This window comes from Carettochelys insculpta, chromosome 19 (genome assembly GCF_033958435.1).
Source record: "Carettochelys insculpta isolate YL-2023 chromosome 19, ASM3395843v1, whole genome shotgun sequence".
Classification (NCBI taxonomy): domain Eukaryota; kingdom Metazoa; phylum Chordata; order Testudines; family Carettochelyidae; genus Carettochelys; species Carettochelys insculpta.
In genome coordinates this window covers 26,899,930-27,186,352 of record NC_134155.1, presented here as the reverse complement: position 1 = coordinate 27,186,352, position 286,423 = coordinate 26,899,930, and the positions used below count along the sequence as shown (strand labels likewise).

The window sequence follows — 286,423 nt, the reverse complement described above, 5'->3', positions numbered from 1 at the left end:
TCTCTCTGTCCCAGTAAGGTTTCATCATGTTCACATGATAGACCCAGTGGCTGTGGGCCCGGTTCGGCAGTTCCACCACGCAGTTCACCTCATTTAGCTGTTTGACGACCTTGAAGGGGCCATCCCAGGCCGCTTGCAGCTTGTTCCGCTGCACACGTACAAGAACCATCACTTGGTCCCCGGTGGCGTAGGCTCGGGCCCGGGCGTTACGGTCATACCAGACCTTTTGCTTCCTTTGGGCCATGGAGAGGTTCTCCCTGGCCAGGCCCATGAGCTCGGTGAGTTTTTCCCGGAAGGTCAGTACATACTGTACCACTGACTCCCCTTCAGAAGAGGCCGTCCCCTCCCACTCTTCTCTGAGCAAGTCCAAGGGTCCCCATACCCTCCTTCCACACAGCATCTCAGACAGCGAGATCCCCGTGGATTCCTGGGGTACCTCCCTGTATGCAAACAGCAGGTGGGGTAGGTACTTGTCCCAGTCATGGGGGTATTGATTCATGAAGTTTCTCAGCATCTGCTTCAGAGTCCCATTGAACCTCTCCACCAGCCCATTGGTCTGCGGGTGGTAGGCTGTGGCCCAGGTGTGCTGGACCCCACACTTGTCCCACAAGCTTTGCAGCAGGGCCGACATGAAGTTGGACCCATGATCTGTGAGGACCTCCTTGGGGAACCCCACTCTGCTGAAAATGGACAGCAGTGCATCCGCCACAGTGTCAGCATTGACAGAGGTCAAGGCCACTGCTTCTGGGTATCGCGTGGCAAAAATCTACCACCACCAAAATATATTTCTTCCTCGAAGGCGTTGCCTTGCTGAAGGGTCCCACTATGTCCATAGCCACTTTCTGGAAAGGCTCCTTTATGATGGGCAGTGGCCTCAAGGCAGCTTTCCTGGAACCTCTTCTTGTACATCTCTGGAGTCAGCCCGAACTTATGCAGCAGGGCCTGTTTGACCCGTTCATAGTCCCCAGGCTGCAGCCCCTCCAGCTGGCTGAGCACCGCTGCGGCCTTCTGGCCCAGCAAGGGGGTGAGGTGCCGGAGCCACTCGGCTGGGGGAACCTCGTGCAACTCACAGGCTCGCTCAAAGGCGGTAAGGAACTGGTCCATGTCCCCTGGGTCCTGACACTGGGCCAGCACACGCGTCTCCAAGTGACTGGCCACCCCAATCCGTCTGGCCCTCTCCCCGCTTACCGCAGCTGGGGCCTCTTGGTGTCTCGCCTCCGCCATGGCCCGCTCATGCTCCCGCTCTCGCTCTCTCTCCTCCCGCTGTCTCTCTTGTAGCTGGCACTCGTGCTCACGTTCCCTCTGCTGTTCCTGGTGCTCCAGTTCCTTTAATCTCACCTCGAGCTCCAGCTGTCGCAGCTCTGCGGCGGGGGACTCTGCCCGCTATGGACCACAGCTAGCTGAGTGCAATCTTGTGGGCACCGCTTCTGTCTGACGGCGTCGAGCCCCTGCTCCTGTCGGAGAATCCGAAACGCTTCCCAAGGGTGACCGGCCACTTCCTGCCGGGACAGGATCTGCCCCCCCGGATCGGTTATTCTCTTCCAGCTGGGCAATCAGCTGGGCCTTGGTCGCCTTCCCCGTGGTCAGGCCCCTCTCTCTGCACAGCCCCGCTAGCTCTGCCTTCAGGAGTCAGGTATAATCCATCTCCCCACCGTCTCCCAGGGTATCCACTCACCAGCAGCAGCTGCAGGAATTGCTCTGTTCCACCTCTGGCTCTTGTCAGGCTCCTTCCTTCTCTTGTGCTCAGTCAGCCACTGCTGGGAGCTCATCCGTGGGTGCAGTGCATCCCACTCCTGACACCAGTGTGAGGGGTTCAGGGGTCCCCCTGCACTGCACCCCGTCTGCTGGCAGGAGTGACTCTCACTCAGCAGGTACAACAGGAGGTTTATTAGGCAACAGACACCCAGTTTCTCACAGAAGCGTCAGTACAGCAGTCAGAGACAGTCCTTCCAACCCATCCTGGGGAGAGGAGCCCGAGGGGTGCCCCTCTGGGGTGTAGCTTTCCCCCTCCTCAGGCTGGCTGCCTTCCAGCTCCCTCTCTCCCTCACCTTTAACTGCCACCCCCCGATTCAAAACCAGCTCGGCTCCACCCTCCTCTTTGTTCAGGGCTGAGGTGTTACCTGCCAGCCTAGGTTATGTCCCCAGGTTCATCCTTACCCGCTGGGAGCTGCTCTGCTTGTCTCACACACATCCAGCCTGAGTCTCACACATGCACTCCTCCGACTCCATCACAGCCTGTTCTCCCCCACCGCAGTGCCGCACACAGGCACCCGTGGGGCAACACCTGTTCTCCCCCACCCCAGTGCCGCGCACAGCCCCCCGTGGGGCAACGCCTGTTCTCCCCCACCCCAGCGCCGTGCACAGACTACGCCTGTTCTCCTCCACCCCCAGAGCTGCACACAGCCCGCTGCAGGGCGACGTCTCTTCTCACCCCCAGTGCCTGCGGCTGAGTGACACCTGTTCTCACCCCCAATGGCGCACACAGCCCAACGCAGGGCGATGCCTGTTCTCACCCCCAGTGCCACGCACAGCCCACGGCAGAGTGACGCCTGTTCTCACCCCCCCAGTGCCACGCACAGCCTGCCGTGGGGCGATGCCTGTTCTCACACATCCCACCGTGGGGCAATGGCTATTCTCAGCCACCTCCAGAACCATTCACAGCCTGCCGCGGGGCGATGCCTGTTCTCACCCCACACCGCTGTGCACAGTTCTTTGTAGCTTTGTAATATTCCGTCTGTGTTTGCTGTAGAGCTCTCTTTCCTTCTGTGTACATGCTTCAACGTTGCTCAATAGTCTGCCCAGAAAAAGTCAGAGTTGGAGTCTAGTTTTCAATATGGTTTGGAGGTCTGTCCTCTCGATCGCTTGGGACCTAGCTGCGCTTGTAGCTTAGATCATATCCCTCCTTCCTAGCTATTATTCAGGCTTTGCTTCAGGTTTGGTACTCTGCTATGGTTGATTGTAGCATTGTATGTCACTCATATCTTCGCCTAGACTCCCGCCTGTGTTGGACACTATTGATCAAGGCACCGTTCTTTGTCGTTCTCTCGCTTTCTTGGAGAAGTTTCCAGATCTCCTTTTTCCCCAGGTTTAGCGAATGGTCAGTATTTGTTTGCCACTGGAACTCGCTCTACTTCTGGATATGCATTTGAGCGTAGCTCATGTTTCAGCCCCAGTCTACAGTCAAGTTTTGGTGCTAGTTCTCAATTTGTTTGGACCCCTGTCCTCTCGATAGCTTGCAATGTAGCTGAGATTGAAGTTTAGCGTTTTTTTTTCATTCCTAACTATAGTTTAGCCTTCCTTCAGCGTTAGTACTCTCGTTATATTCAGATGTAGCTTGGAATGCAGCTCCTTTTTACAAAACCCTGCGATCTACGTCTGAAATTGCTCATCAGTCTACCGTTGATCGTAGTTCTCTTGCTGTGTTGGAACGCCTGTTAATTTTCAGCTCTCCTCTTTACCCGCAGTTGTTGCTAGTGTTCACACGGTAGTTGAATGTAAGACTCTCTCTTCTTCTGCATACATGTATGAATACAGTGCAACTTTCAGCCTTTACCCCGGTCAAAAGTTAGAAGCTAGTTTTTAATTTAGATTTGTACGGTACTGCTCTCAATAGCTTGGAATACAGCTGAGATTGTAACTTACGGTTTTTCCTTCTTTTCTAGCTATTATTTAGCTTTGCTTCTGATTTAGTACTCTTGCTATTGTTGAACGAAGATTTGAATGCAGCTCATATTTCAGCTTAGGCTCCTGCCAATTTTTCAAATTTGGAGTTATCTCGCTGTCTTTGAAAGTATCTCAGTTTTGAGCTCCCAAGTTTACGCAGTGTTGAAGGTTACGGTCAGTTTGGGTTTGTATGAAAATCTCTCTTTTTTGGAGTATATACTTGAAAGTAACTGAATTTTCAGCCGAGACTATGGTCAATGTTTGAATCTAGATTCAAATTAGTTTTGCATGGTAATACTCTAGGTTGCTTGGAATATAGTTGAGACCTTTTCCTTCGTTTTGCTTAGCCTTCCTCCTCATTTAGTACTCTTGCTATGTTTTCATGTAGCTTTGAATGCAACTCGTTTTTACAATAGCCTCCCCACCCGCTTACATTTCAAACTGGCCATCAGTGCCCAATTGATTTCAATTCTCTCGAAAACGTACCCCAGATTTCAGCTCTCCTTTTCATTCACGGTTGTAGCTAATAGGCCATCTTTGAATGTCAGGTGTCTCTTCTTTGGTGAAGAAGGGTGAATATAGCTCAGTTTTCTTCCCTGCCTCTGGTCATTTTTGAAGTTAGTTTTCAGTAGAGTTTGGACCGAATTCCTCTTGATACCTTGAAATGTTGCAGAGATTGGAGCTTAAGTTTTTCCCTTCATTTCTAGATAGTGTTCAGCCATGCTTTGGTATGTTGGTAAATCCTTTAACAGTGTGTGACATACATGATTTTGGGAGAAATCTTTTGCACATGCTAGGGACAGGAGTGGAGGATTCGCAGAAGCAGGCAGCTTGAAAGCCACTACCTGTGCTCTGGCTTAGAGCTGGGTAGAGCAGTAAAGGTGTAAGAAGCCTTGCACTGCGGTGTGGAAGGGGGAAATGAGGCATAAACCACATGACATTGGTGGCCAAATGCCAAGCAATGTATCCATTCCCAGGCACTGCTACTTGATTCTGGGCGTCTTCTTCCCACAGGGGAGTGAACCAGGCAGAATGAATCAGTTTCCCACATTTGGCCAGAGGAATAACATAAGTAATCTGAGGGCTGTCAAGCAAAAGGAGTAGCATTGTCCCCTCGGTGCTGTACCATCGAAGAGTCCGTACCTCCCTCTCACCATTCAATTCCAGGGCAGGGAGGAAATGTTTTCTGCAAAACTATCCAAAATAATATCTTCTGTTCTGCATCCATCCACGGGTCTGGCCATTGGGGGAGGGCAGCAGCCCATGAGGCTCACCCTCTTCAGCCCTATCCCCATCCTCTTTCAGCCACCAGAGGACCAAGGCCACATCCATGTTCCCTCAGATATTTCCCATCCTTGGGCTGGTGGAATTTTCTTTGGGGCAGGATGAATTTTTTTTTTTCATGGGTGTGATGGAGTGGGGGGGTGCATGTGTGAGTCAGGCTGGATGTCTGAGGCAAGCAGCAGCTCCCAGTGGCTAAAGATGACCCTGGGGCTACAACTGGCAGGTGACACCTCCGCCTGAACAAAGAGCAGGGAGGAGCTGAGCTGGGTTTTGAATCGGGGGCGGCAGTTAGAGACTAGGAAAAGGGAGAGCTGGAAGGCAGCCAGCCTGAGGAAGGGGAAAGCTACACCCCAGAGGGGCACCCCTCGGGGTCTTCTCCCCAGGACAGGTTGGAAGGACTGTCTCTGGCTGCTATGCTGTTGCTTCTGTGAGAAACTGGACATCTGTTGCCTAATAAACCTGCTGTTGTACCTGCTGAGTGAGAGTCACTCCTGCCAGCGGACGGGGTGCAGTGCAGGGGGACCCCTGATCCCCATCACAATGGGCAACACCGATGCTGGGTGTTTATTGTGTCTATTTGCACCAGGGGTACAAATAAAAATCCTAGCTATACATACATGTTCAGAACAGCTCATCGGTCTGGAAGACAAGCAGATCTAACCAGGGGTTAACTGACAAGGAGCAATGCTTAAGATGATTATTTCATCTGACAGCATTTTAAAAGGAATATTAACTCCCCATTTCAGTACCTCTATTCAGTCATCCTTCCTAACAGCTCAGGCTATTAAACGCACCCGGATGGGGCACTCTGAGAGTGGCTCTATAAATAAATCACCGACATGGCCATTCAGTAGAAGCATAAAAATCTGCCCCAGAGCCCCAATGTGAACCCCTCCTCCCACAGAGCACTAACTCTCCACCGTCTCCACTGCAGCTGCTCTCAGAAATGGAGCATCAGCCAGAGCACCACGTGCTACAGACCTCTGCAGTTCGCAGAGCCACCCCTGTTGCCTGTGTATGACCTGCCCACAGAGCTTAATGAAACTATGAGCCCAGGGAGGTGACACAGCCAGCAGAACCTGTGAGAGGACACCAGGCACTGCAAAGCCAGGCTGCCCAGCACCAGCAGCTCCAGGCAGGGGCATTGTGATGCAGGCAGCGATGCCTATAGAGTGCTCCCTGCACAGCTCCCTGTGTAGCTGGAACCTACCTGTCCAGAGCAGCCAGGCCACTTAGTGCAGATGCCCAAGGGCTCACTCAGAGATGGAGACTGTCACCTTGGCATTATTAGCAGCACTGTCTAAACAGCTCAGCCAGCCAGCTGGTAGGAACCAGTCTTACAAGTGTCATCTTAGGAAAGGAGCCCGGGGAGCTGCAGGGACATATGGACTCAGCAGTGAGGTGGCTGGGGCAGATGTTTTTTTTGCCCAGAGGGGAGTCAGCTCAAATGGCAGCACACTTGCTTCGCATGCAAGAGGCAGTGGGATCAACATCTGTGCTCTCCAATGAAAGTGGTGTTCTGCAGACCTTTCTTTGAAGGCTATGTGAGACCCCTGCTCTTTCCTCCCCCTCCTTTGTGGTTACCCCCCAGAGAGCTCTCAAGGTACAGGGGGGATTTGGGGCTCTTTGGGCTTAGCTGTGTGTGATGGCACAAGAGCTCTTTGACTGTCTCCTTTCCCACCTGTTGGGACCAGAAGCCCTTTTGATCTGGAGGCTGGATTTGAAAGATGAAGCCATGGCCATGGGCTGCCTCAGGTGAGAGAAAGGGGTGATACACACGTGAGCCATGTGCCTAACGGATACAAGCTGGAGCAGGAAGGAGTGAGTTGCATGGGAGTTGTTTCAGTGGGCAGGTTTAGCGCTGCACATGCGGAAGGTTCTGGATCTGGGGTGACAGCTGTGGGCTCTGTGCCTGTGGGTAGGAGAGCAGACAGGGCAGCTGCTGGTGCAAGGCCATGTGCCCTGGGTGAGCTGGAGGAGCTGAGCTCAGGAGCAGGCAGCAGGCTGGGGTCCCTCCATCAGAAGTGCTTTACAGCAGGGGGTGATGGGGTTACCCCTGTGCCAAGGAACACAGGTGTGTTAATATTGTAATCAGGGGATCAGGGCAGTGGGGGTAGGGGATAGGCAGGGTCTTAGGGGACACCCAGCAGGGACCTGGGACAGTGGGTGAGGGGCAGAAGGTCTGAGGCAATCCTAGGTATGTCTCATGGCAGCGGGGAACGGGAGACAGAGTCTGAGGGGGGTGCCATGTTGGGATTCAGGATGGTGGGGGAGGGGCTGGGATTCTGAGCAGTGGGGGAGGGGTGGTCCATGTCAGTCGGCCCCACTAAAGCTCATCACTTTGTAAATTATTTCATTGCTCTTTAAAGTGTCACGGGTCTTCTTATGGTTTGTTAAGACACAGACTAACACAGCTACCTGCCGGTCACCAAAGAGCACTCTTCTGAGGGGGGCAGCGGGGCTTAGCTGGCTAAAACACCTGCCGAGGACACAGGGGCTACGTCTACACGTGCACCCAACTTCGAAATAGCTTATTTCGATGTTGCGACATCAAAATAGGCTATTTCGATGAATAACGTCTACACGTCCTCCAGGGCTGGCAACGTCGATGTTCAACTTCGACGTTGCTCAGCCCAACATCGAAATAGGCACAGCGAGGGAACGTCTACACGCCAAAGTAGCACACATCGAAATAAGGGAGCCAGGCACAGCTGCAGACAGGGTCACGGGGCGGACTCAACAGCAAGTCGCTCCCTTAAAGGGCCCCTCCCAGACACACTTTCATTAAACAGTGCAAGATACACAGAGCCAACAACTAGTTGCAGACCCTGTATATGCAGCACGGACCCCCAGCTGCAGCAGCAGCAGCCAGAAGCCCTGGGCTAAGGGCTGCTGCCCACGGTGACCACAGAGCCCCGCAAGGGCTGGAGAGAGAGTATCTCTCAACCCCCCAGCTGATGGCCGCCATGGAGGACCCCGCTATTTCGATGTTGCAGGACGCGGATCGTCTACACGTCCCTACTTCGATGTTGAACGTCGAAGTAGGGCGCTATTCCGATCCCCTCATGGGGTTAGCGACTTCGACGTCTCGCCGCCTAACGTCGATTTCAACTTCGAAATAGCGCCCAACACGTGTAGACGTGACGGGCGCTATTTCGAAGTTACTGCCGCTACTTCGAAGTAGCGTGCACGTGTAGACGCAGCCAGGAGGTCCTGCATTCAATCCCCAGTGGTGCCTTCTTGAAAGTCTTTCCTAAGGTTTTCCTATGTCTGTCCAAGGAGCAGAGGAAACCTCCCTTGGCAATCCCAGCCATTGCTGGGGAAGGAAAAGCTGATGGCAGAGGAGCACTGGAAAGAATCCAGTCACTGCCTGGAGTTTGCAAACGGCAGCTGTGCTGGGCATTGGGAAGGGGGTAATCTCTGCAGGTGGGGCAGGTCCGGTCAAGTCAAGAAAAATGACTCTCCTCTCATGTCCCTTTGTCATTGACAAAACCCAAACGAGTGAGGAGAAAAGTCCCAGCAGGGCACCATGGCGTCCCGGCCATGGGCCTGTCAGGTAAAGGGGGATTAGGAAAGCAGCACCCAGGGGTGCCTAGCCCAATATTTCTCACAGCCTCTCACCTGCTTTGCAGCACCTCTGGGCTGTGCTGGAGAGTTCAGAGCTGCAGGAGGCGGCTGCCGTCCCTCTGGAGGAAGAAGTAATAGACACAGACAAGTGGGTGGCTGCAGAGTGGGTGTGGGAAGCAGTGGAGGAACACCAAAGTCCTTTGTCTCTGACTAATAGAGGGAGGTGATACCTTTGCTTCTTGTTATTCATCAACAAATCTGTTTAGGCTTGTGCTGAGCAGTACGTCCTGGGCCACTGAGTGTTGGGGAATCTCAATCACAGCGTGTGTTGGCTTCTGGCCCTCTCCAGACAGGTCAGTGCTAACTGGCTCCTGCAGCACATTTGTAACACAGACACAATTCCCTTAGCTAGCAGGAGCCATGTTGTGCCCTGTCAGTGGGAGCAGCCCCTGCCCCAGCCCTGCCACTGCAAAGACACCCAGCATCCCTGTCCCCGCACACCATGTGCACATGCTAGTGTTGGGGAACCCTGTTCCCCTGGGGTACAGTGTCCCCCAAAGGTCCAAGGCTGGAGGTCAAAGCAGTGAGGCAAGAGTGAGATCTGAAAGGAGACTTTATTATGCGTGCATGCAGGCTGCCAGCTTCCAAAGAAGCGGGAACCCTGAGGACCAGTTCCAATGACTCTTTATACAGTTTGTTTTGACAGTTTAGTCATTAATTGTCTTCTTTAACATACGAAAGTCTCAGCAGAATTGCCCAGAGACGTGTCTGCAAGTACCAGCTGTGCTTGAGGCCAGTTGACACTACAAAGGTACAAGTATCGGAGGGGTAGCCGTGTTAGCCTGGATCTGTAACAGCAACAAAGGGTCCTGTGGCACCTTATAGGCTAACAGAAAAGTTTTGAGCATGAGCTTTCGTGATACCTGGCCCTGCAGATTTCCAAGACCAGCATCTGATGAAGTGAGTCTGTGCTCACGAAAGTTCATGCTCAAAACTTTTCTGTTAGTCTATAAGGTGCCACAGGACCCTTCGTTGCTGTTACAGGATAAGTTGTCTCTAGGTGACAAGGTGGGGACTTCAAAGAAGTACAGATGACCCCCTAGTGTCCCCTTACAGAGTGAGGCCTGGTTAGTGTGGAAAAACCTCTTTTAACCCTTAGAGCAGTTTTTCCCGCACACTAGTGAGTGACAGGGAGAATCTCTCTGCGAGGCACGCACCTAGCTCTGCCCCCAACCCAGGGGTAATTCTCCTCTCCCTCCAGCTGTCCCCAGTGCTGCACTGACACACTTGGGATCCCTCTTGGAGCTTCCCTTTGCTTCCTTGTTAAAATTTCCTTGTCCCGCTGGGAAGAAAAACCCCTGCAGTGGGCATGAATCGTGCAAGTGGGAGACGCTCAGACACAGCCCCTGGGCAGGGCCCAAGGTTTCAGTGTGCAACTGTACAGTGCAGAGGGAGGGGGAGGCCGGCTGCCGGGGGGAGAGGTGGCAGGTGTGAGGGGGACCCAGCCAGGGCTTATGGCTGAGGGAGGAGGGGAAAAGGGCAGTGGGGAGGTTGGCAGGGTCTGAGGGGACAAGGGGATCAGGGCAGTGGGGAGGGGTGGGAGAGATGGGGTCTGAGGGACACACTGCAGGGGCCCAGGACAGCTGGCAAGGGGCAGCCGGGGCTGAGGGGACCCCTAGCTGGGCTCAGAGCAATGGGGGATGGGTGACAGAGTCTGAAAGGGGAGGCCAGGCTGGTGGGGGAGGGGAGAAAATCTCATTCAGTGGCCAGTGGCCCTGCAGCTGCCTGTTGCTCCTTTCCAAAAAGGCCCTTTGTGAGACCCTTCTCTGCAGGCTGAAGAGCTCAGCTGGCCAGAGCGTGGTGCTAATAATGCCGAGGTCATGGGCTCATGCTGGCCATTGGAAGGTGCTTCCTGCTTTCCTTTACCTGACTGCTTGGGGCTGAGGCCAAAAGAGGCGAATGAAACAGGCTGAGACGCTGGCCGGGAGCAGGCCAGAGTCACCACCCCAGGCTAAGGGAGGGGCTGCAGAGTGGGCCTGGGCCAGCTGAGGCTCCCAGCTTCCCAACACGGCAACACACACCTCGCCCAGGAAGGAGCAGCAGGGGCACCCTGCCAAGGGCACCAGCCCTCCACAGCAGCTCCATTGGCTTCCTCTGCTCCCCATCTCCTCCCCAGTCCTGGCCTCACAGGCTCCCTCCCTGCAGCACTGGTGCTGCAGCACCACAGGCCCAGGTAACAGCGCTGGTGCAAGTCCCTGCCTGCCCTGCTCCTCTTCCCACACTTGTCCTGCCTCTTCCGCGAGGTTCCCCAGCCCCTGCTCCGGCTGCTCTGGGGGGCAGAGGGCTGGGGAAGGGGCAGGAAGAGCCCTGGGGGGTGGGTTGCAGAGGCACAGGGAGCAGACACCGGAGGAAGGTCACTGATGAGCAGCGCTGGCCATGGGAGCTCAGGAGAGGGGCAGAGAGGTGCACCTGATAGGACAGGTGGGTCTCAGTGGAGGGGGCGGAGGTGGGGTCGGCTGGCAGTCCTTGGGAAGGGAGTGAAGAGCCATGAGCAACGGGGGGGAGACTAAGGGGAGAAGAGGAGAGAGCAGCAGGCTGCGGACGGCCGAGCTCAGCTAGGAAGAGGTGAAATAGGAGGAGGAGGAGGACAGGTGGTGGCAGAGGGAGCAGACCAGCCCCCCCCACCCCCGCCACCCGCGCTCCTAGGGAGCTGCCACCACTGGCACCAGCCTCCCCAGTGCAGCTGTCACAGGCCACCTGTGCACTGAGTCTGCCCTGCGCTGCAGGTGGGAAAAGCCCCCCGGTTGCCATGGCGATAGCTGCACTGAGGATCACTCTTACTGAGGAGGGGGTGTGGGTTTTACACTCCACGTCACACAGTAGCACTGGCCTAATTCTCTGACCTGTGCGATGAGTCACCCGCTTGAGACTCCCCTGCCTGACCGGATCCAAACACCAGCCCAGCTGAGCAGGCCCAGGTGGGGGCAGGCAGGAGTCAGGTGGGGGCAGACAGCAGAAGTGACCTGGAGGTTGGCACTGTGGCTTAACGGGCTCATGCCCCTGACTAGCAAACAGGAGAGGCTGGGTTCAGTTCCTGGTGCTGCCTGCCTGCTACTGGCCTCTGCCAGAAGATGGGACTCTGGGACAGATGGGCCTTTGGTCTGCCCCACAATGCACCTTCTTCTGCTCTCCATTGTTGGCACGGGAAACGTTATTATATTCTGATCTCATAGAGACATTGTTCTGTAAATGAATGCTTATTGATGTTCTCATAAGGTTCAATATTGAATTTAGCATTGTTAGTGAATCCTCCTTAATTTTCAGTATTGTTTTGTTAATGAGATCCTGTTCATGTTCTATACTACCGAATAACTCTACCTTCCTGTAATTTACTTTTTGTTAATAATCTATTGGTACTTGACCTCCTGCTCAATAGGGAATTACCAGAGCGGAATGGCACAAGACCAGTAAGAATTCAGTTTGAGCTGGGGGAGTGGATAAGGGAATTATGAGAAACTCTCCCCTGGTTTGTTGGGAGGGGGTGAACAAAGGAGGAGAGAGGTATAAGTATTGCACACTGCTTGTTGCAAGGTGTGGAGGCTTTGAGGAGAGATCCCCCTGCACCTTACTTGGCATGCCAAATAAAGATTCTTCTTCCACTCTCGGTGTGTTATTGGGCCAGCGTTGCATACCGGGCACGAACTGCCACTGTGCCACCTTAAGAAGGAGGCAACAGTTTTGGCGTCCCTGGGTGGGCACTCTAAATTAAAGCCTTGCCCGGCTCGCCTCTTGGCGGGGGTAGCGGGAGACGGCGTCAGACTTCCAGCGCGCACCGGTAATTTTACCGGGGAACTCGGCGTCCGGGTTCCGCAGCCCCTGCTGGGGACGACACAACGGTGCAACGCAGCAACGTGGAAGAGAGAGAGGAAACAGAGGGTGGAGCGGCGAGAGCCGGACCTCTGGACAGGTAAGACCCAGTCCCTTTTTGTGAAAGGGACTTCCGGGACGCCGGACGGCCAATATAGGGTTGGGGCAATAGGTTGTGATAAGGATGGGACTAGGTCAAAGTAGCCCCAAGGATAATACTCCCTTGGGTTGTGTTTTGAAACACTGGAAAATTATAGGGGGGGACCCCATGACTAAATCTAGACTAAGGAGACTGTGCACAGTAGAGTGGCCACAGTATAACCTAGAAGGGCAGGAGTGGTGGCCACCAGAGGGATCCCTAAATTATAACACCATATTGCAACTGCTTTTGTTCTTACAACGTACCGGTAAATGGGAAGAACATATGTATGGCCAGTGTTTTGAATATCTTAGAAATAGACAAGACCTGCAGGAAATGTGTGGATTATCATGTGCAGTACAACCAGCTGTAAATAAGCCTAATGTAAACTGTCACCAGGACCCCCCTTCGGCTTCTGCACCCTCCATACAGGGAAAGGGTTTCCCATAATTTGGGAATAGCCCCCTCAGTTAAATTGTATCTATTAGTGACTGAAACAGTGGTTGACAGACTGGGAGCTGCGAATCGACAGGCTACTACTATGCAGGTGTAGACCCATGTGCCCTTTAATCCGATCGATTTGGCAACTTTTAAACCCCAAGCCGGGGAGTTTTCCACGGATCCTAGCCGCTTTATTTCAATTTTCAAAGGGTGTTTAGCCAGTCACAAGCCTGATTGGAATGACTGTCAGGTCCTAATGAGAACCCTGTTGTCTGAAGTGGAGCGTAACCAGGTTGTAACAAAAGCCAGGGAGAAAGCAAGAAAAAGGCATGAACTAGGTAGGAGCGAAAAAAAGCAATTTGTCAAATCCCTAAGCCCAGCAATAGGAAACAACTGCGTGCCTTTTTGGGAATGGCAGGATTTTGCAGATTATGGATACCTGATTTTGGGGTACTGGTTAAGCCTCTGTACGAGTGTGTTAAAGAAAGTAACAGAGACTTGTTCTGTTTTAAAAAAAAAAAAAAAAGAGGCTCAACATGCATTTAAAGCTTTAAAATTGCGTGTAATGGAAGCTCCAGCCCTAGGTCTATCAGATATTACTAAACCATTTCACTCGATTTATGTGCATGAAAGGGAGGGAGTGGCCCTGGGAATATTAACTCAAAAGGTGGGAAGTTGGAAGCAACCTGTGGCTTACTTCCCTAAACAAATAGATACTGTTGCTAGAGGCTGGCCAGCGTGCCTGCGGGCGGTGGTGGCTGCAGCCATCGTCTTAGAGGAGGCAGGAAAACTTACTTTGGGAGGGGAAGTTGAGGTCAACACCCCACACACTGTCCAAGCCCTGCTGGAGGCAAAAGGAGGGCTTTGGCTCACGCAAGCCCGACTCACAAAGTACCAAGCGTCGTTGCTAGAGAATGCAGAAGTTAAGTTGGTAACCAGTCCAACTTTGAACCCAGCCACCCTGTTACCTGAAAAGGGGACAGAGGAGATTAAGCATGACTGTTTAGAAACTATTGACACTCAATATTCGAGCCGCCCTGACCTTAAGGACCAACCACTTTTAAGTGGGGACTTAGAGTGGTTCACAGATGGCAGTTCCCAGGTGATAAACGGAAAAGGAGAGCTGGATATGCGATAGTCAGCCTGCACGAAACTATTGAGGCCCGTCCTTTACCAGTGGGTACATCAGCTCAGCTAGCAGAACTTATAGCCCTCACTCGAGCCCTGGAAATGGCTAAGGATCTGCGAGTTACAATTTGGACAGACTCTAAGTATATATTTGGGGTAGCACACGCCCATGCTGGAATTTGGAGAGAAAGGGGAATGCTCACAGCACAAGGGGAGCCTGTCAAATATGGAGAACAAATCCAGCCCTTCCTCCAGGCTATACAGGAACCAAAGGAGGTAGCTATTGTCCATTGTCGAGCTCACCAAAGGGGGGATGGAGATGTAACTAGAGGTAATGCCCGGGCAGACCGAGAGGCCAAACGGGTAGCGAATACAGAAGATATTGCTCTTTTGCCTCTGATTCCCACTCTCCCAAATCCCCATAAGAAGCCAGAATATTCTGCCCAAGAACAGCAGTTAGCTGAGCAGTTACAGCTGAACCTGCGAAAAGGATGGTATGTAAGTGAAAAAGGACAAGTGTTGCTTCCCGGACCCTTGATAAGGCCAACGGTTCAAGGAACACATGCAGGTCAGAAGGCCCTAATCCAATTATTAGAGAAGTACTTTATAGGAGATGGAATAAGAAATGAAGCCAGACAGGTGGTTAGAGACTGTATGGTATGTCAGAAAAATAATCCCCGAGCAGGAAGACCCGTGGTACCCTCCCCACTACCATCAGCCCCGGGACCAGGAGTCGTGTGGCAAATTGACTTTACTGAACTACCTCGAGCCAGTGGGTTTCGGTACCTACTGGTACTTGTGGATCGTTTTACATGATGGATAAAGGCATTTCCATGTAAAAATTGTACGGCCAACACAGGCGCTAAAACCTTAAAGGAGATAGTCCCCCGGTTCGGAGTACCAGAATGGATTGAATCAGACCGAGGAACCCATTTCGCAGCTCGATGTGTGGAGAAAATAGAAGATGGACTCAAGATCCCATGGAAATACCACATTCCATATAGACCGCAGGCCAGCGGAGTGGTGGAAAGAGAGAATCAGACTTTGAAAAGACATTTGTCAAAATTGTGCCAGGAAGCTCAGCTTAAGTGGCCAGAGGCCCTCCCCTTAGCCCTCTTAAGGACCCGAATATTACCCAAAGGGAGGTTAGGATTAAGCCCATTCGAAATCTTGTTTGGGCGACCATGGCCAATGAATGGGGTGCCTGGTACAGGTATAGAATGGGGGATAGGGGAGGGGTTTTTAAGGAAATATTTGCTGTCGCTGTCGTCTGTTATGTCTTCAATCCACAGGTTTGTTCGTGACAATCAGCCCATTCCGTTGGACCAACCCCTTCACGATATTCAGCCAGGAGACAGCGTCTTGCTTCGGACGTGGAAAGAGGAGCCCCTTCAAGAGAAGTGGAAAGGACCCCACCTCGTTTTATTGACCACAAAAACTGCTGCTAAACTAGAAGGAGTCAAACTGTGGTTCCATTTCACTTGATTAAAGAAGGTCGAACCGGCTGATGAAAAGGAGTGGACTGTGAGCCATGTCACCCCAGAAGCTGAAAAGGATTTAGGACTGAAATTGTTGTTTAAGCGAAAGTAATTCTGTATGCTGTAGCAAAATGCGTTATTTGCTAATATGTAACTGTTTGTTAGGATTCAAGTAGGTTTGCCATTATTTAAAGGGTGTGTTGACTTTTTCCACCAATCAGTGGGAATGCATGTATTAAAAAATAACAAAATGGGAATGCTACCTATGAATCAGGTTTTAAGTAAGGAATATGAGAAGACTCAATATGGGACATCTTGAGTGTTCTCAAAGGGGGGAAATGTTGGCACGGGAAACGTTATTATATTCTGATCTCATAGAGACATTGTTTTGTAAATGAATGCTTATTGATGTTCTCATAAGGTTCAATATTGAATTTAGCATTGTTAGTGAATCCTCCTTAATTTTCAGTATTGTTTTGTTAATGAGATCCTGTTCATGTTCTATACGACCGAATAACTCTACCTTCCTGTAATTTACTTTTTGTTAATAATCTATTGGTACTTGACCTCCTGCTCAATAGGGAATTACCAGAGCGGAATGGCACAAGACCAGTAAGAATTCAGTTTGAGCTGGGGGAGTGGATAAGGGAATTATGAGAAACTCTCCCCTGGTTTGTTGGGAGGGGGTGAACAAAGGAGGAGAGAGGTATAAGTATTGCACACTGCTTGTTGCAAGGTGTGGAGGCTTTGAGGAGAGATCCCCCTGCACCTTACTTGGCATGCCAAATAAAGATTCTTCTTCCACTCTCGGTGTGTTATTGGGCCAGCGTTGCATACCGGGCACGAACTGCCACTGTGCCACCTTAAGAAGGAGGCAACACCATGATGCTAGCAGGGGCTCATCATAAAGGTGCCTGTCTCCTTTGCAGTGTGAGTGGCCTTGTAGGGTAAGTTGGTGAGTTATATCTGTGTTTGTACAAAAGAAGTTGATTATTCATTTGTATCAGTTTATATTTGTACAAATTTATATCTAGTTCTGTTATAAACTGTAACAATCACTTGAACAAATCCAGGCTCTGTATTGTACCAGACTCCATAGTGCATCCTGTAAGCTCTCTTGGGGCTGAACCGTGGCCTAGTTAAGTGACTAGGGTGTGAATTGTAAAATTGTATTAGATGTGTAAATGGGTACGTATAATTAACACTCCACGCCAGCCTGTCCTAGAGATCAGACACCAGTGGCTAAAAAGCTAAAAGTGTGCAAACAACGCCCTAAAGGTGAAAAAAGATCCACCCCAAAGACAAAAGAACAAGGTCCCACTAAGGACAAGCAGGAAAGTCATGTCTGGACATGACTCTGAGGCAGCATGACACAGCAGGACCCACAGGCTGACATCTAGCCTGTATCCTATGAAAGAAGGGGTGAGAAGGAAGAACCTCTGGGTAACATTCTGCCTGCAACATCAAAGAGCATTGGTGTACACCCGCCAGAGACCCGGCTCTTCCTTGTGCCCGGCTTTCCTGGCCAGTCAGCCGCCACAGGCTACCAACCCAAGCTGCCAACTCAGGACTGGTAACTATGCAGCAGCTGCAAAACATTTGAAATGTGTGTGTGTGTGTGTGTGTGTGTGTAAAGGGTATGTAGATAGGTATTAATTACTCTTATAATAAACGTGGCATACTGCCTTGTCCCCTACAAAAGATCCTGTCTGTATTTTCTGCATAACACCCTGGGGTTGCACCCAGTGCTCTCGCCACCCCTGAGTCACCACTGCCTCATGTTGTCATATGTGTTGACTAGATTTCAGAGTGTGCAGGAAATTACCAGCAAACCCCTGGGAAGGACGAATGGCTGAGAGCAGAAGCAGAGTGTGGGGTGAGAAGGGGTTCAGGCTTAGTGGTGAAAGTGGGGCACTAAGACTCTGTTGAGGTTTCACGCTGTAGGTTTAAATCCTGCAAACTACAGAAGGGCTGACCATTACTACTGTGGTGCTGAGCGCCTTTGTAACCAAACAAAAGCTGTGCTGGGCTTGTTAGTACCAGCTTTATACTTATATGCTCCAGTTTCACTGCACTTCTGAGCGAAGACAGGTAAAGGAGTTCACTCATGTACCACCTGGACTTTGCTGAGAGCCACCTGTCCCATGCCTTGCACCCTTCTGCCTGGGCACACAGGGATGGGAGAACTTTGAGTAAGTCCACACAGCAGCCTTGCTCCCAAATAGCTATTCTGAAATAAGTTATTCTGAAATCATGCTGCTGAGCAGACACACACCACTGGTTGCAGGTGCTTGTCTTTTATGTGCTTCCACGGGCTGTCATCTGAAATAGGATATTTTGGAATAAAAATTCTGGAAAAACTCTGTAGTGTAGACACACTCTTAATGATCCCACATTGTGAATGGTCCTAATAAGGAAATTGTCTTGACACATTGCCAGTTCATCACTGTCTTTGTTACTCCCCAGGGCAAAAGTTTGCTGTCAGGGATTTTTCATCCCTCGGGCATAATCGTCCCCGTGGGCCAGGGGAAACAAGCCTTTGGCCATTAAACATCAGTACAGGGGCAGGTAGACTCTAAAAGGTACATAGGCTGCCAGTTAGCAGCCCCTGTAACGGCACTCTGTGTCAGTTGGTTTCCCTGGTAACCTGAACTCACAAACACCTGGAATCATGGATTTGAAATCCAGGCCCCTCATTGGGTACAGGTGAAGCAGCTCCTAGAAGCTTCCCTGGCCCAGAGGACCTGTTTGAAAGCATGCGCTTGGAACTCTCATATGTAAATAGCCTCATGAATTATGTATAAGATCACAGGATATAAGGCGGCGCCGCACAGCGCTCACCCGCCCTTGGTGCGGATATGACTCCGCCACCTGCACGGGGAGGTGCTGGCCCCTGAGGCGTCCACCAGCCCCCAGGCCAGCTGCCTCGAGGCAGCGAAGACTTTGTGAAGAGCTCCAGCTAAGAAGCTTTTGCAAAGATTCTTTAGTCAACACCATCGTCGCCCCGCAGGGCCCGTCTGCCGTGGTGACAACTGCACCTCAGCGCTAAAAGAGCAAAAGCAGCTCTGAGGTGAATCAGGCAAGCGGCGAACTGGCCTCACCCTTAGGGTGAGGTACTGCGCGCTTGCCTGTTAGAGCCCAGCGCCTGCCACCACTGCGGCACCTACGCTCCCGCCGCCAGCAAGCGGCTCTGAGGTGGATCTGGCGAGCGGCGAACTGGCCTCACCCCTAGGGTGAGGTACTGCGCGCTCACCAGTTGAAGCCCAGAGCCTGCCACCACTGCGGCACCTACGCTCCCGCCGCCCGCCATCTTGTCATCGCTTCACCGGACTGGACTTTAACTGGACTGGACCTTGCAAAACCGGACTGCACACGTAAACTTGCTTTAATCCCTAATTAATATCCACTCCCACCTGGGTACTTGGGACCCTCTACGAGGGAACGGAGGGTTGCTCCTTCATTGTTCCCTTCCCTGACGAGGGGAGGGAAGTGCCCGGGGGCCCGACCCCCTGAGGCCGGGCCTGGACATCCCAGGCAGGGTTTACCATTGTAGCCAAACTTCAGCACATATAATTAATAATTAATGTTCATTAGTAAGTTTAAGTTGTTATAAATGCTATAGTTGTTTTACCCTCCATGTTTTAACAAAAAGGTAAAGGCTCTAACTAACCCTTTCCCCTTCTGTCCTTTTCCCCTTACCCTTGCTCACCTCCTCTTAATAAACTGCAGGAGAAGGCGTTGCCACCCTGCCTCCCTAACTGTCAATCCTACCCAGTGACCTGAGGAAGAGCATAAGCCTCCCAGGATCACTTAGTTGGGCCCACTAAGAGGGTACCAGGGACCCCCACAACGTAAAGGGACAGTCCCAACTGGCCTTCGGGTACCAACCTCCTGGGTCGGTCTAGCAACCTGACCCCGCACGGTGGTGGGGTTTAGCATCCCCACCCCGGATCTGGAAGGAGACACCAGGGATTTCTAAAACTCTGACAACCCTCATCCCTAAATCCCTCTATCCTTCCTCCCTTATTCCAGTAACCAAATCCTTTTATCTTGGGGTAAAATAAAATCAATTCAAGATCTGAGAACAAGTTACCAAATGGATACAGTTGCAAAAGTAAATGTACGTATCAATAGAGCATAAGAAAGTTTGCATTTAAGAAACTGTTACTTGTTATAGTTTTAATCTTGTTGTGTTCCTTAATAAAAATCTCAGCTACTTTGTTTTTAACCTTTCACCCTTGTCCTTGTCTCATTGTCCCTGCTAGCTACTCCTTTCCAGGAGGCTCAGGGCAGAGTCCAGAGGCATACCTGGGTGGGCATTATCCGGGCTGGGTTTCGTAGCAGGGATTTGGTCTGGGTCCCGGCATCGAACATACAGGGAGTTTGCTTCCTTATTCAGGGACTCATTTAAATATTCTAATTACTTAGCCATCCAGAGTCCCATCATTTGCCAGGTTTGTCTACAGTACAGAGTTTTTTCAGAATAGTTTATTCCAGAATTATCCCTCCAAAATAAGCTATTTCATAATAATGACTTTGTGCTACAAGGAATAAACAAAACACATTTCAAAATAGCACGTCCACACTCAACAGAGCATATTTCTGATTAGAGTCCTGGAAGCACTCTGGGGCTATGACTACACATCAGCATTGTTTTGGGATAAGCTATTCTTGAATAACTTATTTTAAAATAACCTCACTCACCTATCCATACAGGCCCTATTCCAAAATCTATTCCCAATAAAATGAGGTTTACAGACCTCAAAAAAGCTGTCCGCTATTTCTACATTATTTCAGTAACCTGCCCAGATCTCTCAGGATTGGGACCTTATTTGGAGACTCCAGAGTTTGAGTCCCAGGCTGGGAAAGTTGCATTAACCTTGCCTTGTGCACCAGAGCTGCGTCTACACGTGCACGCTACTTCGAAGTAGCGGCAGTAACTTCGAAATAGCGCCCGTCACGTCTACACGTGTTGGGCGCTATTTCGAAGTTGAAATCGACGTTAGGCGGCGAGACGTCGAAGTCGCTAACCCCATGAGGGGATGGGAATAGCGCCCTACTTCGACGTTCAACATTGAAGTAGGGACGTGTAGACGATCCGCGTCCCGCAACATCGAAATAGCGGGGTCCTCCATGGCGGCCATCAGCTGGGGGGTTGAGAGATACTCTCTCTCCAGCCCTTGCGGGGCTCTGTGGTCACCGTGGGCAGCAGCCCTTAGCCCAGGGCTTCTGGCTGCTGCTGCTGCAGCTGGGGGTCCGTGCTGCATATACAGGGTCTGCAACTAGTTGTTGGCTCTGTGTATCTTGCACTGTTTAATGAAAGCGTGTCTGGGAGGGGCCCTTTAAGGGAGCGACTTGCTGTTGAGTCCGCCCCGTGACCCTGTCTGCAGCTGTGCCTGGCTCCCTTATTTCGATGTGTGCTACTTTGGCGTGTAGACGTTCCCTCGCTGTGCCTATTTCGATGTTGGGCTGAGCAACGTCGAAGTTGAACATCGACGTTGCCAGCCCTGGAGGACGTGTAGACGTTATTCATCGAAATAGCCTATTTCGATGTCGCAACATCGAAATAAGCTATTTCGAAGTTGGGTGCACGTGTAGACGTAGCCCAGGAGGCCAAGAATCCTGCCCATGCCTGGAGCTGGGTGCTAGGTCTCAGACTATCAGGTGAACTCCGAGAAACGAAAATGTGTCCTAAAGGCTGTGATCATACAGTGGTTAGTACTCTGCATTGTGGCTGCAGCAACCTTGGTTTAACTCCAAGTCACAGCAGTAGTAACAGTCCAGTATTTGGGTACTGTTGCTTTTATTTCACCAGGGGGATGGTGAAATACTGGAATGCTTTACCTAGACAGGTGGTGCAATCTTCATCTCAAGAGGTTTTCAAGTCCTGGCTTGAGCAAGCTCTGGCTGGGATGATCTAATTGGGGTTGGTTCTGTTTTAGGCAGTTCAGGACCTCCTGAAGTCCTTCCAAGCCCTAAGAGTCTATGATTCTAATCTCATCTCCACAGGAATGGGCCTGAACAGCACAGTCTTGGGCTGGGGGAAGTGCCGTGGGGCCAGGTGCTAAGAAAGCCCTGGACAGAGAGGGGGAGTCCTGGGAGACAGAGGAGCTCCACACAAGCAATGAGGGCAGAGTGCATGCCGCCAGCTGAGGGTGAGAGTTGCCCAGAGTGCAATTCAAGCCTGTCCAAAGGTGTAAGGAGCAGCTGGGGAGGGGTGAAGGCCACCACTCAGGGCTCTGTTTCCTGCAGTCACAGTTCAAGGTCAGAGGCACCTGCTGGCTCTGCCTGGGCAAGCTCTCTGCGCTGCTTCCCTCTCTCATCCCATGCAAGAGTGAGAGACAGCGGGGTGACTCCCGCCTGCTGGATGCAGGTCTTTGGTTTAGCTGGCTGCAGGGGTTGGGGCAATCAGCTGGTGCTCCGGAACTTGGCAGTGTGCCCAGAGATCCCTAGAGGCCTCATGCTGGTGTGATCTGGTGAGACTACCCATGTAGCTCAGTGAAACTATGGGTCCAGGGAGGTGACCCAGCCAGCAGCAGCTGTTCAGAGGACACCAGGCACTGCACAGCCAAGCTGCCATGCACCAGCAGCACCAGGCTGTGGTATTGTGACGCAGGCAGTGATGCCCATAGAGCCACCCACAAGGCTGGTAATGCACAGCACCTTGTGGGGGAATTAGCTCAAATGGTCACAGAATCACAGGGCTGGAAGGGCCCTCAGGAGGTCATCTAGTCCAGCCCCCTGCTTCAAGCAGGACAAATCCCCACAAAGTCATCACAGCCAGGACCTTGTCCAGCTGGGATTTAAAAACCTCGAGGGATGGAGAATCCACCACCTCTCTAGGCAACACATTCCAACGCTTCACCACCCTCCTGGTGAAGTAGTTTCTCCTAAGAGCTAACCTACACCTCTCCCTCTTCAACTTCAGACCATTACTCCTTGTTCTGCCATCTGACACCACTGAGAACAGTTTCTCACCCTCCTCTTCAGAGCTCCCCTTCAGGAAGTTGAAGGTTGTTATTAAATCACCCCTAAGTCTTCTCTCCTGCAAACTAAACAAGCCCAAAGTAAACTAAACAAGCCCAAATCACGGTAGAGTGCTCCCTTAGCATGGAAGAGGTGGTGGGATCTATACCCCCATTCTCCAACAAAAGTGGTGTTCTGCAGACTTTTCTTCCAAGGCAATGCAAGACCAGAGTCCCCTTCTTCCTCCTACTTGGTTGCTGCCACCCCCCTCCAGAAAGCTCTCAATGTACAGGGAGGATTAGGGGCTGTCTGTGCTTAACTGTGTGCAATGGCACAAGAGAGCACTTTGAGCGATCTCCTCTCCCACCTGGTGGGAAGAGGAATGGCTCTGACCTGGAGGCTGGATTTGAAGGAGGAAGCCATGGCCATGGACTGCCTCAGCTGAGAGAAAGTGGTGATGCTCATGTGAGCCATGTGCCTAATAGGGAGATACCCCTGGAGTGGGTGGGAGTGAGTTGCAGGTGCATCATGGTGGTGGGTTTAGCACTGCACACACAGAAGGTTCTGGGGTTGGGTGACAGCTGTGGGGTCTGCTCCCCTGGGCTCTGTGTCTGTGGGTAGGAGAGCAGACAGGACAGCTGCTGCTCCAAGGCCATGTGCTCTGGGTGAGCTGGAGCAGCTGAGCTCAGGAGCAGGCAGCAGGCTGGAGTCCCTCCATCAGAAGCACGTTGCAGCAGGTGGTGGTGGTGCTACCCTCTGCCAGGGAACATGGGCCAAGTTCATATCATGCTCAGGGCAGCGGAGGGAGGGGATAGGTGGGGTCTGAGGGGACACCCAGCAGGGGCCTAGAACAGGGGTGAGGGGCAGCAGGGTCAGAGGGAATTCCTAACCAGGGCTCAGGGCAGTGGGGAATGGAAGACAGAGTCTGAGGGGCGGATGCCAGCTGGGGTTCAGGGTGGTTGGGGAGGAGCAGAGGGGATGCCCGGTTGGGATTCTGAGCAGTGGGGGAGGGGGAGCAAGCTAATTTCAGAGGCCCCAGTGACCCTGTAGCTGCCTCTGGCTCCTTTCTGAAAGGCCCTTGTGAGCTATTACCGAACAGGCTGGCTCGCTCAGTTGGTTTGTGCATGGCTCTCCTAACACCAAGACAGTAGGTTCCAGCCCCTTGCTGACACACAGACAATGATGCCATGGGGCAGGGGTGTCATTTCATTTGGTTGATTGATATAGGCAGCAAAGTCCCAAAACATGAAGGAAATAAGCAAAGTGGCTTGCAGTGAACAGCCCTGCTTCCTGCTCAGAGGAGGCTTCCCTGTGCCCAGGCTTTGCTGGGATGGGCTCCGACCACCTTCTTTTCTCCCTCCCTCAGATGCATTTCCAAATACCCCTTCACTGCGATGCAGGTGAGTGACAACCTGACTTGCAGGGTTTGGTGTCTTCTGAGCAGCTGCTGCTGTGCCTGTCACAGCCCTGGGTTCATAAGGCAGTTTCAGTATAACTATCTCAACATCTACACAAGGCAACCAATACTTGGCAGGATCTTCACACAGCAGGGATCTACTCTCCAGAGACCTCAGCTCTGTCCACTCCCTCAGTGGTGCTGCCACAGTTGTCTCATGTTTAGGCTGCTGTTTCCGTCAGTCACTCCGCTGCCAGGAGTCTCCTCCATGGGGCAGCTGGCTCATTTCCTGGCATGCCACAACTTGGGGGGCAGCACCTGCTGTGGGGAATCTCCTCCACGGCACAGCTGCGCCTTTACCCAATGTGGCACCCCCACTGCCAGGGACCCCTGCCATGGGGTGGCTGCTGCATTCCCTATCCCCCATGCCCCTATGCTCAGTACACACCCCCACTAGGAGGCTGTGGAGCCCCCCATTCTCTGCTTTCCCCTCATCTCTGCTATGGCATCTCCATCTCTGGTGCTTCATGGTGAAGCAGCAGCCCCCTATTACCAAGAAGCCGTGACACATGAGAGCAGCTCTCCTACCCCTGGAGCCTGGTGTCTGGTGTTTGCCATAGGGCCATGTGGTCACTGTCTGGAGTTCCTTTTCTACATTGTCCCAGTTTCCCTCTACTACGTTTCTGGGGAGACCATACCGCCCACCCTTAGATGGAACCACTTCTCCATCTTGACACCACCTTCCGCACACTGAGACCTTTAATGCCTCCCAAGGCCAGTTCCCTTAGTACTAGGTTGCAACCGTCACTGAAGGGTGTAAACACCTGGTCCCGATAAGAGGCTCCAAGTCACAGCATTACTACTTCGGGGTTCCCCAGAGACCTCGTCCACCCAGTTCCCAAAGATCTCAGTTCAGCTCCAGTCTTGTCACTGATGTGTCTTTATTTGCCAACGTTCACACGACCCAGTGTTCCCAACTGGTGTTCTTCAAAGTGAAACTAAGGGCTCCCCGGTTGGGGGTCTGCAACCTGTGGCTCCAGAGCTGCATGCGGCTTAAGGAGTCATCTGCAACTCTGGGGGCTGCCACCACTGACTCTTCTGCAGCTCCTAGCCCTGCTGCTGCTGCTGCTGACTCTTTTGTGGCTCCCTGTCCTGCTCCCACTGCTGACTCCCACTGCTGCATGGGGCCCTTGGGACCAGGGTCGGAGGAGCAGAGGTACATTCGTCCATTATGTTGGATGAGGTATTTGGAAGGGTTTGGGGTTGAGCCTGGGAATGAGGGGGTGGATTCAGGCTGAAGTACTGACAGAGTGGAAAGAGCTGAGGTCTCTGAAGAGTAGGTGCCTGCTGTTTGAAGAACCCGCTCTACTGCCTTCCCCAAGATCCGCTATCCTTCCCCACTTTTTACCTCACAATACTTAGATGGAGGGAGCCCTGTGCTATCCATATCTTACACAGAGGTGATGACTGCCCTGTACCCCCACAAAAAATCATTGATGACACTCCACAGTTCTTACACTGGGTGATAGCCTAAATTGTGACTTTACAACAACATGTTGTTCACAATAGACAACACCTCTTTGCTTTGCCTGCTCCCATCAGACTTTGTTTCCAAGGCATTACATAAGTATACCTTTTCATTTTCATGCAAATACTCTCTAAAGGATGCATTCATAGAATCACAGAATCATAGAACACTAGGACTGGAAGGGACCTTGAGAGGCCATCGAGTCCAGCCCCCTGCCCCAATGGCAGGACCAAGTACTGTCTAAACCATCCCTGATAGACATCTATCTAACCTGTTCTTAAATATCTCCAGCGATGGAGATTCCACAACCTCCCTTGGCAATTTATTCCACTGTTTGACCACCCTGACAGTTAGGAACTTTTTCCTAGTGTCCAACCTAAACCTCCCTTGCTGCAGTTTAAGCCCATTGCCTCTTGTTCTATCCTCAGAGGCCAAGAAGAACAAGTTTTCTCCTTCCTCCTTATGACTCCCTTTTAGATGCCTGAAAACCGCTATCATGTCTCCCCTCAATCTTCTCTTTTCCGAACTAAACAAGCCCAATTGTTTCAACCTTTTTTCATAGGTCACATTCTCTAGACCTTTAATCATTCTTGTCGCTCTTCTCTGGACCCTCTCTAGTTTCTCCACATCTTTTTTGAAGTGTGGTGCCCAGAACTGGACACAATACTCCAGCTGAGGCCTAACCAGCGCAGAGTAGAGTGGAAGAATGACTTCTCGTGTCTTGTTCACAACACACCTGTTAATGCATCCCAGAATCATGTTTGCCTTTTTTTGCAACAGCATCACACCGTTGACTCACATTTAGCTTGTGGTCCACTATAACCCCTAGATCCCTTTCTGCTGTAGTTGTTCCTAGACAGTCTCTCCCCATTCTGTATGTGCGACACTGATTGTTCCTTCCCAAGTGCAGCACTTTGCATTTGTCCTTATTAAACTTCATCCTGTTTACCTCAGACCATTTCTCCAATTTATCCAGATCATTTTGAATTATCACCTGATCCTCCAAAGTAGTCGCAACCCCTCCCAACTTGGTATCATCTGCAAACTTCATAAGCGTATTTTCTATGCCAATGTCTAAATCATTGATGAAGACACTGAACAGAACCGGTCCTAACACAGACCCCTGCGGAACCCCACTTGTTGTACTTTTCCAGCAGGATTGAGAACTGTTAAGAACTACTCTCTGGGTACGGTTATCCAGCCAGTTATGCACCCACCTTATAGCAGCCTCATCTAAATTGTATTTGCCTAGTTTTTTGATAAGAATATCATGAGAGACTGTATCATATGCTTTACTAAAGTCTAGGTAGACCACATCCACCGCTTCTCCCCTATCCACAAGGCTCGTTATCTTATCAAAGGAAGCGATCAGGTTAGTTTGACAAGATTTGTTCTTCACACACCCCTGCTGGCTCTTTCCTATCCCCTTACCACCTTCCAAGTGCTTGCAGATCATTTCTTTAATTACCTGCTCCATTATCTTTCCTGGCAAACCCCAAACCCTTCAGCAGTACTGAGCTCCTGCTAGCACGTTCCATACCTCTGGAGGCCTCAGTGCACGATCCCAGAACAGCTGTGTCCAGCCCCACAGAGACTGACACCGGAGACAGGCAATGCCCTTGGCAGGATGTGGGGCTCATAAAAGGGCAGCCCCGAGGCCAAGCAGAGGCACCTTGCTGGGCTCCTGGGAGCAGGAGCCAAAGGCGCAGCACACCAGCTGACTGACGGCCCAAAGGGGCCCACCAGCTGCCCTGACAGGACCCCACAGGTGTGGCTGAACCTCCTGCTTGCTTGCTAATGAAAGGTCCTGGACTGACCTGGGCCTGCTGACCCACTGTGGTCTCAATCTACCATCTGCCAGCTACCTGGGCATCCCAGACCTGCCCGGTCTTGTGAGCTACCCAGAGGCCCTGGACCAACCTGAGCCTACAGCCCTGCTGCCAGTCCACCCCCCCAGTGATGTAGACATGCCTGAACTCCCAGAGCTGCTGGGGGTTACTTGCCAGGAGGACATAGAGCCGCCTGATCTCCCAGATGACCTGGAGTGGGGCCCTGAGCCAAGGGAGGTGGAGGTCAGAAGCAGGCTGGGAAATGCCCCACCAGAACCCATGTGGGTGTGTTTTGGGACTTACCACTGACCAGCTCTGGCATGACCTGTTGTTAGGGCCCTGGGCGGGGGCACAGTGGAGTGGGTGTGCCCCCCCTCCACTTTGCTTCTGCCCACCGACAGAGCCTTGCTGGCGCTTCAGGGGAAACTCACTGGCATACTGTCTGACCTGCTCAGCCCTGCCCCAGGGCTACGGCTCACATGGTTCGTGGGCTCAGCCCAGCAACGCAACACCGAGCCTCATTAACTGCTGCTCTGCCCTGTCCTGGGGCCAGGGCTCATGTATACCTTGGCACTGGGGCTGATTAAAGGCGACCCAGCCCTTTCCCAGAGCCAGGACTTCTACACAGACTGTGTGCGCCCTGCCCTGCAATAGGGGCTGAGCTTGACTAATGAACTGCAGCCCTGCCCTGACCTAGGGCTGGGGCTTATACCTTGACTGCCCCTGTGGGACGTGGCCAATCCTGCCCCAGGGCCAGGGCCCATATTCTGCCCACATGCAGCCCTGTTACGGAGGACTGGGCCCTGCGTAGACTATTCCTTGCCCACAACCAGGCAGCGCCGAGATTTGGAGAGGTCTTGAGCTTGCTCCACCTCCGAGGGGGTGCACGGTCCCGGCCCACACTTCTGCACCCTGTTCTAAGCAATTTGCCCTGGTTTGTCTGTCTCAGCTGTGCCCAGAGACTCCTCGTGTATGACAGACACATGAAGAGAGAGATCCAGTGTATCCAGAGGCTCCTGGCCACCCAGTCCCAGTGGGATTTGGGAACAGGGGCTTCTTGGCCCAGCTGAGGTAGTATCAGCAGGATATCTTGGGGTGGCTAATTCAATATAATGTACAAGTGTGCGGGAAGGGGTGTCACTGCCCATGGGCTCTCCCTGGGCCTCTTCCCTGCAACAGTGAGGTCCTGGGTGTTCTCCCCAACCCTGGCTGCCACCCCCAGTCACCCCCTCCCAGATAGCTACCCCCAGCTCCTCCCTCACAGGCCACCTCTGGGCTTTGGCTGTGAGGGGAGGAACAAACGGTGAAACGGCAGCTACAGATGGGCATAGCTGGTGGCTTCCAGGACAGGACAGGACAGACCAGACTAGGCTCAGTCAAGGCTCAGGGCTGCTGCATTAGCTCAGTGGGTTTATTGAGGCCACAGGAATGACTGATAGCGTGGTCACAGGCCTGGGGCTCCTTGGGCAGGGCTGGGAGCATCTCACCAGGGAAGAACTTTCCCTTCCCAGTTCACAAATGCCCCGTTGTCCTTCTCGGAGAGCGTGGAGAGCACATGCAGCATCCCTTGGACACTCTCATCCACTGTCTGTGGGGTCTGCAAGGAGGAAAGCAGAGTGAGGGGGGAACTTGCTCTGAGAGAGACCCAGGACACCAGGGGCCCAGATGCAGGGCCCAGTTCAGCCATTGGCCCAGCTGGAGTTCCCTTGAACTTTCCCTCCCAAGTGGCATGAATTTTCTTGTGTGTACCAAGGCAGAAGGGTGTGTAAAATGCAGCTGTAGCATGACCCATCAACTTCACCCTGGTGCACATAACACAATTCATGTAGTGGAAGTGGGGCCGAGGGATCTGAGGGAGGGAGGGGCAGAGGGTTGGGGTGCAGGAGTGAGAGGGTGCTGGCTGGGAGTTCGGGCTTTAGGGACGTGCTGGAAATGAGGGATTTGGGTTGTCAGAAGAGAGCTCTGGGTCTGGGAAAGTGCTCAGGACTGGGGGTGGGCATGAGGATCATAGAACTGCAGAATCATAGAACAATAGACCTGGAAGAGACCTAAAAAAGCCATCAGCTCCAGTCCCCTGCTCTAAGCAGGACCAAACCCATCAGATCAGCCCAGCCAGGGCTTTGTCAAGGCAAGGCTTGAACACCTCCAGGGATGGAGACTCCACTACTCCCCTGGGGAGACCATCCCAATGCTTCACCACCCTCCGAGTGAAAAAGATTTTCCTAACGTTCAACCTGGACCTTCCCAACCACAACTTGAGACCATTGGTCCGTGTTCTGCCATCCACAACCACTGTGAACAGCCTCTCTCCAGCCTCTTTGCAGCCTCCCTTCAGTAAGCTGAAGGCTGTTATCAAGTCCCCCCTCAGTCTTCTCTTCTGCAGACTAAACAGTCCCAATTCCCTCAACCTTTCTTCATAGGTCACATGCTCCAGCCCCCTAATTATTTTGGTCGCCCTCCTCTGGATCCTCTCCAGTGTATCCACATCCTTCCTGTAAATGGGGGCCCACAACTGGACACAGTCCTCCAGATGTGGCCTCACCAAAGCCAAACAAATAGGAACAATCACTTCTTTGGATCTACTGGCAACGCTCCTCTTGATGCAACATCATGGCCGTGTCTACACTAGCCAAAAACTTCGACATGGCCATGCAACTGGCCATTTCGAAGTTTACTAATGAAGTGCGGAAATACATAGTCAGCGCCTCATTAGCATGCGTGTGGCCATGGCACTTCAAAATTGATGCGGCTCGCCGCCGGGCGGCTCGTCCAGACGGGGCTCCTTTTCGAAAGGACCCCGCCGACTTCGAAGTCCCCTTATTCCTATCTGCTCATAGGAATAAGGGGACTTTGAAGTAGCCAGAGTCCTTTCGAAAAGAAGCCCCACCTGGACGAGCCGTGCGCGGCGAGCCACGTCAATTTCAAAGTGCTGCGTCCGCCCACAGCGGACTGGCAGAGGCACTGAATATGTATTTCAGCACTTCATCAGTAAACTTCAAGCAGGCCATTTGCATGGCCATTTCGAAGTTTTTGGCTAGTGCAGACATGGCCAATATGCCATTAGCCTTCTTGGCTACAATGGCACACCGTTGACTCATGTCCAGCTCCTCGTCCACTACAACTCCCAGGTCCTTTTCTGCAAAACTACTACTGAACCAGTCTGACCCCAGTCTGTAACAATGCTTGGGATTCTTCCGGCCCAAGTGCAGGACTCTGCACTGGTGCTTATTGAACCTCATCAGATTTCTTGCAGCCCAGTCTTCCAATTTGTCTAAGTCACTCTGGACCCTGTCCCTACCCTTCAGCATATCTACCTCTCCCCCTAGCTTAGTGTCATCCGCAAACTTGCTGAGGGTGCAATCCAAGCCCTCAACCAGGTCATTGATAAATATGTTGAACAGAACAGGACCCAGAACCGAACCTTGGGGCACTCCACTAGAAACCGACCGCCATCGAGCCGTTGATCACTACCCTCTGGGCCCGACCTAGCCAGCTTTCTATCCATCTTACCATCCATTTATCCAGTCCACATGCCTTTAACTTGCTGACAAGAATATTGTGGGAGACCGTATCAAAAGCTTTGCTAAAGTCAAGATAAATCACATCCATTGATTTTCCCCTATCCACAGAGCCAGTTATCTCATCGTAGAAACTAGTCAGATTGGTCAGACTTGACTTGCCCTTCATGAACCCATGCTGACTATTCCTGATCACTCTCCCCTCCTCCAAGTGCCTCAAAATGACTTCCTTGAGGAGCCCCTCCATAATTTCTCCAGGAACTGATGTAAGACTGACTGGCCTATTATTTCCTGGATCATCCTTCTTCCCTTTTTTTAAAAACGGGCACTACATTTGCCTTTTTCCAATCATCCAGGATCTCTCCCAATCTCCACAACTTTTCAAAGATAAGGACCAAGGGTTCGTCAACGACATACGCCAGCTCCCTCACAACCCTGGGATGAATTAGGTCTGGGCCCATAATTTTATGCACGTTTAGCTTTTTTAGATAGCTCCTAACCTGTTCTTTCCCCACCACAGGCTGTCCACCTTCATCCCACAGTGCATCACTTATCGCATTAGTCCGGGAGCTGTCCTGATCTGTGAAGAGCATTGGATGGGGGCCCAGGCTCTGAGCTGGGGTTCTTGAGTGGGTTTAGGCTCTTGGTTGGGAGTGGGGTATAGAAAGGGTCCAAAGTTCAGGCTGGGTGTTGGGCTTTGGGGTTCATGAGGATTCTGGGTGGAGATCACAGACATGACTCCATCCAAGTACCTGTGAGCTGGTGCCCATAAAAACCCCACAGCAGCAGCAGCAGCAGCAGCTCTGTTCAATTCTACTCTCAGCTGCCAGCAGCCTGAGGAACCAAGCAAGTGGCAGCAGGAGGCTGGAAACCCAGGGCACAGCACTGAATCCCTGATGGCATCTGCATGGGACATGATACCTCTGTGCAGAGCAGCGCTGGAGGGCAGGATGGGTTCCAGCATAGCAGTTACCCCGACAATGAACATCTGCCACAACACACGGCTACCACTGGCCTCTCCCAGCGAGGTGCTACCTGCATGGAGCCGGAATTTCCGTCTGTCTGTGCCCAGCCAGGATGGAGAGCGACACTCAGGATCCCGTTTCTGCTGTACCCCAAGGCCTGGCACTTGGTGAGCATGTTCAGAGCAGCCTGTGGGTGAGACGCCGTGAGCAGAGACAGCAGAGTGTGGGGGAGGCAGTGAGCCCTGTAGGAAATGACCCACCGGCCTGAAGGGAGGGATGGGACAGGCAGACAAAAGGGTGAGCGCAGCGTTCCTTTTAATTTCGTCTTTCCATGTGCAGAATAAATTTTATGTGCACCAAGGCATGTGCAGATGGGCACCGCCAATAGAAACACTCGCTGCCAGCTGTGAGTGCTCTGCTAATCAGCTGGCCTGCACTGAATTTCTCCTGGATGGCTGCCCAAGTGCTCAGCCTGTAGGAAGCACTAGTGAAAAGAAATCGCTAGCATGAGCTGCGTTCTCTGATATGCTCAATGAGGACAGCAAGCCACAGAGCTGCAGGTGTAGCTGCACCTTGATGAGCCACTGATGCTGAGAGGCCTCTAGTGAGCTGTGACAAGTGCACAGTTATGCAGGATCTGGGCTGGGAGGGGAAAGTGGAAATGTGACATCGATGCTCCTTTGGGTTCCCCCACAGTTTCACCAGGTGCAGTGATCATCTGGTCCCCTTGAGTTGAACTGGGGATGGTCTCTGTGATGGAGTGGGGGATACCTGTGTGTGTGTGTGTGGCTCACAGAGGGTGTGGGGCTCCTGCTGAGGATAACCCTGACGACCAGGTAACACCTTTGTACTGCAGACAAAGGAGGAGGTGGAGCCTGAGGGGTTTGAATTGGAACTGGGAGTTAGGAAGCAGTTAGTCTGGGCTGAGGGAGAGAGAGACAAAGGAGGGGGCCAGGCCCCGGCTCTGGGGGCCCCTCGGGGCCTCCTCTCCCCAACATGGATTGGACTGGCTGTCTCTGCCTGCTGCACTGACTCCTCTGTACGATGCTGTGTCCTGTCGGCTAATAAACCTGCTGTTCTCCTGCTAAGTGAGAGACTCTCCTGCCTATGGCCAGGGTGCAGAGCTTGGGGGACCCCAGAACCCCATCACAGTCTCTAAATGAGATATGTTGACCCTGGGAGTGGGTAGAATTCATAGGTCTACCGTGGCCCTTCCCTGAGCTGAAACTGGCTAGACTGGAGCTGAGCTGCTCCTCCCCACCAGAGTGTGGGGGTTTCTCCAGTGGGGTACAGGCACAACAGAATCTTCCTCACCAGATGGGAGCTCTGATCTGAGCCCCATGTGAATTGTAGGCAGACAAAAACTGCTGGTCCTGCTCAGCACAGCACTGGAGGCTGGAGTGGTGGCAGTAGGACAAGGGAGCACGAGGAACACACCGAGTGACATGAATTTGTGCAGTAGCAAACCCAGGCAGCAGTCAGGCCCTGCTGGGTGTGCCCTGTACCTTGCTGCAGCGATAGGAGATGAGGTGTCCCAGATGCCAGGTGTAGACATTCTGGATGGAGCCAGCCTCGCTGGACATGTTGACGACGGCCGCCTTGCTGCAGCTCAGCCCTCTCTGGGGGCTCCCCTGGGCAGCCTGCTTCAGCAAGGGCAGGAAGGCCTGGGCAGTGGGGAGAGCAGAGCAGCCGTGGGGTCAGAAAAGGAACAGCACCATGCTCGTGAGGCAGGGCACCAGAATGGAGTGGCTCAGTGCTTTTCCTTCTTACGCCCAGCCTCCGGCCAGGCCAGAAGTAGAAGCCCCCCCAAGGTAGCTGTGAGGAGCCATGCACCCTTCTCATGTCCAGGTGGGGGCCAACAGTGATCCTCAACTCATGTTCCTCCCTTCAGAGTCCCCACTCAGGGCTGATGGGGGGTCTGTGGCTCCCCAAAGCTGCCCACATGGGTCTGACCATGGCTCAGCTGCAGCTCTTCAGCAAGGCGGCTTTGCCCAGGCCAGGCTGAAAGCCAGATCCAGGGCAGGGTAAGAGTTACGTGTACACCTGTGGGGACCCCCACTGTGTCCTGGCTGGAAAGTCCGAGAATTAAGGACTGAGGCTGGATGCCGCTCACCCACCTGCCTACCCTGGACAGGTGGAAGGGTCCAAGTTACCCAGAAAGAGCCCAGGTTCTGCCTGGGCCAGGAGCCAGGGTCTGGGGGGAGAGGAGTGGAAAGATCAGGGTCAGGGAGAGCACAGAGCCTCCCCACAGCCCCTCCAGGGGTTGGAAGAATCTCTTGCCCCTGTTGTGAGGCCCCTTCCCACACCAGGCCCTTAGAGTGAAGCTAACTTGTCTGTGCTGGGTCCGGAGCCGGTGCCAGAACCCCCAGCCTCTGGCCACACAAGCCCTGCCTCCTTGGCCTGTGCTGGACTGGGGCCCTGCACATGGGCCATTGACAGACCCCCCCAGTGTGGAGCCCTCCGACCCTGTCCTGCTCCCCAGCCCCTTCTGCTCCCCCATGTGCAGGGTCAGCAGGCCTGCTGCTCGCAAGGCAGCCGAGGGGAGCCCACCCGGGGGCCATCCCTCTGCTGAGCACCAGCACCGAGAAGGGCTTGCAGTGAGCGCACAGGGAAGCTCATTCTTTGGGCTGTCGAGTTAGTTCCAGTTCCTCGTGTGACTGACACACAAATTCCCTCAGGGTGGGGCTGAAGTGGGAGTGAGGCGTTAAGTGGGGTGCAGCGAGGGTGGGGCGTCAGGGGAGAAGGCCAAGTCAGGGCAGGGCATGGGGTGGAGCAGGCCCCAGTTGCCCCTCCCTCACCCAGACTGTTGTCGGCGCTCGGACCTAGGCCCCCCACTCGTGGGCATCACAAGCTGCTCAGGGGGCCCAGGGACCTTAGACAGATGCTCACAAGCACTCGGTGCCTTCGGTAAAGGAGTAAAAAAGTCCTGACAGCCCCTTCCTGCTGCTCATCCCACTGGGGACTCTTTGTCAAAGAGAAAGGGCACGTTTCCTCCCTCCTGGTTCCCAGGCCCCCCAGCTCCTGGTTGTGGCAGTGCACTCATGAGCCTCAGCCTGGGCTGCCAGAGAGCGTCTCACAGCTGCACGCTGCAGTCACTCTCAGCCCCTGAGGAGACAGGTACCCCTCTGCCAGCAGGGTCCCATCTGGGGGACTTGGAGAGAGGCCACTTAAGGCCACACATAATGTTGGGATTGGAGAGACAGAGTCTCTCATGTGAGGTAACTGGGGCCTCGTGCATCGCACTGTCCTTGCACTGATGCTCCGGTTGCCCAAAAGTGAGGGATTGAAGCACTGCAGGGATCTGGGGCTGAGGTTTCATTTCTGAGCGGTTCAAGTCCCATAAAGCACTTGCAGCCTTTGGTGCTACCAGCCAAGGCCCCCACATTGATCCAGTTACCCAAACCCAGGGAAGGGAGGATCCCTGGCCCAAGCACAACCAAACCCTCATGAATCTGGCAGCACGCTCTCCGTCAGGGCCCTTACCTGGGTCACCAGCAAGGGCCCTGTCACGTTGGTCGCGTACACCAGGGCCATGTCCTCTGGTGTCTCTGACTCCAGCGTGCTCAACTTCCATATCCCAGCGTTGTTTATCAGCAGATTGAGCCCGGAGCCTTTCAGGTGTGCCTCAACTCTGGCTGCTGCTGCCTTGATGCTGGCTGGGTCTCTGACTTCTGCAGCCATAGAGCAGGGCGTCAACTACATGATTCCTCCTCTCTCATGTCACCCCCACCAGAGCTCAGCCCCCTGGGCCAGGGGGCTTCTTCCATTGGGGTCAGAGGTGGGAGAGGGGTTGGGGAAGGGAGTTGGGGGGGTGGGGGCTGCTGCTGGGGCCAGGGATGGGGAGCGGTGCTGGAGCAACAAGAGGAAAGGCCAGTTCTGATCAGTTCCTTGGAATATCTGAGCAGCCTAGAAAATGTAAATGTGCTGGAGTTCGTGATTACTTTGTACATGTGGCGTTGATCTCACTTAGGCAAAGGAAGTGGATGATTTAAAATTGCTTGTGATGCATTGTAGGCGAGATAATTCCCCAGCTGCACATGCAGGGCTCCATCCCGGAGGTGGGAAAGCCGGACAGACCTGCCCATGTGTGATTCTCACAGGAGGGACCTGCCACGTGGTGGTCCTGCGGCTTTCCAGCCTCTCCAGAGCCAACCTACCCCACCGGACTTTCCACTCACGCCTGCCTCCCCTGGGTCTGAGTAAGGTGTTCATAGCCTCTCAGCGACCATTGGCTGTTCTCCTCACTGAGCTCGGGAGATCCTGGGAGTGGGGGATGTGGAGGGGGTCAGGAACGGGAAGACTGTGATGCAGGGAGAGGGAACTTCAGCTCAGGGCCTGGGCACCCACCGAGTGCATTGATCACCAGGTTCAGATGTTTGGCCTGCAGGTTCTGCAGCTCCTGAAAAGGAATCAAGTTAATGGTTATGGACATTGGGCTCACCCCCAGGGGCAGGCTGGGCAGAGTCCAGATCCTCACTGCCCCTTGGCAGGGAGTCAATGTCTCACTGCTTTCCTCCACCAAGCCTCTTTGTGGAACATCCTGTGTTGAGGTTCTGGGGCAATAGGAGGCTTCTAACTCCCCCTGAGAATCTACAGAGCCGTTGTCTAACAGTGCGATAGAGTCTGGGACACGAATCACTTCCCCATCACTAATGGGGAGTGGGAGGAAGGTGGTGGAGGGCAGTTCCCCGAGAGTGGTAAGGGGTGTCCACTCCCAGCAGCTGGGGGCTGGCAGTGTCACAAACTCTCATGAGCTGGTTGCGAGTGGGGATTTTGTCAGTTGCAGAAGGAGCAGAGGCCACGACCCCGAAGTTACTCAGAGCCTGCACTTCTCCAGGGTGGGCGTGGGAGCAGAGAGGAGAATACAGAGAACCTGAGGCAGTGGCAGACAAGGGAAGCGTCAGACTCATGATGTGGGCTCCCTGGAGGCTGACAGGGTTGGGTATAGCTGTGCTATAGTCACTATTAACCTATGCTGGAAGAGCTGGTCCACAGCCCCCAGGCAGTTACCTCAGGCCCAGCCGATGCTGCCACGGCCTCACTGCTCTGGGACTCAAGCTGCCGGATGTAGAGATAGTTTGGATGCAGCTCCACACCTTCCAGCCAGAGTAGTGTCTGCAGGCACAGTCTGTGCCAGCGTGTGGGTCTGGGCCGTGAGTGCTGCGAAATTGGAAGCTCCTTGGCAGGCTCCAATTTCCCCTCCATCCCCCTTGCCCCATTCTCACCTGCATTTGCTTTCCCGCTGGGTCCCGGCAGGTGGCAAAGACCCACTCCGGTGGGTTGGAGTTCCTCAGAAGCTGCTTGACGAGTTCCAGGCCGATTCCTCGATTGGCCCCGGTCACCAGAACGCTGCGGAGATTCAAGCCGGCCATGGTCCTTCCCTGCCTCTGCTCAGTGCGAGTCGCACTCATCAGAGCCCTGAGTTCCCTGCCCGCGCGCAGCTGGGCTGTTTAATGATTACCTCCAGGGAAATAACTCTGCTGCTGTCAGGTGTCTAGAAAGGAAGAGATGGAACGAGCCAGACCTTACTCGTCTGTTTGTTACCCCTCCTCTCTGGGTGAGCGAGTCGGGTGGTTTGGTTACTACTTGCTGACATTTTGGTGCAGGACCAACCAAGCATTGGCTGCCTTATTGTGCAGGAGGGCAACCCCACTCTACCGACCATGCCCTGAGTGAGGAGTCACTGCCGTCGTGGTCTGTGCTCCACACCCGTCAGTGGTGCTGTGAGCAGAGCAGGGAGAAAGTGGGAGTGGGTGAAAGACTGCAAGACTCTGCAGGTGGAGGTCAGGGTTTTACTGTCGCATTCTTTGGCTTGTTAGTTTCGGCTGCAAAGTGGAGGCAAGACTCTGCACGGCTAAGAAGACTGGTACATTCTAGGGGCCCAACCTATCGCAGCCATATTGGTGAACCAGCTCAAACAGAAACCTAGCTCCTGGGGCCCTCATTCATCAACCGGGAGGAAGAAGCCCTCACTGAGGCGCATGTAGAAACCCAGCTGTTTCACAGGAAGGGATTTACAGTAAACAACCCAGATTTCCCACTGAGATTTGAGCTCACCTCACAGGATTCAGGGGGCCCACACTTTAAACCTTTTCTTGGCTCCTGTGACTCTTTTCAGTCTGGCTCCTTGCACTCCTTGCCACTCTCTAGCTATTTCATCTCTCAGGACACGGCTTCCTGCCCCATCTCTGCTGCTTTCCTCCCCCAGGCATCAATCCTCGTCCTCCTTTCTGCTAAGTCCAGAGTGACTAGACAGGTTCATTACTCTTTTAAAGTAACCAGCCTGGAGAGAACTAACGGAGAAGCAGAGACTGGAAAGGCTGGTGGTGATTGTAGAGGAATATCTGGGTGAGGGACAACACAAGAGCCCTGGCTCTGAATTCACACGCATTTAAACGTGCAGATACATGTGGCTGAATGTGATTCATTGGATAGACTCTCAGTGAGCACCTCTTTATATAGAGGATACCCAAAATTGTTCATATCACTCTCTATTGTCAGCTGAGGGAAGGGTTTGCTAGGTTTATATGCATTGGCCCTAGCAAATGTTGAGGGTTCATCTCCATATGAGAAATACACAGAGAAGAGAAATCCAGAATGTGATGGGAAAAGGGAGGTCGTTAGATTTGAGCAAAGAACAAATTGAGCTGTATTTAGGCAGTCTGCCATTGAGCTATGCCAACACACAAAGAGGGCCCTTTGGATTCATTAAACTTGAGCCACCTACAGAACAAACACTGTTTCCTCCATCAAAACAAAAAGCAGTCAAGTAGCACTGTAAAGACTAGCAAAATAGTTTGTTTAGGTGAGCTTTCGTGGGACAGACCCACTTCTTCAGACCATAGCCAGACCAGAACAGACTCAATATTTAAGACACAGAGAACCAAAAACAGTAAGCTTGTCTTCCTTGCTTACTGTTTTTGGTTCTCTGTGTCTTAAATACTGAGACTGTTCTGGTCTGGATATGGTCTGAAGAAGTGGGTCTGTCCCACGAAAGCTCACCTAATAAACTATTTTGCTAGACTTTAAAGTGCTACTTGACTGCTTTTTGTTTTGTAAATGGCAATGAGTGACCTAGTGGAACTGTATAATGAGGCAGAAAAACTGTGTAGAACCAACACAGAAGCCAGTGTAATTTGGACCTCACAGATAAGCATCACACACATTTTAAACTGGTCTGGCGCAGAATTTCCAACAATCTTTTTTCCAGTCATATAGTCATATTCAAGTTCCTGCTAGGAAAGGCTGAGTGGCCTCTACATAGTAACAAATCTCTCACCATTTTCCAGTGATAAAGCGAGCCTAGCTCAGTGGTGGAATATATGACTGCAGATTAAGATACCCCAGGTGGTCCTGTTTGGGTGGTTTTTTTAATAGAAATCTATTTTCATCTCCCGCTCCAGTATGTGGGAGGGTTGCATTGGATGCTTGAAAAGGATTTAAACAAACACTCAACTTTTTCCTCTGCAAATGTACAAACACTGTGCACCCCTCAGCTGCCTCAGTTCCCAGACTTCGAGGTTCAGGTTTCTGTTCCCATGGATCACACAAAGGTACAATCCAATGCATGTGTGTAGGGCCCTGCTCACCATTAGCTGCACTGGGCAGGAGAACCAGACCCACAGCCAGGGGGCTCAGGAATCTGACACAGAAATGCCCTTGGTTCAGGCTGAGTGCACAGCACCTTGGCTCTGTTATACTCAGTCAGCAGCAGTGGGGTCTGTCCCACACCCAGGAATAAGCTCATGCCTCTGAGCAGGAAGTAGTCACCAGGCAGGGGGCAGAGCTGCCAGGAGTCCCAGAAAGGCCCTGAGGCCAGAGCCAGGCAGAGCCCTACCTGAGTGGGGGCTGAAGTAGAGACCAATACCACAGAGAAAAGCACCTGACGGGTCATAGGTGCCAAGCCCCACACACTGGCCTGGAGCTCCCAAAACAAGACATGAGTAAGCCAGGCTTATCCCCCCTCCCCACAGCCAGGGGTCAGTAACCCCCCTGAGAAGAAGGGATGAGATGCCCTTGGAGTGACTCCTGCAACCAAAGGCTCTGTTATGAGTTAACCTTGGGGCTCCCAGAGAGGCCAGATCCCTGGGGCCACAGCGCCTGAAGAGCCCAGTTTAGTAAGCACAAAAATCTACCCCAGAGCCTCAATTTAAACGCCTACTGCCAGAGACAACTACATCTCCACTGCGGCTGCTCTCACAACATGGAGCATCCACCAAAACGCGCGTAAGCCGCAGACTTTTGAGGTTCACGAAACCATCCCTGTTGCACCTGCCCATGTAGCTATCAAATCTGTGGGAGCAGGGAGGGGAAGGCAGAGCAGCTCAGAGGAGACCCAGAGCGGTGAAGCCAGGCTACCAGTCTCCAGCATCCTGGGCAGCACCATTTGGAATTGTTAGGATTGTGCCAGAAATGGTGCCCATGAACTCTACCCAGCAGGTTGGCCCTGCACAATGCCCTGAGCGCGGTAGAGTACCCCTGGCCATAGCAAGCAGGGCACCTAGCAAAGGCACCACAGGAGTTGAGCCCATAACCAAGAGGTAGAGCTTTTATTTAGCCACCGAGTAGAAGTGGGGTCAATACCTGTGTGCTCTGCTGGGAATAATCACCTGATTCCTTCCTTTTCAAGGCAGTGCCAGCCCAGGGGCTTTAGCAATGGTTAGGCTGCGGTTGCTATTTAGGGATACAGAGTTAAGATACTTGAGTGCTGTATTGTGGTTCTGCTACCCCTCCTGGTAAAAGAGCTACCGGAGTCATCGAAATAGGCCCCACATTTGAAATAAGGTATTTTAAAATAATTCACACATTTAGCATTGCACAAACTGTGTACCTATGTGGGGCTGCAAAGCAGGTGAGAGGCAGCCAGAAATATTTAGCCAGACACCACTGGGTGCTGCTTTCCTCATCCCCACGTACCTGGGAGGTCCATGGCCAGGGGAGCCACAGAGCCTCTCTGGGACTTTTCTCCTCACTCGTTTGGGTTTTGTGAGTGTCAAACAAAAGGATGTGAGAGGAGAGTAACTCTCCCTGTCCTGCCCCACTGCCACCTTCTGTGTGCACAGACAGCCCCAGAGAGCCCCAGCGCTGGGAGGATCAGACTCTGCTCTTGCAGCCAGAGGAGTCACCTTCCCAACACCAGTCCCAGCTCCCTTTGCCTGAGCTCTGCTCTGTACCTGGACTCTTCCCAATGCCCCTCTCCCATCAGCCTTTACCTTCCCCAGCAATGGCTGGGCTTGCCAAGGGAGGGCCCTTCTGTTCCCCCCACACAGGTAGGAAAATCTTGCCCAAGACTTCCCACAAGGCACCTCTGGAAGTTGAACCCAGGATCTCCTGTTTATGAGGCAGGGGCTTTAGCCAGCTAAGCCCTGAGGGGGGTGAGCTCTGGTTCCTGACAGGGAGGTACCTGTGTTAGTCTGTGTCTTCAACCAGAAAGCAGCCCTGCAGCACTTTAAAGGTTACTGACCTAATTTATCCAGTGCTGAGCTTTTGTGGGGTGAGCCACTGTGTTGAACTGCCCACAACCAGCCCTTCCCACTCCCCAGCACAGACATTGTGCCTGAGGGAAGCCTCCTCTCTCCCCACCTGCCCCAGTGCCAGGATCCCACCAGCAGAGCCTGGAGTCCTGCCCGTCCTTTGCTCCCCCAGCCTGAGTCCCCCCCTCACTTTCACTCTGTGCTCCCCACTCCCTCCTTTCTCCCTGCTCACACCCCAGGGGTGGGGCGAGGAGGGCCCAGCTCTGGGGCAGGGTTATCTCCTGTCTCTCACGGAGGGGGGATGGGCTGCGCTGCCCCAGCTGGAGCTCGTCAGGGGGAGTGTTTGATGCAGTGTAACGAGAAGAACATTTTGCCTTTCTGTCTCCTTCTGCCCTTCAGTCCCACTTGTGACCCTCCACACAACCCCTTTGCTCTATTACCAGTGTGGGGAATGTGGCAGAAGGAAGGCAATGCTGCTGAAGAATGGGAGGAATGTGTCTCCCAGAGATCATTTGCATGAGAATGCAAAGGTGTGCATGTGTGATACCTTTTCAGGCAAAGCCCAATGGGTAGCAAGTCAGCCATGAGATTTGGTCTGTTGTAAACACATTGTTGTAGAATCACAATTTATACTGACACTCAGTGTGGGAGTTGTGAGATCTCACCAGTGCTCTGGGTTGTTGTGGGGGACAGGGCAGTCCCAATCAGACAGGGCTCCCTGGTTTAAAGCGTTGTAAAGAGGAGAGTAGGGGTATTAGTTCTATTAGCTTGCTCAGTGCTTTGGGCCTGTTTTTATCTTGCTTAGATAACTGTAAGCCTGGCCTGAGTAGTTCTCATTTTCTGTTGAACCGTGGAGTTAAATCCTGGTGTGTTTGTGAAACCCCACACTGGAAATGTTAAGAGCTCAAATCACAGAGTTGCAGCTGGCGCCATGCAGAGCTGAAATCAGAAAGTGGCAGCTGACCCTGTGCAGAGCTGCAATCACCGGGTTCTCTTTCAGGGTAATCCCCAGCAGTGTGGTTAGTAAGGGAGCAAGGATGACAGGTGGGTGGTAGGAGAAGTGGCCAGCTGGTGGTAGTCAGTGGGCTGCTGCAGACAAGCGGACAGCTCGTACTGCCCTGGTGATGTATCTGCAGGCTCTGGGTTCAGGACTGCACCGCGGGAGGTTCACCCTGTAACTGTGTATGGGGTAAAGGGCCAAGAGCCCCAGCAAGAGACTGGGTTCTACTGCACATGGGGATGGGATCTGGGTGAAGGGGGTTTGTCTCTTCTTTGCTTAGATACGCTGCGTCTGTCACTGTAACCTGGGGGTAGGTTATGGTCATTGAACAAGCTGTTTCTATCTCAGACTCTGTGCTTGTGAGGGGGGAGATCTGCCTTACAGGCACCCAGCACGGGGGTGAAATTTTCCCAGGCCACTGGGTGGGGGCTCAAGCCGGTTGGTTGTATCCTTGACAGGAGACCCCCCAGGAGCTGAACCCGGCCCTTCTGCAGGCACCTGGCATTAACAGGAGGGTTACACCAGCCCAGTGCAAATCCCTGTGCTGCCCTGGGGGTGGGGCTGACTTTACAGCTTTCCCTGTGTGAAACCTTTGAGCAGTGCGGGGGGCTTGGCAGCCAATCAATGGCCTCCCAGGGGCTCTTGGCTTTTCCAGGAGATCCCACAGGCAGCCCTGGCCCAGACTCCTCTCACAGGGACCAGCTGCCCTTTGGACCCTACACAACAGTCACTCACCTGCAGGGAGTGTGGAGCTGTGTAGATGGGACTGGCACTGGGGGCCCACAGGCCGAGTATCTCAGTGTCCTCAGCCCTAAGGAGAGAGATCTCTGCCCTTCCCCACCAGCCTGGTGCTCCAGTGTCACCTCAGGCTGATGGTGCCGGAGTGGGGGTGCACAGGGGCTTGTGCACAGGAGACAGTTGTGCTGGTCACACTCCAATAGCAGAGCTGAAGTGTGACAATCTCCCCCCATGGACAGAGGGAGGCACCACAGGGCTGGGTGAGCACGGGCGGCGTGTGGGAAGTGAGGGGCACCACAGAGCTGGGCTAGTGGGTGCTGCAAGTCATGAGTAAGAGGCTTCCCAGGGCTGATGGGGCTGTAGGTCAGGAGCGAGGGGCACCACACGTCTGCACTGGCGAGGGCTGCAGGTCTGTGGTGAGGCCCCTTCGCTTCACAGGCTCCCTTAGTGCAATTCACTCCCTGGGCAGCACAGACAGTGTGTGCTGGGGCCGAGGGCGGCTCTTCTGCTGAGTGTGAGCCCTGCTGTGTCTGCCCCACACAGGGAGCTGGGGCTGGGATATGGTCCCAGGGGATTTGCCTCTTGCCCTGGGATCAGATCTGTGGCTCCTGGGAGGAGTTGGCAGCTGGCAGAGGGGGAATCCAGGCCGCCTGAATTGGAAAGCCTCTGGGCTGATGTAATAAGAATGGAACTGAGTTGATGCCACCGGCTCATGTAGACAAGCTCTGCAATGCAGCAAGGGCTTGCTGGGGTGCAGCTCACAGCACTGAGGCACATGCCCCAAGTCCCAGCTCCTTGCTCCAGGGACAGGCTGTTGCAATGGGCAGCCCTGGCTCACGCAGGGCCAGGTGGGTCTTTGAGCTTGGGCCATGTGCACACAGAATGTGTGGCAATTTGAGCAGGGTGCTGTTGGCCATGCCGCCATCCTGGGACCGTGCTGTGGCTGGGCAGTTGCGGGTCAGGGTCCGCTGGGGGTGCGTGGGGCTCTCGGTCGTGTCTGGTGCCCCCACCCCGTGGCACGGAGGTGTTTGCCCTGTGGGGTACGTACCTGACCCTCCACTGCCACGGTTGGGGGCACCCTGGTGGGTGGATGCCTGGCTGGTGCTCTGAGAGGAGAGGTCTATGAGGAGCCCCCCTCCTTGCTGCTGGACCCCTCCTCTTCCGTCCTGAGGGGTGGGTCTTTGGGTGGGCCCTGGGGTGCAAGGTTGGCCTCCAGGATGGACTCCAGCTCCACGGCCTGCTGGGACTCCTCGGCTGCTGTGTCCAATGTGGCCTGCGGGGAGGTGGTGTTCTGGGGGCCCAGGGTATCCCTGAGCTCCCTGTAATAAGGGAAAAGTGGCGGGGGCAGCCCCAGACCAGCTGGTCGACTCCCAGTCCCGGGTGTAATCCTGCCGCAACTCCTTCACCTTGCTACAGACATGATCTGCAGTGCGGGCAGGGTGACCCTGGGCGGCCAGGCCCTTGGCCAGTCAGGTCAGTGCTTCTGCCTTCTGCTGCTTGCTCCCCATCACATGGAGCACGTCCTCCTCACCCCAGAGCCCCAACAGGTCTCACAGCTAGGCCTCCAACCAGGAGGGGCCCCGCTGTTTTTGGCCCCCCGTTTGGCTGCTGGGAGTCCCTGGGTCCCCTGGGGGGGGAGCCCTGGGGGCTGTCAGGGGGCTGGCTCGATGCCTTGGTGCTGGGTGTTCGGGTTGAGGTCTGTAGGGGGCTTGCAGGCTAGCACATGCGTGTGCTGCTGCCTGCATGTTCTCAGCTTCCTGCCACAGGAAATCCAGGTCCGTGGTGCTTTAAGGGCTGCTGTGCAGAGTGATCATAGAGCCCTGCAGGGGGTGGACAGCATGTCTCAACCCCTCAGCTGATGGCTGCCACGGAGGACCCGACTATTTCGAAGTAGCGGGATGCGGATCGTTGACACATGCCCTACTTTGACGTTCAATGTCGAAGTCAAGCGCTGTTCCCATTTTTGGATAATAGTGATTATGACGTCTCGCCACCGAACGTAGATTTTAACACTGAAATAGCGCATGGTGCGAGTAGATACAATGCGCTATTTTGACGTTGTGCTGGTTACTTCAAAGTAACCGACGAGTGAATTGTTTCAAAACCAGGTTTCAATGGAATCATTACCAATTAGAAAGCCAATCAAAAGTAATTGTTCTGAATGGCTGGACCCTGCCTCCTGTTGCAAACTAATGTACCATTTATCTTCTGACTAGGAGGCCATGGAGAGGGAGGGATGCTCAGTTCATTGGTCGAATCCCTCAGCCTGGGTGGGTGCTGCTCATTCATTGGTCGTACCCCTCAGCCCAGGTGTGTGCTTTCAAACAGCTCTGGCTTGGAAACACACCCAGATGGGGGACTCTGAAAACAGCTCTGAAAATAAATCACAGACATGGCCAGTAATCAAAAGCATAAAAATATGCCCCAGAGCCCCAGTGTGAACCCCTCCTCCCACAGACACTGACTGTCCATCATCTCCTCTGCAGCTGCTCTCAGGAACGAAACATCTGCCAAAGCACCACGTGCTACAGACCTCTGCAGTTCACAGAGCCACCCCTGTTGCATGTAGATCACCTGCCCATGTAGCTCAATGAAAGTCTGAGCCCAGGGAGGTGACAGCCAGTGGAACCTGGTCAGAGGACACCAGGCTCTGCAAAGCCAGGCTGCCAGGCACCAGCACCCCCAGGCAGTGGCATTGTGAAGCAGGCAGGGACTCCCTGAGAGCCCTCCCACAAGGCTGGACCTGCACAGCTCCCTGTGCCTGCTGGAACCTCCCATCCATAGCAGCCAGGCCACTTAGTCAAGATGCCCCAAGGGCTCCCCTAGAGCTTGAAACCGTCACCGTGGCCTTATTAGCAGCTGTGTCTAAACAGCTCAGCCAGCCAGCTGATAGGAATTGGTTTTACAAGTGTCATCATTGGAAAGGAGCTGGGGAGCTGCAGGGACATATGGACTCAACAATGAGGTGGCTGGGGCAGAGCTTTCACTTAAGCAGAGGGGAATTAGCTCAAATGGTAGAGCGCTGGCTTTGCATGCCAGTAGTAACGTGATCATTCTCCACTGAAAGTGGTTTTTCTGCAGCATTTTTTTCCAAGGCAATGTGAGACCAGTGCCCCCTTTCTTCTCCTGCTTGGCTGCTCCCCAGGAAGCTCTCAATGTAGAGGGGGCATTTGGAGCTGTCTCTGCTTGGCTGTGTGCAATGGCACAAAACAGCATTTGAACATCTCCTCTCCCACCTGCTGAGAAGAACAGCTCTGACCTGGAGGCTGGCTTTGAAAGAGGAAGCCATGGCCATGGGCTGCCTCAGGTGAGAGAAAGTGGTGATGCACATGTGAGCCATGTACCTAATATGGTGATGCCCCAGAGCGGGTAGCAGTGAGTTGTAGGTCAGTCATTGTGGTGGGCAGGTTTAGCACTGCACACGCAGAAGGTTCTGGAGTTGGGTGACAGCTGTGGGCTCTGCTCCTCTGGGCTCTGTGTCTGTGGGTAGGAGAGCAGACAGGACAGCTGCTGGTGCAAGGCCATGTGCTCTGGGTGAGCTGGAGCAGCTGAGCTCAGGAGCAGGCAGTAGGCTGGGTCCCTCTGTCGGAAGCCCTGTGCAGCAGGGGGTGATGGTGTTACCCTCTGCCAGGGAACATGGGCCATGTTAATCTCGTGATCAAGGCAGTGGAGGGAGGGGATAGACAGGGTCTGTGGGGACATCTGGCTGGGGCCCAGGACGGGGGTGAGGGGTAGCAGGGTGAGAGGGAATTCCTAGCCAGGGCTCAGGGCAGTGGGGAATGGGAGACAGAGTCTGAGGGGCGGATGCCAGGTTGCGGTTCAGGGTGGTGGGGGAGGGGCAGAGGGGATGCCCGGTTGGGATTCTGAGCAGTGGGGGAGGGGGAGCAAGCTAATTCCAGAGGCCCCCGTGACCCTGCAGCTGCCTCTGGCTCCTTTCTGAAAGGCCCTTGTGAGCTGTCACCGTGCAGGCTGGCTCGCTCAGTTGGTGTGAGCATGGTTCTCCTAACACCAAGAGTGGGGTCCCAGGGAAAGGAGGGCCAGAGCTGACAAGGTCTCTTCCATCAGGGTGGAAATGGCCCATTGTCAGTATTATGTATCAAAAGAGGAAAAAACAAGTCAGATCCCACAGGGGGATCTGGCCCATTGTCAGAGTCTAATGTGGAGCTGTTAACAGCCAGGGCAGAGGAGCTGCTTTTGCAAGGGGCCAGCCACTCCCAGTCTCTGTTTAATCCTTGGTTGACGGAGTCAAATTTGCAAATAAATTGCAGCTCAGAGATTTCTCTCTGTATGTGATTTTGAAAGTGTCTTGTTGTAGGACTGTTACTTTTAAATCTGTTACTGAGTGTCCAGGGAGGCTGAAATGTTCTCCCACAGGTTTGTTTACATCACCGCTTCTGATGGCTGATTTACGTCCATTTATTTTTTTACATACAGACTCTCCAGTTTGGTCAGTGTGAATTGCAGGTGGGCATTGCTGGTGCATGATGGCGTATATTGTATTAGTAGATGTGCAGGTAAAGGAGCCCCCGATGGTGTGGTTGCTGTTCGGTCCTGTGATGATATTCATGGTGTAGATATGTAAGCAGAATTGGCAGCAAGGTTTGTTGCAGGGCTTGGTTCCTGGTTTAGAGTTACTGTGTTGTGACCTATAGTTAGTTGCTGGTGAGAATTTGTTTGGGGTCGGCAGGCTGTCTGCAGGCAAGGACAGGCCTGCCTCTCAAGGGCTGTGAGAGTGAAGGATCATTGTCCAGGATGGTTTGCAGATCACTATTGATGCATTGGAGAGGCTTTAGGTCGTGGCTCTTTGCGATGGCCAGTGGTGGTCTCTTGTTTTCTTTGCAAGGGCTGTCTTGAGGCCGGTGGCTTCTGGGTACCCGTCTGGCTCTGTCAATCTGCTTCCTCACTTCCTTAAGTGGGTGTTGTAGTTTGAGGAAAGCTTGGTAAAGGTCTTGGAGATGTTTGTCTCTGATGGAGCAGAGCAAATATGGTTGTGCCTTAGTGCCTGGGTGTGCGCAATGCATCGTGTAGTCTGCTCTGGATGGAATCTGGAGGCGTGTAGATAAGCATAGAGGTCTGTGGGTTTTCAGTATCGGGTGGTATTTATGTGACCGTCGCTTATCTGCACAGTGGTGTGCAGGAAGTGGATCTCTTGCGTGAACTGGTCCGGACTAAGGTTGATGGTGGGGTGGAAACTGTTGAAATCCTGGTGGAACTCTTCAAGAGCCTCCTTCCCAATCAATGAAGCAGTTGCAGATGTCCTTGTTCTTTCAGCGAGCGTTCTCTGCTACTAATCATAGTGTCTGTGTATGCTGTATGGTACTTTTATCTTTCCCAAATCCCACTTGCTTGCCTGTTAGATGTTCTTTTCTCTTTGATCTCAGTCTCTCGATCAGTATCATCAGCAGCAGCTTGCCTGGATGACTTGTTAGGGCAATCCTTCTGTGCACTTCCCTTCTTGTGTATTGTCACTAACGCGGGCATTGTCCATTCCTTAGTGGCCTTTCCTTCCTTCCATGCGACGTTACATAGTTGGGGTATTTCCTGACATACTTTCTCTGCTGTATTTGATCATCTCTCACATGATCTTATCATTTCTAGGGCATTTGTTTTTCTTTAGGCGTATCACTACTCTTCCTACCTCTTTCCAGGAAATATCAGATAAAGCTCTGCTATCTGCCCATACCTGACCCTCTGTCAGCCCCAACACTTGGGGCTGCCCAGCTTTGATGGTGTTTAGATCTTATAAGGCACCAGAGGAAGCTCAGCTTGTGCTGGGTGGAGTCACACAGACCAGGCAGAGCTGTGAATGACTGAGCCCAGCAGCACCAGCCCCCCTGCAGATCATGAATCTCCCTCCAGGCAGGAGGAAGTGTGGGGAAGGCTTTAGCAAAGAGAAGTTAAGTGCAGCTGGTGTGTGTGTGGGGGAGGGGGGTGGTTGGTTTGGCTTTTGTCTAAAACTGTGACATGTGATAGCCATCTATGGACCTAGCCTCCAAACATTTATTGAGCTCTTTTTTAAACTCTGTTAGAGTCCTGGCCTTCACAGCAGCCTCCGGCAAGGAGTTCCACAGGTTGACTGCGCGCCGGGTGAAGAAAAATTTTCTTTTATTAGTTTTCAACCTGCTACCCATTAATTTCATTTGGTGTCCTCTAGTTCTTTTACTATGGGAACAAATAAATCACTTTTCTGTATTCACTGTCTCCACACCATTCATGATTTTATATACCTCTATCATATTGCCCCTCAGTCTCCTCTTTTCTAGACTGAAAAGTCCCAGTCTCTCCAGCCTCTCCTCATATGGGACCCGTTCCAAACCCTAAATCATTTTCATTGCCCTTTTCGGAACCTTTTCTAATGCCAGTATATCTTTTTTGAGGTGAGGAGACCACATCTGCACGCAGTACTCAAGATGTGGGCATACCATAGCTTTATATAGGGGAAGTAAGATATTCTTCATCTTATTTTCTAACCCTTTTTTAATTATTCCTAACATCCTATTTGCTTTACTGACTGCCGCTGCACACTGCGTGGATGTTTCAGAGAACTATCCACTATAATTCCAAGATCCCTTTCCTACTCTGTTGTAGCTAAATTTGCCCCCATCATGTTGTATGTATAATTGGGGTTATTTTTCCCAATGTGCATTACCTTACACTTACCCACATTAAATTTCATTTGCCATTTTGCTACCCATTTGCTGAGTTTGCTGAGATCTTTTTGAAGTTCCTCACAGTCTGCTTTGGTTTTGACTATCCTGAGCAGTTTGGTGTCATCTGCAAACTTTGCCACCTCACCGCTTACCCCTTTCTCTAGATCATTGACAACTAAGTTGAACAAGATTGGTCCCAGGACTGACCCTTGGGGAACACCACTAGTTACCCTCTTCCATTGTGAAAATTTACCATTTATTCCTACCCTTTGTTTCCTGTCTTTTAACCAGTTCCCAATCCATGAAAGGATCTTTCGTCCTATCCCATGACCACCTAATTTACATAAGAGCCTTTCATGAGGGACCGTGTCAAAGGCTTTCTGGAAATCAAAGTATACTATGTCAACTGGATCCCCCCGTCCAAATGCTTCTTAACCCCTTCAAAGAACTCTCATAGATTGGTGAGAAACGACTTCCCTTTACAGAAACCATGTTGACTTTTGCTTAACAAATCATGTTCTTCTGCATGTCTGACAATTTTATTCTTCACTATTGTATCTACTAATTTGCCCGGTACTGATGTTAGACTTACTGGTCTGTAATTGCTAAGGTCTCCTTTAGAGCCCTTTTTAAGTATTGGTGTTATATTAGCTGTCTTCCAATCATTGGGTACCGAAGCTGATTTAAAGGGTAGGTTACAAACCACCGTTAATAGTTCCGCAATTTCACATTTGAGTTCTTTCAGAACCCTTGGGTGAATACCATCCAGTCCCGGAGACTTGGGACTGTTTAGTTTGTCAATTAGTTCCAAAACCTCCTCTCATGACACTTCAATCTGGGACAGTTCCTCAGATTTGTCACCTATAAAGGACGGCTCAGATTTGGGAATCTCTCTAACATCCTCAGCTGTGAAGACTGAAGCAAAGAAATCATTTAGTTTTTCCGCAATGGCATTATCTTCCTTGATTGCTCCTTTTATGTCTCTATCGTCCAGGGGCCCCTCTGCTTTTTGAGCAGGCTTCCTGCTTCTAATGTACTTAAAAAACATGTTACTATTGCGTTTTGAATTTATGGCTAACTGTTCCTCAAAATCTTTTTTGGCTTTTCTTCTTACATTTTTACGCTTAATTTGGCAGTGTTTATGTTCCTTTCTATTTTCCTCACGAGGATTTGACTTCCACTTTTTAAAGGATGCCTTTTTATCTCTCACTGCCTCTTTTACATGGTTGTTAAGCCATGGTGGCTCTTTTTTAGGTCTCTTACTGTGTTTTTTTATTTGGGGTATACATTTAAGTTGGGCCTCTAGTATAGTGTCTTTAAACAGTTTCCATGCAGCTTCCAGGGATTTTAGTTTAATTACTCTACCTTTTAGTTTCTGTTTAACTAACCTCCTCATTTTTGTGTAATTCCCCTTTTTGAAATTAAATACCAGAGTGTTGGACATAAGAACATAAGAACATAAGAACATAAGAATGGCCATACTGGGTCAGACCAAAGGTCCATCAAGCCCAGCATCCCATCTGCCGACGGTGGCCAATGCCAGGTGCCCCAGAGAGGAGAACAGAAGACAAGTGATTTATCTCCTGCCATCCATCTCCTGCCCTTGTTATGAAGGCTAGGGCACCATACTTTATCCCTGGCTAATAGCCATTTATGGACCTGACCTGCAAAAATTTATCAAGCTCTTTTTTAAACCCTAATAGAGTCCTGGCCTTCACAGCCTCCTCGGGCAAGGAGTTCCACAGGTTGACTGTGCGCTGTGTGAAGAAAAATTTCCTTTTATTAGTTTTGAACCTACTACCCATCAATTTCATTTGGTGTCCCCTAGTTCTTGTATTATGGGAAAAGGTAAATAATTTTTCTATATTCACTTTCTCCACACCATTCATGATTTTATATACCTCTATCATATCGCCCCTCAATCGCCTCTTTTCCAAACTGAAAAGTCCCAGTCTCTCTAGCCTCTCCCCATATGGGACCCTTTCCAAGCCCCTAATCATCTTAGTCGCCCTTTTCTGAACCTTTTCTAATGCCAATATATCTTTTTTGAGGTGAGGAGACCACATCTGCACGCAGTACTCGAGATGTGGGCGTACCATAGTTTTATATAGGGGAAGTATGATATCTTTTGTCTTATTATCGATCCCTTTTTTAATAATTCCTAACATCCTATTTGCCTTACTAACTGCCGCTGCACACTGCGTGGATGTCTTCAGAGAACTATCCACTATAACTCCAAGATCCCTTTCCTGATCTGTCGTAGCTAAATTTGACCCCATCATGTAGTACGTGTAATTTGGGTTATTTTTTCCAACATGCATTACCTTACACTTACCCACATTAAATTTCATTTGCCATTTTGCTGCCCAATCACTCAGTTTGCTGAGATCTTTTTGTAGTTCTTCACAATCCCTTTTGCTTTTGACTGTCCTGAACAACTTGGTGTCATCTGCAAACTTTGCCACCTCACTGCTTACCTCATTTTCTAGATCATTGATGAACAAGTTGAACAGGATCGGTCCCAGGACTGAGCCCTGGGGAACACCACTAGTTACCCCCCTCCATTGTGAAAATTTACCATTTATTCCAACCCTTTGTTTTCTGTCTTTTAACCAATTCCCGATCCATGAAAGGACCTTTCCTCCTATCCCATGACCACCTAATTTACATAAAAGCCTTTGGTGTGGGACCGTGTCAAAGGCTTTCTGGAAATCTAGGTATATTATGTCCACTGGGTGCCCCTTGTCCGCATGTTTATTAACCCCTTCAAAGAATTCTAATAGATTAGACAGACATGACTTCCCTCTGCAGAAACCATGCTGACTTTTGCCCAACAATTCGTGCTCTTCTATGTGCCTTGCAATTTTACTCTTTACTAGTGTTTCTACTAATTTACCTGGTACTGATGTTAAACTTATCGGTCTATAATTGCCAGGATCTCCTCTAGAGCCTTTTTTAAATATTGGTGTTATATTGGCCGTCTTCCAGTCATTTGGTACCAAAGTGGATTTAAAGGATAGGTTACAAACCACTGTTAATAACTCCGCAATTTCACATTTGAGTTCTTTCAGAACCCTTGGGTGAATGCCATCTGGTCCTGGAGACTTGTTACTATTCAGCTTATCAATTAATTCCAAAACCTCCTCTAATGTCACTTCAATCTGAGTGAGTTCCTCAGATTTGTCGCCTAAAAAGGCTGGCTCAGATTTAGGAACCTCTGTAACATCTTCAGCCGTGAAGACTGAAGCAAAGAAATCATTTAATCGCTCCGCAATGGCACTGTCTTCCTTGATCGCTCCTTTTATATCTTTATCATCCAAGGGCCCCACTGCTTTTTTAGCAGGCTTCCTGCTTCTAATGTATTTAAAAAACATTTTACTATTGTTTTTTGAATTTTTGGCTAGCTGTTCCTCAAACTCTTTTTTGGCTTTTCTTACTACATTATGACAGTTAATTTGGGAGTGTTTATGTTCCTTTCTATTTTCCTCATTAGGATTTGACTTCCATTTTTTAAAAGTTGCCCTTTTCTCTCTCACTGCCTTTTTAACATGGCTGTTAAGCCATGGTGGTTCTTTGTTAGGTCTCTTACTGTGTTTTTTTATTTGGGGTATACATTTAAGTTGGGCCTCTAGTATAGTGTCATTAAACAGTTTCCATGCAGCTTCCAGGGATTTTAGTTTAATTACTCTACCTTTTAGTTTCTGTTTAACTAGCTTCCTCATTTTAGTGTAATTCCCCTTTTTGAAATTAAATGCCAGAGTGTTTGACCGCTGCGGTGTTCTTCCCAACACAGGAATATTACATGTTACTATGTTATGGTCACTGTTTCCAAGCAGTCCTGTAATAGTTACCTCTTGGACCAGATCCTGTGTTCCACTCAGCACTAAATCAAGAATTTCCTCTCCCCTTGTGGGTTCCTGTACCAGCTGCTCCAAGACGCTGTCATTTAAGGCATCAAGAAATTTTTTCTCTGAATCCCTTCCTGAGGTGACCTGTACCCAGTCAATATGGGGATAATTGAAATACCCCATTATTAGTGAGCTTTTTATTTTGATAGCCTCTCTAATCTCCCTTAGCATTTCAGCATCACTATCACTGTCCTGGTCAGGTGGTCGATAATATATCCCTAGTGCTATATTCCCATCGGAGGAAGGTATTGCTATCCATAGTGATTCTATAGAACATTTTGACTCATTTAGGATTTTTATTTCATTTGATTCTGTTTTATCTTTCACATACAGTGTCACTCCACCACCCGCTTGACCCTTTCTGTCCTTCCAAAATATTTTATATCCCGGTATGATCGTGTCCCACTGATTGTCCTTCTTCCACCAGGTTTCCGTGATGCCTATTATGTCAATCTCCTCCTTTGATATGAGGTACTCGAATTCACCCATCTGATTAGACAGACTTCTAGCATTTGTGTAAAAGCACTTCAAAAAACTACCACTATCCATGTGCCTGCCCTTCCCTGACATATTGGATTCTCTTATATGTGATTGTTTCTCATCTGATCTGGCCCATACTCTATCATCTCCTTCTTCTCTTTCTGACTGAACTCTAGAGAACTTCTATCAATGGAGTCTCGCCAAAGAGAAGTCTCCAGCTGATCCACGTGCTTCTGCGCACCAATCGGCTTTCCCCCATCTGCTAATTTAAACACTGCTCTATGACCTTTTTAATGTTTAATGCCAGCAGTCTGGATCCACCTTGGTTTAGGTGGAGCCCATCCTAACTGTATAGGCTCCCCCTACCCCAAAAGTGCCCCCAGTTCCTAATAAATCTAAACCCTTCTTCCCTGCACCATCGTCTCATCCACTCATTGAGACTCTGAAGTTCTGCCTGTCTACCTGGCCCTGCATGTGGAACTGGAAGCATTTCTGAGAATGCCACCATAGAGGTTCTGGATTTCAGTCTCCTTCCTAGCAACCTAAATTTGGCCTCCAGGACATCCCTCCTACCCTTCCCTATGTCATTGGTACCTACATGTACCACGACCACCAGCTCCTCCCCAGCACTGCATATAAGTCTGTCTAGATGCCTCGAAAGATCCGCAACCTTCGCACCAGGCAGGCAAGTCACCATATGGTTCTGCCCATCATCACAAACGCAACCATCTATATTTCTAATGATTGAATTACCCACTACTAACACCTGCCTCTTCCGAACAACTGGCGTTTCCTTCCCCTGGAGAGGCGTCCTCGGCATGAGAGGATACCATAGCACCCTCTGGAAGGAGGGTCCCAACTATGGGATGGTTTCCCTCTGCCCCCATTGACTGCTCTCCTTCCCTGAGCCTTTCATCCTCCTTAACAGCATCGGGGCTGTCAGATTGGAGGTGGAACAGCCCTACTACATCCCAGAAAGCCTCATCAACATAGCTCTCTGCCTCCCTTAGCTCCTCCAGCTCAGCCACCCTGGTCTCCAAAGCCCGCACTCGGTCTCTGAGGGCCAGGAGCTCCTTGCATCAAGTGCGCACATACGCCACCCACCCACAGGGTAGGTAATCATACATATTACACTCAACACAATAAACAGGATAGCCCCCGCTGTGCTGCTGGTCTTCTGCCTCCATCTCCTCCTCTGATTTAATTTAATTCTACATGGGGATCTTCCGTAAAAGTTTCAGATGGGGAAGTTATCAAAGATTTAAGGATGTTAGAAGTAACTAGCTCCCTCTAAGCTCCCCCTCTAAACTCCCCCCTCAAAATTCCCACCTGTTAGCAGGAGCCCTGTTTGCAAGAGCCCTGGTTGCTTGTCAGCAGGGTTTAAAAGGCTCTGGCCACTGTCATCCACTGCTGCTCTCTTATCAGCCACACCACCGGAGTATTGCCCTGAGGCAGAACCCTGTGATTGCAGGTCTGCATAGCCTCAGCTACCGCTCTGTGATCTCACTGGTGAGGCTCCAGGCAGATGGCACAGAGCTGTCCAACAAGCACAAATCAGCTCCCTCCCCTAGCAGTGGTAGCTCTGTGGGTGGAAGAAGCCAGGTCAGTGGGGGACAAGCTGTGGGGTGCAGCTGGAGAGAGAAAGTTGAATCAAACTCCATTTGTGAAACCATTCTGGACGGGGGAAGGGAAAGGAGCTGGGGAAGGAGGGTTTGTCCTGCAGGGGCCTGAAGATCAATGAACCAAAAGAGAGCGTCTGCCTCCATGCAGTGGTACAGCAAAGCCCATGGCAGGAGAAGGTGAGGGCTTGTGCAACCTGTGGGAGAGAGCTCACTCCATCAGTTTCCCTCAGGCTCAGGACAGGTGGTAGCAGGAGTCTCACACTCCTGGGTGCCCACAGATTTGAGTTTCTTCCTTTCCCACTGTGGCCTATTTTCGGGATCTGCTTTTCTCAGGCAGCCCCGTTCTCCTTCCCCACAACCCCACTTCTATCTGATACAAGCAGGCTGTGGGCACACTCGGCCCTCCTTTTAGAGGGCTTATGATAATTTTGCAGTTGAGAAGTTGCTAATGAGGCAGTGATATGAATATGCAGCAACTCATTAGCATAATGGAAGCCTCATGAACTTCAAAAATGCCAGTGCTGAAACAAATGACATTCCAGGATCCTCTTGAAAAGACCCTGTCTCGTTTTCAAAAGTCCTTCTCCTCACTTACGTAGTGACTCACAGTGGCTACGTCCACACGTGCCCCAAACTTCAAAATGGCCACGCAAATGGCCATTTGGAAGTTTTCTAATGAAGCGCTGAAATGCATATTCAGCGCTTCATTAGCATGCGGGCGGCCGCGGCACTTCGAAATTGACGCGCCTCGCTGCCGCGCATCTCGTCCAGACGGGGCTCCTTTTCAAAAGGACGCTGCCTACTTCGAAGTCCCCTTATTCCCATGAGCTCAAAGACAGCTTTGACTTGGCCTAATTGGCAAAGCATCCCAACAAGCACAAACGACTAGAAGTTATGGGAAGGGAAACTTTCCCATCTGGCTCAGCATAAGAACATTTAGGAACTAGACTGGAATTTCTCTTTTCTTTCTTTTGTCACGGTTTTGAACTCCTATATCAATACCACCGCTAAACACACACAACTGATCTTTTTGTGGGGAATAAATACTTCATAATGTTTCATCTATGCTGTAACAGTTTGATTGGCATTGGGGGAGTCTATGCAGAGTAACATGCACAGAACTGGGCCCCATGTGGTAGCTCCAGATTTGCTCCAGTTTTGCCCCAGGTGCGGTGGTGGCGGCAGCTCAGGTCTTACCCTTCCTGTTCTAGTACTGTTGGAAACAGACTGGAGCGTAGTCACACTTTTGATTTTCTGAGGCACTCATGAAGGCGCTCAGTCTGATAAGAGAGTCTACAGTTTTGTAATGTTACCCTTCGGTCATAAAGAGTTGGCAGCAGCAAGAGCTGGGTTCTTTATCTAGGGGTCCCTTTTCATCTATCTCACATAGCACCGACCTGAACCCCCACCCAGTAGCCTGGGAAATTCACACACCCCTGGGCGCCTCGGAGAGGCAATGCTTCCTCACTCGCAAGCAGAGTCTGAGTGTAGGAAAAGACATTTTTAATGAAAGAGTCAGAAAAGTCATATGGCATAAGTGTGTGAAAATACAACACCCAGAATTCATAACCAACCCTCAAGTAACTGTCCCACCTCAAGTAGATGGAGCAGCGCCCTTTGCCTCTCAGGCTCACCAGTCCTGTACTGGAAAGAGCCAATCCACACACCCAAACATTCTCCCTACCCCCTTCAAATGCCCCACTCACAACTCTGTGCAGTGCGGGCAGGCCCTGACACATCACTTCAGCTGTGCCTACAGCAGCCCCTTCCTAAAACCAAAGAGGAAGACGGTGCTTTTGAAGACAAGGGGGCCCTTTTGATAGGCCCCCGTCTACACAGCAGTGCGTGATATGAAAGTGACGCTTTTCAAATTCCATGTCCACATTATGCTAATGATGCACTCCATATTCATGGCAGCAGCTCATTAGCATCTTCCAGCTTCGCCCATTACCACACCCCTTTGGAAAGGAAGAGTCTAGTGTTAGAAGTAGCCCTTGCTGCATTCCCTGGCTGAACCGGGGAAATGCAAACTTTGAGTACAGCTGAAGTCTCAGCAGGTGGGCTTGGCCATTCCTGTGCACATAACCCTGAGGCTTCCAGGCTACATGCTGTGCGGCTTGTGGCTGAGACAGAGGAAACACAAGCCACATGGCACCAGGAAGGTCAGAGGGAGCATCATCTTTCCCAGGTTCCTGCTCCTCCCCTCTGGGGAAACCTTTCGACCAGCAGAGCTCTGAGAAAAGCACTGAATGACCCGCCCCAGCTGGGGGTGTGCTGCAGAGGGACTTTCAGGCCTGCTAACTCCCCAGCACGGCGTGGAAGAAGGCTGCTGAAGGCTTTGTATGCCTGTGACCTGCCTTGTAACACCTCCCATCCTGTTCATTTGTTTTCTCTTGGTCATAAACTTCTGTTTCCCACACTGCAGGGGTGGGCGGCAGGGGGCCGATTGGGGTCAGAAGAGCCCTGTGTACATGCGAGTGGGGAGTTTAAATCACTTCTCACTGCACCAGAGCCTTCAGCAGGAGAGATACGGCATTTCCAGGGAGGGCTGTCCCAGGCTCACAAGATCACACCAGCATCAGGACTCCAGGGATCTCTGGGCACACAGCCACGTTCCAGTGCACCAAACGATCGCCTGAACCCTTCCATCTGGCTGGGCCAAAGACCTGGCTCCACCAGGCACCAGTCACCCCACTCACTCTCGTGCAGGACAGGAGAGGGAAGCAGCTCAGAGAGCTTTAGGGCTGTGCCTCAGTAAGGCAGCCCCAGGAAGTGCCTCTGACATTGAACTCAGACTGCCGGAAGCAGAGCCCTGAACAATGGCTCCAGCCCTCCCCACCTGCCCTTTGGGGCTGGCTGGCATTGCCCTCTGGACACCTCTCACCCTCAGCTGGCAGCATGGACTCTGTCCTCATTGCTTCTCTGGAGATCCTGTGTCTCCCAGGACTCCCTCTCTCTGCCCAGGGCTTTCTCAGCACCTGGCCCCACAAAGCTTCCACCAGCCACACACTGTGTTTTCCAGGCCCATTCCTGTGAATATGGGCTTAGAACCACAGAATCCTGCGGCTGGAAGGGACCTCAGGAGACCATTGAATCCAGCCTCCTCCCCAAAGCAGGAGCAACCCCAACTAAATCATCCCAGCCAGGGCTTTGTCAAGCCAGGGCTTAAAAATTTCAAGGACTGGAGATTTCACCACCTCTTTAGGTAACGCATTGCAGGGCTTCACTGCCCTTTAGGGGAAAATAAAAGCAGTAGCAACAGGCTATCACTGCCATGACTTGGATTTGAACCAAGCTTTCTGCAGCCACAGTGCAGAGTACTAACCACTGTACGATCATGGCAAATTGGAGAAGCTTTCTAGTGAACTTTCCTTTCTTGGGCATCACCCCACAGTCTGGGACCTGAGCCACGACTCCCGCTGCAGGCAGGATTCTTTGGGCTCCAGGGGCACAAGGCAAATTAACAGCCAGCTGCCCACAGAAGGGCTTGAGCCCGGCACTGCCAGATAAAGAGCCTGCTGCTCATCCAACTTCTGCTGGTAAAAGGGGCTTTTCCTTTTGGCCCTTGACACAAGTGCCATCAGGGCAGCATTAGAGGAATGTACAATGTTAAAGACGCCCACATTGGAAAAGGCTGGGGGAGGTGCCTAAGGTGGGAAGCAGATGGTTCTGTCTTTTGCTGCACTTTTACATAACAGATGTTCTCTGTGCTAGAAAGTGCTTCATTCTCCTGAAAAGAGAGAACCTTCGGGTTTCTTTTACAATTTGTCTCCTGTAATGGCGATAGAGCCATCAGCCAACTGCCTATCCACCCTGTTCCTCCAGAACACACAGCTGACAGATTAGCAAGGCAAAAATTATACAACAGATAAAATGTTTAAAAAAAATCACTGAACCATCTACACAGCATAACAAGCATATTTTGCAAAAATGAATATCAATGAAAAAACCAGAGAGAAACATGCACATGGAACACGAACTGCTAACATGCATGAACCATACTGAGAATTTTTTCTGTTGTTCACAAACACCTGGAAAAACTCACAAAAAAAGAGTCACCAAAAAGCAAGAAAAAACTCTTATGTGTTTCACTGCACAAAAATGTTTAGCAAAAGGTAAAAGATTTATACAAATTGAAAAGAAACCAGACCATACAGCACCCCCTGTGAAGGAGCTGGCGGGGAAAAAGCAAGTTCTTCTCACATCACAGAGCCCACACAGACAACCCGCAAAGCCTCCCCTTTGTGCAGCCCATTGCCCAGAGGTGCTTCCAGCCGAATTTCACCACCAGAACCAGAGGCTCCAGGAGCAAAGGCAGCTGGTGGATGAGGCACTCTGGACACACCACGCAATGCATTGTGGGTATGCAAAGGAGCATCACTGACTGCCCCAGAGAGCAGAGGAGCCGGGGTCTCCCAGCTGTGGCAGCTGCCCCTAGAACAGGGGTGATGACAGTTTTTATGCTGTGCCCCCTTTTTGGCACTGCACTGAGCTGCTCCCCACAACCTGTGGGAGAACCATGGGAAGGGATGCTGGGGGGTGGGGGGGGGGCGTGCTGGTGGGGGCTCAGGTGCTGGGCCAGCAGTGGCTCCTCTCTGGGGAAGGGGGAAGTGCTATGCAGCCAGGCCGCCTGCAGTGCCCCTGGGGGATCCTGTGCACCCCACTGGGACATCTGCCAGCCAGGAACCAGCCGCCTCAGCCCAGCAGCAGGGAAGTTGTCACAGGTGCACCTGCCTCCTCCCCCTGCTTGGCCCATCACAAACAGCTCCCACCCCCAGCTTCTGCTCTGTCCCCTGCGCTCTGGTGCAGAGGCTGAGATTTGGCGACACAGCAGTAGCTGCGGGGGGAGGGGACAGGGGATCGTGCTGAGCCCTGGGCTGGTCGGGTCACAGTTATGCCAATGCACATCAACCCAGCAAACCTGTCCCTCGGCTGAGATCTGGGTACAGGGGGGAAGTGACAGTTGCTTCTCATATTGAATAGGAACTGAGAGAAAGCCGGGCTAGTCTGTGTGCTATCAAAGCCAAAAAGCAGTCCAGGAGCACTTTAAAGACTGACACAATAATTAATTAGGTGCTGAGCTTTCATGGGACAGAAAAGCTCATCACCTAATCGTTATTTTGTGAGCCTTCAAAGTGCTACTGAACTGCTTTTTTCATAGAATCACAGAATCATAGAACACTAGGACTGGAAGGGACCTCGAGAGGCCATCGAGTCCAGCCCCCTACCCCAATGGCAGGACCAAGTACTGTCTAAACCATCCCTGATAGACATCTATTTAACCTGTTCTTAAATATCTCCAGCGATGGAGATTCCAGTCTCCCTTGGCAATTTATTCCACTGTTTGACCACCCTGACAGTTAGGAACTTTTTCCTAATGTCCAACCTAAACCTCCCTTGCTGCAGTTTAAGCCCATTGCCTCTTGTTCTATCCTCAGAGGCCAAGAAGAACAAGTTTTCTCCTTCCTCCTTGTGACTCCCTTTTATACCTGAAAACTGCTATCATGTCTCCCCTCAATCTTCCCTTTTCCAAACTAAACAAGCCCAATTCTTTCAATGTTAGTCTGTAGCTTCTTTAAAAAGAGAAAACTAATACCAAGCACTCCTGTAACACCTTAAAGACTAATTATTTATTAGGTAATGAGCTTTTGTGGGTTAATTTTTAATGTGCTCTCGGACTGTGGTTTTTCCAGAGAAAAAAGGGAAAATAGCCTGGCTCATACGGAAGATGTGCAGCTATATAAAACGTTAAGACTGAACCACTACTGGCAGGTACTAGTCCCACCATGGGAACGCGACCGGATCACACTCAGAAACCACAGGGAAGGGGAGGAATAATAACCCCAATAATGATATGTGTGTAATCAGAGCTTCAAACTACGAACAGCTTTAGGTAACCAAAAGTACCACCCCTACCTCCCAAAGCAGCACAGACCTGTGCATTAAACACTCCAAACCACATCAAGTTACCAAGACCGGCTTCTGTAAGAGCCTCTTACCTGGCCTGGCATCCAGTGAGCCTGTTCCTCAGTTTACCAGTTTTCCCTCAGCAGCTGTGTGGTAAATTCAGTTTACCACCTCACAGTCATCATGCCAACAAGTGTCCTCTCTCCTCCAGGGTAAGTCAATAAAAATGACACACCACAAGTTCTTCACCCAGCCTGGGCTACAGCCCTTGTGCCAGCGTCTCCCCTTGGTTCTGAGGTTCACCAATGTCCGTAACTCCCATTCCAGGTGCTTTGTGCCACCGGCTTCCCGAGACAACTGGGAAGTGAAGGAGGTAAGGGAAAGATGCCAGGCTGGGGTTTTGAACTGGGCGGGAGGTGCACGAGCAGGACCCACGGCACTCTCCCTCTTGGTGCATGCAGAATCCTTTCCCGGGGTGGTCTTCCTGGGGGACACCCACAACAGCAGGCCTTGGGGTTAACACTCCATTGAGATGCAGGGGGCAGCTCCCCTCTCCCAGAGGGATTATCCCAGGCACGCTGCAGGCTCAGGCAGATGTGTGTGTGTAGCCAGACATGAACCCCCCATTTGGCCTTTTCTTCTTCTCCCCCCCCACTGGGAGAGACACACAGAGAGAAATAAGCAGGGGAGACAGGTAGCCTTTGATGTCCTGGGAACGCAGGTGAGCTGTCTCGCCCAGCCTCTCTACTATACACAAAAACCAGACAGTGAATGGGCTAGCTAATGGCCGCCCTTCTGGCTGATCTCGGTAATTGACACGCCTTGATCACTTCCCCAGCCTTGATCACTTCCCCAGGAAGACTGGGGAACCCCGCCCATCACCTCCAAAGGTGCCCAATTGTCCACAATTCACAGGTGCAAACTGAGCCTTGCATCTTCCCTGGGAAACCTGGGCTTCAAAACATTCCTCCCAATTGGCCACTTAAGACCAGGAAGAAGCGTACGTGACAAAAGCAGTATAAAGGGGCTTGGCAGCCCACCGCCCTTTGAGTTTCAATCACCTGCACCTGCTGATCAGGTCTGGAATTAACTCCCGAGACTGGGGACGCCTGGTTCGTATCTACTTCTTCCCGAGGGACTGAGAGAATTTGGGTCACACTGGATCTAGGAGGCAGGGGTAAGAATTACACCTGTATTGCACTTCTTTCCAACAGGAATTGAGGGAAAGACTCTGGTTCCACCAGGTCTAAGAGGCAGGGGTGAAAATCACACCTGCAACTTGCCTTTCTTGTGTACACATTAATTGTATTAGTTTAAGCTCGCTAGTTTGTCTAAAACTTTTCTTAAGTTAAATTGTGTTGTTTCCCCCTTAAAAACTGTGAGTACTAACTTGTACTTTAATCATTTGTCTTAGTTAAATTGTTTCTATCTTTGTATAAATAAAAAGTAACTGTTAAAGCCTCTCTAAGTGTAATTTTCCTCTTGCTGCTGTACCCGAACTAAACACAAACCAAAGAACGCAGCCTGCCCTGGCTGCTTAGCGTGGCTGCGGGTGTGGCATCACCCCCTTTACCCCACCAAGCCCTTAGCTGGCACCTGGGCATCGGCTCACAGTGTGTCACTTATTCTCAGCTTACCAGTCCAAGATTTTCTTCCAAAGGACTCAAAGCAAAAACTCAAAAAAAAAAAATTCCCGTCTGAAGAAACCACGTGACTCCAGGAGCCAGGGCCCAAATCGGGGCAACAATATTTATGCCATTTCCTGGCCCCAGTCAATCCTAGTCACACACAGACTCACTCCTGAGCTCTCATTACTTGGACAGACACACGGTTCTAGCCTGGAGAGCTTTATAACTGCTTTCAAACAGAGCCCCCAGCCCTCAAGACTTGCCCTCTTGCTGGGAACCCACTCTCAGCTGGATTCATACTGCCCCAGTTGTTTGACACCTGATTGCAATCCACCTAGGATGAGAACCGTTGAACCATAAGATCATCTGTACCTACACAGCTACTCGTGGAGAGTAACCGAGAGCCAGAGAACCCCCTTCCAATGGGAGAAGCCCTTTCTACTTACAAGGCAAACCAACTCATGGCATCAAAGGGCCCTCCAGCTTCAGGGTTAGGCACCAAAATGCTACTGACGATTTAGGCCAGGAGTCAGCAATTCCCAGCTTGCGCGCCAGGACTGGCACAGAAGCCGATTTTCATCAGCACATGAGGCAGGAGCTGAGCCTCACCCCTCCTCCCCCATGCAGCCTGAAGCTTGCTCAAAGACTGTGGATTAACAAAAGACCAGCTAATGCCACCAACTACCATCTAACTGGTAGTTCTGCATCTTAATGCTCTTCTTAATGAATCTGTTGTGAGCAGAACTATTACAGACTTTAAAAATCATCACTGGCACTCGGACGGGCCACAGAGATCAAAAGGTCAAAGTTCAGCACTCTGCCTCGGAAAGGTTGCTGACCCCTTGACTTAAACCTTCGCGCTGTGGATGGAGCGTAGGTCATCTGCACGTCTCCTCCACTTCCCTCTAGCTCAGGACAAAGTTTCTAGCTGTTTCTGAAGTTTGATGCACTGAAGATTTAGGCCTTGCTCCATCCGAGCTCTGAGAAAGCTCCAAACTCAGCAGCACCTGAGAACTGGGGAGTTACGAAGTGAAGTGGTTTGTTACCTTCCCTGGAGCACCCAGGGCAGAATCCCCAGGGCCTAGCCACAAGGGACGCCACTCAGCTGATCCCTGCCTGTGTCAGATTCCGCACCCTTCCCAAGCTACCAGATATCCCAGCAGCCGAATCCTCCTCTGCAGCCAGATGAACAGGCGGCCATTTCCTGGGACAAACGGTGAGCTGGTCTCTGAGCTGAGCCTGAGGGGAGAAAGCAGAAAGGTCCTCTAAAGAATCAGTGGTAACCCACCGGGAGCCAAGGCTGGGGTGAGAGTTTGAGCAAGAGGTGGGTGGCTGGATGATACTTATCTGGTTCAGCCGCACTCGGGGACAGTCCGTCCATAGGCCCCCAGGAACGTTCCTGTGAAGGAAGTAACGGAATGTCAGTTTGCGAAAAGCTCAGACTTCAAAGCTAGACAGTTCCAGCACCATCATCAAATCCAACCTCCTGTGAACTGCAGATCACAGAACCTCTCCCGCTCACCGCTCACTTGCTCTGTGTGCAAGTCAAACAATCAGTGGGAAGTTCTGGTTTTGGAAGCAGCCAGGGACGAAAGGGCTGCTTTAAGGTGTGGAATACACAGCAATGGGATCCTCCAAATCATTAATACTCTGGATAAGTACAGACTGGCAGGCTGAACCTTACCGTGGCTCTTTGTAATGCTGACTCAGGGGAGCGACCCCTACCACCCTCCTACGTACCAGTTCAGTCACACCGTAGGCCTTGCTGGAGCCCAGGCATAACTAAAGATGTGAACCAGAGCAGGCTTTGGCAGAATACCCCATAAGGTGTCAGTTACCCAAGGAAGCATGTTCCTCACCTTGAAGGATGGGGCAGAAAGAGCCTTCTAGAGAACTACGTACATGCATTCCTGAGAGGTGTTCCAGGTACGCTGGCCCCTCGTAAAGACAGCAGGATAATGCGTGAGGATGTGTTGAGGTACAAGCATAAGGGGAGGTGGGGTAACAACAGTTGGAGTTAATACCTTCCTTGTTTGCTTCAGTGGATAAAGGGAGAAGGCAGAGGAGGGGTGTCATTGTACCAGACACGGGGACAGCCTTATGCTGACGGCGCTGCTCTCTTGTTGGGATATGTATTAGCACAGCTGTAACCAACCAGTCAGGGCACTTTGTCATTGACAAACCCGGCCGAGCGCCTTCACTCCCAAACCGTGCCTGTGGTCTGCCTTTACGAGTGCAATCGAGGGCGGCTGAATCCATCGGCTACACTCCCTGCTCGGGGCAGCTAACGTGGCAGCTCTAAGAACTGCAGCACCAGTGGTATTAGCAGCACTAGCAACACGCAACAGCCCTATCGTAACACAAGTGGCCCTTCACATAGCCTGGAGACTCCCCAGTTAGAACATTATGAACAGTTTTTGCACAAGGAGACTGAACAGGGCACAGGCAGCAATAAATGGTGGCTCCAGTTACCGTTTTGTGGAGAAACATTTGACCTAGGATGGGTCAAACATCTTCTGTCAAAGCTCTGATACAAATATGGGGGTTAGACTAAAAGCCTAAGTCAGGGGTGTGCAACACAGGGCCTGCAGGCCAGAATTCGGCCTACGAAGCCTTTTAATCCGGCCCACGTAGCTGGCAGCAGCACCATTTTGAAAGCCAGCTGCGGGGTGAGTGGTCAGCAACCTTCAGCTCTGAACCACATGTGGCTCTTTAAGGAGCCATTTGCAGCTCCCACTCCGGGGCGATGCCTGTTCTCACCCCCAGTGATGAGCACTGCCCGCAAAAGGGTGATGCCTGCTCTCCACCACCCAGAGTGCCGTGCACAGCCTGCTGTGGGGTGACGCCTGTTCTCACACCCAGCGCTGCACAGAGCCTGCCGCAGGGCGACGCCTGTTCTCACCCCGAGTGCTGCGCATACCTCCCCGCGGGGCGATGCCTGTTCTCAGCCCTCAGTGCCGTGCACAGCCTGCCGCGGGGTAATACCTGTTCTCACTCCCCAGTGACGCGCACAGCCCGCCGCGGGGCAATGCCTGTTCTCACCGCCCCCCAGTGCCGCGCACAGCCTGCCGCGGGGCGATGCCTGTTCTCACCACCCCCAAGTGACGTGCACAGCCTGCCGCGGGGCGATGCCTGTTCTCACCGCCCCCCAGTGACGTGCACAGCCCGCCGCGGGGCGATGCCTGTTCTCACCGCCCCCCAGTGACGTGCACAGCCCGCCGCGGGGCGATGCCTGTTCTCACCGCCCCCCAGTGACGTGCACAGCCCGCCGCGGGGTCGATGCCTATTCCCACCCACCAGTGCCGCGCTGCGGGGCAATGCCTGTTCTCACCCACCCACCCCTGTTCTCACCCTCCCCCCCTCTTCATTGGAGTTGATATCCTTCAACAACCCAATCAGTCTGCCATCTGCTCCGGACGACTCCAAAACCACCCAAGTGACTTTCTCATCTAAGCTGTCAAATGCCTTCTGAAAATCGACAAAGCAACCGGAGATGTTCTTGATCTTTTGTCAAGCTCTCTCCACTCTCCATCTTAGTTCCAGCATTGGTTGTCTGGTACTTCTATCTTTCCCGAATCCTGCTTGCTTGTCTGCTGGTTGTTCTTCTACCTGCAACCTCAATCTCTCCTTCAGCATCATTATCAGCACCTTGCCTAGATGACTGGTTCGGGCAATCATTGTGTTGTTCTTGCACTCCGATACACTTCCTTGCTTTTGTATTGTCACTAGCTCTTGGTGCTAGGCGGCCGTGCTTTGCTCTGAAGCGAAAGAGATGTGGCTCCCACTTCACTCTGCCATTGGCCCACCTGGCTCTGCGCTGGCTCAGCCAGGAGAGGACTCAGGCTTGCGGGGCGTGACCTTGCTTCCCTGGCAAGGCATGAGACGGGGATGACATTATTAGACTGTCAGATGAAGAGACAAATCATTGCCACAACTCCTCTGTCTGCACCAACTCTTGGACCAAGTGGATCGAGGAAGGGGGTCTATGGAAAACTGATGATTTGCTGAATAGTAACAGAGGAAGCCGTGCTAGTCTACACGTTATCAAAACAAAAAGCAGTCAAGTAGCACTTTAAAGACTATTGGACAGACTTCTAACTCCCTTAGACAAAGGGTTAATGGGCACAAAACAGACATCAAAACACTCCAGATCCACAAACCAGTTAGTCAACATTTTAATGGAATGAGGCATTCTGTCAATGACCTCAAGGTATGTGTGTTACTGAAGAGGAATTATCGCACTGTTCTGGAAAGGGAAGCAGCCGAGCTGGTTTTTATATTCAAATTCGGCACTAACACATGGTTTAAATTGTGATGGGAACTTTCTGAGTCACTATAGGGGCTCGTCTGCATACTTGGCTTAATCTAATTCTTGACCTCCCCCACACCCGTCCACTCTCTGATTTGCTCACCTTGATTATCGTTTTCTGATTTGTCCTCCTTGCTTACTTTTTTGGTTCTAGTAACAGAGAGGAAGCCGTGCTAGTCTATGCACTATCAAAAGAAAAAGCAGTCAAGTAGCACTTTAAAGACTAGCAAAAGAGTTTATTGGGTGAGCTTTCATGGGACAGACCCACTTCTTCAGACCACTTCTTCTTCTTCAGTTGGTCTGAAGAAGTGGGTCTGTCCCACGAAAGCTCACCCAATAAACTATTTTGCTAGTCTTTAAAGTGCTACTTGACTGCTTTTTGTTTTGATGATTTGCTGTGTTTGTTTCCACTCCTCATGGGCAGGTCTCATTTTTGCCTTTGAAGTGATGACTTTTGGCTGCATACAAGTTTTTCATATGCTTGCTTCTGGGGGACTTCAAAGGGCTAACCTTCTCTTTTGAGAAGCTTGTTGGTCAAGTGACTGGCAATGGGCTTTAATAGGTACCAGTCCCCTTCTGAGGAATTTTGCTGCGAACATTGAGAAGAGCATGGAAGCAATGGCTGCTGCTTACAAAGGAGTGTGTCATGCGTGGATGGGTGACTTCTTCATGTGACAAACTTCTTGGAATGTAGTTTCACACAAGGAAAATGAGGCGATTCCCTCCACACGAGCTAGAGAGCTGGAGAGAAGGCCCAGTGGGTGCCTCCACTTTGGTCTTCATTCCAGCTCCTCTCTTGTGGAAGCTCTCTGCTATGAACTGAGCCCAAAAGGCCTTCTGAGCCATGCTAAGAAAGGAGGAGGTGGTCAGAGACTTGTTTTAGCAAGCTGGCAGTTTACTCTATCTGTTCTACAAGCCTGCACCAAAATCTTTGCAATTGGGGTCTGTAATTTGATGGTTCTAACCATGCGACTGTCAACTTTTTTTTCCCTTTCTTTTTTCTGAAGAAAGCTTTCGAGTTTAGATTGCAGAGGACTGGCACAGCATGCTCGTATGGGTAAGAAGCCAAGAGGGAAGGCTCATGGTGTCAAAAGGATGGTATTTCCAGTAAGGTGGGAGCTCACAGGAGCACAGTCTTAACACCACCACTGCCAGGTGGGTTCAAACCACCATCCTTTGAATTAACAGCAGAACATGCTGACCCTTTGTGCCACACAGACACAGCTAAGGACACCAAGACACCGCCTAGCAGAATGCTCTCCGTCCTGTCAGCATCAGTGCAGGATACTTACCAGATTGCATCCTGGCTCCAGTGAGCTCAAGGCTATGTCTACACGTGAAGCCTACATCGAAATAGCCTATTTCGATGAATAACGTCTACACGTCCTCCAGGGCCGGCAACGTCAATGTTCAACTTCGACGTTGCGCAGCACCACATCGAAATAGGCGCAGCGAGGGAATGTCTACATGCCACAGTAGCACACATCGAAATAAGGGTGCCAGGCACAGCTGCAGACAGGGTCACAGGGTGGACTCAACAGCCAGCCGCTCCCTTAAAGGGCCCCTCCCAGACACACTTGCACTAAACAGCACAAGATACACAGAGCCGACAACGAGTTGCAGACCCTGTGCATGCAGCATGAATCCCCCGCTGCAGCAGCAGCAGCCAGAAGCCCTGGGCTAAGGGCTGCTGCACACGGTGACCATAGAGCCCCGCACGGGCTGGAGAGACAGCGTCTCTCAACCCCACAGCTGATGGCTGCCATGGCGGACCCCACAATTTCGACGTTGCGGGACGCGGATCGTCTACACGGTCCCTACTTCGACGTTGAACGTCGAAGTAGGGCGCTATTCCGATCCCCTCATGAGGTTAGCGACTTCGACGTCTCGCCGCCTAACGTCGAAGTTAACTTCGAAATAGCGCCCGACGCATGTAGCCGCGACGGGTGCTATTTCGAAGTTAGTGCCGCTACTTCGAAGTAGCGTGCACGTGTAGACACAGCTCAACTGAGCAGAGTGATGCAGCAGAAGTGAGCTGGGCCCATCACCCAGAGGTGGAGGTGTCAAAACTGTTCTCTGCTAGCCTTGTGCATTGCAATTTTTTGATGCAGGCCAAAACCCATAGGAGGCCAAGACCCTAGCTCCAGAGCTGGATATCCAAGGCTTGCGAACCAGCTGCATGGGTGGCCCTCCTTCATCTTAGTGGGCTGCAAGAGGACTTTAACGCACATGGTCTCCCAGCATAGGGTCGTTTTGCTAAACGCGCTTGCCCCCTGAGGACTTTTGGGCTGTGTCCATTGAACCACAGCAGGCCCTCCAATGGCTGCAGGGGGAGCACACGGCTCTCAGAGTGGTGCGCAAGGAACACACATCTCACTTCACCTGGCCTTGCTTTTTGTGCATGTTGCTTTCCTAAGAACAGTAGGAAGAAACAGGAGGTTGAAAGAAACCAGTGGAATCTGTGCATCCTGTGCATGGGAAACGATAAAGAGACGGTCTGGTGGGATGCGTATGGATCCCCAAGGGACTGCATGTGAACCACGGGACACAGATTCTCAAGCACCGGCCTAGGCCCTGAAGCGGTGTGGCTGCCTGCCCAGAAGGCAAGCGCAAGTGTGGGAGATGAAGGCTCCTGAGGCGAGCGTGCTTCCTCATCCCCTTTTCCCACTCCAAAGGGTTAGCAGCGGCAGAGGAAGTGCAGTCTGCCCTTGGCCCGTGTAGCTCAGCTCTCGCTCGGCCTGGACCAGTGTCAGACTGCCAGGTCGGAGAAAGGAGAAGGGGGGATGTTCCCAAGGCTGCAGCCCAGTCACTGTCCCTCTTCTGGGCACCTGGAGCAGGGAGCAGCTGGTGCTGACGGCTCCAAGGAGAGACTTAAAAGCCACAGAAGAATTGAGGCCTGGGCAGGATGTTGGTAGGACCATGCCCACGCCTGGCCTGTGGACAGCCACAGAGGCCCCGACTGGGTTGCTTTCCCTCCCTTGCACAGCAAACAGTAACCTAAGGACTTCCACTGGCCAGCATACACAGAAACTGCCACCGTTCTGTGACCAGTGTCTGAAGAGGGTTGGAAAGCCAGGCCTGTCCCTGGCAGCTCTCTCACTGCTGCCATTCAAGAGGCGCAGAGGTGAGACCGGTGCCCATTTGGAAGAGGGGAAACTGCCATACACATCAGCCAGCATCAACCACCCTCTTTCTTTGGCAAGTGGAAGAGAGTAAAGGGTCCAGTGGGAGCAGCCAAGGGTCACAACAAAACAGTGGCTCCTTCCTGAAGTTCAGCTGGAGCCAGACCATTTCTCAGGAAAGCTCAGAACAAACTCTTAAGCCATCCCACCGCAAGAGAGCTCAAGCCTGGGACTGGTTGACGTGAAACAAGAGACCTTAACTATGAGGTCACTGAAGACAGCTGACTCTGGACGCTTCCTTCAGACAAGCAGACAATGGGCTTCTTGGGTCATCCAGCAGCAGGACAGAAACTGGGTGACTCCCTGAGCCTTGGTGCAGCAGCTCTTCTCCCTGGGCCACTTCCCCAGACAATTCCCCCGGCACCTTCTCCAGGCCGCAGCTGTAACCAGTCCCCCTCTCAATCTGCTGCAGCTCCTCACTCTCCCGTTGTGGTTTCTGGTGTTCCTGTTCCTTCCTTCTGCTCCTCCCCAACCTGCTTTCTCGAACTACCCTGCCCTGCCCTGGGCTGGTCTCTGGTCTCTCCTCTCACACTCTCCCCCACCCTCCCACTGTGAAGGGTTTTTAAGGGCCTCTTATTAGCCCAGTCATAGAGTCGGCTGGCCCCAAGTAGGCTGAGCCATCTCCCGCACAGCTGCCTGTGGCTGTCCTGTAGGCCCTTCTGCTCATCTGAGCTGCCTCTGAGGGAGGCCCTCCACTCTGGCCCTCCCACAGTAAAGGAAGTTACATTTACACTGTGCCCTAAACTCAAACTCTGACATGTAATTTGCACTCCCCAAATTGTGTCTTCTATTCTGCGTTCATTTCAGAAGAGGCTATTTCAGGAGATGTGAAAACACTGGGCTCTTTCCAGGCATCCCTTACGCCTCCTGCAACCAGATGGGGGATGCTCTATGGTACTGCTGTCTTTCCAAATCCCTCTTGCTTGTCTGCTGGTTGCTCTTCTAGCTGCACACTGGTTACTGTGAAAAATATTTCAAAGAAAGGGCTCGTTTCATGGATTCAAAGTGGCTCGTCTGGGGCACCTTTGGTTGGTATTTGGCCAGGGAGCAGACTGGCAGGGGTGGGCCTTTTTGCTATCTTCAGGCCAAGCCCAAGCATAGTCCTCCCCTCCTCTCACCCCACCCTGGGGCTCTGTGGCTTTTAAGCCTCCCCTGGGAGCTGTCAGCACAAGTTGCACCCTGCTCCGAATGCCCAGAGGAGGAAAGTTGTGCTGGGCTCCAGCCTGCGATCCCTCTCTCTCCTGCTCCCCCTTGACCTTTCAGCCTGACCTGGGCCTCCTTACAGTTAGCGCCAGGGGAGCAAAGGGCAAAGGAAGGGGGCAAGTGCTAGGGCCAAACTCAAGGGCAAGAGGTGACGCAGTGAGGAAGGCAATGCCTGAGCGTGTGAGGTATATGGGGAGCTCTTTATTGTACCAGTACCATCAGTGTGACCAGCTGGCAGGAATCTGACCAGAGACAAAATGGGAGGGACCTGCGAACATCACATCATTTGCTATGGAAGCTGCTCCTGTTTCTGTGCTGGGATCCCCAGAGCCTTAGGGGTTTTGGAGTTGCAGGGCAGGGCTGTATTTCCACAGGGCAGGCAGGGGAAAGAGGAGTCTGACTTGCACTCTGGAGAGGAGGTAATAAGCAAATGGGAAATTTTCAACTCCTCCTTCTTATTTGTTCGCTGGGCTTCACCTCTAGCTTTGACAAGAGAGGAGCTCTTTTGCCATTGGAAATCAAGGCTCTGGAGACTTGAACTCACAAACTCTGCAGAGCCATTCACAGTACTGAACTAAAAGTACAGCAGAGTGAGCTATTGCATCACGAAGCCCTTAACTATCGGAGGGGTAGCCATGTTAGTCTGGATCTGTAACAGCAACGAAGGGTCCTGGGGCACCTTATAGACTAACAGAAAAGTTTTGAGCATGAGCTTTCGTGAGCACAGACTCACTTCTTCAGATGCTGGTCATGGGGGCAGACAACTCGGAAGGGGAAAGGCTCTGACAGGCTCCGGTTAGACTGCAGGTGTATCACAAAATAACGTACACAGTTTGTGTAATGCTAAATGTGTGAATTATTTTAAAATACCTTATTTCAAATGTGGGGCCTATTTCGATGACTCCGGTAGCTCTTTTACCAGGAGGGGTAGCAGAACCACAATACAGCACTCAAGTATCTTAACTCTGTATCCCTAAATAGCAACCGCAGCCTAACCATTGCTAAAGCCCCTGGGCTGGCACTGCCTTGAAAAGGAAGGAATCAGGTGATTATTCCCAGCAGAGCACACAGGTATTGACCCTACTTCTACTCGGTGGCTAAATAAAAGCTCTACCTTTTCGTTATGGGCTCAACTCCTGTGGTGCCTTTGCTAGGTGCCTGCTTGCTATGGCCAGGGGTACTCTACCGCGCTCAGGGCATTGTGCAGGGCCAACCTGCTGGGTAGAGTTCATGGGCACCATTTCTGGCACAATCCTAACAATTCCAAATGGTGCTGCCCAGGAGCTGGAGACTGGTAGCCTGGCTTCACCGCTCTGGGTCTCCTCTGAGCTGCTCTGCCTTCCCCTCCCTGCTCCCACAGATTTGATAGCTACATGGGCAGGTGCAACAGGGATGGTTTCGTGAACCTCAAAAGTCTGCGGCTTACGCGCGTTTTGGTGGATGCTCCATGTTGTGAGAGCAGCCGCAGTGGAGATGTAGTTGTCTCTGGCAGTAGGCGTTTAAATTGAGGCTCTGGGGTAGATTTTTGTGCTTACTAAACTGGGCTCTTCAGGCGCTGTGGCCCCAGGGATCTGGCCTCTCTGGGAGTCCCAAGGTTAACTCATAACAGAGCCTTTGGTTGCAGGAGTCACTCCAAGGGCATCTCATCCCTTCTTCTCAGGGGGGTTACTGACCCCTGGCTGTGGGGAGGGGGGATAAGCCTGGCTTACTCATGTCTTGTTTTGGGAGCTCCAGGCCAGTGTGTGGGGCTTGGCACCTATGACCCGTCAGGTGCTTTTCTCTGTGGTATTGGTCTCTACTTCAGCCCCCACTCAGGTAGGGCTCTGCCTGGCTCTGGCCTCAGGGCCTTTCTGGGACTCCTGGCAGCTCTGCCCCCTGCCTGGTGACTACTTCCTGCTCAGAGGCATGAGCTTATTCCTGGGTGTGGGACAGACCCCACTGCTGCTGACTGAGTATAACAGAGCCAAGGTGCTGTGAACTCAGCCTGAACCAAGGGCATTTCTGTGTCAGATTCCTGAGACCCCTGGCTGTGGGTCTGGTTCTCCTGCCCAGTGCAGCTAATGGTGAGCAGGGCCCTACACACATGCATTGGATTGTACCTTTGTGTGATCCATGGGAACAGAAACCTGAACCTCGAAGTCTGGGAACTGAGGCAGCTGAGGGGTGCACAGTGTTTGTACATTTGCAGAGGAAAAAGTTGAGTGTTTGTTTAAATCCTTTTCAAGCATCCAATGCAACCCTCCCACATACTGGAGCGGGAGATGAAAATAGATTTCTATTAAAAAAACCACCCAAACAGGACCACCTGGGGTATCTTAATCTGCAGTCATATATTCCACCACTGAGCTAGGCTCGCTTTATCACTGGAAAATGGTGAGAGATTTGTTACTATGTAGAGGCCACTCAGCCTTTCCTAGCAGGAACTTGAATATGACTATATGACTGGAAAAAAGATTGTTGGAAATTCTGCGCCAGACCAGTTTAAAATGTGTGTGATGCTTATCTGTGAGGTCCAAATTACACTGGCTTCTGTGTTGGTTCTACACAGTTTTTCTGCCTCATTATACAGTTCCACTAGGTCACTCATTGCCATTTACAAAACAAAAAGCAGTCAAGTAGCACTTTAAAGTCTAGCAAAATAGTTTATTAGGTGAGCTTTCGTGGGACAGACCCACTTCTTCAGACCATATCCAGACCAGAACAGTCTCAGTATTTAAGACACAGAGAACCAAAAACAGTAAGCAAGGAAGACAAGCTTACTGTTTTTGGTTCTCTGTGTCTTAAATATTGAGTCTGTTCTGGTCTGGCTATGGTCTGAAGAAGTGGGTCTGTCCCACGAAAGCTCACCTAAACAAACTATTTTGCTAGTCTTTACAGTGCTACTTGACTGCTTTTTGTTTTGATGGAGGAAACAGTGTTTGTTCTGTAGGTGGCTCAAGTTTAATGAATCCAAAGGGCCCTCTTTGTGTGTTGGCATAGCTCAATGGCAGACTGCCTAAATACAGCTCAATTTGTTCTTTGCTCAAATCTAACGACCTCCCTTTTCCCATCACATTCTGGATTTCTCTTCTCTGTGTATTTCTCATATGGAGATGAACCCTCAACATTTGCTAGGGCCAATGCATATAAACCTAGCAAACCCTTCCCTCAGCTGACAATAGAGAGTGATATGAACAATTTTGGGTATCCTCTATATAAAGAGGTGCTCACTGAGAGTCTATCCAATGAATCACATTCAGCCACATGTATCTGCACATGTTTAAATGCGTGTGAATTCAGAGCCAGGGCTCTTGTGTTGTCCCTCACCCAGATATTCCTCTACAATCACCACCAGCCTTTCCAGTCTCTGCTTCTCCGTTAGTTCTCTCCAGGCTGGTTACTTTAAAAGAGTAATGAACCTGTCTAGTCACTCTGGACTTAGCAGAAAGGAGGACGAGGATTGATGCCTGGGGGAGGAAAGCAGCAGAGATGGGGCAGGAAGCCGTGTCCTGAGAGATGAAATAGCTAGAGAGTGGCAAGGAGTGCAAGGAGCCAGACTGAAAAGAGTCACAGGAGCCAAGAAAAGGTTTAAAGTGTGGGCCCCCTGAATCCTGTGAGGTGAGCTCAAATCTCAGTGGGAAATCTGGGTTGTTTACTGTAAATCCCTTCCTGTGAAACAGCTGGGTTTCTACATGCGCCTCAGTGAGGGCTTCTTCCTCCCGGTTGATGAATGAGGGCCCCAGGAGCTAGGTTTCTGTTTGAGCTGGTTCACCAATATGGCTGCGATAGGTTGGGCCCCTAGAATGTACCAGTCTTCTTAGCCGTGCAGAGTCTTGCCTCCACTTTGCAGCCGAAACTAACAAGCCAAAGAATGCGACAGTAAAACCCTGACCTCCACCTGCAGAGTCTTGCAGTCTTTCACCCACTCCCACTTTCTCCCTGCTCTGCTCACAGCACCACTGACGGGTGTGGAGCACAGACCACGACGGCAGTGACTCCTCACTCAGGGCATGGTCGGTAGAGTGGGGTTGCCCTCCTGCACAATAAGGCAGCCAATGCTTGGTTGGTCCTGCACCAAAATGTCAGCAAGTAGTAACCAAACCACCCGACTCGCTCACCCAGAGAGGAGGGGTAACAAACAGACGAGTAAGGTCTGGCTCGTTCCATCTCTTCCTTTCTAGACACCTGACAGCAGCAGAGTTATTTCCCTGGAGGTAATCATTAAACAGCCCAGCTGCGCGCGGGCAGGGAACTCAGGGCTCTGATGAGTGCGACTCGCACTGAGCAGAGGCAGGGAAGGACCATGGCCGGCTTGAATCTCCGCAGCGTTCTGGTGACCGGGGCCAATCGAGGAATCGGCCTGGAACTCGTCAAGCAGCTTCTGAGGAACTCCAACCCACCGGAGTGGGTCTTTGCCACCTGCCGGGACCCAGCGGGAAAGCAAATGCAGGTGAGAATGGGGCAAGGGGGATGGAGGGGAAATTGGAGCCTGCCAAGGAGCTTCCAATTTCGCAGCACTCACGGCCCAGACCCACACGCTGGCACAGACTGTGCCTGCAGACACTACTCTGGCTGGAAGGTGTGGAGCTGCATCCAAACTATCTCTACATCCGGCAGCTTGAGTCCCAGAGCAGTGAGGCCGTGGCAGCATCGGCTGGGCCTGAGGTAACTGCCTGGGGGCTGTGGACCAGCTCTTCCAGCATAGGTTAATAGTGACTATAGCACAGCTATATCCAACCCTGTCAGCCTCCAGGGAGCCCACATCATGAGTCTGACGCTTCCCTTGTCTGCCACTGCCTCAGGTTCTCTGTATTCTCCTCTCTGCTCCCACACCCACCCTGGAGAAGTGCAGGCTCTGAGATAACTTCTGGGTCGTGGCCTCTGCTCCTTCTGCAACTGACAAAATCCCCACTCGCAACCAGCTCATGAGAGTTTGTGACACTGCCAGCCCCCAGCTGCTGGGAGTGGACACCCCTTACCACTCTCGGGGAACTGCCCTCCACCACCTTCCTCCCACTCCCCATTAGTGATGGGGAAGTGATTTGTGTCCCAGACTCTATCGCACTGTTAGACAACGGCTCTGTAGATTCTCAGGGGGAGTTAGAAGCCTCCTATTGCCCCAGAACCTCAACACAGGATGTTCCACAAAGAGGCTTGGTGGAGGAAAGCAGTGAGACATTGACTCCCTGCCAAGGGGCAGTGAGGATCTGGACTCTGCCCAGCCTGCCCCTGGGGGTGAGCCCAATGTCCATAACCATTAACTTGATTCCTTTTCAGGAGCTGCAGAACCTGCAGGCCAAACATCTGAACCTGGTGATCAATGCACTCGGTGGGTGCCCAGGCCCTGAGCTGAAGTTCCCTCTCCCTGCATCACAGTCTTCCCGTTCCTGACCCCCTCCACATCCCCCACTCCCAGGATCTCCCGAGCTCAGTGAGGAGAACAGTCAATGGTCGCTGAGAGGCTATGAACACCTTACTCAGACCCAGGGGAGGCAGGCGTGAGTGGAAAGTCCGGTGGGGTAGGTTGGCTCTGGAGAGGCTGGAAAGCCCCAGGACCACCACGTGGCAGGTCCCTCCTGTGAGAATCACACATGGGCAGGTCTGTCCGGCTTTCCCACCTCTGGGATGGAGCCCTGCATGTCCAGCTGGGGAATTATCTCGCCTACAATGCATCACAAGCAATTTTAAATCATCCACTTCCTTTGTCTAAGTGAGATCAATGCCACATGTACAAAGTAATCACGAACTCCAGCACATTTACATTTTCTAGGCTGCTCAGATATTCCAAGGAACTGATCAGAACTGGCCTTTCCTCTTGTTGCTCCAGCACTGCTCCCCATCCCTGGCCCCAGCAGCAGCCCCCACCCCCCCAACTCCCTTCCCCAACCCCTCTCCCACCTCTGACCCCAATGGAAGAAGCCCCCTGGCCCAGGGGGCTGAGCTCTGGTGGGGGTGACATGAGAGAGGAGGAATCATGTAGTTGACGCCCTGCTCTATGGCTGCAGAAGTCAGAGACCCAGCCAGCATCAAGGCAGCAGCAGCCAGAGTTGAGGCACACCTGAAAGGCTCCGGGCTCAATCTGCTGATAAACAACGCTGGGATATGGAAGTTGAGCACGCTGGAGTCAGAGACACCAGAGGACATGGCCCTGGTGTACACCAGCAACGTGATGGGGCCCTTGCTGGTGACCCAGGTAAGGGCCCTGACGGAGAGCGTGCTGCCAGATTCATGATGGTTTGGTTGTGCTTGGGCCAGGGGTCCTCCCTTCCCTGGGTTTGGGTAACTGGATCAATGTGGGGGCCTTGGCTGGTAGCACCAAAGGCTGCAAGTGCTTTATGGGACTTGAACCGCTCAGAAATGAAACCTCAGCCCCAGATCCCTGCAGTGCTTCAATCCCTCACTTTTGGGCAACCGGAGCATCAGTGCAAGGACAGTGCGATGCACGAGGCCCCAGTTACCTCACATGAGAGACTCTGTCTCTCCAATCCCAACATTATGTGTGGCCTTAAGTGGCCTCTCTCCAAGTCCCCCAGATGGGACCCTGCTGGCAGAGGGGTACCTGTCTCCTCAGGGGCTGAGAGTGACTGCAGCGTGCAGCTGTGAGACGCTCTCTGGCAGCCCAGGCTGAGGCTCATGAGTGCACTGCCACAACCAGGAGCTGGGGGGCCTGGGAACCAGGAGGGAGGAAACGTGCCCTTTCTCTTTGACAAAGAGTCCCCAGTGGGATGAGCAGCAGGAAGGGGCTGTCAGGACTATTTTACTCCTTTACCGAAGGCACCGAGTGCTTGTGAGCATCTGTCTAAGGTCCCTGGGCCCCCTGGGCAGCTTGTGATGCCCACGAGTGGGGGGCCTAGGTCCGAGCGCCGACAACAGTCTGGGTGAGGGAGGAGCAACTGGGGCCTGCTCCACCCCATGCCCTGCCCCCACTTGGCCTTCTCCCCTGATGCCCCACCCCCGCTGCACCCCACTTAACGCCTCACTCCCACTTCAGCCCCACCCTGAGGGAATTTGTGTGTCAGTCACATGAGGAACTGGCACTAACTCGACAGCCCAAAGAATGAGCTTCCTTGTGCGCTCACTGCAAGCCCTTCTCGGTGCTGGTGCTCAGCAGAGGGATGACCCCCGGGTGGGCTCCCCTCGGCTGCCTTGCGAGCAGCAGACCTGCTGACCCTGCACATGGGGGAGCAGAAGGGGCTGGGGAGCAGGACAGGGTCGGAGGGCTCCACACTGGGGGGTCTGTCAATGGCCCATGTGCAGGGCCCCAGTCCAGCACAGGCCAAGGAGGATGGGCTTGTGTGGCCAGAGGCTGGGGGTTCTGGCACCGGCTCTGGACCCAGCACAGACAAGTTAGCTTCACTCTAAGGGCCTGGTGTGGGAAGGGGCCTCACAACAGGGGCAAGAGATTCTTCCAACCCCTGGAGGGGCTGTGGGGAGGCTCTGTGCCCTCCCTGGCCCTGATCTTTCCACTCCTCTCCCCCCAGACCCTGGCTCCTGGCCCAGGCAGAACCTGGGCTCTTTCTGGGTAACTTGGACCCTTCCACCTGTCCAGGGTAGGCAGGTGGGTGAGCGGCATCCAGCCTCAGTCCTTAATCCTCGGACTTTCCAGCCAGGACACAGTGGGGGTCCCCACAGGTGTACACGTGACTCTTACCCTGCCCTGGATCTGGCTTTCAGCCTGGCCTGGGCAAAGCTGCCTTGCTGAAGAGCTGCAGCTGAGCCATGGTCAGACCCATGTGGGCAGCTTTGGGGAGCCACAGACCCCCCATCAGCCCTGAGTGGGGACTCTGAAGGGAGGAACATGAGTTGAGGATCACTGTTGGCCCCCACCTGGACATGAGAAGGGTGCATGGCTCCTCACAGCTACCTTGGGGGGGCTTCTACTTCTGGCCTGGCCGGAGACTGGGCGTAAGAAGGAAAAGCACTGAGCCACTCCATTCTGGTGCCCTGCCTCACGAGCATGGTGCTGTTCCTTTTCTGACCCCACGGCTGCTCTGCTCTCCCCACTGCCCAGGCCTTCCTGCCCTTGCTGAAGCAGGCTGCCCAGGGGAGCCCCCAGAGAGGGCTGAGCTGCAGCAAGGCGGCCGTCGTCAACATGTCCAGCGAGGCTGGCTCCATCCAGAATGTCTACAACTGGCATCTGGGACACCTCATCTCCTATCGCTGCAGCAAGGTACAGGGCACACCCAGCAGGGACTGACTGCTGCCTGGGTTTGCTACTGCACAAATTCATGTCACTCGGTGTGTTCCTCGTGCTCCCTTGTCCTACTGCCACCACTCCAGCCTCCAGTGCTGTGCTGAGCAGGACCAGCAGTTTTTGTCTGCCTACAATTCACATGGGGCTCAGATCAGAGCTCCCATCTGGTGAGGAAGATTCTGTTGTGCCTGTACCCCACTGGAGAAACCCCCACACTCTGGTGGGGAGGAGCAGCTCAGCTCCAGTCTAGCCAGTTTCAGCTCAGGGAAGGGCCACGGTAGACCTATGAATTCTACCCACTCCCAGGGTCAACATATCTCATTTAGAGACCATCCCCAGTTCAACTCAAGGAGACCAGATGATCACTGCACCTGGTGAAACTGTGGGGGAACCCAAAGGAGCATCGATGTCACATTTCCACTCTCCCCTACCAGCCCAGATCCTGCATAACTGTCCACTTGTCACAGCTCACTAGAGGCCTCTCAGCATCAGTGGCTCATCAAGGTGCAGCTACACCTGCAGCTCTGTGGCTTGCTGTCCTCATTGAGCATATCAGAGAACGCAGCTCATGCTAGCGATTTCTTTTCACTAGTGCTTCCTACAGGCTGAGCACTTGGGCAGCCATCCAGGAGAAATTCAGTGCAGGCCAGCTGATTAGCAGAGCACTCACAGCTGGCAGCGAGTGTTTCTATTGGCGGTGCCCATCTGCACATGCCTTGGTGCACATAAAATTTATTCTGCACATGGAAAGACGAAATTAAAAGGAACGCTGCGCTCACCCTTTTGTCTGCCTGTCCCATCCCTCCCTTCAGGCAGGTGGGTCGTTTCCTACAGGGCTCATTCCCTCCCCCACACTCTGCTGTCTCTGCTCATGGCGTCTCGCCCACAGGCTGCTCTGAACATGCTCACCAAGTGCCAGGCCTTGGGGTACAGCAGAAACGGGATCCTGAGTGTCGCTCTCCATCCTGGCTGGGTGCGGACAGACGGAAATTCCGGCTCCATGCAGGTAGCACCTCGCTGGCAGAGGCCAGTGGTAGCCGTGTGTTGTGGCAGATGTTCATTGTCGGGGTAACTGCTATGCTGGAACCCATCCTGCCCTCCAGCGCTGCTCTGCACAGAGGTGTCATGTCCCATGCAGATGCCATCAGGGATTCAGTGCCGTACCCTGGGTTTCCAGCCTCCTGCTGCCACTTGCTTGGTTCCTCAGGCTGCTGGCAGCTCAGAGTGGAAGTGAGCAGAGCTGCTGCTGCTGCTGCTGTTGTGGGGTTTTTATGGGCACCAGCTCACAGGTACTTGGATGGAGTCATGTCTGTGATCTGCACCCAGAATCCTCATGAACCCCAAAGCCCAACGCCCAGCCTGGACTTTGGACCCTTTCTATACCCCACTCCCAACCAAGAGCCTAAACCCACTCAAGAACCCCAGCTCAGAGCCTGGACCCCCATCCAATGCTCTTCACAGATCAGGACAGCTCCCGGACTAATGCGATAAGTGATGCACTGTGGGATGAAGGTGGACAGCCTGTGGTGGGGAAAGAACAGGTTAGGAGCTATCTAAAAAAGCTAAACGTGCATAAAATTATGGGCCCAGACCTAATTCATCCCAGGGTTGTGAGGGAGCTGGCGTATGTCGTTGACGAACCCTTGGTCCTTATCTTTGAAAAGTTGTGGAGATTGGGAGAGATCCTGGATGATTGGAAAAAGGCAAATGTAGTGCCCGTTTTTAAAAAAGGGAAGAAAGATGATCCAGGAAATAATAGGCCAGTCAGTCTTACATCAGTTCCTGGAGAAATTATGGAGGGGCTCCTCAAGGAAGTCATTTTGAGGCACTTGGAGGAGGGGAGAGCGATCAGGAATAGTCAGCATGGGTTCATGAAGGGCAAGTCAAGCCTGACCAATCTGACTAGTTTCTACAATGCGATAACTGGCTCTGTGGATAGGGGAAAATCAATGGATGTGATTTATCTTGACTTTAGCAAAGCTTTTGATACGGTCTCCCACAATATTCTTGTCAGCAAGTTAAAGGCATGTGGACTGGATAAATGGGTGGTAAGATGGAGAGAAAGCTGGCTAGGTCGGGCCCAGAGTGTAGTGATCAACGGCTCGATGGCGGTCGGTTTCTAGTGGAGTGCCCCAAGGTTCAGTTCTGGGTCCTGTTCTGTTCAACATATTTATCAATGACCTGGGTGAGGGCTTGGATTGCACCCTCAGCAAGTTTGCGGTTGACACTAAGCTAGGGGTAGAGGTAGATATGCTGAAGGGTAGGGACAGGGTCCAGAGTGACTTAGACAAATTGGAAGACTGGGCTGCAAGAAATCTGATGAGGTTCAATAAGCACCAGTGCAGAGTCCTGCACTTGGGCCGGAAGAATCCCAAGCATTGTTACAGACTGGGGTCAGACTGGTTCAGTAGTAGTTTTGCAGAAAAGGACCTGGGAGTTGTAGTGGACGAGGAGCTGGACATGAGTCAACGGTGTGCCATTGTAGCCAAGAAGGCTAATGGCATATTGGCCATGTCTGCACTAGCCAAAAACTTCGAAATGGCCATGCAAATGGCCTTTTTGAAGTTTATTGATGAAGTGCTGAAATACATATTCAGTGCCTCATTAGCATGCGGGCGGACACGGCACTTCGAAATTCACGTGGCTCGCCGTGCACGGCTCGTCCAGGTGGGGCTCCTTTTCGAAAGGACTCCGGCTACTTCAAACCCTGTCTGGACGAGCCGCGCGGAGGCGAGCCGCGTCAATTTTGAAGTGCCATGGCCACATGCATGCTAATAAGGCGCTGAATATGTATTTCTGCACTTCATTAGTAAACTTAGAAATGGCCAGTTGCATGGCAATGTCGAAGTTTTTGGCTAGTGTAGACACGGCCATGATGTTGCATCAAGAGGAGCGTTGCCAGTAGATCCAAAGAAGTGATTGTTCCTATTTGTTTGGCTTTGGTGAGGCCACATCTGGAGGACTGTGTCCAGTTGTGGGCCCCCATTTACAGGAAGGATGTGGATACACTGGAGAGGATCCAGAGGAGGGCGACCAAAATAATTAGGGGGCTGGAGCATATGACTTATGAAGAAAGGTTGAGGGAATTGGGACTGTTTAGTCTGCAGAAGAGAAGACTGAGGGGGGACTTGATAACAGCCTTCAACTTACTGAAGGGAGGCTGGAGAGAGGCTGGAGAGAGGCTGTTCACAGTGGTCGCGGATGGCAGAACACGGACCAATGGTCTCAAGTTGCGGTTGGGAAGGTCCAGGTTGAACGTTAGGAAAAACTTTTTCACTCAGAGGGTGGTGAAGCATTGGAACGATCTACCAAGGGAAGTAGTGGAGTCTCCATCCCTGCAGGTGTTCAAGCCTTGACTCGACAAAACCCTGGCTGGGCTGATCTGATGGGTTTGGTCCTGCTTAGAGCAGGGGGCTGGACCTGATGGCTTTTTTAGGTCTCTTCCAGGTCTATTGTTCTATGATTCTGCAATTCTATGATCCTCATGCCCACCCCCAGTCCTGAGCACTTTCCCACACCCAGAGCTCTCTTCTGGCAACCCAAATCCCTCATTTCCAGCACGTCCCTAAAGCCCTAACTCCCAGCCAGCACCCTCTAACTCCTGCACCCCAACCCTCTGCCCCTCCCTCACTCAGATCCCTTGGCCCCACTTCCACTACATGAATTGTGTTATGTGCACCAGGGTGAAGTTGATGGGTCATGCTACAGCTGCATTTTACACACCCCTCTGCCTTGGTACACACAAGAAAATTCATGCCACTTGGGAGGGAAAGTTCAAGGGAACTCCAGCTGGGCCAACGGCTGAACTGGGCCCTGCGTCTGGGCCCCTGATGTCCTTGGTCTCTCTCAGAGCAAGTTCCCCCCTCACTCTGCTTTCCTCCTTGCAGACCCCACAGACAGTGGATGAGAGTGTCCAAGGGATGCTGCATGTGCTCTCCACGCTCTCCGAGAAGGACAACGGGGCATTTGTGAACTGGGAAGGGAAAGTTCTTCCCTGGTGAGATGCTCCCAGCCCTGCCCAAGGAGCCCCAGGCCTGTGACCACACTATCAGTCATTCCTGTGGCCTCAATAAACCCACTGAGCTCATGCAGCAGCCCTGAGCCTTGACTGAGCCTGGTCTGGTCTGTCCTGTCCTGGAAGCCACCAGCTATGCCCATCTGTAGCTGCCGTTTCACCGTTTGTTCCTCCCCTCACAGCCAAAGCCCAGAGGTGGCCTGTGAGGGAGGAGCTGGGGGTAGCTATCTGGGAGGGGGTGACTGGGGGTGGCAGCCAGGGTTGGGGAGAACACCCAGGACCTCACTGTTGCAGGGAAGAGGCCCAGGGAGAGCCCATGGGCAGTGACACCCCTTCCCGCACACTTGTACATTATATTGAATTAGTCACCCCAAGATATCCTGCTGATACTACCTCAGCTGGGCCAAGAAGCCCCTGTTGCCAAATCCCACTGGGACTGGGTGGCCAGGAGCCTCTGGATACACTGGATCTCTCTCTTCATGTGTCTGTCATACATGAGGAGTCTCTGGGCACAGCTGAGACAGACAAACCAGGGCAAATTGCTTAGAACAGGGTGCAGAAGTGTGGGCCGGGACCGTGCACCCCCTCGGAGGTGGAGCAAGCTCAAGACCTCTCCAAATCTCGGCGCTGCCTGGTTGTGGGCAAGGAATAGTCTACGCAGGGCCCAGTCCTCCGTAACAGGGCTGCATGTGGGCAGAATATGGGCCCTGGCCCTGGGGCAGGATTGGCCACGTCCCACAGGGGCAGTCAAGGTATAAGCCCCAGCCCTAGGTCAGGGCAGGGCTGCAGTTCATTAGTCAAGCTCAGCCCCTATTGCAGGGCAGGGCGCACACAGTCTGTGTAGAAGTCCTGGCTCTGGGAAAGGGCTGGGTCGCCTTTAATCAGCCCCAGTGCCAAGGTATACATGAGCCCTGGCCCCAGGACAGGGCAGAGCAGCAGTTAATGAGGCTCGGTGTTGCGTTGCTGGGCTGAGCCCACGAACCATGTGAGCCGTAGCCCTGGGGCAGGGCTGAGCAGGTCAGACAGTATGCCAGTGAGTTTCCCCTGAAGCGCCAGCAAGGCTCTGTCGGTGGGCAGAAGCAAAGTGGAGGGGGGGCAGGGCACAGGCACACCCACTCCACTGTGCCCCCGCCCAGGGCCCTAACAACAGGTCATGCCAGAGCTGGTCAGTGGTAAGTCCCAAAACACACCCACATGGGTTCTGGTGGGGCATTTCCCAGCCTGCTTCTGACCTCCACCTCCCTTGGCTCAGGGCCCCACTCCAGGTCATCTGGGAGATCAGGCGGCTCTATGTCCTCCTGGCAAGTAACCCCCAGCAGCTCTGGGAGTTCAGGCATGTCTACATCACTGGGGGGGTGGACTGGCAGCAGGGCTGTAGGCTCAGGTTGGTCCAGGGCCTCTGGGTAGCTCACAAGACCGGGCAGGTCTGGGATGCCCAGGTAGCTGGCAGATGGTAGGTCAGGACCTTCCCAATATTGAGACCACAGTGGGTCAGCAGGCCCAGGTCAGTCCAGGACCTTTCATTAGCAAGCAAGCAGGAGGTTCAGCCACACCTGTGGGGTCCTGTCAGGGCAGCTGGTGGGCCCCTTTGGGCCATCAGTCAGCTGGTGTGCTGCGCCTTTGGCTCCTGCTCCCAGGAGCCCAGCAAGGTGCCTCTGCTTGGCCTCGGGGCTGCCCTTTTATGAGCCCCACATGCTGCCAAGGGCATTGCCTGTCTCCGGTGTCAGTCTCTGTGGGGCTGGACACAGCTGTTCTGGGATCATGCACTGAGGCCTCCAGATGTATGGAACGTGCTAGCAGGAGCTCAGTACTGCTGAAGGGTTTGGGGTTTGCCAGGAAAGACAATGGAGCAGGTAATCAAAGACATGATCTGCAAGCACTTGGAAGGTGGTAAGGGGATAGGAAACAGCCAGCATGGGTGTGTAAAGAACAAATCTTGTCAAACTAACCTGATAGCTTCCTTTGATAAGATAACGAGCCTTGTGGATAGGGGAGAAGCGGTGGATGTGGTCTACCTAGACTTTAGTAAAGCATTTGATACAGTCTCTCATGATATTCTTATCAAAAAACTAGGCAAATACAATTTAGATGAGGCTGCTATAAGGTGGGTGCATAACTGGCTGGATAACCGTACCCAGAGAGTAGTTCTTAACGGTTCTCAATCCTGCTGGAAAAGTACAACAAGTGGGATTCCGCAGGGGTCTGTGTTAGGACCGGTTCTGTTCAGTGTCTTCATCAATGATTTAGACATTGGCATAGAAAATACGCTTATTAAGTTTGCAGATGATACCAAGTTGGGAGGAGTTGCGACTCCTTTGGAGGATCAGGTCATAATTCAAAATGATCTGGATAAATTGGAGAAATGGTCTGAGGTAAACGGGATGAAGTTTAATAAGGACAAATGCAAAGTGCTCCACTTAGGAAGGAACAATCAGTGTCGCACATACAGAATGGGGAGAGACTGTCTAGGAACAACTACAGCAGAAAGGGATCTAGGGATTATAGTGGACCACAAGCTAAATGCAAAAACGAAGGGTCCTGTGGCACCTTATAGACTAACAGAAAAGTTTAGAGCATGAGCTTTCGTGAGTTAACTCACTTCTTCAGATGCTGGTCCTGGAAATCTGCAAGGCCAGAGCAAGGCTTGGGATAACAAGGTTAGCTCAGTCAGGAAGGCTGAGTTGTATTGTCATCAGTAGATCTGGAGGTGTGAACTCCAAGAGAGGGGAAGCTGCTTTTGTATTTAGCCAGCCATTCACAGTCTTTGTTTAATCCTGAGCTGAGGGTATTGAATTTGCAGATGAACTGTAGCTCAGCAATTTCTCTTTGGAGTCTGGTCTTGAAATTTCTTTGCTGCAGGATAGCTACTTTTAAATCTGCTACTGTGTGTCCTGGGAGACTGAAGTGCTCTCCTACGGGTTTTTGTATATTGCCATTTCTGACGTCGGATTTGTGTGCATTTATTCTTTTACGTAGAGACTGTCCAGTTTGTCCGATGTATATGGCAGAGGGGCATTGCTGGCACACGATGGCATAAATTACATTGGTAGATGTGCAGCTGAATGAACCCACGATGGTGTGGCTGATCTGGTTAGGTCCTGTAATGATGTTGCTGGTGTGTATATGTGGGCAGAGCTGGCAACGGGGTTTGTTGCATGGATGGGTCCCTGAGATAGAGTGACTGTGGTGCGGTGTATAGTTGCTGGTTAGGATTTGTTTTAGGTTGGCAGGTTGTCTGTGAGCAATGATAAGTCTGCCTCCCAAGGCCTGTGAAAGTGTGGGATCATTGTCCAGGATGGGTTGTAGATCCCTGATGATGCGCTGTAGAGGTTTTAGCTGAGGACTGTAGGTGATGGCTAGTGGTGTTCTGTTGGTTTCTCTCTTGGGCTTGTCCTGTAGCAGGAGGCTTCGCGGCACACGTCTGGCTCCGTTGATTTGTTTTCTCACTTCCTCAGGTGGATACTGCAGTCTCAAGAATGCTTGGTGCAGATCCTGTAGGTGTTTGTCTCTGTCGGAGGGGTTGGAACAAATGCGGTTATATCTAAGTGCTTGGCTGTAAACGATGGATCGTGTGGTGTGTCTGGGATGGAAGCTGGAGGCATGAAGGTAGGTGTAGCAGTCAGTGGGTTTATGGTACAGGGTGGTACTGATGTGTCCATTGTGTATAAGCACAGTAGTGTCAAGGAAGTGGATCTCCTACGTAGATTGGTACAGGCTGAGCTTGATGTTGGGGTGGAAGTTGTTGAAGTCCCGGTGGAATTCCTCCAGAGTCTCCTTCCCATGGGTCCAGATGATGAAGATGTCATCAATGTAGCGTAAATAGAGCCAGGGTGTTAGTGGACGAGAGTTGAGGAAGCGTTGTTCTAGGTCAGCCATGAAAATATTGGCATATGAGGGGCCATGCGGGTACCCATAGCTGTGCCGCTGATTTGAAGGTATATATTGAAGGTATATATTGTCACCGAATCTGAAATAGTTGTGTGTGAGTATAAAGTTGCAGAGCTCAGCCGCCAGATGTGCTGTAGCATCATCAGGGATACTGTTCTGGACAGCATTTATTCCATCTTTGTGTGGGATGTTGGTATACAGAGCCTCTACATCCATGGTTGCTAGGATAGTGTTTTCTGGTAGGTCACCAACGTATTGCAGTCTTCTCAGGAAGTCAGTGGTGTCAGGGAGGTAGCTGGGGGTGTTGGTGACATAGGGTCTGAGGAGAGAGTCCACATAACCAGACAGTCCTTCAGTGAGAGTGCCAATTCAGATTCGGTGACAATATATACCTTCAAATCAGCGGCACAGTTATTGGTACCCGCATTGCCCCTCAATATGCCAATATTTTCATTGCTGACCTAGAACAATGCTTCCTCAACTCTCGTCCACTAACACCCCGGCTCTATTTACGCTACATTGATGACATCTTCATCATCTGGACCCATGGGAAGGAGACTCTGGAGGAATTCCACCGGGACTTCAACAACTTCCACCCTAACATCAAGCTCAGCCTGGATCAATCTACACAGGAGATCCACTTCCTTGACACTACCGTGCTTATACACAACGGACACATCAGTACCACCCTGTACCATAAACCACTGACCGCTACGCCTACCTTCATGCTTCCAGCTTCCATCCCAGACACACCACACGATCCATCGTTTACAGCCAAGCACTTAGATATAACCGCATTTGTTCCAACCCCTCCGACAGAGACAAACACCTACAGGATCTGCACCAAGCATTCTTGAAACTGCAATACCCACCTGAGGAAGTGAGAAAACAAATCAACGGAGCCAGACGTGTGCCACAAAGCCTCCTGCTACAGGACAAGCCCAAGAGAGAAACCAACAGAACACCACTAGCCATCACCTACAGTCCTCAGCTAAAACCTCTACAGCGCATCATCAGGGATCTACAACCCATCCTGGACAATGATCCTACACTTTCACAGGCCTTGGGAGGCAGACCTATCATTGCTCACAGACAACCTGCCAACCTAAAACAAATCCTAACCAGCAACTATACACCGCACCACAGTCACTCTATCTCAGGGACCCATCCATGCAACAAACCTCGTTGCCAGCTCTGCCCACTTATACACACCAGCAACATCATTACAGGACCTAACCAGATCAGCCACACCATCGTGGGTTCATTCAGCTGCACATCTACCAATGTAATTTATGCCATCGTGTGCCAGCAATGCCCCTCTGCCATATACATCAGACAAACTGAACAGTCTCTACGTAAAAGAATAAATGCACACAAATCAGACATCAGAAACGGCAATATACAAAAACCCGTAGGAGAGCACTTCAATCTCCCAGGACACACAGTAGCAGATTTAAAAGTAGCTATCCTGCAGCAAAGAAATTTCAAGACCAGACTCCAAAGAGAAATTGCTGAGCTACAATTCATCTGCAAATTCAATACCCTCAGCTCAGGATTAAACAAAGACTGTGAATGGCTGGCTAAATACAAAAGCAGCTTCCCTTTCTTGGAGTTCACACCTCCAGATCTACTGATGACAATACAACTCAGCCTTCCTGACTGAGCTAACCTCGTTATCCCCAGCCTTGCTCTGGCCTATTTATACCTGGCCTTGCAGATTTCCAGGACCAGCATCTGAAGAAGTGAGTTAACTCACGAAAGCTCATGCTCTAAACTTTTCTGTTAGTCTATAAGGTTCCACAGGACCCTACGTTGCTAGTCCAGAGCTAGACACACACCCTGCCCATCAGCAATGGCCATGTTAACAAGGTGACCATCTGTCCTGTTTTAGCCGGGACTGTCCCCTTTTTTTTTAGCTCCCTGGGCAGCGTCCCTACTTTATTTACAAAACAGGCTAATTGTCCCCTCTGTGGCAAAGCAGGGAGCTGAATTTCAAAGAGCCCGTCCTTAGCAGCAGGGACTGTGTGTGCACAGAGCTGCCTGCAGGAGGTGTGTTGGCTCTTTGAGCAGATTGGTTAAACCCGCTGTTCTCAGCTGCCCCTGGGGTGAGTGGGGTGACGGAGGGGCAGAGCAGGCTGCACGGCTGCTGTGCACTCTGCTCACAACAGACTAACAGACAGTTTGGAGCATGAGCTTTGGTGGGCAAAGACCTGCTTCGTCAGATGCACGAGTGGGGGGTTCTCAGCCGACAATGGGCCACGTCCCCCCACTGAACTGACTTGGTTGCTGCTCTCTGGATGTTCACAACTCCACATTAACTTCCGATAATGGGCCACATCCACCCTGACTGAATAGACCTTGTCAGCTGTGGCCCTCCCTTTATTGAGACCCCTCTTTAAATCCTCCTCTGAACCCTCCCTCACCTCTGCCTCCGATGAAGTGGGTCTTTGCCCATGAAAGCTCATGCTCCAAAATGTCTGTTAGTCTATAAGGTGCCACAGGACATTTTCTTGTTGTTTTTGCAGATACAGACTAACTCGGCCACCTCTCTGCTACTCTTCTCACACTGCCTGAGGGCCAAAGGAGGCTGTGTCAGCTCCCCGCCAGCCCCCAACACACACACTCTGCTGGCAGGTAATAGGATTGGGATGTGGGGCAGCCCTTATGCGGGAGATGGGGGATAGCTGCACTTAGCTTGGTAGCCTACAGGTTTTGTGGGGGCCCCTGTGATCTGGGGTGAGGGGGTCCAGAAAATGGGAAGGGGAGCTCCAGGCTGGGCTAGAAGGGTGGGGTGTGAGGCGGGGTGAGGGTGCTCCAGCTAGGAGTGCATGCCCTGAGGTAGAGCCTGGGATGAAGGGTTTGGGGTGCAGCAGGAGGGAGCTCTAGGCTGGGGCCCAGGGTGTGGCATATGGGAGGGGCTTAGCCTGGCCCTCTGACAGATGGAGGCAAAGGGGTAAGTGCCCAGGACCCAAAGCAATTTAAAAAGACCTGTATCAGAGAGGTAGCCCTGTTAGTCTGTATCTTCAAGAACAACAAGAAGTCCTGTGGCACTTTGTAGACTAACAGATATTTTGGAGCATGAGCTTTCGTCGCTGCATCTGATGAAGCGGGTCTTTGCCCACGAAAGCTTATGCTCCAAAATATCCGTTAGTCTATAAGGTGCCACAGGACTTCTTGTTGTTCTAAAAAGACCTGGAGGTCCCAGACCCTTATAAATTGTTCAGACACATGTGGTAGGTGGAACCTCCCCCCACACACACTTTGGGGATGCTAACACCCCCACCACACACACACACTCCATTTTTTCTGCCTGTGCTGTCCCTCAAAGATCAGAGCCACAGCTTTGTGTCACCACCACCACTCGCCCAGAGGAGGCGGGAGAAGGTGAGGTGATGGGAGGGAACTTGGCTGAGGGTTTAGAAGGGAAAGAATTCTTTTTACAACACACAGTCATTCCTTAGCAGTTTTGTAGGTGTTGGAAAGTGATCATTATTTAAAAAAACACCTGTGTCACTTACTATTTGGTGGGTGTAAATTAAACGCTGGCAGAACTTTACCAGTGATTCTGGTTATTTGACTCTTCACATAGAGTTGGATTTCCAGCAACTTGGATTTTAGCATTTGTTTGGGAAGCGGGATTTGAGCCATAGGCTGCAGACCTTATTTTAGTCTGGCTCTGCCCTGGGGACTGAGGGCACTAGCTAGGCCAGGACTGCAGAGCAGGGGACTGCTCAGAGAGGTCGCCCTGTTACTCTTTATCTTCACAAAACAAAACAATAGTCCTGTCGCACCTCAAAGACTAACAATGTTATTTATTAGGTTATGAGCTTTTGTGGGTCAGACCCACTTCTCGGAAGGGACGGCCCACACGCAGCACCTAGGAAACAAACAGGCACTGTATGACTTGGCCATCTCTGGAGAGGAGAGGGGCAGCAGGGCCTAGTGGTTAGATGGAAGGGCAAGTCACTGTCTGGAGAGAGAAACCCATGATGGGGGACTTCAGTGGCAGAAGGTGGGAGGCAGCATCCAGGCAAGGGGTAGGGATTTCCCAGTCTTCTCATGGGAACTTATAAGTTACAAGCTGTGACAATCCTGTGCACAGAGTGGGGTGTTGGAATGTAGGTCTGTTGTATACAGACTGTGGACAGGTTGGAAGGTCTGGCAGTGGGCTTGGCACGGTGTGTCTGGCTGTTAGAAGGTGTGCTGGGCTGTGTCGAATACACTGAGGTATTGAAAATTCAGGTGTGGAATAACCTATTGTTTCACCTTGCAAGGGAAGGGTTTATCTGTTGTAAATCCACTCGCTCTAGTTCAATTAAATGGAGGGGGCGGGGGGAGAACTGGCCTCATAGATTTCATTCTCTTTTTATACTGCTGCAAAAATATCCAGTGGCTTACATGTTCCAGAGCCCAGTCCCAGGGCTCCTCCCCAAGCCCAGCTTCCTGCCCTCCTGCACACACACCCAGCCCTGATTTCCAGCAGCTCACTCAGACCCCAGCCTCCTGCACCAACATCTCTCACACTGCCAGCCCACATTCGGCAGGATGGCAAGAGGAGGACAAGGCAGGCACTTTTACAGAGCACTAACCACTCTAATTCATACCTATCGTTGTTAGAATAACACCGTGCAGCTTGTAAATGGGGCTCACTCAGCTGCGTGTGGTTTGGAATATTTGTACGGCATCGTTCTCCGGGATTGCCATTGAACTCGCTGACCTCCAGGCGGTGTAGCAGGTGCCCGTGTTTCACACAGGGAAATATGGTCACCCTGCCCAAGGGGGCAGTTTGCTTTGAAGGATTGTCTCTCCGAAATCTTGCACAGCATATGCCAGAGGCCCCAGGAGAGCAGAACCTTCTGTAACTCCCCAGGCTCTCTGCTGCCCTTCCCATGCCACCAGAGGACAGGGCCCAGGGCACTCAGAGGTCTCCTTGGAGAGCTGAGAGGGACCCAAACCAAGCAGGGGAAATGAACTGCCTGACGGACCCAGCACGTCAGATTCGAAAGGGCGTCAAATGCTGCAGCCCTGCACAGTTTATTGTCCCTAAAGCAGCCAAACCTGTTTTATCTGTGCTGAGCCTTAGGCTAGTCTGGCTCCTCTGGAACATCGGGACTTTACACCCTCCCCCAGGTCTTTGTGTCTCTACTTCTCTCCCCAGCCCCCTCCATGCCCCTGGGGCCATCGCCCTTTCTGGACCATCTCCTGTGTTCATGTCCCTGCACACTTACCCTGCGTGAGAGTGTCCTTGGCCAAAGGTCATCACTGCAATGGCTGTGCCCCAGGGCACACAGGTGGCTGACTCCCTGCAGGCATTGTGCTCAGAGCTGCAGGATCATTGCGTGGGAAGAGGAGAGAACATGGGCAAATAGTTGCTTGGAAGCTGCCTGGTGGCTCTCCCCACTCCCCAGCAGCAATGGGGGCTTCCCGCAGTCAGGAAAGGTTTGGGGGTTCCCCAGCCTCTGCTACTCTTCTGCTCTGCCTTCCAGGAAAGCCCAGGTCCCCCTGCAGCTCAGGGCCTCACCCCTCACTGTACACATCACCATTTCCTCCCAGTCCTGGGTCCTTGGGACCTGAGCCCCTTTGCCAAGCCAGCACCTGGCTCCCAGTCCTCTCCGTAGCATCTGCAGGAACCCAGCAGCGCTAGTCCCTGTGTGACAGCCAGTGAGTGGGGCAGCATCTGCCCCTGGAGTCCCCCGGACGGGGAGACAGGAAGGGACTTGTCATTGGCTTGAGCAGAGGAGTTTTGGGGCCTGTTTCAACTCATGTTCATTGGCTGTGAATTCACGTGTTAATCACCACAGCTGTCAGTGGCTTGGCCACATATGCACTCACACCACTGTAACTAAAGGGATGTTTCCAACCCGGTGTGAGTAACCCCCCCATCCCCCAGCACACAGGCCGTTCCCCTGTACTGGGCTTGTCTGGCAGTGCAGCTGTTCCTGTAGGGCACAGTGACTCATCTCTACCAGGAGGTGTCACTGTTGTACTGATAGCAGTGCAGCCACGCTATGGGAGTGGGGCTAGAGCTATGGGGGTGGGGAGTCACAGCTCTGACCCCAGTGGTGACCCTGGGACAAACCCTGTCTGAAGCCCAGGCCTGAGTGGGGCTTCCAGCAATTCGGCTGCAGTAGATTTCTCACTGGCTTAACCCTCCCCAGAATTAGCCCCTCTGTACCCAGCTATGTCTGTCCATGGCACGTTTCACGGAAGTTTAGCTAAACAAGTGAACTTGGGCTCTGGGCGTGGCCTCAGGCCTTGTCTGCATCAGGGCGTGTCACCAGCTTCACGGAAATTGTTGCTAAATCAATGTAGTTTAACACGAGCAAACCCCTGTGTGGCTGCTCCTCTTACTTCATTTTCAATGCGCCGGGGCGCTCACGGGTTAATTTCCTCTCCCACGCTGGAGGGCTCTGTCCCCTGCTCTGGGAAGGGGCAGGAACTAGGCCGCTCTGTACATCCAAGGCTGGGCTTCCCTGCCCCATGCTGCAGCTGCCTCTGTGTGCATGGGGCCAACCCCAGCCCTTTCACAGTTTGGTGTCTGCTCCTAAGGGAGAAATAAGAGCTCTGGAGTGTTTTAAAAGCTCATTATTTAAAACATGCAGAATCCTTATTTTAACTGGCAACAGCTCCTCCCGCCTCCTTTTGGTTCACTTCCAGTGTGGTTCAGCCAAGTGGGGGACTTTCTCCTAAGGCTGGAACCAGCCACTGGGGCACCCCTGGACTCTGCTGGCCTCAGCTCCTGCAGGGAAGAGACAGGGGATGAGACAGACCTGTGGGTAAGTGCTGGGGGCAGGCAGGGAAGTGACTCTGCACACACCCCGCTCTCCCCATCTCTGCTCCCAGGCATCTGCAAGCCCCAGAGCTGCTGCCCTGACTCCCTCGGGCTCATTCCCTGTTAGCAGTGACAGCTGTTAGAGGGCAGGGAATGCCTCCAGGAGTGGCAGGGCGGTAACCAGCTCTTCCATGCAGAAAGGGGGCAAGAGAGACTGAATGGAAGAGCAGGAGCAATCAGTGGGAAGGGAGGGTCGCAGCCCTGCCCAGCCCCCTTCCCCCTGGGTAGTGATTATCCTGGGACAAGATGAGGATCAGGGAGAGGAAAAGCCAGTTCCTACCACTGCCTGGTCCCTGGGTGGCTGGGGGAATGTGCTCCCCTTTGAGGATGGTGTCAGGGGGACCCCAAAGCAGCTGCTTTCATTCTGCTCCCTTCTAACACTGGCCTCAGGGCTTTTGTCACTGGGAAGATTTAAAAGCGTTGGGTGAATTTAGCCCTGGTGGTAGGGGACAGGGAGTGTCTGACTGCAGGGAAAGAGCCTGGGGGGAATTGGGTGCAAAATGAACTAAGGCAGGGATGGGAACCCTTTTTAAGTCAGGGGCCGCTGACCCACAGAAAGAAATATCCCAAATAGGTGTCAATGATATAATCATAGAATCATAGGGCTAGAAGGGACCTCAGGAGGTCATCTAGTCCAGCCCCCGGTTTCAAGCAGGATCAACCCCCACTAAGTCATCACAGCCAGGACCTTGTCAAGCTGGCACTTAAGAACCTTGAGGGATGGAGATTCCACCACCTCTCTAGGCAACACATTCCAGTGGTTCACCACCCTCCTGGTGAAGTAGTTTTTCCTAATATCCAACCTACACCTCTCCCTCTTTAACTTCAGACCATTGCTCCTTGTTCTGCCATCTGACACCACTGAGAACAGTTTCTCACCCTCATCATTAGAGCTCCCCTTTAGGAAGTTGAAGGCTGCTATTAAATCACCTCTAAGTCTTCTCTTCTGTAAACTAAAGAAACCCAAATCCCTCAGCCTATCCTCCTAATTTATGAGTTTGCCACACTAAAGGCAAGTAAAGTAACTTTATAATAATGACTAGACTTATTACAAGTTTTAGAAATATTTTGTCATTTATTACATGTTCCTTTATTGGCATTAGTGTTTGTTAAGAATCACATTTTATCTATTGTTTTTTAAATTATTTGTGTAAAATATATTCCTAATACAGTATTATTGAAAATATATTTTGTTATATTACTTTACTGATTAAAAAGGTTTGTGGGGTTTTTTATGTAAAGATAAATAAGAATTAGTAAACTAGAGGCTTTTTTAATTTGGAGGAAATCGCGCATAAATAATATTTCTCCCAAGCACAAAAATAGATAGTTATGGCTTTGGCCACCTGAATACCAGGTGAATATGATTCTCATAGAGGGGGAAAATCTAAAACTGAGGAACAGGGGACAGAAATCACCTTTCGACCACCTGCTGTACTCACAGCATTGACAACATGTGGTGAAAGAGAAACAAAACATAAGTGAATGGGGGAGTGCTCCTGGCTGTGGGCTCCGGTGAGAGCTGGTGGTGAGAACCTTCCTGTTCACTTATCTCATTAAGTTCATTGTTAGCTTGTACTTTGCCTTTTATTTGTTACCAATTCTGGCTTTTATGCCCCATTATGTGTGATTACATAAAAATCTCCTTCTGTAGTGACTAAACTTGTATGATGAATATGTCCCCTTGTAAGAACACCTGAAAGTACCTGAAACTGGGCCAGGGCACTGGGTACTGCAGAGGAGAACCCCAGCATCGAGCTGACCCAGACCATCATGGTGGTGGTGTGGTTCTTCAGTGCCCACTCACGTTCAACCCATCAAAGCCGACACAGCACTGCAACGCTCAGGGTGCTATCTGCAATCAGAGCCTTTTTATTTTCAAGCCATTTATTTGCCAAGCTCAGCAAAGCAGAATTTTCCATTGTGGGATCTGGAGAAGTATCATGAAAAGTTCTAACACAAGAGTGATGTCAATAACCACAATCCCACGTTATATTAATCAGTATTATGTAAATCCTCCTCACAGCAGTTCTCTAGTGCCTGCCATCCCAGCAGCCCTATACGCTTCCCAGAGGTGGGCAAATAGCCCCATGTCACAGACATTGGCACAGAGAAGTAGGCCCAGATGGAGCTGAATCCCCATGACACAGACTCTGGTGCAGCAAGCGGTGGTGCAGGACCACATGGAGCCTGTCTCACAACAGCACTTCCCTGGTGGTTCCTTTGACTTCTGTGAAATTGAAGGTTCATCCTAGGGATGCCGAGCTCCTGTCCTGAGTGTGGCCCAGTGTTGGGTTGGATCTGCTGCAGACAGCCTGGGCTGACATCCAACACATCAATGGGGCTTCAGCTGCGCCAAAATAGGGCAGGATCAAGGGCTAATTTAAGGTAAGATTTAACAAGCTGGTCTGACAAGCAGCAAGTGGGAAAAGAGAGGAGAGTGAAGGGCAGGCCAGTGCTGACAAGCTCATGCAGTTACACAGGGGTCAGGAGTGTCAATTGAAAGAGTTATTGGGATTCCTGTCTATGCTGACTTCCATCCCCGCTACCCTGCAGATGACAGTCTCATCTACTAATGCTTTGGCCTTTTTGGATCTGATGGACCGTCTTCATCTTCAGTCCAGTCTGGAGGGGGATCGTGTAATAACTCTTTGGTTATTTCTGGTAAAACATTTTTTGACATTGAACTGTTTTTGTTACAATCATCTTCATAAAGCTGGGTGGACTGACCCTGATACAACTTAGTGAGCCTGTTGTTCAGCTGTGTCACTGTCATAGAGTCCAGGAGGCTGCCTGGCCTATTCACCCCCAGGAAGGCAAAAGAGAATTTCTGGTTATTATATGAATGACTACAACACACAGCTGTCCAGACATGGCTGGGCACCACCACCGTCCCTGCATCCCTCTTCTTTCCCCTTCTCCCATCATTCTCCTTAATGGGGATTTTATACTCTCTGGCATTGAGAACCGCTCCAGTCACTAGGAAGGCTTCCGCCCGTTGTTCAGTGAAGTTCTTTGTTAACTGGTTCTTGAGAACTCTTTCCAGGTCAGACCACCTGATCCTATTGAAGCAAGGATCCATGGGGGCAGTGTTGGTGAGGGTATAAGTGGCTGTTTGACACTTATCACACTGGAAGGCGTTTGGGTTCAGGTGTCCCCGGTCGTAGCCAGTTTTTTTCATAATCTTCATGGATGGCTTGGGTTTTTTTCAAGATATCTTTGTTATTCAGCTCTCCTTCCATTTTCATGTCTTTTCCGTTAAACCAGACAGCTGGGGATAGAGAAGGCCAGAGTTCTTCACATTCAGCTCACATCAGAGCATCCATGACGTACTCAGAGCAGCAGAAACTAAAGGGCAAAACCAGCCACTGCCCCTCTCTAGACTCTGTATTTACATTGCCCATCTCTGACTCCCCCTCCTGTCCTGCTGTGTCTGATTTACAGTGTCCAGCAAATGGTTCAACGTGCTGCCAATTCTCCCAGCATCCCAGGACAGCTGTGTGTGCCTCCTGGCCCAGATCTTGGTATTAGGGCACTTGCACAGACAGGACTAAGGTTAGACTAAAACCCTTATAACTGCAGTGCCCTGTGGTGCATCCTGTTGATACTGCACCCCCAGAGAGGAGGAAAGGATTGTTGGGGCCTCTATGGGGAAGAGTTAGGGTTGTTTGGGTTCCTCAACGACGGATTTCCAGAATTTTGCATGTTCTGGTTTCTTTTCCAGTAAGTATAACCGTAGCTCTGAATGGCTTGGCCTCAGAGTAGTTGTTTTTTACTACCCAAACATTCTCATAAGGATTTTTACCCTTCCGCTGCTCATTTGATCTCAACTTTCCCTTTAGGAACTTGTGGAGTTCGTTCCTTTGAGAACAGTAAAAAAAAGGAACAGGGTTACAAACCCTCACAAACATATCACAATGCCCAGCAAGATTACAGCATTCTTACCTCCATTTCTTTGCTTCATTCTTGCATTTTACATTTGTTAAAATACCTCCCAGTGGTAAATAAAATCATCATTACCTGTTTAGATTTGTTAAACTACCTCCCAGTGGTATATAAAATCTTCATTGTCTATTTAGAGAGTCACTGAGCTCTGGCACTGTATAATGTGGAGACAAGGTGGGTGAAGTAATATCTTTTATTGGATCAACATTTGTTAATGAAAGAGACAAAATATGAAGAAGACCTGAAGAAGAGTCTTGGATAAGCTCAAAAACTTCTCTTTCAGTAACAGAAATTGGTCCAATAAAATATGTTACCTCACCCACCTTGTTGCCCTAATATCTTGGGACCAAGATGGTTACAGCACTGCAAACAACTCCGTAATCAGAAAAAAAACCAAAAAACAAATAAAAAGAAAACCTCCATAATCCCGTCACTCATTTTATCTGGAACATTGTGGTCTTTTCCAGCCTGTGACATAATGCACCTACCCTGTGTTCATATGCTACACACTTTTGTAAAATTCTTTGTACAAGGCATGTCTTGAAAGGTGTCAGTTGAACACTCATAACTTGCTGGTCAATATAGCCCAGATAAAATACATGTGGCAACATTGGAGTGGTAAGATTCTCCAGCATGGTATTATTAATCGTGTTACAAATCACAGCCCTGCTTGAAGAGAAGCTGGCAAATAGGTCTGTGCTAAATCCAGGGTGTGCTCCTGCTTCATTTGCACTCAAGGAGTAAATATGGGCTTCTTATACATGGCACAGGTTTTAGGGACATGGTTGTTTTGCTTAAAGTCTGGCAGTGTGAATGCTGTTTGTCAGCACTTTTGTTGACAAAATACTTCCATCCCCTTCATGAGGGCTATGTGTGCACTATAGTGATCTGTCAACAGAAGTCCCTGGCAGAACATACCTTGGGACAAAGCCCCTGTCTCAGACTGCAAAGTGGATCACTCTGCCAATCGGCATTTCAGTCTCTCCTGGGTAGTTGCCCAAGTGCTCAGCTTACGGGGAATTCTGGCTGCATCTTGGAGGGGTGGAAATTTTCAGGGTATCAGTGCTGGAGAAGCTGGCCACGTAAGAGAAGCTGCTGGCTGGCGTTTTGCTCACATCCCTCCTTTGGTGTGAGAGAAGAGGGGGGACAGTCGCAGGGCAATGATAAATGTTTCCAACTCAGGCTCTTAAAGTTGGGCGATTGACGACGTCTGTCACCGAAAACACTGACACGTTCCACAAATGGAGATGCGGCAAATGTTTCATTTGGGATTGAAATAAGCATTTTGGTTGACCCCAGACGCACCCGTTCATTTCATTTCAAGGCCCAGTTTAGCCTGAAAGTGAGGGGGGAAAGGGTGAAAATCAATCCACCAAACGGCCTGCCGAGGAGTCCCCAGACCCAACGCTAGACCAGTGGTTGGAGGACTGAGGGGAGAACTCAGGGCTCAGTCCCCACTCCGCTTGCTGTAGCACTGGGGTGTCTCCACCGCAGAACGTGCCTTAGCCCCTGTGCTGCTCTGGTGGGTGGTTAGTACACTCAGTCCCTGGCTCCCAGTGCCCATAAACACTCCTTGCAGCTGGGAGCTGAGCATGGGGCCCCGACCCCCAGCACTTCGCTGTCATTCTCATGCGCGTGTGCCCTCGGACTCTTGTGGGGTTGCACACGCAAGGCGCACATGCATGCTCCTCGCACAGGAGTGCCAGGCACCACTCTGCCCCAGGAGACCCCCGGGCCATGGCTGGCATCTGCTGTGTGTGAGGCCGGGCTCCAGTCCTGCTCTACTGACTCTGCAATTGTCATAACCCCTGAACCCTTTGTAAACCCTGTGTAAAAGCCCCACCCAACACGCTCGCCTGTGGGACGTGGGACCCCAGTGGGGTGAGGGAACTTGTTCTCCTCAGGCGCTGGTGGCTGGAACCGGAACTGACCGTTTTTTCCCGCCCTTTTCCTCTCAGCATTCCATCCCCTCAGAGCTGTTTGCCCCCCAGGGCGCGAGGGGCAGGTTCCCCCCAAGGCGTCTGTCAGAGCAGTGCCCCCCACCCAGCAGCAGAGCTCCCATTTATATGAATTTGACACACTAACACATGGTTTGAACTGGGACAGCAATTACCTGGCCCATTATAAGGACTCTTTTACACACTTTGGTTTGTCTAATCTTGACTGCCCTACCCCCTACCCCCTCCTGCTGCCGCCCCTCTGCTCTTCTGATTTGCCAACCTCGATAACCATTGTTCTGATTTGTCAACCTTGATAACAAGTTTTGGACCTCTGTGCTTTATATACTGAGTCTGTTCTGGTATGGCTATGATCTGAAGAAGTGGGTCTGTCCCACAAAAGCTCATCACCTAATAAATTATTTTCTTAGTCTGTAAAGTGCTACTTGACTGCTTTTTTGTTTTAATACCCAATGTGGCTATTGGCCCCAGATTTGTGCCAAGGGGACCATATGAGGTATGTAATGAAAGCTAATGATGCCCTGAATCTCTGTGTGCTTCTCACGTCTGTACCATGTATGTAGGTAAAGTTACAGATTGTAGATGTGCAGCTGTATTAGAAAATGTTTCAGTGCTGAGCTTCACAATAGGAGGTGTGAGCTCAGCCGCAGCCGGGACACTGGGCTGAACCATAGGGCGGAAGTCAGGTGCTCAGACACCAAACCCACATTCCAGATGCTTGGGACATGCCAACAGATGCAGCCCGAGGGTCAAGTGAGCTGGGCTGAACTGAAGGAACAGGTCCATTTCCGAACTCTGAAACTGTCTCCTGGGACTCGTCCAATGGCACTTTGCCACAACACCCACCTGAGTCAGGCAGGGGAGGCCCTCAAGGCACTACAGGGAGCAGAACGGGCTTTTGTCCCTGCATTGAGAGAGAACACGAGAGAGACCCAGGCTGTGGGCATAGCAGTGTCCATCCTGGATCCTTTGTCTTTTGGTCTCCAAGGGGCCATGTGCAGCATGTGGACCCCAGCTAGATGGATCTCCAGTGCTTTGACAGCTGCACCTATGTAACCTGCAATGAACTTTCAGAGACTTTCAGGAATCAGCAGATAACACCGCTGGCTGCACCAGTAGTTATGACTGACGTATTTCAAGTATTGCTCTAACAAGTCTTCTCTCCAACCCTGTTTTTTCTTTTGTATTAATAAATCTTTAGAGATTGGAGCTAAAGAATTGGTGAGCATGTTCTTTGGGTAAGATCCAAGTCTATATTGACCAGGGCCTGGGGCTGGGCCCTTTGGGGTCTGGAAGGATCTTTGCGGTGTTGGGTGAAACAGGTTTAAGAGCCTCTCACCTTAAGTTGGGGGTTGCTGGGCTGGGCTGGTACCGCAGCTGGGAAGTCTGTGGGTTTGCTTGTGTGGCTTCTGGCTGGTCAGTGGGGCCGTCAGAGGTGCGGTTGTGGCTGTCAGGATTTGCCTTAGTGAGAAGGGAATCCCTGCCAGGGGCTGTAAGTCTCCTGGATTTTAAGCAAAGGTGCCCTGGATTGATTTCTCTAGCTGTGCCCCAGAAACCTCATCCTATTGCAATTACATTCACATAACATGCTAGTGCTGTATTCCCAGTAAACACAGCGTTCTCGCCCTATCGGTGTGGGGGTAAAGAACTCTCAGCCAGGGACTCGGCTCGGCAGACTCTGTGGACAGTGCCTGGCTCAGTGGGGTTCGCCTCTCCTTTGGCTAGCAGTACTGCACGTATCGCTGTGTACATTCATGTTCGACTGCTGTTATCAAACACTCTGTGTCTAGCTCCGACTCTGTGCTTGGGCGAGGGGACGAACCGCCCTTCCAGGCACCCAGCAGATAGGGTGGGATTGTCCCAGGTTACTGGGCAGGGGCCCCAGCCAGTTAGGTTGCGTTATTGATGGAAACCCCTAGGAACTGGACCCAGCCCTTCTGGCGGTCGCCTCCCATTGCTAGAAGGGTCACACATACAAGCTGAGAGGGTGAGTACAGATACAGGCACACGCCCTCTACGGGGTGCCCTGTTTTGTGGAAGTTCAACTCTGGTACCCCTAGGACAGGAGACATGTCGTTCTGTGATTCTAGACTGAACAGTCCCTGAGTGGGGCGACCCCAGGAAATAGCTCAAACCTCCAGAGGGGCTGGCCAGGGGCAGGACATCAGCCCTGCAGGGAGGCGATGGCTGTGGCAGTGACATCACACAGGCCTGGGGCAGGACCTCCACACATTAGGCAAAACTGGGGGGGTGGTGACCTCACAAAGAGACTCTGACATCAGCCAGGCAGAAAAGAGGTGCAAGGCCAGGATGAGCGGAGACCCCTGTGGCTTTTGCTTCCGCAAGTCTCCTCCTCGAGGTCTTTGTGCGAGGGCTGAGAGCTTTCTGGTTGGCATCCATGAGCGCCTGGAGGAACCTCTGCCGAGCTTTCTCTGTTCCATTGCGTGATTGGTTGTTGCTTTCTCCCGTCTTTTTCCGGATCTGACGACCAAGCGGACATCCCCATTGAGCAGGTAAGAGCCTCCAAGGGGTTGGGAACCTGCTCAGTCTGCTCCACCGGGGGCCGGCTGGATTCTAGGCCTGGCGAGCACTCGGCAAAGGCGGCAGAATGTTCCTCCCCACCCGGGGCTTGGTGCCTTGAAACCACTGGGGCCATGGGGGTCTCTCCTGTTTGGTTTCTCTTCTCCTGTGACAAAGGGGAGATGCTTTTATTTGGCCACAAAACATTTGGCAAAGAATTTTCACCCTTGCTGGGGTTTGACGTAACAAACTGGTTTGTCGGACTGGGATTTTGGGACAGAAAACAGGTTCCATGAAAATGTCCCCACCCTCTGATTTCCTGGGCGCTGTCCCTGCCTCAGGGGCTGTTCCATGTCAGGTAGAAGAGAAGTCAGGACTGGCGGCTTCTCTCTCTGGCTCTGCCATCACCTGCTGTATTGGACCCTGGGGTTGCTTCCCTTCTCTGTCCCTTGGGATCTCCATGTGTCACTAACTCCAGGGGCAATGAGCCTGGGGGAAAGGGCTTAGATGCCCTCTGTGAAGGAGAAACGGGGTGTTCAGAGTGTTGAGTTACAAGGAATTCTAAACTTTTCTAAAAGAATAAGAAGAAGTGGCCAGGGGAGGCTGGGAGCGCCCATCCAATGGACTCCTGCCAGGCTGGCACTGGCGCTCCCCACCCCTCGTGGGAGGACGAGGGGCTGCTGTGGCCAGGACAGGGGTGAGAAAGGACTGAGAAGGCCTGTCAGTGAGGGGCTGCCCTGACCCAGCCTCACACTGGTTCCCTGCTGGGTTCCAGGATGGCCAGGTTTCTGCGGGTGCTCAGGAGGAAGGCTCTGAAGGTGGCTCCAGAGCCAGAGCCTGCGGGAACCAGCCGCCGCCTTCCTCAGGAGCAGAGCAGCTCCTCCGTCCCCGCGGGTGGGGAGGCAGCTCCCAGGCAGGTCAGGAGCTGCAATTGCCTGAGCTCCTGGCGGAGGCAACCCGCTGCCGGTGCAGGCGCCGAGGCGGGAGAGGCGGCGGTGGGTGGAGCTGGCCCATCTTGCACCTCTGCAGGTGGGACCCAGCCCAGGAGGGGAGCCGGGCAGGGTGGCTCAGGGGCCTCCTGTGCAGAGAGAGACGCCTGCCCCAGGAGCCCAGCCCCCACACTGAGCAGGACCTTCTGGCTGCCTCTGACCGGGAGCTGGAGAGTTCAACACCCAACCACAAGCCACTTCTCCATCCTACCCTGGGAGAGTGGCCTCTCCTGGGTCTCCTGGAGCAGTGAGGACGCCCGCAGCAGCTGCTCTGTTCCAGGTGAGGAGCTGGCTGGGCAGAGGGAAAGCTGCGTGCGGACGGGGTTGTGAATGCCCTGGGCCCAGGGGCTCTCCCAGTGCTCTGGGGGTGGATCCACAGCCGCGGTGTCTGGCCTGAGCCCCCAAACCCACCGACACCAGCAGCTGTCACACAACTGCCCTGCAGCCAGGGAAATGGGGTGGGGGGGGACAGCGGGTGTTGCTGCTACTTGGTTCCCTGATGCTCCAGGGGATTCAGCACCTCTCAGGGAGCTAAGGGACACTCACCCTGCTGGCAGCTGGAGTCACCCTGTCCCCTTCCCTCCCTGGCACAGGGCCCCCCAGGGCCTGAGAGGACAAGGAGGAGGAACAGAGGAAGGAGGACGACAAGGAGGAGCTGGAGGAGAAGAAGGAGGATAACGAGTTGTTCCTCCAGGATTTTGAGGAAGCCGATTTCCAGGACAGGTGACCTGAGAGCAGCTCAAAGTACAGGTGTTCCCCAGCTGGGCAGGATCTAAGTGTCCATCTCCCAGGCACGGCTCTCCCTGGGACATAGGGTGGGGGTCAGAAGTGAGGGGGCAGCAGGGGGCTAAGAACTGGGGAGAAGAGCCAGGAGAAATTCTGACCTGGTCACGCATGGGCAGTGGGACCGAGGGGCTGGGGGCAGCTGAGGCTGGGGAGGAGGAAGGGCCGGTTCCAGCTGGGGATCTGGGAAGGTGCTGGATGGGGCAGTTCTGACAGGAGGGGGAGAAGGGGAAGGGGCTGAGCTGGGCAGGACCCCGGGGAGGGGCCCTGTGTGCTGGGCAGGAAGCAGGTGGAGGAGCAGGAGGGGTGTGGGGATCTTGCTGGTTGGACAGGTGCTGGCTGTGGGGCTCCTCACTGAGATGTGTCAGTGGGGCCTGAATCTCACACACTCCTTTGTCTCCTCAGGGTCTCACAGGAGATCGCTGGAGACGAGCCTGAGGACTCTCCCCCAGCGCTGTGCTGGCCAATGCCCCCAGTGCTGTGGGCAGCCTCAGGTACTGACCCTCCGCCCTGTCCCCCAGCACCCTGCCCCGGTGCTGCTCTGGCCTGGGGCTGGGCATCCCTCCCCCCTTTTCCATGTGCCCCCCAAGGGCAGCTCCTCTGGCCGACATGATGGGCGTGTTCCCTGTCTCCAGCCTGGGCTCCTCCGTTCATCCCAGCCACGTTCTGGGCTGGGGGAGAGGCTCCCTCCTGGGCGCAGATCCAGACGAGCAGCAGCATGCGGGGAAGAGAGGCTGTCCCTGCCTTCCTCCCTCTGGAGAACAGCGCAGCCCTTGGCCAGGTTTAAAATCTCACACTGGCCCCAACAGAAATAATTACCAACCCCAGGGGCAGCAGGTGAGCTCGGGGCTGGGGGAAGCCAGACTCCAGCCCCACCCCTCCCGCCTGAGGCTATGCTGAGATCAGGTGGGGAGGGGTTGGTGGGGGTAGGGGGAATTGGTTAGGTTGCTCGTGTTTCCTGACGCCTGGCAGTAACATCAGGCAGGTGCCTCAGTTTCCCTAGGCCCAGCGTCAGGGCACGGTGGTGATGGGAGCTTGGGTGTGATGACTTCTCACAGATAGATAAGGGGAGCTCCTGCCCTCTGGAATCTGGGCCATCAGGTGAGCCCTGTGTTTCTTCCTAGGGAGCAGGACAAAGGCGGGAGGAGGGGCCTGGCTATTGGAACTGGGACTGGGCAGTTGGGAGGGGGTCAGTCCGGTCTGGCTGGAGAGGGAGGAAGGAGACCAGGGCCCAGCTCAGGGACCCCCTCTGGGCCCCTCTCCCCAAAACAGATTGTGCTGATGGCATCTGGCTCCTGTACCGACAAGCCTGCTCTACGCTGTGTCCTATCGCCTCGTAGGGTTCTGTTCTCCCTGCTGAGTGAGAGTCACACCTGCCTGCGGGTCGGGGGGGCAGGGCCTGGGGACTCCCACACTCCAGCACAGCAGCTAATAGGAGCCAAGAGATTTTCCTGGAGGTGGGAGCAATGCATGAATCCAGCCAATGGAAGCTGAAAAATGTTGCTGGGGCGGGTCAGTGCAGCACAGTTTCTCAGCTCCCGTTGGCTGAAGTCAGCCACTCGGTGAGAGATTTTTCTGGGGACAGGAGCAGCGCATGGCCAATGGGAGCTGGGAGATTTTGCTGGGCCCCATTGGCCAGAGTCTGCTTCTGGCAGGGCACCCCAACTCCCTCCCAGACCCTTCACCCGCTCCTACTCCCCTCCCCAGGGCAGAATCGTCTCCTGCAACCGCACCCCCCCGGCCCCTACACCCAACAGAGTGTCCCAGGTCACAGCCCCTTATCATAGAATCATAGAGCGCTAGGACTGGAAGGGACCTTAAGAGGTCATTGAGTCCAGCCCCCTGCCCTCACGGCAGGACCAAACACTGTCTAGACCATCCCTGACAGACATCTATCTAATCTGTTCTTAAATATCTCCAGACATGGAGATTCCACAGCCTCCCCAGGCAATTTATTCCAGTGTCTGACCACCCTGAAGTTAGGAACTTTTTCCTAATGTCCAACCTAAACCTCCGTCGCTGCACTTTAAGCCCTTCCTGCAACCAAACTTCTCTCAGAGCCCACACCTCTCCTGCACCCAGTCCCCTACCCTGAGCTCCCTTCTGCACCCAACCTCCATCCCCAGCCCCGCACCTCCTCCAGAGAGCAGTGTGGTCCTTGGCCACTGCCTGAAATCTTGGAGTGCCCCTCCCCCATCAAAGTAACTGCTCAGCTGTGATTGAAACTCACACCAACGTGCCTTTTGTGGCAACAAGTTCCATGTTTGGCTGAACCGGGGCATAAATACCATTGCAGCAAGTGTGTGACAACCCTCAGATAAGTGGAGTGAACTCAGGAGCAGCTCCTTAGCACAGCCAGTGTAGCATGGGGGTGTTTATGGTTAAGACAGAAGTGTGTGAGTCAATGTTCCTGAGTTTGACTTCTGCTTGGAATGTGGAGATAGACAGATCTCAGATCTGGAAGGGCCCTCAAGAGGTCACTGCAGTCCAGTCCCCTCCACTCACAGCAGGACCCATCACCAGGCCTGACAGATATTTTTTTTTTAATCTATCCTGCCCCAGACCCTTGAGCAGCCCTTCTGAAGGGTTAATCTCACAGCCCTGGGTTTACAAGGCCAATGCTCTAACCACTGAGCTCTCTCTCCTTACCATTGTTCCCCTCCATGGGCAGAATAAAATGTGTATGTGCACCAAAGCATGTGCGGCTGTGCGCTGGCAATAGAAACACAAGCTGCCAGTGCTGGGTGCTCAGCAAATCATCTGAGTGGCCCTGAATTTTTTCTGGACAGCTGCCCAAGCACTCCGTGCTGGTCATAGGAATGGAAGAGACCTGGTGAGATCCTGGAGAGATTGAAATCCAGGACCTCTATGGCAGCGCTCTCTGAAACACTTCCGCTTCCATGTGCAGGGCCAGGTGAGCAGGGAGAACTTAAGAGACTCAATGCGTGGGTGAGATGATGGTGCAGGGCAGAGAGGTTTAGATTCATTAGGAACTGGGGAAACTTTTGGTGAAGCGGGAGGCTGTACAGGGAGGATGGGCCCCACCTACCCCAAAAGGGAACCAGGCTGCTGGCACTTTACACTAAAATATCGTGGAGCAGTTTTTAAACTAAGGGCTGGGGGAAAGCCGATGGGTGCAGAGGAGCATGTGGATTGGACACAGGCATCTCTTGTGGGAGGGTTGATAAATAGGGATTCTCTGTGTTCTACTAAGAAGGAGAGGGTTGAAGATGATAAAACAGGTAAAATCAGATGAATATCAACCAACTGGAAAAGAATCTAATACATCTGGAAAAGGCAGACAGATGAAAATCACAGAATCATAGAATTCTAGGGTGGAGGGGACCTCAGGAGGTCATCTAGTCCAGCCCCCTGCCTAAAGCAGGATCAACCCCAACTAAATCATCCCAGCGAGGACTTTGTCAAGCTTGAACTTAAAAAAATCTCCAGGGATGGAGATTCCACCACCTCCCAAGGTAACACATTCCAGTGCTTCACCACCCTTGTGCTGAAGTAGTTTTTCCTAATATCCAACTTTCACTTCTCCCTGTCACTTCAGACCATTGCTCCTTGTTCTGCCATCTGTCACCACTGAGAACAGCTTCTCTTCATCCACTCTAGAGCCCCCCTTCAGGTAGTGGAAGGCTGCTATCAACTCGCCCCCCAGTCTTCTCTTCAGGAAACTAAGTAAATCCAAATCCCTCAGCGTCTCCTCATAGGTCATGTGCTTCAGCCCCTTAATCATTTTTGTTGCCCTCTGCTGAACTTGCTCCAATACATCCACATCCTTTCTGTACTGGGGGTCCCAGAGCTGGATGCAATACTCCAGATGTGGCCTCACCAATGCCAAGTAGAGAGCATAATAACTTCTCTAGATCTGCTGGAAACAGTGACAAATGTTTAAAGTGCTTATACACAAATGCTAGAAGTCTAAATAATAAGATGGGTGAACTTGAGTGCCTTCTAATAAAGGAGGGTATTGCTATAACAGGCACCCCAGAAATTTGGTAGAATGAGGACAATCCATGGGACACAATCATACCAGGGTATGAAATATATCATCAGGACAGAACAGGGCACTCTGGTTGGGGAGTGGCACTATACATCAAAGAAAATGTAGAATCAAATGATAGTGATAAGCATCTAGCAGTAGGGATATATTACCAACCACCCACCCAAGATAGTATTAATGACTATGAAATAGTAAGGTGGATTAGAGAGGCTACCAAAATTAAAAAAACCTCAATAATAATGGGGAATTTCAACTATCCCCATATTGATTGGGTACATGTCACCTCAGGACAGGATGCAGAGATAAAATTTTTGATACCTTAAATTATGCCTCTCGGAGCAGCTGGTTCTGGAACCTACCAGGGGAGAGGCAATTCTTGATTTAGTCCTAAGTGGAGTGCAGGATCTGGTTCAAGAGGTCAATATATCTGGACCACTTGGAAATAGTGACCATAATGTAATAAAATGTAACATCCCTGGGGTGGGTAAAGCTCCTTAGCAACCCAACACTGTGGTGTTTAATTTCAGAAGGGGAAATTATGCAAAATTGAACAGGTTAGTTAAGCGGAAATGAAAAGGTACGGTGCCAAAAGTAAAATCCTTGCAAGCTGCATGGAAACTTTTTCAAGATACTATAATAGTGGCCCCGCTTAAATGCATACCCCAACTGAGGACACACAGTAAGAGTGTCAAAAAAGTGCCACCATGATTTAACAACCAGGTATAAGAAGCAGTGAGAGATTAAAAAGACAGGTTAAAATGTGGCTACTAAACCCTGGTAAGGAAAATAGAAAGGAGCATAAACTCTGTTAAATTCAGTGCAAAGACGTAATAAGAAAAGCCAAAAAGGAGTTTGAGGAAGAGCTAGCTGAAAACTTAGAAAATAATAGAAAAATGTTTTTTAAGTATATCAGAAGCAGGACACTGCTAATCAACCAGTGGTGCCACTGGATGATTGAGATGCTAAGGAAGCACTCAAAGACAATAAGGCCATTGCGGAGAAACTAAATGAATTCTTTGCTTCAGTTGTGGGCCACATTGTCCCCTGCCTTAACCACTAGGCATGACTCTCCCTCCTTCCCCAGAGGCCAAAGAAGCAGGGCCAGGAGTTTAAAGGAACGTCAGTGGCTGAATCCCATTGGGTGGATCTCCAGTGGGAGCACAGAGCCTCATGGTTGGAAATCCAGCTTGAGTCATGTTGCTTCCCTTGAAAGGGGCAGCAGGGGCATGAGGGGCCTGCCAGGGCTATAGAGCAGGCAGGGCAGATGGGAGACAGCACTGCTTCCCCAGCTCAGCTCAAGCTACTCACGACTCCCTGCCTGTGCCTCAGTTTACCCCGAGAGGTTCTGTAGAGGCAAACCCGGCCCATGGGGTGCCTATGGTGGGGAAGGCAGCGCTTGTCATACGGCACAGGCCTCAGGGAGCTGAGGCAGGCGGCATTTTGACACTTGTTGGCTGGTCAAGGGGAAGTCTCCCCCTCACTAGCTCTGAGGCAGCTTGTCAGAGCTGTGGGGCAGCCCAGTGGGCCACAGTAACCCCCATGCTCCTTGGTTCGTCTCGAGTATGCTCAGAGGAGTGGCATGAAGCCCTTCTCCATTAATTATCCAGAATGCACCACTCCCCTGGGTTGCTGGGAACGTGCCCTCACTCTGCAAGGGAAACTGAGGCACACAGTGACAGGGAAAGTGAGAGAGAGCACCCCCAGAGCTCAAACCACTAGACTCCACTGCCCTCCCAGAGCTGAGGAGAGAACCCAGGTGTCCTGGGGCCAAGCCCTGCCCCCCTGCTTCAACTGCTAGATCTCCTTCTGCTCCTAAAATAATCTACCCATTAGATGTCACCCTCTTTTGGGAGATGGAAATAGACACCCCACCCCTCCCAACCCCGCTGTGCAGACCCCTCACCCCCACCATCCTAAAGCCAGCCTCTGAACCCAGGCACTCAATTCACAGCCCCACACACTGACCACTGCACGGCACTTCCTGCGCAGCCCAGCCCCATGTTCACTCACTGGAGCTGGTGGAACCATGCCAGCCTATGCTCTGCGACCTGGGGCTCCTGGCCAGCAGCAGCTGTTCCAGGCAGTCTGGGAAGATGTGCAGCCAAGCCAGGGTCCAGGCAGCCACGTGGAGGCAGCGGCTTCGCTCCAGGAACTTCAGCGTCACTGCAGGTGGGACAAGGGGAAGGAGGCTGGAGCTGTGATGCCTAACCCTGGGGTGGGGCAGCCAGCCCCTCCACCACTGCCTCAATCTGGTTACCCACCTGGATTTAGGACCTCCGAGGTGACCCCCTCACACATCAATTTTGCCTCCTCCTGTAAGAGACATGGAGTGGGAATTTCTCCCCAGGAGTCTGGCTGGGTCTCACCCACATGCTCCTGGTCCATATCATCACCAGATGTGGGGTCAGGAAGGAATTCCCACCACTATCACCAAGTGGGCTTGGCAGAGACCCTGGGGCTCTTCCCTTCCTCAGCCACAAATACTGGATCTAGGGCAGGAGTGAGTGAAAGTTTGTGGACTCTGTGAAGTGCAGGAGGTCAGACTGAATGATCCCTTCTGGCCTTGGTATACGTGATGCCATTACATGCCCAGTTGAAGAAACACTGCCGAGGCTGGCAGGTTGGGAAAAGGAGATGGGGAAAGTGTTGATGCACCTGTTAGTCGCATAGATGTTAAAGATTCTTTTGGCCCTTACGAGCCATCTGAAAAATCTTTGTGAGCTACTGCAGAGCCAGGTGGTTCAACAGCCACTGGCAGGGGGGCTAGGGGGTGGGACAGACAGAGACAGTGATGTCTAATCCAGAGCAGGCTCAATGAATCCAGTAAATATACAGGCCACAACACAACCCGGGCATACCGACATGTAAGTAGGAAGGAAATGTTTAGTCAGATCCAGTCAGGTTATTGTTTATTTTGGGTTTGGTTTGGGACTTCTCAGGCTGGCTGAGTTCCCCCACCCCTCCCAGTGCACTGTCATTTCTAAACTGAGTCCCAGGGTAGTAATTCTCTGTGCTTTGAGCTACCTTTTTTAAGATTATCTGTAACCTCTAGCAACCAAGTGTGCTCTGTCACTTTATTGGTGTATTTATCTTTTGGTTTGTCAATAAATCACCTTTTTAGGTCAATGATTTAATTCCTGTGTCCTAGGGAAGGGTCTGTGTCTATGCAGGCCTGAGACTGAAAGGTCAAATGTCAGATTGCATCTTAATTACTTCCCCTTTTTTCCAGCTCTTTCCTAAGGCGGGTTCAGAGTTTGGGGTTACCCCACAGGGAGACTTCCCAAGTGTGTCTGCCTGGGCTCTAAACAGGGTTCTCTCACTTGGGCAGTGGCAGCCACTTCCCCGGGTCAGGAAATGTGTGGCTGTGGGAAGCTTTGAAGCAGAAGCCTCTAGAAACAAGGGATTTTAAGGTCTCTTGAAGGCCCCCACCTTCTGCACTCGGACTGTCAGAGTGGGGATCAGCCCTGACAGGTCTCTCTCCTCCCACTACTCCAGCCTGGGCCAGGGTCTCCTCCCGTGGCAGATGAAATACAAACTCCAGGGCAATCACTGCCAAAGCTGGTTTCCGTGAGCACCATGAGCTGGGGACAGGGTTACAGCTCTGACTGGAGGCACTCAGATGTTATCGGAACAGGGAGGTCAGAGCCAGTCTCACCACTTTTCATCAGTTCCCCAGCTGATGAAAAAATAGTTCCATCGACGATCATCCAAATGCTGCTGGAGACATTCGTACCTTTGCTGCCAATGTGTGAGCTAACGGCTACAAAGCTGTAACCCCAGCGTCTCCACATCTACCGCCCAACTCGTGATCGCCTGACACCCCCGGCCCATCTGATCTCCCCAGGTCTCCTACTACAGTGGCCATTTACAGCCATTGCCTAAAATTACAAGTGATGTAAAACAAACCGTGACGCTCTCTGTGAAAATGATAAAAATTAACTCCCACATCGCACCGGGCCTCATCGCTCGAGGTGCGCAGAACTGTTCAGCAGCTCCCACCCCCGGGGGTGCACGAGCCAATGAGAGAGGCAAATGGCAGTACAGACAGGACTCTTCCTGAGCTGGGCTGGGGGCACACAGTGACCCAGGCAGAGACACCACCCCGCTGGGACTACTGGCTGTCAGGCCTGGCGGCTCTCCAGGAGAACGAGAAACTAGTGAAGGGGTGGATAAACCCCACCTGGAAAGCCCCACCCTCCCGTGGCCAGAGACAGACCTGAGCCAGCCGCACAAACCAGATATGCAGTGAGGCCCAGCGGCTGCAGGGCTAAACCCTGGAAATTGGGGATGCGTCAGCTTATGGGAGAGGGGAACCCCCCTCGGTCAAGCCATGACGGAAATAACTGCAGAGCAGAGGATAAATGCCCACCAGCTCAAGCCAAGCCTGCCCACCCCCCAACGCTGGCCAAACCCCACCCAGTTCTGCCCCCACGGTGAGCACCAGGGACAAGAGCCCCCTCAGAGGGCAGGCTGGCGTAGGCGTAGGCGTAGGCGTAGGGACCGGTGGCAGCCCTGCCGAGCTGTGCCGTTTTCAGCCCTGCCGAGCAAGTCCGAGCCTTCCCCCCGCGGCTTCTCTGCTGCATGGCCGTGCTCTGAGGGGCTCCTGCGATCCCAGGACTCCCAGCACTGGCGCTTGACAGATAACACCCACTTGCACCCGACTCTCCCTAAAGCCCGGAGGGGGTGAGAATGAGACACCGGGTGAAGCGGCAGCCGCAGATGCGTGTGCAGCCGGAGAGCTGGTTTCAAGGGGTACTTTGTGTGTGTGGAGAAGGGGCTTGGTCTCACCCCTGGGCTCCCTGTGCGCTGCAGACACACCCAGTGGGGGGCTGTGTTGAACATGTTGATGGCCTAATCTGTTGTTGTGGTCACTGTTGTCGCACTCCCAATGGAGTCGGCCTGTGTGACTGGTACCCCACTGGGGCTCAGCTGCGCGCGGGGGGGTTGGGTTAGGGTTAGGGTTGTGGCCGGGGGGGGGGGGGGGCGGGTTGGGCGCTGGTGGCTGGAACTGGAACTGACTGGTTGTGATGGGGTTCAGGGGTCCCCCTGCACTGCACCCCGTCCGCTGGCAGGAGAGACTCTCACTCAGCAGGTACAACAGCAGGTTTATTAGGCAACAGATGTCCAGTTTCTCACAGAAGCAACAGCATAGCAGCCAGAGACAGTCCTTCCAACCTGTCCTGGGGAGAAGACCCCGAGGGGTGCCCCTCTGGGGTGTAGCTTCCCCCTCCTCAGGCTGGCTGCCTTCCAGCTCTCCCTTTTCCTAGCCTCTAACTGCCGCCCCCGATTCAAAAACCCAGCTCAGCTCCTCCCTGCTCTTTGTTCAGGCAGAGGTGTTATCTGCCAGTTGTAGCCCCAGGGTCATCCTTAGCCACTGGGAGCTGCTGCTTGCCTCAGACATCCAGCCTGACTCACACATGCACCCCCCCCCACTCCATCACATCTCTCCCCCCTTCCAGACCGCACTGAGCGGGGTCACTTAGCCAGTGACCCGGGGAAGTTCGGGGCCCTCCCTGCGTGACAGGGCATCAGCTATGGTGTTGTTGTTCCCCTTGACGTGGACCACCTCCATGTCGTAGTCCTGCAGGAGCAGACTCCACCGCAGGAGCTTGGCATTGGCCCCTTTCATGTGATGCAGCCAGGTCAGGGGTGAGTGATCGGTGCACACGGTGAAACGCCGTCCAAACAGGTACGGCTGCAGCTTCCCCAGCGCCCACACCATGGCCAGACATTCCTTCTCTATGGCCGCGTAGTTCTGCTCCCGGGGCAGCAGCTTCTTACTCAGGTACACGATGGGGTGTTTCTCCCCTTTGTCATTCACTTGCATTAGCACCGCCCCCAGCCCCACGTCTGAGGCATCGGTGAACACCAGGAAGGGCTTGTTGAAGTCTGGATTTGCCAGCACTGGGGCCCTGACCAGAGCCTCCTTCAGCGCGCAGAGGGCCTCTTGGCACTGCTCGGTCCAGACCACCTTGTCAGGCTTTCCCTTTTTACACAGCTCCGTGAGGGGGGCTGCGATGGAGCTAAAGTGGGGCACAAACCTCCGGTAGTACCCCGCCATCCCAATGAAGGCCTGGACCTGTTTCTTAGTCTGGGGTGTAGGCCAATCTCTGACAGCCTCCACTTTCGCTGGCTCTGGCTTTAAGCAGCCGCTGCCCACCTTATGGCCCAGGTAGGTCACCTCAGCCATTCCCACCTTGCACTTCCCTGCCTTGATAGTCAGACCGGCCTTCTGGAGTCGGTCCAGCACCTGCTTGAGTTGGGACACATGGTCCTCCCACGTCTGGCTGAAGATGCAAATGTCGTCCATGTAAGCCAGGGCAAAGCTCTTCATCCCTTTCAGTAGCTGGTCCACCAGACGCTGGAAGGTAGCGGGTGCCCCCTTGAGGCCAAAGGGCAGGACCAGGAACTCGTAGAGCCCCACAGGAGTGATGAAAGCTGACTTCAGCCGGGCATCTTGGTCTAATGGCACTTGCCAGTACCCCTTGGTGAGGTCTATGGTGGTGAGGTAACGGGCTCCCCCCAGCTTGTCTAAAAGGTCATCAGGCCTGGGCATGGGGTAGGCATCCGAGACAGTGATGGCGTTAAGCTTGCGATAGTCCACACAAAACCGAACAGACCCATCTTTTTTAGGGACTAACACCACGGGAGAGTCCCAAGGGCTGGACGAGGGTTGGATCACCCCCAGAGCCAGCATGTCTTCAACCTCCCGCTCTATGTCCTGAGCCGTCCTCCCTGTGGCTCTGAATGGCACACACTTGATAGGGGCGTGGGTGCCTGTCTCTATCCGGTGGACAGCCAGGTCAGTGCGTCCGGGTCTGTCCGAGAACAGCTGTTGATGCGAATGCAGCACCTCCTTGATCTCCGTCTGCTGGGCAGGGGTCAGCTGGTCTGAGAGGGGAATAGACTCCAGCAAGGAGCCGGCTCCAGTCCTTGTGAGTAAATCCACCAAGGGATCATCCCCCTGCCCCTCCCAGTGTCTGCACACGGCCAGCACCAAGTTTTGCCTGTCCCAGTAAGGTTTCATCATGTTCACATGATAGACCCGGTGGCTGTGGGCCCGGTTCGACAGTTCCACCACATAATTCACGTCATTTAGCTCTTTGACGACCTTGAAGGGCCCATCCCAGGCCGCTTGCAGCTTGTTCCGCCGCACAGGTATAAGGACCATCACTTGATCCCCGGTGGCATAGGCTCGGGCCCTGGCGTTACGGTCATACCAGACCTTTTGCTTCCTTTGGGCCATGGAGAGGCTCTCCCTGGCCAGGCCCATGAGCTCGGTGAGTTTTTCCCAGAAGGTCAGTACATACTGTACCACTGACTCCCCTTCAGGAGAGGCCGTCCCCTCCCACTCTTCTCTGAGCAAGTCCGAGGGTCCCCATACCCTCCTTCCGTACAGCAGCTCAAACGGGGAGAACCCCGTGGATTCCTGGGGCACCTCCCTGTATGCAAACAGCAGGTGGGGTAAGTACTTGTCCCAGTCATGGGGGTATTGATTCATGAAGGTTCTCAGCATCTGCTTCAGAGTCCCATTGAACCTCTCCACCAGCCCATTGGTCTGCGGGTGGAAGGCTGTGGCCCAGGTGTGCCGGACCCCACACTTGTCCCACAAGCTTTGCAGTAGGGCCGACATGAAGTTGGACCCCTGATCTGTGAGGACCTCCTTGGGGAACCCCACTCTGCTGAAAATGGACAGCAGTGCATCTGCCACGGTGTCAGCGTCAATAGAGGTCAAGGACACTGCTTCTGGGTATCGCGTGGCAAAATCTACCACTACCAAAATATATTTCTTCCCCGAACGCGTTGCCTTGCTGAAGGGGCCCACTATGTCTATAGCCACTTTCTGGAAAGGCTCCTCCATGATGGGCAGTGGCCTCAAGGCAGCTTTCCCCTTGTCCCGGCTCTTCCCCACCCTCTGGCAGGGATCGCAGGACAGGCAATACAGACGGACAGCTGCAAAGATCCCTGGCCAGAAAAAGTTCTGTAACAACCTTCTCCTGGTGCGGTGGATCCCCTGGTGTCCTGCGAGCGGGACATCATGGGCTAGGTACAGCAGCCTGCGCCGGTACTTTTGGGGAACCACCAGTTGCCTCTGGACCTTCCATGGCTCCGCTTTGCGTCTGGGAGCCCATTCCCGGTACAGGAATCCCTTTTCCCACAGGAATCTCTCCCTGCAGCCCTCCCCCAGCTGTGGAGCTGGGCTGAGACTGGCCAGTTCCCTCAGCTTCTGCAAGGAGGGGTCTCTCTGCTGCTCTGCCTGGAATTCCTCCACTGGGGCAGGGGCGGAAGCTACTTCCCCATCCCTGCCTGGCTCCAGCACCCCTGGCCTGTGAGATCTGGTTTTTGGGGGCCCCCTTTCTCTCAGGGTTGGCCCCTGTGGCTCCTGTGACTTTGGCTGGGCCTGTACCCCTGAATCTGGGGAGCGCACCCCTCGTTTTCTTTGCCTACGGGTCAGGACCAGGGCACGAGGGCGTTCACCTTGCCAGTTCTCCAGGTCAGCCCCCATCAGTACATCTGCCGGCAAATGGCTGTGCACGCCCACTTCCTTGGGGCCTTCCTTCTTCCCCCATTTCAGGTGCACCCTCGCCATGGGCACCTTGAAAGGGGTCCCATCAATTCCTGTTATCGTCAGGTGGGAATCGGGTATCATGCAGCCCGGTGCCACCACCCCGGGTCGGGCCAGCGTCACGTCAGCGCCTGTGTCCCAGAACCCCGTGACCTTTTTCCCGTCTACCTCGAGGTGTTTGAGACACTTGCTCCACAGAGGCATTGCCGCCCCCACTCTGTAAACTGGCCTCTGAGCATTTGGTCCCCCTGAGGAGCTGGTCTGTGGGGCGGACTCGGCCCAATCCGAGTGCCCATTGTCAGCACCACCCGCCTTGGCCGCCAGCCCCTCTGGCTTCTGGGACCCCACCCAGTTGACTCCATGACCCCCCGGCCTGCTCAACCTGTCTGGGAGCCTGGGGCACTGGGCTGCTCTATGCCCCTTTCGCCCACAGCGGTAACAGCCTGGGTCTTGTTGTGTCCCTCGGGCCGGCTGCTCTGTCCGGGCTCTGTTTGGCTCTCTGGGGGGTGGGTGGCTGGCCCCTCTTTCCTGGGCTTGCCGAAGAGGTGGTCCCCTCTGTCGTACAGTTAGGGACCGGTCTCTCTGAGATTCTCGGTTTCTCCAGGACTCCCTCTCCCTCCGGGACTCCCTCTCTCTCCGAGACTCCCTCTCTTTGTGGGGCTCACTTTCAAACCTGGCCCGGCTGTTTGTGAAGTCATCTGCCAGTTTCCCTGCATCATGTGAGTCCCCTGGCTTCCGGTCCACGAGCCACACCCTCAGGTCAGGTGCGCACATCTCGTACAATCGCTCCACGACCGCCAGCTCGATCAGGTCGTCTACGGACTGGACTCCCATTCTGAACGCCCACTTCTGGTAGTATTGCTTCAGGCGGGAGGTTGTATCTACATGGGTTTCCTCTGGCCTCTTCTGCGCCTCCTGGAACTTCTTTTTGTACATCTCCGGAGTCAGGCCGAACTTATGCAGCAGGGCCTGTTTGAACCGTTCATAGTCCCCAGGCTGCAGCCCCACCAGCTGGCTGAGCACCGCTGCGCCCTTCTGGCCCAGCAAGGGGGTGAGGTGCCGGAGCCACTCATCTGGGGGAACCTCGTGCAACTCACAGGCTCGCTCAAAGGCAGTAAGGAACTCGTCCATGTCCCCTGTGTCCTGACACTGGGCCAGCACACGCGTCTCCAAGTGACTGGCCACCCCGATCCGTCTGGCCCTCTCCCCGCTTACCGCAGCTGGGGTCTCTTGGCGTCTCGCCTCTGCCATGGTTCGCTCATGCTCCCGCTCTCGCTCTCTCTCCTCACGCTCTCTTTCTCGTTCCTGGCGCTCATGCTCACGCTCTCTTTCCCGTTCCTGGAGCTCACGCTCACGCTCTCTGTCCCATTCCTGGCGCTCACGCTCACGCTCTTTTTCCCGTTCCTGGCGCTCACGCTCTCTTTCCCGTTCCTGGTGCTCCAGTTCCTTTAATTTCACCTCGAGTTCCAGCCGTCGCAGCTCTGCGGCGGGTGACTCTGCCCGCGATGGACCACCGCTAGCTGAGCGCGACCTGGCGGGCACCGCGTCTGTCTGACGGCGTCGAGCCCCTGCTCCTGTCGGAGACTCCGAAACGCTTCCCGAGGCGGACCGGCCACTTTCTGTCGGGACAGGCTCTGCCCCCCCGGATCGGTCATTCTCTTCCAGCTGTGCCATCAGCTGGGCCTTGGTCGCCTTCCCCACGGTCAGGCCCCTCTCTCTGCACAGCCCCGCTAGCTCTGCCTTCAGGAGTCGGGTATAATCCATCTCCCCGCTATCTCCCGGGGTATCCACTCACCAGCAGCAGCTGCAGGAATGGCTCTGTTCCCCCTCTGGCTCTTGTGAGACTCCTTCCTTCTCTGGTGCTCAGTCAGCCACTGCTGGGAGCTCATCCGTGAGTGCAGTGCATCCCACTCCTGACACCAGTGTGATGGGGTTCAGGGGTCCCCCTGCACTGCACCCCGTCCGCTGGCAGGAGAGACTCTCACTCAGCTGGTACAACAGCAGGTTTATTAGGCAACAGATGTCCAGTTTCTCACAGAAGCAACAGCATAGCAGCCAGAGACAGTCCTTCCAACCTGTCCTGGGGAGAAGACCCCGAGGGGTGCCCCTCTGGGGTGTAGCTTCCCCCTCCTCAGGCTGGCTGCCTTCCAGCTCTCCCTTTTCCTAGCCTCTAACTGCCGCCCCCGATTCAAAAACCCAGCTCAGCTCCTCCCTGCTCTTTGTTCAGGCAGAGGTGTTTATCTGCCAGTTGTAGCCCCAGGGTCATCCTTAGCCACTGGGAGCTGCTGCTTGCCTCGGACATCCAGCCTGACTCACACATGCACCCCCCCCACTCCATCACACCGGTTTTTCCCGCCCTTTTTCTCTCAGCATTCCACCCCCTCAGAGCTGTTTGCCCCCCAGGGCGCGAGGGGCAGGTTCCCCCCAAGGCGTCTGTCAGAGCCGGTGACGGATGGATGGACAGACGGACAGACGGACGTCCCAGGGCGGCTGTCCGGCACTGTCCCCACCCCCGCAGCAGCAGCGCTGTCTGGCCCAGGGCAGAGCCAGCGCGGGCATCACGCTGCCCGCTGCCAGCTGGCTGCTGCCTGCCAAGGGAGGGGAAGGAGGAGACTGAGCCACAGGCCTGCTGCCCAAGCCCCACCAGACGTGGGCTCGCCAGCCCAAGCCCTGCCAGCTGCAGGACAGCCGCCGAGCCCTGGCCAGTGCAGGCCTCCCGCCCGAGCTCCACAAGCCACAGACCCACCACCCAAACCCCACCAGCCACAGGCCCCCCAGGCGAGCCGCAGGCACACCTCCTGAGCCCCACCAGCTGCGGGCCCCCCACCTGAGCCACAGGCCTGTCGGCCACGCCCCACGAGCCTCCAGCTGAGCCACCAGAGCCCTGGAAGTTGCAGGCCAGGCTCCCGAACCACAGGCCAGCCCCCTGCCCAAGCCATGGGCTGCCACTGCTGGTGCTAGCTGCCTGAGCTGTGTGAGCTGCCCAAGACAGAGTCCCCTTTCCCTGCCCCGTGCAAGCCACCTGCCAGCCTGATCCATGGTCCAGCTGCCAGACCCGCTCCCTTCCCGTCTCCCCAAGCCAGGCACTGCCAACACCCTCCCTTGCCCCCAGCCAGATATCCCTAAACCCCCATCATCCTCTGCTGCCCTTCCCACGACCCACACACACTCACTCACAGAGGTTTGCAGGAGGGCACTCCATGTGGGCTTTCACAGCCGCCTCCTTTTTATAGTGGCTGCAGGGTCACCCCCGTAAAATGGCACAAGCTGCTCACAGTGCCCCTGAGTACTGAAGGAAGAAGAACTCATTTGGTAGTCAACCAGTTGAGTTCGTGGTTGAAAGCAGGCTCTTTCTTGGGGTGCGGGGAGATGAAGGAGGGCAGGCTGAGTTGCCTCGTGCCCCCCCAACTTTCTTCATGCCCCCCCAGTTTGGGAACCCATCAGCTAAACTTTCAAAATCACCATCTAGGCAAATTAGGAAAGTCAGCACTTGAAAACTGTATTGCCATTGGATTGACTAAAATTGCAACACAGGATGCTGACAATTTGTTTAGTAAGTTTTGGGTTTTAGCCTTAACTTTTTGTATCTGAAGATTTGCTGTCATTAATAGTTTTTGTCTGTCCCTGGCCCCTTGTCTGATCCACTGAATTTCCCACAAGTGTGAAAATTTAAATCAATACAATTAACAAAAAATGTTTAAAGCCCCATCATTATGAACAAATGTGAGCATTTAAAAAGATGAAAATAATAAAAAAGCTTTAAATGAACAACAATAAGATCCCTCAAAATTATTTTAAAAATCATGTTCTGCCAAACCTCAATATACTTCAGTAGTTTCCAGGACAAGGACTTGGAAGCTGTTTTTTTTTTTTAAACAAAACAAAACAAAACAAAACTCATGTTGCATTTCTACAGCATTTCCTTGTATTAAAACTTGAGCCTCTTTGTTAATATTCCAGCGATAGGAACACTTCTCAAGTGTAAATAACACCTGGGCTATGTCTACACTAGCCCAAATCTTTGAAATGGCCATGCAAATGGCCATTTCGAAGATTACTAATGAGGCGCTGAAGTGCATATTCAGTGCCTCATTAGCATGCCGCAGGCCGTGGCTCTTCAAAATTGCTGCTTTTCGCTCCTGCGCAGCTCGTCCACGCCGGGCTCCTCTTCAAAAGGACCCCACCAACTTTAAAATCCCCTGGGAACTTCAAAAGCAGCAAATAGGAATAAGGGGATTTCGAAGTTCCCGGGGTCCTTTCAAAAAGGGCCTCCATTTGGACCAGCTGCGCAGCAGTGACACATGGCAATTTTGAACAGTCGTGGCCAGTGGCATGCTAATGAGGTGCTGAATATGCATTTCAGCACCTCATTAGTAATCTTTGAAATGACTATTTGCATTTGGGCTAGTGTAGACACCGCCCTGTACACATTTGCATGAACCTGGATGTGGCTGCGGACCTGTCAGAAGGTCTGTGCAGTGCCATGTGGCTCATTGGCACGACTGGGAGACCCAGGGCCAGTGATTGCAAGCCCAGGTTTGCCATGCAGAGTGGACATTCATGTGTGTGGGCTTGGATATGAGTCTCCAAGCCCAGGTCCCACAGAGCTGGGCTTGCAAAGAAGGCTTTGCTGGCAGTTATCTTAGTGCTGGAGATCTGGGGTACATGCCAAAAGCGCGGTGGTTGTTTGCATAAATGTATAGCTGAGCTTCACCTGTTCTCCCCAGCTTTGGGGAAACTGATCTTAGCTTTCCCCTTAAGCTTCATCACTGTTGTGCATTTCAATGTAAATACCAGACAGTAGTATCAGAAACATGAAGTGGTTTATAAATGGAGAAAGGATGTCACCAAAACATGGCTGGGAATATTTCCCTGAGCGTTGCATTCCTGTGGCCATACTGACCTTGCACAGACAGCTGGCTGTTGGCATGGGGATGGTAGGCTGGGTGGGAGCTCACAGGCATCTGGACAGGAAGGCTGGCACACTGGCTTTGGTGCTAATCTGGGATTCAGGGGCTCTGGGAGCAGTTCCTTGTTGTGCCTGTGACTGCCTATGGCATCCCTCAGCAACAGAATTTCATGGGGGTTTAGGCAGCTGAGGACACGGAGAGGGGCCTAGTAGATGTTTGAAGAACCTCAGTGCCTCAGACCTATTGAAAACAATGAGAATTACTGACAGACCGGGGGATTAGGCACCTAAATAACTGGCCCAAGGTGCTTCGGAAAACTCCACTTGGGGCCTATCTGAATACTTAGGTGCTGATCCCCCCAGATAATCTGTCCTCCCCTGCCCTGCAGGGAATGTGAATGAAGGACGCAGAGCAAGTGATATGAGGTGGAGAAGCTCCTTCACAGACAGGCTGTGCCCCTCAGATTGGTACCAAGGTGGCGGCATGGAAGGGGAGGCACACCCCTGGCTGGCTGGGAGCAAGCGGCAGAGAGCCCCTGGCACTGGATGCTCTGACGACAGCCCTGACACGCACACAGCTGCAGCCCAGCAGCTCAGCTTCCTGGGCAGTCTCACACCCCAGCCCACAAGGCTCCCCATCCCTCTTCCTGCTGGGACACCATATAGGACCAGGAGAGCTACATCGTCATTAACATGTGGCCCAAGAAGGCAGCTCCAGTGCCCCATCTCCAGCCTGGAAACAACACTGTTCCTTGCCACCTCCGTGGGGGTTGCACCCCTGCCCTGCCTCACTCTGGTAGTGGGGGCTGGGTAACTTAGAGTTTGCAATCGGGCCCAAGGGACTTAGGTTCCAACTCCCACTGCTTGTCAGTCCCACAAATGTTTTGGCCCATGGTCCTTTGGGCCTGCTCCAAATCCTGTGGAAATCGGGAGGATAGGGCTGAACAGGCTTTCGGTTGGGCTCTGTGTGCACAGGGTTTTGCTGGTGCTTTTACCCAATGACCCCCGTCACACTGGCTGGTCCCCTCACCCCCACCCACTACTTTGCCGTTTCCTACTTGGTGTCTGAGAAAGGACAACCCCGGCAGCCCCTGGGAGTGACAGAGCTGGGAGCAAAGATATAGCGACTCCCCCTGGGAGCAGGGACCCCAGCACAATAGAGAACAGTGCCTGCCTGGAAAGTGTCTGATCCCAGCTGTGTCCCTTGGCCCAGCCCAGCCCAGCAGGTAACCCCAGCTCGTGTGTCTCTGAGCCGCCCTCCCCCACGGGAACCCAGCTGCTGTCCCAGGCCATGAGGACCCTGCAGGACAGGGACATGCTGCCCCCTACTGGCCACACTGCTCTGCCCTCCGCCCCCTGCTCTGTGCCAGGCTATGTATGTACCCAGGCCCTGGCCCCTGTGCCAAAATCGTGGGGCACTGACACTTAGGCTACGTCTACACGTGCAGCCAACATCGAAATAGCTTATTTCGATGTAGCAACATCGAAATAGGCTATTTCGATGAATAACGTCTACACGTTCTCCAGGGCCAGCAACGTCGATGTTCAACTTCGACATTGCTCAGCCCAACATCGAAATAGGCGCAGCGAGGGAACGTCTACACATCAAAGTAGCACACATCGAAATAGGGATGCCAGGCACAGCTGCAGACAGGGTCACAGGGCGGACTCAACAGCAAGCCGCTCCCTTAAAGGGCCCCTCCCAGACACAGTTGCACTAAACAACACAAGATACACAGAGCTGACAACTGGTTGCAGACCCTGTGCCTGCAGCATAGATCCCCCGCTGCCGCAGAAGCAGCCAGAAGCCCTGGGCTAACGGCTGCTGCCCACGGTGACCATAGAGCCCCGCAGGGGCTGGAGAGAGAGCATCTCTCAACCCCCCAGCTGATGGCCGCCATGGAGGACCCAGCAATTTCGACGTTGCGGGACGCGGATCGTCTACACGGTCCCTACTTCGATGTTGAATGTCGAAGTAGGGCGCTATTCCTATCTCCTCATGAGGTTAGCGACTTCGACGTCTCGCCGGCTAACGTCGAAGTTAACTTCGAAATAGCGCCCGACGCGTGTAGACGCGACGGGTGCTATTTCGAAGTTGGTGCCGCTACTTCGAAGTAGCGTGCACGTGTAGACGCAGCTTTAGTGTCCATGCCAGGTACTGTGCCAGGGTGAACTTTAAAATAGTCGAAGTCCCAGCTGTGTTCTGGTGGGATGGTCCCTCCTGTCCCTGGTCCCAGCCTGGACCTGGCTGGGAGTGACCCTTTGAGTCACTTTTCATCTCCTCTGTGTGCAGCAATGGGTGAGGCGAGCATGTTCGGTGTCAGACAATGCTGACCCCCAGGATGTGGCTGGGGAGCCCATCTGAAAGGGGGCAGACATGGAGAAGCCAGAGGCAGGAGGGGATGGGAGGGGGCCATGTGGGCACAGCCTGAAGGGGAGGAGCTGAGGAGCAGGAGGAAGATGGACAGGAGTGAACACAGAAGGAGGAGAAGGCTGGAGCAGGTTCCTGGGATCTGGGCCAGGAGAGGCTGTCACAGACCCTGGCCAGGCCTGGCAGTGGCAGGGAGGGGCAGCCCCAGGGCAGAGCCAGAGGAGAGGCCAGGACAGCCATAGATCCCATTAGCACAGGGAAGAGTCGCCAGCGAGTGAGTGTGAGGGAGCCACAGGTGCTTCTCCTGCAGGCACCTAGCGTCAGGCCCAGCTGAGGGGAGCAGCTGTGAGGCAGTGAAGGGGAATCAGCTTCATTCTGGCACCTGCAGCTCCACATTGGTGGATTTGCCAACGAGAGGCCGTCCCACTGTGAGCCGGGCACCTATGGCCATGTCATGACGGAAAATAGCCTTTTGTTGTAGCCATGGGGCAGCTGCCCCCTCTCAGCACACGTCTCAGGCTCTCAGCAGACTCAGGCAGTGTTGCTGGGTCGGTTCTGTTCGTGGCAGCTCACAATTCTCAGCGCGACTGGCTCAGCTCTGAGCAGAGCTTGGTACGGCTGGGCCCTGGGCTGGGGGCCACAGGGGACCCCTGGTTACCCCCTGGATCTCCTGTGATCTATGCATCGGTTTCCTGATCACGTTAACACCCTTTGGGGGAATCTCATGGGGCAGCTTCACAGCACATGGCCAGGCCTTGGGGGCACCAGCACCTCAGCTCCTCCTCCACGAGGGGTCTGAAAGATGGCGCACTCAGACAGGCCAGTTTTAGGGGTGACACTGCCTACAACAGCACCACAAAAGGTTCCCGAGGCCCCCACCCCGGCCTCCCCCTCTTGGAATCCCAGCCAGCTGTAACAATTGCAGCCGGTCTGCTTTCAAAATGCACCTAGGAAACAGCTGTACCGCAGCAGGGAGGGGGAGGTGCTCCATGCTCCACACTGGTGCTCCAGACTCTACATCTCCTCAGCCTCGAGTACCCCCCGATACTGAATGGCAGCACTACGTAACACCGCAAGAGGGTGAGGAGCCCCGGTAGGCCTGCCTGTATCCCACCTTTGTCTTGAGGCCCGCCAGGGACAGCACTTGGGAGCTCATTCACGGAATCGTGAGCACGGGTGTGTGCCTGGCTCAGTTCACTGCCGTCCCCGATGCCTGCCCCTTCCATGGCGTGAGGGTAAACCTGGCGCATGCCGAACTCCAGTGTGCCAAATGGCAGCCCCAATTGTGGCTCCTCCAGAACCTCCTTTTGAGGTTCTGGCTGCACTTCTCCTTTTTGCAAATCCCATCCGTGGCCCTGCAAAGTTGCAAGACCTCCTCATCAGCCTCCTCCTGCCCTCGCCAAAGTGGCCATCTATAGCCCCACGAGGAGGCTGCTGCACTAGAGGTGCTCTGCAACTGTGGGGCCTACTTCTGTTCCTCCCTCGTTTCACGCATCCAGGCAGAGCTCCTCCAGGCGGCATCCGCTGGCTCCCTAGATAGCTTTGAGGAGCAGTGGGGGCTGTCTGGGGCTCTCTGCTCGGTGTCCCCCTCTGGTTCCCTTGTTTTACACCTATGACCTGAGCCACCTGGCCTTGGGTTTTCTTAGTTGTCCCATGAAATTTGCTGAGGCTGGGTCCAGTAACCCGCATCCTCTGCTAGGCCAGCCCACTACTACCAGCACACAAATAGTGCCATGCACAGGGGACAATGACCCCACCCAGGGTGGCTGAGGCTCAGTCCTGCTCAGGGGCTTGTGATGGGGGCCAGCAAAGCCCTTAGAGAGACTCTGCCCCTCTCCCTGGTAGGCGGCAGCTGCTGTTACCCGGGGATGGGGAGTCTGTGGCTGTCTGCTGACACTCAAGTGGCTGAGCCAACACATGACTGTGTGGAAAGGCAGATCGGAGGCAAGCAGGGCGGCCACACATATCTGTGACTCAGGTTCTGGTGAACTCTGACACCTGAGCCCCACGCAGTGGCTTCCTCTGGAGCAGGACAACTCTACCCTACACCCGCACTCCTGGTAGCTTCACTGCTGCTCTTTCTGGGGGTGATGGAGGACAAGCAGGGGAACATGGAGCTGGAGATATGGACCCAGAGAGACAGACCATCCCTAGGGCTGCAGAATCAAAGAAGTGACTGCAAGTCCTGTCTCCTTCCCCCAATCTATGGGATCCTTGTCCTAGCCGGGCCAGGGCCTGTCTCTGGCTGGGTGTCTGTGCAGCGCACAGCACAATGGGGCCCTGATCTCAGCCGGGGCACGGACTGTCTCTCGCTGTGTCTATGCAGCGCCCGGTACAACGGGGCCCTGATCTCAGCCGGGACAGGGACTATCTCTCGCTGTGTGTCTGTGCAGCGCCGGGCCCGGGACTGTCTCTCGCTGTGTGTCTGTGCAGCGCCTGGCCCGACAGGGCCCTTATCTCAGCCGGGGCAGGGACTGTCTCTCGCTGTGTGTCTGTGCAGTGCCTGGCCCGACGGGGCCCTGATATCAGCCGGGGCAGGGACTGTCTCTCGCTGTGTGTCTGTGCAGCGCCCAGCCCGACGGGGCCCTGATCTCAGCTGGGGCAGGGACTGTCTCTCGCTGTGTCTGTGCAGCGTCCGGCCCGACGGGCCCTGATCTCAGCCGGGGCAGGGACTGTCTCTCGCTGTGTCTATGCAGACGCCGGTACAACGGGGCCCTGATCTCAGCTGGGGCAGGGACTGTCTCTCGCTGTGTCTCTGTGCAGCGCCCAGCACAACGGGGCCCTGATCTCAGCTGGGGCAGGGAATGTCTCTCACTGTGTGTCTGTGCAGCGCCCAGCCTGACGAGGCCCTGATCTCAGCTGGGGCACGGACTGTCTCTCGCTGTGTCTATGCAGCGCCCGGTATAACGGGGCCCTGATCTCAGCCGGGACAGGGACTATCTCTCGCTGTGTGTCTGTGCAGCGCCTGGCCCGACAGGGCCCTGATCTCAGCTGGGGAAGGGACTGTCTCTCGCTGTGTGTCTGTGCAGCGCCTGGCCCGACGGGGCCCTGATATCAGCCGGGGCAGGGACTGTCTCTCGCTGTGTCTATGCAGACCCCGGTACAACGGGGCCCTGATCTCAGCCGGGGCAGGGACTGTCTCTCGCTGTGTGTCTGTGCAGCGCCTGGCCCGACGGGGCCCTGATATCAGCTGGGGCAGGGACTGTCTCTCGCTGTGTGTCTGTGCAGCGCCCGGCCGGACGGGGCCCTGATCTCAGCCGGGGCAGGGACTGTCTCTCGCTGTGTGTTTGTGCAGCGCCCGGCCCGACGGGGCCCTGATCTCAGCCGGGGCAGGGACTATCTCTAGCTGTGTGTCTGTGCAGCGCCTGGCCCGAAGGCGCCCTGATCTCAGCCGGGGCAGGGACTGTCTCTCGCTGTGTGTCTGTACAGCGCCCGGCCCAACAGGGCCCTGATCTCAGCCGGGGCAGGGACTGTCTCTCGCTGTGTCTGTGCAGCGCCCGGCCCGACAGGGCCCTGATCTCAGCCGGGGCAGGGACTGTCTCTCGCTGTGTCTATGCAGCACCCGTCCAAACGGGTCCCTGATCTCAGTCGGGGCAGCGACTGTCTCTCGCTGTGTGTCTGTGCAGCGCCCGGCCCGACAGGGCCCTGATCTCAGCCGGGGCAGGGACTGTCTCTCGCTGTGTCTGTACAGCACCCGTCCAAACGGGTCCCTGATCTCAGTCGGGGCAGCGACTGTCTCTCGCTCTGTGTCTGTGCAGCACCCGTCCAAACGGGTCCCTGATCTCAGTCGGGGCAGGGACTGTCTCTCGGTCTGTGCACCGCCCGACCCGACGGGGCCCTGATCTCAGCCGGGGCAGGGACTTTCTCTCGCTGTGTGTCTGTGCAGCGCCCGGCCTGACAGGGCCCTGATTTCAGCCGGGGCAGGGACTGTCTCTCGCTGTGTGTCTGTGCAGCGCCTGGCCCGACAGGGCCCTGATCTCAGACGAGGAAGGGACTGTCTCTCGGTCTGTGCACCGCCCGACCCGACGGGGCCCTGATCTCAGCCGGGGCAGGGACTGTCTCTCGCTGTGTGTCTGTGCAGCGCCTGGCCCGACGGGGCCCTGATCTCAGCTGGGGCAGGGACTGTCTCTCGCTGTGTCTGTGCAGCGCCCGGCCCGACGGGCCCTGATCTTAGCCGGGGCAGGGACTGTCTCTCGCTGTGTGTCTGTGCAGCGCCTGGCCCGAAGGGGCCCTGATCTCAGCCGGGGCAGGGACTGTCTCTCGCTGTGTGTTTGTGCAGCGCCTGGCCCGACGGGGCCCTGATCTCAGCCGGGGCAGGGACTATCTCTAGCTGTGTGTCTGTGCAGCGCCTGGCCCGAAGGCGCCCTGATCTCAGCCGGGGCAGGGACTGTCTCTCACTGTGTCTGTGCAGCACCCGGCCCAACGGGGCCCTGATCTCAGCCGGGGCAGGGACTGTCTCTCGCTGGGTGTCTGTGCAGCACCCGGACCAACGGGGCCCTGATCTCAGCCGGGGCAGGTACTGTCTCTCGCTGGGTGTCTGTGCAGCACCCGGCCCAACGGGGCCCTGATCTCAGCCGGGGCAGGGACTGTCTCTCGCTCTGTGTCTGTGCAGTGCCCGGCCCGATGGGGCCGTGATCTCAGCCGGGGCAGGGACTGTCTCTCGCTGTGTCTCTGTGCAGCGCCCAGCACAACGGGGCCCTGATCTCAGCTGGGGCAGGGAATGTCTCTCACTGTGTGTCTGTGCAGCGCCCAGCACAACGGGGCCCTGATCTCAGCTGGGGCAGGGAATGTCTCTCACTGTGTGTCTGTGCAGCGCCCAGCACAACGGGGCCCTGATCTCAGCCGGGGCAGGGACTGTCTCTCGCTCTGTGTCTGTGCAGCGCCCAGCCCGACGGGGCCCTGATCTCAGCCAGGGCAGGAACTGTCTCTCGCTGGGTGTTTGTGCAGCGCCCGGCCCGATAGGGCCCTGATTTCAGCCGGGGCAGGAACTGTCTCTCGCTGTGTCTGTGCAGCGCCCGGCACAACGGGGCCCTGATCTCAGCCGGGGCACGGACTGTCTCTCGCTGTGTCTATGCAGCGCCTGGCCCGACAGGGCACTGATCTGAGCCGGGGCAGGGACTGTCTCTCGCTGTGTGTCTGTGCAGCGCCCGGCCCGACGGGCCCTGATCTCAGCTGGGGCAGGGACTCTCTCTAGCTGTGTGTCTGTGCAGCGCCCAGTACAACGGGGCCCTGATCTCAGCTGGGGCAGGGACTGTCTCTCGCTCTGTGTCTGTGCAGTGCCCAGACTGACATGGCCCTGATCTCAGCTGGGGCAGGGACTGTCTCTCGCTGTGTGTCTGTGCAGCGCCGGGCCCGGGACTGTCTCTGGCTGTGTGTCTCTGCAGCACCTGGCCCGACAGGGCCCTGATCTCAGCTGGGGCAGGGACTGTCTCTCACTGTGTGTCTGTGCAGCGCCCGGCCCGACGGGGCCCTGATCTCACCCGGGGCAGGGACTGTCTCTCGCTGTGTCTGTGCAGCGCCTGGCCCCACGGGGCCCTGATCTCAGCCGGGACAGGGACTGTCTCTCGCTGTGTCTGTGCAGCGCCCGGTACATCGGGGCCCTGATCTCAGCCGGGGCAGGGACTGTCTCTCGCTGTGTGTCTGTGCAGCGCCCAGCCCGACGGGCCCTGATCTCAGCCGGGGCAGGGACTGTCTCTCGCTGTGTGTCTCTACAGTGCCCAGCACAACAAGCCCTGATCTCAGTCGGGGCAGGGACTGTCTCTCGCTGTGTGTCTGTGCAGCACCCGGCACGACGGGGCCCTGATCTCAGTCGGGGGAGGGACTGTCTCTCGCTGTGTGTCTGTGCAGCGCCTGGCCTGACGGGGCCCTGATCTCAGCTGGGGCAGGGTCTGTCTCTCGCTTTGTGTCTGTGCAGCACCTGGCCCAACGGGGCCCTGATCTCAGCCGGGGCAGGGACTTTCTCTCACTGAGTGTCTGTGCAGCGCCTGGCCCGACAGGGCCCTGATCTCAGCCGAGGAAGGGACTGTCTCTCGGTCTGTGCAGCGCCCGACCCGACGGGCCCTGATCTCAGCCGGGGCAGGGACTGTCTCTTGCTGTGTGTCTGTGCAGTGCCCAGACTGACATGGCCCTGATCTCAGCTGGGGCAGGGACTGTCTCTCGCTGTGTGTCTGTGCAGCGCACAGCCCGACGGGCTCTGATCTCAGCCGGGGCAGGGACTGTCTCTCGCTGGGTGTCTGTGCAGCACCTGGCCCAATGGGGCCCTGATCTCAGCCGGGGCAGGGACTGTCTCTCGCTGTGTGTCTGTGCAGCGCCCAGCCTAACGGGGCCCTGATCTCAGCTGGGGCAGGGACTGTCTCTCGCTGTGTGTCTGTGCAGCGCCTGTCCCGACAGGGCCCTGATCTCAGCCGAGGAAGGGACTGTCTCTCGGTCTGTGCAGCGCCTCGCCCGACGGGGCCCTGATCTCAGCCGGGGCAGGGACTTTCTCTCCCTGTGTGTCTGTGCAGCGCCTGGCCCGACAGGGCCCTGATCTCAGCCGAGGAAGGGACTGTCTCTCGCTGTGTGTCTGTGCAGTGCCCAGCACAACAAGCCCTGTCTGTCGCTGTGTCTGTGCAGCGCCCGGCCCAACGGGGCCCTGATCTCAGCCGGGGCAGGGACTGTCTCTCGCTGTGTGTCTGTGCAGCGCCTGGCCCGACGGGGCCCTGATCTCAGCCGGGGCAGGGACTGTCTCTCGCTGTGTGTCTGTGCAGCGCCTGGCCCAACAGGGCCCTAATCTCAGCCGGGAAAGGGACTGTCTCTCGCTGTGTGTCTGTGCAGCGTCCGGCCCGACAGGGCCCTGATTTCAGCTGGGGCAGGGACTGTCTCTCGCTGTGTGTCTGTGCAGCGTCCGGCCCGACAGGGCCCTGATTTCAGCTGGGGCAGGGACTGTCTCTAGCTGTGTGTCTGTGCAGCGCCCGGCCCGACGGGCCCTGATCTCAGCTGGGGCAGGGACTTTCTCTCCCTGTGTGTCTGTGCAGTGCCCAGCACAACAAGCCCTGATCTCAGTCGGGGCAGGGACTGTCTCTCACTGTGTGTCGGTGCAGCGCCTGGCCCGACGGGGCCCTGATCTCAGCCGGGGCAGGGACTGTCTCTCGGTCTGTGCAGCGCCCGACCCGACGGGGCCCTGATCTCAGCCGGGGCAGGGACTGTCTCTCGCTGTGTGTCTGTGCAGCGGCCAGCACAATAAGCCCTGGTCTCAGCTGGGGCAGGGACTGTCTCTAGCTGTGTGTCTGTGCAGCGCCCAGTACAACGGGGCCCTGATCTCAGCTGGGGCAGGGACTGTCTCTCGCTCTGTGTCTGTGCAGCGCCCGGCCCGACGGGCCGTGATCTCAGCCGGGGCAGGGACTGTCTCTTGCTGTGTGTCTGTGCAGTGCCCAGACTGACATGGCCCTGATCTCAGCTGGGGCAGGGACTGTCTCTCGCTGTGTGTCTGTGCAGCGCCGGACCCGGGACTGTTTCTGGCTGTGTGTATCTGCAGCACCTGGCCCGACAGGGCCCTGATCTCAGCTGGGGCAGGGACTGTCTCTCGCTGGGTGTCTGTGCAGCACCCGGTACAACGGGGCCCTGATCTCACCCGGGGCAGGGACTGTCTCTCGCTGTGTCTGTGCAGCACCCGGCCCGACGGGGCCCTGATCTCAGCCAGGGCAGGGACTGTCTCTCGCTGGGTGTCTGTGCAGCACCCGGCCCAACGGGGCCCTGATCTCAGCCGGGGCAGGGACTGTTTCTCGCTGGGTGTCTGTGCAGCACCCGGCCCAACGGGGCCCTGATCTCAGCCGGGGCAGGGACTGTCTCTCGCTGTGTCTGTGCAGCAACCGGTACAACGGGGCCCTGATCTCAGCCGGGGGAGGGACTGTCTCTCGCTGTGTGTCTGAGCAGCGCCCGGCCCGACGGGGCCCTGATCTCAGCCGGGGCAGGGACTGTTTCTCGCTGGGTGTCTGTGCAGCACCCGGCCCAACGGGGCCCTGATCTCAGCCGGGGCAGGGACTGTTTCTCGCTGGGTGTCTGTGCAGCACCCGGCCCAACGGGGCCCTGATCTCAGCCGGGGGAGGGACTGTCTCTCGCTGTGTCTGTGCAGCAACTGGTACAACGGGGCCCTGATCTCAGCCGGGGCAGGGACTGTCTCTCGCTGTGTGTCTGAGCAGCGCCCGGCCCGACGGGGCCCTGATCTCAGCCGGGGCAGGGACTGTCTCTCGCTGGGTGTCTGTGCTGCGCCCGGTACAACGGGGCCCTGATCTCAGCCGGGGCAGGGACTGTCTCTCGCTGTGTCTGTGCAGCACCCGGTACAACGGGGCCCTGATCTCAGCCGGGGCAGGGACTGTCTCTTGCTGTGTGTCTGTGCAGTGCCCAGACTGACATGGCCCTGATCTCAGCTGGGGCAGGGACTGTTTCTCGCTGGGTGTCTCTGCAGCACCCGGCCCGACAGGGCCCTGATCTCAGCCGGGGCAGGGACTGTCTCTCGCTGTGTCTGTGCAGCACCCGGTACAACGGGGCCCTGATCTCAGCCGGGGCAGGGACTGTCTCTTGCTGTGTGTCTGTGCAGTGCCCAGACTGACATGGCCCTGATCTCAGCTGGGGCAGGGACTGTTTCTCGCTGGGTGTCTCTGCAGCACCCGGCCCGACAGGGCCCTGATCTCAGCCGGGGCAGGGACTGTCTCTCGCTGTGTCTGTGCAGCACCCGGCCCAACGGGGCCCTGATCTCAGCCGGGGCAGGGACTGTCTCTCGCTGGGTGTCTGTGCAGCACCCGGCCCGACGGGGCCCTGATCTCAGCCGGGGCAGTGACTGTCTCTCGCTGTGTCTCTGAGCAGCGCCCAGCACAACGGGGCCCTGATCTCAGCCGGGGCAGGGACTGTCTCTCACTGTTTGTCTTTGCAGCGCCCGGTACAACAGCGCCCTGGTCTCATCTGTGGCTTGTAGCTATCACTGCGGTAAAAAAATGTGCCTGTAATGTGAAAGGGGCAGTTCTGCAGCTGGTGTAAGTCACTGCAAGTTTTGTTAAAGTGAGTGCAGCACTCAGAGTAATTCAGAGCAGCTGGGATCTGGCCCCACAGACTGCACAGGTGTTATGGTCAATTGACACCAGCTGGGCTGTGGCCAGGTTCCTCTAGAGGTAGAAATTGAATCTGTGACAACTGATCTGCAGCTTCTGAGCTCCAGGGAGCTGGTGGGTTGGCACCAACTGAGGTTCGGCCTCCATTGCTAGCAGAGACATAATCCCCATCTTTCCATGGCAGCTGCTGACCCTGTTCCCTGAACCCCTCTGCTGCAGTTGCCCTGCCTGTGCCCTGCGGGTACTGACAGTGCTTAGTGGCGCTGGGTGCTGGCGCATCTGCCTGTGATGGTGCTGAGCCGTGTGAGTAAGCGCCTGGGAACACTGCCCTGTGCTCTGATTTCTGGGGTAGAGATGCTGCTGTGCCCTGTGCACACCGTGTCCCTGCCTTGAGTGCTGCTGGAGGGAAGTAGGGTCAGGCTTTGTGTGTTCTGTATCCCTGTCCCCTGCAGTCACTGCAGACAATGCTCCCCCACCAGAGCTGGTGGCAGCAATCGGAGCGTCTCATCCCAGCACAGGAGGCAGCCAGCAGCTGCAGTGATCGATTCAGAGCATCCAGGAGTGATGCCTTTCGCTCTGAGGGGAACTTTCCCCTTACTGCCCATCTGAGGCTGGCAGTGTGGCACCTGGCCGGCTTGGTGTTGGTTCTAGCCTGTTTCAGTGTCTCCAGCTGTAACCACCATCAGGCTGACTGGGAACTCTGGAGCTCAGTGCAGGAGCCTGTACAGCGTGAGCTGAAAGCCAGCTGGCTCCCAGCTAAGGCCGCAGATGAGGCTCGTTCTTACTCTCTGTGTAAGTGGTCTAGGTGCCACTACATAGGACAGTGGACCACACTCTTAGGTGTGTGGCTCACATAGGCAACAAGTCATTCAAAAGAAAAGTGGCCTTGTTTTCTAGATTAAACGTTGGCAAAGCTTTTTAACAGAGTATTTTTGGAAATGTTTGCTTTAGTTTCCTTTTTAATGTAACTTCTAAAAATTTTTACAAGCATCCCTGTTCTCTTTGGAAATGAAGTGCAAAAAGGAAAGATGGAGGAAAAAAATACATGAGGAAAAATATTAATTAAATTAAAATAAAATCACAAAAATTCTCTAAAATCAACAATAAAAACACCTACAAATAACTAGAACTCCCACCTGAAATAACATAGAACCCAAATTGAACTTTTGGGAAACAATGAAGTAAAACAAGCAAAATCCCAAAATCTTTGATCTTGCACAAATTATTGGAAAACAAAAGGAACCAAAGGAAGCAAAGAAAACAATGAATAACTAAACCCCCCGCAAAAAAAAAAAAAAAAAAAAAACTCCCCAAAAAAACAAAGGAAATACTTTGCTCTTCAAAACCCTATGAAACTAAAAGGAAGAAAAAAAATCAGAAATGTTTGAAAATTGGGTCCATTTTGCATCCTGCAAAAATTAAATCAACTTCCAACATTTGAAATTTTTGCCCAGCTGTGCTGCATAGAATCACATACTCATAGGACTGGAAGGGACCTCAGGAGGTCGTTGAGTCCAGCCTCCTGCTTCAAGAAGGATCAGCCCCAGCTAAGTCATCCCTGCCAGGACTTTGTCAAGCTGGGACTTAAAAACCTCTAGGGATGGCGATTCCACCACTTCTCTAGGCAACGCATTCCAGTGCTTCACCACCCTCCTGGTGAAGTAGTTTTTCCTAATATCCAACCTACACCTCTCCTTCTGTAACTTCAGACCATTCATTGTTCCTTGTTCTGCCATCTGTCACCACGGAGAACAGTTTCTCTTCCTCCACTTTAGAGCTCTTCTTCAGGAAATTGAAGGCTGCTATTAAATCACTCCTCAGTCTTCTCTTCTGCAAACTTAATAATCCCAAATCCTTCAGCCTCTCCTCATAGGTCATATGCTCCAGCCCCTTAACCATTTTTGTTGCCCTCTGCTGAACCTGCTCCAGCACATCCACATCCCTTTTATACTGCGGGCCCAAAACTGGACACAATACTCCAGATGTGGCCTCACCAGTGGCAAATAAAGGGGAACAACAATTTTTCTAGATCGTCTCAAAATGTTCCTCCTAATGCAGCTCTCCCCCTAGCTTAGTGTCATCTGCAGACCTGCTGGTGCAATCCAATCCCTCATCCAGGTCATTAATAAAGATCTTCAACAACACCGGCCCCAGTACCAAGCCTTGGGGCACTCCACTTGAAACCAACCACCATCCAGATATTGAGCTATTGACCTGTTGGGCCTGACAATCAAGCCAGTTTACTGTCCATCTTATAGTCCAAGTATCCAATCCATACTTCCTCAAGTTAAGGGCAAGGATGTTGTGAGAGACTGAATCAAAAGCTTTGCTAAAGTCAAGGTATATCACATCCACTGACTTCCCCATGTCCACAGAGCCAGTTACCTCATCATATAGGCTAATCATGTTGATCAGGCATGACTTGTGTGATGGATTGGGGGAAGTGCATGTGTGAGACTCAGGCTGGATGTGTGTGAGACAAGCAGAGCAGCTCCCAGCGGCTAAGGATGACCCTGGGGCTATAACCTAGGCTGGCAGGTAACACCTCTGCCCTGAACAAAGAGGAGGGAGGAGCCGAGCTGGCTTTGAATCGGAGGGGGCAGTTAGAGGCTGGGTGGGAGAGGGAGCTGGAAGGAGCCAGCCTGGCAAGGGGGAAAGCTACACCCCAGAGGGGCACCCCTAGGGGTCCTCTCCCCAGAACAGGTTGGAATGACTGTCTCTGACTGCTGCACTGATGCTTCTATGAGAAACTGGGCATCTGTCGCCTAATAAACCTCCTGTTCTACCTGCTGAGTGAGAGTCACTCCTGCCTGCAGACGGGGTGCAGTGCATGGGGACCCCTGAACCCCATCACACATGCCTGAATAGATAACTAAGAGTTTGTCTAGCACAGCGGTTCAAACTATCTTGCTCTTGACAACAGCCCTCCTGGAGGTGGGGAGAAAGGGGGTACTAGAGCAACAGATAATTCCTGACTGCCAGGGCAGGTGTTTCCAAGCAGCAACAATGCTTCCACCAGAGCTGGTGGCAAGTTTCGCCAGTGGCACCAACTGGCAGACTGGAGACATAAAGACTGAATGTGCAGTTCTCTACAGGGACATGACAGTATTCCTCACAGCAAAACCCCCTGGCTTATCTTGGTGGAGAAGTGGCTGGCACAGTGTCTGCAGAGCCAGTCACATTCAGGGACGCAGGAGAATCCCGAGCCTTGTGTAATTCATTGGGAAATCCGGATCCCTCCACAGTTCCAGCTGTCCTTGAGACTCCTGTGTCATCCCACGTGGTGTCCACTCAGACACTGCCAGCCTGCCTCCTAACTCCATTAACGCAGCTACTCTTGGGAAGGTTTCCAGGGCCGGTCCCAGGAACACCGCACCAGGCCAGCCTCGCTTGGCCCAGAGGACGATGGTGACACTCGGAGATCGGGAATGGAGCAGAAGGTGACTGCAGCCTGCAGGATTTCCGCTCCCGCCTGAGAGAGAGTCTGTGTGGGGTGTCAGAGAGCAGCTCAGCAGGTAACCGCGGCTCCCGCACCTCTCAACCGCTGTCTGCCTTTGCGGCTGTCAAGCAGCAGCTGTGGTTTTGCTCAGCAACATCTAGTGGGCAGCCAGGGGAGGTCTGTGGTGCAACAGCCTCATCACGACACAGTCTAATCATCTCCTGCTCAGAGCAGTTGAGCCCCGACGCACCTGCCAAACTGCTCACTGGAGTTGTCACCCAGCATGGAAATGCAGCCACCTCTGGGGCAGGCCACGGCATCTGCTCAGCAGTGCAGAGCAGGAAGGAATTGTCATCCAATTGAAGCTTCCAGGGGGAATTTTGGAGAAAAGTGGAGCCACTTGAGGTTGGATTGAGCCAGGAGATCAGGGTTAACATTGCCGCCTCCTGGGGATACTGCTGGGGGATCTCGTTACTAGCAGGGTCAGGCCTTTGGGTTTGCGTCACACCAGACAGAAGAAACATCCAGCAGCACAGCGCCATTTGGTGCCATGCTGGAGCACTAAGGACAGCCCTTACTGCCGGGCCAGAGCCCCCTGCCAAGCCACCCACCCCGTTCCTGGTGCTATAGGCCCCCTGCTGCTATGCTGGGGCAGCCACACCAGCACTGGCCATGTAGGGAGGAGACCTGCTATTGAGCCCCCCACCCCAGCATTTTACTGGATCATCCATCGAGTCAGAGCATCCTGTATATTCCCATCCAATGTGCTACACTTCATCTCACTCACTCGGAGTGCGAAGGCTCTGCTAGCTCTGCAGTGCAGGGCAGTTTCCTTACCACAGCTTTGTTCCATTCCCTGGCCAGAGGGCTCCGGGTGCAAACTCTGCCCCAGGCACTGGGTGCTGCACAGGGACAAATGTTACTGGCTCTGCAGAGAGGCGAGAAGCTGGAGCAGGAGTTGTGATGACTGCGTACAGAGGGGATCACACCTGCTTGTGATCCAGGACCTGGAGGAGATGGCTAAGACCGTGCTAACTTCAGCCAGAGGGTGTGTCCTCATTGATGGCCCTCGGTTGTTAAAGCAGGGAGTTGAGCCGAATTGTACCGAGGGTACTGCTAGGCCCTCAGGCTCAGATATTTCCACAGCAAGAGAACTGTTTGTTGAAACTCAGACAGACAGACGGAAAACTCCTGAGACTAGATCACTTCACAGGCTTTCGAAAAAACAGACCTCAATACACTTCACACTGCTAGAATGAGACACCGTCTGTGTGCAAGGGTCATTCCCCCAGCCGAGAAATGCAGCCACCCCTGGGGTGGGACAGAGCAGCTGTGATGGCTCAGGTTGTGCTGAAACGCAGCTGGCTGCGCGGTGGAGCCTGGCAGCTGTGAGTGCACCAGAAATGCGCTGTGGGCCGCAGATTGTTATTTTTTTTTGCCAGTGTGTGCAGGCAGACCCAGTGGGGGCTGAAATCTCTGAGTGGGTCAGCCAGCCAGTTAGAGGTGAAGAGCTGAAATTGCTGTGGATAGAGGGTAAAGAGCAACCTATTGTATATTTATTTTCATATAGCTATAGCCGTATTGTATATCTATATATAATGTGATCCAATATGGTTGCATAAATATATTGATCTAGATAAAAACATATATATATTATATCTATATATTTATGTATAGATCCATATATATAAAATAAATATATAATATGTAGGTCTATGCTTCCCCCTCCCCCAGAGCCAGGAACCCCAGCCCCCTCTACCCCAATCCCCTCCCCTTCCCCAGAGCCAGGCACCCCCAGCCCCTTGCTCTAGCTCAGTGCTGGCGACCCACCGGAGCTGCTGCCCCATGTGCGTCTCCCCCCAATCGCTGAGCGCATGCACAGAGCAGTGCGGACAATCCTGGTGCACGGTGCCACAGGGGAGTCAAGTTTAATTGTACAAAGAGCCACACATGGCTCGAGAGCCACAGGTTGCCCTGCCACCCCCCCCCCCCGGTCTATGACAAAGGGATCCGCAGTCAGGACTCCTGGGTTCACTGCCCGGATGCTTTGTGTGACCCTGCGCAAGTCCCATTGCCTGAGACACCTGCCCGGTCCTCAGCTGAGCAGCATGCGATGGGAATGTGATCGGGGTCACGAATAGCGGCCAGGAAACAAAGGCCAGGCATTGACCGCAGAGGTCGAGTCCTCATTTGTCAGCCTCCAGCAGGCTGTGCCTGGCGCCCCTGCTGGCCCCGTCTGGCTGCTCACCCTGGCTGTGGGCACCTGACGTTACTTGGTGTTAAAGACAAGAGTCAGGTTAAACCCAGGGGCTGGACTGTCCAGTTTCTGGCCAGCAGCGCGCACTGAGACAATGGACGTGCACTCCTCTGCCCCGCCCCGCCCCATCGCTGGGAACAATGGGGCTGCTGCACACCGCTCGCTTGGAATCCCCCAGCACAGCGGGAGGTGTCCGGACGGGGGCAGAGCGCTGGGGGGAATTTGGGCCCGGGTCTCCCTGGAGTAATGGGAAAGGAGGCAGAGCAGTCTCCTGCCTGCCGCTCACCCCGACTCATGTCCCCTTCCCAGGCGTCCCTACAGGATATCACACCAGCTCAACGCCGGGCGTGGGTGGACTCACCCTCCCATCCCCAGGGAAGACGTGGACCTGGGTGTAGGGATCCCCATTCAATCAGATGCTGTGAGGGGTTCCCGACACACGGCACTCAGAGACTGCGGTGAGGTCGGACTGGACAAGGTCTGTCTGCAGCCCAGGGGCAGCTGTTGCAATGTAGGGTTGATGTGGGGGGGGCATGTGCCCCTAAACAGTCAGTTGACGGTTTGTCTAACCATTTGGGCCCTTACGCTTCTGGGGACCCTGCAGGCTTGGGGGCTGGGGGCACCTGGTCCCAGCAGCAAGGGTTGTCCCCTACCCTCCCAGCCCCAGTCCACTCCGTGCTGCTGGTGCCCACCACATTGCTGGGGGAGGGGGGAGCTGCCTCCCCCACACTCTGTGTCAGGAGGAGGAGCAGGGAGTCTGGGAGCTGGTGGAGCAGAGCAGGCTGGGGCTGGGCTGGGGCTGGGCTGCCCCACTGCAGAGCCATCCCCAGAGGGACAAGGCTCTAAGCGACTCCCACCTCAGGCCCTACCTCTTCCCTGCTCCCTCCGTCCGTCCGTCCCCTACCCCCTTGTTCCCTCCCCAGCCAGCCTGGCAGGAGTTACCTGGGCAGGGCCGCGGGCTGGGAGCGATGGCAGCAGCAAAGGGTCACCTCCTCTTACCCCCTCCTCCTGGCACTCACCTCGCAGTGCAAGCAGCCGCCTGCTGCACTAAGCCTTGCCCTGCCAGGCCTCTGAGCCCCACTTCTCGCAGGTGGGGGAGCGGCTGCTGCATGGAACGGCTCAGGGGCCTGGGAGACCATGGCAGGCAGCCACTCCTGCTGTGTGTGAGTGGGGTAGGGACAAGGCCCAGCTACCCCCTGCTGCTGTCACCACTGCCCAGGTAGTCCTCCCCCATCCCATCCCTGGGGTGGCACCCACGGGGCCCTCTGCACAGGCGGCTTTGCTGTGCTGTGAGAGGTTGGGTCACAGAAGTCCCCTAGGGGCTGTCGCTCAGTGTGCAGATCACACCACTGCTGCCCTCCTCCCTGTCTTCTAGGGCTTCCCACCACCTGTCCTGCTGGCCAGAAGCTCTGGTCTCCACCTGCAAAAGCACCAAGTCAGGATACCAGCCCCACTCCTCCCCCCAGCACAGCAATGGAGACACCAAACCCTCTCAGCTTAGGGAGGGCTCAGCTACAGAGACTTGGCAGCACCAGGGATACAACCAAACCCCAGATAGATCCAGCTCATGCTTTAGGAAAGTTTCACACAGAGAAAACTCATCAGAGTCACTCTCTCCATCAGCGAAAGAGAGATTTGCACAGGGGTTGCTCAGCCCTAGTTATAGTTATTAACACTGGGCTTGATAAAAACAGAAGTGTTGTTATACACCTAACACATAATGGGCAGCACCCAGCCCAGGGGAGCCTGGACTGTACCTGGGGCTTCTGGGCTCTACCATAATACACTTAATACATAATATACAGCACCATGTCTGTATATACCATGTCTGAGGCTCCCAGGCACTACCGTAATATACCTAATACATAATGTACAGCACCCAGCCCAGGAGGGCCTAAACCGTGGCTGGGATTCCTGGGTACTACTGTAATACATGTAAGCAATGTGCTAACAGAAGGTCAATACTGGTGAAGGATTTGGGAAATGTGTCCTTCAGAGATCATTTGCATGAAAATGATCCAGTGGGGCTGGAGAAGGTTGGCCTGGGGCAGAGTGGGAGCAGGAAGTGGTGGGGACTTGCCCCGGCTAGTGATGCTACGGGGGGAGTCATACAACACCACCCCCCTTGTATTTCTCCCAGCAGCTCCACTGTAATAGTCAGGTAAGGTATAACCTGATTCCCTCTCCCACCCGCACCCCACCGTCCTGGCCCCATCAGAAGCCAGCCAGCCAGCCAGGCCATGGAATTCCAGACCAAGTTATGTGTAGATGCAAAACTTCACTTCCTTGATATTCTTGGGACAAAAAAAAAAAAGCCCCAGGAGGTTTTCCAAAAACAGGATCTCGAGAAAACATGACATTTTTTTTCATGTAATGCCTTGCAAACAAAGCCTGATGGGAGCAGGTGAAGCAATGACCTTTTGTGTATTGTGAACAACCCGTTGCTGTAAAGTCAGAGTTTATGCTATCACGCAGTGTAAGAATTGTGGAGTCTCATCAACGTTTGGAGTTGTTGTGGGGGGTACAGGGCTGTCATCCCTACTGGATAAGATACGGATTGCTGAGGGCTCCCTCCCTCAAAGCTTTGCGTGTTAAAAATGAGAGAGAGGTTAGTAATTGAACCTGCTGAGTAGCAAGCCCCTTTCACTATACTGCTGTAAACGTGGTTTGATTGGCTCTTCCTTCCCCTGTTTGAAGGTAAACTTAAGGGTGGGTTTAGAGTTTTTCAGTAGGAGTCTACTTTGGTGGCTACTGAGATGCTGTGGCAAGGCTCAGAGCTAAATGCTACTATAGGCTGAATTCACTGATAGCTGACGCTATAGAGAGCTGGAATCATAGGCTAGGTCTACACAAGCCCTTTCCTTTTGAAAGAGCATGTTAATGAGCAGGTTTGAAAGATGTTAATGAGGTGCTGCAATGAATATGCAGTGCCTCATTAGCATAATGGCAGCCGCGGCGATTCGAAAGTGCGACTTTTCGAATTGCATGCTGCCCGTGGAGACGGGACCTTCCGAAAGGGACCCCCCCCCAGTTTTTGAAAACCCTTCTTCCTAAAACCAGATAGGAAGAAGGGCTTCTGAAAACTGCGGGGGTCCTTTCGAAATGAAGGGGCTTGTGTAGACCCAGCCACAGGATTTTGCCTCCAGCAGTGCATGGCTGGCAGCTGGCAGGTGTGACCGGCAGCTGGCTGGTGGGGCAGCTGGCAGGGACAAGTGGAATTCTGGACCAGCGAAAAGGGGGCATTGCATCAGGTTCAAGAGGGAAGGCATCAGGGTGATGTGTCAGGGCCTGCACGGACTGGACAGAGTTGTAAGTGGGGCATTGGAAGAGGGGTACAGAGAAATGTTGTGTGTGTGGATTGGCTCTTTACAGTATTGGACTGGTGAGCCTGTGAGGCCGAGGACATTGCTCAATGCATCTGAGCTGGGACAGTTATCTGAGGGTTGGTTATGACCTCTGAGTGTGGTATTTTCCCAAGCTTATGCCATATGACTTTTCTGCCTCTTTCATTAAAAGTTCATTTCTACGCTCACACTCTGCTTGTGAGTGGGGAAGCATTGCCTCTCTGAAGCACCCAGGGGTGTGCAAATTTCCCAGGCTACTGCGTGGGAGCTTGAGCCGGTTCTGTGTGAGATGGATGAAAAGGAACCCCTAGATGTTGAACCCGGCCCTGCTTGCTGCTGACTCCTTCTGGAAGAAGGGTTGCATACTCATAGTACATTATGTACAGCAACTAGCACAATGGGGCCTGGACTACAGCTGGGGCTCCCAGGCACTACTGTAATACACCTAAAAAATAATGTACAGCACCTGGCACAATGAAGCCTGGACCATGGCTAGGGCTCCTAAGCATTCCCACCCCACAGCTAGTTAAGTACAAAAGATTTAAGCTTAAAGATCACTATGATTTAAGTGACTGCAAGTGAAAACAGTCATATCAATGTAAGTTACTAAGCAAAAATATAAAACACCTGGAAAACATTGTCCACTAAGAAACTTGTTGCATGCAGACTCTGACCCTAACCGTTGTTCTAAACATCTCTCTCGCTCTCAAACTGAGCAGCCTCCTAGTTGGATCCAATCCTTCCCCCAGTCAGTCTCAGACATTTCCATCAGGCATCTTGGATGGCAAGTGCAGGTCTCCCAGCATCTGGCCGCTTCTCCTTTGCCACCTTTACCCAAAGTGGGAATTCTTTGTGTTCAGATCAAACTTTTCTCACCTTCAGTGGAAAAATACAAGATCCAGACTAACCACAGTCCAGGCTTACAGGAAGAACACTGCTCACAGGTTGGTTGTTTGAATACGAAGCCGGTATCACTCCTGGTCTGCGTTAGCACATCTAGCTCTATAAACAAGTCACACTTCATATTTCTAACCTCACATGCAAGAGTGAAACCTGTGCACAAAGAGGGTTTACACATTTAGCAGGTTGCAACTTTAAAAATGATAGGTGACATGAGGCATTTTTCCCTCAAATGTGCTCAAGTTATGCATATTCATAAGCCAATTTTCATAAACCATGGGTGGGGGAGTGTGTCATCTGCTCCCTTCCACCGCTGATGGTGAATGGAGGGGATGGCCAAGCCCTGCTGCCAAAGCCAGGCCCACTGCTAATCTCGTGCGCCTCATCGCTGTGGGGAAGTAGTTGGGGAAAGCAGTGGAGTGGAGGTCCAGGGGGGGCTGGAGAAGGTTGGCCTGGGGCAGAGTGGGAGCAGGAAGTGGTGGGGACTTGCCCCGGCTAGGGATGCTATGGGGGGAGGCATACACCCCCCCTTGTGTTTCTCCCAGCAGCTCCACTGTAATTGTCAGGTATGGTATAACCTGATTCCCCCTCCCACCATCCTGGCCCCATCAGAAGCCAGCCAGCCAGCCAGGCCATGGAATTCCAGGCCAAGTTATGTGTAGATGCAAAACTTCACTTCCTTGATATTCTTGGGACGACAAAAAAAAAAAAAAAAAAAAGCCCCAGGAGGTTTTCCAAAACCAGGATCTCAAGAAAACATCACTTTTTTTTTCAAGAGAGTTTCCATCAAATTTCCTTCCCCATTTTTTCACACTATTGTCACCGAATCCAATGATCATGTAGGAAAAACAAAGAGGTAAGTACGTGAAAGCCTGGGGCATCAAACAGCTGTGTCAGAATGTGTGAAAAAAGGGAAACGGACTGTGAAGTTAAAAATTGTACGTAAGACGACAGAGCCCTGTGCTGATTTAACCGGGAGATATCTGAAGGCAAAGAGCTCTCTGTCAGTGACTGTCTATTTTGCTCTTTAGATTCCCGGTATTAGGTCCCGCTGAAGAGACCAGCTGTGCTACAGTAAAGAAGAACCAGATCCCGTCTGAAATCTGCAACGCTGACTTCAAATGGATTTGCCAGAAGGAAGCTGTGAGCATTTAACTCACTCCCCCGCACAACTCAACACCTGGAAACACACCTGGAGAAGAGAGCCTGTGAACCATGGGAGGCTAGAAGGCAGGTCTAGCCTCTGAACTGAAAAATCTGTTTTATATCTGACCCAAAACAGTGTATTTTGGTTGAAATGTTTGGGAAATATATCAGCTCTGGTTATAAAGGCTGTTGCGTGTCCTCTGCCCACCAAGGGAAGTGGGGACAGGGTAATGAACATACATTGGCCTAGCTTCTGACCAGGGCAAGACGGTACAGCTCTTGGGTGCAAGCCTGGGGTGCTGGAGGGAACTGGCTGGTGTCTTCCTATTGTTGGCTTGTGAGTGACTGGAGGCTATTCATGTAACTCAGTTGGCCGTGTCCCTGTGTGTGGATGTCTGTGGCAATTTAAAGCAGCACCTGCCAGCGAGTTCTGGCACAGCAACAGCATCCGTAGGAGAGGGATAGTCTCAGGGGTCCCATAGTCCAGGCTGCACCCCAAGAACTCTGTCACATTAGGCCTTTGAGGATTTAAAAAAAAAAATCAAATTTGCCGTGTGATGTCCCATACTTTTCAAGGAAATATGGTTAAATGGCAAAACCAAATTCCCATTGAAAAAAACCAGTCTTGAGGGACCACTTTGTCCCAGCCCTGTGCAGAAAGAAACGGTCTTCTCCAGACATGTGAGTTTTCCCTTGGAATCTGAGCACTCCCCCAGTTTGTCAGTTTTCTGCAGTTCGGGGCTGGAGGCTTGCTGGGGTTTGGCAGAACCTTTCTGGGTTTTTTGCAACCAAACGTTTTCAGTTCATGGATTTTGGTTAACTGCAAATTTTCCAATCAAACCCATTTTGTGCCCAGCTGTGTTTATAAATATTCAGGCTGGTGCTTCCTTGGCAAGGCTGGCAGTGCCAATGGCATTAACCTGCTGTAGCTCCTTATTTGAAACAGTGTCAAAACTGCTAGCAGATTTAACTCTATTGTGCTACTGCTGTGTGTTTTATATCTAGCAGACATGGGTTCAATCCCCAGCTGCCCCACCCAGCTGTGCTCTTCTAACTAAAAGGCATGTGAAAAACCCATCTGGCTCTTTGTTTGTACACAGAGGGAGAAAAGTGACTGAGTGGAGGGAACACCTCTAGCGTGTGGTGGCCAAAAACCATCCCAGAGCTGTAGGACACAAGGGGTTGATCTGCTGGGGGGTGTTACTGGAGGGCTAGGTCTACACTAGCCCCAAACTTCGAAATGGCCACGCAAATGGCCATTTCGAAGTTTACTAATGAAGCGCTGAAATGCATATTCAGCGCTTCATTAGCATGCGGGCGGCCGCGGCACTTCGAAATTGACGCACCTCGCTGCCGCACGGCTCGTTCCAACAGGGCTCCTTTTCGAAAGGACCCCGCCTACTTCGAAGTCCCCTTATTCCTATGAGCTGACGGGAATAAGGGGACTTCGAAGTAGGCGGGGTCCTTTTGAAAAGGAGCCCCGTCGGGACGAGCTGCGCAGCAGCGAGGCACGACAATTTCGAAGTGCCGCGGCCGCCCACATGCTAATGAAGCGCTGAATATGCATTTCAGCGCTTCATTACTAAACTTCAAAATGGCCATTTGCATGGCCATTTCGAAGTTTGGGGCTAGTGTAGACACGGCCAAGGAGAGTCAAGGTGATCCTAGGAAAAAAGGAGGTAGGTGTGAGACTTGTCTTCACTGGCTGGCTCTGCTGCTGGCTTCTGGTGTGACCTTCAGCAAGTCAAAAGACATCACTGCCTGCCTCAGTTTCACCATGTGGGCTCTGAGCTCTCCCGCAGTGTTACCATCTGGGAGGCTGTCACAGATTTACAGGCTGTGCTCTGTCTTTAGTTTTCTCACTGTCTCTCTAGGAGTGCCCCATTTATTGGGGATCACTTTCCCAGAGGTGAGCCCCACGGCATCGCGACTTCAACACGTGGCCTTTGGGATCCAGCACCCCCCCATTCCCACCCTCGTTCCCCAGTGTATCCACTGAGTTCAGATGCCTGGTAAACACTGCGCCCTGGCAGCCACCTTTCCAAACCAAGCCAAGATCGACCAGCCAGTTGGGACGCAGCGTCTGAGTGCCATTAGGTTTGTGCTGGCAGAACAACCTGCCTCGGAGCAACTGGGCTTCAGCTTTCCCTGTGCTGGGCAGCCAAGTGTGCACTTCAGGAGCAGCGTCTCAGGTGTCTGTGCTTCCATCTGTTCTGAGCACGTGGGCTGCCATTGGCTCTCCATCCAAATAGGAAGCAGGGATGGTTGTGGCCAGTGCACGGATCTAGCTCCACGTGGGCCCACTGCCTCCATGACTATTCCAAGGGAAATGGGACCCCTTCCACACTGAGGCATGTCAGATTTGAGCGAAAGGAGCCATGTCCACGTTGGCAGGCACATGCTAGTGACAGGGTCCCGCTAAAGCCCCGACACAGATGGGCTGTGCCACTTCCCTGGCACCAGGGGGCTGCAGGCCGCACCTGTCCCTGGCAGGGATGAGTTCGTGTATGACTCATGACACCTTCTGCAGCAGCACAGAGCCCCTCAGGCTCGAGGCTCTGACCAGCAACCTGTCGCCCACACAGCCATAGGCCATGGCTCAGCTTCCTGTGCCAGAGCTGGGGGCAGAGCCCGACTGTAGCTATGGGGCGACTGCCCCCATTCAGCACATGTAGCTCAGGCTTGCGGCAGACTCAGGGTCAGTGCAGCTCACCTCTCTCAGCGTAACGGGCTCAGGTCTCAGCAGAGCTGGGTGCTGCTGGGCCCCTGGGATGGGGGATGGGGGGGGACCCTGGTTACCCCCGTTGACCCCCTGTAATCTGTGCATTGGTTTCCTGGCCATGTTAATGTCCTTTGGGGGAGATCTTGTGGGTCACTTTCACAGTGCACAGCCAGCCCTTGGGACACCAGCACCTCAGCTCTGCCATCAGGGGGAGTCTGAAAGGCGCAGCACTAAGACAGGCCAGATTTTGGGGTGACACTGCCTGGGACAGACCTTTAGAAGGTCCCTACTGCTGTGCACTGGGGACAATGACCCCTCCTGGGGGGGTTAGGCAAAGGCTTAGTCCTTCACTGGGGTTAGGGGTTCAGTGGCCAGAGAAGCCATGAATGGTGTGGAGAGAGTGAATACAGAAAAGTTATTTACTTGTTCCCATAATATAACAACTAGAGGACACCAAATGAGATTAATGGGTAGCAGGTTCAAAACTAGTAAAAGAAATTTTTTCTTCACACAGCGCACAGTCAACCTGTGGAACTCCTTGCCGGAGGACACTGTGAAGGCCAGGACTCTAACAGAGGTTAAAAAAGAGCTCGATAAATATTTGGAGGTTAGGTCCATAGATGGCTATTAGCAAGAGGTAAGGTGTGGTGCCTACCCTTTTGTGGAAGGCGGGAGATGGATGGCAGGAGACAATTTGCTTGATCATTGTCTTCAGTTCTCCTCTGGGGCACCTGGCATTGGCTGCTGTCAGCAGACAGGATACTGGGCTAGATGGACCTTTGGTCTGACCCAGTGTGGCCGTTCTTATGTTCTTAAGCCCTTAGAGCGACTGTGCCCCTCACCCTGATATGAGGGCAGCTGCTGTTGCATGGGGGGTGAGGAGTGCATGGCTGGCTGCTGACACGCACATGGCTGAGCCAACACCTCACTGAGTAGGAAGACAGAGAGGGGGTGAGTGGGTCCGACCAGCCTGCTGCTGACCACACACGTCTGGGGCAGTGAGACAGTGTCCTGTGCATCTGGTATCTCTCCCAAGCTCCAAGAGTCTTCAAAGATAATGGCCAAAGGTTTAGCAATGACCTCTGCCAATTCCCTCAGTACCCTCGGTGCATTAAATCCAGACCCATGGATTTGTGTATATCTAGTTTTTCTAGATCGCTCAGAACTTGTTCCTTCCCCACAGATGGCTGCACTCCACCTTCCCATGCTGCATTGTCTGGGACCATCATGGGGAAGTTGACTTTTTCCGCGACGACTGAGGCCAAAAAAAAAAAAAAAAAAAAGCATTGAGTACTTCAGCTTTTCCCACATCATCTGTCACTAGGTTACCGCCCTCATCCAGTAATGGCCCCACACCTTCTCTGATAACCCGTTTATGGCTAATGCCTGTAGAAACCATTCTTGTTACTCTTCACATCCCCTGATCGAAGGCCCTGGTTCTCACAGGGGACATCAGACACCTGGACATCTGTTGGGAGACCAATACAGCATTACAAAACCCAGCTAGGAAGCTTTTGGAGAATGCGGGGGACAATTTCCTAGTACAAGTATTGACGGACCCAACCAGGGCCATGTGTAGCTTGACTTATTGCTCACAAAAGCCATGTCTACACGTGCACGCTACTTCGAAGTAGCGGCACTAACTTCAAAATAGCGCCCGTCACTGCTACACGTGTTGGGCACTATTTCGACATTAACATCAACGTTAGGCAGCGAGAGGTCGAAGCCGCTAACCCCATGAGGGGATGGGAATAGCGCCCTACTTCGAAGTTGAACATCGAAGTAGGGCACGTGTAGACGATCCGTGTCCCGCAACATCGAAATAACGGGGTCCGCCATGGTGGCCATCAGCTGAGGGGTTGAGAGACGCTCTCTCTCCAGCCCCGGCGGGGCTCTATGGTCACCGTGTGCAGCAGCCCTTAGCCCAGGGCTTCTGGCTGCGGCTGCTGCAGCTGGGGATCCATGCTGCATGCACAGGGTCTGCAACCAGTTGTCGGCTCTGTGGATCTTGTGTTGTTTAGTGCAACTGTGTCTGGGAGGGGCCCTTTAAGGGAGCGGCTTGCTGTTGAGTCCGCCCTGTGACCCTGTCTGCAGCTGTGCCTGGCACCCTTATTTCGATGTGTGCTACTTTGGCGTGTAGACGTTCCCTTGCAGCGCCTATTTCGATGTGGTGCTGCGCAACGTCGATGTTGAATGTCGACGTTGCCAGCCCTGGAGGACGTGTAGACGTTATTCATCGAAATAGCCTATTTTGATGTCTCCACATCGAAATAGGCTACTTCGAAGTAGGCTTCACGTGTAGACGTAGCTAAAGGGTGAGGAATTAGTAGTGGTAGTATACGTGGGTGGCAACTTGGGCTGCAGTAATAATCAGCTAGTTGAGTTCAGAATCCTGACCAAAAGGAGAAAAGGAGCGCAGCAAAATACAGATTCTGGACTTCAGAAAAGTGGATTTTGACTCCTTCAGGGAACTGATGGGCAGGAATCCCCTGGGACACCAATATGAGAGGGAAAGAAATCCAGGACAGACTATATTTTAAAGAAGCTTTATTGAAGGCACAGGAACAAACCAATCTCAATGTGATCTAAGACAAGCCAATATGGTAAGCAACCAACTTGGCTTAACACTGAACTCTATCTGAGCTTAAACACAAAACGGAAGCTTAACAAAGTGGAAACTTGGACAGATGACTACGGAAGAGAATAAATATATTGCGCAACCATGCAGGAAGGCCAAAGTGCAACTGGAATCACAGCTAGTAAGGGATGTGAAAGACAACAAGAAAGGTGGACGTGGTAATCTAGTGACAAATGATGTTGGAAAAGCTGTAGTAATTGATGTTTTTTTTCCTGCCTCTGTCTTCACAGACAAGGCCAGCATCCAGACTGTGGTACTGGGCTGCAAAGCACGTGGAGGAGTTGGGAGCCCTTCAGTGGGGAAAGCACAGGTGAAGAGCTACACTCATCCCTCGCTCTGTGAGCACAATTGGTTCCCAACTTTCTGCTCGTAGGTGAAAACTCATAAGAGGGACACTAAATTACCATTAAAATCATGTAAAAGTCTCTTGATTGGTTCCTAAGGCTCTGAACTCAGGGAAGGAGTTGCATCAGGTGGCTCTGCTTTTGAAAGGTGAGTGAACCTTGAGTTGCGGGGGGGAGGTTGGAGAAGGTTATAGGCTGGGGGGCAGTTTGGGGCCATGAGCAGGAAGGTGGATTAAAATCTGGGGGTGAGTTGGGGCTGTGGGCAGGTGGGGGAGTTCAGGCTGCCATGGTTTGGGGTGGGGGGGGTGGGGTCAGGCTGCCACAGTTCGGGGTATGCGGGGCTGGCGGGGGGGCGGGTCAGGCTGCTGCGGTTTGGGACCACGGGGCTGGCAGGGGGTCAGGCTGCAGTGGGTTGGGTGTGCAGGGCTGGCAGAGAGAGAGAGAGTGAGAGTGTGTGTGTGTGTGTCAGACTGCAGTGGGTTGGGTTTGCAGGGCCGATGGTGGGGGTCAGGCTGTGGGGCTGGGGGGGGGGTGTCAGGTTGCAGTGGGTTGGGTCTGTGGAGCCGGTGGGTGGGTGGGAGTGCGTGCGCGCACACGTGCGTGCCCGTGTTAGACTGCCGCAGTTTTGGACCATGGAGCTGGCAAGGGGTCAGGCTGTGGTGGGTTGGGGCTGGTGGGGCTGCGGGGGGTTAGAATATGGGGGGTTGGGGCCAAGGGGAGGGGGTTAGGCGCATATTAGCAGTGGGGGGAGTTCACTGGTTGAGTGAACTAAGGCAGGTATGTGTCCTTCATTTAAGCGAGTCCTCGTAAATAAAGTACTCATTTAATGAGGGCTGAGTGTATTTAGAAAAGCTGGATATAAGTCCATGGGATCGGATCTAATGCACGCAGGGGCACTGAGGGAGTTGGCTGATGTGATTGCACAGCTATTGGCCATTATCTTTGAATGGGAAAGTCCCCGATGACTGGAAAAATGGAAATATAGTACCCATCTGTAAAAAAGGGAAAAAAAACCCACCTGTTATCTACAGACCAGTCATCCTCACCACAGTCCCTGGGAAAAATCACAGAGGGGATCCTCAAGGAATTCATTTTGAAGCACTTACAAGAGGGGAAGGTTATCAGGAATAGTCAACATGGATGCACCAAGGGGAAATAAATCCTGACCAACCCGATTACCTTCTATGGCAAGGTAACTGTCTCTGGATAGGGGGAAGGCAATGGACATGATATACTTTGAGTTTAGCCAAGCCTTTGACATGCTCTCCCACAGTATTCTTGCCAGCAAGTTACAGAAGTATGACTTGGATGAATGGATTGTAAGGTAGATAGAAAACTGACTAAGTCATCGGTCCCAGTAGGTAGTGGTCAATGGGTTGATGTCTTGATGGCAGTCAGTATCAAGCAGAGTACCCAGGGGTTGTTTCTGGGGCCAGTTTTATTCATCAACTTTATTAGTGACCTGGATGGATGGATGGATGACTTCCTCAGCAAGGCTGTAGATGAGAGTAAGCAAGTTAGGGCTACGGTTACACTACAGTCACTGTCTGAAGAGACTTCCCAACAAAACTTCCATTGAGTGCGGCCACACACAAAAGCAAATCGGGAGCGTGCTGCGCTCTGTTGACAGAGCAGTTGGACTGCCTGGCTGCTCCCTCCACAAAACAAGCACCCAGAAGCACAGCAGACATGGCTGCCCATTGTTGTGGATGCCCTGTCTGTCAAGAGAGACTCCCTGTGGGGCGTCTACACAGCTTTTTTGTTCACCGAATCTGTTGAAAGCAGCATTATGCCTCAAAGCTTTGAGGTATAATGCTGCCAGCAAAAGTCAAGATACTGTTGACAAATCCCATTTTGTGTACATGCTCCACAACTTTGTTGACGAAACCAGGATTTTGCCAGCAAAACTTGATAGTGTACCTGTAGCCTAGAAGATAGGGATAGGGTCCTCAGCGACCTAAACAAATTGGAGATTTGGGACAAAAGAAATCTGATGAGGTTCGAAAAGGAGAAGTGCAGAGTTCTGCACCTAGGACAGAAGAATCCCAAGCACTGCTACAGGTTGTGGGCTGACTGGCTAACCAGCAATTCTGAAGAAAGAGACCTAGGGTTACAGTGGCTGAGAATCTGGACATGAGTTCACAGTGTGCCTTGCATTAGTAGGAGCATTGCTAGCAGATCCAGAGAAATTGTTATGCCCCTTTATATGGCACTTTTGAGACCACATCTGGAGTAATGGATATAATTCTGGGTCCCTCATTACAGAAAAGATGTGGATGCATTGAACAGAGTCCAGTGGAGAGCAACAAAAATAATTAGGGGGCTGGCGCACATGCTTTATGAGGTGAGGCTGAGGGATATGGGCTTAGTGACAGGGGATTTGATAGCAGCCTTCATCTACGTGAAAAGGGCGGGTGGGGTGGGAGTTTCCTAAAGAAGTTATTCTCAGTGGTGACAGACGACAGAACCAGGAGAAGTGTTTTCATGTTGCGGTGTGGGAAACCTAAGTTGGATATCAGAAAACACTTTTGCACTGGGACAGTGGTGAAGCACTGGAATGGGCTACCTAGGGAGGTGGGGGAATCTCCATCCCTAGAGATATTTAAGTCCTGACTTGACAAAACCCTGGCTGGGATGACTTCACTGGTGATGCTCCCGCTTTCAGCAAGGGGCTGGACTTGATGACCTTCTGACACCTGATGAGATCTATTTGTGGGGCCATAGTGAGGTCACTGGTGTGTCAGCAATGGTAGTAGGTTATCTAGACAGTAGGGGAAGGCAGGGGAGTACTGAGAGTCTGGCACACTGGAACCCAACATCTCTCACGTGCTCCTTCATATCCCTTCCCACAAGACTCATGAGCAGGGCTAGTCAGGGAACAGACCCTGCTCTCACTGCTCCCTCCTGTCACACTGCAGAGGTGCAGTGTGTGCTGGAGCCATCAACCCTGTCCCCCCACCATACTAACTGCTCCCAGGTGGAGCTTCCCCACCCCCTGTTCAGATGCCTCCTGGTCCCCACTGGTGCCACCCACCTCGAAGCAGGCTCTCCCTTGGAAAGCATCAAATAAGTGGCACAGAAAACTAGAAAGTTTATTACAAGGAAAAAAGGTACATGAGCCCACCCAGTGAGCACCTGGCCCCGACCCCCAGCATAGACTGTGCTCGGCTGCGTGTCCATCACAGGGTAAGGGAAGCTGTGCTAAACAGCAGGAAGAAGGATCCACAGAGACAGCGCAGTGGGCATAGCATTATTGCAGCTCAGAAAAATCAAAAGGCTGGAAGTCCTCCCTGAAGGCCTTGGCAACCACAGCTGCCTCCTCCCGGCTGGCTGTACATTGGCGCCAGTCCACTCGCTCTGGAACATTCAGAATGGCTTTGCTCGCCAACACTTCCCTGCCAGCAAATCAAAATACAGGAACACCTTCGTTAATGGCTTGAATATTTTAAATTACAAATACCTTACTTGCAAAAATAAAGTCACAGATTTGGTATTTAAACTTGGTTGCTACAAAGGTTATATTATGTCAAAGCACAAGACCAGTTCACATGGAAAGCAACAGGAAAACTCCCACTGAGTTCAAGGGGAGAAGATCTACTAAGGTTACACTCAAACAGATTTAGTAGGATTTCATTTTTAATGGTAAATGGTAAATGTCAATTTCAGTCATACACAAGCCTCTGAAAATATTTTCTTCAGTTATCAAAGATGGCAGATAAGGAAGAAAAAGGCTGCGTGAGTTGTATTTTAGGATATTTACTTTGTATATTTTGACATGTGAGGTTGATAATTTATATTTTAACTTTTAAAGTACTGAGTTTAAATCTACTGTCATTAAATTGTCTGAACTTCCACATAATTTTCTAAACCTAAAAATTTAAAAACAAACATTGATGTCTGTGATTATAAAATACAAATCAAATTTTAGAATCTCTATTTATAGACAGAATTCAAAACGGGGTGCTCTTCCCACTGTGGGAACAGAGGACCAACTTCGACGGAACGGCCCCACTCTTTCGACATTCCTTTCGAATGTTCGCGGAATGTGTGTAGATGCTCCGTGGGTTGTTTAGAAAGATGGCCATCTTTCGACCACACTTTTGAATGTACTTGCTAGTGTAGATGCACCCTATATGAACGGGCCCAGGAATGTTATAAGTCCAAGATCTGCAGGTTTGTACCTAAGTCCTTTAGCCCATGTAACTTAGTGTATTTGCTCCATGAACAGGCTCCTCCTGTCAAAGGGAGGGTCCTGGATGGACTGCTGAGCCTCTGTGGAGAGACTCAAGCAGCAGCCAAGAGGCCCTCATTGAGGCTACTGTCACCCTGGAGTGAGCAACAAAGTCAGCTGCAGTGGAATCCACCTGGAATGTTGCTCTGGCGCCTTCATTAGCTAGAACCTAGAATTCCTTCCTCAAGGCATCAGGACTCCAATTTGGCCATGGCCTGTCACATTCGGAGGTTTTGGTGTGCCATCAGCGCCTAGTGATTTGTCACACTGGAGGCTAGAGGACAAATACATTTTTCTGCCAAATAAATCAAGCCTCCTAGAGTCCTTATCTTTCGGCATGGCCCATAGTTGCCCTTGGCTTTTCCGGTGGCTTACCACCTCTAACATGAGGGAGTTGGGGGCCAGGTATGTGTAGGGAAGGCTGTAGGGGAAACCTGTTCCTGAGAATGCTGTCCAGGCCAGGGGGCACATGCCCCTGCACGTCTATGCCGGCTACTGGCCAGTGCTGCCTCAAACCACTCAGAGCCTTTATGCCACCTAGGGACCTCAACAGGCTGCAGGTTGCCTACCTGTCAGTGCAAGGGGACAATGTCTGGCAAAATGTTCCTCTGGAGAGGGATTGCTGCCTATGGGGAGGCTGAAAAGATCCATGCACATTCTTTCCTTTGTGCTGGGTGGGGCCCAGCCACCACTGGTGTAGACAGCACCAGCTTGAAAACAACGTCCTGGGCCACCTGCAGAGCTTCTGGTGCTGATGGCACGTGGAGATGGTAAACACTGCCCAGCATCAGCGATGGAGAATGGGCAGGACTACCACACTTTTGAGGGTTGATGGCACTGTCACAGAAGAGTCTGCAGTGGCTGGCTGGCCAGCCGGCCGGCCTTCTCCTTGTGCAGGCCCAGATATCTACCCCTCCGGATTCTACAGCTCTGCACCTGTCCATACCAGCAGTGCACTGAAGCACTTTTGCTTCGTGCCATCTGAGAACAGTGGATCCTGTGCCAGAGCCAGAGCTGGCTCCTTCAAGAGCACGTTTAAATGAACATCCCTCTCCTCTTTTGTTCGCGGCCTATGGGATTGTCAGATCAGGCCCTATCAGCGATGTGTGCTTCTCTTCAGCACCACAAACAACTGTTGTGAGAGTAACTAGCAGGTGTGGGCCTGTGACAGCTTAGCACACCCCTGGAGAGCGAGTCATGCCCTATCTCAGAACTGTCCCTCAGAGGCCTCTCATTGCCACTACTATAACTAACTAGAGGGAAATGATTAACAAGAACAAGAAATAAGAGAAGTGACAGCAAGAGCTCTAGCAATGAAGTTCTCAGCATGCTCACTGGCAGCAAGAAGGAACTGAGCGTAGAGGGGAATGACAGTGCCCTATATAGCATGTGAGCCACTCCAGGCAGTATTGCTGAGGGATAAAATCTTATGGCACTGGTTCTGGACACCCTCTTGAGGTTATACTTTTCCTCATGGGTCTTGGGGAAGTGAACAAAGACTTCCAGCCATAGGTAAATTCTACATAAGGCAAGGAAAGTAAAAAATGATGGTCTTCAGCTACCTTTACAAACTGCTCATCTATGTCACCACTTAATAATAAACTTTTGTTTATTAATACACCCAGTGTAAATAACAGTTATCAGAGGGAACAGCAGCTGCACATCTCTCTCTTTGAGGGAGGGGACAACTCGCTCATTCTGTATAAACTTTACATCCATTGAGACGGATTTATCCAGGGGTTTGGTCCCATTGGGACTGTGCACCTGGCTCTAGCATCAAGTTTCTCTGACTAAGCCTCTCCAGAACTGAGTGGCTCTCCATACCTGTGTTGCTCTGCCATGGATTGCGACCCCAGCTTAGCGCTGTCACTGGCAGATATCAGAAGTTCTAGCTCAGAAGGACAGGGTGGTGGGCCACCCTAGAGGGCAGATAGTGGTATTTTCAGCACATCCAATGACAGTCTCAAGGGTATCTCTGTGACCAAGCTTGTCACATAAGGGAGGTTTATGCCCCCAAGGTTTTGCATCGCTACATTAACCTCAAGTACTATAATGCTGAGATCCAAAGGTGGGTAGGAATTTGGACACGCTAGGTATTTAGCTAGTTACACGTGTGTGATGGGGTTCAGAGGTCCCCCTGCACTGCACCCCGTCCACTGGCAGGAGAGACTCTCACTCAGCAGGTACAACAGCAGGTTTATTAGGCAACAGATGTCCAGTTTCTCACAGAAGCAACAGCACAGCAGCCAGAGACAGTCCTTCCAACCTGTCCTGGGGAGAAGACCCGAGGGGTGCCCCTCTGGGGTGTAGCTTCCCCCTCCTCCGGCTGGCTGCCTTCCAGCTCTCCCTTTTCCTAGCCTCTAACTGCCGCCCCCGATTCAAAACCCAGCTCAGCTCCTCCCTGCTCTTTGTTCAGGCAGAGGTGTTATCTGCCAGTTGTAGCCCCAGGGTCATCCTTAGCCACTGGGAGCTGCTGCTTGCCTCAGACATCCAGCCTGACTCACACATGCACCCCCCCCACTCCATCACATCTCTCCCCCCTTCCAGACCGCACTGAGCGGGGTCACTTAGCCAGTGACCTGGGGAAGTTCGGGGCCCTCCCTGCGTGACAGGGCATCGTCTATGGTGTTGTTCCCCTTGACGTGGACCACCTCCATGTCGTAGTCCTGCAGGAGCAGACTCCACCGCAGGAGCTTGGCGTTAGCCCCTTTCATGTGATGCAGCCAGGTCAGGGGTGAGTGATCGGTGTACACGGTGAAACGCCGTCCAAACAGGTACGGCTGCAGCTTCCCCAGCGCCCACACCATGGCCAGACATTCCTTCTCTATGGCCGCGTAGTTCTGCTCCTGGGGCAGCAGCTTCTTACTCAGGTACACGATGGGGTGTTTCTCCCCTTTGTCATTCACTTGCATTAGCACCGCCCCCAGCCCCACGTCCGAGGCATCGGTGAACACCAGGAAGGGCTTGTTGAAGTCTGGATTTGCCAGCACTGGGGCCCTGACCAGAGCCTCCTTCAGCGCGCAGAGGGCCTCTTGGCACTGCTCGGTCCCGACCACCTTGTCAGGCTTTCCCTTTTTACACAGCTCCGTGAGGGGTGCTGCGATGGAGCTAAAGTGGGGCACAAACCTCCGGTAGTACCCCGCCATCCCAATGAAGGCCTGTACCTGTTTCTTAGTCTGGGGTGTTGGCCAATCTCTGACAGCCTCCACTTTAGCTGGCTCTGGCTTTAAGCAGCCGCTGCCCACCTTGTGGCCCAGGTAGGTCACCTCAGCCATTCCCACCTTGCACTTCCCTGCCTTGATAGTCAGACCGGCCTTCTGGAGTCGGTCCAGCACCTGCTTGAGTTGGGACACATGGTCCTCCCACGTCTGGCTGAAGATGCAAATGTCGTCCATGTAAGCCAGGGCAAAGCTCTCCATCCCTTTCAGTAGCTGGTCCACCAGACGCTGGAAGGTAGCGGGTGCCCCCTTGAGGCCAAAGGGCAGGACCAGGAACTCGTAGAGCCCCACAGGGGTGATGAAAGCCGACTTCAGCCGGGCATCTTGGTCTAATGGCACTTGCCAGTACCCCTTGGTGAGGTCTATGGTGGTGAGGTAACGGGCTCCCCCCAGCTTGTCTAAAAGGTCATCAGGCCTGGGCATGGGGTAGGCGTCCGAGACAGTGATGGCGTTAAGCTTCCGATAGTCCACACAAAACCGAACAGACCCATCTTTTTTAGGGACTAACACCACGGGAGAGGCCCAGGGGCTGGACGAGGGTTGGATCACCCCCAGAGCCAGCATGTCTTCAACCTCCCGCTCTATGTCCTGAGCCGTCCTCCCTGTGGCTCTGAATGGCACACACTTGATAGGGGCGTGGGTGCCTGTCTCTATTCGGTGGACAGCCAGGTCAGTGCGTCCGGGTCTGTCCGAGAACAGCTGTTGATGCGAATGCAGCACCTCCTTGATCTCCATCTACTGGGCAGGGGTCAGCTGGTCTGAGAGGGGAATAGACTCCAGCAAGGAGCCGGCTCCAGTCCTTGTGAGTAAATCCACCAAGGGATCATCCCCCTGCCCCTCCCAGTGTCTGCACACGGCCAGCACCAAGTTCTGTCTGTCCCAGTAAGGTTTCATCATGTTCACATGATAGACCCGGTGGCTGTGGGCCCGGTTCGACAGTTCCACCACATAATTCACGTCATTTAGCTGTCTGACAACCTTGAAGGGCCCATCCCAGGCCGCTTGCAGCTTGTTCCACCGCACAGGTACAAGGACCATCACTTGGTCCCCGGTGGCATAGGCTCGGGCCCTGGCGTTACGGTCATACCAGACCTTTTGCTTCCTTTGGGCCATGGAGAGGTTCTCCCTGGCCAGGCCCATGAGCTCGGTGAGTTTTTCCCGGAAGGTCAGTACATACTGTACCACTGACTCCCCTTCAGGAGAGGCCGTCCCCTCCCACTCTTCTCTGAGCAAGTCCGAGGGTCCCCGTACCCTCCTTCCGTACAGCAGCTCAAACGGGGAGAACCCCGTGGATTCCTGGGGCACCTCCCTGTATGCAAACAGCAGGTGGGGTAAGTACTTGTCCCAGTCATGGGGGTATTGATTCATGAAGGTTCTCAGCATCTGCTTCAGAGTCCCATTGAACCATTCCACCAGCCCATTGGTCTGCGGGTGGTAGGCTGTGGCCCAGGTGTGCCGGACCCCACACTTGTCCCACAAGCTTTGCAGTAGGGCCGACATGAAGTTGGACCCCTGATCTGTGAGGACCTCCTTGGGGAACCCCACTCTGCTGAAAATGGACAGCAGTGCATCTGCCACGGTGTCAGCATCGATAGAGGTCAAGGCCACTGCTTCTGGGTATCGCGTGGCAAAATCTACCACTACCAAAATATATTTCTTCCCCGAACGCGTTGCCTTGCTGAAGGGGCCCACTATGTCTATAGCCACTTTCTGGAAAGGCTCCTCTATGATGGGCAGTGGCCTCAAGGCAGCTTTCCCCTTGTCCCGGCTCTTCCCCACCCTCTGGCAGGGATCGCAGGACAGGCAATACAGACGGACAGCTGCAAAGATCCCGGGCCAGAAAAAGTTCTGTAACAACCTTTCCCTGGTGCGGTGGATCCCCTGGTGTCCTGCGAGCGGGACATCATGGGCTAGGTACAGCAGCCTGCGCCGGTACTTTTGGGGAACCACCACTTGCCTCTGGATCTTCCATGGCTCCGCTTTGCGTCTGGGAGCCCATTCCCGGTACAGGAATCCCTTTTCCCACAGGAATCTCTCCCTGCAGCCCTCCCCCAGCTGTGGAGCTGGGCTGAGACTGGCCAGTTCCCTCAGCTTGTGCAAGGAGGGGTCTCTCTGCTGCTCTGCCTGGAATTCTTCCGCTCAGGCAGGAGCAGATGCTACTTCCCCATCCCTGCCTGGCTCCAGCACCCCTGGCCTGTGAGGTCTGGTTTCTGGGGGCCCCCTTTCTCTCAGGGTTGGCCCCTGTGGCTCCTGTGACTTTGGCTGGGCCTGTACCCCTGAATCTGGGGAGCGCACCCCTCGTTTTCTTTGGCTATGGGTCAGGACCAGGGCACGAGGGCGTTCACCTTGCCAGTTCTCCAGGTCAGCCCCCATCAGTACATCCGCCGGCAAATGGCTGTGCACGCCCACTTCCTTGGGGCCTTCCTTCTTCCCCCATTTCAGGTGCACCCTCGCCATGGGCACCTTGAAAGGGGTCCCATCAATTCCTGTTATCGTCAGGTGGGAATCGGGTATCATGCAGCCCGGTGCCACCACCCCGGGTCGGGCCAGCGTCACGTCAGCGCCTGTGTCCCAGAACCCCGTGACCTTTTTCCCGTCTACCTCGAGGTGTTTGAGACACTTGCTCCACAGAGGCATTGCCGCCCCCACTCTGTAAACTGGCCTCTGAGCATTTGGTCCCCCTGAGGAGCCAGTCTGTGGGGCGGACTCGGCCCAATCCGAGTGCCCATTGTCAGCACCACCCGCCTTGGCCGCCAGCCCCTCTGGCTTCTGGGACCCCACCCAGTTGACTCCATGACCCCCCGGCCTGCTCAACCTGTCTGGGAGCCTGGGGCACTGGGCTGCTCTATGCCCCTTTCGCCCACAGCGATAACAGCCTGGGTCTTGTGTCCCTCGGGCCGGCTGCTCTGTCCGGGCTCTGTTTGGCTTTCTGGGGGGTGGGTGGCTGGCCCCTCTTTCCTGGGCTTGCCCAAGAGGTGGTCCCCTCTGTCGTACAGTTAGGGACCGGTCTCTCTGAGATTCTCGGTTTCTCCAGGACTCCCTCTCCCTCCGGGACTCCCTCTCTTTGTGGGGCTCACTTTCAAACCTGGCCCGGCTGTTTGTGAAGTCATCTGCCAGTTTCCCTGCATCATGTGAGTCCCCTGGCTTCCGGTCCACGAGCCACACCCTCAGGTCAGGTGCGCACATCTCGTACAATCGCTCCACGACCGCCAGCTCGATCAGGTCCTCTACGGACTGGACTCCCATTCCGAACGCCCACTTCTGGTAGTATTGCTTCAGGCGGGCGGTTGTATCTACATGGGTTTCCTCTGGCCTCTTCTAAGCCTCCTGGAACTTCTTCTTGTACATCTCCGGAGTCAGGCCGAACTTATGCAGCAGGGCCTGTTTGAACCGTTCATAGTCCCCAGGCTGCAGCCCCACCAGCTGGCTGAGCACCGCTGCGCCCTTCTGGCCCAGCAAGGGGGTGAGGTGCCGGAGCCACTCATCTGGGGGAACCTCATGCAACTCACAGGCTCGCTCAAAGGCGGTAAGGAACTCGTCCATGTCCCCTGTGTCCTGACACTGGGCCAGCACACGCATCTCCAAGTGACTGGCCACCCCGATCCGTCTGGCCCTCTCCCCGCTTACCGCAGCTGGGGCCTCTTGGCGTCTCGCCTCTGCCATGGTTCACTCATGCTGTCGCTCTCGCTCTCTCTCCTCACGCTCTTGCTCTCTCTCCTTCCGTTCTCGTTCTTTCTCCTCCCGTTGTGTCTCTTGTAGCTGGCGCTCATGCTCACGCTCTCTTTCTCGTTCCTGGCGCTCGTGCTCACGCTCTCTTTCCCGTTCCTGGCGCTCGTGCTCACGCTCTCTTTCCCGTTCCTGGTGCTCCAGTTCCTTTAATTTCACCTCGAGTTCCAGCCGTCGCAGCTCTGCGGCGGGGGACTCTGCCCGCGATGGACCACCGCTAGCTGAGCGCGACCTGGCGGGCACCGCGTCTGTCTGACGGCGTCGAGCCCCTGCTCCTGTCGGAGAATCCGAAACGCTTCCCGAGGCTGACCGGCCACTTTCTGCCGGGACAGGCTCTGCCCCCCCGGATCGGTCATTCTCTTCCAGCTGTGCAATCAGCTGGGCCTTGGTCGCCTTCCCCACGGTCAGGCCCCTCTCTCTGCACAGCCCCGCTAGCTCTGCCTTCAGGAGTCGGGTATAATCCATCTCCCCGCTATCTCCCGGGGTATCCACTCACCAGCAGCAGCTGCAGGAATGGCTCTGTTCCCCCTCTGGCTCTTGTGAGACTCCTTCCTTCTCTGGTGCTCAGTCAGCCACTGCTGGGAGCTCATCCGTGGGTGCAGTGCATCCCACTTCTGACACCAGTGTGATGGGGTTCAGGGGTCCCCCTGCACTGCACCCCGTCCACTGGCAGGAGAGACTCTCACTCAGCAGGTACAACAGCAGGTTTATTAGGCAACAGATGTCCAGTTTCTCACAGAAGCAACAGCATAGCAGCCAGAGACAGTCCTTCCAACCTGTCCTGGGGAGAAGACCCCGAGGGGTGCCCCTCTGGGGTGTAGTTTCCCCCTCCTCAGGCTGGCTGCCTTCCAGCTCTCCCTTTTCCTAGCCTCTAACTGCCGCCCCCGATTCAAAACCCAGCTCAGCTCCTCCCCGCTCTTTGTTCAGGCAGAGGTGTCACCTGCCAGTTGTAGCCCCAGGGTCATCCTTAGCCACTGGGAGCTGCTGCTTGCCTCAGACATCCAGCCTGACTCACACATGCACTCCCCCCACTCCATTACATCTACACGTGATGGAATTAACTGGAGACACACGGAATCTTTACAAACAGTATGAAAATCTGGACTTCATTCCTCAGATGGAGATGGGAAAGAAGGGAGGACCATCTGGGATGAAACACAGAACAGGGTGCCAGGCATACTGCATTCTGTTCTTTGTTCTGACACCACGCTGTTACATGGTCTTACACAAATGACTTCACATCTCTGTCTCTCAGTCTCCTCATCTTTAAATACTTATTTCTCTTTTGTAAGTGACTGAGATCTACAAAAGAAGTAAGTTCTTAAAGAGTTTCGTGTTATTTCCATACATACTCATTTAAAATGACAGTAATGCCTCAACTGTCTAGATCATTAGTCTAAGTATCCTCAGCTCCCCTTTTAAGTGCTCTACGACAGCATCATTGGTGGAGTACGTCAAGTACCTATTTTATTATACTAAACATGTAAAATTAAACAGAAGGAAAAACAAACCTGCCAAACTGCAAAGGAAATTTTTTTTTAATACGGTGAAAAAGCTTCTCTCCAGTATCCAGTTCGACGTAAAAATAAGGTGTTCCTGGTTGTGCAATCTAGAAGAGGAGGAACAGGAGTAATGCTGAAATGTTAATCAGCATTTAAAACGGTAGAAACCTAGATTCCCTGAGCCAAGTTTGAAAAGTACAATAACGTGACTATTGATCATTCATAGAAAGTGAGTAGAGCAGCTGCTTTGTAAACAATTAGGGCTTGTCTACACGACCACCTTCTGTAGCCAGACAGAACCCCCCCTTTTGCTCTACTCCATCTTGCCTTCCCTAGGTGCTTCAGAGCACAAAAGGGTTAAAAGGAATAGCCCAGCCCTGGAATGGCCAAGAGTGCAGATGGGCTTATCTCGGCCACGGTCTTTGAAGCTCTGGAGCAAAGCTAAGAACAACAGGCTAATTAACAGCCCGGCCTCGGACTGCCCTTGGCTAATTACCATCAGCTGATTCACCCCCAGGGTCCCTCCAGCCCATTAAAAAAACAAATGCCCTCAATTGTCTACCTCACAGGTGTGAACTATGCCCTTGAACTCCCTGAGAGAACCAGCATCAGACAGTTTAACTCAATTAAACAAGGAAGAAGCCTACGTGACCCAATGGGTATAAAACAGGGGTCCAGCAAACCCCCTATTTGAGCTCCAATCATCTTTCCTGCCGGACAGGAGGGTGGGGGTCTCCCCAGGTCCCCGGGGACGCCCGACTCCTGGAGAAAAAGGGACAAAGGACTTCTTCCCAAGGGATTGAGAGAGAAACTGGCCAAGCCATGTTGGTAACGCAGGGGTGAGAATAAGACCTGCTTGGTATTTTACCTTTTATTTCTTTGGCGCGCATTTAACAAGTATAGATCTATGAATTAGAGCATATGCTACCTATTTGTAATCAAAGTATAAACCTTGTAACAATTGTAACCACAAAAGCTTAACTCCCTAGGTAAACAAACAAACAAACATTGTAACAGTAAGAGATTAACTTGTTAGATAAATAAACAAAGTAATTGATTAAATGGTAACCTGACTCCTCCTGGTACTGGGCAAACCCAACACAAAACAAAGAACCCAGCTGCTCTCAGCCTGGTCACTGGTGGGCTCTGCCATAGACAAGGGCAAAAGTGGCCTCGCACCTGGCCATCGGCTAACACCTTCCTTCGAAGGGAGGATGGTAATTAGGGTGGTGGGAGTTTACTAATGAAGTGGTGCCGTGCACATGCAGCGCTTCATTAAGCAAATCCCCCCTTTTGAGGAGTAACGGGACTTCGAATTTGCCCCAGCACTTTGAAGTACCGGCAGGTGCACGGTGGCTGGACGCGGGCCGGTACTTCGAAGCTTAAAACTTCCAAGTTGCCGCGGGGGGGGGGGGGGGGGGGGGCGAGATTTGCTTAATGAAGTGCTGCATATGCACGGCAGCACTTCATCAGTAAACTCCCAACACCCTAATTACCATCCTCCCTTTGAAGGAAGGTGGAAGTGTAGACAAGCCAATACTGTATGAAATGTTCAGATATAAAATCCCCATAAAAAGGAACCAAAAGCCCAGAAACAGTTTATAGCAGAAGTGATGTTGTTGCAACTTCCAGTCATAGAGTGGGGAGAAGAGCATCATTCTGCCAGGTAAGTGTCTGTCACTGCTGAGACACAATGTGCACAGCAAGCGAATGTTGGTACTGACATGATGCTTCTGTGAGGCTAAGAATGTGAAATTGGCCAGCAAAGGAAGAACGAGATGAATTCAATTTTTTATTGCTGAAAAAAATATTAAAAGACAAATATGAATCTGCTTTTTTCTTAGCTTTTGTTAACTGGTGTCATGACATGGGACCTCACCGTAAACTGGAAGGAACATCTGTGTGCTAGGTGGTCTGTGATGTGCAAATAGACATCTTGTAGGTCAAGAGCTGAGAGCCCATCGTTTCTGTTCAGTGATGGAATAATAGTTGTGAGAGTCACCATCTTGAACCGTCGATAAAGAATGTATCTGGTGAGCTTCCTGAGGTCGAGGATGGGCCTCCACCACCACCCCTGTTTTTCTTCTGAATTAGAAAGTATGTGGAACAGAGCCCTCTGCCCTGAAACTCCGTGGGGACCAGTTTGACAGCTCCCAGATGGAGGAGGTGCTGAACTTCTTACCCAAGGAGCTGCTCATGAGAGGAGACCCTGAAGAGCGATGGGGGTAGGGGAGGCAAAGGTAAACGGGAGAGAGTACCCCCGGACCACCAGCTCCAGGACCCACTTGTCTGAGGTAATGGCGGCCGGGCTGTGGAAAAAGAGGCAGAGGTGGTGATGAAATAGATGAGGCCTGTACTCTGCAACGGCCAGAGTAGAAAGATCTCTCAAACTCCTGACCACACCCGCAAAATTGCTGTTTGGGTTGTTGAGGGTGAGATGCTGCAGACTGTTGTTGCCTGTTGGACCTTCACCACTGGGATCTGTGCCACTGGCAAGATTCAAAACATTGTGGTTGCTCCTGGAACTTCTGCCATGGCCTCTGATAGGGAAAGTATCGGACCTACTTGAATTGGCGGAGGGGGAAGTACTTTCCCAGGGTACACAGCATAGCGCAATAATCCTTCACAGGTGAAGGACCTTGTCCGTTTTCTCAGTAAACAAATGCTCCTTGTCAAGCAGAGGTCCTCCACTTTCTGCTGCAGGTCCTCGGGGACCCCCGAGAGCTGAAGCCAGGACATATGCCTCATGACTATGGCAGAATCTCTGACCCTAGCCACCGTGTCTGACATGTCCATTGTGGACTGAAGTGCCACGCGGCGGATGATGTGCTTCTTGTGGATGATGTTCACGAGGGCCAGATGCCGTTGCTCAGGTAAGGTGGGGACCAAATCCTGCAGTTTAGAATAATTTAAATGGTCGTAGTTGGCCAACACAGCTGCACAATTTGCCATCCATAGGAGCAACATGTGGACAAACAGACTTTGCATACCATGATATCCTTTTATTTGACTCGTTCTGAGGGGTGGAATAGAAGGACTTCGTCTTGCTGCAGACTGCATCCACCACCACCGAGTCTGGCTGTGGGTGGGTAAATAAGAACTCCTCATCCTTGGAGGCCACGAAGTAGCACTTGTCCGCCATCTTGTTAGTAGGAGGGATGGATGCCGGTGTCTGCCATATGACATGGGTGGGATACATAATGGCCTCGTCCATGGGCTTTGTCATTCTGAAGGAAGAATGGGGTTGCAGAGTGCAAAGAAGCCTATGTTGTCTGACCAGCACCTCCTGAAGGTCCTTTTTCTGAGCCTGGGCCACTCGCCAGAATAACTCTTGATATACTTGCATCACCTGCACGGTGAGGTAACACTGAAAGGACCACATCATCTGGTGAAGAGCAGGAATGGTGCAGCGGAGATCCATGCTCACCCTCTGCCAGGGAATCCTCGGCCCCAGAATGCTGCGATGGAGGGTATGTCACCGAAGCAGTAGGTTACAGCAACAGAGAGCTGTAACACCAAAGACTGTGTCGATGGGCCATGGGAGTGGAGCAGCCATGCCTGCCATGATGACTGCTGTGGCGCTGGCTTGTGAGGGTACTGGTAGTGGTGTGCTAGCCATGGCGGGGGAGGCTGAAGGTAGGCCATGGTGCACAGCGCCTCCTCCAAGTTGGAGTGTGTCTGACTGGAGTGCTGTCATGAAAAAACACTCCTGCAGCTGAAACCACCTCTTCCCAGAGTGAGCCGTTAGCCTGAGCCTTGTGACAGCCGCGAGCATTGCTACAGACGTGGGGATGCGGCAGTACCAGGGACACTCTGTGCGATGAGCTGGGTGGTGCCAGTGCCAGGGGCACTCTGCGCAGTGAGTGGTTGCAGTGCTGTTTTAATGCCATGCCGTGCTCCGGTGCCAGAGGCTACGGTGTCCCAGTGCCGCTTCAGTGCTGGCTCTGGTGCTGCACAGGAATAGGGCAGTGCCTGAGCTCTGTGCTTGCCTGGCGCCAGGTGTGAGTGGCATGGAAACTTGGAGCAGCGCTACTTGCACTCCAGATCCAGCACCAAGGGTGGGGTCTTGGTTTTTGAGAACCTCTTATGCGCTGGTGTAGAAGCAGCCAAAGCCGGCAGTGCTGACAGCGCCAAAGGCATCAGAGGTGCTGAGTGTTGGTGGCTCAGTTCCAAAAGCACGTTCTTTGGTGGTGCAGGCACAGGCGTCCAGGCACATTGGAGCTACTCTTCCCAATGGCACAGCCCATGAAGACAGCACCAGAGGCCAGGAACGTGCTGGAGAAGGATTTGCTGTGGTGGGTGGCGTATTAACCAAGGAAGAGGGAAAAGCAGAGTCCATACCCTTGGTCTGCCATGCGAATTCCTCAGCATGTGGGTTCCCAAACTGGGTGGCATGCCCCCCGGGGAGGGATGTGAAGAAATTTTAGGGGGGGCGTGAGGCGACTCAGACATCCCTTCTTCCCCCTCCCCCCGCAAAATAGAGCCGGCTCTCAACCACAGACTCAACTGGTTAACTACCGAGTCCTCCTTCCGTCAGCCCACAGGGGCGCTCTGTGCAGCCCCTGCCATTTTAACATGGGTGACCCTGCAGCCACTATTGAAAGGAGGTGGCTGCGAAGGGCAACGTGGAGCGCTTTCCCGCGAATGTGAGTGAGCGCGTGTGGGCTGGGGGAGGGACGGAATGGAAGAGAGGAGAGGAGGATGGGGGACTTGGGGTGTCTGGCTGTGGGGAGGGGCTCTGGCAGCTGGACTATGGATCTGGCTGGCGGGCAGCTTGCACGGCGGGGGCGGGAGGCGCTCTGGCAGCCCGCGTGCAGCAGGGGAGCTTTGACTTGGCTGGCTGGCCCTTTCAGTAGGTGGCCTGTGGTTCGGGTGGGTGGCTGGCCCATGGGGTTCGGGCCAGCAGTCCCATGGCTCAGGCAGGGGGCCCGCGGCTTGCAGGGCTCAGCAGGGGGCTCCCATGGCTGGCAGGGCTCGGGCAGCAGGCCTGCGGCTCAGGAGTGAGGCCCTGCAGCTGACAGGGCTCAAGAGGCAGGCCTGCAGCTTGGGCAGCTGGCCAGGTCTCTGGAAGCTGTCCAGCAACTTGCGGGGCTCAGGTGGTGAGCCCACGGATGGCAGGACTTGGGCCTGCGGCTCAGGCTGGAGGCTCGTGGGGCTTGGGCAGTGGGCCTGTGGCTAGGGCAGCTGGCCAGGGCTCCAGAAGTTCGGCCTGCGACTTGCGGGGCTCTGGCAACTCAGGCCCACAGCTGGTGGGGCTTGGGTGGCTGGCCTGTGGCTTGGGCGCCTGGCTGGGGCTCATCATCCTTCACGTTAAAATGCAGCACCATCTTTCACATTGCAGTCATTTTGTTTCTGCTGTTTCTGATATTAAATTACATTTTTATTAAATTTTTGGGCCACGAAAAACTCTTTGTGCTATGAATTGAATTTTTTATTAAAAGGGGGATGGATGATGGTGAAGAAGAGGTTGGGGAGGGCATGAGGGTTTCTCAAGCATCAAAAGAGGGGCGTGATGCCGAGAAGTTTGGGAACCTCCGCCTGAGCAGAAGGCTGGTCCAGGGCCTGTGGATGGAGGGACTTTTCACAGAGAGAAATGTTGAGCCCATTGGCTTGGTCCCTCCTGCCCCTCCCCATCAGACTGGAGCAATGGGTGCAGGACTGGGCTTGATGGCCCTCACCCAAGCACCCGAAGCAGGAAGCACGGCCATCAGAGACCGGCCTGGCTTCCCTGCACATTGTGCACCACTTGAAGCTATGGCCTTGCAATGAGACAGTAACTAATCCTAACACTAAGGCTACGTCTGCACTAGGGGAAAACTTCAAAACAGCCATGCTAATGGCAAAATTGAAGAATACTAATGAGGTACTGAAATGAATATTCAGTGCCTCATTAGCATGCTGCCAGCCACGGCACTTCGAAAATGATAGGAATAAGGGGATTTCGACGTTTGCAGGGTCCTTTCGAAAAGGATCCTCATGTAGACAAGCCGTGCGCAAGTTAAACACAGCGCCTTCGAAGTGCTGTGGGCTGGCAGCATGTTAATGAGGTGCTGAATATTCATTTCAGTGCCTCATTAGTATTCTCCGATTTGGCCATTAGCATGGCTATTTGAAAGTTTTCTCCTACTGTGGACATACAAAAGCGATTGTAACAACTATCGCGGCATCTCCCTTCTCAGCACCGTGGGGAAGCTATTTGCACGTGTTGTTCTGAAGAGGCTCAATGTTCTTGAGGAAAGAGTCTACCCTACCACAGAGTCTCAGTGTGGGTTCAGAGCTGAACGGTCCACCATAGACATGGTTTTCCCTGTTAGGCAACTACAAGAAAAGTGCAGGGAGCAGAACAAACCTCTGTATGTTGCCTTCATCAACCTGACCAAGGCATTTGACCTCGTCAGCAGAAAAGGTCTGTTTGCGATTCTGGCTAACATCGGCTGTCCCCCAACTCTGCTCAGCATTATTAGGGCCTTCCATGAAGGCATGAAGGGGACCGTCGTATATGACGGATCCACATCCGAACCCTTTGAGATTCTCAGCGGAGTGAAGCAGGGGTGTGTGCTGGCTCCAACACTGTTCGGCATCTTCTTTGCAGTTTTGCTCAAACATGCCTTTGGAACTGCTACAGAGGGCATCTCTCTCCACACGAGAACGGACAGCAACCTCTTCAAACTGTTGAGGCTTAGAGCGAAGACCAGGGTGCTTACGAAGCGTCTAAGGGAGTTCCTTTTTGCTGACGATGCGGCTTTGCTGCTCACACTCAGCAGGAACTGCAGTCACTCAGAACTCGCTTTGCGGATTCATGTATGGACTTTGGCCTCACAATCAGCTTAAAGAAGACCCAGGTGATGGGCCAAAACGTGGGTAACGAGCCATCTATCAACGTGCAAGACTACGAACTGGAAGTCGTCCATGAGTTCGTGTACGTAGGCTCGACGATCTCGGACACCTTGTCACTTGATAGCGAGATCAACAAGCGCATTGGAAAAGCTGCCACAATGTTCTCCAGGCTGACGAAGAGAGTCTGGGCTAACAATAAGCTCACTGTACACACCAAGGTGCAGGTCTACACAGCCTGTGTTTTGAGCACACTGCTGTACGCCAGTGAAACATGGACTTTGCGCTCAAAACAAGAGCAGCGGCTCAACACATTCCACACGCGCTGCCTTAGGCGCATACTCGGCATCTCGTGGCGGGACAAGGTCCCCAATAGCGCAGTGCTTGAGAGGGCAGGCAGCGCCTCCATGTTCACCCTTCTCAAACAGAGGCGTATGCGCTGGCTGGGCCATGTCTCACGCATGACGGATGGCCGAATACCGAAGGACCTCCTCTTCGGTGAACTGGCGTCTGGAAAGAGGCCGAAAGGGCGACCTAAATTGCACTACAAGGACACGTGCAAGTGTGACCTCAGCGCTCTATCAGTGTGAACACCTGGCATTCGCTCGCCTCAGACAGGCATGCCTGGAAACAGGGAGTGAAGAAGACTCTTGCTATGTATGAAACTACCTTGGTGAAGGAAGCGGAAGACAGGAGAGCCCTCAGGAAGATCCGTGCCCGTGATACCAGAGCGACATCTGCCTCCTGCTGCTCACAGAGCGGAAAGGACTGCCACTCCCGCACTGGGTTTCACAGCCACAGGAGACACTGCTCGAATCAGTCCAACTGGGGCGCAAACCCACGATCCCTCGGGATCAAAGGATGCCCACTACGAAGACATAGCTTAACTGAACTCTCGCTCTCTCCTTTTTTGTCTCTTTTTAATTTAAACTTTGAACAGGAAAGAAAAAACTTGGATAAGTCTAGAATGTTACACTGTCTGACTAACTAAAGTCCTCTTTGTCTTTCAGAGAGAGAGACGCTCCATGGTCAGCCAAAGACTGGTAGAGAAAGAACAGAGGTGCCTGCACCCCACACACACCAGCCAGCACGAGGAGGCGTGCATGCGTGGTGCGGGAAACCACAGCTACACAAAAATCTCCAAGTGCCAGCACGAGGACACACCTACACCCAGAGTGGAGCATCCATGGGGACACTACTCAAATAAGAATCTATAATTGACTGTCTCCAGGTAGAAGACCAAGGTCCAGAACCTCGAAGCTGAGTAACCAGAACCGTTGGTACAAATGGGATTGAGCACTCTGTGGAGTGCGGATGAGTTCCAGCCGGACATCTTCTGAAAAACAAAATCCTGCTGTCTCCTGCATAAAGTCCATGTCTTTCTTATGGATGCAGAAACATCCTTGCACTGCAACAAAGTTTAGGATCATGAAATCTGTATAAAGCCTGTGCTGCTATATGGATCAGAAATTGGGACTCTTCTACAAGCGAGTAGCTAGAGGCATTTCACATGCACTGTCGTTGCCATATCCTGAGCATAAAATGGTCTGAGTGTTTCATGCTCTTCAGCCACGTTACTAGGAAAGAAAAAGCCTCCCAGCAGGATTGAACCAGATCTGGAAACATCACTCTAAAATGGTATCACTCTGGCAAGAGAAATACTCCTCAACACTATGTGTATTAGATGATGATGATGAGTTTAGAAGACACTGAGCGCAAAATTGTACACTTTTGTAATCTGTAAATACCTCATTGGCCTGTTTTTCAGTACATTTACATAAATAATTTGCATGCACACCCCCACTTTCTGCATGCACACAGCAAGACAGGCAGCTGGCATACTATACATGTACATCAAACCAAATTCGTGGAGGTTCTGTTATGCAGGACTTCATCACTGTAAGATTATAGCCCCATGTTGCCATGGTGAAGTGCCATAACTCCATTTAGAAACTGAAGCTGAAGAATAATTGAGGTACCTTGCCAATAGCTCTTAACATTACTGCTCTGTGATCTGCACCACCTCTGCCCAGGAACTTGTGGGTAGGGGTCCATGTGCTTGTTCTGACTGATGAAGCCCTACATGGCTTGAGGCTTGCCAGCTTGAGATACCTGTCCCCTTGCAAGATACTGACAAAAGATCAATGGAAGTGCTCAGAGTGAAGCACGGATGGTAGGATGGGGGCCTCAACTTAGAATGTATTCCTTCTGTTCTGAAAGACCCTCAGTAAGCTCACCACTAATGCACAGTGAAAAGCATATGGAGGGTACATGTCTGTAAAGCACTTGTGGTGTTTGGGGTTCAGCAGGACCCATGCTGTTGTCTGGTTTTGTGCAGAGGAAGTCAGCTGGATTGGCTACTGTTGGTTGTGCCCCAGTTTAGTGTAGTTTTAATTTGTAAAGGTTCCTACTGACCAGCATGAAATATCTTTGTTTGTAAGTTGAGATGAAAAATAATTTCCACAGCCCAGGCTATTGGAAATCAAGCCCCTCTACTTTCTAATACAGAGAGGGCATTATTAAACCTTTACATTGCTTTGAATAGCAAACACATATACAGCTGCCCAGAAGCTAATCACTCAGCTCCTCCAGAACTGAAGAACTGTACAGAAGAGCCAGTAATAACTTGCGGAAAGTGATATGGTTTTATTTATGGCATGTAGCTGCCTTACAAAGTTAAGTAGTTATGTTTCTACTTCCTGACAGGTGCTTTCACTGAGCTAGCTTAGGGAAAGCTCAGACTGGTTTGAAGTGAACATCAGTGGGTCAGAGTTAAAAGAAATTGCTGAGAGGTATTTTTGGCTAGCTCCTACTTTAGCTGCAGATGTGGTTTCCAGGGAATAGTGGACCCAAAGGATATAGCAAGCAAGTCTGCTGCAACTTAGTACTCATTGAGCTGGCAACAAGGGCAAGAGCTATCTAAAGTCTGCACAGGTAAGTGCACCATGAGCCAGTCACTTGGCATAAACTGGCACTATCACATAGGAACAACTGGAGCTGCACCTATTCTTGTCAGCAGTGAATTCATCCAGCCACGCACGCGACTGTGTGACGAAGTGGGGTGTATGGGGATTTTATTCCCCTGTTTAGAAGGCAACATTTCCTGATGCCCTGTAGTTCCCTGCAGTTTCACTAGGCAGCATCAGTGCACAGTGGTAGCATGAGCTCACAGGTGATACCTTTTTTCCCTGGGAAACAGGGCAAAGGGGTAGGTGGAGCTTGGCAGTTTGAACTGGGAGTTGGACGGCAGTTAGCTTGGACTGAAGGAGACACACAAAGCGGGGCCAAGGCCCTGGCTCGGGGGTCCCCTGGGGGCCTCCTCTCCCGAAAATGGATTAGACTGACTGTTTCTGGTTGCTGTGCTGACACCTCTGTCCCTGTCACCTAATAAACCTTCTGTTCTCCCTGAGAGTTGCTCCTGACTGCAGACTGTGTGCAGAGCCTGGGGAACCGCACACACTGTGACAGACTGGCATGGCAGATGTATACTTATTTCTCATATCCCCTCAGCTCTGCCATTTCTGGCTTCTGAGCGTTACTTACAGACACTGTAACAGAGAGATGACACCTACAAAAAGTGAAGTGTTTCTAATAAACTCAATCGTGCACAAAACTGCTAAAAATGGTACCACCCTAAGGGAACCTCAGGCGTTTTATTCAAATAAAAGGAACATGAGGTCATAGAAGCAACATGTAATTAAAGGCTATCCAAGGTCACCAGCCTTCAGCAACTGTTGATAGAGGGCTTAACATTAGAGACACAGAGCACCTGTAGCTCACAATGGTTTCACCCTGTGAGGTAACTGCCCAGGCAGCTTTGAAAATCTGGCCTACGCTGTATCACAACTCCTCCCTGTCACTTAACCTGGTCATGTAAGGCTAGTGCTAGATGAAATACCAAATCAGAAAGGCTAAATAAATGAGAAGCCTTGTTTCATACTTGCTTGATATCGGTGTGCTCTGGGATTTCTAATAATTCAATATGCTGTTCTTGGGCTTGTAAAATAAAGGAATCTTTAATGTCTTCAGTAGCACAGCAGCTGAGTGGTACAGGAATTACCTGTGAGCGGTGAACACAAGAAAAAGACACAAATCATACTTAGATTAAGGCAATACATCCATCACTGGGATTTATACACCTCTCAGTACTGCTTGCGTCTTGTGAGACATATCAGACACACATATAAGGCAGGTCTGTCTTCTAAGAGCTGAAGGAATAACAAAGTAAAAGTTCCTCAGAGTTCCTCAAATGTTTTCACAGCTGTCCTCCAATATTCTTTGTCGTAGACTGAAGGCCATTCACACTGTCACCATATAAAAACAATCAGTGCACCCCTCCTAAAGTGCAGGAGAAACTATTAACTGAAAATCAATGGTTTCAGAAACTGGCCAATAATTTGTACCTGTTACAGCACACATTAGTAACTTTCCTGACTAGCTCAGTACACATCCCAACAAGAGATGCTAAAACCAAAGCCATAGGAGAGCTACCGACTCACACAATGCGAAGATAAAAACTGTTCCTATTGACACTGGCTTTCAATAAACTCGGCTCTATCCACTGTTTGTAACAAGAAAAATAAACATGTTCAAGTGGCCATTTAAATGGTCACATGGGTTTTACCTTTGCTCTAGCTCCCCATCTAGCGGTCACAGAATTTTATTTACAGATAGTCCCCGACTTACAAACGGGTTACGTTCCGAACGCCTGGTCGTAACTCCATTTGGTCATAAGTCAGAAATACCCTTATGCTGTAATCCCTCGGGGTACACAAGGGTCACATTCCACGCAACCTTCATGTACCTTGAATTCTGCGTAAGTTGGGGAGGGCTTGGGTTGGGACCCTGGGAGGGGGCAGGGGGGTTAAGCCTGGGGTGAGTTAAGGTGGCAGGGGAGGGGTGGGGGGGTGCAGCTGAGCTGGGGCTTGCAGGGGGGCTGGACCCAGGCAGCAAGGGGTTGGGACGGGATTGAGCCTGGCCAGGGCTTTGGAGCCAGGTGTGGTGGGTAGGGGGTTTGGAGCTGGAGCCCTGTGCACTGGGGGATGGCAGCCCTGGGCGCAAGTTGAAGGTGTAGCCCCGTGTGCTGGGGAGTGTGAGCTGGGGCTGAGGGGGCTTGGGGGGGTTGAACCGGGTGAACTGGAGCAGCGGGGTTAGCTGGGGGTGGGCAGAGCCTCATGCACCTGCAGCGGCTGAAAGCTGGACCCCCTGCGCATTGGCAGCTGACAGCCCAGCGCATGCTGGGGTGGGGGTGAGTGGGCAGCAGCTGGGGATGGGAGGGGTTGAGCCAAGCAGAGGGGGGATGGAACACGGGTGAACTGGGATGGGGGTGGGTTGAGCTGGCAAGGGGGATAGAACCCCTGTGCATGCCAGTGGCAGCTGACAGGCGGAGACCCAAGTGTGTGCATGTGTGTGTGTGAGAGCGTGAGAGAGAGAGAGAGACAGACAGACAGCGCTGAGGCTGCAGAAGGGAGGGGTTGAGCTGGAGTGTGCTCTGGGGCGGGGTGGTTGGAGCCCCATGCATTTGGGGAGTGGGGGGAGTTGAGACAGGCTGGGGAGGGGTTGAACGGGGGGGTGGACCAGGGTGCCGTGCTTGAGCAGAGGGCAGGTTGGAGCCCTGTGTGTCCCGAGCCAGCTGCACGGCGGGTGGGGGGGTGCTGAAGTCTGGGTGTGCAGGGGAGTTGGGGTATGGGGGTTGGAGCCAGGTCCATGGGGGTTGGAGAGGAGCCCCAGGCATGCGGCTGGAGCCCCCCACTGAGGGAGGGGAGCTGGGGCGCACGGGTGGGGGTGACAGAGAGGTGAGCTGTACTTAGGCTTGAAATGTGGACAGTTTGCTTTCACAGCAGCTTAAGTTGTGCTCTTCCACAGCAGTGTGAAAACTCTACCTGCAACTGTAGGTGCTGGCTTCTGTAATTTCTTTCAAACACCACACATCTTTTTCCTTTACTTCTGAAGAACTTCTTCAGGGCACATTTGTATTTGTCCACTTCTTCCATCACCTCTGACGAAAGTTCAACCACTGACTGGTAATGCCCAATAGGTAAGATCAGGATATGATCATTGGATAAGCCACCCTTAGCAAGGGCCAAATAGCACTAGAACAGAACAAAAGGTCAGAAAATACATACGTAGCTATTCACAGCTAATGAGTTTAGAACTTTTCATAATAACTCCCCCATAGCGAATCGATCTCACGGCTGTAAGATCCAAAAGAGAAACAAAACAAACATCTCCAGACGCTACTTCAAGGAGATTTTGCAAAAAAATTTATTTTGATGCCAGCGAAAGTGCCACTAGCTAGCAAGCAGCTGCGTACGGCTTCAGTTAAGGAGTCAAAGAAATGGCAGTTCTGGGTATGAAGCGGCCTGAAAGAAAATCCATTTGGAAATCTCTGGCTGGATTTAAAACAGACAATGAATTAATCTGATCTTGTAACACTTCACATGCAGCTCAAGACGTGTTTTATACTTCACAGCAGCAGCAATTCTAGGCAAAGTGGAATAGCCACTCTTCATCAAAACTCTTTAACCCCTAAGAGGTCACTGAATCTGGGCTCAGGTGACTTACACAAGACATAAGGTCCCTACCTAGATAAAAAGTTATCCACAGGGGGAAAAAAATCACCGAAGGCTACAAACTAGAAAGATTAATTCTCAACAAGTACGTGAATTTTCAAGATTTCAGCTGGAATTTTGCTGAGAGCCTGTAAATTCCACTGGTAAAGTATGTTGCCCTCTTAGCACAGTCTTGGACCAGCTCTGCACTAGAAAGGGTTATTCACCTTCTGCACCCACCAGGAGAAATAAAAAAACAAATCGACAGGGCCAGGTGAATACCCAGAGACCAGCTACTCCAAGATAGGCCCAAAAAAGCCAAGAACAGAACACCACTGGTCATCACCTACAGCCCCCAACTCAAACCAATGCAACACATTATTAAAGACCTACAACCTATTCTTAATCAGGATGCCACACTCCAGAAGGCCCTAGGTGACAAGCCTGTTCTCTCCCACAGACAACCTCCCAACCTTAGGAGGATTCTAACCAACAGCTGCAGTCTATACTGCAGGAATACCAGTCCTGGGACTTTTCCTTGCAACAAAGCCCACTGCCAGCTTTGTCCACATATCTATTCTGGCGATACCATCACTGGACCTAACCAGGTTATTCACAGAATCACGGGTATATTCTCATTTTCCTCAACTAACATCATACATGCCATCATGTGCCAACAATGCCCAGATGCTCTGTATATTGGACAGACTTCAAACTCTCTCAGACAAAGAGTTAAGGGGCACAAAACAGACATCAAAACACTCCTGATCCACAAACCAATTAGTCAACATTTTAATGGAGTGGGCCATTCTGTTAATGACTGAAGAGTTTGCCTCTTATTGAAGAAGAATTTTCAGTCTGCTTTGGAAAGAGAAGCTGCTGAACTCTCTTTCATATTCAGATTCGACACATTAACACGTGGTTTGAACCAGGATGCAGATTTTCTGGGACACTATAGGGGCTCTTTTGCACACTTGGCTTAATCTAATTCTCAACACCACCCCCCGGCCCCTCTGCTCTCTGATTTGCTCACCTTGATAATTTTTTCTGATTTGTCAGCTTTGATTGCTGTTTTTGGTTCTCTGTGCCTTAAATATTGAGTCTGCTCTGGTCTGGCTCTGGTGTGAAGAAGTGGGTCTGTCCCACGAAAGCTCATCACCTAATAAATTATTTTGTTAGTCTTTAAAGTGTTACTTGACTGCTTTTTTGTTTTGATAGTATATAGACTAGCACGGCTCCCTCTCTGTTACTATTCACCCTCTGCGGTAATGGATGGGTAGCCATGTTAGTCTGTATCTGCAAAAAACAATGAGAAGTCCTGAGGCACCTTACAGACTAACAGATATGTTGGAGCATAAGCTTTCATGGGCAAAGACCCGCTTCATCAGACGCAAATTTTGTGGGCAAAGACCGGCTTCATCAGTTTGCATCTGATGAAGCGGCTCTTTGCCCATGAAAGCTCATGCTCCAACATATCTGTTAGTCCATAAGGTGCCACAGGGCTTCTCACTGTCTGCAGTAACTGCTGTTCTTTGTAATAAGTATCCCTGGGGGTGTTCCACCTTAGGTGTTTGGGCACCTCTGCACGCCCAGCTGCATGATTATTAGCAGTGCTTAGTGGGGCTGTCTGCACATGCTCCGAGGGCCTCACTGAGAGAGTTACTGAGCATGTGTGAGCCCCCTTCCCCTCAGTTCCTTCTTTGCCCCGACTGGCACAGAAGATGCTCTGAAGCGGAGGGAGGGAAGGGTATGTTGTGGAGCACCCTCAGGGACACCCATCTTGAAGAACTGCAATTACTGCAGAGGGCGAGTAACCCTTTCTTCTTCTTCAAGGCTGTCCTGTGAGTGCTCCACCTCAGGTGACTGAAGCAGGGTGCCCGCTGGAGGCAGGTGCTTCAGGGGCCACAGTATCTTTAGGAGCAGCCGAGAGAGACTTCCCCTGGAAGGAAAAAAGAGTCAAGCGCAGAGTGCATCGTGAAAGTATGGGTAGGTGACCATGTAAGCTGATTTGCAAATGTCTAATAGAGGAATGCCCTGGAGGTATACCATTGATGCAGCTGTGGCTCTAGTCAAATGTGCATGGAGCCAGGCAGGGAACTCCCTGTCAAACAGCAAGTACAAGAGTCTTATGTACTCCCCTATCCACTTGGAAAGCCCCTGGGAGCAGACAAGACGTCCCAGAGAGGGCTGTACAGGGGAAATGAACAATCTTTTGGACTTGCAGATTTTTCAAGTTCTGTCTATATAGAAAGCAATGGCCTTGCATAGATCCAGGATGTGGAAAGTTGCCCGGATCTCATCTTCGTGAGGTTTGGGAGAGAAGACAGGTAAGTTGATGAGCTCATTGCAGTGGAATGTGGAGACCACCTTCGGTACAAACTCTGAGTGAGGCCGAGGCAATTTCTCCCATTCACATGCTGGAAGTTATGGCCACCAGAAAGGCCACCTTCATAGAAAGGTGGAGGAGTGAGCATGTTGCCATCAGTTTGAAGAGTTTCTTAGTTAGAGCCCTAAGAATGAGACTGAGGTCCCACATGGGGACTGGTGGTTTGATAGGAGGACAAGTGTTTTTCAGACCTTTTAGGAACCTCCTTGTGACAGGGTGAGAAAACGCAGAGATGTTATCGGCTAATGTAGGACTGTGATGGCAATGAGGTAGACTTTGAGGGAGCTACGGGACAGGCCGGAGTCCTTAAGCTATGTGCCATACTGTAAGAGAGCAGGCAGCAGAGGGGATGCTGTGTGGCATTGGCTTCTTTGGGACCAGATGGAGGTGTGAGGTGCCAGGTGTGAGATAAGGAGGATTATTTTGTGGGTGAGGCACCAAGTCCAAAGATGCACCACTCTTCCCTTCCTAGGGTCTAAGATCTGCCCCTTCCTTGCCTGTTAATGCAGAACATCGTGGCTTGATTGTCTGTAAAGATCTGACTGTGGAGTTGGAAAAGTAACCTTGACAGTGCTGGCATGCACAAAATACTGAGCACAGCTTGAGGATATTGACATGCAGAGTAGTCTCTGGGAGCGACCATCGAGCCTGCGTGGTAAGTGTACCAAGATGGGCTCCCCGCCCTATTTGGGAGGCATCTGTGGTGATGGAAAGGGATGGAGCTGGTTTGTGGAAAGGGACCCCAGCGCACACCACTGGAGTGATTTCTTCCTGCAGAGTGGCGCAGAAACCAACTTGAGGAGGCTGTGTTTCATTGCCCTGCAGACTGAGGTGAGCACATGCTGCAGTGGCCTCCTATGTGATCTGGCACGAGGGACCACAGCGGTGGCTGCTGCTATGTGGTCTAAAAGTTGGAGGCACACACTGGCAGGTTCTTGGGGAGCTGTGCAATGTAGCTGGAGAAGCTCCTGTATAGTAAGAAATCTGTGATGGGGAAGGGACGCCGTGGCAGTGATTCAATCCAGTTGCGCCCCAATGAACTCCAGCACCTGGGTTGGTTGGAGTTGGCATTTTGAAAGGTTTATCTGCAGATCTAAGGGTCAAAAGAGATCCATGGTGGTAGCGACTGCCATTTGTGTGTTTTGCAAGGAGGCCCCTCTCATCAGGTAATCGTCCTGATATGGGAAGGTGCACACACTCTGCTGGTGCAGATGAGCTGCTACTACTGCCAGTAACTTGGAGAACACGCTGGGTGCCGTGGAGAGACCAAAAGGAAGTACCCAGAATGGGAAGTGCTGTCCACCCACCTTACATCTGAGGTATTTCCTGTGTGCAGGCTGAATGGGCACAAAGAAATACGCATCCTGAAGGTCAAGAGTCACCAGCCACTTGTGTTACTGCAGCTGCGAATACTTCACCTTGCCATGCGGTGGGATAGGTGCACATGCTGATGGTGCTTGTTAGAGCCGTTATTTTTGCCAGTGGCAAAATTTTTGACATAGTGTTTGTACCAGCGATGCCACAGATTTATGTTTTGCGCCACAGTGGCCTTAGCCTTGCCCAGCTGTTTGGGCACTGAAGCCAGATCTTGCGACCTTTGGGATGCATTAGGTGATAGCAGCCCCAGCAAGCTCTTGTCTAGAGACCTCACACGGAACACAACCAGCTTGGAGCTGTGGGATCAGCCTCTCTTGGGTGAGGGGGATTCCCTGATTGCATTTGCATTTACGATCTTAGATTGTTTAGAGGTTGCAGCGCTCGCAGCTGGAACAGGCTTATATATGTACGGTATAAGTGGGATGCATAGAAAAAAACACAGAAATTAAGCAGTGAAATGCTGCAAGTGAAACAGCTGCTTTTCTGTGTAAGCACGATTCTTATTTTGTTTGCGTTTTTGCAAAGGACCTGAATGCCCAGCGTGGGAAGGATGGCTCTGGAATCTTTCAGGGAGTGCACAGACATGTCTGTGGACTCCACAAGAGTTTTGGACCCTTCATGGGGAGGTTTTCCACCCTTGTCTCATCCACCTTTGGGAAACCAGAAACTTGGAGCCATGATGCTCTCCTCATAACCACTGCCAGGGAATGTGCAGCAGTGTCAGCGGAGTCGAAGAGGGTCTGTAGGGCTGTCCTCGATATGAATGAGCCCTCCTTTGTGTTGGCTGTAAATTGCTCTCTTTTATGATCTGGAATGTATTCAATAGAGGCAGACATTTGGTCAATTATGTGGTGTGCTTATTTCGCCAGCAACACCATAATTTGATATATGTAGCTAGAGGAAACAGAAAAGAAGGCCTTTCTACTCATGCTATCCAGTCACTTCCCCTCCTTATCAGGAGGAGTGCATTTAATTAAAATCCCTTTAGCTCTCTGGTTGGCAGCAGCAATGAGGGAATTAGCAGGTGTGTGTGTAAAGAGGAACTCCGCACCCAGTGATGCTACATGTTTCCTGTCTGCCCACATGCCCATGGGCGGAATGGTGGCTGGTATATGCCACACGTTTAGCCGGATTCATGAGGGCAGTGCCAGTTTTACTGATGGCAAGGCGTGGAGTAGGCTGGTGAGTTTATGTTGGGTATTGGGCTGTGATGTTAGCTGAACCTCTAGAGTGTCAGCCACCCATCTAAAAAGATCTTGGAATAATTTTGAGTCATTCCCTGTAGAGAGCGGTGGTAGCATTAGTGTATCTTCAGGGGAGGAGAGCTGCAGTCAAGTGTGTGATGAATCACAGGAGTCATCATCACTGAGGAACTGGTCTGACTCAGTCTGATCTTCAGACGTATCGAAGGATGCATCTGAAGCATGCCTCAAAAAGGGCTGAGCAGCATGTTAACATTGTTTTTGCTACTGGTGTATTCTGAGAGTTGCCCAGGGATCCCAGTAGGCCCAGGAGAGAGGCATGGACATAAACAGGTGGTAGCCACTGGCCAGGGAGCCACTGAGGCATCACTGATTGTGGCTGGCGAGTCCCTTTGTTAGGGGAGGGACGCCTAGGTGAGCCATTGCAGGCGTGGGCTGCTCAGGATGCTTAGGCATGCTGACCAGGCCCTTAGACCCTCAGGGAGGTGGCAAGTGCTGCCCCTGTGAACGCTTGTTTGGAGCCCCAGCGGGGGAATTGAGCTGTCTTAGAATTCAGGGATCACCCTTTATTTATGCAACTGGGATTCCCTGTTAGCGGCCGAATGTGCTCTCCTGTTTGGAAGAGACAAAGCAGGCAGCTGAGGCAGGGGGCACTGCCTTGCCTGACATCCCCACTGGTGATAGTGGCAGGGGGGTGCAGGGTGACCAGGATCTGATGCCTGCCTGAGGCAGCATTTCAGGGAAAACAGTTTGATGAAAAAACCCTCACCTAGCCCCAGCTGTTGGTCACCAAGTGACAGTAACTGCACCGTGCTCGTCAGGCAATACAAGTAGGGAGAACGCCTGTCTGAGGGACAGCTGGCAGTCTTGAAGAAAACCAGCATTTGAGAGAAAAAATGGTGTATCATGTAAAACGCTCAGACAAAATAGGACTCACTTTAGAACACCCCCTGTCCTCAGTGACACCCCCCGCCCCCGTGCAAGGGGAATAAATAAGCTCAAGCCTGGTAAAATAGGCAGGCAAGAGCTGTAAAGTATGTGCAGCAGGAGCTGCTATAAGCCGGAGGCAAAACAGAAAAAGCAGGGGATGGGGCAGTTGAGGGGACCAGTGTGAAGCAGTACCCTGAGGTAAAAAAGAAAAAATGGCAAATGTCCGGCTGATCATTAGGGAAAAGCCCCTTGAGCGCTTTCCCCCGAAGTAAAAAGTGACAGTGCAGGAGCTCCACTTTTCTGCTGCTCCACTGTGAAAAGCAGGACATTGTTTTTCCTTCCTTCATTGTATTAATAGAGAAGCTATTTTAAGGCAAAAACTGAGAGGAAGGAAGGAAAGGCTAAGGTAAGCCTTAAGGAGAGGAAATGCAGAGTGCACTGCAGTTCCAACCAGCACTGGAGGCAGTGGAGGAAGAACTGAGGGGAATGAAAATCACATACACTCAATAACTCTCTTGCAATAAGGCTCCCTGAGCATGTCATGACAGCCCCACTCAGCCCTGCTAAAAATCATCTGGCCGGGCACACGGGTGCCCAAACACCTAACGCGGAGCATCCACAGCGACAGCCTCAAAGATTTGTTAACGTAGCTTATGATGAAACAGGATTTTTGTGATATATGATCCCCACATACTTTTCTGCTATTTCCAGCACAGCACTATCTCCAGATCTGAAGAGAAGCGTCTGCCCCACAAAAGTTCATCACCTAATAAATTATTTTGTTGGTCTTTAACGTGCTACAGGACTCCTTTTTTGTGTTTTTACAGACTAACACGACTACCTCTCTGTTACTATTCACCATCCAAAGGGAGAAAAATTTCCATGCATCTCAGCAGGGAAACTGAGCAGAGATGAAAAGCTCCAGAACAACGACTGAGAAGTACAGAGTGTAGAGGAAATAAGTTCAGGCTCTGGCAAAAGCTTGGTGCTGTTTTACCTGAGAACTGACTAAGGAAGGAAGTCAGAGACACAGAGCCTGAAAATGGAGTTCCTTAGAGCTTGTCTGGTAAATTGCTCTAGGTTGACTAGAACAGACTATGCGTTAACATTTATGGCTCTAGGCTAACTTAAGAAATTCTGATAACATATCCCATCAGACTTATACATCTTACTGCTCTGGAAATGTTGCTTCAGTGTCACTGCACATACTGGGTGAAGTGCATTAGTCCCTGAAGAGTGTACAAGTCTCTAAAAAGAATATTTCAGTTGGACTTGGCAAGCAGAACTCATGGTGTGAAGCAGGAGTGCTGAAGCCATATAGATACAGTCTCTGAGGCAGTGAGGCCATGTAGTCCCTAGAGGAAAAGTGAGACCCCTCTGGGCGTGTGGCACATTGAAGGGATTCCTCCTAGAGGCTATTCTATAGCTAGGGTGTTGCACTGATTTTGTGGATTATGGTCAACCTCTTTAGTGCAGTCATGCCTGATAACAACAAGGAAAAAAAAGTGATTTTGTCCCTACAGCTATACTGGTTTACCACACAGAACAAACTATACTAGTAGAAGCACTGTTTTCCTAGTATAACTGCACTTCTACTGGGGCTTTTGCAAGTGCAGAAATGTCGTTAAAGAAAAATCACCCCAACTGACTACTATATTTGCAAATCTTTCACAGCCAATCTGACCTAAGGATAAACAAAAGGTAAGAAAACTCATGTAACAGCACAGTAGAGTAAATGGCCCTGCTGGGCATTTTTAAATCACCTACTTAAGTTGGAATCACAGAATTACATGCTCACACTCACACTAAAGACACTGTGTTGATACATAGTCAAAACGATCCGGAGTGCCTCCTGTTGAATTGTGATTCAAATGGGCAGCATCAGGTTTCCTTTGAGATTTGTGAGAAGATAATCAAAGGTTTTTCAGACATGTAGATAACAAACCACCCTTTCCTGTAGAGTTTAGGATTTTTTTTAATCACAGTTTAATGTCAAGTCTTAAAAAGGATGTGGCTTTAAATCATAAGCACCACTGTACTCTGTGAGAAAATATGAGAATGTGCCAAGTACTCACGTGTGTGCCGATACTAACAACCAAATGTTTCTCAACTTCTGGGCTGGCAAGACAGAACCAGCAGGAGCCAGGTGGCTGAGCTTTATTGGAAGAAAAAAAATAAACAAAAAATGGTTAGCATAAGCATTCTATTCTTAGTGACAACAGAATCACAATTAAGCACTCAACGGTTAGCATATGTATGTTAGTGTAAGTATACTTATTTCTGGTGTAAGAAATGATTGGAAGGCCAGGGCTGTTTTCTAGTGCCCTGTCCCTTTAAGAACAGCCATACCAATTCAGACCAATGATCCATCCAGCCCCATATCCTGTCTTCTGCCAATGACCACAACCAGATGATTCTGATGGAATGAACAAACAGTAATTTCAAGCGATCCATCTTATTTTTCAGTCCCAGCTTCCAGCAGCTGAAAGTTTAAGGTCACTCAGAACATGGGTCGGGTCCCTGAGCATAGGGGTTAATAGCTATTGACAGACCTCTCCTACAAGAGTATATCTAATTATTTTTTGAATACCACTGGGCTTCAAACATTCCATGGTAAGGAGTTCCGCAAGCCAACTGAACTTGGCATGAAGGTGTATTTGCTTTAGTTTAAACTTACTGCCTAATATTTCATAGGTGATTCCTTCTTGTCTTATGTGAATGGATAAATGACACATCCCTAATTCACTTTCTCCATCCCACTCAGGATTTTGTATATGTCTATCTTATGCCACCTTTGTCATCGTTCTTCTAAGCTTAACACTCTCATTCTTTTAATCAGGTCCATACCACTAGACCTTTTGATTTGTGTTCTCTGTACTTTCCCCAAATCTATCTTTTTTGAGATGGGGTGACCAGAACTGCAAGCAGTATTCAAGGTGTGGGTGAATTAGGGATTTATATAGCAGCATTATGATATTTTCTCTTTCATTACCTCCTTCTTTCTTAATGGTTCCACCTGTCTGTTAGTTTTTGATTGCCAATGCACATAGAGTGGATGTTTTCAGAGAACTGTCCGTGATGCTTGTTAGTGTGTAGTAAAATAAGCCACACTGGAAGATGAAATTTCTACTTTACATTCAAAATGATGGGGTCTAAATCAGCTATTACCACTCAAGAAAGAGATCATAGCATCATGGATAGTTCTCTGAAAACATCCACTCTGTGTGCATTGGCAATCAAAAACTGACAGACAGGTGGAACCATTAAGAAAGAAGGAGGTAATGAAACAGAAAATATCAATCAATGAGTACGTTGACCAGCACAAATTCTTATGAGGTCCTCAATGTACCTCTCTCCATTCTGAAAAATGATCCTTTATTCCTGTTTATTCCTATTCTTTGTTTCCTGTCTTCTAACAAATTACTTACCACAGAGAAAATGCATTTTTGTGTGTAGCACATTGTTTTGAAATAAGCTCTTCTGGTTCTTAGCACTTCTGCAGAAAGGAAGGGTAATTTGGCAGTTGCCTGGTGTAGAACATGCAAGTCACATTATCTATCATGACCTTTAATAGAATCATAGGGATGGAAGAGATCTCAGGAGATCGAGTCCAACCCCCTGCTAAAAGCTAAATCAACAAAGTCAGGGCTTTGTCAAGCCAGGACTTGAAAACATCTAGGGATAGAGGTTCCAACACCTCCCTAGGTAAACCACTGAAGTGTTTCACCACACAACTAGTGAAATGTTTTTTTTTCCAATATAAAACTCAGATTTCCCATATTGCAACTTGAAACCATTGCTCCTTGTTGTGTCATCTATTACCACTGAGAACAGCTTCTTTCCATCCTCTTTAGAACCCCCTTTCAGGCAGCTGAAGGCAGCCATCAAATCCACCAAAACTCTTCCTTTCTGCAGACTAAATAAGCCCAACTCCCTCCACCTATCCCCATAAGTTATGCAGTCCAGGCCCCTTATCATTTTTGTTGCCGTATGCTGGACTCTCTCCAATGTGTCCACATTCTTTCTGCAATGGGGGACCCAGAACTGGAAGCAATATTCCACATGTGGTCTCAACAGTGCTGAATAAAGGGGAATAAAGAGCTGCTGGCAACAGTCCGACTACTGCAGCCTGATATTCCATTAGCCTTCTTGACTCATATCCGGCTTCTCATCCACTGCAATGCCCAGGTCCTTTTCCGCAGAACTGCTACTTAGCCAGTCAGTTCCCAGGGACCAGCAGTGTTTGCAATTCTTCCATCCCACGTGAAGCATTCTGCACTTGTCCTTGTTGAACCTCTTCAGATTTCTTTTGGCTCAATCCTTCAATCTGTCTAGGTCTTCCGGACCCTATCCCTACCCTCCAGTACACCTACCTCACCCCGTCACTTAGTGTCATCCATCAAGTTCCTGAGGATGCAACCCATCCCCTCATACAGGCCATTAATAAACATGTTGAATAAAACTAGCCCCAGAACTGACCTTTGGGGCACTCGGCTTGATGCTGATCACCAATCAGACATTGAGCTTTTTACCTCTACCCATTGAGCCCAATGATCTAGACAGCTTTCTATCGACCTCACAATCCATGTAGCCAATCCATACCACTTTATCTCACTGGCAAGAAAACCGTGAAAGACTGTATCTTACTTGCAACACGTTGTTCTTCAAAACTGTCTCTATAGTATAAGTGTGCTTTAACAAATAAATTATCAAGCTGTTTGCTATGTTGAATGGTGCTAGAAGAAAAATTAGCTTAGCTAATCCCGATGGTTTGTTTAATTAGTTAACTAAGATTAGAGTCTATCACTCACATATACAATACAGAAAGCTACAGGAAGAAAAATCTAGAGTTGCCAGTTGCCAATATCATTTTCTTCTCTTATGTGATATGTCCCTTATTTTGGAACATCATGAACACAGACCATAACGGTGATGGCGTAAGGCTATACCCTATTTTAGTTCAGCATAATTCAGCTTTCCAAAGGGAATCTCATCCTATATGTGTTTTCTCAAAAAACAGAAGTGCCAATGCATTCTAAACACAATCAGTCACAGCCTTTTCGGTAACTTAGAACTGGATCTGCATACTTGCGGGAAAAAATGTAAATGAGTAACTGAATGACTGAGAAGAACTCAAAATAATTTTTTGACTTTTGTTTCACGATCCCATTTAAATGCAAGACAGAATATCTGCTACAACCTCAAAGTCATCTGCTGGTACTTTTAGCTGCAGTGCTGCAACTAAACATATTACAGACAACGAAGCATCAGAAGCAAGCAAAAGATTTCAATCATCCAGTAAATCCATCACCATGGACGGGTTTGTGGTAGGGACCAGCAAATACCAAGAAGACAACATAGATGGAAAGATTATTCAGTTCATTTATGAAAGTTCTCCTTTGCACATTACCAATAAATACCTTCATTCACATAGCTGAATATTTATGACCAGGCTACACTCCACCTAATAGAGCAGAAATTGGTGGAAGATTACCAAACCCTGTGTATGAGAAGGAACTTGAACGATGTACAAGAAACACTGAAAGGAAATTTGACAGTTTGATCTTGATTTCATGAACAATGCCGCAGAAATATTGTCATGGATCACGAGTAGTGTAAAGGGTTGGCACGAATGAATTGATAGTAAGTGAGCTGAAGAGAAGCCATTCTGAGCCACAGCCCCGGTGAATTATGTACTTGTTTCTCCCTTTGAGAAAGAACTGCATGTGTGCTAAGCAGCAAAACTGCACAGAAAGAGGTGAAGCTCCCACATAAAATGTCAACAAGGAAGGAACCAAAACCAAGGATGCTCTGTTGCTTATCACTCATGATAAGCAAAATTGGATGGTATAAAAAGGATGTTCCAAAACTGACTGTGGACACACACCCACAGAGCAGGAAGGGAGGCTGCAATAAATGACTGTACAGCACCTCACCCGCAGTGTGAGTGCAACCAATGGACCAAACACCACCACACCTGGACTGGGGATGCAACCAATGGACTGAACAACACCAACACCAGAATGTCCCCTGCCAAGGGAATATATACAACACCAATCTGCCACACGGGCAGAGTCCATCAGTTCAGCATATTGGGGTGACATGCATGTTGGACACTTGCCTCAATCAACTTGTCAACATTACCTGGGGTCTGGCCAGCCCCAGAGGGTGAGTGTATGAGTGAATGTGCTTAGGAAAGTGCGTATTATAAACTGGGTTAAAAAAATTAGACCATTAACTATTCAAGTTACACATTATTTTTGACCTGCTTTCTTCCTGCTAACTATTCCATTTAAAAACAACGAGAAGTCCTGTGGCACCCCACAGATTAGCAGATTTTTTGGAGCATAAGCCTTCATGGGTAAAGATGCATCTGACAAAGCAGGTCTTTGCCCACAAAAGCTTATGCTCCAAAAAAATCTGCTGGTCTATAAGGTGCCACAGGACTTCTCATTGTTTCGCGGATACAGACTAATATGGCTACCCCTCTGATACTCATTCCATTTAAACATTTTCTTAATTTCTTACAATAAAGTTTGTTAAAGAAATATGCATATTTTGTGCTGTGGATCCATTTTGTTCTGCTTTAAGATCTATGGCAGCATTTCCCAAAGTGTGATACACGAGCAAAGGACTTTAAGGGGTACATGGCGGAAAATAAAGTATTAAAAGTCAAGAGATAAGCTCAAGGACATGAGGAGGGTGCAATGATATGGCTGAAGTCCTGAAAGGGGTATGCAAATGTTTCAAGTTTGGAAAACACTGAGCTATGAGACACTTGTCAGCCTGATCAAGAGTGGTCTCTTGTGACAATATATGCCTGTGTCACAATAGAAGATGGGTTACATATCTATCAGAAATCAGTAAATGCCCACAGAGCAGACTCTTTAAAATAAGTGGTAGCGAAAGCTGAAAGTTGTGAACAAATATTCAACTGTCATGCTGCTAGCTCAGAGTGTGAGGGGTCACCAGGCCCTGCCCCTCATCCACAGTCAGGTGTGACTATCACTCCACGGGTAGAACAGAACGTTTATTAGGTGACAGGGACACAGCACTGAACAGACTTGTCAGCACAGAAACCAGAAACACTCAAATACAATCCACTGTGGGGAGAGGCCTCAAACATGAGCCAGAGGTCTGTCCCTCCTTTGTTCCTCTCTAGCCACAAGACTAACTCCCTTCCAAAAGCCCAGTTCCAATTCAAAACAGCCAGGCTCCACCTCTCTCCTTTGTTCTGTTTTGGAAGGGGGATGGGGGGCAGCAGGAAACAAAGGTGTCACCTGATGGCCTAGGTTACAAGGAGAGGAACTTCCACTGCTTGTGTGGTAAATCATCTCCCTGAAACAGCCCATTACCACACCTAGCCAGGGGAATAAATTCCACACACACACACCCCACTTCCTCACAGCTGCAAACATGGCAAAAATGAGAAAATACTTAGAAGAAATGGATGTCTGCTCCTTAACATGGTTGCAGTGCCCACATGAGACATCTTTTAGATAAAGACTTAGTACATCTTCTCCAGGAAAAGACAGTTACTTGTTTCTGTAATTGGTGCTCTTCAAGATGTGTTGCTCATGTCCATTCCAACGTCGGTGTATGCGCACACACACACCCAGTTGCTGGAAGTCTTTTTACCCTAGCCCATAGCCATCAGGTTGGTACAGTGCCCCCAGGAGTGGCACCAATATGGCAACCAATATATACTCCACCCAATCCGCTCCCCGCTCAGTTCCTTCTTGCTGGCTAATGCGACAGTGGGGGAGGCAGGAGGGTTTTGGAATGGACATGAGCAACACATCTTGAAGAACACCAGTTATGGAAACTATATCTGCGAGTGACTGCTCACGTGCATTCCCGTGTAGGTGGATGCAAGCCGACACCAGGAGGTAGGGCCAGAGCCCCGGAACGTTTGCGGTACGCCCCTTCCCACTGCAGCATCCTCCCTAGCATGGTGCAAAATAGGCCACTAATGCGTGTACGGAGGACCAGATGGCTGCCCTACCGATCTCCTGAACATGGACATGGGTCTGGAATGCTGCTGAGGACACCTGCACCCTAGTAGAATGAAGGGTGGGGGTCTCAATATAACCTTGTTCTCCTGGAACACCGTGTACAGTGGGTCCACAGTCAGGGCTCTAAGCTCAGGACACCCTTCTGGCTGATGCAATGGCCATCAACAATGCTGTTTTGTAACTTAAAACAGGGAACAGAAAGTGAGGGGCTCAAATGGGGACACCATAAGCTCAGGCAGCTTCAGGTTAAGGTCCCATGAGGGTAAGGGAATCCACATTTGTGGCCTAACCCTCTCCAGGCCTTTCGTGAACCTCTTAAGCACTGGGTCCAAGAACACTGGTGAAAAGGCTGGGCCAGGATAACAAGAAGAAATGGCTGCCAAGTGCACCTTGATGGAGGAAAGGGACAGCACTTCCTCGCTTAGGTGCCATAGGTAGTCCAAAATGGTCAGAATTGTGACCTGGAGGAAGGATAAACCTTTTTGTGCCATCCACACAGCAAATCTTTTCCACTTTGCCAGATAAGTGGTCCTTGTGGAAGGTTTCCTGCTATTCAGGAGTACCTCCTTCACCAGTTCTGAGCAGGAAAGTTCCGTGGCACTCAGCTATGAAGCTTCCATGCTGTGAGGTGAAGGGACGGGAGGTTGGGGTGCTACAGCCATCCCTCGTCCTGAGTCAACAGGTCCAGGCAAAATGGGAGTGTTAGTGGGTTGCTCACTGACTGGTCTAAGAGGCTTGAGTACCAACGCTGCCAGGCCCATGCTGGGACCAGGATCACTGAGGCCTGATCTGACCAAATTTTGAGGAGGACCTTGTGGATGAAGGGAACCGGAGGGAACACATACAGAAGCAGGCCTGCCCAAGAAATGCTGAATGCATCCGCCCAAGATTCAGGGATACGGTTCCAGTAAGAACAAAACTTCTGACATGTTGCATTGAAGTGTACAGTGAACAGGTCCAGCTGGGGATAGCCCCAAATTTGGAAAATTGACTGCAGCACATCCGGGTGAATGGACCACTTGTGGTTCATGAAGGACCTGCTGAGGTAATCCACTATGGTGTTGTGGACCCCCAGTAAGCAGTGAATTTGATGTTGAATGCAAAACTCCCAAAGCCTGAGGGCCTAGCGACACAGGGGAGAGGAGTGTGAACCCTGCTGACCGCCCATCTATAGATATAATACATTGCTGTCATGTTGTCCATACTCACCAATATGCAATGCCCTGCTAGATTGTCCCAAAACACCTCACAAGCCAACCTCATGGCCCTGTGCTCCCTCACATTGATGTGCAGCTCAAGGTCTGATGTACCCCAGAAAGCCTGAGTTTGGCACTCTCCCAGACGTGCCCCACAGCCTAAGTCTGATACATCTGTTACCAGGGACAGGAAAGGTTGGGGAGGTCTGAAGGGAACATCCACCCACTGTTCAAGGGTCCAGCCACCAATGCAGGGTCTGCAGTACCTGCTGTAGCAATGTCACTAACTCGTCTGTGTCATCCCTTGCAGAGTGCTATACTGAAGCAAGCTACAACTGGAGAGGGTGGAGGAAAAGTCTGGCATGTTACACCAGGAACGTGCATGCTGCCATGTGCCCGAGGAACCTCATGCAGCACATGGCCATTGTGATGGGGAACTTGATCAGATCGTTTATGATGCTTGCCATAGCATGAAACCTGCTCTCCAGAAAGGAGCCCCTGAGTCTAGGAAGGCCCCCCATGAACTTTCCTTTATGTGGGGACCAGAGTCTTGCTCCAAAATATCTGTTAGTCTATAAAGTGCCACAGGACTTCTTGCTGTTCTCTCTCTCTCATTTACCAACAGACCAAGACTGTCAAAAGTCCAATGGATAAGCCTTAAATATTGTTTAATCTGGGCCCATGAGCTCCTTTTGTCCAACTAGTAAGCCAGGTACAGGAACAACTGGACTCTGTGGCTGTGGAGGAAGGTTGCCACTACCTCCATGCACAGGCCAAACAGAAGAACTAAACTAATAATATCCTCCATTCACCACAAACCTCAGGAACCTCCTGTGCGGAGGGTAGATTGCAAGGTGAAAGTAGGCATCCTGTAAGTTGAGAGCAGTGAACCAGTCTCCTTTATCCAGCAATGGAATTATGAATACCAGGGAGACCATGCAAAACCTGATCTCTCCTATTTTTTTTTTTTTTTTTTTTTTTTTTTACAAAGTTGTTCAGGCCTCGCGGATCCATGATGGGTTTCTGACCCCCTTGGATTTTGGGATTAGGAAACAGCAGGAATAAAACCTCTGAACTGCGGGGGAGCCTCCTCTATTGCACCTCACTGAAGGAGTGATTGGACCTCTTCTCCGAGCAGGTTCACGTGACAGGGGTCCCTGAAGTGGGATGGGAAAGGAGGGTGGGAAAAGGGGTAAGAATGGAACTGGATGGAATATTCCCTTTCCACCGTGTGCAGGACTCACTGGTCCCATATTATACGGCACCAAGCAGGGTAGAAAGAGGACAGGTAAAACAAAAATAAATACTTGCTGGATCCCAGGTGGGGAGGGGTTTGGAGCTCCCGACTACACCTCCTAATTTTGGTTTCAGCCTCGGAGAGCTTCTGTTGTTCCTGGCCCTGGCCAGAGCATCTCCTGCCACTACGACCCCATCTCCTTTTATGGTCTCTAGGCTGTTGCTGTTTGAACTGCATAAGAGGAGGGCAGGGTGATAAAGCACCTACGGTGGGTTACAGGAATATGAAGCCTCAAAGACCACAGGGTTACCCTTAAGACTATGTAGTCTCTTGTCCATTTTCTTAGAAAACAAAGTGGGACCCTCAAAGGGTGGATCCCGTATTGTCTGTTGCACCTCCTGGGGTAGGCCAGAAACCTGCAGCCAAGCCCCATGCCTCACAGCAATCCCTGAAGCCATAATCTGTATCACTACGTTGGCAGCATCCACAGCAGCTTGGAGGACTGCATCAGGAATTATCTTCCTCCACTACTGCTGTAAATTCTTGTTTAGCGTCCAAAGGCACAAGTTCTGAAAATGTGGACAGCAAAGGTAGTGTATTAAAAAAGTACCAGCTCACCAGAGCCTGCTAGTTTGCTATATGTAATTGTAGACCCCCAAGGGAATAAATGTTTCTCCCATACAAGTCCAGTTGCTTGGCTTCTCTATTTTTGGGAGAAGGTTCCTGAAAACCTTTCTGCTCCCTGTGGTTGGCTATGTCAACAACCAAGGAATTGGGGGCAGGGGATGTTGAACAGGTGTTCGTTCTCCTTGGAGAAGACAAAATACCACTTCTTATATTTCTGGGCAGTTGGCGGGGCTGACACTAGCGTCTGCCATGCAGCTGGCTGTTAGGGCAGTCATCTTTATAATACCTAAGGCCACTCTAGAGGGTCCCGTGGATGACAAAATGCCTGTCATAGGGTCCACTTCATCCTCGACCTCCTCAGCCCAGACACCCAAGTTCTGGACAACCCTGTGAAGGAGCTGCTGCAGAGCTAGACCATCTCTAACACCAGACAAGCAGAGGAACCCACCACTAGTTCATCCAGGGAGGACAATAAGGTGCCAGCCTGACCCAAACAACCTGGATCCATGATCCCGGAAGGGTCCACACCAACTGCCGGGGGCCGGGGGGGGTGGGGGGGCAGGGGAAACAATTAAATCACCAGCACTGTAGCGTCCACCAAGGACAGTGCCCAGCACAACACTCCCAGGAAAGGTGCTAGGGCTGCAGAGGTTACCGGCACTGGCAGGGCCCACGTCTATAGAACCAGTCTGGAGGTACTGGTACCAACAAAGACAGCACCAGCTCCCCCAAGGCTGGCACCATGGCAAGGGACAGCACCAAGACTGATCTGTCTCCTGGCAGCAGTTGGTCCGTGGGTGCCTCCCACAGCAGCACTCCCAGCACAGCTGAAGGTGCCAGGCACAGTACTGGGGGAGCTCCCAACACCACCAGCAGTGACAGGGCCCCGGAGTTCATTCTAAGAAATTGACCTTGGGACTCCTGGAACGCCCACAAGTCCAAAACGGCTACTGCGGAGGTGCTTTCCAATTCTGCTGGCCCTGTCCATGAACAGTGTCGGCTCTGACTGACAGGAGCGGCTGTTCCTCATCCCATCTCCAAAAGTAAGAGTTCAGCTCTGATCCCGACACTTCTGTAATGGAGTTCTGGGGTCCCCAAGCTCTGCATCCTGTCTGCAGGCAGGAATGACTCTCACTCAGCAGGAGAACAGCAGGTTTATTAGCCAATGGGGACACAGCTTCGTAAAGAGATGTCAGGACAGCTGGCAGAGACATCTACCCCAATCCATTTTGGAGAGAAGACACCCTGAGGGGCCCACCAAGCCGGGGCCTTGCCCCCTCCTTTTTCTCCCTCTCTCTCAGCCCAGACCAACTGCTTTCCAACTCCCAGTTCCAATTCAAAACCCTCAGGCTCCACCACCCCCTTTGTCTGCAGTACAGAGATGTCACTTGGTTATCTAGGTTAGCAGGAGCCTCACGCTCTGTGAGCCACACACACATATCCCTTACTACAGCACATCTTTCCCCCCTTCCAAACCGAACTGAGCGGGGTCACTCAGCCAATGACCTGGGGAAGTTCGGGGACCTCCCTGTGTGACAGGGCATCGGCTGTACCCTCAGTGCTCCCCTTGATGTGTACCATCTTTATGTCATAATCCTGCTGGGGGATGTTCCACGTCAGGAGCTTGGCATTGACCTCTTTCATGTGATGCAGGAAGCAATCCCCATAAGTTTCGTCAGGTTGGTTGGTCTCCCTGCTTTGGCCTCCAGTCCATCAGCCACATTCTCAGGTCGGGCAGTCAGAGCCCATACACCTGCTCCAGCAACAGCAGATCAAACAGTTCCTCTCTGGTTTGGGTCGCTGCCTCATCTGCCCACCAGTCCAAACAGCTGCTTCAGCAAAAGTTTGGAATTCAGTCACTGTCCAGTAAATGAAGGTACAAATGCTTTGCATCCTTGGCATTTAGCCACACAACCAAAAGGATTGTGTGCCTCAGTTTCCCCTTCCATACCAAACAATAGCTTTGGAATGTTCCTTCTAATGTGGGAAGTTGTAAGACTGGTTACAACGGTGACATTTCAGAACTACAGACTCCTTCAGCGTACTAGTCATACTTACACATCAATGTCAACATGTTACATGGTTCTTTCCAAACATTCAGTACATGGTACAAGTCTACAGCTTTTTGTAGCAGCACCCCATTGGTTACAGCAGTCAGCTTGAGTAACAAGAACAAACCCATTGCAATTGTACATTTACATTGCTCTTTGGTAGACCACAACCACGGCTGAACCTCCTGGAGATTCTGTCATTTTATGGCTAAATGGCTGAGGCTTTCCTTTGCGCAACCAAATTCTAATATTCTCTCTTGCACGTGGGGCGGGAATCTGATCTCTCTGCGTGCGCCTTCCTTCTAACAAGAGCTAGGCCATTGCTGATCCTCAGGAAGACTTCCTCCTCCTGCTTTCTGAAAGTTACTTTGTGAGTTCCAGAGGCAGAATCCACACGAAGGAATCCCTGCGTACCCCTTACTGGCCCACTAGGCCCACAGCTCCTTTGTCCTTCCACCGCCAACTTCTGTCTCCCCATAGACTCAGAAGTGGAGTACATTACAAGAATACAAGTGTTTCCAGCATCTGGAGATGGGGAATTGCTGGCCCTCTCCTGCATCCAGCGGAGACTGAATGTACAGTTGTTCCATTCCACACACTTACCCACACAATCTTTCCTCTGCACCTGAGACCATTCTGATCACTTACCACAGGCACTTGGAACAGGACTACTTTCCCAGAATGCTGGGCGCACACACAGTCACTTGGGTATCACAGGGCTACTCACATTCCTTTATAGCCTTCACTTTACTTGGACCAACTTCCAGTTCCTGAGAAACCTTTACACAGCCTGCTCCAACCTTTCCAGAGCACAGCCAGTGGTTTCACACTCAGGCAGGTCCGGGACATCAGGAATGGAGACAAACTTCTCCCCAGACAAACTGCTAACTTCTACAGACAAGCAACTTTTCTGATCACTCCCTTTGACCTTGCTCCCATTCCCTGCAGTTACCACAGACTGCTCGGGGAAACTCCCGGGGGAACCCCTTCCTCAGGAGTTCCCTCAAGCAACAATTGACCTCCATCTGGCTTTACAGGGGCCCTCCTCCCTTGAGCCACAACCAGTTCCTTCCAGGCTTCAGTGGCACTCAGATCCAACTCTGGGATCTTACCACCATTTTGAACCACCCTAGGCTCAAAGAACGAGCTTCCCCAAAAGCAGAAGCACAAGCACCTTCCTCGGACCAAGGACCAGCATCCTTATCAGGGATGCCACTGCCCATTCGAGAGACATTCCCTCTGTTCCAGCCCCTGTGGCTGGATTCAGAATCACACCTGGAGTGCTCTTTTGGCTCCCTGTTCAGCCACCCCAGGCTGGGGGAGTATTCCTCAGACAATGGACTAGTTTCCTCATGGGCACCTTTTACAAATGCAGGCTCTGCTCTCTGCCCCAGGCTGCTGCTGCTGTTCAACACAGACAGACAGACAACTGGAGACATTCTCCTCTGTCGCAGCCCCCCAGCAGATCTCAGACACATGCCCAGAAGGTGAAGCAGCTTCTCTCACAGACAACTTGCCATTCCCAGTGGACAAGCTGCTTTCCTGCACAGACACACAGGCACCTTCCTCGGCCCAGGCCTGGAAAACTCTTCACAGGCCTGTCCTGGCCACTAGTGGACAACGAGTTGGAATCGCTCCTTCCCTCCCTGAATTGTGGCAGGCCATTCAGTTCAGAGCTCCATGCAGTCCAGGGATTCCCTCCCCCATCTTGGCTCTCCCCTGCAGGAGTTTCCCTTAACCCTCAGATCTCCCACTGCACTTTCATGCTGTCACTGCCTCTCTCTCTCTCTCTCTCTCTCTCAGTTGTTCCAATCCTTTAATTTCAATTCAGTTTCCAGATGCTGCTGCTTTACAGAGAAGGTGCTGAGGGAGGTTGCAGACACATGGGCCGATACCTGCTGCACCCCACGATTCCTGGAAGAATCCCTTCAGTGTCCCAGACTTCTCATAGGTCATTCTTTCCTGAGGGTTAGGTTGTAGGCCCCCCCGCCTTCCAAGAACGATTCCAATGGACTCCCAGAAACAACCGCTCCTCAGATGTGACACCCCCTCTCAAGGACCATGACTCTCTTGGGAAGAACCCTTCAAGAACCATATTCTCCTGGGAAGAACCCCTTCAGTGTGGCAGCCTCCTCATGGGTCACTCGTTCCCAGGAGTGAGGCCGTAGGCCCCTCCACCTTCTGGGACCGATTCCAATGGATTCCCAGAAGTAACCCATCCTCGGGTGTGACACCCCCTCTTGAGGACCACGGCCACACTCTCTTGGGTTCATCCACAAGCCCTTCCACCTTGGGGAATGGCACCTTCCTGTCCTTCCTCAGGAAGGTTTCCTCCTCCCACTTTCTGAAAGTTATTTTGTGAGTCCCAGACACAGAATCCACATGAAGGAACCAACCTGATGGCTACCAGCTAGGATAAAAAGACTTCCAGCAATTGGGTATGCACATGAGAGCACACCTACATTGGAATGCGCATGAGCAATTACTCAAAGAATAACAACAGAAAATGCTGAAATCACAAAATATTTATATACTTAACATTTTGCTTCACTGAAGAGAGAAGGATCCAAACTAATTCTCTCTCAAAATGTTCAATGGAATACTGCAGTTGATTGCTTGGAACAATTTATTAACAACTGGCCTATTCTCATAAAACTTTAAAGTGGGGAAGGAGGAGGGAACAATCAAACAGGTATCCTGAGTGAAGAGGAGGAAGTGGCCAGTCAGGCACTTCTCTAAGATGTTTGTACACTAATGCCAGAAGCCTCATCCCGCAGGATGGCAATCTTTGACAATGTGGGAGGTCTCAGATTTTTAAGCATCCTAAGTTGTTTCTCTTGCACCTCTGCCACTTGTATGTCCTGGGACTAGGCTACTCTTCTGAACAACTCTTGGAACTGTCTGAGGTTGTCTGAGGGTGATATATCTCCTGGGATGACCGCCTCATCTGGGGAGGATGAAGAAGCATAGACAGGTTACTCACTTGTGTAGTAATGATGGTTCTTCAAGATGTGTCCCCGTGGGTGCTCCACAGTAGGTGTTGGGCTCGCCCCGGCGCCACAGATCGGAAATTTTCTAGCAGTTTCCTTCGGATCGCGCATGCACCGATGCACGCCGCTCCTTCGCGCGCTCTCAGTCATGTGCGCGATCCGGTCCCCGCCAGTTCCCTGACCAACTGCCCCGGATGCTCCTGAAAAACACTGGACAGAGATCCGAAGCGGGGAGGAACGGGTGGGTAGTGGAGCACCCATGGGGACACATCTCGAAGAACCATCGTTACTACACAAGTGAGTAACCTCTCTTTCTTCTTCGAGTGGTCCCCCTGGGTGTTCCACAGTAGGTGACTACCCAGCAGTGACCCCAAGTAAGGAGGTGGGTACTCGATTCATGTGCAGCTTGCCCTTGAGAGGACTGCTGTCGACAGATGGGTATCCTCATCAAACACCCAGTGCAGGGCATAATGCTTGGCGAAGGTGTCGTAAGATGACCAAGTCGCCGCTCCGCAAATGTCTTTCAACGCGATTCCCTTGAAGAAGGCCGTTGATGCGCCATCACTCTGGTGGAGTGAGCCTTGGGTGGAGCTAGCAGAGGGGTCTTACAGAGCTCGTAACACAGTTTTATGCAGGACACAATGTGATTTGAAATTCTCTGGGAAGAGAGGCCTTCCCCTTTCGACCTTGGGGTGAGACACACCAGGAGTCTGTCTGTTTTCTGGAAGGGCTTAGTTCTGTCTATGTAAAAGGCCAACGCCCTCCTCACATCTAGGAGATGCAGTTTTGCCTCCTTGCTGCAGCTGTGAGGCTTCGGATAAAATGAGGGTAATACTATTGGTTTGTTAATGTGGAACGCCGAGGAAACTTTTGGAACGAAGGCTGGGTGTAACCGTAAGATCACTGCTTCCTTTGAGAATACTGCGCAGGGCGGCATTGCCATTACTGCTGCGAGTTCGCTCACCCTGTGGGCTGATGTCATCGCAAGAAGGAAGGTCGTTTTCATGGTAAGTAGTTGGAGGGGCACCATGGCTAATGGCTCAAAGGGTAGTCCCGATAGCGTGTGGAGTACCAAGTCCAAACTCCATGACAGTGGTAGCGGTTTCTGAGGGGGGTACAGATTTACCAGCCCCTTCAGGAACCTTGTGACGATAGGATGGGTGAATATGGTGGGCCCTTCCTCTTTGTGTCGAAAGGCTGATATAGCTGCAAGGTGGACCTTTAGCGAGGATAGAGAGAGCCTGTCTCATTTGAGGTCCAGCAGGTATTCTAGAATTACAGTTATAGGGACATAGAGAGGAGCTAACTGCTTGGAAGAGCACCAGGAGGTAAATCGTGTCCACTTCTGCTCATAAGTCCTTCTGGTGGAGGTCCTTCAACGACACTCTAAGACTTGTTTTACTCCCTCCGAACATGTGCTCTCTAAGGTGCTGAGCCATGGATTAGCCATGCTTGTAGGCGGAGTCCCTGAGGATGTGGGTGCACTGTGGACCCCTGAGCCTGCATAAGTAAGTCCGGCGCTACCGGTAGGGGGAGTGGTGGATGGCCCGACATGCGCAGAAGCAGGGGAAACCATTGTTGTCGGTCCCAGGTCAGGACTATGAGTGTCACGCGAGCTCTCTCCCTTTTGGCTTTCTGTAGAACCTTGTGGATGAGTGTTGTGGGGGGGAACGCGTAGAGTAGAGGGCCCTTCCATGAAATCATGAATGCGTCCCCCAGGGACCCCCGCCCTATTCCTGCTCTGGAGCAGTACTGGGGACACTTCTTGTTGTACTGGGTGGCAACCAAATCGACTTGGGGAAACCCCCATGTACAAAATATGTGCCAGAGCAGGTCAGAGCAGATCTGCCACTCGTGCGTGAGTGCGAAGCGTCTGCTTAGTTGGTCTGCCTCCACGCTGTGGACGCCGGGCAAGTACGAGGCTTTCAACGTTATGTTGTTGGCAATGCACCAGTTCCACAATCGGACTGCTTCTGCGCATAGCGCAGGGGACTGTGCCCTTCCTTGTCGATTGATGTAAAACATGGTGGAGGCATTGTTGGTATTGATCCCGACTACTTTGCCGTGCAGGCATTTCTGAAAATGTCTGCACACATTGAACACTGCTCTGAGCTCCAGTATGTTTATGTGCAGTGTCTGTTCCACGGGGGACCATACCTTTTGCGTCACCTTGCTGCTAATGTGTGCTCACCATCCTATGTGGGAGGAGTCGGTTGTAAGAAAAATAGAAATTTGTGGTTGGTGGAAGGGTACTCCCACTAGCAGGTTCTTGGGATCTGCCCACCATGCTAGTGACTTTCGTACCTCCGTCGTGGGCGATACTACCCTGTGGTTGGTATGGGCTGCCGGTCTGTAAACGCTCGCCAGCCAATGCTGCAGGCTTCACATATGTAGCCTGGCATTCTGTACCACGAACGTGGCGGCCGCCATGTGCCCCAACGATTGCAGACATGTTAGGATCGGCACCGTGGGGCTGTACATCATGACTTGTACCAGGGATTTGATGGTGCGGAAGTGGGTGTCAGGCAGGTATACTCTTGATGTAATAGAATCTATGCGCGCCCCTATGAATTCTGTATCTTGCGTGGGCTCGGTCTTTGACTTTGCGAGGTTGATAAGTAGGCCCAGCGAAGTGAACGTGTTCGCGGTGACATGTATCATGCATAGGACCTCTGCCTTTGAGGCCCCTTTCAGTAGGCGGTCATCCAGATATGGAAAAATGAACACGCCCTGCCTGTGCAGGTAAGCTGATACTACTGCCAGGGTTTTGGTAAAAACTCTGGGTGCCAAAGATAGGCCGAACGGAAGAACTCTGTATTGGAAATGCTCCCTGCCTACCTTGAAGCAGAGGAAACATCTGTGTGCCGGGTGGATTGTTATATGAAAGTAAGCGTCTTGTAAGTCGAGGGCTGCAAACCAGTCTCCATCATCCAGTGCCGTAATTATGGAGGCAACTGTAATCATCCTGAAGCGCTGTTTGCGCAAGTACTGGTTGAGGCCCCGTAGGTCCAAGATCGGCCTCCAGCCTCCTGTTTTCTTCTCTGTTAGGAAGTATCGTGAGTAAAAGCCTTTCCCTTGGAATTGTTCTGATACTCTTTCCACCGCCCCCATGAACATGAGGTGATCTACCTCCTGCTTCAGCCTCGCCTCATGAGAAGGGTCCCTGAGAAGAGGCCGGGTGGGAGGTTTCGGTGGTGGTAGTGACTGGAAGGGGATCGTGTAACCCGTGGCTATAATTTCCAGCACCCATTTGTCTATTGTGATATTTTGCCATTGGGAGTAGAACAGTTTGAGGCGATGATGGAACAGGAGGTGAGAGTGGCATTGAGAGATGGTGTTGATAGTGCAGTCCTCGACATAGCCGTCAAACTTGCTGTCTCTGGGCTTGTCCTGAGGGTGTACGGCTTTGTGGGGAACGTCGTCTGGGGGCCCTGTACTGTTGCTGCTGTTGATGGCGCCCTTGGTCATAGCCTTGCTGATAGTGTGCACGCTGTGGTTGGTAAGCGTAGTGCCTTTGCTGGGGGTAGAATTTCTTTTTCTTGTATGGTGGAGTACAGATACCCAGGGTCCTAAGTGTGGCCCTCAAATCTTTGCTAGAGTGTAGGACAGAGTCAGTTGATTCTGCAAACAACTTTTGGTTATCGAATGGAAGATCTACGATCTTCGCCTGTAGATCTCTGGGGATACCAGATGTCTGGAGCCAGGATTCCCTACGCATCACCACTGCTGCGGCTGTTGAGCGTGTAGGTGTGTCCGCCATGTCCAGGGCAATCTGAACTCCCGTTCACAAGGCTGCGTAGCCCCCCTGGACGATCACCTTTAGCACTGGCTTCTTGTCCTCTGGGAGGAAGTCCATGAGAGAAGTAAGTCTAGAGTAATTGTCAAAGTTATGGTTTGATAGATGTGCCGCATAGTTTGCCATTCTCTGTAATAAGGTAGAGGAGGAGTAGACCTTTCTGCCGAACAGGTCTAATTTCTTTGCATCTTTATCTGACCCCCCTGATTTATATTGAGGCGTCTTTGACCTCTGTTGAGACAATTCGACCACCAAAGAATTGGGCTGTGGGTGGCTAAACAGTAATTCCATGCCTTTGGCTGGGATGAAGTATTTCTTATCTGCCCTTTTATTCGTAGGCGGGATGGAGGCTGGAATCTGCCATATGTTAGTAGCTGATTCCATAATGGCTTCATCCAGTGGGATGGCAATTTTAGATGAAGCCAGGGGTCTCAAATTTTTCAGGAGTTTATGATGTTTCTCCTGCACCTCTGCTATTTGAATGTCCTGCGTGTATGCTACTCTTTTGAACAGATCTTGGAATTGTTTAAGGTCATCCGGGGGGAGATGTCTCCGGGGACAACTGCCTCATCTGGGGAGGACGAGGAGGCGCTGCTAGGATATACCTCCTCCAACTCCTCTGATTCCTGAGTTTGCTGGTATGCTTGCTCCTTCGTGGGTTGTGAAGGAAGGTCTCGGGACTCTGGACTCATTTCCGCCTGGGAAAACTGCGTTCCTCTCCCACAGCGAGAGTGTATGCGGGGGTGTTGGCGAGGTGTGGGTGGGGATCTGCCCCTGGATCTGGACATCCGATGTCAGTGTTCAGTATGATGAAGACGGCCATAACAACACAGGCAAGGGCCCGGTGATGGAGATCTGGACCACGATCGGAGTGTGTACCTATGATGTCTGGAAGAGCGCGATCTCCTTGACGACACTGATAATGGTGAGATGGTCTGTGATAGTATTCGTAGGCATCCATGCCCAAAAAGGGTGAAGGTTGTCTGAGCCAAGGCGATGGTGGTTGGAGGAACGGGGAGGGGGGTCTGAAACAGGCCGTTGGAGTTGCCGTCCGGTGTGTGTATCTCGGGGTGGGGGCTGGGTGACAATGGCAGCGCAGCAATGCCCGGAGATGGACTGCGGTGCCGGGTTTTAGCCCTAGCTTTTCCCCGTCCTTGCAGGGTAGGTGCCGCCCCCTCCCGTGCCGGGGATCTCGGCCCTGATGTCAGTGCCGCACCCGGTGCCGTCATATGCGGTGCCACGTGGGTAGCTTCCTCCGGCGCCATTTGGCCCCGTGCTGGGTGCCCTTGCATTGTCGGCGCCGTGAGAGCCAGTGCCACGTGAGACGGTGCCACCGATTCTGGCGCTTGCCGCGCTGGTGCCCTCGGTGCCAACTGTTGAATAGTCGGAGGCCCGGCCACGGCCGCGTGCGCAACTGTGCTGCCACTATCATCAGCCACTATCATCAGCCCGCGGGTCAGGGCTCTGCGTTCCACTCGTCCTGCTCACTGAGGTTGCCGGCAAGGATCGAGCCGGGGAGATTTTCTTCTTCTTTTGCACAGAGGGGGTCAAAGAAGCTGCCTTCCTTTTGTGCGACCCTGAGGGCCCTTCTGTGTGAGGCTTCTCTGGTGGTTTGGGCTGAAGGGCCTTATCAAACAAGATCATTTTGAGCGTCATTTCCCTGTCCTTCCTGGCCCTGGCTGTAAACTTAGCGCAGTGAGAGCACTTCTGAGTAACGTGGGACTCCCCCAGGCAACGAATGCACTTACTATGCCCATCAGAGGCAGGCACGGCCTCGCGGCATGACTCACACTTCTTAAACCCCGAGGAAGACATCCCGGTGAGTCTTTAACTGTTAATAGGGTACTTAGCTGCTAATCACAGTGTTTTTAAAACAAATAACATTTACGGCCTTTAGGGTAGCGGAAAGCCTAAAGCAGCCTTCTTTGTCCGCTCTTCTCCCCTCCGTTCCTCTTCTCTCTTACTTAGTTACTTTTTTTTTTTTTTTACATATAATAGTAAAAACAAGCTATCAACTAAGAATTAACAGTCTTATCTGTCTCAGGCGTTGGAGCCGGAGCGGATTCCGTCTGCAGCCGTTGGCGGTTGAGAAGGAACTGGCGGGGACTGGATCGCGCACATGACCGAGAGCACATGAAGGAGCAGCACGCATCGACGCATGTGTGATCCGAAGGAAACTGCTAGAAAATTTCCGAGCTGCGGCGCCGGGTCGAGCCCGACACCTACTGTAGAACACCCACGGGGACCACTCAAAGAAGAATTGTTTGATATGCCTCTGTTTGTTCCTCCGATACCCCTTGTTCTCATCGTTCCCCAAAGCGTTCTGCAGGAGGATCTATAACCTGCTCCGTGCCTTCCCTTGTTGGGGGCGAAATGTTCCCTCCTGGCCGGGGGGGATAAGGAACATCTGAGTGATGGACGTGGATATGAGGATCTGTCCTTGGACCTTGAGTAGTGCTGATGTTGATGGTAGTCCTCATGGTAGTATGTGTGCGCGTAATGGCAAGAGCATGGCCTTGGTGTTGAGGACCTGGAGAGTGAGCGTCGCCTGCATCCGTGGTGATAGGAGGAGTGAGATCTCCTAGATGACGTGGACATAGGTGGAGACGCTCTGTAAGGGTATGTATGTAGCTTATATGAATGCCGGGATTCAGGTGAAGGATGCCTGAGCCAGGGGCAGAGGGGCAGCAGGGGCAGAGACGGCAGTCTCAGAAAGGGTGATGGCACTGTTGTTGGCCACTCCAGCATCTGCATTTCAGGAGAGCTGGGAGAGAGTGGTGTGACGAGCAGGTCCAGTGATGGGCTTCGGTGCTGAGTCCTGGAGCGTGCTTTTCTCTGTTCTTGGAACGGTTGGTCTGTGCCAAAGTCGTGTTATCTGCGGTGCCACGGGTTTTGGTGTGGATATCGGTGCCAGCTGTACTGAGCTCAGTGCACTTGCTGCACAGGTAGTCGGCACCGGGAGTGCTCATTCCAACAGTCCTGGTTCCATTGTTGTTCTCAGTGCTGGGGCCCTCAGTGCTGTTGTTTCTGTCACCGGATGCTTAGGATCCTGCGGGGTCTTCAGTGCCACATCCATGACAGGCCGAGATCCCGGCACTGTCTTTTGCTCCCTGGGTCTCTCAGTTCCTTTGGTGGCAAGTGTGCCCCAGACCTGTGCCTCACTTGTGCTGCCTAAGGGCAATACAGGCAAGGATTGAGTAGGTGATACTTTCTTCCTCTTTGAACCCGAGGAAGTGAAAGAGGTTGCCTTCCATTTTTGTGGCACCTCCAGAGGAGATGATTCAGTCATTTCAGGCTGAAGGGCTTTGCAAAATAAAATCATTTTTAGCCTCATCTCCCTGTCCTTTCTTGCTCTAGCCATGAGCTTAGAACAGTAAGGACAGTTTTGGGGTATGTGGGTCTCGCCCAGAACGAATGCATTTGCTATGGCCGTGCAAGGCTGGCACGGTTTCACAGCAGGACTCGCATTTTTTGAAACCCGCTGGAGACATTTCTCTTTGTTAAGCAGCTTAACGCAGTCTAACTGTAACGAGGGTATTTGAGTAACAGCTAAATGCAAACAACAACTGTAGATAAGATTGAACAACCTGATAAGTTAGAGATAGGAAGGCCCCAGCCTTAGATGCTCTCCCACGCTCCTTCTCTCTCCTCTCTCGCTCTCTTTTTTTCAAAACTATATACAGTAAAAGCAGTTCTCTTTTTGCAAGAAGGAAGTAACAGGAAAGAACTGACAACTAATAACCAGTAAAACGTTTTGTTATCTTTTCAGCCATTGGAGCCGAAGTGAAGTCCATCTCTAGCCGCTGGCAGTTGAGAGGAACTGGCGTGGACCAGATCGGATCGCACATGTAATTGAAAGCATGTGAAGGGCCAGCTCGCATCTGAGAATGCGCGATCTGACACGGCTTGGAAATCTCCGATCTGCGGCGCCTGGGCGAGCCTGACACCTGATGTGGAGCACCATGGGGACCAGTCAAAGAAGAACAAACCATCCCGCTGCATAGTAAGAAATGCAAACGTGGTACACAACCAGCTTGGCTTAACAGGGAAATCCTTAGTCAGCTTAAACTCGAAAAGGATGCATACAAGAAATGGAAATGTGGACAACTGACTAAGTTGACAGCTGCTTACAAACAGGGAGGAACTAATAAGGAAGGTAGAGGTGGCTGACAACCTGGGAAGCAGTGATCATGAGATGGTAGACTTCAGGATCCTGACCAAAGGAAGGAAAGAGAGCAGCAAATTACACACCTGGACTTCAGAAAAGCAGACTCTGAGTCCTTCAGAAACCTGATGAGCAGAATCCCCTGAGATGCTACCATGAAGGGAAAAGGAGTCTGGGAAAACTGACAGCATTTTAAGGAAGCCCTGTCGAAGGCGCAGAAAGAAACCATCCCAATCAGCAGCAAGCAAGGTAAATATGGTAGGAGACCAGACTGGCTTAATGGGGAAATCCTTGGAAAACTTAGGCACAAAAAGTGGAAACTTGTACAGGTGTCTAGGGAGGGATATAAATGTATAGCTCGAGAACGTAGGGCAATTATCAAGAAGGCAAAAGAGCAACTGGAACTGCGACACATGAGGAATGTGAAGGATAACAGGAAAAGTTTCCCCAGGCATGTTAGGAACAAGAAGGTGATCAGAGAGCGCGTGAGGCCCCTACTAGATGAGGGAGGTAACAAAGTGACAGATGATGCAAGGAAAGCTGAAGTACTTAATGCTTTCTTTGCTTCTGTCTTCATGGACAAGGACAGCTCCCGGACTAATGCAATAAGTGATGCACTGTTGGATGAAGGTGGACAGCCTTCGGTGGGAAAAGCACTGGTTAGGACCTATCTAAAAAAGCTAAACATGCATAAAACCATGGGCCCTGGACCTAATTCATCCGAGGGTTCTGAGGGAGTTGGCATATGTTGTTGATGAACCATTGGCCATTATCTTTGAAAAGTCGTGGAGATCAGGAGAGATCCTGGATGACTGGAAAAAGGCAAATGTAGTGCCCATCTTTAAAAAAGGGAAGAAGGATGCTCCAGGGAACTATAGGCTGGTCAGTCTTACATCAGTCCCTGGAAAAATCATGGAGGGGCTGTCATTTTGAGGCATTTGGAGGAGTGGAAAGTGATGAAGAATGTGGATTGGATAAATGCACGGTAAGATGAGTACAAACTGGCTAGAAGGTTGGGACCAGTGGAAAGTGATCAACGGCTCAATGTCAGGATGGTGGTCAGTTTCTAGTGGAGTGCCCCAAGGTTCGGTTCTGGATCCTGTTCTGTTCAACATATTTATCAATGACCTGGATGAGGGGTTGGATGGTGTCCTCAGCAAGTTTGCAGATGTCACTAAGCTAGGGGGAGAGGCAGATATGCTGGAGGATAGGGATAGGGTCCAGACTGACTTAGACAAATTGGAAGACCGAGCTGCAAGAAATCTGATGAGGTTCAATAAGGACAAGTGCAGAGTCCTGCCCTTGGGCCGGAAGATTCCCAAGCATTGTTAGAGGCTGGGGTCCGACTGGCTTAGTAGTAGTTCTGCAGAAAAGGACCTGGGAGTTCTAGTGGATGAGAAGCTGTACATGAGTCAACAGTGTGTCATTGTAGCCAAGAAGGCTAATGGCATACTAGGTTACATCAAGAGGAGCATTGCCAGTAGATCCAGAGAAGTGATTATTCCTCTTTATTTGGCCTTAGTGAGGCGGCATCTAGAGTACTGTGTCCAGTTCTGGACCCCAATTAAAGGAAGGATGTGGACACACTGGAGAGGGTCCAGTGGAGGGCGACCAAAATAATTAGGGGGCTGGTGCATATGACTTATGAAGAAAGGTTGAGGGAATTGGGACTAGTTAGTCTGCAGAAGAGAAGACTGAGGGGGTACTTGATAACAGCCTTCAACTTACTGAAGGGAGGTTGCAAAGAAGCTGGAGAGAGAGTGTTCACAGCGGTCACAAATGGCAGAACATGGAACAATCATCTCAAGTTGCGGTTGGGAAGGTCCAGGTTGAACTTTTGGAAAAACTTTTTCACTAGGAGGGTGGTGAAGGACTGGAATGGTCTACCCAAGGAAGTAGTGGAGTCTCCATGCCTGGAGGTGTTTAAGTCTTGGCTTGAAAAAGCCCTGGCTGGGCTGATCTGATGGGTTTAGTCCTGCTTAGAGCAGGGGGCTGGACTCAATGGCTTTTTAGGTCTCTTCCAGCTCTACTGTTCTGTGATTCTAAGGAGGAGTATAAACATATGGCTGGAGAATGCCTGTGAGTAATCAGGAAAGCGAAACCACATTTGGAACCGCAGCTGGCAAGGGATGTGAAGAGTAACAAGAAGAGTTTCTACAGACGTGTTAAAAATAAACAATTTATCAGAGAAGGTGTGGGGCCGTTACTGGATGAGAGAGGTAACCTAGTGAGAGATGATGAAGGAAAAGCTGAAGTACTCAATGCTTTTTTTGCCTCAGTCTTCACGGACAAAGTAAACTCCCACATGATGATCCAAAACAATGAAAGTATGGGAAGGTGGAGGGCAGCCATTGGTGGGGAAGGAACAAGTTCTGAGCTATCCAGAAGAACTAGATGTAAACAAATCCATTGGTCTGGATTTAGTGCACCTGAGGGTACTGAAGGAATTGGCAGATGTAATTCCTGAACCTTTGGCCACTATCTTCGAAGACTCAGAGATCGGGGGACATACCGGATGACTGGAAAAAGGCAAACATAGTGCCCATCTTTAAAAAAGGAAAGAAAGACAATTCAGGAAACTATAGACTAGTCAGCCTACCTCAATTCCTGGGAAAATAAGGGAGGGGATCCTCAAGGAATCCATTTTGGAGCACTTGGAAGAGGGGAAAGTGATCAAAAGTAGCCAACATGGATTCACCAGCAGCAAGTCCTGCCTGACCAATCTGAGTAGCTTCTATGATGAGGTAACAGGCTCTATGGACATAGGGAAGTCAGTGGATGTGATATACCTTGACTTCAGCAAGGCTTTTGATACGGTCTCCCCCAACATTCTTGTCCATAAGTTAAGGAAATATGGATTGGATCCTTGGACTACAAGATGGATAGAAAACTGGCTTGATGGTCAGGCCCAACATGTAGCGGTCAACGGCTCAATATCTGGATGGCGGTCGGTTTCAAGTGGAGTGCCGCAAGGTTTGGTTCTGGGGCCAGTGGCATTCAACATCTTTATTAATGACCTGGATGAGGGCTCAGACTGCACCCTCAGCAAGTTTGCAGATGACATAAAGGTCAGGGGGAGAAGTAGATACGTTGGAGTGTAGAGAGAGAGTCCAGAGTGACCTGGATAAATTGGAAGACTGGGCCAAAAGAAATCTGATGCAGTTCAACAAGGAGATGTGTAGAGTCCTGCACCTGGGGCGGAAGAATCCCAGGAATTGTTATAGGCTGGGGAATGACTGGCTCAGCAGTAGTACGACAGAAAGGGACCTAGGGGTTATGGTGGATGAAAGGCTGGAGATGAGGAAACAGTGTGCCCTTGCAGCTAAGAAAGCTAATGGCATACTGGGGTGCACAAGGAGGAGAATTTCGAGCAGATCTAGAGAAGTAGTTGTACCCCTCTATTCAGCACTGGTGAGGCCATATCTGGAATATTGTGTCCAGTTTTGGGTCCCCCAGTATAAAAAGGATGTGGATATAGTGGAGTATGTTCAGTGGAGGGCAACAAAAATGATTAAGGAGCTGGAGCACAAGACCTATGAGGAGAGGCTGAAGGATTTGGGCTTGTTTAGTTTACAGAAGAGAAGACTTACAGGTGATTTAATAGCAACCTTCAACTTCCTGAAGGGCAGCTCTAAAGAGGAGGGTGAGAAACTGTTCTCAGTGATGTCAGATAGCAGAATAAGGAGCAATGGTCTGAAATTCAAGGGGGAGAGGTGTAGGTTAGATATTAAGAAAAACTACTTCACCAGGAGGGTGGTGAAGCACTGGAATGCATTGCCTCAAGAGGTGGTGGATTCTCCATCCCTCAAGGTTTTTAAGTCTCGGCTGGACAAGGTCCTGGCTGGGATGACTTAGTGGGGGTTGATCCTGCTTGAAACAGGGGGCTGGACTGGATGACCTCCTGAGGTCCCTTCCAGCCCTCTGATTCTATGATTCCAAATAGATGGATGTATCTTATCCAAAGTGTCTTACGTTGGATTAAAAGGAATGCAGAGGATATGCTCTGTATATTGAAACCTATTATCCACACCATTTAACTTCAGAGAAATTGCTGCTGTATGCTCATGCTGTGAAAATTTGAAAGGTACTTCAAGATAAGCTGATGACAGAACTACCTCATAAGAAAGTTAAACTTCTGGCAATAAGGAAGCAAATGGATCAAACACTATCCCCACCTCATTTTCTTGTGAACATTTTTGGCCCCAGATGTAACAGGTAGATATCTAACTTCTGAGATGATCCTGCTGTCATGACAAGGGCATCTCAAAATCACTCCTCAGTTCTGTCAGTAATAATACACTTCAGGGCTGGAGTGAAACCATTTATTCAGTACATGCTTACTGATGATGTTTTGAACAATGTCACTCCCTTGGATTGGTGAAAATCATTAGCCAGGCGCCCTAAAACAGAGTTCCTTCAACTGCTAAGCCAATTTTTCACAGCAGTAGCTTCCTCTGCAGGCACAGAGAGAATATTTTCTTCATTTGTTAAAATTCACTCATAGATAAGAAATCATCTAGGAGTTGAAAAAACAAGAAAACTTATATTTCATAGCTCCAGAAGAGGAGGAAGCGTGTAGAATATATTACAGTTTATGTTAACACTGATGCAGTGAAGAAGACAACAGGACTATTATACTTTCCATTCAAGACCAAAGGAGGTTGAGAAGCCTCTCAGGGCAATTTGCTCTCACAGTGCTACATAGCTTTGAGGCAGACCACTAGGAAAGAAGACTACATGTGTAGGCTCAATGGACACTGCTACCAACTGCTTCCTATTAGGGGCACAAGCACGCCATAAAGATGCTATTTGAAGAACAACTACTACTCAGGAATATTTTTTGTTGCTTTATTTTTCTGGGGTAGATTCCAGGGAGTTTTCCTAAAGCACCAAAAGTCTGATACTCACAGATTTTCCTAGGCTGCTTGTGCTGGAAATGCTGACCTTCTTTTCCATCTGACTGTCGCTTTTTTCCACGCTGTTTGCTCAAATCAAAGAAAAACTGACAAGCTGGTTGTTCCTATTCAGAAAAATAAAACCAAACGTCACTTGTGCTCTGTCTATATGAAGCAAGGGATGTTAAATCCTGTTTAACAGGTTAACCCTGCAGTGTCCAATACGCTTCCCATTTGTCGCATGTGGCGAACGGGGCAATGGGATGTGGCAAATGCAACTCAGAAGAGCCGCACTTGTGGGGTGCCCCTCCAGCTGCTCTGTGCATGCGCCCCACTACACAGCAGGACAAGCGCCTGGGGGCAGCAGCTGAGGTGGCTGGGGTCCAGCTGCGGCATGGCTTCAGCCCCAGGCAGCTCTGAAGTCAGTAATCTTGTGGAGTGTGTAACAGTGGCGCTTGGTGGGGAGAGGGAGGGGCGGCAACGCCAGGCTGTGGTGGTGGTGGTCGGGGGGTGGGGGGTTTCCTCATGAGGGAGGAGAGCTGTGTCAATTGGGTAAATTTGTCATGGACACCACTGGGTTAACCGGGTAAATGCTAGGTTTAACTGGTTAACTTATTAAACAGGTATGGGGGCAGGTGGTGGCAGAGGAGGCTGCTCCCACATGGGCTGGAGCACCACAGCTCATGGCACCTTGGGAACCAGTGATGCTCTGGTGTGGCTAGAGGGCCCTGCCTGAGGTGCTGCTGTGGGTAGGGGGGCACCCCAGAGCAGCCAGAGCAGCCCTCATCCACAGTGAACAAGGGGTGCTCCAGCTGGAGCAGTCCCCATCGGCAGCAGCTATGTGCACTCCAAAGTCCACCAGTAAGGCTAGAGCAGTCCACGTCAGTTGTGGGGGACCGCAGCTGCCCCAGCCACCCCTACCGCCCCAGGGCCACTGCAGATGGGGCTACTTGGGCTGAGTCAGAGCCCTGCTGCCCACAGTGGCCCTGTGGGGCTGGAGCAACCCCCTGCCCACACCAGTCAACCATAACCAGTATGTCTCACCTGTTTAGCATGAGGCTTACCAGTTAACCAGTTACACTTTAACATACCTAGATGAAGCCCCAATACACAGAAAAAGATCTTTTTGTAAAGGTTTTTTGTTACTCAGCAAATAATTGATACATTGAGCATAATGGTTTGATCTTCTTTTCTACCAACCCAGCAAAGACCATCTGGAGAGTGATCTAGAACAGTTATTCCACTTTCCTATTTCAGCTGCTCCTCTTACTTTCAGAGCTGTAGTGTTCTATGACTTGTTCAGAAGATATTTTTCCATATCCAACTTGACACTGAAACTAGGGCATTCATTTTTATCATAATTCTGACAAACTTCACAGTAGTATATATGATAAAGCGTCTGCAAGCATAATTTAACAAATTAACAAAAATTATGTTTAAAGAACATTAAGAGTCAAGCAATCTAAAATTATCAATTGCCAAAACAATTAATGTTGCCTATACAACCTTACCTAAGCTTCCTTGAATGGATACCTAATGGTATAGTCTGTAATTATGTGATACAGTGGCTCTTACCCACAAAAGCTAATAAATTTGTTAGTCTTTAAGGTGCTACAGGACTGTTTGGTTTTTTTATGACAAAGTATGTAATCTTACATAACTTAACTTACAGTTTGCCACCTGTTGTAGGCCTGTTCGCTATATTATGTGAAGAAAGAGACACTCAACGCTGTGTCTGCTCTTCACTGCTTTTAACCCTACTGGAGGATGGAGAAAGCAAAAGATTTTCCTTGCTGTACTCACCAGCATTTAGCTGTGGGCCACTCTGCATGCTTTCCAGGGGCATAATATTATATGGATTTTCAGCCTGGAAATTACACCTCTCAAGAGGGTCACAAACAGCTGCTAGTGTGTGAGACCAAACTGGCTTTCCTTTATTGCTAAGTGGGAGGCAGATCCCAGTAAGACAGGGGAGGGTGCCAGTCGGGAAGACACAAACAACCACCACCTCAGCACCATTCCTTGGGTTTTGCAAAGTTAAAATTTAGACAACCTCAGTGTTCTGGGAGAGCAGGAAGTAGTGTTAGGTAACTGAGGTAAAGATTTTTGCAGTGAATATTAGTCATAATTCAGTTTCACAACATTCACAGAACAGATACGATACACAAGCATTACTGTGCAAACTTTTGAACTAACATGGCTTTTTAAGTGGCAGAAAAATCACAGATATGATTTTCACTGAGAAAAACTGAGTCTTTGCCATAATTAACAATTCTGAGTCTGCTCTTCTAAAAATTAAAATATTACAAATTTGCATTAGTAACAGAAAAATTCAGAACTCTGTTTTGGAAAATCTTGACTCTAATTTACTCAGATTGCTGGTGATCATTAAATAATATATATGTACAGCACCACGAGTACACATCATTTCATGTAGAGCATGTAACTCTGCCCCAAATGGCACAATGGATAGACCAAGCCACGACATACATGAAAGGGGTAATTCATACATGGATCTATGAATCTAAGGCCAGAATGTACCACTGCAAACATCTAGTCTGACCTCCTGTGTCACAGTGGCCACAGAAAGTCTCTGAAATAATTCCTTTTGAGCCAAACGGATTTCTCCAGTTTTGGATTCCCTGTGTGGTGCTCTATGAATGCAGAGGCCTGAGGAAGGCACAGAAGCACTCATGGGAAAAAGACAGTGCATAGAGGAAATAAAACTGGTAGAATGCAGGGCTCCACTGACCGTTTACCAGGAATCTAAGGTGATCCCCTGATATAAAAACTATGCCTATCATAGTCACTCTAACTTCACTGTGGAGGCCTGCCCCTACGTGGAGCCAGCATGCAAAGAGGCCTATGGAGAACAAGTCCTAGAAACCAGCCTGGTTACTGCGATCGAATGAAACATGGCCTGCAGTCTTGACACAATTCAAAAAGGCAGGGAGCAGCTTTGTGGTCCATGTAGAATTCCACAGGACACAAAGAGGCTGTTCTTGGTATTGTGCATCAACCCAAACCATTGCTCAGAAATCTGAAGTACTTCAGATGGAAAAGACTCAAAGATTACAACCCCCAAGCCCAGTTTTATGCTGCAGAAGAAAGAAGCTGCTCATACACACGAAGGCTGAACATAATGTACCTCTGAGCCTGAGAGCATCTTTGATTTATGTGCCTCTTTCCCAGATTCCCGATATGGGTTCTCAGTGACATCCTGTGGCTGTTTCACTAGCTCTGCGAGGTCCATTGAGCTCATTGGGAAAATACTGAACGCATAGAGATACTGGAAAAAACAAAAATGACTTGACAACTTAGAATCAGCAAGCCCAGAGGCACTGAGATGCTGGCTCTGAAAATGAACCACTAGCTTCACAACAAGCATTCAATTCATTTTACTTTCCCATTTTTAGGATGATTTGAAAAACCACTGTGTATCTGAAATTAGTACCCATTAAGTGGCTTAGAGAGAATAAGGAAGAGTCGCTATTATTCTGATAACACTTGTTTGCCCCTCCATGCCCCAAAAAACCCTTTCCCTCTTTAAGGTTCCTTGGACTCTTTGCACCAATTCACAGCAGCTTGATACTTTGGACTGGAGATAGTTTCAAACCACCAGTGCCACTAAAGGCCCTCAATCTTTCCCATCCATTGTCTCTCTTCACTCCAGCCCCTACAACACCCTTCATTAACTAAAGAGTATGCTTGGAAAATACGAGAATTGGTTTTTAAGCGGTGCCACTGTGCCACTCTGTTCCTTAAGGCAGCATCGTAGACCCACCCTATATTTACTCTGTCATATAATTACAATAAATTTAATACAAAGCATGCCACATAGGCTATCATATGAAACACATATACGATCTGCTGAAACCCACTGTTCTGTCTATATAATTGCTGTGTATGAAGTTATTAGATTTTGCGGTATGGTTGAAATATGTTGTATGTTTGGAAGTTGCCCAGTGCCAGTTCTCCACTGTCAACGACAAAGGAGGTGACCAACACCCAGGCAAGTGCTGAACGATCAAAACCAGCTATTGACCAAAAGAGAATAATAAACAAGGGATTTACACTTCAATGACAGTGCACAAGCATGTTGTAACACAATAAGGACTGCTTGATTCTGATTTGTGCTCACAGGAGAACACCAGGGGGACTGCTCAACCCTGTGATTCAGCAAAGCACACCAGGCATGCCAGAGCTAGTGTTTTCCAGGACTGATGAGATAAAATAGACAAAAGCATGATGCCATTTCTTCCCTCTCGTATCCCTCTTGTGTGTGTCCTCTCCACGTCGGGACAGGGATGGACTGCACAATGAACTCATCATGGTCAGGCTTCTGATCAAGGGAAGGTGCTACAGTTCCAGGGTCCAAAGCTTGGGTCCTGAGAAATTTGCTGGCGCCGTTCTCGATGAGATTCATGAAAAGCTCAGAGAGCTGGATGTGCGATTTCGCAAGCTGTTATGCTGAGCGCTAACATAGCCTGAAAGGGTCTGCTACTTCTCACTAGCAATGCACTGTGAGAGACAGCCCAGACGGATGAGATAGACGGACAGAGATCCCAGTTGCACCTTGGTGAACCCATCATAGCTCAGTTTGCTGGCATTGTATCCAAACATGGAGACAGTGTATTTTTGATCCTTCAATGTTAATTCGGATTCTGATTTTATTAAGTAAGAAGACAGCTACAAAGTGTCAAATGCTGCTTCCGAACTAAAAGAGACAAGCGGGAAGCTTCCTTCAAAAGACCAGCAAGGAGGAAGAGTTCAAACAGCTCTTGTGACTAGAAATGAGTTTGCTGTCACAAAAACTGGCAACTTGTTCTTTTGGTTTAATTCTGTATTCTTTTCATTCAAAATCAAATGATTGATTGAGACTATGCCTGTGCATGTGTATTCAAGGGATGTTCCAGGATCAGACAGCAGGATCTGACGCACTATTCAAATGCCACACAATGGGATATTTGGGAGGGATCAATAATGCCCTACCTATGTCAACAACAAAAAGCCTAACACAGAGCCCTTCTGAAAAACGTATCCAGATGCTTTTGCTACAGAAGATTTCATCAATTGGATTTCTATTCTCTAGCTTTTGTCCTTCTGCCCTTCACAAACAAACAAAAAGTCCACAATATCTTCAGTGAATTCGAAAGGTTTCCAAGACACTTCAGTTCATAACGCAGCTGGACGGCAGGAGGGGACAAGTGATAAACTAGATATGAGGAAGGTAAGGATGAGAGACAATGAGGCAGGGAAAGTCAGTTACAATTTTAAGGATTTTTTTCAAATTACTTTAACCTTGTGAGATGGTACTCCTTTATTCACTCTAGCCCACAACTGTAACAATTTTGTGCAAATATGTCATGTGAGATATTTGAAAATTATTTGCCGGTCATTATTTTCCTTGTAAAATATATGCACAGCAACAGTGTTCAAGTTATATGGTTCCAGTATATGATGTCATAAAAAATATTCCAAATGTAGGTAACGGTCCAAGTAGCTCCTCAGAGACAAACGGCAAGCCAGGTGACAACGAGGGTTATTCACCTGCTAAGTGAATGAATGCTAAGCTGATCACCACTTAATTCAACCCACGATGGCAATTAGTATCGCCACCAAACACAGAACTCAGGAAACTGATCCAACAAAAGATCAACGTACAAGGCTTGAAGGATCCCATGAGATGAAGTGACTTCCAGATAGCACTCTAAAGGACCCACACTAGTCGCAATAGAAAAATGTCATCATTGGAGTTTGTGGAGAAACCATTGGCTACGAAGTCCAGGAAAGAGAACGATGTAGAAACTGAACACCTGACTGAGGTGAAAAGAAAAGTCTTTAGGGCCTGGCAAAGTGACATCAACTGCACAATGAAGAAAGGAGGCAGAAGTTCAACATAAAACAAGGACTCCGAAAAACCAATGATGGATGGAGAAGGCACAAGAACTCCAGAATCTCACAGACATCAACAATACAAGAGGTTTCCTCAATGGCACCAAAGCTTTCTACAGACCAAGAAACCATGATCCATAGATTCAATCACCATCAATCATCTGAGATCAATGAACAGTACCCAGCTCTTGAAAGACGATGAAGCAATTGCTTCTTGCTGGAGGGCTCTTGAAAGGCCCCTCCACCATGGTCCTAGAGTCCTTTGACCAAATCCCTCATCAGCCACCAAGGGATGATCTTACAACACTTCCTACCCCGAGCGAGGTCCAACCTGCTATCAAAGCAACGAAGTGCAACTAGGCAACTAGACTAGATGGAATCCCTGACCAAGTCTTTAAAGAGGCAAGTCAGAGCTCCAAAAACAACTTCACCCCGATTCTGAAAATCTGGGATAGAGAGCAGATTTCACAAGAGTACAGGGACATGCTGATTGTCAGTCTCTCGAAGAAGGGCCACAAGTTGGACTTGGGAAACTATTATGGTATTCTCCTCCTGGCAATGACAGGGAAAATCTTGGCTCGAATCCTGGCAAACTGACTGCTGTCACTCAGAAGAAATTCTCTCAAAATCCCAGTGTGGCTTCTGACCACTCCAAGGAACATCAGACATAATCTTCAATGTCTGGGAACTGCAAGAAAAATGTCATGAACAAACTCAAGCCTTATACAAGAGTTTCATTGACCTAACCAAAGCATTTGATTCAATCAAGCATAGCACTCTGTGAGCCTTCCTCTCAAAGACTGGCTGCCCCAAAAATTCATTAGCATCTTGATGCTGTTTCTTGATAACATGATTGCCACAGTATTGAGCGACAACAGATCCCATAGCGACCCCTTTGAGATTAAAATGGGAGTCAGTCATCGCCCCTTCACTATTTTGCATCTTCATCGCTATGACCCTTCACCTCATTGATGGCAATCTTCCAGATGGCATGAAGATCATCTATAGAACAAACAGGAAGCTTTCCAATCTCAGGAGACTGAAGTCTAAAAGCAAGACCTCCACGACCTCAATCATGGAGCTCCAAGATGCAGATGACAACATGATTGCTGTTCTTTCCCTTGGAGCCTTTCAGACCATCTTAAGCACCTTCACCAAAACATACGAAAACCTCAGCCTCACACTGAATGTTAAAAAGACCAAGGTGCTTCACCAACTGATATCGATGGGAAAATCTCACGTACCTCCTCTTGAAGTCAACAGAGAACTGCTGGAAAACATGAAGCATTTCCCATACCTTGGAAGTCATCTTTTCACTAAAGTCAACATTGATGCAGCAATTCAACAATGTCTGGGTTGTGTAAGCTCTGCTTTCACCCATCTGAGACAAAGGGACTTCAAAAACCAGGACCTTTATGTCAAGACAAAGCTCCTTGGCTAACGCACAGTGGTCAACCCAGTGCTGCTCTACGCATGTGAAACCTGAACAACATATAAGTGTTATTTGAAGGCACTTGAACAATATCATCAATGCTGCCTCAGGAGAATTCTAAATATCTCTTGGGAGGATAGACGCACCAGCACTAGCACCCTGGAAGAGTCACACATGACCAGCATTGAAGCTATACCATTCATCAACAACTTTACAGGAGTGGTCATTTGGTTTGGATGTCTGATCAGTGCCTCCCAAAACTGATTCTGTTTTTGGAGTTGAAGGAAGGACACAGGAGCACCGGGGCCCACAGGAAGCAATGTAAGGACATGCTGAAGGCACACATCAAAAAGTGCTGTATCATTGTTGACACCCAGGAGAACCTTGCTCAGGACTGTCCCCAGTGGAAAGTGGTAATCCATGAGGGGGTGTCTCAGTTCAAGAGGTCCTGCCACAGTGTAGATGAGGAGAAGCAGAAAAGAAGAAAAGAGCAGCAAAAACTACCCCGCACCGCTCCAACAGCTATCAACACCTGCCCCTTCCATGATAAGATCTATGCCTCAAGAATCAGCCTGATCAGCTATCAACAGACACACAAATAGGAGGCTGACATGGAGACATCCTACTTGTTGTCGAGTGACCGCCAAGAGAAGAGATCCAGTGAGAAGCTGCTCGTTAGCAGAAAAAAGGGCACAGTAGAAAAAAATCTACATTTGAACAAAGAAAAAGCAGGAGGTTCCCTTCCACACAGCCTGCTTATTGTTAAGCTCCCAACTGGAAATGCTCCTCAAAGGAAAGACAGGACTATTTAAAAAAAAGGGGAGATACCAGCAATGGACCCTTCCCTTCCCCCTTCCCTCCTCAATCCATCAATTCACTGCTCTCAGGATGGAACAAATGAAGAAGGCAATGAACAGAATGAGTGCTCATCAACAAAGTTTTGCCAAATAAGACTACTGAGAACATGCGGCGAGAAAAATTTTTGAGTATGCCATCATTTGTTAAGTTCTACCTTAATTTTTAGTAACCATTTCTGATCTATATGCTTCATTGCTTGTACTCACTTTAAAACTATTTCCTTATAGTTAAATTGTTTTAGTGTTTTATCTAATCCAGAACATTTGAACTTTAGTGCCTGGGAAACTCCTTTTGTGGTGAGTGAGTACCTGAGTATCATTTCAGCGACTCAAATGACATTTGATATAAACTGGTTTTGCCAAGAAGTGGGCCATGAAGTACAAGATATGGGTTTCTGAGGGAAAACCCAAGATTGAGGGTAAGTTGGGTACAAACACAGCTGATAAAAGGCTAGATGTGGCTGACTGTATCTCAGGCATATACCAAATTGTGAGTGACTTACATACTAGAGGTGTTTGTGTACCCTCTACATTGCTCTGCTGCAGGCTGCAGAATTAAAGCAGTGTAAACGGCACCCCAGGTTAGAGGACAGGGTGACAAAGGTACACTTCTAGTACAGATTGTACCATGTATGACGCAACGGAGAACAGATGTGATTTTAAAAATGTTTCCTGTTTTCACCCTATGTAATATGATGGGATATTATCTGAGTGATGAGATTCCAACTGGTCATGTGTGACTCTTCCAGGGTGCTAGTGCTGGTGCGTCTATCCTCCCAAGAGATATTTAGAATTCTCCTGAGGAAGCATGGATGATATTGTTCAAGTGCCCTCAAATGACATGGCAAGTCTATACATAGCTGTGACATCAAAAAGGCCCAAATCACCAAGGACCCAACCCACACTTCAAAAGTGAATTATGTATCCAAAGACATGCTTATTTCCACAATATCTGTGGCAGAAAATAAACCAGCATTTGTCATTACCTTTTTCTTGCATGTATTGCCAACATTGGCCAGTGCTATAAATCTGCTCACGTGCTGTGTATTCTCCTGAAGAACCACATGATTTCTTCATAAAAAAAGCAAAAAGATTTCAAATGTATTTGTGACAAAGTTATTACAGCAGAAGCTCTGTTTGCTCACCAATACCACTCGCAACCAGTCAGGGAATCAAATCAAACTGTTGTAACAGTTGCTGGAGGTTCTTCAAAGTTGCCCAAGTAACGGCATCAAAATACGGGTACAGGAATCCCCATGGTATGTGCGATTTCGATTTGTGCTTAACTCATATTAACGCAATTTAAGTGCAAATTGAAAGTGCTCCAACCCCTGGCTCCCCCAGCAGGGGGAAGCAGGGGAGAAGCCCCACAGCAATGGCTATCTGCCCTCTGGGCTCCCAGCTGGGGGAGCCCACTGTGCAGACAGCCGCTGAGACCAGGCTTCTCCCCTGCTTCCCCCTGCTGGGGAGACGCTGTGACGCAGCAGCTCACTGCCTGTCGGGCTCCCCCACTGCTGGGCACAGAGCTGCTGTAGCGCAGTTTCTCCCAAAGGGAAGAAACTGTGTCACCGCATCTGTCTGACCAACCGACTCCCCCAGCTGGGAGAAGCCCGACAGGCACACATCCATGTCTGGCTCTCTGCTACTGGCAGAGTCCTGGGAACTGACCAGCAGTGGTGCTGGTCCGTTTCCCAGCTCCTGCCAGCAGAGGAGATCTGGGAGCCAGGCTGTCACCTCCTCACTGGCTCCCCTCCACTCTCTGGTGCCAGGAAATTGACCAAGGCCGGTGCACTCATCAGTTTCCTGGCTCCCCCATGTTAAGTGGGAACTTTGACTTTGAAAATTTTTAAATTTGAAATTTATGCAAGGACACAACCTCCGTGTAAGTCAGAGGTCTACTGTATGTGGAGTTCAATTCAACAGAATCCTGAGCATTTTCACTTTTAACTTGATCCCGGGCCAATGCATTGATCTAAGACTTGCACAGGTCCAATTACTACACAGAAAATGAAAACAGGACTCAAATATAGTTCCATTATTAATAATCATTGAAACAATTATGAAAGAGGTATTTCTACAACATGAAAATTGTGTCACCTCCAAAAACCAACTAGTTGCAGCCCATTTTGGTCTGAAATACATACCTTTCAACTGAACCTGAAAGTGTTTAACCACTAACATTAATGGTTTAGTCCCATTTTCAGCACCTGTCTCTTATTCAGGTTTCTGTAATGGTTCACAGATTCGACATCACCCTGTGATAGTCTAGTCTGATGTCCTACATAACACAGACCACAGCAAACATCCAATCGTGATTTAAAAATTCAGACACACAGAATTCACCATGACCCTGAGTGAACTGCTCTTGTGGTTAGTTACTCTCTCTTAAAAATGCATGATTTATTTCCAGTCTGAATTTGTCTAGCTCCAGCTTCCAACCATTGTGTCAGTTATACCTTTGTCTTATAGACTGAAAAGTTCATTGTTAAATACTTGTTCCCTTGGTGATCATAAAATCATAGAAGATTAGAGCTGGGAGAGACCTCAAGAGACCCTCTAGCCCAACCCCCTTCTCCAAGGACAAACCTCAAGTAAATCATCCCAGCCAGAGCTTTGTCAAGCTTGGCCTTAATCTCTAAGGATGGAGATTCCATCACCTCCCTAGCTAACCCATTCCAGTGCTTCAGCCTAGTGAAATGTTCTTTCATATTAATCAATATGATATCCCCCACTTCATCAATATCAATTAATCCCCCACTACAACTTAACACCATTGCTACTGCTTCTGTCATCTGCCCCCACTACAAATAGCCTGATTCCACCCTCTTGGGAACATTCCTGCAGATAGTTGAAGACTGCTATCAAAATCTGCTCCTTTCTTCTCTTCTGAAGAATAAGTAAGACCATTTCCCTCAACTTCTCCTCATAAGTCATTTGTCCCAGCCCCCTAATCACTTTAACTGCCCTCCACTGAAGACTCCAATTTGTGCACATATCTTCTAAGGGGCCAAAAACTGAACATAATACACCAGTTGTGGCATTCTCTGAAATGCTTCCAGTTCCACGTGCAGGGCCAGATAGACAGGCAGAACTTCAGAGTCTCAATGCGTGGATGAGACGATGGTGTAGGGAAGAGGGGTTTAGATTTATTAGGAACTGGGGACACTTTTGGGGTAGGGGGAGCCTATACAGGAAGGATGGGCTCCACCTAAATCAAGGTGGATCCAGACTGCTGGCATTAAACATTAAAAAGGTCATAGAGCAGTTTTTAAACTAAGAGGTGGGGGAAAGCCGATTGGTGCGGGGGAGCACCTGGATCGGACGGAGACTTCTCTTACACGAGGCTCCATAGACAGGGATTCCCTAGAAGTTAGTCAGATAGGGAACGTGGGAAATAATATATGGGCAAGATCAGATGTGAAACAATCGTGCATAAAAAAATCCACCACGTCTGTGAAAGGCGGACATATAAATAGTGGTAGTTTTCTAACATGCTTTTACACTAATGCTAGGAGTCTGTCTAATAAGATGGGTGAACTGGAGTACCTCATATCAAAGGAGGAAGTTGACATAATAGGCATCTCAGAAACATGGTGGAATGAGGACAATCAGTGGGACACTATCATACCGGGATATAAATTATATCGGAAAGACAGAACAGGTCGTGCGGGTGGCGGAGTGGTACTATATGTGAAGGATAATATAGAATCAAATGAAGTAAAAATCCTAAAGGAATCAAAATGTTCCATAGAATCATTATGGATAACAATTCATTCCTCTAATATGAATATGGCATTAGGAATATATTACCGACCACCTAACCAGGACAGTGATAGTGATGCTGAAATGTTAAGGGAGATTAGAGAGGCTATCAAAATAAAAAACACAGTAATAATAGGAGATTTCAATTATCCCCATATTGATTGGGTGCATGTCACCTCAGGACGGGATTCAGAGATTAAATTTCTTGATGCCTTAAATGACTGCTTCTTGGAGCAGCTAGTACAGGAACCCACAAGGGGAGAGTCGATTCTCGATCTAGTTTTGACTGGAACGCAGGATCTGGTCCAAGAGGTAACTGTTACTGGACCGCTTGGAAATAGTGACCACAATATAATAACTTTTAATATTCCTGTGTTGGGAAGAACACCGCAGCGGTCAAACACTCTGGCATTTAATTTCAAAAAGGGGAATTACACTAAAATGAGGAAGCTAGTTAAACAGAAACTAAAAGGTAGAGTAATTAAACTAAAATCCCTGGAAGCTGCATGGAAACTGTTTAAAGACACCATACTAGAGGCCCAACTTAAATGTATACCCCAAATAAAAAAACACAGTAAGAGACCTAACAAAGAACCACCATGGCTAAACAGCCATGTTAAAAAGGCAGTGAGAGAGAAAAGCGCAGCTTTTAAAAAGTGGAAGTCAAATCCTAGTGAGGAAAATAGAAAGGAACATAAACACTCCCAAATTAACTGTCATAATGTAGTAAGAAAAGCCAAAAAAGAGTTTGAGGAACAGCTAGCCAAAAATTCAAAAAACAATAGTAAAATGTTTTTTAAATACATTAGAAGCAGGAAGCCTGCTAAAAAAGCAGTGGGGCCCTTGGATGATAAAGATATAAAAGGAGCGATCAAGGAAGACAGTGCCATTGCGGAGCGATTAAATGATTTCTTTGCTTCAGTCTTCACGGCTGAAGATGTTACAGAGGTTCCTAAATCTGAGCCAGCCTTTTTAGGCGACAAATCTGAGGAACTCACTCAGATTGAAGTGACATTAGAGGAGGTTTTGGAATTAATTGATAAGCTGAATAGTAACAAGTCTCCAGGACCAGACGGCATTCACCCAAGGGTTCTGAAAGAACTCAAATGTGAAATTGTGGAGTTATTAACAGTGGTTTGTAACCTATCCTTTAAATCCACTTTGGTACCAAATGACTGGAAGACGGCCAATATAACACCAATATTTAAAAAAGGCTCTAGAGGAGATCCTGGCAATTATAGACCGATAAGTTTAACATCAGTACCAGGTAAATTAGTAGAAACACTAGTAAAGAGTAAAATTGCAAGGCACATAGAAGAGCACGAATTGTTGGGCAAAAGTCAGCATGGTTTCTGCAGAGGGAAGTCGTGTCTGTCTAATCTATTAGAATTCTTTGAAGGGGTTAATAAACATGCGGACAAGGGACACCCAGTGGACATAATATACCTAGATTTCCAGAAAGCCTTTGACACGGTCCCACACCAAAGGCTTTTATGTAAATTAGGTGGTCATGGGATAGGAGGAAAGGTCCTTTCATGGATCGGGAATTGGTTAAAAGACAGAAAACAAAGGGTGGGAATAAATGGTAAATTTTCACAATGGAGGGGGGTAACTAGTGGTGTTCCCCAGGGCTCAGTCCTGGGACCGATCCTGTTCAACTTGTTCATCAATGATCTAGAAAATGAGGTAAGCAGTGAGGTGGCAAAGTTTGCAGATGACACCAAGTTGTTCAGGACAGTCAAAAGCAAAAGGGATTGTGAAGAACTACAAAAAGATCTCAGCAAACTGAGTGATTGGGCAGCAAAATGGCAAATGAAATTTAATGTGGGTAAGTGTAAGGTAATGCATGTTGGAAAAAGTAACCCAAATTACACGTACTACATGATGGGGTCAAATTTAGCTACGACAGATCAGGAAAGGGATCTTGGAGTTATAGTGGATAGTTCTCTGAAGACATCCACGCAGTGTGCAGCGGCAGTTAGTAAGGCAAATAGGATGTTAGGAATTATTAAAAAAGGGATCGATAATAAGACAAAAGATATCATACTTCCCCTATATAAAACTATGGTACGCCCACATCTCGAGTACTGCGTGCAGATGTGGTCTCCTCACCTCAAAAAAGATATATTGGCATTAGAAAAGGTTCAGAAAAGGGCGACTAAGATGATTAGGGGCTTGGAAAGGGTCCCATATGGGGAGAGGCTAGAGAGACTGGGACTTTTCAGTTTGGAAAAGAGGCGATTGAGGGGCGATATGATAGAGGTATATAAAATCATGAATGGTGTGGAGAAAGTGAATATAGAAAAATTATTTACCTTTTCCCATAATACAAGAACTAGGGGACACCAAATGAAATTGATGGGTAGTAGGTTCAAAACTAATAAAAGGAAATTTTTCTTCACACAGCGCACAGTCAACCTGTGGAACTCCTTGCCCGAGGAGGCTGTGAAGGCCAGGACTCTATTAGGGTTTAAAAAAGAGCTTGATAAATTTTTGCAGGTCAGGTCCATAAATGGCTATTAGCCAGGGATAAAGTATGGTGCCCTAGCCTTCATAACAAGGGCAGGAGATGGATGGCAGGAGATAAATCACTTGTCTTCTGTTCTCCTTCTCTGGGGCACCTGGCATTGGCCACCGTCGGCAGATGGGATGCTGGGCTTGATGGACCTTTGGTCTGACCCAGTATGGCCATTCTTATGTTCTTATGTGGCCTCACCAATGCCTTATAAAGACAAAGAATCACCTCCCTCAATCTTCTGACAATGTTTCTACTTATGCAGTCAGTATGTCATTAACCTTCTCGGTAACATACGTCAACTCATGTACAGGTTCTCGTCCACTGCAATGCCAGGCCCTTTTCTGCAGAACTGCTTCTTCGCCATTCAGTTCCCAGCCTTTAGCAATCACATCTTCCAAGTCCCTCAGCACTCTCAGATGCTTTAGACCTAACCCAGAGACTTGCACATGTCCCGATTTTCAAAATAATACTAAACCTGTTCTTTCACTACTGCTGGCTGTAGTTTGCTCACATTGGGCAGCAGTCTGAGAGTTAATTTTGTTTGTGAAGACCTGGGGGGGACGGGAGGGGGTTTGAGTACTTCAGCTTTTTCCCCACATATATTATCTTGGTTGCCTTCCTCATTCAGTCTGAGAGCCTACACTATGAGATAAATCTGATTTTTAATAAATTTGATTATTTTACCTCGATATTATGAACTCAAATTAACTGTCCACAAAGCTTCTTGAAATTCAACCAATCTTGTTTTCCTGTGTTATGTCGCCATGTCCCCATTGCCCCTGTGCAAGTTCAACAGTGTAAGCAGTGTGTTGCAGGTACCTATCCCACAGTACCTTAGCCCTGTTTGGTTGTGGGTGTTTCATGTTTGAATCCCAGAATTTCAAGCACTGTCCCAGAATTCAGAGCAGCCGTAACCACACAAAAACCAACTGGCGATCGCACCGTTTCCTGCTGCAGCAGTCCACTGCAAGCATGGATCCCCCAAATGCTTCAACTCATAGCACACGTCACTTTGGCAACCACACTAGCTGTTGTGCAATTTTTCCTTCAATTACAAAGAACGGTGACAGTTCAGCATCATAATGGTGCTGATGATGACAAAGACAATGGCGATGGTTTGGAAGAGCAAATCTCCCAACTGCAATCTAAGAACTCAGAGCTGCTGACTACTGTGGATGCATTGGTGACAGTGGAGCAGCAGTTCTGGACTTGTGAGACCAGCATGCACTGGTGGAACCACATGATTTTGGAGTCTTGCAACGACCAGCAGTGGATGCAGAACTTTTGCATGCTCAAGTCCACTTTTATGGAACTTTGTGATGTGCTGGCCGCTGTCCCGATGTGCAACAACACAAGACGAGGCCGGCTTTAACAGTTCAGAAACAAGTGGCAATTGCACTATGGAAGTTTGCAACGCTGACAGTTACTGGTGAGTGGCAAATCAGTTCGGGGTGGGCAGATGTACAGTGGGATCTCTGGTGATGCAGGTGGCCCAAGCAATCTGTCGGTGTCTCCTCAGGAAAACTCTGACCCTGAGAGATGTACAGGCAATAGTGGATGGCTTTGCTGCCCTGGGGTTTCCTAACTGCAGTGGGGCAGTAGATGGCACACATATCCCCATCAGGCCCTTGACCACCTGGCCTCCGAGTACGTAAACCAAAAGGGGTAATTCTCCATGGTGTTGGAGGGATTGGTAGATCACACGGGTCATTTCATCGACATCAACATTTCCTGGTCAGGGAGGGCTCACGATGAGCACATCTTCCAAATTTCTGGACTGCACAGAAAGCTCCTGGATGGGACTTTTTTTCCCCAAACGGAAAATCATGATTGGCGACATGTAGATGCCTCTTGTTACACTGGGTGACCCTGCTTACCCTCTACTCCCTTGCCTTATGAAGCTCTACACAGGAGCCCTGGACCCAAACAAGTACAACTTCAATCACAGACTCAGCAGGTGCAGAATGGTGGTTGAATGCACCTTTGACCACTTGAAAGCAATGTTCAGATGCTTATTGACTTGCTTGGACCTTTCTGAGACTACTCTCCCCACCACTGTTACAGCGTGTGTTATTTTGCACAACACAGGTGAATACAGCAGGAGACTTTCCCGTCAGTCTGGAGTTCCAAAGCAGAAGGCATTGGCAGGACCCGCTTGCGGCCACCTACACAACCACCCACCAGTAGCCATGCTGAGACAGCAGCAATAAGGGATGCTTAAAAAAATAGCTTCACGAATGATCTGCAATGCCCATGCTACCCATAATGTGAATAAACCATACCATGTCTTAATGCATGAATGCTTTTACTTGGTGGGAGGGAGTTAAGCTGCATTAAGTAGAAGGCAGGTGGCGTGCAGCTGTCTCTTCGGCCTTCCCATAGCCACCCAGTTCCCTCAGCTGTGTATCGTAGACCTTGGAGTATCAGTAGGTAGCTGTTCCTTCAGCCCTCCCACAACCACCCAGTTCCATCAGCGACACCTCTGCTGTGGACCTGGGAGTATTGGTGGGCAGCTGTGCCCTCAGCCCTCCCCCAACCTGCCTGGTTCCCTCAGCTACACGTCTGCTGCAGAGGTGGGTATATTGGTGGCCAGCTGTGCCTTCAGTCCTCCCCCAGTCCCCACTATGATTTGTGTTTCCCCCAACTCCTGCAAACTACAAAATCACACCGCACTCAAAGACATGATTTCATTTTTGGGGGGGAGAGCTCTGAGTGGCCTGGGAAAGAAGCCTTCTCAAGGGTGCTTGAGCAGCACTTTGCAGTGGCCCTTGGAGCTGGAGCAGCAGGCTGGCCTTGCCCTCCCTCCCCACGTGCGGGGACTGCGATGACAGGAGATGGGCGACCTCTCCTCAGGGGACTCCGGGTGGCAATTATCGGCTCCTGCACTGCTGTGTTGGGAGTCCCGCTGCAGCAGGGAGCAAAGGACCTCAGTTTGCTCCATAACTGCTCTTACGAGCTTTCCCGTGGCTTCACTCAGCTTTGCTGCTTGCAGCTGCTGGAAGTCAACATTCTCTGGTTAAACTCTGCTGGACTCCAATGCCCCTCAGCTGTACTATGATGCCACTGAGCAGTGCCCTTTGTCAGCCTGGTGTGCTCAGCTTCGTTCTTTTCCATGTGCTGCAGGATAACATCCTGCTTGCACTTCTTTCTTCTTCTGTTCCTCTATACTACAGTGGGCATTGGCTCTGGAAAATGATGGTCAAAATTAAGATACAATTCACATAATGTGCTTCGAAATGGAATGAATGGGTCTCCGTGTCTACTTTCAGGGAAGGTTAACTTCTTGAAGGTCACTGAAGGCTTATTAAGGATGGGATAGTAAGCATGCATTTCAGAATACATCAGTTGCCATCACTTATCCAGCACATGGTAAGCTATAAGCAATTGCCCACTTTTAAGGGGCAGGGGAGGGCTGCAAAGCAGGGAAAGCTGTCAGGTGTCCTGTGGCAGGGAAAAATTTTTTTCAGCCATTTCTGAAACACTCCTCCACACTGATCAAGCCACGCAGAAGGGATGGTGGGGAAGGGTTCGATTACAGCCACATGAATGGCTGGGGGGCGGCATTCGATATACTATAAAAGTAAAGAAAAAAAAATAATCCAGAAAAAGGCTGGGGGAAACGCCCAGCAGAGCATGGCAGCTGCAGGGCACGGGGGATTCCTGAAAAATGAAAAAAACTGCTGATTGGAAAGGGACACAGTGGGAGGAGACGCCCCAATGAGCCTGCAAACCACGTTAGGGGGTGGTGAACGGAGACAAATGTAAAGGGGCAGGAAGTATGTTAAAAAAACACAATGCAAATTCCCATGCTTCTGCAGGCTGCCAAAGAATACATCACCCTCCTAAAACTAACAGATATGGAGACTGAACACCTGCTCACTTTGTGTGACCAAAAGCCTGGAAAATTTGCTAAAACGCTGTGTGGTGCCATGACACCAGATCTCTATGTGGCTGCCTGGCATGGCAAGGTGTTCTACCATGGAAGCTGCAACAAGTCAGACCAGCCCAACAACCTCGTGAATAAAGTACAAGAGTGCCTGGATAAGGCCTTCAAGGAGATCTCCGAAAAGGAGAAGCGCTCCATCCCAAGAAACATTAACACGCTATTCTGAAGGGCACAGAACCACAGCTAGCAAACCTGTACCCATACACAACCCTATAGCTATACTCACCCCCCAACCCACTTTTAGCATGCAGAATAAATATTTACCCAAACCACTTGGTCCAGGGGGCTTGGGGACTGGTATGGAGATGACCAGCATGGAGGGGACTGGTTCCAGGTCTATGGTGAAGAGCTCTAGGTTGTCTGGCAGAACTTCCTCGGTCCCTTTCATTGCCCTCTTCCTCTGGGCTACCCAGCTCCTCCAGGCTCACCCCAAACTCCATACCAGGGCCTACAGAAGTGTCACAATTCAGACCAGGCTCCATGATGGGGTCACGCCCCATAAGGATGTGCAGCTGTTCATAATAGTGGCACGTACATGGAGCTGCCTCTGACCGCTGGCTGGTTTCCTGGATTTTTTGATAGGCCTGCTGGAGTTCTTTCACCTTCACTCAGCATTGCATGGAGTCCTGGGAGTCACTTCGGGCTGTCCTCTCACGCAACATGTGATCACAGATTGCCGTATTTCCCTTGGCCATCTGAAATCTCTTCACCACTGACTGGTCTCCCCAGATTGCAAGAAGATGCAGAATCTCCTGCAGAATCCAAGATGGGGCTTTCTTGATACCCAGAGAAGTACTAGGCAGATTCCTACTCTTGCTCATGATTGCAATACACGGCTAACAATGCAATTGCTAATGATGTTGTGTCATGCGAAGGGAAAAGGAATTTTTTCATAATGGGCACCCTTTATAATTGCAGGGCTGGGAGCTGCTGAATTCCAATTCAAATTCAATCAAAACTTCGCAGGCTGGCTGTGACTTTCTTCCTGCACACCTGGATGGAGAGCAGCATACAACGAAGAGGCCATACATGGATGGTCACTGCGTAGCTTTGTACTATACATATGTGATGCTTCTCGATGCTAATAAATTCAAATTAAGGACATGGTGCTTCCACAATAGCCTTGATTCAAGATTTTAAATTTGAAATTCATGCTGTACCCATCTGGTAATATCGATATTTTGTTATTGGTATTACGGCTCAATAAATCAAGCTAATAATATTAACTGTGAAGACAGTGATGTTTTAATATCAAGCTAACTCCTTGAAATTCAATTTTATCTCGTAGCGTAGATACAGACTCAGCAAGAGTTCCACATTTTCCCTGACCACTTTCCTGTTGCCAATACAGCCATAGAAACCCTTCTTGCTACCCTTCACGTCTCTTGCTAGTTGCAAATTCACTTGCACTTTGGCATTTCTCTTCGTACCATTGTATACTCAAGCAATATTTTTATACTCATCCCTAGTCATTTATCCAAATTTGCACTTCTCGTAATCTTCCTCTTTATGTTTAAGTGCACTGAAGATTTCTCTGAAAAGCCAAATTTGTCGCTTCCCATAACTGCTATTCTTTCTGCATATGGGGCTGGTTTGTTTCTGTGCCCTTAAAAATGCTTCTGTAGAATACAGCTAGCTGTCCTGGACTCCTTTATCGCTCACATATTAGTCTCCCAGGGCATCCTGCCCAACAACTATTTACGGGAGTTAATGGTACATATGACCTATAATCAAGTCACACTTTACCCATCTCTTTGTTAAGCTAAATGAACTGAGCTCTCTGAGTTGATTACTATCAGGAATGTTTTCTAAAACTTGTACACTAGGGAGTCAAGTCAATTGCTACAGCAACTGCATAGCTAGAATCAACTTATCTACAATCCACAGAGAGGGAGGTCAATGAGAGAGCTTCAGCATATCGAGGAGTACCAGGGTGGACTGCCAACTCCAGATGGTATGTCTCTCTACCAGCCACGCAAAATCAAACTCTAGAAGTTCAACCGAACCTCTGCCAAAAATCGTAATGTCTGTAGACTATTACCACTTCCTACTTCTCCATGTAGGAACTAATGATACAGCCAAGAGCAATCTTGACGAGATCATGGCAGAGTACGTCATCCTAGGAAGAAAGATCAAGGAATACAGTGCACAAGAGGCGTTCTCGTCCATCTTCCCTGTGGAAGGAAGGGACCTGCGTAGGGACTGTTGAATAGCCGAGATAAGTGCACGGTTGCGTAGGTGGTGCAACAGAGAAGGATTTGGTTTCTTCAACCATGGGATTCTCCTTTGTGAACAGGTATTGCTGGGAAGAGATGGGATCCACCTAACAAAGAGAGGAAAAAGCATCTCTGCAAGCAGGTTTGCAAACCTAGTGAGGAGGGCTTTTGTGATGGAGTGGGGGATACCTGTGTGTGTGTGTGAGTGGCTCACAGAGGGTGTAGGTCTCCTGCTGAGGATAACCTTGATGACCAGGTAACACCTTTGTACTGCAAACAAAGGAGGAGGTGGAGCCTGAGGGGTTTGAATTGGAACTGGGAGTTGGAAGCAGTTAGTCTGGGCTGAGGGAGAGAGAGACCAAGGAGGGGGCCAGGCCCCGGCTCTGGGGGCCCCTCGGGGCCTCCTCTCCCCAACATGGATTGAACTGGCTGTCTCTGCCTGCTGTACTGACTCCTCTGTACAATGCTGTGTCCTGTCGGCTAATAAACCCGCTGTTTTCCTGCTGAGTAAGAGACTCTCCTGCCTGCGGACAGGGTGCAGAGCTTGGGGGACCCAAGAACCCCATCACACTGGTGTCAGAAGTGGGATGTTCTGCACCCCGAGGATGGAGCATCCAGCAGTAAGTGACCGGGGCCCTGGAAGAAGTGGGGCCTGCGAGACCCAGGTGTGCTGAAGGGCAGTGAGGTGCAGTTCCCCAAGGCGGAGGGGCCTGCGGCCGAACCCAGGCAACTGCAGTTGTGGTCCTCGAGAGGGGGTGTCACACCCGAGGAGGGGTTACTCCTGGGAATCTGTTGGAGTCGGTCCCAGAAGGTGGAGGGGCCGAGAGCCCAACCCCCAGGAACAAGTGACCCCTGAGGAGGCTAACGCTGAATGAGTCCTTCCCAAGACAGGGTGCTCATGGTCCCTGAGAGCGGGTGTCACACTGAAGAAGGGGTTCCTCTGGGAGTCTGTTGGAGTCGGTCCCAGAGGGCAGAGGGGCCTACGGCCTAACCCCGGGCAGCTTGTGACCCACAAGGAGCCTGGCACACTGAAGGGATTCTTCCAGGAATCGTGGGGTGCAGAGGGCATCAGCCTGAGAGCCTGCAACCACGCTGAGCAACTCCACTGTGAAGTGGCAGCACCTGGAAACCGAATCAAGATTAAAGAAGCTGGACAAGGCAGCGTGGATGTGCAGTGGCAGAGGTGAGGGTTAAGGAAAATCCTGCAGGGGTGAGCCTGGATCGGGGCAGGGAACCCTGGACTGCATGGAGTTCTGAACCGAGTGGCCTGCCGCAGCTCAAGGAGGGAAGGAGCGATTCCAACCCATCATCTACTAGTGGCCAAGACAGACCTGCAAAAAGTTTTCCAGGCCTGGGCCGAGGAAGGTGCCTGTGTGTCTGTGCAGAAAAGCAGCTGATCCACTGGGAATGGCAAGTTGTCTGTGAGAGAAGCTGCTTCACCTTCTGTGTGTGTGTGGAGACCAGCCGGGGGCTGGGACAAAGGAGAGAGTGTCTCCCATTGTCTGTCTGTGTTGAACAACAGCAGCAGCAGCCTGGGGAGAGAGCAGAGCCTGCGTTTGGAAAAGGTGCCAATGAGGAAACTAGCCCATTGTCTGAGGAAAATTCACCAGCCTGGGGTGGCTGGAGAAGGATCCACCAAAAAAGAGCATTCCAGGTGTGTCTCTGAATCCAGCCATGGGGGCTGGAACAGAGGGAATGGCTCTGGGATGGGCAGTGGTATCCCTGCTAAGGACACTGGTCCTTGGTGCAAGAAAAGTGCTTCTGCTTCTGGGGAAGTGAATCCTTTGCCTGAGCCTGTGGGGGCTCAAGATGGAGCCAAGATCCCAGAGCTGGATCTGAGGGCAGCTGAAGCCCAGATGGGAAGTGGGCCTACCTCTGTGTCTCTCAGGGGGGATGATGCTTTAACTTGGTCTAATCCAGTTAGTATCATCAGGGAATCCCAGAGACCAGACGATTCTGGTACTTGTTCTTTGCCTGATGCTGAGGTGTTATTGGGAGGGGGTGAGAGGACTCTGTCCTACCAGAGTCATCCTCTCGCCAGGACACAAGAACAGACGGGCAATGGAGTTACGCTGACTGATGAAGATAAAGGAGCCGGTAGCAGAAGGGACAAAAGGGACCCTAACCTTCTGTCTGGTGGTACTGGCTGTCTGCCTGGAGGGGGATTACATGGGAATCTGCCTAATGGGCCAGAAGTGATCCTGGGTGTAGGTAAACCCCAGGAGCTGGTTGTGGCTCAAGGGAGCAGTGCCCCCGTGGAGGCAGACGGGGTGAGTTATTGTTTGGGGAAGCTGTTAAGGAAGAAAATGTCCCTGAAACTTTTCCTGACCTGTCTGTGGGGACTGCAGAAAATGGGAGTGAGGTGAAGGAGAGTGAACAGGAAAGGTGCATGTCTGTAAGAGCCAGAGCAGCCCTTTGCCTGGGGAGAAGTTTGTTTCAGCCCCTGATGGCCAGGACCTGCCTGAGTGTGAAACCACTGGCTGTGCTCTGGAAGGGTCCAAAGCAGGCAGTGTAAAAGTTTCTCAGGAATTGAAAGCTGGTGCAAGTAAAGTAAAAACTATCAGGGAGTGTAAGCAGCCCTGTGAGAACCAAGTAAAACAGCTGCACAGTCAGTCTCTGTAGGATGCAGGAGAGGTTCAGCAATTCCCCATCTCCAAATGGTGGAAACACTTATATTCTCACACTGGACTCCACTTCTGATTCCATGGGGAGGCAGTAGTTGAAGGTGGAAGGACAAAGGAGCTTTGGGCCTGGTGGGCCAGTAAGGGATAAACAGGGATTCCTTCATGTGGATTCTGCGTCTGGGACTCACAAAACAACTCTCAAAAAGCAGTTTGGTTTGCAAATTTCCAGACTGGCTGGAAGGGGGCCGTCTCCCTGAGATCATCAATGGCCCAGCTCTTGTTAGAAGGGAGGGCACAGCCAGAGAAATCAAATTTCCACCCCGGGGGCAAGAGAGACAATTAGAACTTGATGGTGCTAAAAAAGGCCTCAGCCACTTAGCCCCAAAATACCAGATTCTCAAGGATGTTGCACAAAGGTTGTGGTCTACCAAAGAGCAACATAAATGTACAGTTGCAATGGGTTTGTTCTGTTACTCACGCTGACTGCTGTAACCAAGGGGTGCTGCTACCAAAAGCTGTAGAATTGTACCATGCACTGAATGTTTGGAAAGAGCCATGTAACATGATGACATTGATGTAGAAGCATGAATTGTATGTTGAAGGAGTCTGTAACTCTAAAATGTCACCATTGTTCCCTGTAACTAGTCTTGCAACCTCTGACATGAGAAGGAACATTCCAAACCTATTGTGTGGCATGAAAGGGGAAACTGAGGCACACAGCCATTGTGGTGGTCTGGCTAAATGCCAAGGATGGAAGCATTTGTACCTTCCGTTACTGGACTGTAACTGAATTCCAGACATTGGCTGAAGCAGCTGTATGGACTGGTGGTCAGATGGGGCAGGACCCAGACCACAAAAGACCTGTTTGATCTGTTGGTGCTGCAGCATCTGTATGGGCTCTGCCCGCCTGACTTGAGAACGTGGCTGACGGACCGGGGCCGAAGCAGGGAGACCGACCAACCCAAGGAAACTAAAGGGACTTGCCCGGCTGCATCACATGAAAAGGGCCAAGACCAAGCTCCCAACTTGGAGCCTCCCCCAGCAGGACTATGACGTGAAGGTGGTGCACATCAAGGGGAGAACAGAGGGTACAGCCAATGCCCTGTCACAAGGGAAGAGCCCCGAACTTCCCCAGGTCACCAGTTGAGTGACCCCGCTCAGTTCGGTCTGGAAGGGGGGAGAGATGTGATGGAGTGGGGGATACCTGTGTGTGTGTGAGTGGCTCACAGAGGGTGTGGGTCTCCTGCTGAGGGTAACCTTGATGACCAGGTAACACCTTTGTACTGCAAACAAAGGAGGAGGTGGAGCCTGAGGGGTTTGAATTGGAACTGGGAGTTGGAAGCAGTTAGTCTGGGCTGAGGGAGAGAGAGACCAAGGAGGGGGCCAGGCCCCGGCTCTGGGGGCCCCTCGGGGCCTCCTCTCCCCAACATGGATTGAACTGGCTGTCTCTGCCTGCTGTACTGACTCCTCTGTACGATGCTGTGTCCTGTCGGCTAATAAACCTGCTGTTCTCCTGCTGAGTAAGAGACTCTCCTGCCTGCGGACAGGGTGCAGAGCTTGGGGGACCCCAGAACCCCATCACAGCTTGAAACTAGATTCGCTGGGAGGCATAGTGATACCAGCCCTGAGATAATTCGGGAAGGAGTAGGGAACAATAAAGTGGGTTTCCCAGGTGAAGAGGAGAAAGTAGGCCAATCAGTCACTTCTCTAAGGTGCTTGTATACAAATGCAAGAAGCCTGGGGAACAAACAGGAAGAAGTGGAGGCCCTGGAAAAGTCAAAGTAGTATGAGGTGGTTGGAATAATCGAGACTTGGTGGGACGATTCACATAACTGGAGCACAGTCATGGAAGGGTATAAACGGTTTAGGAAGGACAGACGGGAAAAAAGGAGGAGTTGTTCCACTCTATGTGAGGGAGCAGTGTGATTGCTCAGAGCTCCAGTATAAGGAGGGAGAAAATCCAGTTGAGTGTCTTTGGGTTAAGCTTAGAGGCCGAAATAAGAGAGGTGATATTGTAGTTGGTGTCTGCTATAGACTGCCAGACCAGGGAGATGAGGTAGACAAGCACTTCTTCAGACAACTAAAAGAAGCTTCCAAATCACAGGCCCTGGTCCTCATGGGAGACTTTAATCATCCAGACATTTGTTGGGAGACCAATACAGCAGCAGACAGACAATCCAGGAAGTTTTTGGAGAATGTTGGAGATAACTTCTTGATACAGGTGCTTAAGGGGCTGACCAGGGGCCGTGCACAACTTGACCTGATGCTCACAAACAGGGAAGAACTAGTAGGAGAAACAGAAGTGGGTAGCAACCTGGTCTGCAGTGACCATGAGATACCGGATTTCAGGATCCTGACAAAAAGAAGAAAGGTGAGCAGTAACATACAGACCCTTGATTTCAAAGCAGCAGACTTTGAATCCCTGAGACAACTGATGAGGGGGATCCCTTGGGAAATGAAGATGAAGGGGAAAAAGAGTTCAAGAGAACTAGCAGTATTTTAAAGAAGTCGTACTGAAGGCACAGGAACAAACCATCTTGCTGCATAGCAAGAAATTCAAATATGGTAGGCAACCAGGCTGGCTTAACAGGGAAATCCTTAGTCAGCTTAAACTCGAAAAGGATGCATATAAGAAATGGAAATGTGGACAGCTGACTAAGGAGAAGTAGAAATATAGGGCTGGAGGATGCCGGGAAGTTATCACGAAAGCAAAAGCACAATTGGAACTGCAGCTGGCAATGGATGTGAAGGATAACAAGAAGGGCTTCTACAGAAACGTTAACAATAAGAAGGTTACCATGGAGGTTGTGGGGCCGTTACTGGATGAAAGAGGTAACCTAGTGACAGATGATGTAAGAAAAGCTGAAATACTCAATGCTTTTTTTGTCTCAGTCTTCACAAACAAAGACAGCTCCTATACTCTGGTGCAAGACAATGCAGTACAGAAAGGTGGAGGGCAGCCATCAGTGGGGAAGGAGCAAGTTAAGAGCTACCTATAAAAACTAGATGTACACAAATCTATGGGTCTGGATTTAATGCACCCCAGGGTATTGAGGGAATTGGCAGATGTCACTGCTGAGCCTTTGGTCATTATCTTTGAAGACTCTTGGAGATCAGAATAGATCCCGATGACTGGAAAAAGGCCAACATAGTGCCCATCTTTAAAAAAGAAAAGAAGGACAATCCAGAGAACTATAAACCCATCAGCCTCATCACAAACCTTGGGAAACTAATGGAGGGGATCCTCAAGCAATCCATTTTGGAGCACTTGGAAGAGAGGAAAGTGATCAAAAGTAGCCAACATGGATTCACTAGGGGCAAGTCCTGCTTGACCAATCTGATTAGCTTCTATGATGAGGTAACAAGCTCTGTGGACATGGGGAAGTCAATGGATGTGATATACCTTGACTTCAGCAAAGTTTTTAATACGGTCTCCCACAAAACACTCGTCCATAATCTGAGGAAGCATGGCTTGGATCCATGGACTATAAGATGGATAGAAAGCTGGCTTGACCGTCAGGCCCAATGGGTAGTGGTCAGTGGCTCAATATCTGGATGGCAGTTGGTTTCAAGCGGAGTGCCCCAAGGCTCGGTCTGGGGCTGGTGTTATTTAACATCTTTATTAATGACCTGGAGGAGGGACTGGATTGCATCCTCAGCAAGTTTGTAGATGACACTAAGCTAGGGGGAGAGGCAGATATGTTGGAGGGTAGAGATAGGATCCAGAGTGACCTGGATACACTGGAGGATTGGGCCAAAAGAAATCTGATGCGGTTCAACGAGAAGTGTAGAATCCTGCACTTGGGACAGAAGAATCCCAAGCATTGTTATAGGCTGGGGACTGACTGGCTAAGCAGCCGTACAGTGGAAAGTGACCTACAGGTTATTGTAGATGAAAGACTGGATATGAGTAAACAGTGTGCCCTTTGTAGCCAAGAAGGCTTATGGCATATTAGGATGCATTAGGAGGAGCATTATGAACAGATCTAAAGAAGTGGTTATTCCCCTCTGTTTGGCACTGGTGAGGCCACATCTGCAAAACTGTGTCCAATTTTGGGTCCCCCACTACAAAAAGGATGTGGATGTGCTGGAGCACGTTCAGCGAAGGGCAAAGAAAATGATTAAGGGGCTGGAGCACATGACCTATGGGGAGAAGCTGAGGGATTTCAGCTTATTTAGTTTAAAGAAGAGAAGACTGAGAAGTGATTTAATTGCAGCCTTCAACTTTCTGAAGGGGAGTGCTAGAGAGGATGGAGAGAAATTGTTCTCAGTGGTGACTGATAGCAGTGTAAGGAGCAATGGTCTGAAGTTATATAATGAGTGGAGTAGGTTTGACATTAGGAAAAACTTCTTCACCAGGAGGGTGGTGAAGCACTGGAATGCGTTGCCTAGAGATGTGGCGGATTCTCTATCCCTAGACGTTTTTAAGTCCCAGCTTGACAAGGTCCTGGCTGGGATGACTTATTTGGGGTTGATCCTCCTTGAAGCAGGGGACTGGACTAGATGACCTCCTGAGGTCCCTTTCAGCCCTATGTTTCTATGAATCCTGACTAGGTTGATCTTCCCAGTAGCGTGGACATACCCTAATATTTTAATCACTCTTCTAGCTACTCCCTGAAACCTAAACAACTGAGTTAATTTTTCAGAATCTATTTTTCAAAAACGCATATTGATTTGCTCTCATTCTATCCCTCCCCTTAATTCTTTATTAATCAAGCCCTGCATTGACTGCTCTATTATCTTACCTTGTATGATGTCAAATGGATGTGCTTACAATGATCTGGCATGATTATTTTTGCTCCTAATGTATTTTAAAGACTTCTCATTATCCTTACCTCCAGTAGCCATGGAGTTCTGCTTGTGGCTTTTGGCTTCCCTTTTTATTTTTCTTAAATTGCTAACTTCTGATTTATATTCATTTCAATAAATCTACCCTTTCTTCCATTTGTTACATAGTTCTATTGTGTACAGCTGTTGTCATTTCTAGGCAGGTGTCCCCAGCAATGATTCACATTTTGCATGAAATTTTCATCCCAGTACAGTTGCCTTGTAATTGTTTTTAGCTTTGTAAAGCTGGTCCAAAGCATTAAGTGTACATAATTTCTCAGTCTGGACTTTGTTCTCCTTGCACATTACAAAGGCATGATCATCTGTATCTGAACTGACATTAAGTGCTTTGATCTGTTCCTCTTTATGTGTTAAGATCTATTATAGAATACCCCTGTAATAATCACACCACTTTTTGAGTAGGAAATTATTTGAAATGTTTACAAATTTCCAGGATGTTTTACTACACGTAGCATACCTCTAGCACATGTAACTCAAAACTCAAGTCCAGCATGATTGCACTTTCTTTGTTTGTTCTGTTTACACATTATGGATTGGTGTGTGAGGAAGTGAGGGTCATGGCCACAAAATATGTTTGAGATTAAGCTGTGATGTACATTGGAATAAACAAGGCACTTACAAATGATAAAATGGTTCTGTGACTTAAGAAAATTGTAATCTTACAATTTCTTCCAATGCACCCTAGAAAAAACAAATCATCTTATAAAATAAGAATGGTTTCTCAAGGTCCTACATACCTATAAGGAAGTCTTTCATAATATATCTTCTCCAACGCAGCAAAGTGATATCTTGGCTTCAGACTCATGGCTAAATTAGATATTAACACAGAGCCACATCTCTTGGTATCCACTTCTTCCTATAAAATGCAAATAAAGCATTACTCTAAAATCCAGTGGCTTTGCAATGCAGAGCAAAATGCTTTAGCACAGCTGCTTTGTTCTGTGTATTTGATAGTTTGTTCTGATAGCCATTGTGGAAGTATAACATTGTATAAGTATAACGTTGTATAAGGGGACATGCTGGATACATTGTATATGAGAGGGCATGCCAAAACATGTTACTAAGTATCCGAGGGAGCACACGTAGGGACAGTTCGCTTTTGAATGGAGAAGCAATTAAGATGGAGCCAGCGCGTCTAAGAAGCAGGCATCAGAATGGAAGGTGTGAAGGGCAATTAGTTAAGTTAACTGGAAGCTGTTAAAGGAGATTGTTAAGGGTGGCAGGTAATTGAAAATATGTAACTGGTCTCAAGGATCTCGAAGGGTGGTGACTAAAATCTTTTTCTTCTTTTGTCTGTAACTTCTCTGTAACTTGTTCTCCAAAAAACTGTATAAATTAAGAGACACAAGCCCCACTCGGGGGGGCTCACTTCTAAATGTATTAGCAGAGCGGCTTTGCTAATAAAACAGAGTGGTCTGATAAATTGTGAGTCTGAGTCAAACTTTGACACCATTAAAGCAGTGTTCCTCAACCCTGAGAACTATGACCCATGAGGACAGGAGGGAAAGACAGGCTTAGGATGGTTGAAAGCAGGGCTGACAGACAACAGGAAGGCAGGACAGTTGCCCACGGCCTTGCAAAGCTAATTTAAATGTGTTAGCCCTGGTCCCAAGCAAAAGGCTTGGGCTCCAGGACTCAGGTTTCAACTTCACTCCCCAACACCCTGGGTAGAAGCCCAATCCTCATCTTAAGGCTGCAACAGGGTTGCAATTTTTTTCCAGCGGCTCAGGATTACATTTTTTTTAAGTCTAAAGCAGACTGACAGCACACAAAAATGTTTGAGAAACACTATATTAAAATATAGGTCTTTTCTGAAAAGTCATTATGTAAAAATGGCACCTTTTTCGTTAACCAGGAGCTTGATCCTACTCTCATTGAAGTCAGCATATCAGAACTGAGCACCACATTGGTGCCATGAGTATCTAGACTTGTACCCACTCATTTTATTGGAAAAAACAGTTACTAACTAACTGTGGTTCTTCACTGAAGTTATCCTGTCATTTATTCCCTTTATGTATATGCATGCAAAGTGTTCTGGAGCAAGAGAAACTTGCCTAGCAGCACCTCAAGAGAGAGGACTTTTGTGCTTCCTGGTTGTACCCTCTCCCCAGGCTACATGAGGTGGTATGTTACTGTGACACTCCCATAATTTCTTCTCTCTAAGTGCTGAGAAAAGAGACTTCATTGCAGAGGTGGTAGAAGGTGGGTCATGCAATGCATAACTGAATCACATCTCAAAGAACACACTTACAGTAAGTAATCATTTCTTCTTTAAATAGAAGCAGATGGGTATTCCACGTGCTTGAATCAGAAGCAATGCCCCGCCCAGGAGGTCGGGCTTGAAGTCTAAACAGGGACTGTAGGATAACTCTACCAAAGTCTACATACACCTAGAAGATGTGGTTATGTCACTGTGGTTCATGAACATATGTATTAAGCACATGGTAGCCTGCCCATGTCTAAAATGGAAACGTTACTGAGGAGTATTATAGGCATTCCTTGTGCCATCATAGAGGAAGCATGGATGAAGTTATTTCATATTGCAGTCTTGAAGCAGGATGTTATCCATGAAGAAATCATCTGTGAAGAGACTGCTTAATCATAGAATCATAGAACAACAGAGTTGGAAGAGACCTAAAAAAGCCATCAAGTCCAGCCCCCTGCTCTAAGCAGGACCAAACCCATCAGATCAGCCCCACCAGGGCTTTGTCTAGGCGAGACTTAACACCTCCAGGGATGGAGACTCCACTATTTCCCTGGGTAGACCATTCCAATGCTTCACCACTCTCCTAGTGAAAAAGCTTTTCCTAATGTTCAACCAAGACCTTTCCAACCACAACTTGAGACAATTGTTCCGTGTTCTGCCATCCATGACCACTGTGAACAGCCTCTTTCCAGCCTCTTTGCCACCTCCCTTCAGTAAGTTGAAGGCTGTTATCAAGTCCCCCGTCAGTCTTCTCTTCTGCAGACTAAACAGTCCCAATTCCCTCAACCTTCCTTCATAAGTCATATGCTCCAGCCCCCTAATTATTTTGGTCGCCCTCCGCTGGACCCTCTCCAGTGTATCCACATCCTTCCTGTAAATGGGGGCCCAGAACTGGACACAGTACTCCAAATGCGGCCTCACCAAAGCCGAATAAAGAGGAATAATCACTTCTCTAGATCTACTGGCAACGCTCCTCTTGAAGCAACCTAATACGCCATTAGCTTTCTTGGCTACAACAGCATACTGTTGACTCATATCCAGCTTCTCATCCACTACACCTCCCAGATCCTTTTCTGCAAAATGACAGAACTACTACCGAGCCAGTTGGACCCCAGCCTGTAACAATGCTTGGGATTCTTCCGGCCCAAGTGCAGGACTCTGCACTTGTCCTTATTGAACCTCATCAGATTACTTGCAGCCAGTCTTCCAATTTGTCTAAGTCAGTCTGGATCCTGTCCCTACCCTCCAGCGTATCTACCTCTCCCCCTAGTTTAGTGTCATCCGCAAACTTGATGACGGTGCAATCCAACCCCTCATCGAGGTCATTGATAAATACATTGAACAGAACAGGACCCAGAACTAAACCTTGGGGCACTCCACTAGAAACCGACCGCCATCCCGACATCGAGCCGTCGATCACTACCCTCTGGGCCCAACCTTCTAACCACCTTTCTATCCATCTTACTGTCCATTTGTCCAATCCACACTCCTTTAATTTGTCGACAAGAATATTGCGGGAGACCATATCAAAAGATTTGCTAAAGTCAAGATAAATCACATCCATTGATTTTCCCCTATCCACAGAGCCAGTTATCTCATCGTAGAAACTAATCAGATTGGTCAGGCATGACTTGCCCTTCATGAATCCATGCTGACTATTCCTGATCACTCTCCCCTCCTCCAAGTGCCTCAAAATGACTTCCTTGAGGAGCCCCTCCATGATTTTTCCAGGGACTGATGTAAGACTGACCAGCCTATAGTTCCCTGGAGCATCCTTCTTCCCTTTCTTAAAGATGGGCACTCCATTTGCCTTTTTCCAATTATCCGGGATCTCTCCCGATCTCCACGACTTTTCAAAGATATCGGCCAAGGGCTCATCAACAACATACACCAGCTCCCTCAGAACCCTGGGATGAATTAGGTCCGGGCCCATGGATTTATGTACATTTAGCTTTTTTAGATAGCTCCTAACCTGTTGTTTCCCCACCAAAGGCTGTTCACCTTCATCCCACAGTGCATCACTTATCGCATTAGTCCGGGAGCTGTCCTTGACCGTGAAGACAGAGGCAAAGAAAGCATTAAGTACTTCAGCTTTCCCTACATCATCTGTCACCAGGTTACCTCCCTCATCCAGTAGGGGCTCCAAGCGCTCTCTGATCACCTCCTTCTTCCTAACATGCCTGAGGAAACTTTTCTTGTTATCCTTCACATTCCTCGCGAGTCACAATTCCAGTTGTGCTTTCACCTTCCTGATAACTGCCCTACAATCTCGAGCTACACGTTCATATCCCTCCCTCGACATCTGTCCCAGCTTCCACTTTTTGTAAGCTCCCTTTTTGTGCCTAAGTTTTCCAAGGATTTCCCCAGTAAGCCAGTCTGGTCTCCTACCATATTTACTTCTCTTGCTGCACATTGGCACAGTTTCTTTCTGCACCTTCAATACGGCTTCCTTAAAATACTGCCAGTTTTCCTGGACTCCTTTTCCCTTCGTCGTAGCATCCCAGGGGATTCTGCCCATGAGGTTCCTGAAGGACTCAAAGTCTGCTTTTCTGAAGTCCAAGGGGTGTAATTTGCTGTTCTCTTTCCTTCCTTTGGTCAGAATCCTGAAGTCTACCATCTCATGATCACTGCTTCCCAGGTTGTCACCCACCTCTACCTTCCCTATTAGTTCCTCACTGTTTGTAAGCAGCAGGTCGAGCCACGCATGACCTCTGGTCGGGTCCTTCAGCACTTATACCAAGAAGTGATCCCCAACATTCTCCAGAAATTTCCTGGACTGCTTGTATACCGCTGTATTGGTCTCCCAACAGATGTCAGGGTAACTGAAGTCCCCCACAATAACGAGAGCCCACGATCTGGAAACTTCTCTCAGCTGTCTAAAAAAAGGCTCCTCTACCTCATTCTCCTCATTTGGCGGCCTGTACCAGACACCAGACACCGCATCTCCAGTGCTGCCTACACCACTAAGCTTGACCCATGGATTCTCAACAGGCTTTTCTCCTTCTATGTACTGGAGTTTCAAGCAATCATAGTGCTCTCTTACATACAGTGCAACTACTCCTCCTTTTCTCCCTTGCCTGTTCTTCCTGAACAGTTTATACCCTTTCATGGTGGCACTCCAGACATGCGAGTCGTCCCACCAATCAAGTCATAGCTCTTGGACTGGGCCAGGGCTTCTAATTCCTCCTGCTTGTTACCCAGGTTTTTGGCATTAGTGTATAAACACCTTAGACAACCAGTCGATCTCCCCACCCTCACTACTTGAACCAAGGGGCCACTTTTGTTGTAGATTCCTCTTTGAATTTCTTCCCAGCCTCCAAGTTCCTTTCTACCCACAGGGTTTTGGTCACCATCCCCCAGCAAACCTAGTTTAAAGCTCTCCTCACTAAGTTTGCAAGCCTATTTGTGAAAATGCTCCTTCCTCTCTTGGTTAGGTGGACCCCATCTCTTCCCAATAATCCTTGTGCCCGGAACAGTGTCCCATGATTGAAGAATCCAAAGCCCTCTCTCCAACACCACCTGCATAACCATGGGTTTACTTCCTCAGTTCGACGGTCCCTACCTACCCCTTTCCCTTCGACAGGCAGGATGGACGAGAACACCACTTGCGCTCCAAATTCTTTGACCCTTCTTCCCAGCACCACATAATCTGCAGTAACCCACTCAAGGTCATTCTTGGCCATATCGTTAGTTTCCACATGCAGAAGTAAGAAGGGGCAGTATTCCAAAGGCTTGAGCAGTTTTGTAAGGCTCTCAGTCACATCCTGAATTCTAGCTCCCGGTAAACAGCACACCTCACGAGATTGCAGGTGCGGTTGGCAGATGGATGGTTCAGTCCCTCTTAGGAGGGAGTCCCCAACCACCACCACCCGTCTTTTTCTTCTGGGGAAGGTGGTCACTGAACCCCCACCCCTAGGACTACACATCCTTTGTCCTGCAGTAGAAGCATTTCTCTTGCGATTTTCTTCCTGTGAGGCTCCTTCCAAAGCATTCACCACCGCAGAACCAGTGGAGAGTGCCTGAGAGCAATTACTTATCTCTATTTCAATGGGGGATTCGTGTACCGGCCTTCTTTTTCTTCTAGAAGTTACATGCTGCCAGTTCTCCGCTTCATCCCTTACCGCCCTCCCCGGTTCTTCCGCCTGCCTTGCTTACAAGATTAAACACTCCCTTCTGTCAAGGAAATCTTCATCCTCCCTGACTCAGCGCAGGGTCAACACTTGAGCCTCCAGTCCTCCAATTTTTTCTTCTAAAATGGAGACCAGCTTGCACTTAATGCAGACGAAATCCCTTCTTTCCTCAGGGAGGAAGACAAACATGGTGCATCCGAGCAGGTAACAGCAGCAGACCTATCACTATCCATGCCTGCCATCCTAGAACAGTGATTTAAAAGAAAGGCAAGGGTCCCTGGCCCCTTCCAAACTCCCACTCTAAACTCCCGTTTGCAGCCCCCTGTTCACAAGCTCACCTGTTCACTAGGACACTGCTTTATAAAGCCCTCAACTGCCTTAAAGTCTCTCCCCCTACTGAGGCTCAGCCAATCAGCAGAGGCTTCTAGATAGCAAGGTTATTTAGAAGCCAACAGATTCCAACTGCCAGTCCCCGTCCACCCTCCATGGGGGGGGAAGGGAAAAATCCTTCATAAAATCTGCATATGACACAAACAAACAAGGCAAAGCACAAAAGTTGAGTCCCTTCGAGACAGAAAGCTATCTATCGCATGACTTCAAAGGCATGGAAATGCTGCTCCTCCAGAAAGAGGAAGTTACTCACTCTGTGGAGTAATGATGGTTCCTTGAGATGTGTGTCCCCATGGATGCTTTATTCTGTGTTCATGCTGGGTGTTGGTGAATCCTTGTGCTGGCACTCAGAGATTCTTCTACAGCCATGGTTTCCTGCGCTGCTCATGTGCAATAGCACCTCCTTGTGCTTCCTGACACGTGCAGCGCAGACTCCTCTGTTCCTTCTCTACCTGACAAATATAGCAGGCCAGTCCAAAGCACAGGAAGGAGTGGGGGAAATAAAGCACACACAGGGATACACACCTCGAACAACTTTCATTACTACACAGAGTGAGTAACTTCCTCTTCTTTTTCAAGTAGTTTCCCCAAGGGTGCTCTGTTCTAGGTGACTAGCAAGCACTAGCCACAGAATGGAGGTGGGTTTGGAGCTCAGTCACTACCACAGTAGACAATGCCACTTGGCTCACATGGATAGAAAAAGCTATGTTAAACGAGAAAGGAGTAGTGCCAGGTGAAAGTGTTACTGGAAGACCACATGGCTGACTTACAAATGTCCATGAGAGGCCCCTTCTTGAGAAAGGCAGTAGTGGAAGACATGGCCCAGGTTGAGTGGGTCATGAAAGTCCCTGGTAACGCTCTATGATGAAGAGCATAACGTGCGAATGCAGGAGAAAACCCACTTCAAAAGTCTTTCAGATGAAATGAACAGGCCTTTGCACCATTCCACGAAGGACAGAAAAAGCCAGAGAGACTTATGCCACAGCCTTGTGCGGTCAATATAAAAGACTAATGCCCAGGGGACATCCAATGAATGCCACACTGCATGTGTAGGGTCAGAATGCAGTGTCAGGAAAAACGCAGGTAGGTGGATCAGCTCGTTGATGTGAAATGGTGATAGAACCTCGGGTAAGAACTTAGGGTGAGGTCGCAAGGTAATGATCTTTGGTAAAAACAGTGTAAGGGGGCAACTCCCCCTCCACCTAGCCGACATGATCGCCACAAGGAAGGAAACCTTCATAGATAGGTGAAGCCAGAAACACGTTGCCAGAGGCTCAAAGGGTGATTTCATAAGGCATGAAGCACATGATTAAGGTCCCATATGGGAACCGGGGAGTGAACAAATGGGAATGTGTTCTGAAAGCTGGTTAGGAAACATTTGGTAATAGGATGGGCCAGGAACAAAGGCCCCTCTTTGGGCTGGTGAAAGGCTGCTGTGGCCATGGCATGCACCCAAACCATGCTGACGATAAGGCCTGACTTGTGCAGGTACAGGAGGTAGTTGAGGAGGACAGGCAAGGGCGCAGTATAAGGAGGCAGAGTGGTGGGAGTCATCCAGGGGGAAAACCACTGCCACTTAAAGGTAAGATTTGCATGTCGATTCCCATCTGCTGTTGACAAGAATTTTCCTTACTTCCTCAGAGCAGGTGGTTTCAACATGGCGAAACCATGAAGGAGCAACACATGGAGGTGAAGCTTGAGGGGATCTGGATGCTGAATACAGCCAAGGCCCTAAGACAGAAGGTTGCAGCAAGGAGGAAACAGACAAGGAACCGCTACTGACATCTGAAAGAGGTAAGGGTATCAAGTCTGTCTGGGCCAGGCCAGGGCTACTAGAATAACAAGAACTTGGTCTTGTCTGATCTTGAGTAACCCACCTCCTTCCCATACTGCAGTGCCTAGTGCCGTAGGTTGGGAACTGATCTTGTCCATGAAGACCGAGGCAAAAAAGCATTAAGTAGAGTTCAGCTTTCCCTGCTTCATCTGTCACTAGGTTACCTCCCTCATCAAGTAATGGCCCCACAACCTCTCTGGTCACCCTCCTATTGTTAACATGCCTGTAGAAATCCTTCTTGTTACCCCTTACATTCCTTGCTAGCTTCAATTCCAATTGTGCTTTTGCTTTTCTGATTACTCCCCAGCATTCTCCTGCAATATATTTATCCTTCTTCTTAGTCATCTGTCCAAGTTTCCACTTCTTATATCCACCCTTTTTGAGTTTGAGCTTGCCAAGGATTTCCCTGTTAAGCCAAGCTAGTTGTCTACCAGGTTTGCTTTTCTTACTGGTGCATTGGGATGGTTTGTTCCTGTGCCTTCAATAAGACTTTAAAATACTGCTAGTTCTTCTGAACTCTTTTTCCCCTTCATATCTGTTTCCCAAGGGATCCTGCCCATCAATTCTGTCAGGGAGTTGAAGTCTGCTCTTCTGAAATCAACAGTCTGTATTTTACTACTCACATTTCTTCTGTTTGTCAGGATCCTGACATCTACCATTTAGTGGTCCGCTGCTGCCCAAGTTGCCATCCACTTCTATTTCTCCTACTAGTACTTCCCTGTTTGTGAGCAGCAGGTCAAGCTGTGCATGACCCCAGCCAGTTCACTCAGCGGTCCTACCAGCAAGTTATCCCGAACTTTCTCCAAAAACTTCCTGGATTGTCCATACACTGTTCTATTTGTCCCCCAACAAATGTCCAGGTGATTAAAGTCTCCCATGAGAACCAGGGCCTATCATTTGGAAACTTCTCTTAGCTGTCTGAAGAAATCCTCCTCAACCTCATCTGGCGGTCCATAGCAGACACTAAACACATCACCACCTCTGTTGCTTCTGCCGCTAAGCTTAACCCAAATAATACTCTAAACTGGCTTTTCTCCTTCCATATATGGGAGCTCTGAGCAATCATACTTGCTCCCTCACATACAGCACAACTCCTTCTTCTTTTTTCCCCCTACCTGTCTTTCCTGAACAGTTTATACCCTTCCATGACTGCTCCAGTTATGTGAATCATCACACCAAGTCTCCGTTATGCTAATCACCTCATACTCCTTTGACTGTGCCAGGGCCTCTAATTCTTCCAATTTGTTTCCCAGGCTTCTTATGTTTATGTACAAACACCTTAGATAGTAAGCTGATTGGCCTACCTTCTCCTTTTGAATCAGGGGTCCTCCTTTGTTTTTCCTTCCTCCTCCACAGTTATCTCAGGGCTTGTGTCACCATCCCCAGACAAACCTAGTTTAAAGCCCTCCTCACTAGGTTTGCAAGCCTGCCTGCGAAGATGCTCTTTCCTTTCTTCATTAGGTGGATGCTATCTCTTCCCAGCAATCCTTATTCCCAAAACAGAGTCCCATGTTCCAAGAAACCAAATCCCACTCTCTAATACCAGTTGCACAATCATGCATTTACCTCCACGATTCAATACCTCTAGCTGGTCCCCTTCCTCCACCAGAAGGATGGACGAGAACACCATTTGTGCTCCATATTCCTTGATCTTTCTTCCCAGAGCTACATAATCCACAGTATCAGAGAGGTAGTTGTATTAGTCTGTATCTTTGAGAACAACAAGAAGTCTTGTGGTACCTTGTAGATCCACGAAAGCTTATGCTCCAAAATATCTGTTAGTCTATAAGGTGCCACAGGACTTCTTGTTATAACCCACAGTGATCTGCTCAAGGCATTCTTGGCTGTGTCATTAACTCATACGTGCAGGAATAGGAAAGGGTAATAATCCACAGGTTTGATGATTTTTGGAAGAGACTCCATCACATTCTGTATTCTAGCACCTGGTGAGCAGCAAACTTCCCAGGATTCCAGTTTTAGATGGCAGATGGATGACTCAGTCTCTCTTAGGAGGGAGTCCCCGACCTCCATCACCCATCTGCTCTTAGGGGTGGTGGTTGTAGAACCCCCGTCCCTAGGACTATGCATCCCACACCTTCCAGTCAGTGGGGTCTTCTGATCCCGTCCCTGTGAGGTCTCTACCACAGCATTCTTCAGTGAATCACCTGGGTAGAGATCCTGAAAGCAGTTGTTTACCTCCACCAGAATAGGAGATGCTTGAACTGGATTTCTTCTTGAGGTTACATGCTTCCAGTTTTCTTCCTTGTTCAACACTGCCTTTGCTGGCTGCTCAGCTTGCTGTGTCTGTAGTATTAAATTCTGACTTCTGTCAAGGATGCCGTCACCTCCTCTGATGGACTGGAGGGTTGACATTTGTGCCTCAAACCCCCTAACCTGCTCTTTGAAGATTGCAACCAGCTTGCACTTGGAACAGAGGAAATCCCTTCTGTTTTCTGGGAGGAAGACAAACGTGGCACATGTTATGCAGATCACAATGGCTGACTTATCAGTAGACTTGTCACTATCCATTTTTACCCTTCCTCAGAGAGTTCCCTCAGATGTTTTTTTCAGTGCTGCCTTGAAGGGCAGAGCAGAAACAAAACTATAAGAAAGAGACAACCAGTATGGGGCTCCCCCAAAGGCTAACTCCCAGGCAAACTCCCTGTTAGCTGCTGCCCTGTTCACAGATCACAGTGTTCAATGTAGCTGCCCTGCTGACTCAAAGCCTTGTCCCCAAGCCAATCAGCCCTGGAAGGCCCACCTGGAACAAAGCACTCTTAATTCACACCTTTGCAAACTTATCAAATTGCCAAACACACTTCCAAACTGTCCCTCTTTGCAAAACCAATGCTCAGACACAGACATTTGGCTATTCAACCCACCAGGTCACAACGCACCCCGCAAAAGCCACCTGAGCTCTTCTCAGATGTTCTCAGAGGCAAACTCCCTGTTAGCTGCTGCTAATATGCATCCCTGTTTCCTGTTGCTAATAGCATTCTGTTCATGTCCAGGGCCTGCATAACAGTAGCAAGAGTCACCATCCTGAAATGTCTGTAACGGACATACTTTTTGAGTTGTCTGAGATCTAAAACTGGTCTCCATCCCCCACTTCTTCTGAGTGAGGAAGAAAGTGGAATAAAAACCTCTGCCCCAGAATTCCTCAGGAACAGGGTCCACCATTCCCACACTGAGGAGATGTTGCACCTGCCAGTCCAGGAGACTCTTGTGAGAAGGGTCCCTGGAGGGGGATGGGATTGGGCGGGTGGATACGGGGTGTGGAGGTGAAGGGGATGGAGTATCCTTTTTCCACCAGTCCAAGACCAGTCGGTGTGTGGTGATGGACTGCTACTGACTGAGAAAGGGGCGGAGTTGGTGGCAGAGCGGTTGAATGGTGCCCTGTTGGAATCAATGGATCTCACCCTTGCCCAAACCCTAAAAATCACTGCTTTGAGGACTGAGTGTGGGATGCTAAAGGTTGCTGGCTCTGAGGTTGTCTGCCTGAGACTGTTGATATTGGCCCCAAGGGCATTGAAACGAAGAGTACAGAGCCCGTTTAGTGAGGGTTGGGTACATGCCTAAGGTATGCAGTGTTGCTCTGGAGTCCTTCACTGAATGAAGGACCTCATCCATTTTGTCAGAAAATAAGTGTTGGGAGTCGAACAAAAGGCCCTCAGCCTTGTGTTGGAGTTCTTTTGGCACCCTCCAGGAGATAAGCCAGGAGGTACAGACCATAAGTACCACCAATGCGGTGACACACGCCGCCACATCAGCAATACCCGTAGCCAACTGCACAGCCATGAGGGCAACGGTGTGGCCTTCCTTGATAACGGTGCAGAGTGTCTGGCACTGGTGTTCCAGTAGTGCTGGCCCAAGTTCCTGCAACCTAGCGTAGTTCAAGAAGTCATAGTCAGCCAGCACGGCATGCAATTGGTGGCACCAAGTACCAACATGCTGGATGAGTACACCTTATGGCCCATGATGTCCCCCAACCCCCTTTTTTTTTCAACTGTTTTTATCCTGGGGTGTGGACTAATATTATTTTGTTTTGTTTGGGACTGCATCCACTACCAAAGAGTTGAGACAGGGATGTGTGAATTGGGTATGACATAATATTTCTTATCCACCCATTTGCTGATGGGGGCAATAGATGCTGGAGTTTGCCACAGGCTCATAGCTGGGTCATCCATAGGTAGCACCGCCCTTAAGGACGATGGAGGTTGTATCATATGAAATGGTCTATATTGTTTTACTGGGACCTCATGCGTGTCCTTATCCAAGGATTGCACCACCCAGCAGAAGAGGTCTTGGAACGATTTTTCATCATCAGTGGAAAGGGGTGACATGGTGAGCACCTACATCATCTGGTGACAAAGAGGATGGGTGAAAAGAGGAGGCCCCACTCCCTTTGGAGAAACAGCCTTCGGTGCCAGGGCACGCCAATGGAGGGAACTGTGCCGGAGATAGTCGCAGCGATGGCAGGCACAACTCCGACACTGAGGATGGTGCTGACTGAGTACGCTGGTACTGCATTGGTTCAGACCACGAGGACCACCAGTGCTCTGGCTGGGGGTACTGATGGGCGAACCATGGAGGAGGAGGATGTTATGGCCCAGTGACCAGAACTGGTAAAACATCCTGCCATGGATGAACAGGGCTACAGTGTTGAAATCAGAAGACATGGGCACCCTCAGATCTGGCACCAGGTGTCAATGGTCTAGCCTGAAAGGCAAATGACGATGCCGAATGATGGGATCTGCACGGTGAAGCTGGCGGCCGAGGTGATGAGCGGTGCCAGTGAGATGGTGACAGTGCATGCCAGTGACTGGCTGGTGCCAACATCAGCACTGAGTCCCCTGGTGCTGGTCCCTCCAGTGCTGAGAGTGTCAACGACGCTGTGTGCCTGTTGTGGTGATACATCATCTCCTCTGGCGATTGGGAGTGGTATCCACTCTGGACTTGAGCAAAGCACTCACTTGCAGGGAGTGAGAACTTTCTAGAAGGTGCAGTGGTAGGCACAGAACTTATGTCGTCCACTTCGTCTTGGCCAGTGGAGAACTTGCCAGTGCCGAGGGTGCCGAAGAAGCAGGTTTTCATTTCTGTACTGAATTCACCTGTTTTGAGGGTGCTGGGGAGCCCAGGATGGTTCTCCCTTCTGATGCAGCCCATGTAGACAGCACTGGAGGCCAGGAATGGGCTGGAGAGGGACCCAGACCAACTGCTAGAGACTCTTTAGAGGCCAGAGACATTTGGAGTCCTCAATCTTGGCCACAGAGTTAGCCACTGGTAAGTGGCTGTAAAGCTGGCTGGTGGCTGTAAAGACTTCATATAGGAAAGTCTTGAACTGATTAGCTCAATTTTTTCAGGCTCTCGCCATGAGACTTGCACAATGTACACAGGATTGCGTTTGGTGGCCTTTACTGAGGCACTACGTGACTCATGGCCATCAGAGGCGAGCATCACGTTGTCACATGTGGGCTGCGTCTACACGTGCACGCTACTTCGAAGTAGCGGCAGTAACTTCGAAATAGCGCCCGTCACGTCTACACGTGTTGGGCGCTATTTCGAAGTTGAAATCGACGTTAGGCGGCGAGACGTCGAAGTCGCTAACCCCATGAGCGGATGGGAATAGCGCCCTACTTCGACGTTCAACATCGAAGTAGGGACGTGTAGACGATCCGCGTCCCGCAACATCGAAATAGCGGGGTCCTCCATGGCGGCCATCAGCTGGGGGGTTGAGAGATACTCTCTCTCCAGCCCTTGCGGGGCTCTGTGGTCACCGTGGGCAGCAGCCCTTAGCCCAGGGCTTCTGGCTGCTGCTGCTGCAGCTGGGGGTCCGTGCTGCATATACAGGGTCTGCAACTAGTTGTTGGCTCTGTGGATCTTGCACTGTTTAATGAAAGTGTATCTGGGAGGGGCCCTTTAAGGGAGCGACTTGCTGTTGAGTCCGCCCCGTGACCCTGTCTGCAGCTGTGCCTGGCTCCCTTATTTCGATGTGTGCTACTTTGGCGTGTAGACGTTCCCTCGCTGTGCCTATTTCGATGTTGGGCTGAGCAACGTCGAAGTTGAACATCGACGTTGCCAGCCCTGGAGGACGTGTAGACGTTATTCATCGAAATAGCCTATTTCGATGTCGCAACATCGAAATAAGCTATTTCGAAGTTGGGTGCACGTGTAGACGTAGCCGTGGTGCACTGCTTAAAACCGGGGGAGCCCAGCATGGCAGTGACGCAGCCAAAATTTAACTACAAGCTTTTTTTCTAAAATAGAACAAGGGCAAAGAACTTGGACTAGGGTAACAACTGATAATGCTAACGAACTGACTGACTAAATGCCTGTCTCTTTACAGACAGCAGTGAGGCATTGCCTGCAGCCAAAGATGGTAGAGAAGGAACTAAGGAGCCCATGCCACACATGCACCATGAAGCATGAGGAGCTGCTTCTGTGCATGCATACCAAGGGAAGCCATGGCTATAGAAGAATCTCTGAGCACCAGCACAAGGATGCTCTGAAACCCAGAATGGAGCACCCAGGGGGACGCTACTCAAAGAAGAATTAATGTGACTTACGAACAAAGCTAAATATATCACTTGGTTCAAATGAAATTCAGAATCTATTTTTAACAAAAATTTTGACTGCAATTATAAAGTCACTTTGGCTTTGAGGAACTGTGTACAGTAAACCCTTGAGATATGCACAATCAAGTTGCGTGTGTCTTGGGTTAACACAACAACTGCAGCCCCTAACAGGAACCAGAAACTGCTGTTGTTGGAGCAGCAGCCATGAGTCAGGCTGCCATCCCTGACAGGAGCAGAGAAACTGCTCCTGTCAGAGGCAGCAGCTTCACTCTTGCTGCCTTGACAGGAGCGCTCTCCTGCTCCTGTCGGGGTGGCAGTCACTTGAACAGCCGTCTGCATGCGGGGCTCCCCAGCTGAGATAACCGGCACCACAAGCAGCTGTGTGCCCCTGGGGGCCACGTGGCTGCCTCCCACTTCCTCCAGATGCCTGCTCCTCCAACCCCTCCCCAATTTACGCGAAATTCAATTTATAGTGAGGTTGCCCAGAATGCCACCTCTGCAGAAACTGAGGGATTACTTTATACGGAAGCTCTGCCATCAGAGGCTACAACTCTCACATTCTCCTTGTGGAGCTTGCCACTATCCGGAATGCAGTTTTCTGACACAAAAGTGGAAAGGGACAAGTTTACAGAGGTTCAAATGAAGGCCAGTATGGGTGCACAGGGGAACTGGCTCTTGAACTGGAGGATGTAGATGAAGCCCTTTTGAAACAGTATGGCATTGGAGAAAACTGATCTTCCCTAAAAGGAGGAAAGAAATACAATGCAGCTACCAGGAGAACTTTCAATTAACTAAACACAAGCCTCAATGACCAAAGGTGCAATAAGTGCTCAAAAATGTCCTGGATAGACACAGAGCTGGTTTGGACTCTGTGGGTTACAGACGCTCTAAAAATTGCTTCCATTTCACATCCTGGTGGAGGAGTTTTACTGTTGAGGATTTGTTCAGACGCCACTGTACACTGTTCTTCCCTCTCATTGCATAGGAGGCAAGGTGTGGTGTTCATTCCAAATGACTCAAATAAATGAACCACTGAGTCTCTGATACAGTCCTGAAAAACAGGAAGCACTGTACACAGCCAGAAGCTCCTGCACATGTTGATATGGACTGATGCCCCCCGATCTGAAAACAACTTCTTGCACTTTCAGTAGCTCCAAGTGCCTCTGCTAACATGTCAAAGAAGTGTCAATAAAACTGAGCTGGTTAGCAAGTGTCAGACAAAAGGACTCCCTTGGCAAATGTTCTCTGGGAATTATCCACCACTGTTAGAAATCCAGGATCAGTGGAGAAGGACAGTCCACAGTGTTTAGAGTGGTGGTGCTCAATGCGGGGTCTGTGAAACCTAGGGAGTCCTTAAAGACTGCAGAGGGTGTCTACAAAATATTATGAGCAGAGGCAAAGCATATCTGGGGGCACATGTGGGTCACATGTCCTGCAGAGGACTGCCTTCCATTTGGCTCTTGTCTCTGATAGGCTGATGCAGCAGCAGATCAATAGTGCCTGCTTATGCAGTCAATGGCTGTCAGGCAAACGGGCCATGTAGGAAGCGGCCGAGAGAAAGTGAAGCAAGTGGTTAGGGCCAAAACCCAGAGAAAAAGAGTCTTACCTACTATGGCACTGTCCTCTTAAAGGGCAAGGGAAGACTGTGGATTATTGAGCCCTGGGAGGAATCTTAAAGAACTATTCAGAGCCCAGAGAGGGCTGGAAGGACTAATTTATTTAGTTAGATTTTGACTTTCCTCAGAAAAGAAAAAATAACTTTTTCCCAGAGAGTCAAAAGCACCTCTGCAATGTACGAGCTCACGGAAGACCACCAATAGTGGACAAACTGAGGAAGCAGACGTGTCTCATAACCAGAAAGAGGTATGCTTCTGTTACAACTTATGATGTTGTTCTGTTACCCCTCCTTTACTTACGCTACACTGATTACATCTTTATCATTTGGACGCACAGCAAAGAGACTCAAGAAGAATTCCACAGAGAATTTAACAACCTGCACCCGACCATCAATCTCAGCCTTGACCATTCCACATGAGATACAAGTTTCCTGGACAACACAGTACAAATCACTGATGGCCACATAGACACCACTCTCTACCAAAAACCTACTGATTGCTACACTTACCTATATGCCTCCAGATTCCATCCAGCACACACCACACAATCCATTGTTCATAGTCAAGGCCTTAGATACAATCGCATCTGCTCTAATCCTACTGACAGATCGAAAACTTCAAAATCTCTACCAAGAATTCATAAAATTTAATTACCCATCAGAAGAAGTGAAAAAACAGATTGACAGGGCCAGACGAATACCCAGAAACAGCTACTTCAAGGTAGGGTTAAGAAGGTCAACAACAGAACACTACTTGCCATTACCTACAGCCCCCAGTTCAAACCCCTGCAGAACATCATTAAAACCTCATTACAACCTACTCTAGGTCATGATGCCTACACTCTGGAAGGCACTAGGTGACAAGTCTGTCCTCTCCGACAGACAGCCTCCTAATCTAAGAAGATACTCACTAGCAATCACAGTCTACATCATAGTAATACTAATCCTGCAACTTTTCTTTCCAACCAACTCCATTGCCAACTTCGGCCACATATTTATTCTGGGGATACCATCACTGGACCTAACCACATTAATTACAAAATAAGGGGCTCGTTCTCCTGTACCTCAACCAATATTAGACATACCATCATGTGTCAGCAATGCCCCTCTACAATGTACACTGCACAAGCTGGGCAAACACTTCGCCAAAGAACGAATGGACACAGAGCAGACATTAGGAATTTCAATACACATAAGCCAGTCAGTGGGCATTTCAATGGAGTGGGCTATTCTGTTAAAGACCTGAGAATATGCATCTTACAACAAAGAGACTTTAAAAGCAGATTACATAGAGAGATTTGTGAATTGGGGTTCATTTTCAAATTTGACACATTAACATCTGGCATGAACAAGGACAGCAATTATCTCATGCATTACAGGGACTGCTTCCCTTCCTTTGATACTTGTAACTATCTCGGGCAAGACACTTAACATCCCCCACCCCTCACCCTCCTCCTTCAGTGCTATGTATCTGATTTGTCAGTTTTTATTGCAATTTTTTTTGGAAGTCTGGGCTTGAAATTCTATAGATCTGAAGAAGTGGGTCTGTCCCATGAAAGCTCATCACCTAACAAAGTGCTACATGACTGCTGTTTTGTTTTGTTACAACAGTCTGCAAGAGGCCTGTGGGGGAAATCAGATTATTCAACCCATTTCACATATATGTTGCAAGATTGGCAAGTCATCTAGTAAAAGATTCAAAGGATTAACTGGAATTAAAAATGGTTCAGATTTGCACCACAAACAATCCTAGTGTGGAAAAGAAGTAGTCCACAAGAAAGAAGACCCTTCAATTGTGTGAACTCAAGACCATACCAGGGGCCCTACTTACCCAATTCAGGAGCTCGAACACATGGGAAATCCAAAATAAGCATCCTCAAAACAAAAAAACAGTCTGACAAACCAATTTTTCTTGTTTTTTAAATCTACAAACAGCTACAGGGAGAAGACAAAATCAGTGAAACTTCACGCTTAGCCAATTTTGACTAAAAATTGAATACTTACAGGTTTATTTCCAAAATTCCCAACATCTCGGGGCCAAGGGGAGGTCAGCAAAATATCAACACCTTTGAAATTTTGAATAGACAATAAAGATATTTTTAGTTCTGCCACATCCTTGGAGCTAAAACTGTAGGCAGGAGCTGTCTCACTCTGGGATTCTGTACCACTCAGGTAGGCAATCTGCAATCCTGAAGCGCTGCTGAAAATACCTCTTCGACCTGTAGAAACACACAAATGAAATTAAGTATTATAAGGCATTGCTAAGGCATAGCCTGCTAAGAGCAGGCAAATTCTGCAGTCCTTGCTTATTTATTCAGTCTTTCCTTATGAGGAAACTGACTGGCTCTGGTAATGCATTAACTGGAGTGAGTTCTCCAGCATTTGGCTCAATGACTAGAAACCTCTCCCATTTAGAAACAAAAACAAGTATCAAATAGTCCCCTAATTTGTTCCCCTCCCCACCAGAAAACAAACAACCCTAAAGACTCAGAGATGAATCTGATGAAGTAGGTCTTATCCACAAAAAGGTCACCTAATAAATTTGTTAGCCTTTAAAGGTGCCACAGGACTGCTTGTTTATTCCCCTTCTAACAATAGAGATTTGAAATCATCATCATCATCATCAACATCAACCATGGGCTCAGCACCCATTGGTGTCCGATGCCTCTCTCACTACTTCCTTCCATCTTTCCCTGTCCAGTGCGGAGTGCCTTAGTTTCTGTGGACTAGCTCCACACCAATCTACTGTATCATCTCCCCATTTTCTGTGGGGTCTGCCTCTCCTATTCGAGCCATCCACTATGCTGAATACCAGGATCTTGGTTCTTCAATCATTCTGCAAATATGCCCAAATAGCTGTAACCTGCATTTTATAACCTTCCGCAGTAGGTTCTCTTTCGGCTATATCTTCCTATACAAATTCCACATCCTATTCTCAGGATCTTTCTTTAGAACACCAATATTCTTCTCTTCGAGTCTTTTGTTATCACCCATGTCTCACCTCTGTACAACCTGTTGATTAGCAGAGTTCACACAGCAAAGTTTTGTTTCTGTTGGTGGCGCACATTCACAAACGCCTTCACACACAAAAAAAATTATTCCCCTCACGGACAGGAAAAATTTGCACATGGATGGAAAAGATTAGAGGGAACACTGGTCATAATTACCATTCATAGAATCATAGAAGAGAAGGGCTGGAAAATATCTCAGGAGATCATTTAGTCAAGGGGTGCACAAAATAGGGGGCAGACCCCTTCGAGGGAGGGAGGGTGTGACATTTCAGAAGGGAGGCACAGCATGATCGGCTGCAAAGTCTCAGGCTCATCTATCTCTTTAAAAATGTTGAAATATGTTACTGTTTTTACATTCTAAATACTTTTTTTCTTACACATGCCAAAAGTTGTTTTTCCCCCCCATATGAACGTGACCGAAAATTCTTTTAGTTTGGATTACATCAGACAGACTGGGGGCGGTGTGGGGGCTGCTAATTGCAGCAATGAAAAGTGAGCCCCAGCATAAAAAGTTTGCTCATCCCTGATCAAGTCCAAGCCCTTGCTCAAACCAGGACCAACTCTAATTAAATCATTCCAACCAGGATTTTGTGAAGCCTACTCTTGAAAACCTCCAAGGATGAAGGTTCCAATGCTTCCTTAGGTAACCCATCCCAGTGCTTCACCATTCTTCTAGTGAAAGAATGTTTTCTAATATCCAGTCTACAACTCTCCAACTTCCCCGTCCTTCATGTAGTTGAAGGTTGCTATCCCTCATTCTTCTTTTCTGCAGACTAAATAAGCCCAGTTACTTCAGTCTCGCTGCTGGACCATCTCCAATTTGTACACATCCTTCCTGTGTGCGGGCGGGAGGGGCAAAACTGGACACAATACTGTAGATGTGGGCTCACCAGTGTGGAATAGAGGGGAGTAATCACCCCCTTCTTCTGCTGGCAGTACCCCTATTAATGCAGCCCAATATGCCATTAGCCTTCTTGGCAACAACAGTGTAAGTGCTGACACACATCCAGCTTCTCATCCACTTTAATCCCCAAGTCCTTTTCTGCAGAACTGCCACGTAGTCAATCAGTCTCCAGCCTGTAGCAGTGCATAGAATTCATCCATAATAAATGCAGGACTCTGCACTCATCCTTGTTGAGCTTCCATTAGATTCCTTTTGGCTCACTCCTGCGATTTGTTAGCTCACTCTAGACCCTTTCCTTACCCTCCAGTGTATGTACCTCGCCCCTCAGCTTAAAGTTACCTGCAAACTTGCTAAGGGGGCAATCTACGCCATCAAGATCATTTATGAAGGTAGTGAGCATTAGTCAGCACCAGCAAAAACATCAGGGGCACTCTGCTTGATACCAGCTGCCACCTAGATATCAAGTCACTGATCACTAGTTGTTGATTCCAATGATCTAGCCAGCTTTCTATCGACTTTACAGTTCATTAGTCCAAGCCATGCTATTTTAGCTTGCTGGAAAGAAAACAAAATCAATGGTATTTGGAAATAAGGAAATAGGAAGGAGGATCAGCGTTGATGATATTGAACTAGAAAATGCAGAGAAGTTCACATATCTGGGGAGCAACATAACATCTGATCTAGCCTGTAGAAAGAAATAGCGACTAAAATAGCAAAAGTGATGGACAAGATGGACAAAAGGCAATGGACAAGATCTAGAACGCAAAGCGATTAGCTTAGGAATGAAGCTGAGCATCTTGAAAATGTGTGTATTCAGCAGCATGTTGTTCGGATGTGAGACGGGTGATAATAAAGGATTTGAAAAGAAGAATACTGGCTTTCGAAAGGAGTTGTTATAGAAAGATTCTGAGAATAGGATGGATGCAGAAGGTCACCAATGAGGAAATATATAAAAAGATACAGCCGAAAGAGAACCTGCTGCAGAAGGCTGTAAAACAGAAGCTACAACTATTTGGACATATTTGCAGAATGAACAACGAACGAAAAATCAAGACCCTGTATTCGGAATAATGGAAGGTTGAATGGGAGAGGCAGACCCTACAGAGAATGGATAGATGATATAGTAGATTGGTGTGGTGCTAGTCTATAGAAACTAAGCCACTCTGCACTGGACAGGGAAAGATGGAAGGAAATAGTGAGAGAGGCATCAGATACCAATGGGCGCTGAGCCCACAGTTATTGATGATGATGAAGAATACTATTGGAAAATGTAACAAAAACTTTGCTGAAGTCAGGGTATATCACATCCACCACTTTCCCCTTATCCACAGAGCCAGTTATCTCATCACAGGTGGCAACCAGGCTGGTCAGACATGGCTTGACCTTGGTGAATGCACGGTGACTGTTCCTGTTCACATACTTTTCCTCCAAGAGTTTCAAAATGGAGTCTTTGAGGACCTGCTCCATGATTCTTCCAGGAAATGAGGTGACTCTGAACTGTCTATAGTTCCAGGAATTCTCCTTCTTCACTTGTTAAAAGATTGGAAAAATGCAAATGTGGTGCTTGTCATCCAAGACCTTCCACAATTGCTGTGCTGCAATCACGTCAGACAACTCTCTCAGCACCCTCAGATGCATTAGATTTGGCCCTATGGGCTTGCGTACGTCCAGCTTTCAAAAAATGCCCTTAACCTGTTCCTTCACCACTGAGAGATGCTCTCCTTCTCCTGATACTATAGAGCTCCGTGCTCCAGTCCTCAATGAGATACTCAAACTGTATAAAAGCAATTGGTGGAACTCTCTGGGAAAATGGTGATACTCAGCATTCCATCTGTTTTTTATGCTCATGTGTGGAATGCATATTGGTGCACATAAAATTTAGATGATGTGGGACTATGCACATCAGGGCATATAAGAAAATTCATTCTGCATCCGGTGATTTGTGGCAGAGTTGTGACAGAGCTGGATTTTATTTCAGCCAAATAGACATGTAGGGGTACTCAAATTTCATTGCACAGCAATGCCCTTCTGACAACAAAAATGAATGCAGGACCCTGGTGTCCTCTGTTACCTCAGTGAATCTAGAACATTTAAATGATCAAACTTTTAAAATATTCATACAAAGTGCACTACAAGGCTGTACAACAAAACATAGCCATTAAATATTTAAATGCCTGTGACCTGGTGCTTGTGAACAGGGTGACTGCTAACAGGAGGGAGTTTTAAGAGGGCTCTCCTGGAGGAGGAGAAGGCAAACCACAGCAGCTTGGGGTAAGTGGCTCTCTGTAGTGTGTGGCTCTTTGTGTTTGGGGGTTTTGGGCTTGTGTCTGTCCGTTTGTTTGGCGTTTGGAGTGCTGAGCTGTCTGTTTGTTTGAAAGGCTGTGTGCTCAGGGTGGCAGCTGGAAGCTGTTAGCCTTGATTAGGTTTGAACTGGAACACTGTGTGCTGATTGGCTGAGCTGAGCTGTAGTCAGAGGGAGGGGCTATCAGGAAAGCCAGAGCATATAAACCCTGCTGGCAGGCGACCAGGGAGCCTGTGAACAGGGTGATTGCTAACAGGAGGGAGTTCTGAGAGGGGAGCTTAGAGGGAGCTAGTTATTCTATTGCCCTTAAACATAAATTTTTATAATCCTCATCTGAAGCATTTACTTACAATCCCCATATATAATAATTAAATTAAATTAAATTAAATTAAATCAAATCAGAGCAGGCAACGGAGGCAGAAGCCCAGCAGCACAGCGGGGGCTATCCTGTTTATTGTGTCGAGTGTAATATGTATGATTACCTACCCTGTGGGCAGGTGGTGTATGTGTGCACTCGATGCAAGGAGCTCCTGACCCTCAGAGACCGAGTGCGGGCTTTGGAGGCCAGGGTGGCTGAACTGGAGAAGCTAAGGGAGGCAGAGAGCTATGTTGATGAGGCTTTCCAGGACATAGTAGGGCTGTCCCATCTCCAGCCTGACAGCCCTGATGCTGTTAAGGAGGATGAAAGGCTCGGGGAAAGAGAGCAGTCAATGGGAGCAGAGGGAAACCATTCCATAGTTGGGACCCTCCTTCCAGAGGGTGCTATGGTATCCTCTCGTGCCGAGGATACCTCTCCAGGGGAGGAAACACCCGTTGTTAGGAAGAGGCAGGTGTTAGCAGTGGGGGATTCGATCATTAGAAATATAGATAGTTGGGTTTGTGATGACCAGGAGAACCGTATGGTGACTTGCCTGCCTGGTGCGAAGGCTGCGGATCTTTCAAGGCATCCAGATAGACTTATATGCAGTGCTGGGGAGGAGCCGGTGGTCGTGGTACATGTAGGTACCAATGACATAGGGAAGGGTAGGAGAGATGTCCTGGAAGCCAAATTTAGGTTGCTAGGAAGGAGACTGAAATCCAGGACCTCTGTGGTAGCATTCTCAGAAATGCTTCCAGTTCCACGTGCAGGGCCAGGTAGACAGGCAGAGCTTCAGAGTTTCAATGCGTGGATGAGACGATGGTGTAGGGAGGAAGGGTTTAGATTTATTAGGAACTGGGGACACTTTTGGGGTAGGGGGAGCCTATACAGGAACGATGGGCTCCACCTAAAACAAGGTGGATCCAGACTGCTGGCATTAAACATTAAAAAGGTCGTAGAGCAGTTTTTAAACTAAGAGATGGGGGAAAGCCAATTGGTGCACGGGAGCACGTGGATCGGATGGAGACTTCTCTTAGGCGAGACTCCATTGATAGAGATTCTCTAGAACTCAGTCAGAAAGAGAAGATGGGAGATGGTAAAGTATGGGCCAGATCAGATGAGAAACAGTCACATATAAAAAAAAAATCCAACACATCAGTGATGGGCAGACATATAGATAGTGGTAGTTTTTTAAAGTGCTTTTACACAAATGCTAGAAATCTGTCTAATAAGATGGGTGAACTAGAGTACCTCATATCAAAGGAGGAGATTGACATAATAGGCATCACAGAAACCTGGTGGAATGAGAAGTAACAGAGAGGAAGCCGTGCTAGTCTATACACTATCAAAACAAAAAGCAGTCAAGTAGCACTTTAAAGACTAGCAAAATAGTTTATTAGGTGAGCTTTCGTGGGACAGACCCACTTCTTCAGACCATAGCCAGACCAGAACAGACTCAATATTTAAGGCACAGAGAACCAAAAACAGTAAGCAAGGAGGACAAATCAGAAAAAGATAATCAAGGTGAGCGAATCAGAGAGAGGAGGGGTGGGGGGGAAGGTCAAGAATTAGATTGAGCCAAGTATGCAGACGAGCCCCTATAGTGACTCAGAAAGTTCCCATCACGATTTAAACCATGTGTTAATGTGCCAAATTTGAATATAAAAGCCAGCTCGGCTGCTTCCCTTTCCAGAACGGTGCGATAATTCCTCTTCAGTAACACACATACCTAAGGTCATTGACAGTATGCCCCATTCCATTAAAATGTTGACTAACTGGTTTGTGGCTCTGGAGTGTTTTGATGTCTGTTTTGTGCCCGTTGACCCTTTGTCTAAGGGTGTTAGAAGTCTGTCCAATATACAAAGCATTTGGGCATTATTGGCACATGATGGCATATATGATGTTAGTAGAGGAGCATGAGAAAGTGCCCGTGATTCTGTGAGTAACCTGGTTAGGTCCAGTGATGGTATTTCCAGAGAAGATATGGGGACAAAGCTGGCAGCGGGCTTTGTTCCAGGGAAAGGTTCCAGGACTGGTGTTCCCGGGGTATAGACTGTGGCTGTTAGTGAGGATCCTCATGAGGTTGGGAGGTTGTCTGTAGGAGAGAACAGGCATGTCACCCAGGGCCTTCTGGAGTGTAGCATCCTGATTAAGGATAGGTTGTAGGTCTTTAATAATTCGTTGCAGTGGTCTGAGTTGGGGGCTGTAGGTGATGACCAGAGGTGTTCTGTTCTTGGATTTTTTGGGCCGATCTTGAAGTAGCTGGTCTCTGGGTATTCATCTGGCCCTGTCGATTTGTTTTTTTACTTCTCCTGGTGGGTAATTCAGGTTTATGAATATTTGGTAAAGTTCTTGTAGTTTTTGGTCTCTGTCAGTTGGATCAGCGCAAATGCGATTCCATCTAAGAGCTTGACTGTAAAGAATGGATCTAGTCACATGTGCAGGATGGAAACTAGAAGGGTGTAGCTACGTAGGTTTTCGATATAGTGTGGTGCTGATCAGGCCATCCTTGATTAGCACTGTTGTGTCCAGGAAATGTATCTCTTGCATGTTGTAATCGACTTTCTCATGCTCCTCTACTAACATCATATATGTCATCATGTGCCAACAATGCCCAGATGCTTTGTATATTGGACAGACTTCTAACTCCCTTAGACAAAGGGTCAACGGGCACAAATCAGACATCAAAACACTCCAGAGCCACAAACCAGTTAGTCAACATTTTAATGGAATGGGGCATTCTGTCAATGACCTAAAGGTATGTGTGTTACTGAAAAGGAATTATCGCACCGTTCTGGAAAGGGAAGCAGCCGAGCTGGCTTTTATATTCAAATTTGGCACATTAACACATGGTTTAAATCATGATAGGAACTTTCTGAGTCACTATAGGGGCTCGTCTGCATACTTGGCTCAATCTAATTCTTGACCTTCCCCCCCACCCCTCCACTCTTTGATTCACTCACCTTGATTATCTTTTTCGGATTTGTTCTCCTTGCTTTCTGTTTTTGATTCTCTGTGCCTTAAATATTGAGTCTGTTCTGGTCTGGCTATGGTCTGAAGAAGTGGGTCTGTCCCACGAAAGCTCACCTAATAAACTATTTTGCTAGTCTTTAAAGTGCTACTTGACTGCTTTTTGTTTTGCTGGTGGAATGAAGACAATCATACCGGGATATAAAATGTATCGGAAAGACAGAACGGGTCGTGTGGGTGGTGGAGTGGTACTATATGTGAAAGATAATATAGACTCGAAGTAAAAATCCTAAATGAATCAAATTGTTCCATAGAATCATTATGGATATCAATTCCTTCCTCTAATAGGACTATGGCACTAGGAATATATTATCGACCACCTAACCAGGACAGTGATAGTGATGCTGAGATGTTAAGGGAGATTAGAGAGGCTATTAAAATAAAAAATTCAGTAATAGGGGATTTCAATTATCCCCATACTGACTGGTACATGTCACCTCAGGATGGGATTCAGAGATAAAATTTCTCGATGCCTTAAATGACTGCTTCTTGGAGCAGCTGGTACAGGAACCCACAAGGGGAGAGGCAATTCTTTATCTAGTACTGACTGGAACGCAGGATCTGGTCCAAGAAGTAACTATTACAGGACCGCTTGGGAAGAGTGACCATAATATAATAACGTTTAATATTCCCGTGTTGGGAGGAACACCCCAGCAGTCCAACACTCTGGCATTTAATTTCAAAAAAGGGAATTATACAAAAATGAGGAGGTTAGTTAAAGAGAAATTAACAGGTAGAGTAACTAAAGTAAAATCCCTGCAGGCTGCATGGAAACTTTTCAAGGACACCATATTAGAGGCCCAACTTAAATGTATACCCCAAATTAAAAAACACAGTAAGAGACCTAAAAAAGAGCCACCATGGCTTAACAACCATGTAAAAGAGTCAGTGAGAGATAAAAAGGCATCCTTTAAAAAGTGGAAGTCAAATCCTACTAAGGAAAATAGAAAGGAACATAAACACTGCCAAATTAAGTGTAAAAATGTAATAAAAAAAGCCAAAAAAGATTTTGAGGAACAGTTACCATAAATTCAAAAAACAACAGTAAAATGTTTTTTAAGTACATTAGAAGCAGGAAGCCTGCTCAAAAAGCAGAGGGGCCCCTGGACGATAGAGACATAAAAGGAGCAATCAAGGAAGATAATGCCATTGCGGAAAAACTAAATGATTTCTTTGCTTCAGTCTTCACAGCTGAGGATGTTAGAGAGATTCCCAAATCTGAGCCGTCCTTTATAGGTGACAAATCTGAGGAACTGTCCCAGATTGAAGTGTCATGAGAGGAGGTTTTGGAACTAATTGACAAACTAAACAGTCCCAAGTCTCCGGGACCAGACGGTATTCACCCAAGGGTTCTGAAAGAACTCAGATGTGAAATTGCAGAACTATTAACGGTGGTTTGTAACCTATCCTTTAAATCAGCTTCGGTACCCAATGATTGGAAGACAGCTAATATAACGCCAATATTTAAAAAGGGCTCTGCAGGAGACCCTGGCAGACTGGTAAGTCTAACATCAGTACCAGGCAAATTAGTAGAAACAACAGTAAAGAATAAAATTGTCAGACACGTAGAAGAACATGATTTGTTGGGCAAAAGTCAGCATGGTTTCTGTAGAGGGAAGTCATGTCTTACTAATCTATTAGAGTTCTTTGAAGGGGTTAACAAACATGCGGACAGGGGGATCCAGTGGACATAATATACTTAGATTTCCAGAAAGCCTTTGACAAGGTCCCTCACCAAAGGCTCTTATGTAAATTAGGTGGTCATGGGATAGGAGGAAAGATCCTTTCGTGGATTGGAAACTGGTTAAAAGACAGGAAACAAAGGGTTGGAATAAATGGTAAATTTTCACAATGGAGGGGGGTAACTAGTGGTGTTCCCCAAGGGTCAGTCGTGGGACCAATCCTGTTCAACTTGTTCATCAATGATCTAGAGGAAGGAGTAAGCAGTGAGGTGGCAAAGTTTGCAGATGATATCAAGCTGTTCAGGATAGTCAAAACCAAAGTAGACTGTGAAGAACTTCAGAAAGATCTCAGCAAACTGAGTAATTGGGCAGCAAAATGGCAAATGAAATTTAATGTGGGTAAGTGTAAGGTAATGCACATTGGGAAAAATAACCCCAATTATACATACAATGTGATGGGGGCAAATTTAGATACAACAGATCAGGAAAGGGATCTTGGAATTAGGGTGGATAGTTCTCTGAAAACATGCATGCAGTGTGCAGCGGCAGTCAGTAAAGCAAATGGGATGTTAGGAATTATTAAAAAAGGGATAGAGAATAAGACGAAGAATATCTTACTTCCCCTATATAAAACTATGGTACGCCCACATCTTGAGTACTGCGTGCGGATGTGGTCTCCTCACCTCAAAAAAGATATACTGGTGTTAGAAAAAGTTCAGAAAAGGGCAACTAAAATGATTAGGGGTTTGGAAAGGGTCCCATATGAGGAGAGGCTAGAGAGACTGGGACTTTTCAGTCTAGAAAAGAGGAGACTGAGGGTCGATATGATAGAGGTATATAAAATCATGAATGGTGTGGAGAAAGTGAATATTGAAAAGTTATTTACTTGTTCCTATAATATAAGAACTACAGGACACCAAATGAAATTAATGGGTAGTAGGTTCAAAACTAATAAAAGACATTTTTTCTTCACACAGCGCACAGTCAACCTGTGGAACTCCTTGCCAGAGGAGGCTGTGAAGGCCAGCACTCTAAAAGAGTTTAAAAAAGAGCTTGATAAATTTTTGGAGGTTAGGTCCATAAATGGCTATTAGCCAAGGGTAAAGTATGGTGCCCCTAGCCTTTAGTCAAAGGCTGGAGACAGATGGCAGGAGACAAATCGCTTGATCATTGTCTTCGGTTCACCTCCTCTGGGGCACCTGGCACTGGCCACTGTTGGCAGACAGGATAGTGGGCTGGATGGACCTTTGGTCTGACCCAGTATGGCCGTTCTTATGTAAATTCAGACTACAACTGCAAGACAATCTTTAAATGCTGAAGTAAAAAATAAAAATAAATGTGCACTTAATGGGAGGAGTGAGCTCGTAGTAGAAAGTTCCCATTTCCTATTTTAAAGTTTAAATGTATATTTTTATTTATTTATTTAGGAGTTATAGTGGACCATAAGCTAAATATGAGTCAACAGTTGCAAAAAAAGCAAACACGATTCTGGGATGCATTAACAGGAGTGTTGTGAACAAGACACAAGAAGTTATTCTTCCGCTCTACTCTGAGCTGGTTAGGCCTCAGCTGGAGTACTTTGTCCTGTTCTGGGCACCGCAGTTCAAGAAAGATGTGGAGAAATTAGAGAGGGTCCAGAAAAGAGCGATAAGAAGCGACAAGGCTAGAGAATGGGACCTATGAAGAAAGGCTGAAAGAACTGGGCTTGTTTAGTTTGGAAAAGAGAAGACTGAGGGGCAACATAATAGCGGTTTTCAGGTACCTAAAAGGGTGTCATAAGGAGGAGGGAGAAAACTTGTTCTTTTTGGCCTCTGAAGATAGAACAAGAGGCAATGGACTTAAACTGCAGCAAGGGAGGTTTAGGTTGGACATTAGGAAAAGTTCCTAACTGTCAGGGTGGTCAAACAGTGGAATAAATTGCCAAGGGAGGTTGTGGAATCTCCATCGCTGGAAATAAATAAGAACAGGTTAGATAAATGTCTATCAGGGATGGTTTAGACAGTACTTGGTCCTGCCATTGGGACAGGGGGGTGGACTCGATGGCCCCTTGAGGTCCCTTCCAGTCCTAGTATTCTATGATTCTATGATTTTCTAAGTATTCAAGCCCTGATGTACTAAACTTGAATATACATTGTATATTCTGTCAAACCACTTTGAGGCAGAAACAGATTCTTAATGGTCCTTACTGCGTTCTTAGGTCTGACGTGGATATTGTAATATGGTATGGTAGAATAATGAAGTGGTCTGCACTCGTGAAATTTTATCTACCCTTGTTACATGAGCCAAAGTGAGGAATGCAGGGAGGTAATTATGAACATCATCCTCAGACCAGATACTAGAGGAAGGACCCAACAGTCAAGGAGAAGGTGCCACAGATCATTGCATATCAAATTAGGGCAGACTGACCACCCAGGACCTGTGGGAAGAAGTACGAAACCAGCTTTCCAGGAAAATACTCATGAAGCTGCAGTTTAAGGCTTCTCAGGTGGCTTATGATAATAGGTTGCAAGTCATGCTTTGGGCAAGGCATGTTGATCCAAAGAGTCATCCAGTTTAAAAAAAATAAAAATAAAAAATACTTCAAAATTGCATGGCATGCCACAAGAAAATTTTCTGGAGACAACTGCTAGTTTTGTCCATGAAAGAAAAGATGCAAGTGTCTCACTCCTGAAGTCAGGAAATGAGCACATTTAGGCTTTCAAAAATGTCTGCCAGGCAAGCTAGCTAATCAAGCCACATTTTATCTGAAAATCTTTTGGCCAGAGGTGAATTACAATCTGAAAGAAAAATATTCACTTCCTCTCTCTGTTCAAGCAGGATTGAGAATTTTTCCCAGAGACAACCACTAAAACTCTTATGTACATATCAACTGACGGTGCACAGCTCTGATCTCATCTCACAAAATTATACTCTGAACTACCCTTGATGAAGCTGGCCATGAGAACAGCTTAATGGAGAATGGGTGGATTTTTTGAGCAAGTAGGACTTGCCTGTGTATAACACAGTAAATCCAAACTGCTTGCAGTGCAGCAACCTGAACTTAGATGACCAGGACATTGTTTATCTAGTCATTGCATGAGCACCGCTACTGCAAATTCACAGCGCTGCCATTCCAAGCCAGAACAACAGACAAAAGCATCCAAAAGTGCAAAGAGCTGTTCCCCTGCAGCACTCCTTGATAACGACCAGCACATCAGAAATTCTTTCTTTTTCCCCCCTTTGTCATTCTCCTATTTTATCTATATCAGTATTTGAGCAGCTCTGGAAAAATCCATAGTTTCAAGTAAAACTGGAACAGAAAAAAAGAACTTCACCTGATTTTGGCAGTCACTTGTTCAGTCATGTCACGTGCAATACTATGATTACACCTGGTAACAGGCAGGGGAATCAAATCAATATGCATTGCCGCACCTTGCGCCAACATAATTAAAATCATTTTCTTGGCACATGATAGAAAAAAAATCTCCAGTAGTGTGCAGTTTTGAAGTTTTCACTATCCATTATGACACAGCACAAGCTAGCTCCAGGGTGCTCTCTCATTTAACCAGGAGTTGCTGTTCTCAGTACAGTTTTCTGACTTTCTGACACTCAGCTTTCACTGAAAAAAATTCACTGGTTTTGTTTGAAGAGAACTGTACCATGTCTGCAACTGCTAGATCATTTTCGACTGTTTCAAGCTCTCCTTTGCCAGAACTTTGCCACACACCAAACAATGTGGCTGTTCAAAAACCAGTTGAAATTTGTGGTTTGTAAATTTGTGGTTTCCTGTATTTTTTCTTAATCGTTGTTCGGATCCTCATGGTCAGTCCTTCTGCTGTGAGTGGCAACTGACTCCTTTTCATTACTCACTTTTCTTCAGAAAACAGTCCATTGCTAAATTTATTATTAGACTTGCTGGTGGGGGGAAGGACAGAAATTGCCCTTGTAATGCATTAGATTGTTAAGATCTCTGTTCACGCCAAGGTTAAATGTGTCAAATTTGTAAATGAATTCCAATTCAGATGTTTGCCTCTAATCTTGTGGTAAAATTGTTTTCTTGAAGAATGCACTTCTATATTATGCATTAGAAGAACAATTTCCCCACCTTTGATGTTCACAGGAATGACACATAGCCTACTAATTTGCTTCGTTAACTGGGCCTACTAGTGACACGTAACCCTTCCTCTCCCCACCCCCGCCTTCTCTTTCCTTCTCCCCCACCTGCCTGCTATATAAATCCTGGATTCTGTTTTCCCTCCTCATTCTTTCATCTAAGGAAGTGTGTTTTACCAACAAAAAGTAAAGTTGATAGTCTCTAAGGTGCCACAGGACTGCTTGTTTTCCCTGTAAGCCTTGCAGAAAAGGCTATGATTGGTCCTACAATGAAATGTGGCCATGTCACTGATGTTGGGATTGATCTTGATGCTGTACATTTCCACTGAAAGGGAGAAAAAGTTTAAATCAAATGCAAAGGATTCACAACTTTGGCAAAATCTATATAAATGTGAAAAGCCAAACAAAAGGAGCGATTTCAAATCACCAGGACACTCCTGTTGATCACCCAAGATAACTGCTAGAAACTTCTAAGAATGAATGGAAGAAGGACAGAAGGACAGAACCCAGCCTGGGAGGCTACTCAGTCTGTGAAAGACATTTATCAGCATAACTGAGGGGGAAATAGTCTGTGACCAGTTTCTTAGTGTATTAAGTTAGCTTGTGTGTTTTGGTTCAGTGTGGTTTTGTAACCTACACCGTTTTGCCTGTTCTCTCTTATAGGCCATGTCTAGACATGGCCAAAACTTTAATGGCCACGCTAATGGCCAAATCGGAGAATGCTAATGAGGCACTGAAATGAATATTCAGCGCCTCATTAGCAGTCTGCCGACCGTAGCACTTCGAAACTGCCACTTTCCACTCGCATGCAGCTCGTCTACACGTGGGTCCTAGGAAAAAGGAGACTGACATTTGCAGGGTCCTTTCAAAAAGGAAATGCTAATATTCATTTCAGCACCCCATCAGTATTCTCTGATTTGGCCATTAGCATGGCCATTTCGAAATTTTGGCCAATTGCAGACAGAGCCATGATCACTTAAATAGTTTATATTTATATTTAATAAAATAAATTTTGTTTATTAAAAAACCCAAAATAAGTGTTATCAGGAGAGGGAGGAGAAGGCAAGGAGTCTGTGCAACTCTCTCTACCCTGAGAAAGAGGGTGAACATGAGCTTATCTTATATAAAACTTTATACAGAATAAAAACAGATTTATCAGAGGTTCAGTTCCCATTGTGGCCGTGCATTTGCATGCTAAGGCAAGTCCCTTCAGCTGACCTGATCTCAGTGTCTGTATTATACTGCAAAAGGCTGTGATCCTATCTCTGTGCCAGAGTGGGAGCAAACCAGAGAGCTTGGCTCAGTAAGACAGAGTTGAGGGATGCCCAGGTGGACAGAAAAGTAGGCTCAGCACATCAGATACCAGTCACAAGGGATCTCAAGAATTTTGCACAAATTTAAAATAGCGTGTGTGAAATTTGTAATTTTTGGTTTCAGAAGTTTTGATTCTTTGGTGCAGAACTCCACCAGGAGTAATACATGTTTTTTGTCATTAACTTATTTCCCCAAAAATTTTCCCCAGAGGTAGCAACTCAAAGACTTTTTTGAAACTTGCCCCTAAAACTTGGTTTAGCAGCATAAATAGGTCTGTAGAGCTCAAGACATCAACATGTGAAGGAGAAGGGTGGAATGAAAGGGCCACAATCTTAATGAAGGCACCACTACAGCAACATTTAAGTCTCCCATAAATACAAGAACATCAGATTCACATCAAAGAAATAACATTTATAACATTACCTAAGTATGTAATATTTTCAGCTAGTTCACAGCCATTGACATTTGGAAAATAATGTACAGTTTCCAGGTTATTGGCACCCAAGATATATGTTGGAATAGGAGCTGGAGAAAAAACACATAATTAGCTCGTTAGTTTCAGAACTATGACATATTCAATTCTGTATTTACTATTATGAAGTAAAGACTCACTACAGAGAAAATGGACCCCCTTACATGTACAATGTGCATTATGGGCCCACAAAGTGAACTTGTTAGGGCCTTCCCATTTCACTCCTTCTGCCCACCACAGTAAACGGTAAAGCTCTGCATCTTTATTTATTAATGAAGTTGTTGTAAGTAGGACTGTTAGTGACTTTTAAAAGTATCACCATCACTTGGACCCTAAAGGAAGGTCAGAAGGTCAAATTTTGGCACTCTGCTTTGGAAAGGTTGCTGACCCTGATTAAGGTTTAGTGTAATAAAAGATGATAAAAAGATGCTGACTCAGATGTCGCCCAGATAAACAAGGTCTGCGATACCAACTGAGCGATCGGGGTTGGGTCGATTAGCTGGCTACCGAAAGAATATTACAACTAACACATATGCTATCCATTGGAACATGGCATGTACGAACTCTGTGAGCAATTGGAAAATTAGAGCTGCTTCGGAAGGAGATGGAGACATATCGATGCGATATACTTTGACTGGCAGAGATGTGTTGGATGGCATCAGGAGAGATATAGGGTTGCGAAGTCATTTGGTCAGGAAATGAAACGAAGCATGAAGCAGGAGTTGGATTCCTTCTCAGCAAAACAGATAGAAGAGCATTATTAGGATACAAACAGTTGAGCACAAGAACGATGGTAGAGATATACGAAGCAAAACTGTTCAACATCTCAGTCATTCAGGTGTATGCACCCACGTCAGATAGTACGGAGGAAGAGATTGGGCTATTCTATAAAGACTTGACAAAGACGGTGGAGGAGATACCGAAGACAGACATATTGCTCATCAGAGGAGATTGGAATGCGAAGGTTGGAACAGGTAACGAAGGTTGGGAGAGTGTCATGGGAAGGTTTGGATATGGAGAAAGAAACGAATGAGGTGAGAAACTACTAGAGTTTGCTATACAGCATGAGATGGTGATCTGCAATGCAAGATTCCAACAAAAGGACTGCAGGAAGTGGACATGGCAATCAAATGACGGGAAGTCCAAGAATGTGATAGATATGATTTGGATAAGAAGAATATGGATAACATCAGTACAGCAGTGCCGAACTTTCCAAGGAGCAGATATAGACTCAGACCACAGTCTAGTGACCGCAAACATCAAGATAAAAATCAAAAGATAATGTAAGACACAGCTTAAGAAAAGAAGAGATGTGGTGAGGCTACATGAGGAAGAAACACGGAATGCAAAAAGAGCAATGCTCGAAGAGAAGATTAAGAATATCACCACAGAAAAAGACCTAGATAAGAGAGTTGCAGGGATAGCCATCACTATAGGGCCGTGTCTACACTAGCCCCAAACTTTGAACTGGCCATGTAAATGGCCATTTCGAAGTTTACTAATGAAGCACTGAAATACATATTCAGCGCCTCATTAGCATGCGGGCGGCCGCAGCACTTCGAAATTGACGCGGCTCGCTGCCATGCAGCTCGTCCCAACAGGGCTCCTTTTGGAAAGGACCCCGCCTACTTCAAAGTCTCCTTATTCCCATCTGCTCACAGGAATAAGGGGACTTCGTGGCACTTCGAAATTCACGCGGCTCGTCCCGACGGGGCTCCTTTTCGAAAGGACCCAGCCTACTTCGGCCACCCGCATGCTAATGAGGCGCTGAATATGCATTTCAGCGCTTCATTAGTATACTCTGAAATGGCCATTTACATGGCCATTTCGAAGTTTGGGGCTAGTGTAGACACGGCCTAGAAGAGGCAATTAAGCAGACTGTTCCAGAAGAAGAAAAGATCCATAAGAAGTGATTATCCAGGAGACACTGAAGTTGGTTCAAGAGAAGAGAGTGTTGAAGATCAGAAGAGATGTTTCTGAGATGGCAGAACAGCAATATAGCATAAAATGCAATGAGGTAAGGAAAGCAGCCAGAAAGGACAATGAGAAATGGTTAGAGAAGCAATGTGAAGATATCGAGAGGTATTACGGCAAATGTAAGACCAGGGAGGTGTATAAGACTATTAGGAATATCAATAGGAAATGGCAACCAAAGCAGATGCCGATCAAAGACGAGAATGAAGAAGTGCTCATGAACAGGGAGAAAATTGTGCAGCAACAGACGAGATATTGCACCGATCTATACAGAGCAAAGGTAAACTGCAGTGTCTCAGAGGGACCTATTGAAGAACTGAAAGATATCTCCACCGAGCATCGAGAGCGAGACCGATATTTTGAAGGAGGAAGTAGCAAAAGAAGTCAAACTACTAAAGAACAACAAGGGCCCTGGAAATGATAGGATCACGGGAGAGATGATCAAATACGGCGGAGAAAGCATGATTCCAGAAATACACCGACTACGTAATATAGCATGTAAAGAAGGGAAGGCGCCTAAGGAATGAACAAGATCTGTGCTAATGACAATACCCAAGAAAGAAAGTACATTGGAGTGCAAGAACTACAGAGCAATTGCCCTAACGAGTCATCTACGGAAGCTGCTGATGATCACACTGACTGAGAGACTAAGATCGCAGATAGAGGAACATATAGCAGACGGGCAAGCAGGGTTCAGAAAAGATAGAAGTACCATGCAGCAGATACTGGCACTAAGACTGATAGTGAAAAAAGCTTGACAAAAGAACAGGAACGTATACACTTGCTTCGTCGATTTTCAAAAGACATTTGACAGGATAGATCAGAGAGTGACTTGGGCGGTGCTGGAGTCATACGGCATGGATAGCAGACCGATACAGCTGTTGACGCATATCAAGGACAACGCGGAGGCAGCTGTGAGAACACGCGGGGAGTTGGGAAGTTGGTTTAAAACAAGTAGAGGTACAAGACAAAGAGATCCCATATTGCCAAGTATCTTCATCGCACATCTGGAGCGAGTGATGGACAAAAATCAAGGAAGAGGTAGAAGGGGTATCTGTGCACGGGAAAAGAATTAACAACTTGAGGTTTGCGGATGATATAGTTATCACTGAGGAAGATGAAGAGAAGCCAGCGAAAACGGTGCAGGTGTTAAAGAAGGGAAGTGGTACGGACTGATTATGAACTTTGATAAAACAAAAACAACGGTATTTGGAGATAAGGAAATAGAAAGGAAGATCAGTGTTGATGGCATTGAACTAGAAAATGCAGAGAAGGTCACATATCTGGAGAGCAACATAACGTATGATCTAGACTGTAAGAAGGAAATAGTGAATAAAATAGCGAAAGCAAGAGCGAGTTTGAAGGCGATGGATAGGATCTGGAAAAGCAAAGCAATTGGCTTAAGAACGAAGCTGGGCATCTTGAAAACGTGTGTATTCAGCAGCATGTTGTAGGGATGTGAGACAGGGTGATAACGAAAGATTTGAAGAGAAGAATACTGGTGTTCGAAAGGAGTTGTTATGGGAAGATTCTGAGAATAGGATGGACGCAGAAGGTTACCAATGAGGAATTATACAGAAAGATACAGCTGAAAGAGAACCTGCTACAGAAGGTTATAAGACAGAAGCTACAACTATTTGGACATATTTGCAGAATGAACAACGAATGAAAAATCAAGACCCTGGTATTCGGCATTATGGAGGTTGGAACAGGAGAGGCAGACCCCACAGAGAATGGGTACATGATATACTACATTGGTGCGGAGCTCGTCTATAGAAACTAAGCCACTCCACACTGGACAGGGAAAGATGGAAATAAATAGTGAGAGAGGCATCAGACACCAACGGGCGCTGAGTCCACTTACTGATGATGATGATGTAGTAACAAAATATAAGTGATATTTTGTTTGTGTGTGTGAGATTTAGTTTTTACCATTACTAACGTACTGCTGCTGCATCTGCAGCTTGATGCAGGTAACGAGTAGTATGTATTATTCTCTAAATAAATAACAATCAAATTATCTACGAAAATTACAGCATAAACCTTTTTAGACGTTGTCAAATGCTGTCCTGAGTTATAAATATGATTTAGTGACCAGATTTGCTCCACATTTGCAACAAGAAGCACCAAAGTTAGTATACAGCCTACACATAATTGCAAATTAACATGTTTTAATAGTTATTAATCACGGGGAATCAATTTTTCTTCAGGAAAGTAACTAAAATGTACAGCTGTAAAAAAACCATTAAAACCTATAATTTAAGCCACACTTTCCTGCTTGCTGACTAAAAATTGCAGCTTTACATCTATCCACCTTCATGCCTAACCTCTCACAGAGGTACATAGCTCCTGCTGCCAGTTGCATCACTTCACTGATATTTTTAATGAGATTGCTGAATCAGCTTTGTTAGATACACCTACAAGCTTTCCCCAGCTTGAAGTGTAGACGTACTTCAAGTTAAAACATGGTACAGCAATAACTTCACTGTTTTTCAGAGAGAATGGTGGCAGGGCCTGGGAGGGAGAAAGTAGAGGGATGGGAGATAAACAAATGGGTAGTTTCTACTATATGGCCATGTCTACACTAGCCCCTTACTTTCAGAAGGGGCATGGTAATAAGAGAGTTGGCAAGAGGCTAATGAGGTGCTGTCATGAATATGCAGCACCTCATTAACATAATGGCAGCTGCATGAAAAACCAAATAGGAAGAAGGAGCTTTCAAAGTTTGGGGGTGCCTTTTGAAAGACCCCCATCTACATGGGAGGCATGCAATTCGAAAATGGCACTTTCGAATAGCCCGTGGCAGCCATTATGATAATGAGGTGCTGCATATTCATGGCAGCACCTCATTAGCATCTTCCCAACCCACTCATCACTATGCCCCTTCCAAAAGGAAAGAGCTCGTGTAGACACAGCCTATAGGTGGAAAAGGAGTTTATGCTTGAGTAATGAGACACCGGAAAAGAAGCAGATGAGCTCAGTAAGTCCCAAGGCATTCCATAGTTAGGAATGCTTTGTAGCACAGCTAAACAGAAACAGAGTCCTTATGTGCCTCTGTTTTGGACACAGATTGGTCAAAATGTTCTTAGCCTTTTATTATGCACTCCTCCCAATGATGGAAACCTGTGCAAGTGAAATACCCGAAATAATATATCTCAAGATGGGAAGGTGAAGGGGCAAAGGATATTACCATTAATTCTTTTCACTGCTTGCTCATTAATTTTCAAAAGACTGCACATTGCTGCTGTCTGGTGCAGCTGCCAGTGGAAAAAGATGGAGCAACAGAGAACAGCTATAGCCAACTGCATGAGCTGATAATTAACAGCTTTGAGCTCTCCCCAGATCAGCGGCAGAGAGAAGACAAACCACTACGATACGCCACTGAAAAAGTTACAGAAATAGCTGAGAGCTGACCAGCAGGGAATACTTTACAGACTATAACAATTCACACAGCAGTTCACAGATAGCCACAAGCCCTTTGCATACACAGGGACACTTGCAGCAGGCCCAAACGGTAAACCCTAATCCAGCATTTCCCTATTTTATTTGGCCACAGAACCCTTTTACACTTGAAAGTTTTGCAGAACCCTGAACAGGCTTGCATATGGCTTAACCGCTCTCAGCCCCAAACCCGTCCCCGCCCCACCCCCAGGATTAACCTGCCTCAGCCCCAAACAGGCCCCCATGACTAACCCATCCACCCAAAGAGGTCCCCAGCCTAACCCCCTCTGAACCCCATCCATTGATCTGAAGAACTGGGTCTGTCCCATGAAATCTCATCACCGATTAGATCATTTTCCTAGTCTCTAACGTGCTACATTTCTGTTGCTTTGTTTTGTTAGAGTACAGACTAACAGGGCTACCTCTCCGTTACTAAACTCCATCCAAGTTAGCTCCTCCCATTACCTCACCCAACATGGCGGACAAACCTACCTTACTTACCGCTGCTTCTCTGACTTTAGTCCTAAGGGCCTTATTTCATCGGCCATCCTATAGCAACGTGAGAGGCCAGTCGCAGCCAATGCAAGGCAAGAACAATGCTGGAACCACAGGACTTGTCTGGCTCCCTTTCCAGATAGCCATTGGCTCCCTCTGCCCCATGCTCACTGCGCGTTCACCAGCTTCTCGGAGACTGAGAGGCTCTGTCCTACTGCTGCTGAAATAATGGAACTGTACTTAGTTGGTTTAATGGCCAGATCCCACATGCCACCCTGCCAGCCAATAAACCAATTAAATTTACTTCTACTGTTTCAGTGGCAGCAGGGCAGAAAGCTGCAGAAAAGTCAGTGGTGGCAGTGGCTGGAGTCGCAAATGGCTTGTTGGAGCTGCAGGTTGCCGGCCCTTGATCATTTTCTCACAGAACCCTTATTTTCACTTCACAGAACAATGGGTTTCCATGCAACCCCATTTGGGAAACACAGCACAAATCTTTTTTGCAGCAGCAGCAGCACAGAGCAGTTCTGCATACATTGCCTTCAGCTTCCATAAACCAAACTGAACGACTCTGACACCTACTACAGTCCTTGCCCTCACTGGGCATCCCTCTGTTCAGTTTAGTATTGTACAGATGAACAACCTAGTAAAGCAACACAGGAAACAGATGTGTGGTGACGACATTGATCAGGAGAGGCAAAGCCATATCCCATTGGGTTACAGCCATCAAATATACAGGCCCTTTCCTTACCTTTCTTGGCATATGTCCGGTATGCCTCCCACTCTGTCTCTGAAGTAGAGCCAAAGAAGTTCCCAACACACAAAAGTAGCTAAAATCGTGTAAAAATAACACAAGAGAACTGTTGTAAGAATGAAGAAAATTACGATGTTAAAATACCTAGGCTGTCCTTTTCATTACTTTTTACTGTCACAGCATTACAAGTGGGTTTAGGGTTCACTGTGTGAGATTTAGTTTCATCTGATGTATGTACAAGAGGCTGTAAATGGATGACAGGAGAGAGATCACTCCACGATTACCTGTTCTGTTCACAACTTCTGGGGCAGCTGGCATTGGCCACTATTGGAAGGCAGGACACCGGGCTAGATGGATTTTGGTCTGACCCAGTATGGCAGTTCTTATGTTCTAAGAAATTGCTTAGATGTTATTAAATACATATGGAAAAAACCATAGGGGAAAAACTACTGCAATTACAACATCAGGTAAACCTTCATTTTGAGAAACTCGCTTATTTCTTTTCTATGTACAGTTTTTCCCGGAGAAGCATTTGATGGCCATCCCGACCATGCTATATTGTTGTATATATCCTCTAAAGCAAGGCCCTCAAACTCACAGCCTGGGGATCATCTGCATCCCGATCAGTTTCTCAATCCAGCCTGCACACAGCTCCTGGAACATGAGTCCCTGTAAATCGGTAGTACCCTTCGCCCAAGTCCAGCCTCTGTGCCACTCACACTTCCCCTCCCCCCGGCAACCTCTTCCCTCAAAACAGCTGGCATGGGACAGCTGTGGGGGGTCGCCCCCCCCCAGTGCATTCCTGGGAGCTGCAGGGAAGCAGAGCTATGCAGAAGTCTCTGCACTGCTCCGCCACCATCTCCCAGCCAAGCCACTACACTTCACTGTATTGGCAGCAAGCACAGTGCCCCAGCCCAGGCTGGCTTGGGAGATAGCAACAGAGCAGAGCAGACGGCTACGCAGCTCTGCTTCCCCGTGGCTTCCATTGCCGTGGTGAGTGTGAGGCAGCCTGACCCTAGCTGCCAGCCCCAGGCCACCCAAGGCCCTGCACACTAACATGAGTATGGGGGCCTGTCCCATCAACAGACAAGGTAGAATAGCTGCCGCAGGGCCCTACCAAACCATCCTATGGCTGTGACAGCTCTGCCCACACCTTGCCCAGGCCACAGAGATGTGCCAGCAGTGGTACAGAGCTAGCATCTGGAAGCTGCTCTAGCCCCACTGCACTACCAGTGTGATGCTGGGGGCACTCAGAGTGGAGGTTTTAAATCACTCAGGAATAGCAGATGGGACCAGGGAATGTGTGGAGAGCCCCTCCCCCGAGACCCTGCCAGAAGGGAGGTGCCCACTGGCCCACTAGGAGGACTGGCAACAGTGCTACAGTAAATTGAGTTTAACCACCCTGCTTTTAAGCAATGATCCACAGAGACCAGTACACCCAAATGCACAGAGTGGGTGAAAGGTTACAAAAGTTTACCATGACCTGCTAAATGAAATTAAAGTGAAAGTTAGAATCCAAGAGAGTGATAAAACCGAGTATGATGCTAAAGGAACCGTAATAAGGAGTTTCAAGGCTCCCCCTTTATTTGGTAGTGGTGAGACCACATCTGGAGTACTGCATCCAGTATAGAAAGGATGGAGATGCACTGGAGAAGGTTCAACACAGGGCAACAAAAACAATTAGGGGGAGAGGCTGAGGCTATCCCCACACTACATGATAAAGTTGATTTTAAGGCAGTTTAGCTCAAATTTACAGTGTCACTGTCTTAACTGTAAATACCAGTAGGTCAATTTTAAGGAGCACTTAGGTCAATCCTATTACATATTTCACTTTTTTTTAAAACAACATACATAACTTAAAATGTTTGCTAGCAAAGACACATTTGCTTTCATCTTCTTTACTTCAGTTTCTGGGGTAGCCATGTTAGTATGTAGCTTCACAAAACTACAAGCAGTCCTGTAGTACCTTTGAGACTAACAAATTCCTTATGTCACGAACTTTTGTGAGTAAAACACACTTCAGAGATCTTTTAAGAACTCCGAAAAGTTAAACTGTAAGAAAAATAGTTTCCCCTGAACCTTTATTTTAATTTTCAGTCAGAAATTAAAAATCAATTTTGGTAAAATAAATGAAGTTCTATGTTTTGATTAGTGTAGAATACGCACAGGGCTAATGGCCAGAATTCCTGGATTCTATTTCTAGCTCTGTCACGCACTAAGGTGTGATCGACTCTTAAAATATAGGCTGACATATCTATGTCGCTCAAGGGCATGAAAAATCCACCACCACCACCACCTCCTTCTGAGTGCCTTAGCTAAGCCAACCAGAATTTGCCATAAACTGAGCACTTGGGTGGCTGCCCAAGAGAGATTCACATGCTGGAATGTTTCTATGGTGGTGCATATCAGCCTTGGTGCACATAAATTTTATTCTGCCCATGGATGGGGCGGAGGGGAAGAAAAACCAAAGGAAACATTAATACCAACCTAATCTCCACTGTAGATGTGATTTGGGAAGGTGGTTTTCACACAACAATGGAAAAACTCTTTCATCAGCAGAAGCTATGTCTTACTTTATGTGTTTATGTCACCATAGCTATAGTGCCACAGCTATGTCGTCTCCATAGCATCAGAGAGGTCGCCACGTTAGTCTGTATCTTCGAGAACAACAAGACCACCTGTGGCATCTTATAGACTGACAGATATTTTGGAGCATAAGCTTTCGTGGGCAAAAACCCGCTTCATCAGATGCATGAGTCACTCATGCATCTGATGAAGCGGGTTTTTGCCCACGAAAGCTTATGCTCCAAAATATCTGTCAGTCTATAAGATGTCACAGGACTTCTTGTTAGTCTCCATAGTATAGACATTGCATCAGTGAGAAGCCTTGAGCAAATGACTGTGTTTCTTTGCTTCAGTTTCCCACCCACAAATATGAGAAGTCGACAAAGGTAGTAACATCTTTAAAGAGATGTTCTGAATATTAATATTTGATCAATGTATTAAAGACGCAAAGCACTAAGTAAATGTTAAGCACTGTGCTTTTAATTCACATTTTGTGTAAATATTCTTTTCCCACTAGCTTTCGAGGAGTCTTAACACAATGAGCATTTTGGCTTTTTTTCCCGCAAACATTTATATGGCAGGATTTTTCCATTCAGCAATGGAAGATATTATAAAGTGAGAAACTTCTAATCTCACAAACCATGATGCAAAAGCAGAAATACAAATCTTACATCAAATTCTCCACTTTTCTTCTGAATAACTTGCACTCTGTTGAACAATAGATCAAATTTTCCTTCAACATCTCCACAGGCCAGTCTAGGGAAAGAAATAAGGACAGGATAACACTCATAATGAATCTGTATATCTTTACTTTTTGAATTGGTAATATTAAAAATTGTGACCCTGTCTTACAACCAAGGATTCACGCACACACTTTCTGTGTGAGACTGTGGAAAATCCTGCATAAAATATAACTACTGTTTAACTCAAACATACATTTTCCCAGAAAAAGAATTCTAGGCATCACCAGGCTGCCAATGGCCTGCAACCTCTGAGGAGGGGGGGAGAAAAATAAGCGCTGCCTAATGCACATCTCTCCATAACCGACTTTGATATACTATATATGACTTACTTGATTTAAATTCCTGCACTTCATATGAAGCACAGGTCATCTACGAGTCTCCTCCACTTCACTCGACCATGAAACGAAAAAGCAGTCACGCAGCACTTTAAACACTAACCACAGACTTCATTAGGTGATGAGCTTTCACGGGGCACACAGGGCTGGAGCGCAGTACCCAGCCCCAGAGCGGAGGAAGTGGGGCCCTTCCCCACTAAAGCTCCTCACCTGATAAAGTGCTGCCTGACCGTTTTTCTGTTTTGTGAAACTACAGGAAACCTTCGAGTTACCTGGGAATTGTGTTCTGGCAGCGCCAACACAACACAACACAACACAACACAACTTTTCGTGCGGCGAGGGAACCCGGCTGCCGCTCAGCTCCGGGCTCCCCTCGGCTCGCGGGGCACAGGGCCGAGCTCGGAGAGCGGCTGTCAGGTTTAAATCACGCAGCCGCCGGGCCTCCCGCGCCCCGGGAAACGCCCAGCGCGTTAGTTTCATCGAGACACAGAGCAGCGCGCGGCGGGCGAGGGAGCCCAGCCAGGCCCTGATCCAACACGTGCGCGGCCAAGGCCGACAACGGCCGCAGGACACGAGCGATCAGCGCCGCGGCTCCCCAACAGCCACGGGCCCGAGCGCCGCCCGGGCTGCGCCGCTCCCGCCCGCCCGCGCTGGGGCCGGCAGCCGCCACTCGTGCGAGGCGCGTCTCTCCTCGGGGCGGGATGAACCTGCGGCCCCGCACCCGGTATCCGGAAACCGCCCGGGGCGCCGCAGCCCGGAGTACAACAAGGCCCGAGCGAAGGCCCCGCCCAGCCCCGCCCCGCAGGACAAGCGGCGCTCGAGGGGCCGCCGCACCCGCGCCCCGCCCCGCCACTCACACTCTCAAAGGCTTCCCGGCCATTGCAACGGCCGCCGCGCGGGGCTCGCGACGCGCCCCCGGACCGGACCCGGACCCGGAACCGAGCGCGCCGGGTGCCTCACCCACACCCTTCCCCGTGCGCCTCACGCAAACCCGCCCGCCCGAGCAGCGACGGCGGCTCCGGGATGCACCCGACCGCCACCGCCCGCGCCCGGCGCCCTGAGACTCCCGCCAGCGCCGTCCTGCGCGCATGGGCCGGGCGCCTCCGCCGAGCGCTCCCGCGGTGGTCTCAGCCAGCCGGGCCGCGCATTCAGCCGCGGAGCACCCCGCGTGCTGCGCCCCGCTGCCGCTGCCGGGACCCCCACGCCCGCCCAGCGCCTTCCTCCGCCCAGCGCACCCGGCTCCCTCCAACGGACGGAGCTGCCGGCATCGCCCGGGGCCTCGCCCGGAGCCTCCTGCTCTCAGCCCCGTGCGAGGTCGGTCAGCGGCGGGGAAGCCCCTTGCACTTGCTCGCAGAACTCAGGGCACGGGGCCGGAAGCTCCTTGGTGCGCTCTGCGGTGTGCGCAGCTCGGACCGGACCCGCGCAGGCCAACCGCCAAGAACAGGCTTTCGTCTGCAAAGCACAGAAACCAGCCCCGCTCCTCTGCCTGCCGTCTGCGCACTGCTCCGGCTCAGCCTCTGCTGAGACCCTGCTGGGGGCAGGGTGCACATCCTGGCAGGAGCTGGGGAGTCCTTCACAACCGGTAGTTCCCAGGGCTGGGGCTGAAATGCACTCGGGCTACACTCCCCCTGGAGGGTGCACACCCACACCTCACCAAAACCCTTCCTGCGGGAATCCCCCTAGGCCTCACAGAATCACAGGGCTGGAAGGGACCTCAGGAGGTCATCTAGTCCAGCCCCTGCTTCAAGCAGGATCAACCCCCACTAAGTCATCCCAGCCAGGCCCTTGTCCAGCCGGGACTTAAAAACCTCAAGGGACGGAGAATCCACCACCTCTCTAGGCAACGCATTCCAATGCTTCACCACCCGCCTGGTGAAGTAGTTTTTCCTAATATATAACCTAGACCTCTCCCTCTTCAACTTCAGACCATTGCTCCTTGTTCTGCCATCTGACACCACTGAGAACAGTTTCTCACCCTCCTCTTTAGAGCCCCCCTTCAGGAAGTTGAAGGCTGCTATTAAATCATGCCTCAGTCTTCTCTTCTGTAAACTAAACAAGCCCAAATCCCTCAGCCTATCCTCATAGGTCTTGTGCTCCAGCTCCTTAATCATTTTGGTTGCCCTTCACTGAACCTGCTCTAGCAAATCCACATCCTTTTTATACTGGGGGGCCCAAAACGGGACACAATATTCCAGATGTGGCCTCACCAGTGCCAAATAAAGAGGAATAACTACTTCTCTAGATCTGCTCGAAAGGCTCCTCCTAATGCACCCCAGGATGCCATTAGCTTTCTTGGCTTCAAGGGCACACTGTTTACTCATCTCCAGCCTTTCATCCACCAAAACGCCGAGGTCCCTTTCCATCGTACTGCTGCTGCTGAGCCAGTCGGTCCCCAGCTTGTAACAATGCTTGGGATTCTTCCGGCCCAGGTGCAGGACTCTACACTTCTCCTTATTGAACCACCTCAGATTTCT

General features: G+C 50.5%; 3 protein-coding genes and 2 non-coding genes across 8 annotated transcripts; 1 reads left to right on the top strand and 4 right to left on the bottom strand.

Moving 5' to 3' along the window:
- Window positions 1-28,684: 28,684 nt before the first annotated feature.
- Window positions 28,685-37,281, bottom strand: LOC142023150 (C-signal-like). Of its 2 annotated transcripts, none has more exons than XM_075013818.1 (6): window positions 36,995-37,281; window positions 36,117-36,168; window positions 35,253-35,440; window positions 33,275-33,433; window positions 31,840-31,956; window positions 28,685-28,883 (listed from the first exon to the last, which is right to left on the bottom strand). In XM_075013818.1, the coding sequence occupies exons 1-6, from the start codon at window positions 37,178-37,180 to the stop codon at window positions 28,770-28,772; spliced, it is 816 nt and encodes a 271-aa protein (XP_074869919.1). In that variant the 5' UTR covers window positions 37,181-37,281; the 3' UTR covers window positions 28,685-28,769. The 2 variants fall into 2 exon arrangements, with proteins under 2 accessions (XP_074869919.1, XP_074869920.1); XM_075013819.1 differs by having other exon boundaries at window positions 28,760-28,883; window positions 31,726-31,956.
- Window positions 37,282-58,910: 21,629 nt separating this feature from the next.
- On the bottom strand, window positions 58,911-58,982 carry TRNAH-GUG (transfer RNA histidin (anticodon GUG)). Its single transcript has one exon. It is a non-coding gene; the product is annotated as a tRNA-His (tRNA).
- A 696-nt stretch (window positions 58,983-59,678) lies between these two features.
- LOC142023328 (U5 spliceosomal RNA) lies at window positions 59,679-59,793 on the bottom strand. The gene has a single exon (XR_012648206.1). It is a non-coding gene; the product is annotated as a U5 spliceosomal RNA (small nuclear RNA).
- Window positions 59,794-76,011: 16,218 nt separating this feature from the next.
- Window positions 76,012-84,121, top strand: LOC142023178 (C-signal-like). Its single transcript, XM_075013875.1, has 6 exons — window positions 76,012-76,298; window positions 77,126-77,177; window positions 77,854-78,041; window positions 79,860-80,018; window positions 80,932-81,048; window positions 83,930-84,121. Exons 1-6 carry the CDS (start codon window positions 76,113-76,115, stop codon window positions 84,041-84,043), a joined length of 816 nt encoding a protein of 271 aa, XP_074869976.1. The 5' UTR covers window positions 76,012-76,112; the 3' UTR covers window positions 84,044-84,121.
- Window positions 84,122-153,777: 69,656 nt separating this feature from the next.
- On the bottom strand, window positions 153,778-284,885 carry CWF19L1 (CWF19 like cell cycle control factor 1). 3 transcript variants are annotated; one of them, XM_075013480.1, is made up of 14 exons: window positions 284,807-284,885; window positions 283,543-283,627; window positions 280,304-280,382; window positions 273,597-273,698; window positions 258,485-258,699; window positions 240,468-240,586; window positions 220,803-220,887; window positions 214,781-214,921; window positions 211,646-211,757; window positions 184,736-184,815; window positions 176,097-176,306; window positions 174,155-174,274; window positions 163,390-163,487; window positions 153,778-154,098 (listed from the first exon to the last, which is right to left on the bottom strand). In XM_075013480.1, exons 1-14 carry the CDS (start codon window positions 284,827-284,829, stop codon window positions 153,954-153,956), a joined length of 1,614 nt encoding a protein of 537 aa, XP_074869581.1. In that variant the 5' UTR covers window positions 284,830-284,885; the 3' UTR covers window positions 153,778-153,953. The 3 variants fall into 3 exon arrangements, with proteins under 3 accessions (XP_074869581.1, XP_074869583.1, XP_074869582.1); XM_075013482.1 differs by having other exon boundaries at window positions 174,159-174,274; XM_075013481.1 differs by lacking the exon at window positions 273,597-273,698.
- Window positions 284,886-286,423: the final 1,538 nt, after the last annotated feature.

Bases quoted from the DNA above. Each gene is read 5' to 3' on its own strand.
- LOC142023150 (XM_075013818.1), bottom strand. From the start codon at position 37,180: ATGAGTGCGACTCGCACTGAGCAGAGGCAGGGAAGGACCATGGCCGGC. The intron at 33,434-35,252 runs GTAAGGGCCCTG...CCCACTGCCCAG, and splicing joins GGCCCTTGCTGGTGACCCAG to GCCTTCCTGCCCTTGCTGAA. The intron at 28,884-31,839 runs GTAGCACCTCGC...TCCTCCTTGCAG, and splicing joins GAAATTCCGGCTCCATGCAG to ACCCCACAGACAGTGGATGA.
- LOC142023178 (XM_075013875.1), top strand. From the start codon at position 76,113: ATGAGTGCGACTCGCACTGAGCAGAGGCAGGGAAGGACCATGGCCGGC. The intron at 76,299-77,125 runs GTGAGAATGGGG...ATTCCTTTTCAG, and splicing joins CAGCGGGAAAGCAAATGCAG to GAGCTGCAGAACCTGCAGGC. The intron at 78,042-79,859 runs GTAAGGGCCCTG...CCCACTGCCCAG, and splicing joins GGCCCTTGCTGGTGACCCAG to GCCTTCCTGCCCTTGCTGAA.
- CWF19L1 (XM_075013480.1), bottom strand. From the start codon at position 284,829: ATGGCCGGGAAGCCTTTGAGAGT. The intron at 211,758-214,780 runs GTACATTATGTT...TTTTCTGAATAG, and splicing joins AGATGCTCTCAGGCTCAGAG to GAACAACCAGCTTGTCAGTT. The intron at 163,488-174,154 runs GTATGAAACAAG...CTCCTCTTCTAG, and splicing joins AGCACACCGATATCAAGCAA to ATTGCACAACCAGGAACACC.